The sequence below is a fragment of the Kogia breviceps genome, chromosome 6 (assembly GCF_026419965.1).
Source record: "Kogia breviceps isolate mKogBre1 chromosome 6, mKogBre1 haplotype 1, whole genome shotgun sequence".
In the NCBI taxonomy this organism is placed as follows: Eukaryota; Metazoa; Chordata; class Mammalia; order Artiodactyla; family Physeteridae; genus Kogia; species Kogia breviceps.
In genome coordinates this window covers 25,565,184-25,853,541 of record NC_081315.1, presented here as the reverse complement: position 1 = coordinate 25,853,541, position 288,358 = coordinate 25,565,184, and the positions used below count along the sequence as shown (strand labels likewise).

The 288,358-nt window shown below is 43.0% G+C and overlaps 1 protein-coding gene across 3 annotated transcripts; it reads left to right on the top strand.

Moving 5' to 3' along the window:
- The first annotated feature begins 73,402 nt into the window (after positions 1–73,402).
- On the top strand, positions 73,403–254,648 carry ZNF827 (zinc finger protein 827). Of its 3 annotated transcripts, none has more exons than XM_059067365.2 (15): positions 73,403–74,009; positions 112,185–113,210; positions 123,495–123,667; positions 129,172–129,652; positions 146,647–146,880; positions 172,803–173,042; positions 175,512–175,569; positions 191,773–191,876; positions 234,179–234,316; positions 237,553–237,724; positions 238,784–238,950; positions 248,467–248,658; positions 249,023–249,200; positions 251,204–251,236; positions 252,705–254,648. In XM_059067365.2, exons 1-14 carry the CDS (start codon positions 73,967–73,969, stop codon positions 251,217–251,219), a joined length of 3,222 nt encoding a protein of 1,073 aa, XP_058923348.1. In that variant the 5' UTR covers positions 73,403–73,966; the 3' UTR covers positions 251,220–251,236; positions 252,705–254,648. The 3 variants fall into 3 exon arrangements, with proteins under 3 accessions (XP_058923348.1, XP_058923349.1, XP_058923347.1); XM_059067366.2 differs by having other exon boundaries at positions 249,023–249,209; XM_059067364.2 differs by lacking the exon at positions 251,204–251,236.
- The last annotated feature ends 33,710 nt before the right edge of the window (positions 254,649–288,358 follow it).

Here is a 288,358-nt window from a genome sequence, read left to right as displayed (position 1 = left end):
ATGAGAGACCATGAAAAAGTGGTAGGATCAGATTTACTGATTTTAGGTCCTAAAGGACTTGAAATATTTTAGGAGTCTGGATGTGAGTGGGAATGAATTGGAAAAATAGGCAGTGGTGGTCAAAGATGGGCAGCTTGAAGTGAAGATTATCAGGTTAATATCAATGTGGTTATTTGATACTGATAAGGTCTAGGATCTGAGCAGTGAGAAGTTGCCTGAAAAAAATGGTGAAAATTAATTAAATAATCAAAGGAAAGGAAGTCAAGGAGCTGAGAGACCAGGATTCTGGAAGAAATATCTACATAGATATTGAGTTGTCGAGAATTCCATGAGGGCGTACATATTGGAAAGAGTGACTATAAGCTAGGAGTTGATCTCCTCTAATTCACTGTATTTCTACTCTTGAGTCCATCAGTCTGGAGACTCATATCCTTCTGTTCTGAGAAAGTTTCTTGAATCATTTTTTTGGTAATTTTTTTCCTCTGTTTTCTACACTTCCTCTTTCCTGAAAGCCTGTTATTAATGATGGGTCTCTTGGTCTGGTGCTCTAATTTACCTGAACTTCCCATTTTCCATCTCTTTTTCTCTTTAGTTTCTTAAGACTGATCTTTTAGCCCTTTAACTGAATCTGTTGTTTCTGTTATCCTATTTTTATTTTCCAATAACTATTTCTTATTCTCAAAATTTTCTTTTTTTTTTTTCACTTAACATCATGTTCTTATTTCATGGGTGCAGTATTTTATCTTATATTTCTAAGTCCATTAATAAGTTTGTTTAAATGTTCTCTTTTTTTGCTGCATTGTCTTTGTTTTCTCCAAGTGCCTTGGTTCATTTGTTTGTTTGTTTTAATCTTTACTTTATGTTAGACTTTCTGCACGTATAGTGATATTTGACTGTCTGTTCATATCTGAGAGTGAGGCACTGTCATAGTTGGGTTGCTATTGGGTGAGCCAAAAAGTTCGTTCAGCTTTTTCCATAAGATGGCTCTAGTAGCACTTAGTTGTCTTTAACTTCATTTGAAACAATTTTGTTAGATTGTAAGTGACAGCTGTCATATCAGCGTGCATTAAAAAAAAAAACATCAAAATTCGTGAATTTTTGCATAGTCATTTTAATATTAAAGATGGAAGAAAAAAGGCAACATTTTGGGTATTTTATGCTTTATTATTTCAAGGTAAAAACGCAACTGAAATGCAAAAAAAAAAAAAATTTGTGCAGTGTATGGAGAAGGTGCTGTGACTGATCGAACGTGTCAAAAGTGGTTTGCGACGTTTCATGGTGGAGATTCCTCACTGGACGATGCTCTCCAGTCAGGTGGACCAGTTGAAGTTGATAGCGATCAAATTGAGATGTTAACTGAGAACAATCAATGTTATACCACGCGGGAGAGAGCCGACATACTCAAAATATCCAAATCAAGCGCTGAAAATCATTTGCATCAGCTTGGTTATGTGAATCATTTTGATGTTTGGGTTCCACAGTAGTCAAGCGAAAAAAACCTTCTTGACCATATTTCAGCATGCGATTCTCTACTTAAACATAACGAAAATGTTCCGTTTTTGAAACAAATCGTGAGAGGCAATGAAAAGTGGATTCTGTACAACAATGTGGAACCGAAGAGATTGTGGGGCAAGTGAAATGAACCATCGCCAACCACACCAAAGGCCGGTCTTCATCCAGAGCAGGTGAATTTGTGTATATGGTGGGATTGGAAGGGAGTCCTCTATTATAAGCTCCTTCTGGAAAACCAAATGATTAATTCCAACAAGTACTGCTTCCAACTAGACCAAATGAAAGCAGCACTTAATGAAAAGTGTCCGGAATTAGTCAACAGAAAATGCATAATCTTCCATCAGGATGATGCAAGATCACATATTTCTTTGATGACCAGGGAAAAACTGTTGCAGCTTGGCTGGGAAGTTCTGATTCATCCGTCATATTCACCAGACATTGCATCTTCGGATTTCCATTGATTTCAGTCTTTACAAAATTCTCTTAATGGAAAATATTTCAATTCCCTGGAAGACTGTAAAAGGCACCTGGAACAGTTCTTTACTCAAAAAGATAAAAAGTTTTGGGAAGATGGAATTATGAAGTTGCCTGAAAAATGGCAGAAGGTAGTGGAACAAAAGGGTGAATACGTTGTTCAGTAAAATTCTTGGTTAAAATGAAAAATGTGTCTTTTATTTTTACTTAAAAACCGAAGAAACTTTTTGGCCACCCATATAGCAAAATACCATAGGATGGGTGGCTTAAACATCAGAAAGTTATTTCTCACAGTTCTGGAGGCTGGGAAGTTCAAGAACAAGGTGCCGGCAGATTCCGTTTCTGATGAGGACTCACTTCCTGGTTCATAGACTGCTGTCTTCACACTGCGTCCTCACGTGGCAGACGGGGAAGGGAGATCTCTGGGGTCATTTTCAATCTTACTCCCATCCTCTACCAAACTCGGTATCATTCATTCTGAAAACTCTCTGGTTTCATTTCCCCAGAATTTAAACCTCCTGTTGCCAGCTGGGCTGACAATAGTGTTGGCCCCTTCCTGCACAGGAGAGGAGAGGGATTCTGTGGTCCAACTACAGTTCCTTTTTTTTTTCAGCCCCGCCCTGAACCCCTTCTTATGGAGGTAAAAACTACTACCAGTTTCTGAACCTTTTTAGGGCTTTATCATAGGGATCTATTTGCTTTTTGATATTTCCCACCACAAAGCAAGCTTTCGTGCTGTTCTGTTAACTTTGTTACCACTCCATCCATCAGCCTTCTGTCTTCTAACATTTTGTTGCTAGGTCTTATCTGCGGTTGTCTCTTCTGCTCTCTTTACCCTTCCGGGTTTTATTAAATTGTTTTTTTATTCCTTGTCAGTCATTTTAGAGAGACTTTCAGATGGAGGTATGATAAATGCACGTGTTCGATCCATCATGTTTAACAGGGACTTCCTCCTGGTTTCTTATCTGGATTACTGAATAGTACACATAGCAGACAGTCTTTATGCCCTGCCCCATATCCCCTTGGCTCCCTTCTGAGTTGACCTGTAGCTGAACATGAACATTGCCTAACTGTGCTGAAAGGCTCTCAGCTCAAGCACCTGTCTCATTCTGCCTCCATGACTGAGGATTTTCTCCAGTATCACAAGAACTTGCTCAGCCCTCACATAAGGTATCCTGGAATATGTGGGCATCTGACACCTCTCACCCAGTGAAGAATAGGAATCAGTGGATTAATAGCCAAGTTTCCCATACCTTAGTGGGACTATTGTGAGACACTCTTCATGGTTTTTCAGAAGTCCCCAACGGAACTGAGCCCAAGTTGCCCATAGTAATAGCCTATTTATCAATTGGATTTTCTCCTTTTCCTCTCTCATATTCCACACTCCCTCACTTGTACTTCCTGGGATCATTTTTAAAATAAATTCCTTGTATCCAAGACCTTGCCTTGAGGTCTGATTTTGGAGGAACTAAAACTAAGGGCATTAGTAGTGGAAGAGACCCTAGAAAGTCTATTCTCAATGGTATGGAGGTAACAAAGACCCCATTGGTGGCAGTAAGTTGGGTGATGATAAACCCTGGCACTTTTTAGAATCACAATTACCAAACTTTCACCTGTGGTCTACTGGAATGAGGTAAAGGTGAAAGGAGATGCTTGGTTTATGCAATAGTGCTATGCCTGAAAGATACAGGGGATGTGGTGATCATAGGAATTGAAGAGGTGTCTGGCTTTTGTTCACTGGCCAGAAGCATTGAGGAAAGAGAATGATGCATTTACATCATCCAGTTATCAATTCACAACATGAGAATGAAAGCTGCAAAGCCTCCTTGGAGATCCCCATTTCCTGCAGCCAGAAAGCAGACTTGTGAAAAGTCGGGCCTAATAATAAGGGTAACAGAACTGCAAAGTTGACTGAAGGCAAAGGCCAGTCAGGCCTCTTATATAAAAGTCAAAGCCCTGGTAGGGAGGAAAGGGGCCCTGAGAACTGGGATGAGGGCATGTGGATAGATGTATACTAGAGAACCTTGACGCCTCGAGACTTCCCTGAACCACCCAGCCTAGAAGTGTCCCTCACCCTCTTGTAGTTGAAGAGAACAGCTTGCCATTGCCCAGAGACCCTACAAAGTCCTCCTCTGCAGCAGATGCCTCATAGATTATGCTTGTCTACCTCGAGGTCTACCCCTGCCTCCTCTCATCGCCTCTACTCCAAAAACTAGCGACAGGTCTCGGCATAGCCCAAGTTCCTCTTGTGAGAGATGTGATAGTTTTTATTTTCTAAAGATGGCTACAACAATATCCCTCATCCCAATGGCTCTTCTATAATGCAAACTTGACATTCTCCTACCATGAGATGGAATCTAATTACCCTCCCCTTGAATCTGAGCTAGACTTCACTTGCTTTGATCAACAGTGTGAAGCAGAACTAAAGCTGGGTGATTTCCAAGACTGTCATAAAGGGTGATGCAACCTCTGCCTTGTCCATAGGGACATTGCCTTTGTAGGTCTGAGCTACCATGTGAGAAGACCAACTACCCTGCGGTCACCATGTTGTAAGAAAGCCAAGGCACATGAAGAGCAAGTGCACTGGTTGCTCTGGTAAAATACTTCATGCTGATAGTGAATGTGCATTTCTATCTTCCTCTTGTGAATGCAAACTTCTTTACAATAGCCTCCTGCTAAGAGCCAAAGGCTATTGTTTTAGAGAATGCTTCTATTCATCATTCACTACCTGGTCCTCAAGATGTTAACTCTCCTCCTTTCTGTTACAGTATCATCATCAGGGACCTTGGTCATCTTGACGTTCTATAGAACATCATACTGGGCCATTATGTGAATGAGAGCATGATAATTGGACTTGGTTTTTAGGAAGGAGCAAGTATGCTGATTGCTTTAGTAAAATACTTCATGCTGGAGGATGAGCAATAAACCCTATAAAGTTTCTAAAGCCTGCCCCATCGGGAAATATTTTAGAGGCCTAAAGATCTAGAATATTGCATCTAAAAGGATGTATCACATTTACTACCACTGAGAAAGAGTCATAGCACTTGGTGAGCTACTTTGGTTTTTTTAGGCCAAAAAATAATAATACTACCCTGAGAATACTCCTCTGACCCATTTATTAGAACATTGTTGATTCTGAGGGGGCCTGAGAGAGCATTTAAATAGCCTCTTAAAGACTCAGCTAAGGAATCAGCTTAGGGATGACATCTTACATGGTCAAATCACTGTCCTTAAGGATGCAACATGTATGTTAAGCCAGTGATCACTATCTATAATCACTTTATGTGCTGTATCCTAATATCTAGAACACACAGAAATGGTAATTAAAGGATCCACGTAGATTTGGCCCCGTTCACCACACTCCCAGGGACCCATTCGTGAAAATTGTGTGTTTAATCCTTATAACTTAGGCTCTTCCAGATCAAAGGCCTTGTTCTCAGTATATGTGTGTAGAGTAGGGGATATTTCCTCTAGGGATACAGTAACGATTCCACTGCATCTAAAATAATAACTGCCCCCTGATGATTGGGGGAATCCTTATGTTGACAGGTCAGCAGGTAAAAATGGGAATTACTCTACTGGTGGGGACCTCTGACTGATTATCTTGTAGGGTTGGAGTTGCTGCTCCATAATGGGGATGGGGAGGAAGATGTCTGGAACTTGGAGGGTTCGCTGGGACACTCCTTAATGCTTCTACATTTGGTGATAAGGGGAAAGGGCAATTCAAGCAACCAGGGCCCGACACGGGCAAGATAACCAGGGCCAACTGCTCAGAGCTGAAGGTCTGGTCCTCCTACCAGCAAGCGAGTCAGATTAGTGCAAGTGTTGGCTAAGAGTAAAGGAAATCTAGACCAGGTGGCAGAGGGGAGAGATGATGGATACAGATGATGGCCTTGGGACCAGCCACAGCAGGGAAGAGTGTGGCTTGTTTCACAAATTCTGCTATTTTCAGCCTTTTTTGGCTCCAAGGTCAACCCTTTACCAATGAGGTTCAAGCATCAGAAGGTAACTGCTCCAACTTCCCTACCCTTCAGTGGATTCGTTCTGGGATATATTCTACCTGATTTCTCAGAGCGCCCCCAGTGGTGGTGAACCCCAGTTGTCCAAAGCGGTAGCCTGCTTATCAATGCACCTTTTTGACTTTTCCCCGTTCCTTCTCTTGTCTGTCCACTCTATACCACAAGCTTTCTGGGATCAGCAACTAAACAACCCACAGTCCAGTCCTTCTCACAGGGTCTACTTTTTGGGGAAGCCCAGACAAAGATGGTGAGCTTTCATTATAAGTTTGTCTACCTGTACTTATTTGTTATTTGCTATGAAAACATTTTGTTGAGAAAAAGAATGCCATTTTGGTTGATAGGCCTAAGTAATACATATTTGTAGTAATGGTAAAAATGTGAAGAACAGTTTTTAAAGTACGTTATTTTCACTAGTTTATAAAGAATGAGGAAATTGAACTTTGAAAAAATATGCAGTAATACATACTTATACCATAAGAAGAAGAATATTTTAATAACTATGAAAAGAGTTGGCAGGGCTGTCAACTATCAAGGGATTATTTTGAAATTGCTATCACTGGCCAACTACTATGATTAATGAAATCAACATTTTGCAGGAGAAATAAACATCACAATTCAAATTTAATAGGTATTCTTTTTTACTTTAAAAGTTGTTTGAGCTATTAGGTTACTCAAGGCCCACTTATCTTTCACTTTACAGAAGAGTTTTCATATACATGCATACACACACACACACACACACACGTCTTCGCATTTTACACATTTTCAAAGGGTAGCTCTACAGACTCATACATTTTAACTTTGGTAACACTTGCAGTATTTCCCCTAGAACGTAGCTTACTAAGAAGGTGTTGGGGGCGAGTGTACGGTAGTTCTTCCTTTATCTCCTGCACATAGTATGAAACTCTCCAGAAGTGACATTGCTAAGCCAAATTTAGAAAGACCTCCACATTCACAGAGAGCAAGAAAATGTCAGTGTTGTCCTGAGAAAGCCAGAGGGTGGTCAGACGTCAGGAATAAATAATCTCTGCTCACTTTAAACTATACGGATAATTTGTTGAATAAATCCCACTTTATTTTTCTTCACTTTCGATGGAATGTTAGTTTCTGAAACCAAATGATATTCAGATTCATTCTTCGCATAGGCACGTGGAATACCCAAATTGTGTCTTTGGCAAGTTGCCCCCATCCGGGCTTCCCTGAACCTCTATTGTTTTCGTCTACCTAGTACTACTTATTGCTTCTTCTGGTGACAACTCCCCCACTTTTTGGAAGAATTGTTTCTCTATTTCAACCATGTGGGACCTTCTAATTGCAGAGCCCCGATTTTCTGTTCCTGACATAGTGGCAGGAATGTGGTTAATCTTCATGTATTATCCACTGTCTTTCATGGTGGCTCCAAGAGGCTATGGAAGTGAAACCAATTAGAGGTCTTCTCCAGGGTTTTCCAAGAAGAGATAGGGGTGGAGGGAGAGCCCTTTCTCTTCTCGTGACGATGTCTCAAAGAGCCATGGAACTCCACCACATGGAGAAAGCTGGTGGGTAAGAATGAAGTCAAGTTGCAGAGACAGGTGATACAAAGGCTCAAGTCCTTGGTTCCGATGTCTGAGGTCCCCACTGCCCTCTTCTGGCCTCCACTGCCTTCTGGGGCTTGGCTGTCCCCCTTTTCCCTCTATTCTGGGAGCTCCCCTAATAGCTTTCCCATTATTCCTCTTTTGTGTTCAAGGTAAATCAAGTGAGTTTCTGGTATTTACAACCAAGAGCTCTGATGAATGTCTGGCATTTACTTTTTTTTTTTTTTTTTTGGTGGTACGCGGGCCTCTCACTGTTGTGGCCTCTCCCGTTGCGGAGCGCAGGCTCCGGACGCACAGGCTCAGCGGCCATGGCTCACGGGCCCAGCCGCTCCGCGGCATGTGGGATCTTCCCGGACCGGGGCACGAACCCGTATCCCCTGCATCGGCAGGCGGATTCTCAACCACTGCGCCACCAGGGAAGCCCTGGCATTTACTTTTATTTGATCAAATAGTTATAAAATCACTGCCTAATTAGGCAAAGCATTCTACTACTTCTCCGTTTTGATTTCTCAGTCAGTGATTTCTCAGGCCTGGATGCTTCCTTACTGGGATTTTTCTTACCTGTTGCTCTCCCCACCCCCAGCTTAGATATTCACTAAAGCTGTTCAACGCTGCTGGCCTGGCTGCAGATTACAGAGGTAGGTGGACGCCACCTCTCAGGGCAATAGCGAACACATCTCCTTAAATTGTCACATTATGAAAGCTCAGTGTTCTCAGGAGTACCCAAGCCATTCCTAGGACTATCCTGACCTTTTAATCCCAAGGATAAAAGCAAGAAAGCTCACCAAATATCTCTTATCTAACATTACAGGACTGACAATTCTTAACATTTTTTGGATACAATTCTGCAGACTGCTTCAATGTTGTTTTCAGGGGTTTTGTTTTCTATTTCACTGAGTACTACCCCTGCTTTTAATCTTTTTAGAGTTGCTATGATGATGTATGAGAGTCAGCCATTTTCAGTTTAATTGTCACTCTTAATTCTCATAGGCTGCTCGGGCCGCCATAACAAAATACCATAGACTGGGTAGTTTAAACAATGAATTTATTTCTCACAGTTCTGGAGACTGGAAGTCCAAGGGCAGGGTGCTGGCATGTTCAGGTCCTGGTGAGGGCTCTCGTCCTGGTTTGCAGATGGCCACCTTCTCACTGTGTCCTCACATGGTCTTTCCTTGGTATGTGGGCACAGGGCAGGGGGGATTCTCTCTCTCTTCCTCTTTTTATAAAGTTGCTAATTCCATCATGAGAACTTGGTCCTCATGACCTTATCTAATCCTAATTACCTCCCAAAGGCCCATCTTCAAATAACATCACATGAAGGGTTAGGGCTCCAACATATGAATTTAGTAGGAGTCAGTGGGGCCACACAAACATTTAGTCCCTAACACTCTGATCAAAATTTGGATTTTGCAGAGGGAACATTTGATTGGCCTAGCTTGGATCATGTGGCCACCCTTGGCTAAGAGGTGGGCACCTATTTTAATCCCAACAAACTTTATCCATTGGGAAGTGGTAATTTTCCAAGGGAATTCAGATGCTATTGTCAAGAGGAAGGAGTGCCAAGCAGTTAAATAACCAGAAATGCCCACTGTGGACAGCTTGCAACATTTCAACAGAGCTAAACTGAACACAATTGGATATTAATTGCTTTGTGAAATATCACATTCACCTGTAATATGTAAATAGATGAGAATGTTTCTCGTGAAATTCTCACTAACATTTTTCACTTCAGTTAGCCTTAGGAGGGATGCCTAGAATCTTCTTTTTTCCTTCTTTTCATTTTTTCAGCAGGAAAAAAAAAAACCCTCAAAATTCCAGAAGGAGGCTTTTCTTTAAAACATTTCCTTACTGGATTTATCTATCCCGACGTGGAAGGTTGTACGTTACATGTCGCTAAGTAAAAACAAGCAAGTTTCAGAATAGCATGGAATGTCATTTTGATAAAATATTTAAAACACAAATATAACTGAACATGTTACCAAAAAGTCTTCATGCATATGCACCAAGCTTGTAATAGTGGTGTGGTAAGCAGAGTAACGGTCCCTCAAGTGTGTCCACATTTTATTCCCTAGAACCTCTGAATATACTACCTTACATGACAAAAGGCACTATGCAGATTTGATTAAATTAAGGATCTGCAATGGGAGGATGATCCTGGATTATCCAGGTGGTCCCAATACAATCACAAGTGCCTTATAAGTGACAGAGGGAGGCAGGAGAGTCAGTGTCAGAGTAATGAGGGGTGAGAAAGGCTGGACCAGCCATTGCTGGCTTTGGAGAGGGGAGGAAGCCAGGAGCCAAGGATATAAGCAGTCCTAGAAGCTGCAAGAGGCAAGGAAATGCATTTTCCCCTGGAACCTCCAGAATAGAACTCAGCCCCTGCAGCACCTTGATTTTCACCCAGCAAGACCCAGTTTGGATTTCCAACCTCCAGAACTGTAAGATAATAAATTCATGGGGGATTTTTTTAAGCCACTATGTTTGTGGTGATTTGTTACAGCAGCAGCAGGAAACTGATGCAAGTGGTTATTTTGGGGAAGAAGGTCTTGGGGGAGAGGGAAGTGAGAGGAGACATCAAAGGACATTAATACTTGTAAACTGGGAATTTTTGCAAGAATATCATTTGTATGCTAACCACTAATATATGTCTTTTCATGATACTTTACAAACAGATCATTACAAATAACTCATTTTCAAAAGACTTTGCTGAATTTGCTGAAATTATCAGATTTTTTAAGGAAAGAGAATTTGCTACTTAACATTCATAGACTTTAAAAAAGTGTGTGCATATGTATGAGGCTTGTATTAGTCAGAGATGTGTTAAGTTGCATGGATGTGTGTGTGTGTGTGTGTGTGTGTGTGTGTGTGTGTGTGTACATGTACCTATTTATTTGATGAAGGTCAGGGTTTCTTTTTCTCTCATGTAACTTAAAGACTAGAGGTCCAAAGGAAGGAGGCCCAGGGCTAGTTAGAGGCTTCAGGGTTATAAGTTTCTCGGTCTCCTTCTCAGTCTCTTGTTCTACCATTTGCAGAGAGCACGGCTTTCACTCCCAAAGTTGCCTCATGGCTATAAAATGGCTACAGGAGCTCCAGCCATGACATCTGTATTCTTGGCAAGAAAAAGAAAGAATAAGGTGGCAGGGCGAGGCTAAAGTGCCTCACATTCCAGCTGAGTCAGTCCCTTTTAAGGAACATTCTTTAAATTGGCATTGGCAATAATCTAGCCACATGGACACCTCTGTCCATAAGGAAGGCTGGAAAATGTAGGGTTTCAGCTGTTTACATTGACATCCCCAACAAAATCAGAGTTCTCTCAGTGAAGAAAAAGGGGAGAGATCAATTTTGGGTAAACAGTTAGCAGCCTGTGTACAGATTTCAGTGACAGCCAAATTATAAAGCAGGGACCTTTGTAACTATGTCTTTAAGGAGAAACATTATGCCATAATGAACAGTACTTAACCATTCAAGGCAATATAAATAGACATACCATAAACATTTTATAACTGTTTAAAGCTAACCCATTGGAAAAAATGGCAATAAAAAATTTTAAACCTAAAAAAATTAGTTCAACTCTGAATTTGTTTGTAGGACATCAACTCAGTAGATATACTTTTTTTAAAAAATTAAGTTATTTTTTTAAGCTTTTTTTGATGTGGACCATTTTTAAAGACTTTATTGAATTTGATACAATACTGCTTCTGTTTTATGTTTTGGTTTTTTGGCCACAAGGCGTGTGGGATCTTAGCTCCCCGACCAGGGATCGAACCCTGTATTGGAAGGTGAAGTCTTAACCACTAGACCACCAGAAAAGTGCCTCAGTAAATTTACTTTTAAAAACAGTCTTAGTTTAAGATGAACTTCAGAAGGGATATAAAGTACCCTTCTTTGAAATTTTTATGCAAAATGTTTGTGTTTGAGCATTTTTTTCTGGTTAAATGCTGCATACCTCCTCAAAGGAGTTGATGACCCAAAACTAATAACCGTGGATCTAGGTGTCGTGCCCATTTGGAAGATACCAAACAACTTATCTAACTGAATTTGAACTGGGTTTCATACAGACATTCTCAGGCCAAACAAAAACTACCTGATGGGGTTAAGAGGGCTGGGGGGGACACAGCGAGAGTCCAGGGGCCGATCAGAGACAAGTATTACATAGCAAAAGGCATAGGCTGTCCAGCCTTTGAAGAAGCAGGAAGGGACCAGGTCTCAGGCCCCCAGAGACTGAGCCACAGGGGGCCTCCTCAGAGTAAGTGACATCCTAGAGAGGGCAGTGTTTCATTTTGAGTCTGAGGAGTAAGAAAAGAACAACATAGACCATCTGTCTGATAGATCCACAAACACAGATATTTGGCATTTAGTATTAAAACTGTTTATCAGTCTCGCAATACGGATGATGAACAAATAGGAGCCTCATGTTCTGGGTTGCACGGTTGATGTGAGGGGAGCAGGGCTGTAATCCATCCATCGAATGAATCTACCCACACAGGTTTAAGACTTCAAGAGACTTGGAGATTAGGACAGAGTCAATCGGCTTATTTGAAATAAGGGTCCAAAGGGTCCCCAAAGCAAAAACTAGTGGTATAGTTGCAACATAATGATTATCTGGCTTTGTAAACACCTGGAATTTTATTGACCAGGGAAAAGAGCACCACTTCGGGGCTCCATCCTGGGTGTGTAGACCACCTGTCCCCTGCCTCTGTTGTGGAGCGGAGAGCCTGCCTATTAGTTGGAAGTTCTCCAAAGTGGGGCACCCCTCACAGGATTCTCAGAGCAGTCATTGCATTGTGAGAAGAAAATGTTAGAACACTTCAAAATCGAGTATCTTAAAAACAACGGAGGGGGGCTTCCCTGGTGGCGCAGTGGTTGAGAATCCACCTGCCGATGCAGGGGACGCGGGTTCGTGCCCCGGTCCGGGAAGATCCCACATGCCGTGGAGCGGCTGAGCCCGTGAGCCATGGCCGCTGAGCCTGCGCGTCCGGAGCCTGTGCTCCGCGAATGGAGAGGCCACAGCAGTGAGAGGCCCACGTACCACCAAAAAAAAAAAAAAAAAAACAAGGGAGGGAATTCCCTAGCTGTCCAGTGGTTAGGACTCTGTGCTTCCACTGCAGGGGGGAAGGGTTCAATCCCTGGTCGGGGAACTAAGATCCCACATGCCATGCCATGCAACATGTCCCCCGCCAAAAAGGGAAATATGCATTATGAATTTTCAGTATATGGACTGACAGTGGCAATGGCACTAGGTAGAGATGTCTGATGGTCAGACCTCACTCACAGGAGGGGACGTGTCTGTGGAAGGGTAGGGGCTTCACAGCTTGTGGGCACTGACTGTGGTAGGTATCCCACTGCTCCCAGTGTCTGGCTACACATGGACATTTATTTACGCCAGTTAAGTGGATTTATAGATCATAGTATCTAATTTTATGTAAACTAGCCTCACCAAATATACAGAAAACTTTAAAAGATTACAGGGGAAAGAAAAAAACACTCTTCTGATTGAAGATACGACTGAGGCAAAAATCAAACCAGATAATGGCAGAGCTGACATTTGTGGTCCTAAAACAAGGTTTCTTCAGCTACATGACACAGGAAAAATAAGGACGATCTGATTGGACCAAACAAGGAGTGGTTCCCACCAAACTGAAACTATCCAGAAGACTACCAGAAATAGGGAAGGATATCTACCATCACGCACCTAAATTTCACTTTAGGTGTATCTATAGAGCTTATATTACATCTGTGAAATGTCTTTTTCAACTGTGACAGCCATTAAAACCAATGAGAAAACAAACTGAACTTAGAAGGAGACCTTTGAATTGCTGTATCACAAAATGTCAAACCACAACTTTCAAAAATAATGAAGCGTATTCAAACACACTGCACTGATTAAAAATAGCATTTTCAGGAAAAAAATTCATGTCACGAATAAAACTGAATAAATATTTTCAAATATTGTTAATTTCCCACTTAGATCATCCTTTGAAACCATCTATTTTGTGTATGTTATGATGTGCATCATATATAAATACAGCAATATGTGTATAGAACAAAATATAAATAGACATCCTTGAGAGTTTCTACTCAAAATGTTACTTACTAGTGGCCTGTACAATCAAAAATGTTTAGAAATCATTGCTGAAGATGATAGAGGATTGTAGTAATTTACCAATAAAATAATCTAATCCTCCTCACTTTGGTAATCTTCCTGGATAACTTAATGCTTTGACCCGGTTAAAATATGATCTCTCCTTCCTTTAAACTCCCACAGCTGTAACTCGAAGGTAACTGTGCTTTGTCTCCTACTAATTACACTGAACACTCTCTTCTTGGATTATAATTACTTGAGTGGATGTGTGGTCCTCCTATAGGCTTGAGAGAAAGCACACTGTGGACAGAATTAGGGTTTGAGTCGTGGCTTAATTATTTATCTCCTCTAGCACTTAGCACCTAGGAGGTGCTCATCAAAAATTTATTTGGAAGTTAAAAGAAAATGAGTAAGTGTCTAGAAGGCCTTTAGGACTGATGATCCCAGTGGACAATTTCATTATTTGACAAGTCATTGAGGTAAACCACTCAATGCTGACACTTGCCCAGAGCGAGTACTCTTTCCATCAGTCGGAACTTTTTCATCCTCTGATTGTACGGGTAACCGTTTATGCAAAAGACAGCTCGTTTCTGATCAGAAATAAAGCAGCAATATATTTAGCTAGCGTTTGTGGCTTGGAGATGTCTAACTCATTCTCGTGTGTTTCCTTTTTCTTTGGCCACAGGCTTGCGGCATGGGGAATCTTAGTTCCCCAACCAGGGATGGAATCCTTGCCCCTGCAGTGGAAGCTCGGAGTCTTAACCACTGAACGGGCAGGGAAGTCCCACGTGTTTCCATTTTAAATGACTGGTTGAGCACAATGTTCTATATTGTTCTCAGCTTGACTCCTACCTATATGGTCATAGAAAACAAACTCAATATCATATTTAGCTAATTTATATAGAGAGATTTTTAAATAACCTGCAATGGCAGATAACCTCACTGTTCAAAATTATCTTAATAGCTCAATTACTTATAAAATATGCAATAAGTTCTAATGGACTGACTCCCTGACAGGAGGAGCTAAGTAGAATCTTGCTTTATGTGCTGACGTGAGAATTTCTTATTTGACTTCAGCCATGTATCTGATTCGGTCGTGTAACTGATTCTCTCTCTTTTTTTTTAATGTCGGAATTATTTTAATAGGATCTCTCTGCTTGGAACAGGTCCATAGGTTCCCCTTGGTTCCTCAGTAATTTCCCAATTTGAAACCCCAGATCTAGTCAAAATTTTAAATTCTCCACTTGCCTTTGCAAGAAAGTCAGTGATAATCTGCTGGTAATTTGGGGGGCCATTTCTGCCCTACTAAATTCTGAAAGATTATGAAAAATTACTAAAGTATAAAAAATAAGTAGGAGATGGGTCTCACTAAAGAGATATGTTCTTTTATGACTTCTGCCCCAATTTGCCCATGCTTGGTAATGACGCACAGCGACTTATTTTTTACTCTCTAAAGAAATGATAACATGGAAGGACATTGGGCTGCCCTTGTATGACTATAACCCAACTGCCTTCCAGCTCTAGGCTTCAAGATCAGAATTGTTTTTCAGAAACAAGAAATAGATTGGGCTGAGCCATCCATAGCCCTACACTGAGTTCCCACTGTGACTGCTAGCACATAGAAAATCACTTGGTTAATGTATTATGCTAATGAGCCTGAGATCAAAAGTCCTATCTCCGTGCAAGAGAGTTGGTATATATAGAGAGACCCCATAGCACAGTCATAGCCCCAAATACCTTCTGCCCTCTGGAATATACATGCCTCTGTTCGTGTGGAAACGATACAAGCCTTGGGTATGTCTAAAAGTTATGCCGCAAAACAAAAATCTCTGCAAAGTTGGAAAGAGCCTTTTATAATGATTTTAATTCTGAGGGCTGGGATGGTTCATTTTATATGTCCACTGGACCAGGCTAAGGGATGCCCCGCTAGCTGTTAAGACATTATTTCTGAGTGTGTCATGTGGGTGTTTCCAGAAGAGATTCGCATTTGAGTCAGGACACTTGAGTAAAGAAAACTGCCCTCACCAATGTGTGTGGGCCTCGTCTGATCTGATGAGGGCCTGAATGGGACAGAAGGCAGAAGAGAGGCAAATTTGCTCTCTTGGCTTGAGCCGGGCTATCCATCTTCTGCCCTCCGACATCAGTGCTTCGAATTGTCAGATCTTCAGACTCAGCCTGGGACTTAGCCATCACCTCCGCATCCACCCTGGCTCCCTGCTCTCATTCTCGGGCCGCAGGGCTGGGACGGGAGCTACACCCCTGGTTTCCCTAAGCCTCCAGCTTGCAGACAGCAGATCGTGGGACTTCTCAGCCTCCACAAGCACGTGAGCCAATCCCTCATTATAAATCTCTGTGTCTTCTAGAGAACAAACCACTGCTTACCACTGGCAGGGGATGGGGGAGGGACAATAGAGGGGAGGGGGAGTAGGAGGCACAAACTTTAGGGTGTACGATAGGCCCCGGGATGTATTGTACAGCACAGGGAATAGAGCCAATATTTTGTAATAACTGTAAGTGGAAAGTAACCTTTAAAAATTGTGTGAAAAATTAAAAATAGGGCTTCCCTGGTGGTACAGTGGTTGAGAGTCTGCCTGCCGATGCGGGGGACGCGGGTTCGTGCCCCGGTCCGGGAAGATCCCACGTGCCACGGAGCGGCTGGGCCCGTGAGCCATGGCCGCGGAGCCTGCGCGTCCGGAGCCTGTGCTCCGCGACGGGAGAGGCCACAGGGGTGGGAAGCCTGCGTACCGCAAAAAAATAATAATAATAAAAATAAAAAACCTCTATATCTGTATCATCTCCTATTGGTTCTATTTCTCTGGGGAACCCTGACTAATACAAGGGTGCTCTTCAGCAGATGGTCTTTTGTAAATTGAAGTACAGTTGATTTACAGTATTGTGTTAGCTTCAGGTGTACAGCAAAGTGATTCAGTTATATTTTTTTCAGGTTATTTTCCATTGTAGGTCATTATAAGACATTGAATGTGGTTGCCTGTGCTATACAGTAAATCCTTGGTGCTTATCTATTTTATGTCTAGGAGTTTACATTCATTAATCCCATACTCTTAATTTATCCTCCCCCCTCCCTTGCCCCTTTGGTAACCATAAGTTTGTTTTCTCTGTCTGTGACTCTGGCTCTGTTTTGTATATGGATTCACTTGTATTATTTTGTAGTTTCCACATATGTGATACCATATGATATTTGTCTTCAGACAGTCTTGAAAGAAGAAATTATATCAACCAGGATCACTAGGTAAAAATGGAGAGCAAACTAATTTTTAAAGGGATCCATCCAGCCTCTCCATGAAAAGGGCACTGAGCCAATGTTGAGTCCTCATATTCTGAATATTTGGAAAACAATAAAAATGAAGGATCCTGAACAAAAAACCTAGTTTTTCCTGTCTTGTTCAGTGTCAACACACTATAAGTTTTCTATAATGATACCTTTTTATAATAATAAAAGAATGCATTCTCATTTTATAAAATCAGGAAAACTCCAAAAACTATGGAGAATAAAATTTAAATTATCCATAATCCCACAATTCATTCATTTGCTTATTCGAGTAACACCTATACAAAATTGCACACCTTACTATGGGCAGAGCATATTTCAAGGCTCACCATCCAGAAATGTTAACTTCCAATTGCTTTCCTTCCAGCCCTTTTCTCAATATACTTTTGATAATAAAATAGGAATCAGATTACATACAGTTTTGGATTCTCTTTTTCACTTAACGTAGCATAGACATTTTCCAAATTATCAAATAATATTCAAAACAATGATTTTAACAGCTGCATAATATCACATCATGAATTTACACTAGTTTATTAAACCATTCTACTTGGGAATATACACAATTATCAATTTTTCATTATTATAAATAATGTTGTGAGTAATATCCTTTGGCCACATATCTGATTATCTTTGGAAAATTTTCTTAGGATTTGGATTGCTAGATCCAAAGGTTCTAGATGCACAGCATTCAGTTGCTTTCTTCAAAGACTGAAATGGTTTATATCCACCAGCTAAGAGACTGTCTGTCACAGTGAGATCCTATCCCTCAAAACAATGTGTATTAGCATTTAAAAAAGTCTTCGCCAACTGGGTCAAGATGGTTTTTCTTTTAATTTACATTTCTTAGTTTACAGGGTAAGTCAAGCTTTTAAAAAATATGTATGTAGCTTCCTTCATAAATTAGCTATGCATGCTCTTTGTCATTTTCCAAGGAGTTGTTAATATTCCTTCTTAGCATTGCAGTCTTACTATTGTTCATGGAAGGCTCTGTCTTGTTGCATTCTGAGATCTAGCCCCTTCGTTGAGGCAAAGGAGGTGGGGTGGAGAAAAGGCTGGGAGTAGAAAGGCAGACTTGCTCTCTTGGTCCTTGCATCAACAAGGGATGACCTGGGCTAAGTCTCTTGGCATGTCTGAGCTTCAGTTTTCCCCTCCGTAAATAGAAGGATTTAATTAAGGGCCTTCCAGTCTTGTGACCACATGATGCTACGAAAAGATGTTATAGAGCCATAGTTTCAAAAGCTCCTTCATTATCACGATTTCGTGAGCTTTCTGGAGGTAGTGTTAGTGGAGAAGCATCAACATGTCAGCTTTCTCCTGTTCCAACCTAGGGCTCCACTACCTACCAGCTGTGAACAAATCCCTTCAGCGTCCTCAGCTTCCTGATCTGTAAATGGAAACTTTGTTTTACAGGTTTATTGTAAGAATGAAATGAAGTAACAAAAATGAACGTTTAAAGTATAATATACCACACACATATATATGTATATGTGCACACATATGTATATACACACATATATGTATATACACACATATATGTATACACACATATGTATACATACACATACGTATACTATGAAGTTGCATTTAAAAGCATTTACTTTTCAAAAAAATAAATAAATAAAAAATAAAAGCATTGACTGCTCATAAATAGTGCATGAAAAAAAGAAAAATTACCTTTTGGACCCCATTACATGGACCCCACTTTCACATGAGACTCTAGACTCCGGGGCTCCAAAGATAGCAAGGTCACAAAGAAAACGTAAATAGAAACAAATGAAGCTAACCCTTCTTTTTCTTAATTTTCCAAGGATGGAGCCCCAAGTGATATATATATATGCAATTTTCTAAGGTAATTTTGGCTATCATGATTTTCTCCTTGTGGATGGACAGACTCAATTGCTTAATTCACACATTAGGTAGGTGTGTGTGTGTGTAACTATGTGTGTGTGTATGTGTGTATAAGTATACATATACATGTATCTCTCTCACATGTATATATGACTTACATATATACACCATGAATATATATATATATATATCTCCCTTCTGTATGCATATGAGAACATACATGCATGCATATGTATGTTTAAGATTGCCTCTCAGATTTTTCTGGAGAAAATGTGGTTAGAAAAATGCAAACCACTCTCATTTTAATTCTTTCCTTTCATTTTTGTCATTTAACTCATAAATTTGATGGACTCTATATTTATAAAACTTGCTTAATGTATGGTATATTTGTATTGATCTGTACCAACAACCTCAGTTTGTCAGCAAATTGTACTTATACACCCACAGGTAAATATAGCACTGTTTTGAGCACTGAGACTACATAATATGGAACAGACACCAGCTTGTGATCTAGGGGAGACAAGACATGTAAACATGTAATTATCTAAATATGTACATAAATACAGTTCTGTAATTAAGGAGTGAATATGGGAAGAGGAGGCTGTTACTAGTGGGTTGGTGATGTTTACTTCTTTCTTCCCCATAATATCCTGGCATTTTTCTCCCCATACCTGGGACATGAATTATATAATGTAGTCATTTAAGTTACATATCACATGGACATAAAAAATAGTCATTAACATTTACACCATTAAAAAACTGGCCAGAAATATCTCTTCACAAAAGAGGCCAGATTTGTCATTCTGGCAAAAGAAAATGGTAGCTAATATGAGCAAATTAAAAAAAGAAAATGAGCAAATACTTTTGGACTAAATTCAGCTTTCATAAAAAGAACAGATACAGGGTTAAGTATAAGGGTATCCCCTATCCTCAATCAAAGGAACAAGGTGTGGAATATGGTTCGTGTTCTAAGACCCATTTTCATTTTCCTATTCATTCTTCTCCCCCAGGTTTTGTCTACTTTTTCCCCCAGAAAACATTCTTGTATGTGTTAAGCAACATTTCTAAACACTTTTCACATACTAACTCATTTGATTCACATAGTAGCCCTATTGGGCCACTTTACAGATGTGAAAACTGAGGCACCAAGAGATTAAATAACTCTCCGAGGTAGCTAGGATTCAGCTTCAGGAAGTCTGGCTTCCGGGTCGACGTTCTTGACCCTGAAAAGTGCACTGTCTCCTTAGCTGGATGGCGAACTTTGTGCATTTGAGTAGCTGAGGGGACGTGGATGGAATGAGGAGAGAAACAAAGGTTTTGAAAGTTATCCTGTCATTTGAGAACTCGAAAAGAGAAGAGAAAAGGAAGCTGGCAGCCTGGGTTACTTGTGTGAAGGCAATGGAAGCAGTGGAAGAACAGGAAGTGGAAGAAAAAGGCAAAGAGACATCCGCCTTCGCCCCACTCATCTCCTTGGTGACCGGATCTGGTGGTTTGGGGCTGAAGTAGCTGGAACTGGCATCTTTGCTTTCAGGCAGCAGATGTAACTGCACTGGATCTGCCGGGCGGTGTCTGCAACAACCCCACCAGAGTCTCTTTTCACCGACATTACGAAAGGGGTGGCGGAGGAAGCGTTGCTCCCTTACTCAGGCTAAGGAGTAGCCGCAATAAAAGTATTAACCTCTAGGTAAGATTACATTCTGGGCCTCAAAGGAAATTTTCCAGAAGGTGCCCTTTACCAAGTGTAAATTGGAAACAGTTTCCTCTCTTGGGCAAGTTGACTACTGCAGGCCGCAGAGAAAATGCAGTTTTGTGAAGACTTGGGTTTCTCTGATGCGTTCTCTTGAAACACAAATATCTAACAGAGGTGGCTGAAACAGTACATCCAGTAATTTTTTTCTTCCCTGTGTCCTTGGATCTTAACTTTGCCTCTGCCCTTAGGTGACTATAGAATGGGCAAGAGATGGTAAGCACTTGCCAGCTGCAGGGAAATGTCCCTCTAAAGAAATTGGTATCAGGAATGAAGGAAAATGAGATTGTCTTCCAAGAGGTAAACAATAAAATCAACTACTGTAGAGCACAGGGAACTATATTCAATATCCTGGGTTAAACCATAATGGAAAAGAATTTTTAAGAGAAGGTATATATGTGTGTGTATGTATTTATAACTGAATCACTTTGCTGTACAGCAGTAATTAACACAACATTGTAAATCAACTCTACTTCAGTTTTTTAAAAATCAATACATATTCTAGGGAGCAGAGATGTGCAAAGTCATCACATGGGCCATATAGTAACTTAATGGAAGATATTAACACAGCTAACGAAATAGCGGTCAATTTGAAGTCGTGTTGGATTCTATGGGAGAAGGAAAAGGAGAGAGCAGAGAGGCAAATTCATGCGCTCTGTTTGCCTTCTGAGAGTTTCCTAAGCACTGCGCTCAGGACAGTTAACAAATCTGACTTGCCCTGGCTTCATGGGATCCCAAGCTCACAGCATCCATCTAAGAATAACTGGGGGGAAAGAGGCAGTCCAGGCCTTGGGCTTGCCCATTGGGGGCTATGAATGTTACTGCCCTTCCTGTATTGCTATCCGATGCTCATAGATGATCACCCATCCAACTTGCAGACTATTACAGATAACAGTTGCCCTCGCTCTCTCCACCCTTTTATTCTTTTCTCCCCAAAGGAGGAGGAGTTACCCAGACTCAGGACAGCCTATCAGCTCCTGGCCTCGTGTGCCAGGGGGCGGGGTCACGGAGTCAGGGCACAGCTCCTGCACCTCGGGCTCTTTTTTTTTTTTTTTTTTTTTTTTTTTTTTGTGGTTCACGGGCCTCTCACTGTTGTGGCCTCTCCCGTTGCGGAGCACAGGCTCCGGACGCGCAGGCTCAGCGGCCATGGCTCACGGGCCCAGCCGCTCTGCGGCATGTGGGATCCTCCCGGACCAGGGCACGAACCCGTGTCCCCTGCATTGGCAGGCGGATTCTCAACCACTGCGCCACCAGGGAAGCCCACCTCGGGCTCTTTTGCTCTCTTTGATCAGCCTGCCCAGCCCTGGGGCCCGTGAGCCTCACGTCTTCACTAGGCTGCCTTCTGCCTTTTCTTGCCCTAGCTTCTTGGGATGCATCTGGGGGCGCAGGGTGGGGGTTGGAAGGGTAAGTCAGTTTGGCCCTGCCAGTTTGAGTGAGTTGGAGCCTGGGGGCTTCAAGAGACAGGCACTGCCTTGATTCCTAAACATTGCCTGGGCCTCTTCCTCTCACTGAGACCCCCACATGAGTGCAGGGTAAGGACTGGCAACCCTCACCTCCAAGAGATGCTTCAGGCCATTCTGACCTGATAACATTCAATCTTTGGTAGTCACCATCTCCCACCCCTACCCCGTCCCCTTTTCTGTTTCTTTTCTTTTTTCTTTCTTCCTTTTTTTTTTTTGCTATTTATTTTGTTTGTTTTTGTTTAATTTTTATTTTTACTTCTTAAACGTTTTGTTTTATACCAGAGTATAGTTGCTTAATAATGTTGTGTTAGTTTCAGGTATACAGCAAAGTGATTCAATGATACATACACATGTATCTATTCTTTTTCAAATTCTTTTCCCATTTAGGTAGTTACAGGATATTGAGTAGAGTTCCCTGTGCTATACAGTCCCTGTTCCCTTTTCTAATTCCAGGTTCACCAAGCAAGCTTCAATTGGGTTTTGAGTTCCCATGTTTGTACTTATGCTTATGCTTGCTTCAGTGGTCCAGGCTGTGGCACAGTTATTCTCATCATAAGTTAATCAACAGACATTCTGGTTGTCCACACCTCTGGGAGCTTTAGACGGCGTGACCTGTGTCTGACAGACCGACTCTCAGGTTGCTGAGAAAAGTGGGCATGTGAGCCTGCAGAGCCGAGCAGTGGGTACCTGCCACCAAAGTAATGGCATCCTGTGAGCTTGTGCATGGCAACCAGCTGCCTGTTAACCCTTGGAAGCACCGATAGCTGCTCTTCCTTTATACGTAAAACTTCTACAAGAATAACCTTGTAAAGACTCTGAGAGGAGGAAGGATAATGCAGACAGAGCACCCCAGAGGGTGCCTGACACCAGGTAGACAATAAATATGGGAGTTATTGCTGCTATTGTTTGCCTTTTAGAGATAACTATACATGTCTTGAATTACAGTCAGCCCTCCATATCTGCAGGTTCCACATCAACGGATTCAACCAAGCTCAGAGCAAAAATACTAAAAAAAAAAAAAAAAAAAAATCCGGAAAATTTCGAAGAGCAAAACTTGAATTTGCCACATGATGGCAACTATTTAGCTAGCATTTACATTGTACTTAAAACTATTCACACAGCACTTACATTGTATGAGGTATTATACGTAATTTAGAGATGATTTAAAGTGTATGGGAAGGGCTTCCCTGCTGGCACAGTGGTTAAGAATCCACCTGCCAATGCAGGGGATACGGGTTCTAGCCCTGGTCTGGGAAGATCCCACGTGCCGCAAGAGAAGCCACCGCAGTGAGAAGCCTGCGCACCGCGACAAAGAGTAGCCCCCGCTCGCTGCAACTAGAGAAAGCCCGCGTGCAGCAATGAAGACCCAACACAGCCAAAAATAAATAAATAATTTTTTTAAAAAAATAGCAAATAGGGGCTTCCCTGGTGGCGCAGTGGTTGAGAATCTGCCTGCTCGTGCAGGGAACACGGGTTCGTGCCCCGGTCCGGGAAGATCCCACATGCCGCGGGGCGGCTGGGCGGCTGAGCTTGCGCGTCCCGAGCCTGTGCTCCGCAGCCGGAGAGGCCACAACACAACAGTGAGAGGCCCGCGTACTGCAAAAAAAAAAAAAAAAAAGCAAATAAAGTATGTGGGAAGATGTGTGTAAGTTATATGCAAATACTACACCATTTTGTATAAGGGACTTGAGCCTCCATGGACTTTGGTATCTTCAGGCATCCTGAAACCAGTATACACTATACACTTAAAAGGAGTAGTAAGTAACTACTGTCCATAATAAGTAGGAGGCATTCCTTCTCATAATAGGAGACGTTCTTTCCCAACGTAATCTGTAGGCAGTAAGGTAGCAGTGAAGCCACAATATTTCTAAGGACCTGCAATTCTCTAGCCTCTTATAACTCATGCAATTACTTGGTCCAAATGGCTATGTCCAGCCCAACTCTCTTGCTGACTATGTGTGTTCTAAATTCTCCGAGGTGCCATCTGCTTTACAGTGGCCTGCATTCATCACTCGCCTCAATATCTAATTCTCACCCTGCAAAACACAGGTCATGGATATACATCCTGCATACGAGCCTGCTCATGTTCTCTGTGCACCCACAAGATCAGGGTATATTCACAGCGACCTTCTCGTTAACCCCTCAGAGGCGTTCATTAATGCTCTGAGGGGCTCACACAGAAGGGCCTTCTTTGACCTCCACCCCCAGTAAGAAATCCACCACCCAATGCTTATACATGCACACGTGTGCACACATGTAAAAGCACGCACACACCTATATGACCAAAACAAAACCATTATAAAACAATACTTACCTTTACTATACAGATTAATTCTATTTTCTATTCTATCCTTTTTCTTAAAAAAAAAAAATACTGACTGAGACCTACTAGATTGATTTCAAAACCCACTAAGGACTCAAGACTGGCTATTCTAAGACACTGTTGTGAGTCCTGTGCGTAGAAGACCCATGACTTGTGTTGTGTACCCAGCCTCGTTTGTCACCATATTTTCTCCTTGCAAGTCCTAAGAGTGACTTCTGCCTACTCTGAGGCTTTGCTAGGGTTTTTCTGTTGCTGTTGTTTTTTGGCATTTTGGTTAACAGATGATAATGTAGCATGATTTTAATATTATTAAATATTAGAAACTTATAAAATGTGGTTCCCAGGAAAGACAGTTTAAGTACTCAAAAAAAACGATTTCTGGGAAATTGGGTATGTTGAGCCAGTCCACGGCATGGAGTAGGATTATTGTTACTGTGCTTCACCCTATTAAAAGATCATTGTCAAAGTACAAAAACCGTCCACGAACTTGGCGCCAGGCTGGGACCCACTGGAGAGCTGGTACCCAGCCCCACTCTCTACGGCCCCCTGGCCTGCTGTGTGGTACAGCAGAGGGAAAGCTCAGGGGCTGGGAGTCAGACCCAGGTTCTAAACCCGATGACACCATTTCCTAACTGCTGCAACCTCAAGTACACCATGTAATCTCCCTGAGCTCCGGTTCTCTCATCTGTGAAATGGCTCTCGTACCAAATCCATGGTCTCTGCCAGGATTGAGTGGATTGCGTTGTCTGCATATCCATAGAACTCATTATGAGATCACCTACCACAGTCAACAGTGCCCCGTCTCTCCTAAATCCCTTTCAATAATTTGAAGGTTTTGTTTGTTTGTTTTTAAATAATAATTTGACATTTTAAACTATGGGCCAGGAATAGTGCCATGAGAGAGAACCAGTATCTATCTTTTTCCCCTTTCACTCTCAGGAACTCAGCATCAGATTGATCATAATCCTTGATTCATGACACTGTCATCCTTGGAGGTCATGCATAACCTGCTTTTGCTTAGTTGGTTAAATAATTATTTTTAATAATATCATAAGCACCTAGGAGCCCGCCACCTTTAACCAAAGCTAGGACCTTGATGATAGCCTTATCACAGTGGATCACACAGTTCCCTCACTCCCTCCTCTGCACCCACCTGCCTAATCCCCTTGCCTCCGTTTCCTCAAAGAAACCTTCATTTTGTCTCTTTAATTCTTTAGAATTTAGAAAACCTACTGTCTTGGATGGAGTCAAGTTCAGGGCCATGCTAAGCTGAACTTTGGGTGGAGCCTGGATCATTCATAAACCAGGCAGACACATGGGGTGGAGCTAGTGAGTAGGCTGTGATGAGTATCCCTGCAACCCAAGATTTTTGTCACTGCTATTCCTCTTGTGGGGCAGTGGAGCGTCTTCCTTTGCCTCCTCCTCTGGTTGTGCATTCATTCTGTGCCATCCTCAGGAAAACAGCACTGAGGAGGAAGCAAGGGGAAAGTTCAGCACAAGATAACTTGGTCTCTGATTAGTCCTCAGAAGCACAGTGGAAGCTTTTCCAAGGATCACTGGCCTTGGCTGAAGTAGGCTATGTATATCTAGACTGTGCTACCACTTTCTGGATACATAGTTTCAGCAGGGAACTAAGCCATCACAAGCTGGCATGGAAAGAATTTGCGACTCTTGTCTAAGGGGACAGGAGAGACCTTCAGCAGAGATAGCAGGAAATTCTAGCTCCACAAGCATAAAGAGATAGAACAGCTAGCTCCTGCCCTCTGTGCTTTCCCTCTGCTCCTCTCCCCCTCTCCCATCCCACTTCTCTCTTTCCTAGGGTTGAAGAATGGTTATATAATATCTTTTTGTGGAGAGTTAACTCTTAATTATCCACTTTGTGCCATTAAAAAAAAAAATCCTAGGTAAATTTCCCCCTCCATCCTACCCATTACCATAGTATCATCTCCTTTTCTGACTCAGCTAGTATACTCTCAAAAAGCAGGTGAATGCCAACTCATTATAAAATTAGCTAAATCAAGTGTGCAAACATATGCATTTCAATGTTGTTCGTAAATTTGAGATGATCAGATCTACCACTCTCCTCTCTCAAGATACTAATAAAATTTTTACTTGAAGCCTATTAAATTGTTTCTTAGCTTTCTCCTTTCTAGAATACATCATCTCATTTTTTTAACCCCACTGTCACAAGAATAAGAACCACTCCACCTACTTTCCACCCCCTAGTGCACAGATTAAAGGGTGTAGGAAACCCCGCCCAAGAAATCGAAGGAAGTAGAAGAAAAATGAATTTCAGAACTTCTGCTGAATGTCATCAGAGATAGAGGGCATTTTTGTTTAGCCAGATACCACTGATAACCAAAAGTTAAGTCCAGGCCACTTGGAAAGCCCTTGAGTGTTAAGTTGGTTGATATATTTAGGTAGTAAGCTCTAGAATGGGGGAAGGGGGAGAGAAAAAGAGGAGGTCTCCAGGGCAAGAGAAAGACAGCGAGAAAGGAAAGACAACCAGTGTGAGGTTCCCCAATGGCACAGTCACTGAAGAGCTTCAGACAATGATGTCTGATATGGAACTTCATTTGAAGTTGGCTCCTGTTCTGAGCTGTGCTACAAGTCTTCATCCCTTATCCCTCAAACTCTCACTGTGAGTGGCTCTACCCTACAGCTTGACGATCATGGTGCTTTGGGGAATGAAGGAGGAGGGAGAGTGACCAAACTAGGCATCGAGCATGTTGGAAAGAACACTGCAGCCACAGGATGACTTGGCTGTTGGGGAGGCAGCCCTCAGTGTACACCACAGAGAGGACACTATGTCTTTCCTTCATTCAACAATCATTTTCTGAGAATGGAGCATGGGGCTGGAATGAATAACACACAGGATGTAGGATGAATAACACACAGGCTCTCCCCGTCACAGGTCCAAAGCCTAGAGGAGAGGGAATTAGGCAGCTATTCCAGCTCCATGGGATAAGAACAATAACATAATTTATAAAGACACACAATGCATTAATAGCATGGGGGAGCAGAAGAAGATCCCAGAAGAGGTGATCCTTTCAGAGTTGGGGGAAAAGAGCAACGTATTCTAACTGTTTACACAAGTTCATGCGACTGCAGCCCGGATGTGAACAGGGAAATGGGGAACAGTGGGAGAAGGCAGGGCTGAAGCATGATGACTTCTGTGGGCCTTGCCAGTGAGCTTGGGTTCTACATCTTTTTGTATCCCTAGCAGCTAAGAGTGCCTTGATAAAAGCAGGTGCCCAATACGTGTTAATGGTTCGTGAGACCAAAACAGAAGACAAACAAACTGCGATGGCTGAGAAAATCCTAACTAATTAAAAAGTAAAGATCGAGTCATGTTTCTTGTTTTTGTGGCTCATGTTGTCCCCTTGGCATCAATTTTGTTTTTATGATTAACCCCTAAACTGTACCAAAATAAAAGGGAGCCAGCTATACCCGAGGATTGCCCATGCTCCAAAATCTCAGCCCCAGTCTAGCAACAAGCCCAGTGCAGCCCTGGGCACTGCCCAGACCCCCTCAGTCCCCTTCTTACCATGTTTGTACACCCTTCTTGTCTTTGATGTGCTGTCACGTTCAATAGCGAGCACCAGCGGTTCTTCTTCGGAGGATTAGCATTGCTACTGGAACCACATTGCCCACAAGTACAGAGAGCTGGAAATGCCTGAAAACTCCCACCCCCTGGGGCAGCTCTTAACCAATGACTGACAGCGGTGGGAATAAGAGACCCATCTCCCTTGCCCAGGGGCAAGACAACTCTGAGGTATCACTTACCCTACACTCAGCATAACTTCCTCAGTGGGATTTGTGGGAACCACCCTCTGCCAGTCTTTACTGAGATCTCATGCTTGCTTGGCATCTTTCCCTCCCCTGTCTGCTTCTCCCATACCTTTACTAGTCTTTCCTGGAAGAACTTCCTCAGTAAATCACTTGCTCATGGATCCTTATCTCCCTAAATAATCGTTCCTGGGGAGCTGGAACCAAACACCCTGACTATCTTGTATTACCAGGTAATACTTTATAGGTTTTGGAATTAGTAGGATCCATTGCTAGAAACAGAAACTACCCAGATGTGTTAAACAGAAGGAATTTAATATGGGAATTAGGCCCTTACAAATCACTGAAGCAATAATGACTGAGAATTTTCTCCAAATTAATGTCAGACCCCAAACCATGATCCAAGATGCTTACAGAACACCAAGAAGAATATATGGCAAACAGAAAACAAAACCAAAATAAACAAAAAAGAAACACACCTAGGCATATCATATTCCAACTGCAGAAAATCAAAGAAAAAAACCTTGAAAGAGGCCGGGGGTGGGGGGAAGGACCTTACCTATAGAGAAGCAAAGATAAAAATTACATCCAACTTCTGTTCAAAAGGCATGCAAACAAAAAAGGAGGTGAGAAAAATAAAGTGTAGAGAGAAAAAAATCCACCAATCTAGAATTCTATACCTTGTAAAATTATCCTTGAAAGGTGAGGGAGGAAGAAAGACTTTCTCAGACAAACAGAAATTGAGAGAACTTGTTGGAAGTAGACCTGCCTTGCAATAAATGTTAAAATTCTTCAGACAGAAGGAAAATGACATAGGTCAGAAACTTGGGTCTAAATAAGGAAAAGAAGAGCATCCAAGAATAAATAAGTGAGGGTAAAATAAAACTTTTGTTTTTCTTAATTTTAATTGATCTAACACAGCGGTCCCCAACCTGTTGGCACCAGGGACCAGTTTCGTGGAAGACAATTTTTCACGGCGGGAGGGGGTTGGGGGTGGGGACATGGTTCAAGCAGTAACGCAAGTGATTGGGAGCGATGGGGGGCGGCAGATGAAGCTTCACTCGCTTGCCCACTGCTCACCTCCTGCTGTACGGCCCGGTTCCTAACAAGCCACGGACAGGAAGCGGTCCACGGCCCGGGGGTTGGGGACCCCTGATTTAGCAGATAAGAGTTTGTTCAAAATAATAATAGCAACTATATATTTGATTATGTATGCTTATGTATATATCTTACATATATATGTGCTTATGTATGCTTATATAGAAGTGAATGAATGACAGAAATGATACAAGGGACAAGAGGGAGGAACCAGGATTATTTTGTTTCTATAAGGTATTCACATGACTCATGAAGTGGTATAATGTTACTTGAAAGTGCATTTGAATTAGTTATTAATGTATGTTGCAAACTCTAAGGCAACCACTACAAAAGTTTTTTAAAAAGGGAGTACAATTAATATGCTAAGAAATGAAAGAAATAGAATCATATAAAATGCTCAATTAAAACCACAAAAAGCAGGGACTTCCCTGGTGGCTCAGTGGGTAGGACTCCAAGCTCCCAATGCAGGGGGCCTGGGTTGAATCCCTGGTCGGTCTGGTTGGGGAACTAGATCCGGCATGCATGCTGCAACTAAGAGTTCACGTGCTGCAGCTAAAGATCCCGAGTGCCGCAACTAAGGCCCAGCACAGCCAAATAAATAAATAAATATATATATATATATATTAAAAAGTTAAAAAAATAATAAAACCACGAAAGGCAGAAAAAGTATGGAAAACAAAAATAGAACAAAGAACAAGATAAACAGAGAACAGTAACAATATGATAGCTATTAATCCAACTTTATAAATAATCACTTTGAATGTCAGTAGTCTAAATGCATCAGTTGAAAGACAGAAACTATCAGAGCAGATCAAAAAGCAAGACCCAACTCTGTGTGGTCTACAAGAAACCCACGTGAAATATAAAGGTACACATGGAAGCATTCCATAGTCCTTTGATTAGATTTTAGTCTTTTAGTGAGCCTGTGCCTCTGGACTGTGCACTTCACAAGTATGTCTCAGTTTTTTCTCCCCCCTTAGGTGTGTCAGGATGGCTAGAGTGGGTTTGACTGGGGTATGTCCCTTCCTCAGGTCAGTTAGGCTTTGATGATACCTCAGGCGATTAGGCTCTGGTTAACCAGATTCTCCCGAGGGCAGGTCTTGTTAAGAAGAATAGAGAGCTCTCTGGCATTATTTCAAAATGGTTCCTTTCCCCTCTCCCTTTGCAAGAAGCAGAGGAGATTTTTTCTCTGATATTTATTGTGGGAATCTGGTCAAGTTCCTGGAGATATAACTCAGAATATTGTGGGAGCCTCCTCATGACTTGGGTGCCCCAGGAGATTTTAACTTCTGAACTTCCAAATGTTTGTCAGTTACAATTCAGGTTTTCCGACCCATGGCGCATAGTTCATTGGGAGTCTCTGCTCCCGTACGCTACGACTTCCTGTATTCGCCTGTCTGACTCTCCAATCTTGGGGGCAGCAGTTTGCTCTATGTCCTCCCGTCTCTAGCGGATCCAGGAAGAATTGCTGATTTTGTAGTCTGTTCAGCTTTTTACTTGTTGTTAGGTTACAGGTGGAACCGGAAACCGGAAGTCTCCACGGCTTTATTCCCAATTGCCAAAACGTGGAAGCAACCAAGAGGCCCTGGAGTAGATGAATGGATAAATAAACTGTGGTACCTCCGGACAGTGGAATATTATTCAATGCTATAAAGAAATGAGCTACCAGGCCATGAAAAGACATGGAGGACCCCTAAATGTATATTACTAAACGAAAGAAGCCAATCTGAAAAGGCTGTACAGGTCTCCTTCAGTTTTGAAAGTTCCCTGTATGCTACTTCGTTTTTATGAAAGACCTGCATTAGTACCTGTTTTCACTAACAGCAAGAAATCCGAAGATTTCTTTTTTCTTTTATGAAGAAAGGTGAAGAGCGAAAATAGCGTTCTGCGTTTGTTTTGTAGCAAACAAGTTCCTTCCCAGGAACCACACTCAGCAACTCAGTAACAAGCCACCATTGCTTTGAACTGTGTCTGTGAGCATCTGTGCTTCATCTCAATTTATTTCGTGCATCCATTAGCAAGATGTGTCCTAAGGTAAATGCTTTTTCGCTGTACACAATTTCAGCTTACAAAAGGCTTCATAGGAACGACTCTCGGATACAAGGGAAACCTGTAACCTGTGTGATTCCAGCTACATGACGTTCTGGAAAAGACAAATCTATGGAGACAGAAAAAAGATCAGAGGTTGCCAAGGGCTGGGGGAAGGGAGTGAAGCAGAGTACAGAGAACTTTTAGAGCAGTGAATCTATTCTGTATAACATATAATGGTGGATACATGTCATTATACATCTGTCCAAACCCACAGAAGGTACAATACCAAGAGTGAACCTTAACATATACTGTGGACTTTAGGTGATAATGATGTGTCAGTGTAGGTTCGTGGATTGTAACCCGTGGACCACTGTGCTTCAGGATGTGGATAGTCAGGGAAGTTGTACACGTGTGGGGCTGGGGGCCATATGGGAACTAGCTGTACTTTCTGCTCAGTTCTGCTGTGACCCAAAAACTCCTCTGAAAGATAAAGTTTATTAATTTAAAAATAAAACAGGATAAGGTGGTTCATATCTCAGTATACACAGCTTATGATTAGATGGGTCGGGGGAGCAGGTTTCAGAGAGTTAGTATAGAATGAACCTTTTGCATGTGTAAAAATGTCTAGAAGGTCATAACTCAACCATTAATAGCAGTTCTCTCTAAGGAGCAGCATTGAATTGTGGGAGGTGAGGAAGTTGTTGGATGGTGGACTTCCACTTTTTATTTTAAATACTTCCTCAATATTTAAAGGGTTTTTTTTAAGCATGCATTACTTTTATAATCGAAATTTTCATTTTAGAGCATTCAAAAGAATGAAAAGAGGGAATTCCCTGGCAGTCCAGTGGTTAGGACTCCACACTCTCACTGCCGAGGGCCCAGATTCGATTATCCCTGGTCAGGGGATTAAGATCCCACAAGCCGTGAGATAGCAACCACAAGGACAATAATAGAATTAAAGAATGAAAAAGAAATTGATGAATAAATAAAGGAGTCTTTCCATGCAAGGCTCTTTGGGGGTCTCCATTTGTTTTTCTCTCTTGCCAGGAAGAAATAACATCTCATGGCTGTGAAAGTTAAGCCACGTGATGCATGTAAATCGATTCCTCCAGTGCCTTGAGTCACTTTTCATTCCTTCTTGCCCCTTCCCAGTTGTCTCCCAGGCCCCATCTTCTCTTCCCTCCGATTCCCCCTCTGAGCTTCTCAATCGCTATACTCCTGTCACACTCTTTTCAGCGTCCCCTCTGCCTTCCGCTCTGCCGCCACCACCCTCAACCTACCCCACCCCCAATGCGCAAGATGGTTACATTTCACGCCAAGAATGTATTCCTGGAGACCTCCTATCATTCAGAACTTACATAATTCAAGCCTGCTTTTCCCACAGGGCTGAATGTAAAGTGCACGCAGGAGGGGGATGAATCTTCAAGTGCATAAATCTGCAAACGTGGTAATGTATATTTGCTTTAAGACTGCTTTTTATTTTCCCTGTATTTTCTCTAATATTTTGAAGTACTCGCTCGTAAATTAACAGCACAGAGCATCGTGAGAGCTGTCTGGCCTTCTCAATGGAGATTTAGCACATCCAAGTTCTGTACCAAGAGTCCCCGACTCTCCTGAGTGTTTTACAGCTCTACCACTTAATGAACTCTTGGGTGACCTTGTTACAGGATTATAGGTTGGATATAAAGAAAATTTTAAATTATAATGGCGGTAAATGTTAAACGAACAGAGGAGAAGCCATCAGGTCTCTCACAGACTTACGCATGCAGGTAAAGAGCTGGGGTTTAGCGGGCACTTACAAAGCATGACGGTTAAGATGCTGCTGCCCCATGACCACAGAGCGAACACAGCTTCCCGACTGCTCAGTCGGCCAACTCTGATAGTGTGTGATTCTTTTGTGTTTTTGTTTTGTTTTGTTTTGTTTTTTCTTTTGAGGAAAATAAATAATATTTCTATTTATTGAGATACTTTTTCAACTACCTGATTATCTCATGAAACTCTCAAGACTTTATTATCCACATTTTACAGGTGAGAAAAAATTTTTTTAATTTTTATTGGAGTATAGTTGATTTACAATGTTGTGTTAATTTCAAGTGTACAGCAAAGTGAATCAGGTATATATATATATATATATATATATATCCACTCTTCTTTTTTTTTAGATTCTTTCCCATATAGGCCATTACGGAGTATTGAGTAGAGTACCCTGTGCTGATAGTGTGTGATTCTTGATGAAGGTTTTTAATGGGGGGAGAGGGAGATTCCAGTTATCTTCAGTTTTGAACATAAAGTGAGACTGCCAGAGTTTTACATAGCACTTGTTCAATTTTACGTAACTTCAATAAAATGCCCTGTATATGGAGAAAATGTCTTGTTTCTTAGCTTAGCCTTCAAGGCTCTTCTAGCTTCTATCTCCATCTCCAACTTTTTCTCCTTGGCACTCCCCTCCCCAGCCATATTGACACTTGTTTTCACCTACCTTAGTACACTTTTATTAGTTTTAAATAGTTCAATTTAGAAATGAAGATAATACAAGAAGTAGGCAAAAATAAAATGAAATTCATCAACAATTTCACCACACAGAGATAGTCATTATTAATATTTGGTTGTGCTTCCTTGCAGTCTTGTGCTGTCTACATGAGCACAGAAGTCAGAGTATGTATGTAAATTTGTATGTGTAATTTTTTAACCACAAAATGATGATTCAGTAATATTGTTCTGCAGCATACTTATTTCATCTTATAATGTCATTAATCGTTCTTCATTATTTTGTTAGGAACTTGATAGGCTTTGACTATATGAGTATCCTATAATAGATTGAAAGGATCCTATAATTCTGAACATTTAGACTGTTCACAAATGGGGGCTATTGTGAACAATGCTGAAATTAATATTCTTGTTGCTAAATCTTTACAAACTCCATGATTATTTCTTTAAAATAAATTCCTGCAAGTAGGATTTCTGGGCCAATGAGAATGAAAAATTTCAAGGCTTTAAATATGCATTGCCAAATAGCCCTAGAAGTTGGAAACAATTTGCATTCCCCTTAGAAATATCTGTGAGTCACTGCATACTCATTTGATGTGAGCCTTCTAATTCATCTATCTTCTCATTCATCTATCTTCCAAATTCAGATTATGATGTAAGAAAACCCCCAAAGGCAACCATATTAATTTGTTACATTTTAAGATAACTTCCTATTAGTAGAGGATGCCATGGAGCCCTCAGTGGACTGTTCGGTTCTTTCTTAGACTATAAGTTCTGAGAATGTACACAGTATGTATACGTAAATCTCTCTTGGTACAGGACCACATAGAAGCAGGCTCTTAAATGTCAAAAAGCATTTATTAAGTGGGCTGATAAATGTATTTCACTTGCAGGCCTGATATAAGTTATTTGTCTTTCCTTGGTCTCCTGTTGATGGCTTATTCATAGTAATGGATGGCATGGTTGAGTTCGTATGTGTATGTGTACTGTTTTGCCTTGATTGTTTAATTTTTAATTGATGGATATATGCTTCTAGCCTTTTGATGGGTACATTTTGTAGAATATTTAAAATCAATGAATTAATCTATGGTGCCTCAGAAACTGGATGTATCAGTCCCCTTGTGGGGACTGAGTCTATTCTGTTGAAATGTAAAAAATGGAACTCAGTTATTTCGCATATTATCCAGTACTAAATGACAGTGGCAAGGTCACTGCAAATACACACGCAATGGAACCCAAGTTCATGTGGGAGATAATTGTCTCTTCTCACAAGCCTGTTTCTGTGTCTTCTATTTAAGGTTGGCATTTTGCAATGAGTCCTACTCAAAGTTCTTTCTCTTTCAAGCATGTAACTCATGTGTGTTTTGCTCTGTAACTTCCAGGCAAGGAACTAGAGTTAGTAAAACAATAGCTCTCTCCCTCTACTCCTCTCTCCTGGGATGTCTGGTAATCTATCAAGAGACAGTCAAGCCATTAAGGGATTGATCCACCTGTTCATCTGAGTCATCCACTCAGAAAATGCCCAGTTAACAAACATCTCACACCAAGGGGCTAGGCAAAAGTCATGTGACGAAAAGTCACAACAATTACCGTAAAATCACATTAGCAAGTACATATATTCCCGCTTTGGACACTCCCAAGCCCTTCCTTCAAGTGCCAAAGGAAACCCCTTATGAGATGGCATTCTCTAAATTGCGGCTGTTTTCTCAAGGTGTTGACTGCTGCCGCAGGCTCTTAGTAGGAGGTGATTACTGCTTTCTCCTGGAATGGTGCGGGGGGGGGGGGGGGGGGGGCGGAATGAGGGGATGGAGAATCTCACAGCCCTGAGAGGATTCTGCAAGGGAAAGAGTTTAAATGAATAACCCTTTCTCTCAGGCTCACTCAGGTGGAAGAGGTCAGTACCTAGAGAGTATTACCGCCCCCCCCACCATCACCCACACCCTGAATAATGGACATCTTCCCATCAGTTGCAGCTTCTAGCCAGTATGCCTCTGAGGTAGTATACATATTCTGTTCCTTTCCTTGAACTTTTTGCAAGTCAAGCCTAGTAGCTGCAAAGGGTAACGGTGCACAAAAAAATCTGATTTCTGTACCGTGACAGCAATAATGCAAGTGGGGTTTTGCCATAAAAATCCCAGCACTGATGGTGGCACCAGCCACGGCCCTATCTGCCTGTAAACATGTCAACATACCAAATGTGATTTGAATGCCTTTCTGGTCCAAGCCTCTCCATATCCTGAGCTCCTAAACCAATTATTGAGAGAATGAAGATGATGAAAGGCAAACTATTAAAGAAAAATCCATCTTTATCTAAAAGTGCACTAAACAAGTATTGAAGTTCTCCATATTTGCTCCCATCTGGGTACCATTTCTCTGGTCGCTTGTGGCAGAATTCACATATGTCCATCTTAGATGAAGTGTATTGGTTTTCTCTCTTTACCTTTTTTTTTTCTAGTTTAGTTTTTTTCTGGAGATACTGAGCATCTTGTAAACTTGTTCTCTTTACTTATAGACCAAATGTTTGCTTTTGAAAGCACCTGTCCTGGTTAAAGGACTTGATACAGTGTTGAAGGAAAATGATGCTTATGGTGAGGTGGCAGGGAAAGCAGATACAGCTGCCATTCTATGTAGACAATCCATTGCCTACAAACAATCTGCTCTCACAGAAGACTTTCACTCCACTCTGTTTTTTAGAAACGATACTCACCATACCCAAGGATTTTGATGAAGAGTCAATGGGCCAACAGAAATAAGAATGAGCATTATACTCGAGTCACAACATACAACTGGAGCTGAGTGTTAGGTGCCAACGAACATGTGCCATGGACGTCACCTTTGTCTTGTTGAACTGACTCTGCTTCCGGACCTGTTCTGCCCTAGATGGAGCCATCTTTTATGAAATACATCACCACCAGAGTGCTTTGTTCTGATAATGTATTCCTCTAATACGTCTGTTGCTTTAATGATACAGTAATGTAACACATTATCAGAACAAGGACAGCTGATGATATATCATGGGAAGAATGGTGCCATTCAGAAAATGAAGGATTCAAGAAAAGATTCATTAGAATTCCAGGATAATAGCCAACACATGGGGACTCTGGAAACTGTAATCTTGGTCTGTTTCCTACAGTTAGATAAACACCTCCCTAGCTCTGCACCCCATCAGGCACCAAATTCCATAAAATATTGGTTGCTACATATTTTATAAACTCTTTATACATACTAACAATATCTCCCATGAACCTTGGGTCACTGCAGGCTCACTGTATCCAGTTACATTATTTTTACTAGAAAGTCCTCCTTGTTTACCCCTAACCATAGGAAATCAAGTAACATTGACCTCTAGACAGTCAGAACAGCATATCATCTCTCATTACAAAAATCTGAACTCCCATCATTGTTCAACATTAATTATTGCCAAGGCTATAGCCTTTTCTTGCTACCTGATGGTTGATCTTCATCCTATCATTAACCTGAGGTCAATTTAATCCCAACCTCCATTTTCAGCACAATACAAACCATTTATTTTTGCATTTTTTCAACCACACAAAGACAAGCAATGTCAGACAGCTCCACATCGTTTTACTCATGACGAAGGTTAAACATTTTTCAAGACGTTCGGACATCAGAGTTTGGAAAGCACCAGTCAATGGGCGCTCTGGAAATGAGATGTCGTGGTGATAGGTTTTCCTGTAGGAGAATTACATAAGAAAGGATTCAGAGATAGTATGAGTTGAGGACTTAAAATACATTTTATTTTTGAATTTGTATTTGGCTCTGTATAAGCCAAGAAGAATTATAGTTAGCCTCTACTATACAAAACTATCCGCTATGGTACAGAACACCACACATTTAGTGTTCTTAAAGCCATGAGCAGAAATGACAGAAGAATTCAGAAATTTTATCTGCCTATAAGAGTTCCCTTTTTCCTCCTGGAAATCAGAAGTCTGAACATATAGGAGAAAGGAAGCTGGAATTCCTGCTGAGAAATTTATTTGGTGTTCTCTATTCTTCCTGACCTCACGCTTATATTGAAAGGCCAGAAATAACAGTTTGACACAGCAAGGGCCATTGAAACAATAGTATTTAATGCATTTAACTGAAGAGAAAGTAAGCATTGTAAATGTAATCACAGCCAATTGCAAGTTAAACAATGCTTTGCAGAACTTTGTTGAATTCGCCTCTGCTGAATAAAATGGTAAACTTAAAAAGAAAAACTGCTAAAAAACATAAAACTCAGGAAAGCATCCATTTAAAATTTTCCAGAGAATAAAGACTTTCACACACAAAAATAGGTCACTTTATATCCACATATAAAATGTTATATATGAAAAATGGTTGAAGTCAAAGAAGTAAACAAAATAAACATAAACCCGAAACCCCCCTCTGTAGCTGTATACATTAATATATCTTTATTTGGATTATAAGTATTTATGTAGCTTACCAAGCAGTTAAGATAAAAATCCAATGTTCTCTGTTACGACTTTGCCTGGTGACAGAGTAATGACATTAAGTATAGATGTTTAACAACGGTCCAGGCTGGATACTGGGACTTCCTTTGTCTCTTGCTGTATCCACCAGAAAGGAGAAACTGAAATGCCTTAACCTTGGCAGGAAGAGTGAAATGTGTACCTTCTCCAAAACTATTTACTTGAGCAGGATTGGAAAATATGGCATACCACATTTGAGATTCTGACTTGTTTCTACATGACTATTAATGCAGAATGTGGGGTTGAGGGTAATTCACACGTGCAGCTGGCATTGACATGAGCTATTGCTATTCTCCTGACCTTGAACAATAAGGGACTAGTTTCAAATATGCCTCAGTGCCTCAGAGAGATTCCCAGGGAAAGCTCTGGTCACCCTCTATACCTTTAGTGATCACGAGACTCAAGGGAAGCTGGGCTCCTTTTGTCCTAATGCCAACGGCTTTCTCACTTCCAGGAAGGAATGCGGTGCAGGGACGGAGTGAAAGTTCCCCTTTGTTGTTGAACTTAGGATCTGACAACAAAAACAGGTGGGTGATAGAAATCTTAACAGAAGTCTCCCTGCCTTTCTGGCAGGCTAACATTCTGCATTGTGACCCAGTAGACAGATCTGCCTGCCGTTCTGTGGGAACTCAAGGACAAAGAGACACAAGGCCAAGGCTTCCTGGAGCCCTAAAGTGTCTGGAATGGGGAGTTAAACTTGAAATTACCCCTTGGCCTTGGGAGAAGAGGGCCCTGTACACTAAGGCCTAGCACTAACTGGAGACCAGAAGGATCATCTTGTCACTCTATCATCAATTCTTAGAAAATACACATTTTAGCAGGAAAGGAGTTAGAATTACACTTTAAACACTGAGTATAAATTGAACTACACCAACTCACCTTTATGCTGATGTTTGGCAGGGGTCTTCTGGGAACTTTTATTTCAAAACCATTGTAGATAAAATCATGGTCTTCTTTTCCTTACTCCTCTGCACAAATTCTCCCCAATCCCCCAATCTAACTGGCTTTTTTGGTAACATAAAGACCTGAGAATCTTGATGAGAAAAGAAGTACATGTATGGGATCTCTAGTAGCCTTTAGCAAAGTATTATTTAGTATCGATCACGCAAACCTGCCAAAGGCAGCTGGCATTTCTCATGACAGATCTTGTTAAAGATTTCATTGGAATCTCAGAAACCTAATCAAAAACCTGAGTCCATTAATACTGAATTTTTAAGTTAGTTTAAGTAATTTCACGGTCACATACCGAGTTCTTCTACTCAGTGATGACTTTCCACGTTATTTTAAAAACATCTAAATTTACTATGTCAAACAGAAAATGTTTTTACCATGCACTGGTATGTCTGCATACCCAGAAGGATGGGAATTCCAAGTTAGATTTGTCTCGCTTCTGGCAAAAACCACATGTAAAGATGGCATCTGGCCGAACTTGTCTGCAATGAGGAAGCAGAATCTTGGCATTCACCGGTCGCCACTGCTGCCTCGGGAACAACAGTCCTAAAGTAAACAAGGCGTGATCTACACCTTGCTGGGTGCACGAGAACGTGTGATGACAAACTCTCTCCAAAATCAGGGGCCACCTTTGTGCAATTCTGTAAAAGGATGCCGAGAATCAGGTCATGAGACCTGATCTAGTTATAAGATAACTAGATCTGTCTTCTACAAGATCTGTAAGAGCTATCTTCTAGTTATAAGATAAATAAGCTCTTGGGATATCATACACGGCGTGGTGACTGTCGTTTACAATACTGTATTGTACATTTGAAAGTTGCTGAGAGTCAGTGCCAGAAGTTCTTATCATGAGAAAAAACAATTGTAACTATGTATGGGGATGGATGGTAAGTAAACCTATTGTGATGATCATTTTGCAGTATATGCATATATCGAATCATCCTGTCGTACACCTAGAAGGAATCAATGTTACATGTCAATTTTATCTCAGTGAAACTGGAAGGAAGAAAAAGATCTACCCTATTAACCCGGAAGGACAAACACATGATCTCATTCTTGGAAGACTTTGTAAGCGAAACTCCCACAGAAACAAGTTCGTGTAGGTGGAATGCCATAAAATATGTGGGAGCAGGAGTAGAACAGGAGAGGAGTGCTTAAGCCTATAGCGTTGAAGAAATAGTCTACTGCACAGCCTTCTCTCGCTGCTGACAAAGAGCCAGTGTCGAAGGAAAGAGACGGGCCTTTTGCACGGTGGGTAAGGTGCTGAGTTCTGGCTACCGGTGAAAGTGAGTTGAGCCAGGCCAAGAAAACTCTGGGATGATGAAATTTCACTCAAGAGTGGACATAATGAAACCTCAACCTCTCATCGGTGCCCTTTCCCCAAGTTTGCGTTCAATCATCACATCCTAAAGCTCACATTGGACACCTGTATTCACAGGCCAACTTGAGCACAGAGCTCCATTTTCATGCAATCTAGATTCAATTGCCCAAACTGCACGCACACATGTATCCTTCTCTCGCAAATGTTGTTTTATTCATTAAAACATACGCTCAATATGCCGTACACAGTAAGGCCAGTTAAACAGAAAAGCGTGAAAGGATACGATGTATAAACTGTAAACAACAGTCGTCCCTCAGTATCGGAGGGGGATTGGTTCCAGGAACCCCTTGGATACCAAAACCCACAGACACTCATTTCTTTTACATAAAATGAGATAGTATTTTCACATAACCTATACACATCCGCCTGTATACTTTAAATCATCTCTAGGTTACTTATCATACCCAATGCAATGTAAATAGTGTCCACACGGCAAATTCAAGTTTTGCTTTTTGGAACATTCCAGAATTTTTTTCAAATATTTTGAATCCCTGGTTGATTGAATCCGTGGATACAGAGGGCCAAGTGTAATTTCTCAACAAGCTTTCATTGAGTACCAACTTTGTGACCAGCTCAGAGAAGACTCAAATTAAATGCAAAATGAAGTTATGGACCATTAAGGTTCTTGATACATACACATTTCCAAATTGCTTTCTAAAAGGATTCAGACAATTCACTGGAAGAAAATTCCTGTTTCACTCTATGTTTTGCATTGAAATTAAAAACTTAAGTAAAGAGAGTGTGTCACACAAATTGTATATTATATAAGCCCAGTGTCCTGTAGCTTTAAATATCTGACATTTTAGATATCAGAGGATCTAGCTTATAGCCTAGAGGATGGAGCTTCACATTTTAACACAATAGGCACTAGTTAGGTGAGCAGTAAACAGAACTGTTTTGGTTATTTTTCCGTAGAAGCCAAGGTGCTTATGACCACCTTTCATTTAACTCCAAAATCTATGGATTTGAAAATTTCCCTACACATGATTTTCATGCAATGATAATCATTATCTCCCCTCCCATATTTAGAGCTCCTAGATCCACCCATACCTTGATGAAGAGAGTCTATGTGCCCCTGTTTTTATTAGGTGACCCCAACTCCATGGCCAAACCTGATTGGACAAAGAGAGAATACCTAACCCAAGCTGAGCCAATCTGATTCCTCCTATTAAATATTGGAACACTTTAAGAATAAGTCTCTGAGCAGCAAGAATCAGTCAGATGGAGTCCAAATTTGGCACCATGAAAAGTCAAAGCTGAAATGGTGGGCGGGCAGAAATGCGGAGTGGTTGGGCTTCCCTGGTGGCGCAGTGGTTGAGAGTCTGTCTGCCGATGCAGGGGATACGGGTTCGTGCCCCGGTCCGGGAAGATCCCACATGCCGCGGAGTGGCTGGGCCCGTGAGCCATGGCCACTGAGCCTGCGCGTCCGGAGCCTGTGCTCCGCAACGGGAGAGGCCACAGCAGTGGGAGGCCCGCGTACCGCAAAAAAAAAAAAAAAAGAAAAAAGAAAGAAATTCGGAGTGGTGAATGGGGAGGTCGACAGAGAGATGATCTAGAGAGACATGCAGAGAGAAGACCTCACCAGCACTTGAGTCTTACTGACCAGTGACTGCCGGGTTCTTATGAACCCGTACTTCCTGCCACCGGGTTCTAGGAGATCTTTCTATGTCCTTAAAATTTATGCTATTTTGTCGTTGAACCAATTTGGTAAGAACAAACTCTCTCCAAGTATTGATTTTTCTACCCCCATTTTAAGACGCATTTCTCCTTCCTTCTCCCTGCCACTTAACAAAATTTCTAAAGTAAGGATTTATCATAAAATCCAATGCATATTAAAAGGGTTAATATATGGGTCTAATATGTAGGTCTAGGCAGAGACAGCTAGACATGTGGACTGTGTGTGTGTGTGTGTGTGTGTGTGTGTGTGTGTGTGTGTGTGTATATATAAAACAAATCCAAATTGTTGGGTAATTTTGAAAAAACAAATTAGGAGACGAGGTTTATTATATGTTTCTGAGTTCAACATTTTTAAACCAGTAAGCCCACTTATCACCAAATAGTCCATATACAGATTGTCCCATCTGCAACATAATTAGGAATTAACACCACCATCCCTAATTACATAATGAATTTTTTTAAACCCTGTTTCTAGATTTCGAGAAATTGAAACTTTCTACCAGCTCTATCCAACAGAAAACAATAAAATAAAGAAACAGTTTGCTAACTTTGACCATCCCCAGAATTTGACTTAGCACCTTGTGGCTTTCTCCGTAGATAGACAAGGGATCTGATTTAGGAACTGAGTGTCACTCCCTGATGACTACAAAAGCCACAGCCTCAGGCCCCCTTCCTCTTTTCAGCCCATCTCCCTCTTGCCCACTGCAGGAAGGAAAAGAGCCTGCTTTCGTCTAAGGAATCTGAGAACTGGACGCACAGAGAGGACTGTCAGAAACACAGAGAACACCCCACAGAAGACGGTTCTTAAAGGGAACCATACGCGTCTGGCATCTGTTTGCCATCCCTGTGCTGGTGGCTGGCTTTGATGAGTTCTAATTTCTGATGGGAGCAAACAGAACTATGAACGCATCCAGGGAATACACGTGGTGAGTACTTTTGTCGTTTCTGCATTTCTATCCGTCTGGTCTGCTTGTTGTGCTTCTTAATTTCTCAAACCCTCTAAACATGTGTTGTGAGAGAACATAATTCAAATCCAAAAAAGTTAGCAAAACATAAACATACACATAGGATTGGTGGAATCATGTGTATCCTTTTGTTCATTTCTGTGGGAGCCAGAGTCTGATATTGACTCAGATAACCAAAAGACTTTTTAATTATTGCAACAGGAATATGTTTGCTGCCCCACCGGATGGGGATAATCATATACAGAGATAATGCTTCTTCATCTGCTTTCTCTCTGTCCAAAGGCCGGCAGACCTGAAACACAAATGGAATCAGCCAACACCAAAATTAAGAAAAAGCTCACATTCTGCTTCACAGCTCACCAAAAGGCGTAGTTAGACAAACTCTGCCACCAGGCCAAATGTTTAGGGTCACCACTTTCCCAAAGAAGATGAAAGAAATTTTCAAAGTAGTCTTCCTTCTGGAAGTTTCCTCTCAAAGATGTATGATCTGGGATCATATGAAAATGAGCGCTCCGTATTATACCTTTGGAGTTCAGCAATGTTCCACGTAAGGAACAAATCACTTCTGAATCCCTATCTAGTGTTTCCCAATATCTGTCTAGACTTCCCTCCGGAGAATGTAGGTTGGTGCCATAGTTCTTGCTGAGATGCCCGTACAACTGGGCAACATGCAGCAGAAACCTCAGGATGATGTGATTAGTGCTGTTTTCGGGTGATGAACGCAGGCTTGGAGGGAGAAGTCAGGAAGGGCTTCAAAAGAGATGAGTGTTGAAAGATCCAACTCAGATGAAGGTGTGAAGTCCACGTGGATGGCTTCGTGATGAGCTGCAGACGACCTTCCCCACCTAATGGATGCACGTTCCCCCTTTTAGCGGGGAGACAGACAGAATATTCTGGGGGCCAGATTCAGTGTGTGGGCCTTCCAATCTATGTCCCCTGCTTTAAAGGTGGCACAGGAAGCATTTTAGGGAGTGGGACAACATCCATAAAAACACAAAGTCAAGGAAGGGCAGGTATGTCTAGAGAAGGTACAGAAGTATGGGTAGCTGGCGGCAGTGTTTCAGGAGGGACAGGAGAGAAGATGGCTGTGGTTGGTTGGAATTGACAAAGGCTTGGAAAACTACTAATGCTAGGTTTTATCCCGAAAGCCCTTGCCAGCCAGATGTCTCTAAGCAGCGGGATGACATGAAAAGATTCCCTTTTAGTAAGATAATTGCCAGCAGGGCTGTGGAAGAGAGAGGCTGGAAGCGGGAAGACTGGTGGGTGATGTCACGGGCAAAGAAAGAGGCCAAGGCAGTGGTAATGGGGGTGGAAAAGATCAGTTCAAATTGAGGGATATTTCCGAGGCAGAAGAGATAAAGCTTGGATGTGGGAGTGAGAGAGAAGGAGACATTAGGAATCGTTCCAAGGTTTCCAGCTTTAGTAAATGCTTAGGTAAAAATACCCATAACCAAAGTTGAGAATTGAGGAAAGGAACAAACTGGGAGAGTGGTCATTTCTATTGGAGATAAACGCAATTTTTAAATACCTGGGGTTGAAGCAGGTGGCAATATTTTTTTCTTTCTCTCTCTTTATTGTTTTAATTTTGAAACGTCCCAAACGTACAGAAAAACTGTAATTACGGTGCAAGTGAAGAAAAAACCTTTTACCCCTTTGACCCCACTAATTATGTCTAAGTTGCTGATCTGATGCCCCATCACCTTATGTAAAGAATACATAATTCTTTAGTATGTCTTGCCTACAAACAGGAAGGTTCTCCCACATAAGCAGAGGATAACCACAAAATTAGGAAATTAACTTGCAACACTACTACCATCTAGTCCTCCACTCTCAGTCAAGTTTTGCCAAATGCCCCGTCGATCGTTTTTAGCAAAAGAATCCTGTCCAGAATCCTGGGCTACATTTGGTAGCATCCTTCAGCCTGGAACCGTACCTCATTCTTTCCTGGCCTTCTTGTCCTTGACGCTTTTGAAGATTCCAGGTTAGTTATTTTGTTGTATGTCCCACAATTTGGGTTTGTCTGTTATTCCCTCGTGATTAGATTCAGGTTATGCGTCCTTGGCAGGAAAATCACTGTGATGTTACCTTCTTCTTATTGCATCTTATCAGGTGGTACATGATTCCGGTTTATCCCGTTACTGGTGTTGTTTGCTTTGATCGCTTGATTAAGGTGGTATCTGTCAGTTTTCTTCACTTTAAAGTTACTCTTTTCCCCTATGTAATGAATAAGTGCACTTGCTATTTCTCATCAAACTTTCAATTTCTTCTTTCATTAGTTTATATCAGAATGGATTCATGATTTCTTAACTCAGTTGGTTATAATCCATTACTGTTATTATTTATGGATGTGCTTAAACCATCCCAGATTTGGCCAATGGCAGCCCCTTCAGGCTAATTTCTGTGTCTTTTGGACAAGGATGTATCATTCTTGAAACACTTCCTTGCTTTCTGGCATAAATTAAGATATCCCAGACTCATCTTATACTTTCCCTACCAGCCCTGAAATCAGTCATTTCTCTAAGGATCCTTGGTCCCTTTTTGTGGAGAATAATATTTAGAAGCTACATCCTGGGAGCTAGACGTGCTCATATTATTGGAGTGTTCAAGGCCCTCTCCGTGTACAGAGCTAGGGAATATATTTGTGCATTGTGCATATCCATCTACACACACACACACACACACACACACACACATATAGATTCTCACACACATTTGTATCTCTACTTTTAATTTTTTTATTTTATTTTATTTATTTTTGGCCTCACCACATGACTTGTGGGATCTTAGTTCCCCGACCAGGGATTGAACCCACGCCACGGCAGCGAGAGTTCCGAGTCCTAACCACTGGACCGCCAGGGAATTCCCTGTATCTCTACTTTGTTAATCTAGTCACATTTTTTGACACATATTGATACTGCTGATTCCAGTGTAATGGCACTGGGTTCCTTCTAATTTTCTCCTTTCCCACATCTGTAAGTCCATTATCCAATAGTAAAAAACCTGGCTCCCTGGTTACCTTTGGTCAGGCTACCATATGTAACCCAAACCCCAGCTCTCCTAGTGTCCCCTCCCCTGCACGGGTGTCCTCCTCACCTCGCTCAGCCTATGACACTGGCTGCAGGCTGCCCCCATGAGTACCTTGCTCAGGCTCCTATAGCGCATTCTGGGGCACACACACACACACACACACACACACACACACACACACCCCACCTTAGGTTCAGACACCTACCTTGTTCTGCCCCACCTAACAGCTTTAGGACCAAATTGTTCAGGAAAACAAAGGAAGAGAAAAGAAGAGCATAGAAAAGAAAGGAACAGAGGGCAAGGGAAGAGAAAGAAAAAGCAGAATGTAAAATACAGGCTTAGCTTAAAGGAGAAAGGAATTCACAGACAGAAGAGGTCCTCTCAAAGTTAAGGGAAGGGGATTTCCCTGGGCCAAAAGAGATCCACCCCCCAGAGCATAGGGAGAGAAAGAAGTAGAAATCACTAAATGTCATCTGGAATAGCCCTCCATGAACCTCACCTAACCCACCCCGTAATTAGCTTTTGATTCATTTCATGGGCTTGTATATTAACTGTTAAAGAGAAGCTTGCTACAAAGTGTAGTGATATGATTGTTATTTCTGGTGTCATGACTGGACAAGGCATCTCCTTGACATTTCAGTCAACAAATCATTTGAAGAGCATTTGAGGAAGAAATACAAGTCCTCGGAGTTGTCAAAAAACCTTCCATTGATACTTTCTGGTAAGATCAATAATATGTCAGCATCGAAACTTGCAAAGTGTCTGTCATTGTCTTGGAAAAGAATACAGAGACAATGGCTCTCTCTCTCTCTTAAAAATTGCTACATCACCAATGCTGGGGATAACACAGAGGAAGATTTTGTGTGGCAAACCATAGGTATCAATGACTCTGCTTTGAAAAGTGATTCAGAAAATTCAGACACTATTGTGGTCAAGTCCCCTTACTAATAGATGCACGAGAGTGATACATAATAAAAACTATGCCTAAGTCTAGAAAAGCTCTTTCAATAAATATTTAAAATTTTTCTAAGCCATAAGAACTCACTGTGCTGTTGTTTAATTGGCATCGTTATTTTCCCTAGTAGTTGTAAAATGATGATGTATTTTACAGTCAATATCCTCTTTTTTCAGTAGCATGGTAAGAAATAGAGAAAGTGGCATAAGTGAGTTTGACTGAGAAAAGAGCCTTGCAAGGTATAGAATGAGAACTAGAGCTGAAAGAATAGGAGATTGTAGTCTAAAAAGAGAACAATGGTGTTTTAGAGGTGGGGTGGTTCTTGACGCTAACAAAGTCCAGAGGATGGTCTTGGTAAAGATTTGGGGAGAGAGAGACCAAGGTCACTGGCCTACAAGAGATTAAGGAGCTGTGAGGTAGGGTGTTTAGTGGATCCTCACCTGGACAATGACATAACCCAGGCTGGTGGCAGGAATTGGGATGGAGAGAAAAACAGCAAATAGGACTTCCAATTGCTCCACAAAAGCCGGAGGCTCATTGGACATTGGAAGATTGCACCCAACAGTGATGGGAAGAGGAGGCAAAGTTGTTACAAATTTTTTTATGAATCTTCAAATTCTTAGGAGAAAGTTTTAAAACTGTCTGCATTATGGTAGACTAAATGCACTGCAATGAGAAAAGCTTAGTCTAACTTTCTGACAGTCATTCATTTTGATACCAAATGGGATTCCCATGGAATATGATCTTGATAGAGAATCATGGATTAAACTGAATAGACTTATGCAAATATCTGAGTTTGGGTATTTTGAAACTCCATACAATTAATGTCTTGAACTGATTTCCTGTGTAAATGTGGAATTCAACAAATAAGCCAGTAGCTTGACGTCATCTATGGCCATCAGAAATGCCCATTTCGTTGAAGACATATTTGCATATTGAATAATCATGCCAAATAGTGGCTTATTGACTTGATGGTTGATATTTAAAGCCATAAGAAGAAAGATAAATATAGCACTTGAAAGCCTAAGACCATTCTATACTTACATACTATTCCCTTGCCACTTTGCAAAATTAAACCACTGTGGGGTGGTAAGGAGATAAGTTAGTTGGGCCATGTCATAAATTAACTACAAACAGCAAAGCCAAATAAGTAAACTCAACTTCAGAAATGATCTCTTGGCTCAGACTTCAATAAACAGAGAGATGGCAGAGGGTTAATCCTTTGCTTGTTGGAGGCCAAAGATAGCGATGTGGTCCTGATTGTTCCAGAAATCGTACGAGAAAGTGTGCTCATGTGAAGGTATTCGTAATAAATAGATAGTGCAATCATGGTCATGAGAATAGAGACAAATGAAGTTACAGCATGAGGACCAAAGCAATAGTTTTAGGAAATCTATTATTTATGAGACTCGTCACACCACTCAAAGTGCGCTCAGAGTTGGGACAGTGGTGCTTAACAGCCTTTGAGCCTAAACCCTCCTCTTCCTAGGACAGCACTGGCTACAGGACAGACTACAAGGCAGACGACCTTTGGGAGCATCTAACCATTGTGTGCCCTTAGCATCAAGGGAAAGGTGGTCAAAAGAGAGAATTTTGCCTCTCCAGAAAGAGTGCTGCACAGGAAATAAAAGTTGAAAATGGCACTCCATGTGGTAAATGAATATTAAAGAAGAGCCATTAATGCCACATATTTTAACCATTATAGGAATAGTCTTAGGGTGGGGAGATTTTTTTTTTTTTTTTCCCTACAAGAGTAATAAAGGATCCACTAAAAAAATCATTACTGGCTGCATGGAAATGAAAACACTATCACTATTAATTTCTTTTTCTGAGAGAGAGGAAGACAAAGCAACTTCCAAGCTTTTAAAGTAATAGTGAGTTCAATAAATACAAGTCATAAGACTAATGTCTTTAAAACTGCCTCTATTATGGTCAGTGGAGGGAAAAACGAGGGACATGAGAAAGTTGAGGAAATGAACGAAAGTAGAGAAAATAAGATGATTATATTCAGTCAATGGCTTTTCTTCCCAGACTCTGCTCCCTGCTGCGCCCACATGTGAAGGCCTGCGGGGGTCTCCCTCCTACCCCACCAACAGCCCCTGTTTCCTCCTCTGGCACCCACCATCACACGTGGGTTAATAAAACTAAGTCATTCCGGGGGACTTCCCTGGTGGTCCAGTGGTTAAGACTCTGTGCTTCCATTACCGGGGACACGGGTTCAACCCCTGGTTGGTGAACTAGGATCCCACATGCCTTGCGTCCGGAAAAGAAAAAAAGAAAAAAGAAAGAAAGAGAAAAAGAAAGTCCTTGCAAACCCTCTCCAGGGGCCTTCAGTTCCCCGTGTCACCTAAGTTTGAACAAACAACACTTTTTTTTAACTTTCCTGAGAAGTTCAAAGTGGTTAGATTTAAACGCCCCCCCCCTTAACGTGCCCCAACTCAGTATGTTTTCCTCTCTTCTTTTTTCCCCCATCTCAGGAAAGATGATGCCCTTTCCTGTGTTCCAGCCTCACCCGTGCCCCTTGATCCTGAAGACTTCCTCTGTGGCTCTGTCCTTTCCACTAGCTCCTTTCCCTCTAGAAATTCATATTCTGTAATAGAAGCAACAATAAGAAATAACATCGGTATGGAATTCTTAGTACACAAAATGCTCTTGTGTACATAATTTCCTTTGAATCCTCACAATCTAAAAAAAATAGGTATTATTGTTTTCCCACTTTTAAATCTCTGAGAGGTGAGGGGACTCGCCTACGCTCACAAGTGCTGAGTGGCTGAGTAAGGACGCTAATGGAAGCCTTCCAATTTCAGCCCCATCCTGCCAGCCAGCGGCCTCCTCCTTGGAATTGCTATTAGCAGGGCTATCCACCTGCTGAGGGCACACACGCTTTCCTTACTCAGCTGGTAAGTCCCTGTGACCCTGCCAGGGGCCCTGCAAGACTGAGAAGCTGAGAGTTCCCAGGCCCTCTCCTGCCAAGGCTGGTCTTGCCCATCGACTCCAGGATGCTTTGAAAAGATAACCATTTTCCACGTGCCATGACTTGACAAGGTTGCGAAGTGCTAGGATGACCCATCACCCTGGTTTGCCCAGGCCTCTCCCAGTTTTAGCACATGAGAGTTTGACACTTGGGCCTATAGGGAAGTTTGGACACTCTGAGAAGGCTCTAACCAGCTCTGTGCCCCTCACACCGGCGGTGTTTCTTATACACTGTCTTTTATGACTATGTTTCAGATTCACTCAACAAACATTCCTTGAGAGCCCCGCTGGAGTCAAGAGCACTATACTAGTACACAGAAATGAACATTCCGTGTCTCTGCTGCAAGGGGCTTGCAGTCAAGGGGGGAAGTTGGTATGTATTCAAATGAGCACGTGAAGTGGGGTGTGATTGTAAAAACAAAAGCCAAAACAAAAATAACTCCGAGCATTACGACAGCCGCAAGAAAAGAGGATTTCAGGAAGGGGAGGGTGACAGTAGAATCAAATGCTAATGAAAGGATGAGGCCTAAGAGGAGCCCACTGGATTTGGTGGCTAGAGCTGATGAGAAAGTAATTCAACTAGCAGAGCCAGGGCAGAAAATAGCGGGTAGTAAGGACAACAGCCAGAGCCATCCTCTAAAATTTAAGCCGGAAGACTTCCACTTTTGATCATGAAGGGGTAACGGGTCACCAGACTAGCCCTCCCACCATAAACAGGTGGAAAACTGGATGAAACATATGAATCAACATCAGTTGGACACTGGGCAACTGTCATTGCTTAGGAGGAGTAAGCCCAATGGAGCCCGAGCTTTCTGCCTGGAGATGTTTACTGGACCCTGGTTCTGGCGGGAAACTCAAGCAAAACACTGAGCTGAGGAGACAGACTCAAGGCTCACAGAGGCAAACTCCTGACCTCTCTGCCTTAACTCTGCATTTTTTCCAAAGCTCAAGTCACCACCTGTCATTTTAAGTTTTATTTTTTTATTGTTGTTATTTTCTGTCTCCTTGTGACTCCCTCTTCAGGAATGTAATCTTCATAAAGGCTGTGCAGAGATACTATCTATTTTAATTCACTGTTATATCCCTAAAAGAGTGTGTGTATTAGGCGCTCAGTAAGTATTTTTGAAAGATTGAAACAAAAAGGGAGTAGGTAATGAGGAAATAATGTCAGGAAACAGACAACTCTTTCAAGAAATGTATTGATGAGGGAAAAGGAGAGATAAGTTGGAACCACAACAGTGTCATAGAGTTTCAGGAAGTGTATTTTGTAGAGAAAAGGGCTCTAAAACGTGACCATATTTGAGGGATCCTGGTTGCATATGGTAGCAGGCTGATGGTCTGTAACCTCTGAAGATCCCTCTAAGGACTGACAGTTGAAATGTTCAGTAGGAATGAAACTGAGGGAGAGTTGGGGGGTTAGGATATGACTAGAGAGAAATTTCACAATTCAAGATAGTGTGGGTTGTCTATTGCTACATAACAAATCACTCCTTAAAAAGAAAACCAAAGACCCAAAATGGAGTCAGTTATGCTCGGCCATGCCACCAAACCGGGGCTTCATACCTAACCTAATTGAAACTTCAACCTCCCCCCAGAAATGCAGTCTTACTGCTCAGTCAGGAATTTTCTGGTCAGCACCAATGAAGTAATCTGTCACATGGGCATTCTCCAGCCCCCAAAGGAGGATGAGGTCATCTGCCACATAGATCCCTTCTGTTCCCTGTAGGTAAGTTACCTAAGCCTGAAATTATCTTTTTTGTTTAGGACTTCTCTGTTTAGGACTTCTTTGCCTTTAAAAACCTCTCCTTTTCTGTAACCCTTTGGAGCTCCTCTCTACTTGCTACATGGGGTGTTGCCCAAGTCATGAATTGTGCAAACAAACCCAATTCAATCCTTAAAATTTACTCCATTGAATTTGATTTTTTAGCACATCCCCCACTTTAGTGGCTCTAAACCATAACAATATATCATTTCTCACGCTTCCGCAACTTGGGTTGGGGAAATGTCCATGGCGGTTTCTTCACTGACATGTCTGGAGCCTCAACTGGGATGGCTGGAACAGCTGGGGGCTGGCCCAGCCTCTCTCTCTACATATGGGCTCTCACATAGCTAGCTTGAGCTCCCCCACAACACGGTTGCCTCAGAGTAATCAGACTTCTTGCTGATTCCTTGAAGGGAGGAAGTAGTAGCTGCCAGTCGTCTTAAGGGCTGGGTTTAGAAGATGCTGATGTCTCCTCTGCCACACTCTATTTACCAAAATAAGTTTCAACGCCACCTCAGATTCCAGGGAAGGAGAAATAAATTATACTTCTTGATGTGTAAGGCAGCCTGAACCTACGGGGAAGAGAAGCTTATTGGGAGCCATTTTTGGAGGCTAGCTATCATGAAGGCTTAGAAAAGAACATCCTACATGACAATGAAGTCCAAGGTTAAGGTGAGGCCACATCAGTGGCCAAGTGGAGATTATCATCCCCAGAGCCTAAGAGGTCAAGAGCCTGAAGGGTTTTGTCTTCATTAACGGGACTACCAGAATACCAATAGATGTTGGCATTCCATGGAACACAGATCTGAAGTCACTGGGGAAGAAGGAAGCTTTCTCTAAGATGAGACATGATGGCGGAAAGGATGGAGAGAGGCTGGCATAAGTGAATGGTAGACTTCAGAAGAGAAAGCAATGGAACTGAGTGCAATTAGCAGAGTTCAGGGAGGGGAATCCCCTCTTCTCATCCCATGAGCAAGAAGAGTGGCTTCAGCTGGAGAAATTTAGTAAGAGAATTGCATCATGACACAAATCCAGGTTTCAGCTGCATTGATGAATAAGGGACCAAATTTAAAATGTAAACAAAATAGAGGGATTCCCCATGGCAAAAGGCAGATGGCAGAGAGATGCCGTTGGGTAAACAGTAGTACTGAAATCCTGCTAATGGAGGTGGGAATAGAGATTTGCTGGGAGAGTATTGTCTAGGGCGGTATAAGAGGGATACCAGGAGGGAAGAAGTTGAACACATGAGCAAGTAAGATGGAACTATTGCTCTTGCTTGCATTCACCCACTCAAGAGGGGAGAGATGGTGGATGTTATCTGATCTAGATTGGTGTCAAGATTTTACATCCTGGGGGGCTGCCTTGGTGGCCCAGTAGTTAGGACTCTCAGCTTCCACTGTAGGGGGCACAGGTTCAATCCCTGGTCGGGGAACAAAGATCCTGCATGCTTCGTGGTGCAACCATGCTCGCTCGCTCTCTCTCTTTTAAGTAAAGGAAGGAGGTATAAGAAGTAAGACATTCTGCGACATTTTTGTTGGCCAAAACAAAACAGAACTAACACAGTGTTATTTCAGAGGTTTACGGGTTCGTTCGTTTGTTTGTTTGTTTTGGTTACACACCTGAGCCCAAGGATTACCAAGTATTTTACACACACTCAGCTCTCTTACTCTATAACATAGGTGAGCAGAAAGCACAGCTCCTAACCTGGCACCTCACCCCCCACCCCACTCTCTAAAAGGAACACACTTACTGATTTTTAGTTTTTGCTGCTTTTACAATATTTTAACTTTGGAACAGAAAGTACACTTTTCTTTTTCATTAGGAAAAAAAAAAAGAGAATGGCAAGGAAATAGGGTGGTTGCGATATGAATTGATTAAATATTTTCTTATTTATTTTGTTTTGTGTTTTTCTTTCTCCTCCTAAGAGGCAAAATACACCAATTATGGTTCAATAGAACTTGTTACTCAGTGGGAACAACCACTCACAGTGTCGAAGAGAAGAACACGGGCATGTCTGTCTGCTCAACCCGGTCTTCAGTCACCTTCTGCCTTGGAGCAGGCGGAGAGGTAAGTGGACCTCTCAATTCTGTGCAGCCTATGATCCAACGTACTTCCCAGAAACATGAACATTCTTGCCCCTCTGGCTCCAACACCATAAAACTGAAAGAAGGCAGGTTTGCTCGTGTGCGTGGGCTGTGGCTACGAGGGGGCCTAGGTGAACATCTGTCTCCTCTCTTTACTAAATGAGATGTAATAAAATAAGACGTCTGAATGGATAAGGAAGATGTGGTACGTATATACAGTGGAATATTACTCAGCCATAAAAAGGAATGAAATATGCCACTTGCAGCAACACAGATGGATTTAGAGATTATCATACTAAGTGAAGTAAGTCAGACAGAGAAAGACAAATATCATATGCTATCACTCATATGTGGAATCTAAAAAAAAATGATACAAATGACCTTATATATAAAACAGAAATAGACCCACAGACACAGAAAACAAACTCCTGGTTACCAAAGGGGAAAGGGACGGAGGGATAAATTAGGAGTTTAGGATGAAGATATACACACTACTATATATAAAATAGATAAACAATAAGGTCCTATGGTATAGCACAGGGAACTGTATTCAATATCTTATAATAACCTATAAAGGAAAAGAATCTGAAAAAGAGATATATAGGTAGATAAAACTGAATCACTTTACTGTGTACACCTGAAACAACTATATTTCAATTTCAAAAAAATAAATAAAATAAGACATCTACCGAACTCTCTTGCCTAACATTTAAGCCTAGGCAGAAAGTTATCTGGCATTGACCCAACCTCTCTGAGGCATGGAAATGACTTACTTAAGATAATCCGGTCAGAAGCAGCTGTAGAAAAACCACCTACTCCGTCTATACAGCAGCTTTCCCCGGGGAAAGATTCCTTCCCTTCCATGAAGAAAGGGAATTCACTCCCCATCCACACCCACACCCAAGACTCAAGGTTGAAGCCGGGTTAAAACAAAATTAATGTCGTGTGTGTGTGTGTGTGTGTGTGTGTGTGTGTGTGTGTGTGTGTGTGTGTTTAATGTTTCAGTAAAATGAACCTCTGCCTCTTCATTCTTTAGATCATAGGAATTGTTTACATAACAGGGTGCAGGAATTGTGAGGAAGGAAATCTACTTTTCCTCCATAATTGCTAATGATGGTTTCTCATTGTCCCTGGGGATTCCAATACTTTGAATACTTCCCTGCAGCTTCGTAGTTCAAGTCCTGACCTTTGATGCCAAACCAATCCATTCCACTTTCTTTCTGGAGCCAAGAGTAGTGGACATTTGTTTTTTTGGCCACTCAGCATCCATACACCCTACTTCCTGGAACTGTGGTTTGGGGAGCCCCAGTCCACTCATCCCTGCTCCCTGTGGCTCCTACCACCCTCCCCCACACCACGGGTCACTCCACGAGGTGACCCAGGCCTAAGAACATCAGCACACTCCTCCAAGGCACTGTGATTGGCCAAAGGTAAGTAAATGGCCAAACCAAAGGCAATGAAATACAATGAGACCCCGGGGATAACTTCTGAGAAAGAGCCCCTCTTACTTCCCATGCTGGATATGAGAGGACAAAAAGGTTGGAGCAGTGCCTCCATTTTACTACAATCTGGAGGCTGCCATAAAACCACTCCAGTAGGAGGAGGGGCTGGGAAAAGACAGCAGCACAGCCCAGTGAGCTGGCAGAGCTCAGAATCCAGGAAGCCTGAAGTAAACCTATCCTCGGACTTTTCAAAGAACCACTAAGTCTCCTTTCACCCTAAGAGAGAATTTTGCAACCAAAAGAGTCATACCTGCTACTCTGAGCATCATTCCGGAGACCTGTTTCTATATATCTGTGATATTTATAAGCTCTCTTTTTTTGCACACTAAATGATTCTCGCATCCGCCAACAAATGTCCCCATTTTGTTGAAGCCATCTTCGTTAATTCTGTGCAATCTAAGGTTACAGCATAAGCATAAGCAAAGCATAAGCTCTTTACACTTTTACAGAATCTTCTGTATCTTTCTCTCCTTCGTGTTCATTCACTTTTAATTCAGCAACAATTTATTGAGTGCTCAGTACTTGTTCTTAGAAGTCATGAGGTGCACAGCAAAGGGAGCAAGCAACAAAGTGAAAAAGCAACCGACGGAATGGGAGAAAATATTTTCCAACTGTCCGAAAGGGATTAATGTCCAAAATATACAAAGAATTCCTACAGCTCAGGAGCAAAAAAACCAATAGCCCAGATAAAAAATAAACTAAATACTTAAATAGACACTTCTCCAAAAAGACATAAAAATGGCCAACAGGTACATGTAAAGACTCTCAATGTCACTAATTATCTGGGAAATGCAAATCCAAATCACCATGAGCTATCATCTCACACCTTTCAGGAGGGCTATTTTCAAAAAAGAAGCAAAAGATGACAGGTGTTGGCAAGGATGTAGAGAAATTGGAACCCCTGAAAGCTGGTGGTGGGATTGCAAAATGGTGTTGCCAGAATGGCAAATAGTATGGCATTTCCTCACAAAATTAACAATAGAACTACCATATGATCCGGCAACCCCACTTCTAGGTATATATCCAAAAGAATTGAAAATAATATCTCAGGGAAGTATTTGTACACACTCATGTTCATTGAAGTGTGATTCATAATAGCCAAGACATGGGAGCAAACTAAATGCCCATCAACAGCTGAAAGAATAAAGCAAGTGTGTATGCACATGCAATGGAATATTATTCAGTCTTAAAAAAAGAAAGAAATTCTGGGGAGTTCCCTGGCGGTCCAGTGGTTAGGACTCAGTGCTTTCACTGCCGTGGCTGGGTTCAATCCCTGGTCAGGGAACTAAGATCCCACAAACCAAATGGTGTGGCCAAAAAAACAAACAAAACAGAGAGAAGGAAATTCTGCAATATGCAACAACACAACAACACAGATGAACCTTGAGGTTATTATGCTGAGTGAAATAAGCCAGTCACAGAAGGACAAATATTGCATGATTCTACTTGTATGAGGTATCTAAAATAGGCAAAAGTATAGATGGTTGCTAGAATCTGGGAGGAGGAAGGACAGAAATGGGGAATGACTAACCCATGGGCATAAATTTTCAGTTAAGAAAGACGAATTAGTTCTAGAAACCTGCTGTTCAACATTGTACTTATAGTTAATAACACTGTATTATACACTTAAAAATTCATTGAGGGTATATCTCATGTTGAGTATTTTTACCACAATAAAATGCAATAGAAGAAGGAGGAGGGGGAGTTGGGGGAGAGGAGGAGGAGGGGGAGGAGGAGACGGCATGAGGGATGAAAACCTCAGCTTCAGCGACCACGCATCATTACAGAACAAGGTGGTGTGATCGGGAGAGGGAAATGTACAAGGTTATGGAGAGCCCAGAGCAGAGGGCCTGGTTGGAAGAGCTGGGCGCTCCCAGCATGTGCCCAGCTTTTCTAAGATCTTCTGTACGGTTGGATATTTGATCAAGAAAGCCTTTTCCTTCTTCTTTCGGACTCACTTTTAATTTTCTTTCTGTATTGGACGATGAAGTGTTTGAAAGCAAGAAGGCACAAATTCATTCAACGTGGACAAACATTTATGAGCATCGGCTGTGTGCCTGGCACGGTGCTGGGCCCTGGGGACAGAATACCTAGTGTCATACAACTTACATTCTAGTGGGAGATACAGACCACAAACAAGTAAAACAGAAATAAATATCTACTGTGATGTCAGATGCTTATAAGAAAGGTAGAGCAGAGTTGAAGGATGGAGATGATCGGTAGGAGTTGAGGTGTGGGGTCTGTTTTAGATGAGGTGATGAGAGAATGCCTCTCTGAAAAACTGTCATTTTTGCAGAAACATGAATGTAGTTGAGGTTATATGCTGTGTGATCATCCAGAGGAACAGCATTTCAAGCAGAGGGAACAGCAAATCCAAAGACCTTGACAAGGATGACTTCTCCATCAGACCCAGTAGACACAGGGACACAGTACTTTTAGGGGCCCGTGAAAATATCTTCATTCCTTTTAAAATCAGAAGGAAAAAAATTAACTTTCAGATCAAAGGAATTATTTTAATGTATAACATTATACATTCATCCTTCGACCAACGCAACCATAAAATATAATCTGAATTTTTTTAAATGGAAGAACGTGCCCACAAAAGTCATGAGGCAGCCTTGGGCCCTGAAGAAGGAAAGAGCTGGGCTTGTTGGCAAAGAAGCAAGACTATGTGACTAGATGCGTCTGAGTGGAGGGAGGGGGACCAGAAGTGAGTTCAGAGGGGTGGGTTAGGTCAATCGGCAGGGAGAGTTTCGAGTCCTGGCTTGAAGCTGGGAGTTGCAGAGTGAATGGCTAAAAGGGAAAGGAGAGGCAAGGCAAAAACTCCAGCGCTCAGAATTTTTGACACTTTGTTGAAGTCTGCAATTGCAACATTGAACGTTTCTGGCCGTTTCAAGCAAGCTGCTCCCATTGACTTTTTAACTTTTCACCAACGACTTCTTATGGGCTACCAACTCCACCTGAACCTTGAGATCAGCCTCTGCTACGTCTAAGCTTGTTATTTTCCTTCTGTCCTTGTACCGGCTTCATTGTGGGGTAGAATAACTTAGAATGATGTTGAAGTACTTTGCAATATTCAAATGTCATAAAGACGTGTCTTGCTGTCATTATAGTGAATAATAAGAAGTAATAATGCCTCTGCCCAGGGATGGACTTTGGCTGAGAGACAAATGACCTTTCTTGCTGGCTCATCTGCCTCGTGTCCGTACCCAGCACGTTCAGTAATCCCTCAGCCACAACCAATATTTCAAGAAGGATTTGTCACAGTGTGTTGTGAACCCATAAAGTTTATGACACTGCTTGTAGCTGCTCATTTACTAATACCGGTGATATTTAAAACTCTTCATAGCGAAGGCCTGGGCCACTTGCCGCCTCGCCCCTGTGCTGTCCTACATCCTGTTGAGACAATTGAGGTCACCTCCCTTCTCTCGTGTGCACACTCACATTGAACATGACCTAGTGGAACCGGAGCCTGAGCCGGCCAGCTGGGAACTCCCAGCATCCCCCAGACCTTTCAAGGTCCTTTGCAAAGCGGGCTGTGTGTGAGCGAGGAAGCCTTTTTTTCCGCCTTTCTTCTTAGAAGGAAATACATTGGGATGCCTTAAAGTCTGTGAGGTCAAAAGGGCTCACGGATTTTGTCAGAGCGTCTTTAGAAAGTCACTTTTTATTACATTCTCCTGGATGGGCAAATAGCAAATTAGAAGTAATATTTTTAAAGTCGCTGTGTTCTAGGGTTAGGGAGGGTTTTACAGGAAGGATGACAATTGGTTTTATTGAGACCAAAGGGGAGGAGAAGCCCTGTTGGAAATTTCAACTTTTAAACTTGCAAGACTGCCTTTATCTTTCAGTAGTGAAAGTGCCAGGAAAGGGGGTGGCAAGGTGTAGAGGGAAAAAAAAAAAGTTTTGTTTTGGCATCTTTCAGTGTCTCTCCTCTTGGAGCCTCATCTGGTTGCTGATGGACACAGCTTCTAGAAAGCAAAGTCCACAGATGACCCAGAAAGCCCCCTTTGGGGCCTTTTTCAACTGCAGGTTAATTTGCAGTGGAAATGCAAATCCATCCAAGCTGCAGTTCCAGAATTCAGAAAGAAATTAAAGTATTGCTTATACATGGGCTTTGACAATGTCTGATCAGGGAATAACAGTCCTGGATGTCTCCTTTTCTCTGCTTCTTCCCTTCGAGGTTAGCCAGCATTTGCAAATAAGTGAGCCAACTTCCAAGGCCCAAAAGAAAATGAAATAAAACCTAAAACACTTGAGTCATGAATTCAGAGGCAGCCTCCCAGAGACTGCAATAGATCAGGGGTGGTAATCTTCCTGCCCCTCATCCCCTCCCCGCTCCACCTTTTTTACACAAGCACTAGGTTCTGGCCTGGCTGCAGGGCCCAGAGAGACTGGAAGGGCTCCAGGGGAAAGTAGCAAAAATGTAAAAAGAAAATCGGGGACGTACCAGGGCCCCTCTCTGCCGATATTTGGAGAATAGTCATGTAAAAGGGCAGACCTGTGCAGTATGGCTTCAGAGGGCAGAAGAACAGAGAGTGGAAATGCTAGGTTTCTTTTCACATTTTTTACTGTAGTAAACCATATACAACGTAACATTTACCATCTTAACCGATTTTAGGTGTACAGTTCAGTGGCATTAAGTACATTCATTGTTGTTGTGCATATTGTTCATGATCCGTCTCCAGAAATTTTCATCCTCCCAAATTGAAAGGCTGTACCCATGAAACAATAACTACCCATTCTATCCTCCCCACAATCCCTGACATTCACTATCCTGTTTTCTGTATCTATGAATTTGATTACTCTAGGAATCCCATACGAGGAGAAGCATACGATATTTACCCCTTTGTGTCGGGCTTATTTCACTTAGCATAATGTCTTTAAGGTTCTTCCATGCTGTAGCATGTGTCAGAGTGTCCTTCCTCTTTAAGGCTGAGTAACATGCCATTTGTATGTATATACCGCCGTTTAACCATCAGTGGAAATTTGGATTGGTTCCACTTTTTGGCCACTGTGAATAACGTGGCTATGTGTGTTATGTGTGTACAAATATCTGAGTCTCTGCTTTCAGTTGTTCAGGGTATGTACCCAGGAGTGGGATTGCTGGATCAAATGCCAATTCTATATTTAATTATTTGAGTTACCGCCATATTGTTTTCCACAGTGGCTGCACGTTCACACCAGAGTTCCAATTTCTCCACTTCCTCACCATTACTCATTATTTTGTTTGTTTGATAATAACCATCCTAATAAGTGTGAGGGAAATGCTAGATTTTGACTGACTCTACGAAAGAACTATCTCACAGTAAGTTTTGTCCAGTTGGATAGAGTCTCCCTCATTATTTGGGATGATCAAATCAGAAGTTAGGCTAGGTAAGTGCTAACCCCATGTGGAGAGTCTATAAATCTGTGATCCACCATGGTATTTGAGGGCCTTATTTATGTTTTGGTCTGATGTACATAAGATAAGAACAATGTATGAGTTGCAATGATTTATTGGGAGTCATGTATATATAAAGGGGAGATTGAAAACTGGTGACTCACAGATTTGACCTACGACGTAATTATTTTGGGTATATATGTCCCCCTGCTTAGAGATTTCACAACAAAATTTAGATTTCCTGCTTCTCTTAAAAGATGGGAAGACATGTGAGAAAGGGTCCACATTCCCTGGAGTGGAGAAACAGGAGGTGGCCTCACTGCTCTGTTCAACTGTGTGCAACCCACCCCCCACCCCCAGCCCCCGCTGTGCATTTAGACAACCTTTCAATTATAAATGAACTGTGAATTTAGGTGATTTATGTGCTTAAAGAACTTTCAATAAGATACAAGCTCTTTGACCAAAGCATCTGAAATATGAGATTTTATCACAATTTATCATTTTTCCTGAAGTTGATTCATTCAATTATTTGGTTTTGTTGATTTTTAAACAAAAGTAATTGGATTAAAGCCTAAGGTGTTACCATTAGAGCCTCTTTACTAAAAGGACAGTAACTTGTCATTATATTTGTTTCATGACAGCAGGGACCATGGCTCCTTTATCATACTGTATACCCAAAGCATAGGTGGCCTAGGATGATATTGGCCATTACTCTGCATTCAGTGTTATTATTATTAATTATTGCCTATGTTTTGTGGCGAGTTGAATGCTTTGTAGAACAGAGTAACTAACAGAGCGACACATGTACTTGAAATAGTGTATAATTAAAAGCATTCATTCATTCAAAGCACATGGAAACAACTGGACTTGTCTTGTGACCTTAGTTCTTTCAAGAATAAGATTCCAACCTAAGACTTGGTTGAACATTATCAAATTTTGTATATGTGGGCTTTGTTTCGTTTAGGTTTGGGAAGGTTTTCTGGTATAACATTCCTTCTCTGAATTCAGAGAAAGTCCAGGTTTATAAAATAAATTTTATTTTTGATATTATATTTTTAGATTTTGTTTGCCTACCTATTTTAGACAAAGAGAAGTGTTAAAAGGGAAAGGATAGTCCTCATTCAGAACTATACTTTTTCCATAGGACTGTAACATAGACTTGTAAGTAATCCAATGTGGGTTATGATTTATGTCAGATGAATGCCAGGTAATACTGGGTCATTTATTTTGTTTCGGGCACAACGATGGGGGCGGAAGAGGGAGAATAGGTTGGTTTAAAACAAATCAAATCTTTTATTGAAAACCTCAATAAATGTTTTATAAGTGAAATTTGTAACTGAATAAATGCCACAATGCCTAAAATTCCTGCTATTAAAGTTGCTGCTCTGGGATAAAGCATGGGGAGTCTAGAAAGCAGAGGTAATATATTCAAACTTTTCCTCTAGTAGCCAAAGAAAACGAAAACTCATCCTCCGGGAATCTAGGGACAGAGCCTGAAGAGGTTTCCGGGAAAAAGTTCTTTGAGACCTTGCATTTTCACTTAAAACGCACTTAGAGTTTGGACCTCACAGCATAGTCTGTGCCATCAGGAACAGTTACTGTGCTGAGGGCTTCACACACTGGATTCATTTAAATCCCAAACCAATGGCTTAGGGTAAGGACAATGCTGTCATTACCCTCACTTTCCAGGAGAAAAACCAAGGCACCTGCTATATCCAAATATATCTTAATAAAAGCATGCTTTAAATTATTTAAAAGTTAAATTACATAACTCTCTGCCAACAAATATTTGAGTGAAAGGAGCATTCCAGAAAGACAGACATGTTTATTCTGTGATATCTTGTACTTTCAGGCTACTTTATGTGTATCCCTACTGGAAAAAGCACAAGTAAAAGCTGTTTGTACTGCTGAAGACACTGGCATAGAGTAGCTCATATACTTAACTGTTCAAAATTTTTAAATTTTAAATTCAAAAAAATATTTAATTATGACAATATATTTTAATAATGCAGACAGTAAAAAAGAAAAAAATGAACAGCTCTCATTATTCCATTGGCTATCATTTTGGGGGGAATAAAAACATGAAGACACCTTGGGAGGTGGGGGGAAAAAAAGGAGCAGGTATATTTTGAATGAAGAAAGACTAGGGGCTCCACCTGTCAGGAGAGGGCAGGTTTTGGGACTTCTCTGGCAGTCCAGTGGTTAGGACTCTGTGCTTCCACTGCAGGGGGCACGGGTTCAATCCCTGGTCAGGGAACTAAGATCTGGAATGCTCATTGGGTGGCAAAAAAAAAAAAAGTAGAGGGTAGGTTTGGTGGGTGATGCGATAGGTATTCCTGGACACTAAAGGGAGCAGCACTGCTGAGAGGGTAAACGGGCACCAAATATGTGGAAGTGGGGGTAGGAGAAAAGACAGAAGATATAAGGAATGGGTCCTGGAGAAAAACATCACCCACTTGGCAGTTTTGTTTAGATCACCCCAAATTTATTCAGAGAGTGGAACTGAGATGGTCCTAGATCGTGAGGGCCAGAGACTTTCCTTCGGGCAACTGATTCTTCTTGCTTTCTTTTTTTTTTTTTCCATCTACTATATTAGTCAGCTGAGATGGCCGTAACAACATACCATACACCAGGTGGCTTCAACAACAATTAATTTTCTCACAGTTCTGGAGGCTGGGAAGTCTGAGGTGAGGATGCCAACATGCTCAGGTTCTGGTGAGGACTCTCTTCCTGGCTTGCAGATGGCTGTCATTTTGCTGTGTCCTCACATGGCCTTTCCTAAGAAGGAGAGAGAGAGACAGAGACACAGAGAGAGAGACAGAGAGAGAAAATGAGAGCTTTTTGGTGTCTCTTCTTATAAGGGCACGAATCCCATCATGAGTACCCCACCCTCCTGAACTTATATAAATCTAATTACCTCCTAAAGGCACCATCTCCCAATATCATCACATTGGGGGTTAGGGCTTCAACATAGGAACTTTGGGCAGACAAAATTCAGTCCATAGCATTTACTAATTATGTGTCTAATATTGGGTCAAAGCTTATTATTACCTCTCACGTAGCTTTGTTCCCTGTTCTCAGAGTTCTTGGCTGGCCTGGAGAATTTCTATACTTTAAAGGAAAAAAAACTCCTAGTTTCATGGGAAATAACAAAGAAGTGTTAACTAAAATAAGCCCTGGAGTTCTGAAAACTCTACACTGTCAAGGATAATATCTCTGTTTGCTCACTATGGCATTCCCAGTGGCTTGTACAGTGTCTGGCACAGAGAAGCGCTCATTAAATATTTTGCGAATGAATGAAAGGAGCTTGGATCAGTCTACTATCGGGCCATGAACAAAATTCACCTCAGATGATTCAAATGAAGAGCCTTTAACCAAGGGACTACTTATTGGGGTGTGGATAAGGTCATGGGAATAAATGAGGGCTGATGAGGCATCCGGAGACTGGCAATGATGGAAGGCCATTACCACGTCTAAGGCTGAAAAAACAAGGGGAGGAAATAGTGTATCCCAAGTCCAGTGATGACTGAGCTCTGCTCAGAAGCTGTATTCATGGAGGGACAGAGTCACAGCCAGACACAAGGCATCAAAGCAGGGAGGGGGAACGAAGAACTATCCCTTCCCCTCTGGCCTCCTACCCTTTCCCCTCCCATAAGTACCTCCTGTTGGATGGCCCAGCTGTACATAAAGCCAGCCAGAGAGCTTGGCTGATGCAGTCACTAGAGGTCAGTTCCTAGGGCTCAGAATAGAGCAGGGAGGGAGGAGAATGGAGGAGGCAAAGGCGGAAGAGCCAGCGCTATGCGACCTCAACGAGGCACAGTGAAGTCCACATCCATTTCTGTTTGTATCCGTTCTGGTTACTTGCAGAGATGACTTTGCTCTCTTTAATAATGTAACAATGGATGTCTACGTGGGAGCTCATACTTGTCTTTCAGGAAACCGGAAGCAACATTTCCTGGAGAGGGTACCAGGGCATCTGTTTTACCCCTTCTCTCGAGACAAAAAGCCAGAGTCTCTTACCTATAGAATGGATGGACAACAAGGTGTTCCTGTAGAGCACAGGGAACTATGTTCAATATCCTAGGATAAACCATAATGGAAAAGAATATTAAAAAGAATGTATATATATATGTATAACTGAGTCACTTTGCTGTACAGCAGAAATTAACACAATATTGTAAATCAACTATACTGCAATTAAAAAAAAAAAAGCGGGAGTCTCTTGGCCTCTAGGGCATGACACCTGGCCCATCTGTTCCTCGGGTTTCTGCTGGATTGATGGAGGGAGATAACTGGGGCTGAAGGAGAACACTGGTCATCGAATTATAACGTCCATGGCCCCGGGTGAAAGGGACCTTGAGCAGAGTCTTAACTGTATGTGCCTCAGTTTCCCCAGCCATTAAGTGAAAAAAGAAGTGGGTCAAAGAGTTGATGTGAAGATGAATTACACAGCCCTTGATACAGTATATCCTTCTCCTCGCCATATGTCAGTGTGTTGATCTCAGACAGAAATACTGCTGGACAGAACATTTACGTTATGCAAAAGGCACAACACATCTTCTCATGGACACCCTACAAAGAAGCAAAGTCTCCGAGGTGTTGGAATCTGTAAAAAAAAAAAAAAAAAAATGCCATCAACAACCTAACCTTTCTCTAAAACAACAAACAACCTGGCACAAACAGAGCTTGCACCTCCTGGGGTGCAAATTTCTAGAGGCATGACCTTTGGAAATTCAGTAATTCCTGCGATGCCTGTAGTCTGTTTTTCAGGACATCTTTGCCAGGAGCTGTATGGCAGCCAGTTCCCTGAGTCCCTGGCTTTCCCACAATACAATGTCCCGGTGCAGCTCCCCCGTCAGAGTGTAACTCCACACGAACTTGTTAATCCATTCACCAGAGTCTGTTTACTGAGAGGACACTTGCGGAACCAGTTGAGCTTCAGATGCCAGGACAAGTGTGTGTATTGTGGTGTAGGCTTTCTGTTTCTTCCTGTTGTTTTGAGCAATTAGTAGGTATTTTTTTGGTCCTGAAGTTCCACTTTCCCCATTGTCCTTGAGTGCAACGTGGAGGGAGGATGAGGTTTCAGAAGCTGCTGCTGTAAGAGAACCTGTTCTTCCAATGTGAAAGTGACCCTTTGACCTGACGTTTAGGGTGCTGGGTTGGTGACTCATGGTTTCTGCTTTTAGGGTAATAGATTTGCACTGGTACACTGACCTCCTTCCAAAGTACCTATAACCCTCACTGAAAGACTCTGTAAGACAATTAGCCAAGGCCAAGTGTACCACGGGCTAACATTGGAATGGGATCTGAGGTTGGGCTTCATAAGCACTCTTTGCATGAAGGTATAAACATTTGATTTTGAAATGTCTGCAATGTTTCTGCTTAGAAGTGTAATACTTCCTCTCCTCTGCCTTTATTTTGAAGATTTCCAATTTTTTATCAACAGTATATTGTCAATGGAGTCTATCTCTAAGATTTGTGAATTTTTCTTTGTAACTTAAAAAAGTTTCTTCTAGTCCCCATAACTACCCTTTATTCATATTTAAAAGAACCTTCCAGAAGCTAGTAAAATAATATCAAACCTATGCTGAGTTTTCCAGATCCAATATTTAAAGGCACTCAGTTCTCTCATTTTGTGTGTTGCTAAATCAAACGCTTCTAAGTTCTGGTAGGTTTACTTAAATCCAGTAGGATGCACAAATATGCCTTCACATTATCCTATGTTTGAGCTCTAATTTTCTGGAATAGCAGACAGTCACTAGTGAGAACTCAGCTAGAAGAATCATCCAACGTTACAGTCCCTCTAGTTCTTCGTCTGTGAAATACCAGGGCTAAACCGAGCGATCTGCAAGGTACCTTCTGGCCATAAAGTTCTGTGATTCTAATTTGAAGCTCTATTTTCCCCTCTTTATTAAAAATATTGGGGCTTCCCTAGTGGCGTAGTGGTTGAGAATCTGCCTGCTAATGCAGGGGACACGGGTTTGAGCCCTGGTCTGGGAAGATCCCACATGCCGCGGAGCAACTAGGCCCGTGAGCCACAACTACTGAGCCTGCGAGTCTGGAGCCTGTGCTCTGCAATGAGAGGCTGCGATAGTGAGAGACCCGCGCACCTCAATGAAGAGTGGCCCCCTCTCGCCACAACTAGAGAAAGCCCTCGCACAGAAACGAAGACCCAACACAGCAAAAATAAATAATAAATAAAATTAATAAACTCCTACCCCCAACATCTTCTTAAAAAAATATATTAAAGTACAAGATTAAGTGATGTAAGCTGGGGAGCATATAATAGCTAATTCCCATGGCATTATCATTTGCTGTTTTATATAAAAGGACTTGTAATCCAATGAAAAGGCATAGCCAACTGCTCAATAACCATGAAGACACAGTTGGAGCTCAGGGTAACTTGGTCTTTCCTCTCATGAGATATCTAACTACATAAAATCTGGCAAAAAAAAAAAAATGGATGGAGGCAGATTGGTGTGAGTACAGACAACAGAGATAGGAATCATGGAGGAAAGAGTATAGGGAAATCCACAGAAAGCTTTTCGATTGGTTTCTGTTCCCATTTTATTTGCTGATCGCCAGTAGTCATGAATTGGGGTGTGTTGTTATCATTCTGTTTTTGGTAATTCTTGTAGCCACACAATGCTATAGTCTAAACAGGGAGTTGCTTGACTTGTGAGTTGGATAAACAACCTTACCAAGATGCCCTGGGTGGGTGTCCCATAGTGGGAGAAGAAATGGGGAGTAGAATCAACAAAGGGAAAGACAGACATTGTAGAGACACTGAATCAGAGCCAGAGAGGGGCCGTGAGAGAAGCCACAAGGCATGAGGGGTCTTGCAAGAAGAGAGCAGCATGATTTGAGGCAGGTCAGAGGGTGACTGGGTCAGGCAGCAAAGAAGTACATTAAGAGACCAGACAAATCAGTTGGAAAAATGCATGAAAGTGGGAGCAGCTGCTTAGGGGAGTTTTTTATCCATGTAGATAAAAAAAACAAGGCCCAGGGAAGCTACATTGATAGAGATGTTAAGAATACCAGCAAATGAGGCTTGGGAGACAGGAGCTTAAGACTCAGTTCGCGTTCGAGTTTGGAATAAATAAGGAGGGACTGAGTGATCCAATCATTACAGCTGATAGGAAGGTGAGGGAAACATAGATCATAGAGATAGGAGATCAGGAACTTACCGAATCGAAATACCACTTGTACTCCGAGAAGGTGTTGAGATGAAGAACTATGGGGGAGAAATTTAAGGGAAAGATCCCAAGCACAAGAGTTTGGATGGAAGACCTCCAAAATGCCCAGAAACGTTACCTCTGCCAGGTTCTCTGTCAGGTCACAAGCTTGTCCATCCGCAACTTTTGAAAGCATGGTTAATCCAAGTTGTGACAAAACTTGCAGATCCCAGCCAGGCCCTGGCCTCCTAAGAACACATGTACAGATGACAGCAAAAGCCTCCCCCGCTCCATACATGATGGCTGGTCATCGTCACCAGATACTGATTTACAGCACGTGAGGTCCAGGCCAGGAGAGATGGCAGACCCATATCTCTGCCTTGGGACAGGTACTCATTATTTAAAATGTCAAATGTGGAGGGCTTTGGGGGTTAAGAGCGTCCCTGTTTTAACTCTTGAGGCTAATAGCTCAGGCCCTGGGAAAGAGAGAGAGATGGTCTTATTATTCTAAGGGGTCTGAGGTTGGAAGAGGGTTGGGCCCTCTGTTCAGAGGAACTAGCCTCTCCACATGGCTGGACAGCCTGTACCAACAGCACTTGGTGAATATACTACTTGCCCTCTGTGACAGTTCATTTTATGTGTCAGTATGACTGGGCTAAGGGATGCCCAGATAGCTGGTATTATTTCTGGGTGTGTTTGTAAGGGTGTTTCCAGAAGAGATGAGCATCTGAATCCATAGGCTGAGTAGAGAAGATTGTTCTCACCAGTGAAGGCGGGCATTGTCCAATACACCAAGGGCCCGAATAGAACAAAAAGAGGAAGGGCAAATTCACTCTCTCTCCTTGAACTCTCCTCTTCTCCTGACCTTGGACACTGGAGCTCCTGGTTCTCGGGCTTTCGGACTCAGACCAGGACTTACACAATTGGCCCCGCCCAATTCTCAGGCCTTTTGACTTGGACTGAACTACACTCTTGGCTTTCCTGGTTCTCTGTCTGACAGTTGGTAGGTCATGGGACTTCTTGGCCTCCATACCCTCATGAGCCAATCCTTATAGTAAATAAGTAAATGAATGAATGAATGAATACTATTGATTTCTCTGAAGAACCCTGAGTAATACGTCCTCTCTGCATCTCATAAGGAATCTCATCAGAGAAGCCAATCTTGGGACACAAAACCAACTCTCCGTTCCTGGAGATAAGTGGGCTTCATTTTTTGAGAAGTGTACCAATATTTACAATTGGATTTCAAGACTAGTAAAACACCCATAGAAGTTCTTTTTTCTCTTTAATTGTATCTCAGTTGATTTCTAGGCCAGTGGTTCTCAAGCTTTTTGGAATCAGGACTCCTTATACTCTTCAAATTATTGAAGTCCCCAAAGAACTTTTGTCTATGTGGGTTATGACTTGATATTTACTACATTACACATTACAGCTGTGGAGTTTCTAAAATATTTATTTATTAATTCCTATGTAAATAACAATAATGAATACAATACAAGTTAACACATTTTTATGAAAAATAATTATGTTTTTCAAAACAAAACATTTAATGAAAAGCGTGGCATTGGGTTACATTTCTGCAAATCTCTACGATGTCTGGCTTACTAGAAGACAAGCTGGATTCTCATACCCGCTTCTGCTTTCAATCTGTTGTGATATGTTGCTTTGGTTAAAGACATACATAAAGAAAATCAAGCCTCACATAGATATGTAGCTGGAAGAAGGGAGGAACATTTTAGTAGCCTTTTCAGATAATTGTAGATATTTTTCTTTGACATACCACCAAAACTTGGTGAGTGCTAATTTCTTAAAAGTTACTGACAGTGTGGAATTTGAAACCGTGTCAATGATTTTTACACTCTTACATTAAAATCCAGTGGTTTATCTTGTACGTTAAGTAGATCTTTACTACAGCATGATTTTGTAACATCATGTATTGGTCATTTGGAAAATATTGAGCTCCACAGTTCTTCCAAAACGTTGGCACAATATCAAAAAGTCACATTCATTAATATCATTATGAATCTCATCAGAAACATATGTAAGTATCAGGAAGCTGTTAAAGTCACAGTGATGGATACAAGTTATCTAAAATTCTAATTTTCACTTCTAACTACAAATATTATCATTGCCAAAAAATACCACGAATTGTTTTCTTTGAAGTTACAGGCTCACTTCATTCACTTTTGGAGAAATACCCAAGTCTGAATAATCATAGTTTGCGTGTCAGTCTTTCTTTCAAGTAAAAATAATATTCCATGGAAAAAGCAGCTATATCAAACCATCTCACGAGAGATTTTCCTTGAGATAACGATGTACTTCAGTATGCAGCAGAAGTACTTTCTATGTACCTAACATTTTGTCACAAAGAATATTTAAAAGTCTTGCCCTCAAGGGTAGAGATTTAATAAAATTCATAATTTTTACTGCTCCATCAAGGACATCCTTAAATGAACCTTTCTTTGTTTCTTTAAGCGAGGATGAGAACGACTGCTAATACTTTTTTGGTGCCATTGCCTTGATCTGAGCTGCTAAGGTGCCACCATTTTATTCCCATTGCTTTTAATCATCATGCAGTGTCAACAGATAAAAGAGCAAATAATATTTTGAAAAGAGTTTTGACCTCAAGGACCCCTCTAGAGCCCACACAATTCTAGGGGGTGTGGTGCTCCCTTGTCTACCACCCTTAGTAGTACTTGGGAAAGGATAGAATTAATCCTGTGAGAGTGTGGGTTTATGACACATCGTCTTAGAATACATAATTTTGAGAAAATCTATCTTAATCTTACATTTGAGAGGTGACGGAGATGGAGGTGGAGAGAGTACTATAATTATTAAGATAAAATATGCTTTCAAAATCTTGGGCCATGGGGGTGAATCAAATAGAATATTCCAAAATAATGACTACGGTCAACAGTAATCCAAGTTCATGGGTACGTGAATCCAAAAGGCACGCATTCCCCAGATCATTTACCCACTCGATTTTGAAATCCATTGTAGCAACCTCCAGCTATTTATCTTCCTAATATTTTAGGTTAGTCTAACATTAAAATTAGCTTGTGTTCCCTAAACATCTAGGCATTGAGGGTGAGATGCCAGTGCCCTTGAAGAGTGCTTTGTAGTAGAGAGAGATACCAAGCTGAGATTGAAACAGAAGTTGTTCTGTCCTTATTTCCATTTTCAATTGTTGTGTACTACTTCAAATAAGTTTTGGAAAGACGTAGAGGTATGAACAAATTCAATTAAAAATGCTTTTGGCTGTTGATGGAACACCTATATAATTAAACGTTGACAGCATTTGCCTGGGTGCCTTTAAAAGGTTGCAGGAAATGTACTCTACTTTGAAGAAAGCCTTAAAGTGTGTTTTCAATTATAGTGTACTAAGCACTGGAAAGAGTCAACAATTCAGGAAAAGGTAGTGGTGTATCTGTGCAGAGTAATAGTCCTCCATATCCCAGCTAAAGGCTCTGAGGGAGCGATCGATGGTGAAGTGTTGTGGCCGTTCTGCTGACCTCGTGTTAGGTTTAAAGATGCTACACACTCAGGGCAATGACTCTTTAGAATGGTAGGCTCTGATGTATCATTCATACACTAATTTCACGTCCAATGCTACTGACAGTCAAAATCATGCCACCAGTTGAGTTTGATCTGAGTTGGAAGATAGTTCTATTTCAAATTGGAACTCGGGGAAACTCAACTACCAGTTTACTTAAGCCAGTATTCAAGGAAGAGTTGGTTTAAGCGTGATGCTCCATTTCAAACTTGACTGCTCTGTTTGGTTTTAGATTGAATTCAAGCAGGTGTTTCAAAACCTGCGTCAGATAGCATTACCTGTCACTGGGAAGCTAGATCTTTCCGGGGAGTGGTGCAGAGAGTTTCATCCTGAGATTTCACTATCAATGAAAAACTTTTGGGGGGAGATATAACACTCTTTCAGCTTCTCCAATGAAAGTGTGCAATGTGAAAGCTTATTGTTATTTTTGAAGGGGGTGTGTAGGGATTTAACCCCCATGACTGTCTTGAACTCTACTCCAGTTGTGATAATTCAGTCAGAACCTCAAAGAGGCATTAGCTACCTGTGTAAGCGTATGGAGTGTCATTTTAATGTTCTGTATCTTTGCGTGCCTCCACCTTCTTTGAGGAAAAAGTCTATTTTAAAATTTGTAAGAAAATATTTAACATAATAAGATGATGAGTCAGAGGTTTGAAAAAGCTAAAAAGGGAAGATGTAGTTAAATAATGCACCTTTTTTATTTTTTAGCTACATTTGACTCATGACATATAATGTATTCGGCTAAGTTCAAAGTTTTCTCTTACAAAGAGAGTTTTATGAAACAACTCTTCTTCAGACTGTTTTTTACTTCAATTATAGTAGCAGGTTTTGGAGTTTAAATCATTAACAACCTCTGAGTGAACTTTTATCCAAATGACTGCAAGTCGCAAAGAGAACAGTCCTCTTTCACCAAGTACCTTTTGTGCTGGAGTGAGACCCGTCCTTTTCTATTTTTCCCCTTTATGTCTCTCTTTGAAGAAAGATGTGTGATTTGTAAAGTAATGAAAGTATGTATCAGTTAATGAAAACTGCTATATTGAGCTCACAATGCAAACCGGAATTGCTTCAGGGTAAGCTTCACATACCTGCATTAAATCAGGGAAAACAGTAAATTTCAGAAGTCAAGATTGCTGTAGGAGTATCATGTAGCAGTTAAATCGACCATCAGGGGTGACCTAATCTTATTTTTCCCCCTTTGTCAAGGAGCTGTAATTTTCATTTAGGCAGCCTTCTCCACTTTTAACTCCACAGGACACTCCAAAACGGGGCACTTATTCCATAAACCTAGTTATTGATTTCACCATATGTTATTTTTTAATTTTAATTTTTGTTATTTTTATTGTAGTGTTTTTGGAGAGTGCGTGGAAGACTGTCACCTCCACAGACTGAAGGTGAATGGGTGAGAGAGTAATTCTCTGAGCGCCAAAACCCTGAAGAATTTATGTAGTTTAATCAACAAAAGGAAGTTTCGAGAGAAACCTATTTTCTCTCGAAAAGTCAGTAAGAATAATGAAATAATCGTTGTTTCAAGAGTGGGAAAAACTTTTTTCCCCCCAGATCTGGCGAATAGCGGGATAAATTTGAAGAAGTCCATCCCACCCCCGCACGCGCGCCCCCCATTCTTTCCAGACAGAGCAGTTGCAAATCCCAGCCTGAGTCCGCCCTGGGAGCCTTAGGGCACCTTCCTCTTTGCTCTGTGTGTGTGTGTGTGTGTGTGTGTGTGTATGTGTGTGTGTGTGTGTGTGTGTCTAGCTCTCGCTCTTTCCTTCAGTCTGTGCCTCTGTGTGTGTGTGTGTGTGTGACAGAGAGAGAGAGAGAGAGAGAGAGAGCGCGAGAGGAGAGAGAGAGCGAGAGAGAGAGAGAGAGAGCGAGAGAGCGAGAGAGCGAGCTGTGAGCTGTGCTGCCGCCGTCGCTGCCCTTTGATCCCGACATTAGTGTTAGGGGCTCGGAGACACAGAGCGCGGCCATAGACACCGACGCACCGGCACTCATTTATTTATACCTCCCATCACACACGCGAGCATAGGACACACACACACTCACACCTATTAGATCCGTTTCCATTGAAGAATATTACGCTCGGGGACAAGCCAGGTGCACGACCAAAAAATTTAAAAAAAAAAAAAAGGAAAAAAAAAAAGAAAGGAAAGAAAAGAAGAAAACCCCTCTTCTGGCTCCAGGAAACAAGCTTCAACCCATTGCACACACCGGAGAGAAGGGGTTTCCCCCTGCCCGCCCGCGCGCCCCCCAACTACCTCCCCGCTCCTGCCAGTGTCTGCCTCTCTGCCCCCACGGGGGTTTATTTGATCTCACATTAACCAAGGAGGAGAATGTGAGAAAAGGGGGAAAATGCCCAGGAGGAAGCAGGAGCAGCCCAAGCGCCTTCCCTCACGTAAGTCATCCCTTCTCCACCTCCTCTCGTGCCATTTTCTCGCCCTCCCTCTCCTCTTTCCCCTCCGCAGCCTCCTCCGTTGTTTTCTGCATTAGTTTAGGGTTACAGAGGTGAAACTGACAAAGACACAGCCCGGGTTACTCCTCGTTTAGGTCTATGCTGAGGCAGCCATGTTGGTGATGATCAGCCCCGTGCCCTTTCTATTCTCTCTCTCTTTTTCTTTCTTTCTCTCACCCCCCCCCCCTTTTTTTTTCCTTGAGATCGGGCTTTTTTCCCTTTTCCCTCCCCCTCCCCCTCCTCACTCCGGGTTGCTGGGGGGAGGGGGCAAAAGAAGGGAGGAGGGGAGTAGTGTGGATGCCGGGGTTTTTTTAATCGGGGGTGGAGGGGAGGTGGGAGAGGTTGGAATCTTTTTAAACAAGAAATTCCTTGCGGATCCCGGTGCCGGAGGGTGCGGGGGTCGGGGCGCGCGGAGGGCTGGGGGCCGTGACATGGCGTTTGGGGGTGTCGGGGCGAGGGCGCGCGGCCGCCTGCCGAGTACGGGATCCAGGGAGAGGTCCGTCTCCGGCTAAAGGTTGCGCCGGGGCTGGTCGGGCCCGGAGCCGCGGCGGCAGGAGCAGGAGGCGGAGGTGGAGGAGGCGGCGGCGGAGGAGGGGAGTCGGGGGCGGGCGAGGCGGGAGCGGCTGGGAGGGTGTGGGGGCACCGCACACAAACACACGGGTACACACGCGCCGCCGGGCGGCTGCTCCCGGGGCGCCGGGGCGAGGGGGCGCGCCGGGGCGCGGGGGGCGCGGGGCGGCCGGGCTGGGGGCGAGGCCCGGCAGCGGCGGGCGGATGTGGGGTGCGGGAGCTGCGCCGAGGCGGAGGCAGGAGGCAGGGCGGCTCGCGGCGCGCGAGGTCCCTGCAGAGCCGAGGGGAGGGAGGAGCAGGGCTCCTGGCCGCAATAAAATGCGGGGTCAGTCGGAGCAGACGGAGCCGGGCGAGACTCGGGCTCTCAGACCCCCCCTCCCCGGCGAGCCTGAGCAGAGTCCAGGACTAAAGTGCATCACAGCCCTCCCCGGCTGCAGCCACACACCAACTGGAGACACACACCGCCGGCACGGCCCGGTCCCCTTCCCCTCCTCCACCCGCGCCCCTGGTCCCTCTCCGCCTTCCCTCCGGCTTTTCTTTGCGAGACTCTTAACTTTTCCCCCACTCCTTCTCCAGCTCAATCCCCCCCCCCCCAATCTTTCTCCGCTCTGAGTGTTCCGAGATGCTGCTAAAGCTAAAAGTGAAGGAGAAAGAAGCAACTAAAAATATCCCCCGGGGCCGCCCGGCTCCTTGAATGCAGGGAGGAGGGGGCAGGGGAGAAGGCGTGGGGCGGGGTGACAGGGAGGAGGGGACGCCGGAGGCGCCGGAGGGAGGGGTCGGGGGAGACGGAGGGTCAATTTCTCTTCTCTCCCCCCGCACTGCTCCTCTCTCCCGGCGGTTTGGCGCTGCTCGGAGCTCGATCCTGCAAAACCCGGGCTGGGGGCGGGAGCGGAGCCGGAGCGCCCGCCCGCCCGGGTGTCAGGCCGACGTGGTCGGTCACCTGAAGTTCACGGAGGGTGGGGGAAGGGTTAAGGTTATGGTGTCTCGGGCTGGGGTTGTGTGTGAGCGTGTGCGTTTCCGCTGCAGACAGGCAGCGCGATCGATCTCCCCCTCGCGAAATCTCCGCGGCGGTGCCTGCCCGGGGGACGGGCAGGGGGCGCGGGTGGCTCGGTCCGGGCGCCGCCGTGCCTCCGTGTCACCCGGGCCGCGGCCGAAGTGGCGAGCAAGGGCACTCGCAGGCAGCCGTCTCCGCAAACATTCCTCTTTCTTTCCCCTTCCCGGTACGCAGGAGTCGACGCACAGGGCTTGGGTTGTGCTTTTTTTCCCCTTCCTTTAAAAAAAAAAAAAAAAAAAAAAATGCCCCTGTGCAGTCCTTTCTTCGCCTGCCCGCTAGAGGTTCTGAGGATAATATCACATATGTAATATATATGCACATAAAATCATTCGCAGGCGGCTGGGTGTGTAGGGAAATTTTGTGCGAGGAAGGAGAAGGCGGCGGAGTCGGGGAGGGCGAGTTGGGAGGCTCCGCGCTGCGATTCACAGAAAACTCGCAGCAGTTGGTGGAAGTGTGTGCGTGCACATGGCCGGCCGGCCGCAGTTCCCAGCTCTTTTCGGGGGCGTTTGGGGGCAGGGAGAGGAGGCAGGAATCCTGCGGGGGCGTCGGGGGAGGCTTGCCCTGCTCGGACAAAATGGGCTTCAGTGTTCTCTGCGAACTTGCCCTTAGATGGCAACTTTGGGCGCTGATGAGCTTGTGTGCGAAAACCAGGGTGGTGAGGTTATTTGGTCATTTTCCTTTCTTCTTAAAAAAAAATCTTGGCGGGGTGAGAGGGAGGGTAGGAGGGGAGAAGGGATTTATCTGCTCGGTTGTGACGGAGATGGAACGCCTTCCCTCCCGTTGTGGGTAGTGCAGTCGGGCAGCTGCAGCCTGCCCTGCTGCTGACCTTGACCCTGACCTCGTGCTACTACCCTCTGCGTCTGAGAGGAAATTCAGGCTCCATTTTAGCTCGTGTGTTTTGGTGGGCCTCTTCAGTGCTCTGGGGCCTGGTGATTAAGTTATATTTTGAGAGTGGGCTCTCCCACCCTGTTCTCTAATTGAATACTGTTATCCACTCAAGTTAAAAAAAAAAAAAAAAAGGAAGAAGGAAAAAATCAACTCCTCTCAGTCACATAAAGCCACTTTTACTGAAGTAAAAAGCAATTACCTTTTGGAAACACCGTAAAAGTCCCTCCAGTTTTTAAAGAGAAGCCTAATTTGCGAAGCTTTCTCCACTTACCTTTGGTTTGAATGGATTTTTGTGGATGTGTGCTGCCTGCTTTAAGCATGGTTTACACATGTTTTGTGAGCAGTTTGCATTTGAGCTAAGAGCAATTTCTGGGCAAATGGTGTATTTTGCAATTCAGACATAGTAACCCAAGGCTTGATAAGTGCTGAGAGAGTCTTGAAAGAACTTGCAGTGGGGTGGACTTTGGTCAAATTAGTGTTAATTTGTATTTAATGTAGAATATAATTGTACCCCTAAATTCCAGTTTTAATGCTAAGTTCTTTGTTTATTTGTTTGTTTATTCGTGTGGGGGGGCGGGGCGGCCGGATTTTTCTTTCCCGGGAGAACCGTTTTGTATCAAAGTTAAAATATAGAGAGTTGGGAGTTGATTGCTCTAATAGACTGTCATCCTGAGTTTTTAAGAAGTTATATAGGGGCCGACTTAACATTTCTCCATAAAAGAAAGGAGTGATATGAGTGGTTTTCATGGTGGGAAAGGTTGGAGGGGGAATCAGATGGGCAGGATTGCTTTTGAAACCAAAAAGCCTTCTGAGTAAATACAAGTGCTTAAGAGCCACTATTGATGTAACGTTTTTAGAATTTAGAGAACCTGTAAACACATTTAAGAAGGTCAAATTAGAATACAAGAAAAGAAACTTGTGATAACTGCATCTCTAGAAAATTTAGGATGCTTTTGGCTTCCTCTTAGGTTCCCCCCCTTGCCTGTGTACCCCTCCCCCCATAAACCATTGCTACTAATAAACTCTTTCTATGTGTTATTAAATATGATACTAGCCAGCCACAGCGGGGAATCTCCAAAGCCCGCAGTCCTCCCACCCTATAGCACAGACACCAGGGAACCTGGAAGTTCCTCCCTCCAGTAGATTAGTCCTGGAAATCCAGACTAGCACTTGGTATTATCTGATACCAAGTCTGGGGTGAGCCTCAGCCCCTGGCACGGAGTCCCAGCAATTCCCCAGGCTGGGCTTCGTTCTGCTAAGGTTTCCTAGCTCCTTCTGTTCAACTAGACACCCATGGGACTGTTCAGAACCGAATTAGCTTTGGGGATGGGCGAGCCTTTAACCTGACACTACTAACCTAAGCGTTAGATTTCTGATTTAAAATTCTACACAGTCCTTTCCTCCTGGGCCTCTGAAGTAAGTGTGTGTGTGTTTGTTTTTGTTATGTGGGCCTCATACATATGCAGAAAAACAAAGGGACCGTCCTATAGAATTGAATGGTGATCCTACTGGCTGCAAATCAAAAAGGCGAGCTGCGCTAGCTTTCTCGGAGGTGACCCCCAACCAAGGGTGTTTAACCTAAACTATTTTGGAGAAGTGGATTTCAAAATTATTATTCAACATAAAGCCTTTACTTCTTGGCCTAGAGCAGTAATTATCATTTGGGGATTTAAATTCGACTCTGCTGCAATTGATGGCTCTTTTACAAAAAGTTCTTTCCATTAACAGGGTCCAATACCATGTTCCAAAAAAATGTCCTAGAGGTCCTTGGAGCTATACCATGTGCTTATCTTTAGCAGAATCCCGAACTGCAGAGTTTAAAAATGTTTGTCAGCCTGAGAAAGAGGAAGAGAGGGAAACTGATACGGTGACTGTTTGCCAGGCCTGGGGCTCAGCCTTTGTGAACATCATTCCATTTGGGATCACAAACTGGAGAGGGAAAGGGGTGTGTTTGTTGCATCTGTAAAACCTTTGACCATCGGTGCCATCAGCACTTTTAAGATTTCCTCATTAGCTTCAACTTACCCCTAAACGGGTATGAGTTTAGATTCTCTTCTGTTTATCATTGGAAAGCTGCCCGATGCCTATTCCCGAGGGGGAGCACAAAGGAAAAGTTCATAAAACAGTTGTTTTGTTATTCCAGTATTTTCACTGTTTACTCAGTTGTGGGTCAGGACCAGAACAGGTTGTTGTGTTCATCGTGAACAAAACTTTAAAAATTCTTTCTTGCTTTCTAGTAAAATTGGGAAACAAAATGACTGAAAAGCAACAGGATCCCTTATTTTTATATTTTATATTTTTACGGGTCTTTATAGGTCTATCGAAAGATAGAAGATTGAGCTCTTTCCCTTACTTATTACATTTTTTCAGTGACCAGACAGTACCTCCTGACTAGGACAGGGACCATGGGGAAATTTTTAAAATCTGAAAAGTATTTCCCTTCGGATGATTCTGGGGTACCACAAAACAGGCTTGCTTGATGCTGGGCCAAAGTGCCTATCTGTTCTCCTGAAAGAAATCCATGAATTCCTAATACAGTGAGTAGGGTCCACTGAGCTTTGCTGTTAAAATAAGGAAGAGAGCTCAAAATCGCATTCCTTCTAATGCTGCAAAATAGTTTCTAATAAAAAAAAATCGATTTTTAATTTGTCTACGTGTTGCCATCTCATTCTGGGGTGACACAGCTGGTGTGAATTGACAAGTCTGCACCAAGTGTTAATAAATCACGTTGGGGAGGTATAAATTGGACAGCTTTTGGCCAGTGTTAGAGCTTGCTGTGCATTTGAGTTTTTAGAGTCTTTGACTGGCCCCTTAAGAGGGAGGTGTGGAAAGTCTTGATCTCGCGAGGCTTATAAAATTAGATGGACCAAGGCTGTGGAAGCAGCCAAGGGATCTTGTTGTACTGATGGAGTAACCAGGCAGGCTTCTCCTGGGGTCACAAGTTGGTTTAAAATACAAGGATTAATTAGTTAATGTCAAGATGTCCTCGCAGGAAAGACCAGATTGGAAATGTGTAGGTAAAGCGGTTTCTTTTAGTAACCCCAGGAGTTCAGATTGTGTCTGAACGATTTCGTTTCCCCAAAGAGAAAAACTCATCCGGCAGCACTAACCCTGATTACTTCATGCAAAGTGGTGTCTTTGGACTCAAAAGATGATAAGGTGCGAAGGAAATGATGGTGGAGACCAGATTGTCAGAGTGGAAAAAGCTCTCTTGGTTTCCGTGACTGGTCAGTAATGCCCTCTGTGAAAGCTGAGGGCAGCTTAGTCCTGGGAGGAGGTCAATATATCCTTTCGCTTTCCTCGTTTGAAGTTGCCTTGTCTCTCCTCCACTCTTCCTTTTTAAATATCTGCTGGAGTATTAGGACAGGAAGACCAAAAAACAAACACAACAGGCTGGAGCTCATCTCTCTATTCTGAGTGATGTGTTAGTAATTTTCTATAATTTAATCAGACTGATCGCAGAACAAGATAATGAGAGTGTGACCTACAAAATAGGACTTCTGGGGGCATGAAGAGCTTTCTAGCAGAAGGTTTTTCCAAGACCACGAGCTTTGTGGTGAAGGAGTAGATTTTGAGTTTCCTCTTATCCAAAAGAAATCCAGACCAGGCCTAGTGATGGTAAGACATGTAGGGGTTTTTGTTTTTTGTTTTTTTTTTAATTTCCATCAGATTTCGTTACTGCTTTGGCCTCAGTAAAGGCACTCTGGAATCACATTTTAGAGATGCAGATTGTCAGTGAAGATGCTGTGTCCTGTTTCTGATGGGCTCTTTTCTATTTCCTACTTTCTAGGTGTAGCTCAGTAACGCATACCATCGAGGGCCATGTGTAGAAAATACTTTATGGTTTATGGTAGCTGAAATGTCTTTTGTCATATTTTGTAAGAAGCTAATGTGCCCAGCACAAACCTTAGAAATAGCTAAGAGATTTAATGGGCTGAAGTTTCTAGCTGCTTTCCCCCTTCTGTTTAGGAGCAAGTTTTGTATTTCTATCATCCCGTCTGTACATTACATTTTTATGATATTAGAGAATAGTATATATGTCTAGGTGCTGAAGCAGGGGCCTCTCAGATGGCTTTATCGTTCCCCAAGGACCCACCTTGGGATAGAATCACTGTAGTTACAAGGTAGTTTCATAAATTAAAATCAGACTTTGGCTTGATACTAATCTTTAGCTGCATGGGTGCATATTGCTGTTTATTTTATAAAAGTCAGCCTCACTGCCTGTGTACACAGACACACACACACACACATACACAGAAGCTGCACTGTAGCTAATTTTATGAAATGTACAGTGATACACGCCCACGGTCTGAAATCAGCATGAGGCCTTTAGCCACTCTGTTTTTCACAGACTGACCCAGAGTTATAGTAAATGCAGCAGATTCTGTGTGCCTAAAAAGGATACTGTTTCCAGCCTTCCATTCCCTTCTTGTTAAAAAACCTCTACCACTGAAGCTCTCTCGAGTTCTTAAATGACTAAGGCTTAGGTACTCTTGCTTCTGTTTTTAAGAAATTCCAAATTCAGCCAAGTTCTATCTCCCAGCAAGGAAGGAATGCGTGGACCTTCTCCGAGGGTTGGGCCTGAAAAAGCCAACCCCAAAATAATCCCTCTCTCTCTCTCCCTCTTTCCTGTAATTTCTCCATGGGTCAGAAAAGTGGTTAGAGCTCCATTAGAAGTGAATTGTGAAGGGAAAAAGACGAGGGGTGAGAGAAATGTGCATCTCTGGATGAACTGTTTTGAGTGCTCTGAAGAGATTGGCTTTCAAAGGGGAATGGAGAAGGCCAGGGAAGATGGTCTTTTCTGCGATTGATCAGCAGCAGCCTGCTTATCTGTGCTTTTGAAACAAGCTGCTGTACTTGAAGAGGGTGAAAGATTTTTCTAAAGTTACGTAGTGCCAGTGTCTTGGGTTGTCTGGTGGTATATTTTATTTATTATTTTTATTATTATTGGAGTATAATTGCTTTACAATTGTTGTGTTAGTTTCTGCTGTACGGTAAAGTGAATCAGTTATATGTATACCTATAGCCTTTCCCTCTTGGACATCCCTCCTACCCACCCCCCATCCCATCCATCTAGGTGGTCACAGAGCACTGAGCTGAGCTTCCTGTGCTTTATAGCAGGTTCCAACTATCTTATCTATTTTACGCATGGTAGTATATATATGTCATTCCTAATCTCCCAATTCGCCCTCCCCTCCCCTTCCCCACTCTGTGTCCACATGTCCGTTCTCTACGTCTGTGTCTCTGTTCCTGCCCTACAAATAGGTTCACCTGTACCATTTTTCCAGATTCCACATATATGTGTTAATATGATATTTGTTTTTGTTTTTTGATATTTGTATCTCTTTTGATATTTGTTTTTCTCTTTCTGACTTGCTTCACTCTAGGTCCCTCCACATCTGTACAAATGACCCAATTTTGTTCCTTTTTTATGGCTGAGTAATATTCCATTGTATATATGTACCACATCTTCTTTATCCATTCATCTATCGTTGGACATTTAGGTTGTTTCCATGTCCTGGCTGTTGTAAATAGTGCTGCAATGAACATTGGGGTACATGTGTCCTTTTGAATTATGGTTTTCTCTGGGTATATGCCCAGTAGTGGGATTGCTGGGTCATATGGTAGTTCTATTTTTAGTTTTTTAAGGAACCTCCATACTGTTCTCCATAGTGGCTGTATCAATTTACATTCCCACAACAGTGCAAGAGGGTTCCCTTTTCTCCACACCCTTTCTAGTATTTATTGTTTGTAGATTTTTTGAAGATGGCTATTCTGACTGGTGTGAGGTGATACCTCATTGTAGTTTTGATTTTCGTTTCTCTAATGATTAGTGATGTTGAGCATCCTTTCATGTGCCTCTTGGCCATCTGTATGTCTTCTTTGGTGAAATGTCTATTTAGGTCTTCCACCCGTTTTTTAATTGGGATTTTTGGTTTTTTTGATATTGAGCTCCATGAGCTGTTTGTATATTTTGGAGATTAATCCTTTGTCCGTTACTTTATTTGCAAATAATTTCTCCCTTTGTGAGGGTCGTCTTTTTGTCTTGCTTATGGTTTCCTTTGGTGGTGTATTTTTAAAAGTTTTTGTTGTTTTGTAACGAGAGAGAGAAAAAGATCATGTGATTTTTTTGCCCTCTTTTCACTATGTCTACTATACACGGTACATCTTACGTAAAAAACGGAGACCATACATGCTTTTTAAGGTCATAGAGTAGTGGTCCAGTGTACAGGCTCTGGTGCCAAGCTGTTTAGATCTGAGCTCTGACACTAACTAGCTGTGTGACCTTGGGCAAATTACTTAACTTCCCTGTTCTCTGGTTTCCTCATCTTTCAATAGTGATAACAGTCCCTGTCTCATAGGGATATTGTACTGATTAATTGAATACCTATATAAATGTCAATATTTTGTACACACACAAAGCCATACCTAATTAGTGGCTTTGTAGAAAGAGCTCAAGAAAGATTAGCTATTATTAACTATATGAAATGTTTCCATTTGCTTAGTTTGTGATTGCACTATAGGCATATCTGACTCAGAACTTTTTGGTGATGTCTGTGTTTATTATTATTTAAAAAAATTTTCCATGTATCTCATAGAGTAATAATATGATATGGTAAAATTCTTTTATAAGGCTGTATAATAGGGCTTGACAAGTACATGTTTCATAGGCCAACAATATTACTTTAGGCTTTTACTAGAGGAACAAGTTCCTCTGTGTGTATGATTTGACCTGAATTATATCTAAATTGTGTAATAATCGTATGAATTTTGACTGGGTTTTACTGTAAAGGATGATAGTAAATCCACATTCCCAGACTTACACTGAGATTCAAATGAGAAAATAAGTGTTTAATAAAAGTTTATTTATTCATTGATTTACCAGTCAGTCCACTGATTAAAATTACCCAGGGGAAATTTCTATTGGGTTTTCTTGTGTTACATAGGTAATAGTTCAAATTTTGCACAGAAGGAAGGAAAGACACGGTCTGCTGTCTCTAATTGCAGAGGACCAAACCAAGAGAACATTAGATGATTTAGGGTTTTTTTAAATTTTAATTTTATATTGGAGCATAGTTGATCAACAATGTTGTGTTAAGTTCAGGCGTACAGCAAAATGATTCTGTTCTACACATACATGTATCTATTTTTCAAGAATTTTAAAAGAAGGATTGGGGTATGTGTGTGTTGTATGTGTGTGTCGTGTGTGTGTTACGGATGATATTAGAAGTCACACGCTAGTGGCCTACTGATATGTTTTGCCCCATACAGTATGTTTAAAAACTCAAGACAGCATTTGGAAATGGTCGGTTTCACATACAAATCCAGATTTCCAGCTTCTTCTGAAAACTTGGACGAGCAAACAGCACCAGGCCACCTCCCCACATGGCAGCAATCTGCTGCAGTCGGTGGCGGCTGTCTGCCTTCCCTGGCATGTGCTCGCCAGTCTGCCACAGTTCCTGCCACTGGGCTGCCGTGTCCCCGTCTGCATGTACATCTGTCCACCCCCCTGAAGTGTCTTATCTCCCGGCCCCCACAGGCGTTTGGATTAGAAACTGTTCTACATTCCCCAATATTCTGTAATCTTTTAATTCATCACTGAAGCTAGGGTACTAGAAACCACATCCTATGGCAGTATCAGGAATCTGTCTGGGGTCGGGATTAAGATCCCGGTACTAGATGCGTGAGTTCCATCCTGGCTGTCCCACATTTTGGCTGTGACCTTGGCAAGTTTCTGCAGTTCGCCTGTTTTCTCATCTGTAAATTGGGAAAACGTAGGTCCTGTGGGGACAGAGTGAGTTCATACATGCAGATATTTTGATTCGTGTCTGGCACATGGTATGTGCACAATAAATGCTGGCCACATCAAGACACCCGAGGTGTGAATTTCTTTTTTTTGGGGTGTGAATTTCTTTCAACTAAGGATCTCAGTGTGATTGCTTTAACTGTGCTGTGTAATCAGTCAAGGACAACTAGTGTTGCCTATCAGTTTTTGATCAACATCAGCCAACCCGGTGGTTCTCTACCCTGGTAGCACATTATAATCACCTGGGAGATTTTAAAAATGCAAACACCCCCAGAGATTTAAATTTAATTGGCCCAGAGTGGAGTCTGGGCATGGATATCCTTTAAAAGCTCCCCCAGGTGATACAAATGGATAGCAAGAGTTGAGGACCCTTGAACTAACCAGAACTCCCACTCTGGGCTGATGCCATGTCAGCCAAAAATAAAGGCATGATTTTGAGTCTGGGCACCTTTTGATGAGAATCTGTTACACTCTTAAAACCTTTAAAAAGAGCTCATGGATCTGAATAATTGACTCCAACTCCTCCAGATCAGAAACCAGAGGTTCAGGGAAGGACCTGTATTAAGCAGGAGACACAGATTCCACTCTTCTCTATCACCTTTTCCTACCACAATCACCAGGGTTTCTCACTAGCGTTGTGACCTTGGGTAAGTCACTTGACCTCTCTGTACTTGCGGAGTGCCGTCTTGTAAAATGGATAACAGTACATTAACCACACCTTCTCTTTATATAATGCTTATTGTCCACAAAACATTTTCATTGATACCATCTGCCTGTGAGGCAGGCAGGGAAGAGCCCCTCCTCTTACCAATTAGACAGACATGGAAACTGGGCCACAGGGAGGAAGAAACTAGCTTGAGAGGTCACCGGAGCGCGTACTCTGAAAGGCTGGAGCCCTGTGAAGGGCAGGTCTCTGGGCTCAGAGCTGCTCTGAGGTCTGTGAAACCTTCACGGGGTCTCAAGCTTGAAGGATATGCCTTCACCACCTGCACCTCCTCTCAGACCCTCCACTGCAGGAGGCCCCCTAGGTGCTGATGGAACATATACGTTGCCCTGTGATTCACAGAACCTTGTGCCACCAATCATATTTCTTTCCTCAAAGAGTTATTTTGACCTTAGACTAAGCAGAGGGTCATAGAATAGAGTCACATGCAGTGATGTACTTTCTGGGGTCTGAATTATGTGCACCATATGGAGAACACTGCCTTCATGTAATGGCCTAGAATTGTGAGTTGTTTTCTATTCTGTGCTTGTTTGGCCCTACTTGTTAACCCAACAATCCTCTCTGGAGCATGAAACACAGCTGTATTTGGAAGGAAACAAAGTGTGGGACACCCTATGCTTCAGGAAATATTCCGGAAATGTGCTATATGATTTCTCCCTTCTAGGGGAAAGCAAACCTCCAATAATAACTTACTGGGTTTTAATCTGACCTTAAGAAAGAGGGAAATCAAATTATAGTGAGCTGCTTTCTGATATTTTTTAGGAAGAGAGGAATTTCATAATCTAGAAGTAGGGTTTGGGTTGGCTGGATGGCTAGATCACAGTTAGGAGTGCTGTGTACCAGTGGCTACTCAAATACATGTTGATAGATGAGAAATATATACAAAAGAGAAGAAAAGAATACATGTATTTTATTTTATTATTATTTTTCCTTTCTTTTTTAAATTACTTTTTATTCGAGTAGAGTTGCTTTACAATGTTGTGTTAGTTTCTGCTGTACAGCAAAGTGCATCAGCTATACGTATACATATATCCCCTCTTTTTTTGGGGTTTCCTTCCCATTTAAGTCACCACAGAGCATTGAGTAGAGTTCCCTGTGCTATAGAGTAGGTTCTTATTAGTTATCTATTTTATATGTAGTAGAGAGTACACGTATTTTAAATATGACTTGTGTACTCCATGAGACTGGAACTGTGAAAATCACAGATATTAACTGTTTATTAATTTATTCTTAAAAATCTATATTGGCTTTTAATGACAAAAGGAGTGCATGTTTAGCATAAATAATTAAAGCAATGTAGGAATATTTATAGTAAGATGTGAAAGTCTCGCTTCCCAACTTACACCCCCAGAGATAGCCACTATTAATCAACAAGCAATATTTAAAATTCAACCATCATTTGAAAAATGGATGCATTTCAGCAGAGTTGGCTAAATTAATGTAAGTACTGAATTCAGGACAAGGGTGATAACATTGGCCTTGTGAACTGATTAGATCACATGCATAATAGTGGATCCCAGATTAAGTGCCCTGATTTAAAGGGGGACATTGATAAACTACTCACCAGAATGGAGGCAACTAGAACATTGTAGGCTCTTGAAATCGTCATGTGAGGAATTAACTACTGAGGCAATTGAGAGTACTTAATTTGAAGAAAAAAGTGAGGGTGGATAAAAATTGTGCATGGTAGCTACGTTCAAATATATGAAGTTCTGACAAGTGAAAAAGGGAGTAAACTTACTCTGAATTGTCATTCATCCTAAATTCTCACCTTGTGTCTTCTAACTGATACTTGATCCATCCATCCATTCATTCATTCAGGCAGGCAGCAGTAACTGAGTGCTTCTGTGCCAGGGATTAAGGATCTGTGGAGCTGAATAGAGCATGGTCCCTGCTCACAAGGATCTCAGAGCCAAGCAGGCAGAGAAGGAGATGGAAGTAACTAAAATCCAGCTTGAAAAGTATTTTCATAGATTTCTGAAATGCTGAGCAGGAAACAGAGACTAGGACCCACAGGGTAGAAGTTATAGGAAGGATAACTTTGGTTTCTTAAGATAAGGGCCTGCTGAATAAATAAAACTGCCCTCAAATGAAACAGAAGACCTTGTGTTTACAAAGAAGCTGGTTCCACCACCTGTCAAGGGTGATTTTTTTTAAGGGCTGCACGTAAAGAGGGGGTAAGACGGGGTGCAGAAATGTTGAGAATTCTGTTGAGCAAATGCTTCTTTGCTTGGTTTCTCTTATAAAACAGGAGATCTGCTCCTACAGCGGGGAGAAAACATCTTTCAGTATAGTGAATTGAAAGCCTTTTGGGAATAAGGCTACATGGATGTCAACACACATTAGAGCAGTGAGGGGTTGATAGCTGAGAGTTGGAGTCCCTACTTGGGGCCCATTTATTAAGAAAAAGTTTTGAGCATTTACCTGGCTCATACAAGTTGTATAGAAAGCAGTCTGTGCTGACAGTTCTTTCACATGTTGGCACAAAACAATCACAGAGGATAAGTACAAATCAATATGCCAACAGGTGCAGGACAATAATATATGAATTAGGTGTGTAAATGTTTGAGGAAACTCAGAGGAAGAGTGCTGAATAGAAGATTCTTGGAGAGGATTGGTACCTAAAGCATCCTCAAGGATGTGATGGATTTAGATCTTGAGACGAGAGAAGAACGTTCCAAGCAGAAGAAATAGCATTAGCCAAAAGAGGTTGAAATAAACCAAAAGAAGGCAGGAGACACTAAGGAACTTCGCTGAACCAGAGCGGACACATTGGTGATGTAAGGAGAGGAAGTAGGAAAAATGTAGTAGGAGCTGGCCCAGGTGAGAAGAGATGATGCTGGTTAAGTTTAGTGTTTTGGATACAGCACAAAATCAACTGTGAAATTTGTTAGCTTTTCATTGTGCTGTAGATGGAGATGGAGGATAATGGCCTGAAGGAAGAAATGGCCTTTTTAAGTAGGGAGGGCTGTTGAAAAACCAAAGTAGATGGATGGCAGTGGCTGTGACCGCTGAAGGTGTCCGAGAAGAGACCTGCCCCAGTGACGGGTTTCTCTGGGGCCAGTGCTGCAGACCCTCAGCCACGGCTGAGTCCCTGCCCCTCCTCCAGCCACCCCTTCCATACGTCTTTGGTTTCCTTTGACAAAGAAAGCTCTAATGCAGTGTCTCCCTTTGGAGGTTGCAAAGTATGTGCTATTTACAAAAAATAATATATCTAACATTCGTACATATATAATGAAGCATTATGGTTAAATGAACATTAATAAACCTACTGCCCAATCTAACAGATTTCAATGCTAGCAAATTTCTCCTGTACTCTTCTCTTGCTACCTGTTCCCATTTTCCTAAATTTTCTGTTGATCATTCCCCTAGCTTTTTCTCTATAGCTTTACCATATTTAATTTCGCTTGTCTTTGAAATTTATAAAAATGTAAATGTAAAAGTATTAAAAAGGTGGCAAATAGCATGCATTCTGCACCTTGGATTTTCATCCAACTGTTACCTTTGTGCGATGTATCCATGTTGATGCATTTAACTGTGGTGCCTTCATTTTCACTGCTCCCTAGTATTGTACTGTAGAAACATACCACAGCGTGTATGGTTTGTTTCTACTTTTTGCTGCTGTGAGCATGCAAGTACGTATCTCTTTGGCCTGAGTGAAAATTTCTCTAAGACACTGGCTCTCAAATATTTTGGTCTTGGGACCTCTTAAACGTCATTGAGGATGTCGAAGAGCTTTTGTGTATATGCATTGTATCCATCTCTATATAGCATAACAGAAATTAAAACTGAGAAATTAAATATTTTTATTGTTAAAAATAATGGTTATAACTCATTATCTGTTCATTATAAATAGGATATTTTAATGAAAAATACCTTTTTCCAAAAAAATTTAGTGAGAAGACTGGTATTATTTCATAATTTTACAAATCTCTAATGTCTAACAATACAAGATTATCATATCTGCTGCTGCATTCAGTCAATCGCAGCATGTTGTTTTGGATGGAATATATGAAGAAAATCTGGCTTCACACAGATACGTAATAGCCTTTTCAGATAATTACGGCTATTCTTTGGTACTTTACCAAGACTCAAAAAGAGGGAGGTTCTTAAAGGTATCCCTTAGCTTAGTTCATTGTAATGTGGAATCTGAAACCATTTCCATGAATTTTTTGTATTCAGTTTCATTGAAACCTACTGGTCTATATTGCAGTTTGAATGGACCACTCTTGTGAATGTACCATCACACATGAGTTATTTGGAAAGTATTGTTTCACTAAGTTCTGTAGATCTACCAAATGTTGAAACATTTCATTATACAGTATAAAAAATTTATTAACGTCAACACTGGTCTTGTTTGAAAAGTCTGTATTGGGAAACTGTCAAGTTCACAGTGTAGGGTATGGGTTTTCCAAAATTTTAATTCTTGCTTGAAAGCTTGAATTTTATCGTTGGCTACAAATGCTGTCAGCTTTTCCTTAAAGTATCAACCTTACTTCATTCCTTTCCAAGAAATTGCCTGCCAGATACCCAAATTTGAATGACCAAAGTTTGTCAGTTTTTCTTTCAATTAAAAGTGATATTCCATGAAAAAAGCTGCAGGCTCTGCTCCCAACTCAATCACACACGTACGTTTCCTAGATACAGCCATCGTACTTCAGTCACGGCGGAAGTGCTTTATGCACACATTTCATTACATTTAATATTTTTTAAAAGTTTCCTCAAGGGTCAATCTTTAATAAAATTAATAATTTCTACTGCTGCTTCATCAGAGATATTCTTTTATATATATATATAATTTTTTTCTTTTTTTCACCGTGCTGCACGGCTTGTGAGATCCTAGTTCCCTGACCAGGGATCGAACCCACACCCCCTGCATTGGAAGCTCAGTCTTAACCACTGGACCACCAGGGAAGTCCCCCACCAAAGACATTCTTAAGGGAAACTGGCAGGGTTGTTTTGTTGTGTGTGTGTGTGTGTGTGTGTGTGTGTGTGTGTGTGTTCACTGTGAGTGTGTGGTGGTGAAGAGAGCAGTGATTATTAGGATGCTTTGGTACCACTGCATCTATCTGAGCTAAGGTGCCAGCATTTTACCCACCATTGCTTTTGTGTCATCAGCGCAAATGTTAACGGAGTGAAAAGGGCAGATAATATCTTAGTATTGCTATGAAAACAGTTTTGATCTTGAGGATCCCTGAAAGGGTCTCAGAGACCGCTGGGGGTCCACAGACCACACTTTGAGAACCACCTCTCTAAGGTGCCTGCACGGGAACGGAAATGCCAAGTCTTGGTGTTTGTGCTTCCTTAGCTTTGCTTGATAACGTTGCAATGCAGCACTTTGTGGCTATTTGCACTGAAGAACCCCAAAGGCAGGGGACCCTTCTCTCACAAGGGTTCTCAGCCTCTAGGAGGTTTCTCTGAAGTATCTTCAAAGTCTTTTGTTCCATCTGCAAATTTGGATGAAAATAGGCATTTTGCTCTATAGCATATGTTGTTTTAAAATAATGTTTTAAATAAACTTAGCAGTTAAATTACTTTTCTTCCCCACAAATACATATGTCAAAACGTTGATCTCTGAAGATGCTCCATGTTCATCCTGTGACTTCCTGGTACCCCCTTAGAGAAGGAGAAGTCCTGTGGATACCACGGGTTCAGCATGATTTATCGTGGAGAGGCGTACAGAGATGCCTGAGATTTTCAGGCCCGGGGAGCGGGGAGGCTTTCTGGTCTTCCTGTGATCCCTTTCTGGGCTGCTGTCCCCACCATTCATGAACCCACCGGCCCAAGACAGAAACCTGGGTGTAATCCTACATGCGACCCATTTCCTTTCCTCCCGCATCAAATGGACCGCCAAGTCTTTTGATTCTACTTCCAGAATATCTCTAGCATTCATCACGAACCCTCCCCACCACTGCTTTCATTTATGGTGTTATTTTCTCCCATAAGAATTAACATCTTTTTTTTGCCTCAGTCTCATCTCCTCTTCCCCCACCCCAGCCTCTGTATAATCCAGTCTTTACACTGTAGACTTTCTAAAAGACTCATGTAATCCAGATAATCCTTATTTAGGATCTTTTAGGCATTCCCTGAAAGGATAAAGTTTGCTATTCTTAGCAAAGTATAGAAGATGCTTCATCTTCTGAGCCCCCTTTCTTCTGCCCTCCTGTATATCCCTTATTTCAGTCGTATCGAGTGATCTGTTTTGCAGACCGCCATGCTTATATCTCCTTACCTTGGCATATTCTTTTTCCCTACTTCTGGGATGTCTTCAACCCATCTGATTGTCCTGATAACCTTCTTCTTATCCTTCAACACTCAGTCCTCTGAGAAACCATCCCTGCCTCCCCTCCCCCTGTCATTGTCCCACCTCCCAGCCAGAATTAGGCATATTAGGCACCCCCTCCCATGTTTCCCGTGGATCTCTCATAATACCTCCCATGCCACATTATAATTGCTTATTCGTCTATGTCCTTATTGACTGTAAGCTTTGGGGCATGGATTATTTCTTACTCATTTTTGTACATTCTTGCACATAACAGTACTTGGTGTAGAGTAAGTGGTCAGTGAATATTGTTGAATAAGTGAATGAAAGGAGAGGTTAAGAACAGGTCACAGAATCAGAGATAGGAGGTGTTCTATATACATTATTGAATATATGAATGAGTGAATGAGTGCATGCACGAATGGAGAAGTTAAGAATGGGTCACAGAATCAAAGGGTTATCGGGGTAGAAAGGACTTGGGGGACTATCTCCTGCTATATCTCCCTTTCTCAGAAATGAGAAAACGATTTGCCTGAATTGTGTAACTGGGCTGGGTGGAGGTGATGAACAGTGCCACCAACCTTTCCATGGATGTGGCCTAGCAATGACTGGAGAAAGTCATGTGCTTCCGGAGGAGACTTGCCGACAAGAACAGGGGCCATGGCCTGCACCACAGGGGGATACCACAATCTGAGTGCCAGAGAGCACTTTTGTGGTTGGAAGTTTGTGGCATTCCAGACTGTAGAGTCTCCCCTCTGTTATTGGCTGCTGCTGTCCGTCTCTGTCCTCAAACTGTGCCAAGACTGTAAGATTTTCCTGATGACGGGGCATATTCTACATCTGGATTCCATGGTCATAACAACCAGAAGTTTCCTGCCCTTTTTGGTTGAGGTGATTATGATATAGAGCTGGGTAGCAATAGCAACAATTTTGAGGTAAGCTCTACTATTTAAAATACACTGTTCTGGGCTTCCCTGGTGGCGCAGTGGTTGAGAATCCGCCTGCCGATGCAGGAGACACGGGTTCGTGCCCTGGTCCGGGAAGATCCCACATGCCGCGGAGCAACTAAGCCCGTGAGCCATGGCCGCTGAGCCTGTGCGTCCGGAGCCTGTGCTCCGCAACGGGAGAGGCCACAACAGTGAGAGGCCCGCGTACCGCAAAAAGAAAAAAAAAAAAAAAAAAAAAAAAATAAAATAAAATAAAAATAAAATACACTGTTCTCTCTTCTGAGATTTCTAGGTGCCTGGGAGGGAGAGAAAGGGAAAACTATATTCACTGTGTGCTGACTCTATATGCCAAATACTTTACTTACATGATTCTGATTTACCTTGACAATGACCCTATGAAATTGCAGGTATTAATATCCTGTTCTACACATGAGACAGTGGGCCTGTAGATGTTGATAGGGTCTGGTAGGAGGCAGAGTGGGATTCGAATGGCATTTTCTGGTGCCAAGGCTTGTGCCCTTTCTGTTTTGCCATGCTGCTTCATGTTCTAGAAATGTCGTGGTTTTCTGGTTAGGCAAAACCTATTGTCACCTCATTTTATCAACTGGGTGAATTCTTGAAGTTTCATATATGTTATGTACTTAAAAGGAGGAGAATCTGTAGTTTTCTAGCTCAGTGTTGTCTGTGCTTGGCAGTTTGCACAAGCCTTGCCATCTCTGCAGGACCACGGGGGCTGGGAGAGGGAGTAGGAGTTATTACTGTACTTTACAGACAAAGGATCTGAGTAATGGGAGGGAGTGTCCCACAACTGTCTGGTTCATCTCTGTGGTCATAACATCCAGTCTATGGATTGGTATTTAGTAGGCTCTCCAGTTTTTGTTAAATAAACATCAGGAGTTATATACCTGGTAAGTTCCAAATTCATCCTGGAACTCAGGTCTCCGGATCTGAGCTCAGTGCTCTGTCCACTGCTAAACCATCCTGCTTTTCCCCAGAGCCCTAAGCAGAGAGATGTAAGAATAAACTCTGATTGGCCTGCGTGGCATTTGGGAACCCTCTGATAAGGCTATCTGGTGGATTTCCACAAATCTAAATAAGCACATCTGGCCCCTTAGAATAAGATCTCTTTCTTGTTTTTGTTGCTCTTCCTTTAAATACTTCAATATAGGATTTTAAATCATTTTCTATCATGAATTTGGTAAAGTAGCAGGATACAAAATTAATGCACAGAAATCTCTTGCATTCTTATACACTAATGATGAAATATCTGAAAGAGAAATTAAGGAAACACTCCCATTTACCATTGCAACAAAAAGAATAAAACACCTAGGAATAAACCTACCTAAGGAGACAAAAGACCTGTATGCAGAAAACTATAAGACACTGATGAAAGAAATTAAAGATGATACAAACAGATGGAGAGATATACCATGTTCTTGGAATGGAAGAATCAACATTGTGAAAATGACTATACTACCCAAAGCAATCTACAGATTCAATGCAATCCCTATCAAACTACCACTGGCATGTTTCACAGAACTAGAACAAAAAATTTCACAATTTGGATGGAAACACAAAAGATCCTGAATAGCCAAAGCAATCTTGAGAAAGAAAAACGGAGCTGGAGGAATCAGGCTCCCTGACTTCAGACTATACTACAAAGCTACAGTAATCAAGACAGTTTGGTACTGGCACAAAAACAGAAATATAGATGAATGGAACAGGTGAGAAAGCCCAGAGGTAAACCCACGCACATATGGTCACCTTATTTTTGATAAAGGAGGCAAGAATATACAATGGAGAAAAGACAGCCTCTTCAATAAGTGGTGCTGGCAAAACTGGACAGCTACATGTAAAAGAATAAAATTAGAATACTCCCTATCACCCTACACAAAAATAAACTCAAAATGGATTAAAGACCTAAATGTAAGGCTATAAAACTCTTAGAGGAAAACATAGGCAGAACACTCTATGACGTAAATCACAGGAAGATCCTTTTTTGACCCACCTCCTACAGAAATGGAAATAAAAGCAAAAATAAACAAATGGGACCTAATGAAACTTAAAAGCTTCTGCACAGCAGAGGAAACCATAAACAAGATGAAAAGACAGCCTTCAGAATGGGAGAAAATATTTGCAAGTGAAGCAGCTGACAAAGGATTAATCTCCAAAATTTACAAGCAGCTCATGCAGCTCAATATCAAAAAAACAAACAACCCAATCCAAAATGGGCAGAAGACCTATATAGACATTTCTCCAAAGAAGATATACAAATTTCCAACAAACACATGAAAGGATGCTCAACATCACTAATCATTAGAGATATGCAAATCAAAACCACAGTGAGGTATCATCTCACACTGTTCAGAATGGCCATCATCAAAAATCTACAAATAATAAATGCTGGAGAGGGTGTGGAGAAAAGGGAACCCTCTTGCACTGTTGGTGGGAATGTAAACTGATACAGCCACTATGGAGAACAGTATGGAGGCTCCTTAAAAAACTACAAATAGAACTACCATATGACCCAGCAATCCCACTACTGGGCATATACCCCGTGAAAACCATAATTCAAAAAGAGTCATGTACCACAATGTTCATTGCAGCTCTATTTACAATAGCCAGGACATGGAAGCAACCTAAAGTGTCCATCAACAGATGAATGGATAAAGAAGATGTGGCACATATATACAATGGAATATTACTCAGCAATAAAAAGAAACAAAATTGAGTTATATGTAGTGAAGTGTATAGACCTAGAGTCTGTCATACAGAGTGAAGTAAGTCAGAAAGAGAAAAACAAATACCGTGTGCTAACACATATATATGGAATCTAAAAAAAAAAAGTGTATATATATATATATATATATATATATATATATATATATATATATATATGGTTCTGAAGAACATACGGGCAGGACAGGAATAAAGATGCAGATGCAGAGAATGGACCTGAGGACACAGGTAGGGGAAGGGTAAGCTGGGACGAAGTGAGAGAGTGGCATGGACATATATACACTACCAAACATAAAATAGATAGCTAGTGGGATGTAGCCGCATAGCACAGGGAGATCAGCTCAGTGCTTTGTGACCAGCTAGAGGGGTGGGATAGGGAGGGTGGGAGGGAGGGAGACGCAAGAGGGAAGAGATATGGTGATATATGTATATGTATGGCTGGTTCACTTTGTAATAAAGCAGAAACTAACACACCACTGTAGAACAATTATACTCCAATAAAGATATTTAAAAAAATCATTTCCTATCTACCTGACACTTCTCAATACAATGATTGGAAAAGGATCGACTATCCAATAATAGACTCATGGAGGATGCACACCAGGAAGATCCCCGAGATCATCTAATGCAGTGTTTTTAAAAGTAAAAAGAAAAAAAATTAGTGAACCCTTGTCTTTAAGGAGAGCGGTTGTGTATAGATAAGATCAAAGATGGGCTGCATGTTAGCCGTGTGCTGAGGTGAAAGGTAAATGGATCCACACAACCATGCCGTTCCCTGGAGCCCTAGGGTTTTTGAGAGTGTGGTTTATAAATCACTGATCTATTCTAAAGCCCTTATAGATGAAAAAACCAAGGCACCAAGGTCCTTAGTGACTCACAGAAGTGGCTGGATTAAGAAGATGGTGATGAAACTTGTTGCCATCTGTCCGAATTTCCAGTATTGTTTTAAGCACCATTCTGCTTTGACTATAAAGAAAAATTACCTATTTTTTCTGCCTGTTTCTGTGCAGCCCCTTGAGCTAAGAATGGTTTTACATTTTAAAGCGTTGTTTTAAAAAAGTAAGCAATGGCAACAAAAACAAAAAACAAAGAAGATGGGACAGAGACCATATGTGTACCACAAAGCCTAAAATATTTACTGTCTGGCCGTTCACAGAAAAAGACCGCCGACCCTGCCTTGCAGGATTCACTACTATTGACATTAGGGTGGAAATAACCAAAAGAATTTGGCTTTCTTCTAAGTAGCTTCAAACCATGTAGATTGAAAACAAAGCCTGAGTAGTTGAGAATATTTATATCAAAAAGCTTTTCAAATGAAAGCTTTACATGGCCCTATAGCTTTTCATCCTCCTTTTCAAATACCAGTTATTGGTAGAGGATAAGCTAGGTAACTGAGTTCTTATAACATGTGGGAGAATATTGCAGCCAGAGGGCTGCAGAGAGTTCTAAGTTCTATAAGATGAAAACGAAGTGGTGTGGTTATTCAAATAAAGAACTGGGGCATTTTACAGACTCCCAAAAGGTTAACAAGGAGAAGAGCTGACATACGAATAATGGAAGAGGTCACTCCCGGGAAACGGCCAGGCTCATTTTGGGGCCATACATCTGTGCGTCAGAGGGATTCATTGCTGTTGTTGAGCATTTACGTTGGGGTGGAACCTTCATCTGAAGCAACAGTAGACATCTTCCCTGACCTCAGCCTTATCACTTGATGCATTTCCAGAAGGACTGAGCTTTGTTGGGAAGCGCAATGAATGTTTTCTTCTCTGGAGCATTGCTGCTGGTGACAGACAACTAGAAAACAGTGCCAGGTTTTTTTCAGGTGAAAGACCTAGCAAAGTTTTCTTAGTGAACCCCCAAGTGGGCATGCCTGAGGAAAGTCCGGGAAGAAAGGAAATCACCCCTGGAATTCTTCAAAGAGAATTAAGTGGACAAAACCGGTGGACTGTTAAGGGGCTGTTAATCCAGCTCCAGGGTATTCTGGCCCTTGGAGTTGCCCTGGTTTGTTGGTTGCTTGTAGATTTTGTTGTATCCACTGTCTTTTGGCCTTCTATCGTTGACTTCGTCTGTGTGTGCCAGAAGGTGGGCAGGGAAGAGAAAGGGAGAGAACATTTGACCACTAGATAGCAGCCCTGGCACAAAGCCTGGTTCCAGTAAAGGTTAAAATTGTTGGCCTATATCAGTGTTTAAAGTTGACTTTGACGTAGGGTTGTCCTTGTAAGTGGTGTTCTTTGGTGTCATGGATTCTCCTGCATAACCCAAAGAAATATTCTCACACAATTCCATAGCACCGTCTCCTTTTGTGAGTATGTGGGAGCTAGGAGCTGCTTCCTCTGCAGCTTTTGTTTTATGTGTATTTAATCACTAAATAAAAAGCAATTTCCTCTCCCTTGCTAAATCTCTTAGCCCCTAAGGCTCTTTTCCTTCTGGATATACATATATTTTTAGTCAATAAAGGGCTTTCTGTGTGAACTTTTCTGTGGCACTCAGAACAATTATGACGTGATATGTTTCATTCCAAGGTGCCTGCTGTCAACGCTTGGTAAATGTGCCCACAAATAAATGTATCATTTTAGGTATAAGCTAAGATTTTACTAAGTAGCCATTTATCTCTCTATAGAGGGCTGTTCTTAGACTACAGAGTGCATTATTATGTTATTACGGCTTTTTGTTGTTATTAAGTTCTTTTTTGATCTATTAAGAATTTCTGGTGATTTCAGTCGTTTGGTCATTTATCGTTCATCTTAGAACAGGTATTGGTAATGCTGGGATGAAAACATTTATACAAGAGGAAATAAAAGTCAAGGAAGCAGATAATCAACCTATTTATCAGCCTTAGCAGACAATTTTTCTGGTTAACACCATGGTAGCCGTGGTAAATTTACTTCTGATTGCTTGAGGGGACAAATTCTATATGCTTTTTGTAACATGGAGGTGCCTGAAAGGGTTAAGCATCAAGGAATCAATCTGTGGACTAACCAATCCTGTTTTGGTCTCTCGATTGGCCTTCTGGTCAGTGGGTTCATATTATATTTTCAAGTATCCCCTCCTTTTTAATTTGCTACAACATATGTGGTGATGAGTACATATATACACACATAGATAGATAGATGATAGATAGATAGATAGATAGATAGATAGATAGATAGATAGATAGACAGACATATAGATAGATAGATTTGTTTGTTCGTTTGGAGATTTCTAAGTTGCTCTAATAATAAAATACTGCTCTTGCTTCATGTCTTTTTCAAAATCTTACATTTGACAGAAATTTGGCTAAAGTTTAGAGAGAAGCAAAAATAACCTTTTAGTCTGTAATCTCTGCAGCCTCAGGCGACTTCACAGAGTGGCAGGGTGGTCAGTTTTGTGCAATAAACCCAGCTTATACAAAAACTACAGTACCAGCTGAGGCTATGGTTTAGAATCCAGAGGTGAACAACCCCAGAAAAAAGTCTCAGGCCTTCATTCAAACTTAAGTGTATTTGTTTTCTAGAGCTGCCATTACAAAGTACCACCAATTGGGTGGCTTAAATGACAGAAAAAATTTATTTTAATAATGATTCTTGGGCTTCCCTGGTGGCACAGTGGTTAAGAATCCACCTGCCAAGGCAGGGGACCCGGGTTCGAGCGACCTGGTCGGGGAAGATCCCACATGCCGCGGACCAACTAAGCCCGTGCGCCACAACTACTGAAGCCCGTGCGCCTGGAGCCCGTGCTCCGCAACAAGAGAAGCCACCGCGATGAGAAACGCGTGCACTGCAACGAAGAGCAGCCCCCGCTCACCGCAACTAGAGAAAGCCCGCGTGCAACAAGCAAGACCCAAACGCAGCCAAAAGTAAATAATAATAAAAAATTATTATTCTTTTTTTTTTTTTTTTTTTTTTTTTTTTTTTTTTTTTGCGGTATGCGGGCCTCTCACTGCTGTGGCCTCTCCCATTGCGGAGCACAGGCTCCGGACGCGCAGGCCCAGCGGCCATGGCTCACGGGCCCAGTTGCTCCGCGGCATGTGGGATCCTCCCGGACCAGGGCACGAACCCGTGTCCCCCGCATCGGCAGGCGGACTCTCAACCGCTGCGCCACCAGGGAAGCCCAAAAAATTATTATTCTTAATCGATAAGATCCTATGACAATTATATGCAAAAATTTAATACAAACAAAGCAAATAGATATTGTATTCCCATGATTCAAAAGAAGGTCAAAGGAAAGTAATGTATTGTCTCACTGTTCTGGAGGCCGAAAGTCCAAGATCAGGGTGTCAGCAGGGCGATGCTCCTTCTGAAGGTGCTAGGGAAGTATCTGTTGTGGGTCTCTCTCCCAGCTTCTGGTAGTTTCTTGACTTGTGGCAGCACAACTGCAGTCTTCACATAGCTTGTCTGTCTCTGTGTGCAAATTTCCCCTTTTTATACGGACACCAGTCATATTGGATTAGGGCCCACCCTAGTGACCTCATCTCAACTTGATTGCCTACAAAGATCCTATTTCTAAAATCGATAACATTCACAGGTACTGGGGGTTGGACTTCATCATCTTTTGGGGGGACACAATTCAACCTATGACACTTGGTTTTCGTCTCTAGTTTGCACAGTTTTAATAAGACTGGTGATTGTTTTTTCAGTTATGGCAGACAAAAAAGCTTCAAATTTAGCAGGAAGGGGCTCTGTGTAGGGCATAATAGAAAAAAAAAAAAAAAGAAGAAGAAGTCAAAAGACTATTAAAGTAGGAATCGTAACTTAAAATAACATTGCTTGGGGCTATATAATATGGGTGCAAGCTGCTGAAAAGTCCCAGGAGTTTCTGAGACACATCTCAGAACATAATAATCATGTTACAAACATAGTAATTATGTTTCACACATCCTGTTTGCATATGTATGCATTTTTAAATCCCATCAAAACAAAATAAAAACATGCTGAACTACATCAAGGTACTTTGGTACTTTTTGATTACCTGAAATATTATTTTTGTCAGGTTACTCATATTCCGAAGGTATGAGTTTGAACCTCGCTTTATCACTAAGTGTGTATATTAAGTAAGCCTTTGGAAAACTTGGTTTCCTGGTCTGTAAAGCGAAGAGAGTACAGTCTACCACATAAAATTATGGTGAGGATCACATTTGCTGGTGAATATTAAAACACCCAATATAGAACCAGGTACATTTCCAGTGCTTTATACATGATTGTTTACTCGTTCAACAAATGTTTATTGGGAACCTGCAGTGTTCCAGGCCTCATTCTAAGATTCATTCATTCACTCAGCGATGATCACTTAGTGATTTAGTAGTAGAAGCACTGACCTCTGCATTGGGACGTCTGAGCTCAAGTCCAGTCTTTTTTGTGAATCAATATGGGACCTTGGACAAATCACCAGCTCTCTCTAGGCCTCTGCCTAGAGGCTAGACTTATGAACTCGATCTCCAAACCTTTTCCATCTCTAAAATAATACCTATAACAAAATTCAGTTTCAACAAATAGAGTTGTAGTTCTTGATAACCTGTGGATCCATCGTATCATCCTGGGAAGTTACCTTCTGGGCTTCTGCTTTGCTCTCTGAAGTGGGGCGTACCAGGACGAGTGCTGTTTTCTGATAGTAATAATAGTAACACTGACAGCCACCCCTTACTGAGCTCTTGACACTGTGCTACATACTTTTCACACATTCTGGCTTCTCCAAATAGGGTACAGGTTTCTCCAAAGCAGGTGGGTATCCAGAGGGACATGGTGCACCTTCCAGGAGAATAAATGTTTCTGGATGGTTTGTGAAAAATACTCCCATATTATTAAGTAAGGACAAGCACAGCTATAGTATAGAGTGCAGAATTCACTTGAAATGTTAAGCTAAAACTCAGAGAAATTTGGGGCTTCCTGGAGGGGGCATCAGCTTCAGTCCCACGTTTCCCTAGGCTGCTATTGTCTTTTCTTGGCCACCAGGGAGGCTCTGGTGGAAAAGTTTGCAAAACAGGCTCTTTTCCCTATTCTGTTGTTTGACTCACATGAGAAAAATAGAATCGTCATTTGTAATTTGGAAAACAGTTCTCATTTCCAGTACAGACAAGGGCTACCTTTCTGATTGTTAAGCACATTCTTCCTTCTTTTTTTTTTTTTTTTTTTTTTGTGGTACGCGGGCCTCTCACTGCCGCGGCCTCTCCCATTGCGGAGCGCAGACTCCGGACGCACAGGCTCAGCGGCCATGGCTCACGGGCCCAGCCGCTCCGCGGCACGTGGGATCTTCCCGGGCCGGGGCACGAACCCGCGTCCCCCGCATCGGCAGGCGGATTCTCAACCACTGCGCCACCAGGGAAGCCCCTTCCTTCTTTTTAAAAATATTTATTTATTTTTGGCTGCGTTGGGTCTTTGTTGCTGCACAGGGGCTTTCTCTAGTTGTGGCGAGCGGGGGCTACTCTTCGTTCTGGTGCATGGGCTTCTCATTGAGGTGGCTTCTCTTGTTGCAGAGCACAGGCTCTAGGTGCGCAGGCTTCAGTAGTTGTGGCTCACGGGCTCTAGAGCACAGGCTCAGTAGTTGTGGCACACGGGCTTAGTTGCTCAGCGGCATGTGGGATCTTCCCAGACCAGGGTTCGAACCTGTGTCCCCTGCATTGGCAGGGGGATTCTTAACCACTGCACCACCAGGGAAGTCCCAAACCCATTCTTCTTTCTCATTCATACATGTGGCAAATATTTGAGCGTGTGCTCCAGTGAGTACCATTCTAAGTGCTGAGGATACAGCAGCAAACAAAACAAAGCCTTCTCTCTTATGGAGCTTCTATTCTAATAAACAGTTATGTTTGAGGGGAGACCTGAGGAAGTAAAGGAATCAGCCATGTGGCTCTTTTCAGGGGGAAAAGCTTTCAGGCAAAGGGAATGGCAAGTGCAAAGGCCCTGAGGCAGGAGCCTACTTTATTAACAAGGCAGAGTGGTAGCAGATGAAGCCAGAGGGATACAGATTATGTAGGGCCTTAAGGTCAAGGTAAGCGTTTTGGATTTTATTCTGAGAAATGTGAGAGGCCATTGTGGAGGCTTTGTGGATGGAGTAGTGGAATTGGAGATATTTTTAAAAGCTTACTCTGGCTGCTGGCTAAGAATAGTGGGGCAAGAATTGGAAGTAAGGCAACCAGTCAGAAGGCTACTGCCAATCTCCAAAATATACAAGCAGCTCATGCAGCTCAATATCAAAAAAACAAACAACCCAATCCAAAAATGGGAGGAAGACCTAAATAGACATTTCTCTAAAGAAGACATACGGATGGACAACAAACATGTGAAAATATGCTCAAAATCACTAATCATTAGAGAAATGCAAATCAGAACCACAATGAGGTATCACCTCATACTGGTCAGAATGGCCATCATCAAAAAATCTAGAAACAATAAATGCTGGAGAGGGTGTGGAGAAAAGGGAACACTCTTGCCCTGCTGGTGGGAATGTAAATTGATACAGCCACTGTGGAGAACAGTATGGAGGTTCCTTAAAAAACTAAAAGTAGAACTACCATAAGACCCAGCAATCCCACTACTGGGCATATACCCTGAGAAAACCATAATCCAAAAAGACACATGTACCACAATGTTCATTGCAACTCTATTTATAATAGCCAGGTCATGGAAGCAACCTAAATGTCCATCGACAGACGAATGGGTAAAGAAGATGTGGCACATATATGCAATGGAATACTACTCAGCCATAAAAAGTAACGAAATTGAGTTATTTGTAGTGAGGTGGATGGACCTAGAGTCTGACATACAGAGTAAAGTAAGTCAGAAAGAGAAAAACAAATACCGAATGCTAAAGCATATATGTGGAATCTAGAAAAATGGTACTGATGAACCTAGTGACAGGACAGGAATAAAGATGCAGACATTGAGAATGGACTTGAGGACACGGGGGAAGGGGAGGCTAGGATGTAGTGAGAGAGTGGCATGGACATATATACACTACCAAACGTAAAATAGATAGCTAGTGGGAAGCAGCCGCATAGCACAGGGAGATCAGCTCAGTGCTCTGTGACCACTTAGAGGGGTGGGATAGGGAGGTTGGGAGGGGGGGAGACGCAAGAGGGAGGGGATATGGGGGTATATGTATACATATAGCTGATTCACTTTGTTATAAAGCAGAAACTAACACAATTGTAAAGCAATTATACTCCAATAAAGACGTATAAAGGAAAAAAAGAAAGGCTACTTCCATAGTCCAGGCAAAGGGTGCAGTGCTGTATACGAGGGTGGGAGTTGTAGTAATGGTGAAAAGTGGCAAAATTTGGGATGTATGTTGAAACTAGAACCAACAGAATCCACAAATGAATTAGATGAGGGGTGGTGGTGAGAGAAAGAGGTTAGAGGAGACTGGCTGTGGCATTTTGGTCTAAGCAGCTGCAGTGATGGACTAGTTGCCATTCATGTTGAGAAGAGCAGTTTGATGGAGGAGCTCCGGTAGTTCCTGGGTCACTGGAAGATTTGGCAACTTTATATGAGAATATTGAAACTGGCTTAGATACTGTTTGGAACTCACTCTGAAGATAAGGAGCGATGTGTTAATTTGTGATACCTTTGTTTTCCTCGTGGACACTTCCAACAATAATTTGCAAACACTGCTGTGTGCAAAATGCTCCTTTTGACCCAGGAGGCCGCCCTGCTATCTCAGTCTGCGGACTCTTATCCTCTCCAGACTTCCTCTCATTTCCCCATGCCCTCACGGCACCTTTTCCCCAGCTGGATTGGTGACAGGGATCTGGATGTCTTCTCCACCCTGGCAGTTTAAAATAACTAGCAATTCTTACATTTACTTCTTGGCCACGCTGACAGCGGATGGGTGCCCTCGGGCATCGGTGCCCTGTAACTGCGGTCTCCGCGGCTTGGTCCTGCAGAGCCGATTACCTGTCCATGCCTGTCACTCAGACTGTGGACTTGGAGCCCCGAACCCCTGAAAGGTCTCTTCGTTGAGGGAAGAACGGGTGTGGGGGGGGGGAATGTGCTGAGGCTTTCAGGCTACAAAGGGACAACTGAAAAATTGGCAAGTAAATAGGCCTAAATGAGGATATGTTTTATGCTCAGAATCACAAAATGGGTTCCGAACCTCCTGATGTACGGCATACTCAGCCTTTATGAAACATCAGAGAGGTCATTGCTTTTGTCCTCCTGGTGCCTCTTTCCTCTCCCTTCTTCTGTGACCCACTTTGAGCCATGGTTAAGCCCGCCCTCTAGCTTCAGCGATAGGTCCAGGGAGTGGCACGTGACCTGCAGCAGTCAATCAGAGGAGGAAAGACCTTTCTCCCATGGTACGTCATTGAGAGTGAGAACCCAGAACCTGCGCGGCCAGGTTTATAGCCTCCTGGGAAAGGAGGCCCGAGAGGAGGATGTTAACCTACGAGAAGAGACTAGAGCCGAATGAGAGGCAGCCCTGATGGTGCTTTCCACACCCTCTCTGATGCCAGCCACACTGTGTCCCTCTCAGTGAGGTAGGGGCCAAGAACATTACCTATGGCTTCCTGCGGTCCTGGTTGTCATTGACAACCAGAGAAGCCCTACTACCTACCCCTACTGTGGGCAGGGCTTCGAGGGGAAATACAAAAGTGACTTGATCACTGTCCCGCCCCAGGAATGTATAACCTAACAGTTTGATTTCAATAGTAGTGGGGACTTCCCTGGTGGTGCAGTGGTTAAGAATCCGCCTGCCAATACAGGGGACTCAGGTTCGATCCCTGCTCCGGGAAGATCCCACATGCCACGGAGCAGCCAAGCTGGTGCGCCACAACTACTGAGCCCGCGCTCTAGAGCCCGTGCTCCGCAACGAGAGTTCTCATTGCCACCGCGATGAGAAGCCAGTGCGCCGCAAAGAGTAACCCCCGCTTGCCACAGCTAGAGAAAACCCACATCTGGCAACGAAGACCCAATGCAGCCAAAAATAAATAAGTAAGTCAATAAATAAATAAAACCAAAGTAGTGAGTAGGGGTAGGTAGTTGGTCAAATCTGCCCTTAACAAATCAATAGACGGTGAGTTTTGAAAATGTGAAGAATCTGGAAACATTTTCCTTAGGTGAGTTTATCTAACATTGGTCACCAGAATATTAGCTTACTCCACAACTGGGCTGTTTCCTCTTTGATAGCTCGCAGAGGAGCAAGCCCTCTTGTGAGTGAATTTCCAGTGTCGTCTGTTGAAATCCTCTTCATCCTCTGAGGTCCATTTCCAAAGCCATCTGTGCAATTGGAATGATTTGTTCTCTTACGCACACACGACTCTTGCTTGATAGTACTAGTCATTGTGTGTCATAGGATTGTGCATTCCTGGCTTCCCTGTTGATTATAAACTGCTGGCCTAGAAATTGTTGCTTCCCCGAGGCGCCCTGTTGCAGAGAACAGTTCCCTGAACATGGTAAATGCTCAGTAACTGTTGAATTAAACCAATTATCAGCATTGGTTTTACTAATAACTTTTGTACACAGCTCCATAAACTTTGCAAACTGCTTTCGTATACAGTTGCAAGGAAAAGTCTGTTGTATGATTTAAGGTTTGTACTCCAGGTATAACTGATAATACTGATAGTGATGTGTGGCCTTTAGCTATGGATGTGTGTTAGGTGGAAAGTGAAAACATGGAAGATTTGTAGATGAAAATGAACCAGAAGGTTAGGGACCAGGTGAACACACCTGTGGTCACAAGAAGAGTGTGTTGGCTGCCAGAGGACTGACCATGAGTCAGCTCCATCCAGGCGAGTCCTGAGAGCTTAATCCTTCCTGGTTCTCTTCAATACCTGCTGGTGAGATTCACGTGGACCGACTGGTGGGAATGGTTTGTGGGTAGATTTAGAAGTGACGCTTTTCGGCTTCCATCTCCACTCGCTTTCACCTCAGCCAAAAGGCGTGAAAATTAATAGGTGACTCCTTATATATTTTTTTCTCTCTCCTCCCGATCTTTCTGAACAAGGACCTTCTGAGTTGAATATCAGTCCAATTAAATGCATCTGTTTAAAAATAATGCTGGAGAGGGTGTGGAGAAAAGGGAACACTCTTGCACTGCTGGTGGGAATGTAAATTGATACAGCCACTATGGAGAACAGTATGGGGGTTCCTTAAAAAACTACAAATGGAACTACCATACGACCCAGCAATCCCACTACTGGGCATATACCCTGAGAAAACCATAATTCAAAAAGAGTCATGTACCAACATGTTCATTGCAGCTCTATTTACAATAGCCAGCACATGGAAGCAACCTAAGTGTCCATCAACAGATGAATGGATAAAGAAAATGTGGCACATATATATACAATGGAATATTACTCAGCCATAAAAAGAAATGAAACTGAGTTATTTGTAGTGAGGTGGATGGACCTGGAGTCTGTCATACAGAGTGAAGTAAGTCAGAAGGAGAAAAACAAATACCGTATGCTAACACATATATATGGAATCTAAGAAAAAAAATGTCATGAAGAGACTAGGGGTAGGACGGGGATAAAACACAGACCTACTAGAGCATGGACTTGAGGATATAGGGAGGGGGAAGGGTAAGCTGTGACAAAGTGAGAGAGTGGCATGGACATATATATACACTACCAAACGTAGGGTGGATAGCTAGTGGGAAGCAGCCGCATAGCACAGGGAGATCAGCTAGGTGCTTTGTGACCACCTAGAGGGGTGGGATAGAGAGGGTGGGAGGGGGGGAGACGCAAGAGGGAGGGGATATGGGGACATATGTATATGTATAACTGATTCACTTTGTTATAAAGCAGAAACTAACACCATTGTAAAGCAATTATACTCCAATAAAGGTGTTAAAAAAAAAACCCAAAAAACTGAAAGGGAAGTGAGTTGAAAAAAATGCAGGGGAGAGTTGTGGCTCTCAAGTTACCCAGTGTTAGGTAGTGAAATTTGGTTTTGTTTTCCCCAAAGGAGAAGTCTTTGCCACATGGAAACAAAATGTATTCAGCATATTCTCATTCTGTAATTGCACCGTTTCTATTCTTAATTCTTCGAGTTTCTGTAAAGGGGAAAACACCAAAACAGACTGTTGTGTAAAATTGACAGGAATGAGTGTGAACCTGGCTGTCAGAGACATAGGTTGTCATAAAATTAGCAATGGAAATCGCTTCCTGTTGGAGGTTAAAAATAATGGATCTAGGAGGGAGTTATTTACACGGGCAGTTCGGAGGCTTCCCCAGGAGCCTCAGTCAGGAGAGCTGTGAGATCCACGGTGGAGGCTGGATGCGCGGGGAGCGTCTGTAGGAGAGTGGCCTGTGCGCTGCCCTGTGATTACGTGCCACTGTTCCCTGCTGGTGACAGACCAGGAAACAGAACAGCCTCGCAGCCCCGGGTGGGGCTGGGGGCTGGCGTGTGCGCGTGGGGGAGCCTCAGGTTGGGAAAGAGCGTCAAAAGTCAAGCCTCACTTGTTCTGAAGTTCGTGATGTCCGGCAAATTAATCCCCTAGATTGCAGGAATGCTATTCGAGCATCCCAGTGAGAGAACCTTTTCTCATCATGCTGCGTGAAAGGGGCGGGGCGGGGGCGCTGCAGACCCCGCTGAAGCGGAGCTCCCCGCAACTGGACCAGGGAGAATGAAGCTGAACGTGAAAATAAAACAACAGCCCAGCAGAAGGGAAACAAAATTAACATTTGTGGGAGAAAATCCTTGTTGCCCGCCGTTTTATGAACTGAAAGCCTATTTGTCGAAGCCTGTCGGTTTTTTTTCTCTAAACCTCTGCAGGTCCCAACTTCTCTTGCATTCATTTCTCTGCATGCATCTCCCACCTTTTGCTTGACCTCAGGTGATGACAGAATAATTTCAGAGATGTTTCTCCTCAGGTTTCTGGTCTGGCTCCTTCTAGGTCATGCCTTACAATTATTTGCTGGTTTATTACTTGAATAACCTCGATGTCAGGAGCAGCATTTTTGGAAAAGTGATTAATAGAATATTACGAGTTTAAAAATATTCTTTAGGTAGCCGAGTTTCCTTGCAGTGCACAAGAGACTGTATGTATCTCAGTGAGCGTGTCTGCAAAGCAGGGAGAAATGGATGGTTAAGAAATATCCCGGGGTTTTAAAGGACATAAATTGGTCTGTTTAAGAAATGCTTTGTTTGATTGTTTGCTTGTTCTGGGCTGTGTTTTGGTGAGGTTGAGCAAGTTGTTTTAAAAGTGGGTATCAACTGTATCACTTTTTTTTTTAAACTTTTTATTTTATGTTGGAGTAAAGCTGATTAACAATGCTGTGATAGTTTCAGGTGCACAGCAAAGCGACTCAGCCATACTTAATACATGTATCCATTCTCGCCCAAACTCCCCTCCCATCCAGGCTGCCACATAACATTGAGCAGAGTTCCCTGCGCTATACAGTACGTCCTTCTTTTTTTTTTTTTTTTTTTTAGATGTTGGGGGTAGGAGTTTATTAATTAATTTATTTATTTTTGCTGTGTTGGGTCTTCGTTTCTGTGCGAGGGCTTTCTCTAGTTGTGGCCAGTGGGGACCACTCTTCATCGCGGTGCGCGGGCCTCTCACTATCGCGGCCTCTCTTGTTGCGGAGCACAGGCTCCAGACGCGCAGACTCAGTAGTTGTGGCTCACGGGCCCAGTTGCTCCGCGGCATGTGGGATCTTCCCGGACCAGGGCTCGAACCCGTGTCCCCTGCATTAGCAGGCAGATTCTCAACCACTGAGCCACCAGGGAAGCCCGTTGTCCTGTCTTTTTTTTTTTTTTTAAACACTCTTGAACGTTTGGATCTCCTTATCACTGCTTGATGGGATTAGAGCCTGAATTCTTTAGTTTTTGACCCTCTCACCGGCTCCAGCACATTTGGAGGGGGAATATTCTTGCTCAGTTAGGGTCTGGAGGGGGCAGGAAATTAAACTTTGCCTTTGGGGCTTTGCCAATAGGTGTGTTGAATTCTTCAGGCGTCTGAAATCAATTTTTGACGACAGCAACAGAGAAGAGACAGAGAGGGAATGGAGAGATCAGAGTATAGGAACAATGGATATTTACCTCTTAATAGTTTATCTTAAAGAGTGAATACTGTCCTTATCACTGAGAATTCTCTTGCTGATTTGTTTCCAGAGGGTGGAGGGATAGCTGGCTGGGGGTGGGAGGACAGCTGCTCAGAGCTTTCTAGAAGTTGCTATTCAGAGGGCATCTGGCAGGGGCTTTGAAAAGGAGCCTTGGGCCGGGTGTTGAGAGATTTGGGTTTTGGGTTCCAGTGTTAGCAGTACGTTAGCTGTGTGCCTTTGATGCAACCAGAATTTAATAGTCTCAGTAAAATGACACGACTGGACACAGATGTGGTTGTAATTCTTTGTGGTTCTCAAACCCCTGATTTTACGTACCTTGTTAATTGCCTCATACTACAAGGTTCTAGACCAATCTTGACTATCTGGAGCTACTCTAGTTTGACAAAAACATAATCTACAAGTATTTCCTTTTGAAACATACATTTTCCTATGTTAGTTCATTTAGTGAGTGTTAATAAAGATCAAAGGAGAGATCCTTGAACAAGATCTTCAACTGTTCTTACTGGAGTGATTTTTAAATCTTTTACTTCTCTTACTATTTGTAAGATCGTTCCCATATGATTTTTCTGAAGGATGAGGTATTTAATCTGAAATCAAGACAGGGGCTTTGCCAAAGGAACGTAAACTTAGCCCTATTGTTGAAATGGATGTTGACTGCTTGGTGTTTGGTAAAAGCATCCCTACAAGAAGCCGTTGGGGAGATGGGTAGTTCTGGGTTCCGCCGATTTCAGGAAAGCTGAAAAATGTTGAAATCAAATGGGAAGAAGGAAATGTGGCAAATCACAAGGAGCCGGACTGTTCTTAACAGAGAAAACTCAATTTTGTCTGCTTTTTTCCAGCAAATTCCATTTGATATTTTATATTTTCTTGATAACTTAATAAGGAATCTCAGGAAGGAGTTGCAGAACTTTAACTTAGTGAACGAGAATTTGTCATTTGTGACATTTCTCCTCTAAAGAGCAGGGGAAGATCAGTGTATTAGCTTGTAGTTCGTGCATTACTACTTGCAGCTATTTCTATTGGGAAAGGAAACAGCATGTTATACAGCAAAACGTGGCACAGTGGGGCATTTTGGCTGGATCCCTAAACCGTTACGGAACTCTGCTAGGGACCAGGCATTGTGCTAGAGGCATATGTGGGTTCTGTACATAATAAGAAAATCCCTGCCTTCAAGGAACACCACCACTTAATTTTTTAGAAGATAAGTCCGTAGCAGACAGTTCATTTAGAGTAATATACACCAATATTTAAAAAATGGGAATGTTGGGTCTGCATTCAAAATATGCACAGAATCCGGCTACTTCTCCCCACCTGCAATCACCTTGAGCTAGCCTCCCTGTTCCCACGTTGTACCTGTGCTCTCTTTTCCACACGCAGCCAGAACAAACCTTTGAAAACCTGAGTCACAGCATGTCACTGCCCTGCGCCTCCCCCTCCAGTGGTTCCCAGTTGCACCAGATGCAAAAGACCTTTCAGTAGTTTACAATGTCCTACTGATAGGCATGGCCTCCCTCCTTTATAACTTACACATTCTCTCTCTCTCTCTCTCTTTCTTACTGCTCTGGCACTCACTCACTCACTCCACTCTTCTCACACTGGCTTCCTTGCTGGTCCATGCACATACCAGGCAAGTTCCCACATCAGGGCGTTTACAGTGACCCCCTCTGCCTGGGCCCCTCTCCCAGAGATGGCTGCCTGACCAGCTGCTGGCCTCTTTCAAGTCTTTGCTCAAATGTCACCGCCTCTGTGAAGCCTCACCCCAACTACCTCATTTAACACGACAACTCACCTCCTACCCCTTACCTCCAAACCTTCTTGTCCAGCTCTGTATCTTTTCCCATAACACTTATCACCCTCTGGCTTACTGAAGGATTTACTCGTTTATTCATTTTGTTTAACATCTGTCTCTCTCCACTGGAATGTAAGCTCCAAGAAGGCAGGATCTTTGTTTTGTTCAACGTTGTTCAGTCTAGAACAATCTAGAACAACGCCTGACAGGCAGCAGGCACTCCCTCATTATTTGTTGAATGAGTGAGTGAATGAATGAGAAAGAGAGATGAATTCTGACTGAGAGTTCTAAGCAGAATCATGAGAAAGAACCCTTTGAGCTGGCAGAGTTGCACCGTCCGGTTTGCTGGGGAAGGACATTCCAGATCAAAGGAATATTTTGAGCAAAGGAAGAAAAGTGGCGGAGCCCACTGGTGGTCCTGGAACGGCAAAGAGTCCCAACTGACCGGTGCCGGGGGCCAGTGAGAGCAGTAAGGGTGGACAGGTAAACTAATGGATCGAAAAATAACGAAAGGGGACTCTGGGTGGAGTGAGGGAACAAATTACTAATCACTGCCCATGTTGAGGGGCCAGGTGAGTCGGGGTGGGGGTGGAATCCCGAACAAGAAGCATGTGTTGTCCCTTTAAGAGATCAGGGAGAGATTGTCCCTTTTAAGAAATCAGGAATGTGAATAGTGTTTGCTAATGAGATCTCATTTTTTATATAGTACTTGACTGTTTTCAAAACATGGTCACATGTTTATTATGATGGAGGCTTCAGAGCAACTGTGTGAAGTTGCTATAATAGCTAATAGGCAGGTTTTTCTTTACATGATTTGATCAACTTAAAGCTAATTGCATTTTACTGCATCAAGCCAGCTAAGTGACTCATCTAAGGTTGTGGAGTTAGAAAGTGGAGAAGCGGGCCCCCCCCCACTGCCTCGGGTCTCATCGCACTGTGTTTCCCCTTCTTTTCCTCTTTCATTCCCACACAATCCTGAAGATGTCATGCTGGGATCTGTCACCAGGGTACAGGCTTCTTCCCATTTCCCCCATCATTGCAAGTAGCGGTTTCTTCTTTACCAGATGCATTTTTCTCTCTCCTCCTTTTCCATTTCACTGTACCTGGAATAATTATGAGAACGATGAACACATGTCGAAGGTGGGTGTGTTTTTACCTTGGCCTGTTCAGCACCCTTTCAGGCTTAGGCTGAGACGGTCTGACCCAGCGCCTGGCGTGCTCTAAAGTTGTGTCTGTCTTTCGTGTGGTTCTTGGGTGGAAAAGGGCAGAGGAAGTATGTCCACGACTCCATTTGAGTGTCTTCAGGCTTGCTTGTTGCTCGCTTTGGGAGTAAACCTGATCTTCTTAATTCCCCCAGATATTAGTAGGCAGGACGAGGCGGAGGGAGAACTCAGTGAAGGAGAACACTGGTATGGGAACTCTTCAGAGACGCCGTCAGAAGCATCCTATGGAGAAGTCCAGGAGAACTATAAGCTGTCCCTGGAGGACCGGATCCAGGAGCAGTCCACTTCCCCCGACACCTCCTTGGGAAGCGGAACCCCCAGCAGTCACACGTTGGAGCTGGTGGCACTTGACGGTGAGGTCCTGCGAGACCCGCTGCAGTGTCCAGATCACCTCTCCCCCGGCGTGTCTTCTCTGTGTGATGATGATCCCGCGGGTTCCACCAAGCCCTTGAGCAGCAACTTGAGGCGGCTGCTAGAGGCCGGCTCCCTCAAACTCGATGCCACGGCCACGGCCAACGGCAGGGTGGAGTCCCCCGTCAACGTCGGCTCGAATCTCTCCTTTTCCCCACCGTCCCACCATGCCCAGCAGCTCAGCGTGCTGGCCAGGAAGTTGGCTGAGAAGCAGGAACAGAATGACCAATACACTCCAAGTAACCGTTTCATATGGAATCAAGGTAAGTGGTTGCCAAACTCAACCACCACCTGCGGCTTGTCCCCGGATTCAGCCATCCTCAAACTGAAAGCTGCAGCCAATGCTGTTCTGCAGGACAAATCGCTGACCAGGACGGAGGAGACCATGCGATTTGAGTCCTTTTCCTCCCCTTTCAGCTCCCAGTCTGCCAGCTCCACCTTGGCAGCTTTATCCAAGAAAGTCAGCGAGAGAAGCTTGACTCCTGGCCAGGAACACGCGCCCCCGGCCAGCTCTTTCCTTTCCCTGGCTTCCATGACCTCCTCGGCGGCCCTTCTGAAAGAGGTCGCAGCAAGGGCTGCTGGGACCCTTCTGGCTGAGAAATCATCACTGGTGCCTGAGGACCCTCTCCCGCCACCGCCTTCAGAGAAGAAACAAGACAAAGTGACCCCGCCGCCACCTCCGCCACAATCCTTGGAATTATTGTTACTCCCAGTTCCTAAGGGAAGAGTGTCTAAACCCTCCAACTCAGGTATGGATGCTTTCATTTCCATCATCTTGTAAGTCTTTTTTTTTTTTTTTTTTACCTATCAGTTGCAACGTCTAATTCATTGCCTTCTTCGCTTGGGTTCCCCATATGATCTGAGGCAGGAATAAAAAAGCAGGAGCATGACAAAATACTTTAAGTAAGCAGCCTAGGGGGTTCTTTCATGTATGCGTGACACAAAAAACTGCACCAATAGCTTTAGTTTTGAAAGGTAATGAATAATCTTAGAGACATACAGTACTCTTCCCTTGCATAGAAATGATTTTTTTTTTCTTACCAAGTTCAGGCTGGGTCCACACAAGATATATTTAATAGGGGAAGATCAAAGCACCTTTGTCATGGAGTGCATGGCATCCCTGAACAGAGGGGAGAAGAAAAACTCACTGCTTTTTGAAACAGTTGACAAGCGAGAGCTTACCGTCCTACTGCCTCCATGACAAATGGACTTTTGTATCATCAGTAGCTATTCTGCCCGAATTTACCACACTGTATACTTTCATGTTAGCATTTATATTAATTTTTTGGTGGAACGTAAGCCTTTACTTATCTTGTTCTTCCATAATTTCTTGTCACACAAGAACTCTAAAGAGTATTGTCATTCAGATGTAATCAAAGCATTTCCTGCAAATGCTTTATTTTATTCCAGTCCAATCAGATTCTGAAGGAATGTGCATGTGGAAAATGTGAATCATGGGTTTTTCTTGTGGAGACGGTCTTTCCAAAGGAGATGTGGCCGTTTTCTAGAGCCTTGACATTCACAGTTATTCATCTGAGGGAGAAACTTAGTCACTTGAGTCCTCACGGTGGAAACATCATTTCTTGTACTGCTTTGTTTCTAAATTATGCCCATGGTAAGTACAGGGTCCCAGAGATGGAGATATGGAGTTTTGGATGTCTCTTGAGGATATCCTGCCAGACTGGAACAGGAAGTGGGCCACGTGTGTCCTCATCAGTAGAAACGCTGCCATTGTGTGCGTCTAGCCAACTTTTGATTATTTGCAGCCATGTTGATGACAGGGTCTTAGAATGGCAAATAATTGACTGAACAATCACAGCTAACATCAGTTTGATGCATTTATGACAAATTTCCATTTAAATTGCTGAGTGAGCTATATGCACTCCTTATAATTACTTGAAAACTTGTGTAAACAGCAGAACAGAACTAGGAAAATGGATATGTGGAACTTTTATGACTCTTTAAGTGATCCAGACTGCTCAGTCCAAGGTTTCTGAAGTGTCAATAAAATCCTGGAATGTTGATCAATTCTGAGTTTCCCTACTCTTCACTTCTCACTCGCCATCTGGGGAAATAAAGAGAAAAATGGCTAAAATTAGGAAACAGGAGACAAGTAGGGGGAGTGGGGAAATTTTGCAAAAGGGGATAAATCACTCCTGGTTTACAGAAATCTCACTTAGGGGTAGTGGCAGAAAGAGAGGTATGGCTCTCTGTGTAAAATGTCACTTTATAAGTATTCTCCGTCTGGTTATTAGATAACTGTATTAATGATGTTTCTCTTGTAAATTCACCTGGACATTAGTTACTAGGAAAAGCTTACACAAACTTAGTAATAAACTTCAGTTGGCTAAAGGCTTGGAAAGAGGGAACTGATAAAACTGTCTCCTGACGGCAGACTCCGATGGCTTTGTCATTTTCAAGTGTCTTGGGTGTAACCAGCAATAGTTATCAAGTGTGATCTTTTCACTCAAGTGACTAGATGCACGTGAAGAGGAGAGAGCGGTCACGAGCTTTCAGGGTGGGCGATAGACTGTTTGCCTGTTGCATTGTAGGATCTACACTCCAGGGATGAGATGTGCTCCCTTTTTGGTTTAAATGCACGTAATCCATGCCCGTACCTCCACAGGCTTCTCAGCAGAACTGAATATGGAGATCTATATGAAATTGATTTTTTCTTTACTGAATTGATTCTGTTGCTGAAACACTTAATATTCGAATCAATGAACATGTTCCAACTGAAAGAGGAGGGAAAAGAACTTCTCAGAATGGGGCTCTGCCACCCCTTTTGCTGATGGACAGGGACCTGTGTCCCCTGTTTTCCACATGCCTCTGTTCACAGTCCAAGGCTTGGCAAAGCAGCTCCATTGACTGAGTGATTGTATTAAAAAACAAAACAAAACAAAACATTCATTTTGTAAAACTCACGCAAGAGAAAAGATCGCTGCAAAGAGAAACATGAGGGCTCTTGAAGTGATCCCCTGTGTATCCATGTGGGCACACCCTAAATTCAAGTTCTGTTTCTTTAAAACTTTTATTTATTAAACCATAGTTGATTTACAATATTGTGTTAGTTTCAGGTGTACAGCTTCAGATTCTTTTCCATTATAGGTTATTACAAGATGTTGAATATAGTTCCTGTGCTATACAGTCAATCCTTGTCGTTTATCTATTTTATATATAGTGATGTGTATCTATAAATCCTTTACTCCTAATTAATCCCTCCCTTCCTTTCTCCTTTGGTAACCATAAGTTTGTTTTCTATGTCTGTGAGTCTATTTGTTTTGTAAATAAGTTAGATTCTACATATAAGCGATATCATATGATATTTGTCTTTCTGTCTGACTTACTTCACCTAGTATGATAATCTCTAGGTCCATCCATGTTGCTGCCAATGGCATTATTTCATTCTTTTTAATGGCTGAGTAATATTCCATTGTGTGTGTGTGTGTGTGTGTGTGTGTGTGTGTGTGTGTGTGTGTGTATATATACATACATATATATATATATATATATATATACATATATACCACATCTTTATCCATTCATCAGTTGATGGACATTTAGGTTGGTGGACAAGTTCTGTTCCTTATTGTGTGGATTAGAAATAGGAGAGGGGGTGCCTCTGTGCACTTTTCACTTAAAGTGAATGTCATTGCTTCCCAGCATCCTAACTGGATTATGGGTTAAGAAGTTGATAGAATATCTGATTTTGTTATTTACTTTGTACCATGGAGAGATAATTTGGCTGGTGTCACTTGAATCACTGGTTTTTGTATCTGAGGAGTGGAAGGAAGTGGTCTGTCTGCCCCCTCCTCTCCCTTTCTCCACACGGTACTGGTGGTTTCAGGGCCACCTGGGGGCTGGATGTGGATGTGACTTGACTGTACCTAAAAAGCATTATGGGAATGCAGTGAGAGCTGTCACCCACACTTCTAAACAGTTCTCGTGATTATTTTTTTCCTTTACTTTAGAAAGAAATCTTAGTTTAATTCAAAATAGGTAGGTGGACCGACTTCTCACAACAGGGAAAGGGTTTCTGTTGCCTACTACTTAAATAAACAAATAATAACCAAAAAAAAAAAAAAATCCACAGAAATAAGTTACACACCATTCCGATTTCAAGTGGGGCTTTACATTTTAAAGCTGTTTCTCAAAATGTTGCAAAAAGGGCATGTAAAGTTGATTCTGGAGTTACAAAGGGAGATGTGCTAGAAAAGCCAGTCCTGTCTTGAGTCATTTAGACACTAGCATTTCCTTGACCTTCTTTAGGTCAACGGAAGTCCAAACCGTGAAAAAAAAAAAAGTGTCTTTTAGGCCTTCCCTTACTCATCTTTTTTGAACAGGATTTGGTTGTTGCCAGGTCATGGTGTATTTAATTCCTTAAAGAGTCCACCACTCGATAGCCTTTCCCCCTGCAAGGAGAGGTGACACTGGAGGAGGAGGAGGTTTCTTTCATGTGACCCTGCGCCCCGGCACATGTGACACTGCTCCTCTGAAAGGGGACACGATAGAGAGAAGATGATGTCCATTTGCTCTAAAGATAAATGTCACACATTGACTCAATTCTCTTTGAAGCTACTGTTCTGTTGCAGCTCAGAACAAAATAAATGGTTTTTATTTTAAAGACAAAGTTTCTTGTAGAAGGCCAACAAGATTCCCAGGATGCCAGGCTCCTCCTGGTTAAAAGAAATCACTAGGTGAGTTTCCGAGAGAGTGTCTCCAAAGGGTCTTATTTTCCTGAGTAAAATTTAAATATGCTTAGAAGCAAGCTGGTCTGATATAGCTGAGAGCTAAGAATATTTCCTGGGACAATAGATACGGTTTTCTGGCTGCTGTTTCTATTCCGGTTTAGGAGATGTTATTAACATTATTGCAAAAGCAGAGAAAGTCCAGAAAGTCAGGTCACCTCTTCTGATACTCCCCTTAGGTCCATCGTTATTAGAGCCGTAATCTGGGGAGGATGGCAGAGAGGGACTTCCTTAGAAAATTCACTTTTTAATCAAGATTCAGAACTGTCACCGATCTCAGTTATATTTCCCCAGTGATTTAAATGTAGACTGCTTCTAGATATCAGACTTCTCTCTTAGTTTTACTGAATGCTTACCAGTTGTTAAAATATGCATCGATTATCTTGATGTCGGTAACAGCAGAAAGACCCAGTGACGTCCATTGCCAACATAGGTTTGGTTTCCCTGAAATAGGAGTCGAGAGACATGCCCAAGGAATTCCATGGGAAGATGTTAAATCCATGCGTATTGTTAGGAAGGAGGAGATACGCACTAGTAGGTTAGTGGGCCTAGAGTGGGGACGGAAGGTGCAGGGATTAAACACACCCAGGGCCACCTGGCGTCTTAAACTCCTTCAATGTGTATGGAAGGGTCTGTTTGCAGAAACGACCCACTTGCAGATTATCTTGCTGCTTAGGATATAACAAGGCAAAGTTTGATTTCAAAGCCTGCAAAACAATTACATTTGTTTAAAAAATTACCTACCTTGAGTTACAGCGATTTAGTTAAAACCCTCCATGATTTTTTTTTTTTTTTTAACCCAGTGAAGTTTTTATGTATAGACAATAGGGCAGAGCACCAACCGGACATGAAGAGATTGGCTGGCACCCCACCCTTCCACTAACGAGCAGAGGGGCCGTAATCAGCATAAATCTCAGTTCAGTTTCCTCAACTGGTCGGAATGTATCCTCCAAGATTGTTCCCTGCTTTAAAGTTCCTTGCTTTTACTTTCTTTATTTGTCTATCAACTCAAAATAAAACTTTTTCTGTTTTTGAATTAAATATGTTGCTTCTTAAAATTCCCCATCAAACCTTCTGCAAGATTGTCTCTCTGCCTTGGACAGATCCTGTCCATTGTAAATAGATGACATATATCATTGTACTTTATTAATGAGGTAGTCACACTGCATACATTTTTAACATTAGTTGCTCCAAAATTCATTTGGAAAATAAGTGAGCTATGAGTATGTGAACATCTCTGTAAGTATGTGATCATCATGGTTTATATACACTCATTCTTTCAAGATGTGTATTGGCTATACTCTGTGAAAAGCATGCGCTCTTGGGTTAACATACTTCCGCTGGGACTTACTAGCAGCTTCCTGGACCTTTTTCTTCCATTTCCAGCCCATGTTTCATTTTTTGATACTCTCTTGACCCAGCCCTTTCCACTTAAGTTCATTATGGTCCAACACACAATGACTGAATTGTACTTGGTCCTCGGCATTGTTTTGGATGCTAGAGACACGAGGGAAGGACTTCCAGCTCTGCCCTAGCCAGTTCCTGCCTCCACTCTCTTCTTCTTTTCTCCTTCCATCTTTTCCATCTTTCTGTTTCCCCTGCTGAGCTGAATTTGGCCATCAGAGTTCTGCACAGGCTGAGCTGGACCTACCTGAACAGCAGATTGCTGCTGAATTTTATTTCCTCTTGGCTCCAGGAATAATCTGCCATGTTGGGCCAAGCCCTGAGCTACATATTTCTTATGTGATGTCAATTGTTTAAATTTACATCTGCTTGGGGGCTTCTCTGGTGGCGCAGTGGTTAAGAATCCGCCTGCCAATGCAGGGGACACGGGTTCGAGCCCTGGTCTGGGAAGATCCCACATGCCGCGGAGCAACTAAGCCCGTGCGCCACAACCACTGAGCCTGCGCTCTAGAGCCCGTGAGCCACAACTACTGAGCCCTTGCGCCGCAACTACTGAAGCCCATGAGCCCTAGAGCCCGTGCTCTGCTACAAGAGAAGCCACCGTATTGAGAAGCCCGCACACTGCAACAAAGAGTAGCCCCCGCTCGCCGCAACTAGAGAAAACCCGCGCACAGCAACGAAGACCCAGCGCAGCCAAAAATAAATAAATTAATTAATTTTAAAAAAATTTACATCTGCTGTGGTGGTAAGTGTTCTGCTTTGGAGGGAAGAGTTTATTGTCACTACTATTCTTACCATAGCTACTACAGATAGCCTCCATTTACTGCCTGACAGGCCTTTTACACACATTTAGTATTGCTTTTTATTCCAATAATATTATTGCTTATAAAGAGAAAATGTTTTCTCCAAGGGAGCAAATTAGCAGCTATCCATCCCACCAGGTCTAGTAGCATTTGGTGGAATTTAGTTTTGTTTGCAGTGGTACTAACTAGTGGTGTATCTGGGGGAGGTTGTTCATCGGACAGTTGTAAACTAGGTAGAATTGTGAACACTTCAATCCTGTTGCCTCGAGAATGTGTGGTTCATTCTGAGGAAGTGGTCATATCTCCTTAGGCTCGAAATTTGAGTGAAATTTACAGCTGTCAGTTCCTTGAAAATATTTTGGCACACAAAATAGAGTCCATCCTTACTTCCTCCTTTCTCTAAAGTAGTTGACAACATCGTATAGGTGTGGAGGGCATCCTACTAAAATATGAATTTTTTAACCAAATACAAATGCAAATATTACCAGGGGAAATTACTGGCCAATTTTTAAACTCGATCTTCGTATTCTGGTTACTTTTATCATTGGCTTCTGTCTTCCTTTCCTGCGGGGATCAGTTTAAAAGCTCAAATAGTTACAGTAGTGTAGCTATTTGACCACATATCTTGCTGTTAGTTTCTCTTCAGTATGAGTATTTGAATTCTTTTTTCCCAGTCAGTCCAAGGACACCCTAATTTGTGCACGATGCATGTATGTTTTGATATTAATTAAAGCTCAGGAAGCATAGCTCCCAAATAAAATACATTTATATGAAATATGAATATGCATGGTTCAATGTAGTGTAGTCTGTGATCCATTTGCCACGTCGAGTAGGTGATTAGGGTAGGGGCTGGGAGGGCGTCAGACAAAATAGGAAGCCTACTGATCCCATTAGGCAAAGCAGGTTGTCTGAGGGAAGCCAGCAGTGTTCCTCTTGTCCGTAAATGCCCTTTGATGGCCTTCCTATGATGTGCCAGGAAATCTCAGGTCAATGGAGGACATCTCAGTTTTTCTCTCCTCTCCCACACAATCGTGTAAAATTAGGCCGTTTAGGGTTTAGACGGTAGGATAGACTTCCTGAAATGGGAATTAGCGGAAGGCTCTTTGTGTATCTCTTTCTTACTACTTTGATGTTCTTACAACCCCAAGGAGACAGACATCATCATTTGCCCCCCCCTCTGGCTTATGACACTAATCTTACCTAGGGGCCTGATTCAGTCTTTTCTCTCAAGTCTGTTGTTCAACATGTCATCTTTGTGATCAGGATCGGAGTGGAGGGAATGACAATGTAGGATAGAAAATGAGAGTCCGAATTAGGGATAGGTCAGGAGAGGTCAGCAGAGGCAATTGACAAGAGCAGGAAAGCTCGCTGTGGGTTTATAGAAAACGTGTTTATAGGCCTCTGCAAAGTGTGTTTTTCCTAGAGTAAAAGGAAATCCTCAGTCCCCACCCCCACCCCCCAATCAAAAAAAAAGGAAGTACTTGTGATGGAACACATCACGAGGAGAATTTCCAGACTTGAAGGGTATATTTTCAGATAGAGGATTCTCTTTCCAGGTGCTTCGTTGAGCTAACCAATATTGCTTACGCCTATAAAAACGGCCTCTTTGGAGTGCCCCGACTTTATTCCAGAACTCTTCTGATTCCATCCATTTTAAAGTGGCTCTTTGCATGTGGAGATTCAGTTGACTCCATGAATACATACCATGATTATTTTAAAGTTTACACTTGGGAATATTTCCTTTTAAAATTATGGAAGTGATGTGTATATTAAAAAATTCAAATGGTACAGAAGAATATACAATGAAAACAAAAGTTTCCCGCCATGACCCCTTCCCTTTAATCCACAGTCCTTTAAAATGAACTGCTTAGGGCTTCCCTGGTGGCGCAGTGGTTGAGAATCCGCCTGCCGATGCAGGAGACACGGGTTCGTGCCCTGGTCCGGGAAGATCCCACATGCCGCGGAGCAACTAAGCCCGTGAGCCATGGCCGCTGAGCCTGTGCGTCCGGAGCCTGTGCTCCGCAATGGGAGAGGCCACAACAGTGAGAGGCCCGCGTACCGGAAAAAAAAAAAAAATAAATAAATAAATAAATAAAATGAACTGCTTAATGTTTTCCTGGGTACACGTCTAGACAATTCTCATACAAATAAAATACCATTTAAAAAAAATAAGATATGATTTTTTTCATTTCATTTATTCATCCCATTCTTCCTTTTCCTCTCTTTTTTTTTCTTTTTTTGCTCAAGTATTTAAAAGCAAATCCCAGACCTCATATTCATTTGCTTGTAAATATTTACATATATATAAGAACTTTAAAAACAAATAGCCTCGATAATTATTACAACATTTAACAGGATCAGCGATTGCTACATGATATTCTGGAACACCCTGCCTATAATCAGTATTTTCTTAATTATCTCAAAAGTGTCTTTTTATAATGCTTTGTTCAAATCAGGAGCAAAATAAGCTTCACACCTTGCATTTGCTTTATAGGTCTCTTAAGTGTCTTTTCATCTATAACCTCTTCCCTTCTTAAAATGCCAGTTACTTGTTGAAGAAACTGGGTCATCTGTCCTACAGAATGTCCCACATTCTGAATTTGGCTGATTCCATCCCACTTGGTGTTTAACATTTCTAAAAAACAACCTGTATTTCCAGTAAATTTACTAGTTATATAGAAGCTTGATTAAATATTTTGTAAGAATATTTCATAGATGGATTATCAGAGGGCACTCAATGTCTGTCCCATTTTTAGTGATGTTAAGATGAATGGTTTTAGGTGTTGTCAGCTTGATTCATCCTTTAGAAAGTCCCCTACCAACCTTTCACCTAATGGTCTGAGAAGCAATTGATTCCTATTTTTTAGAAAATAAAAATAGAATCTCCCTAGACACATAGTTTCAATTCTTGCTTTATCTACTAACTCTAATATCTTGGACATGTTTCTATATTAGCATCTATAGATCTAGTTCATTTTTTTAAATGGTTTCTCATATTTTGTTTCATGGCCGTATTACAACTTATTTAATCAGTTTGGAAATGTTCCTGACCCCTCATGATTAAGAACAGACAGTCTGAGTCCTTAACTCGACTCGTTTTCCTATATCCCTAAATCGCAAAGTCTAGTGTGGCCCTGAGCAGTGAAAGCTGATAGACCAGATGTGTAACAACAGAGTGTCACAATAGACACCCTCCCCTTTGGGGCTGGTGGAGGAGAGAGTGATCTCAGCTTTCCTTGGAGGAAGTAGTTGGTTTGTTGGCTTTCCTGAAAAATGGAAGCATTTGCAGCTGCCCGGGTGTAGCTCTTCCCAAAGTGAGTAGTGGGGCCCAGTCGCTGTGCAGAGGAGGGCAGTGCATCTTAGCCGCCAGAGGGACAGAAACAAGAGGGTGACAACCCCTGACCTTAAGACCCCCTGATGGCCAAACTGGCAGCAGCATCTGCTGAAGCCGAAACTAAACAAGTCAGCCGTAGGAGCCTGAAATTTGTCTCCACTGGAGTTGGGCTTGTGAGGTTTATGATAGCTGTTTGGTTTTCACTGTGGTGTTATTCTCTACCCCATTTGAGTTCTTTATTTCTTACCCTCTTCTGAGTTCAGGAATTCAGATGTGAACTCGAGTCTGGCAGTTTCCTTCAGGAAACAAAGGCTCTGAAGTCAGGCGTCTTTTGGGCTGAGCTGGGACAGATGCCCTCCGAAGTGTGGGATGGCCTCTGCATGCAGGGCTTTCCCAAGGCAGGTTGATCAGATTCTAAAAAATGGAACCCAGATGGAAGTAATGAGAGGAACATGTGGGGTTTTTACCCGAAGAAAAGCAGTAATAAAGCTTCCTCATGAATACAAAGTCTTGGAATGGCAAAAAAAACAAAACGAAGCAAAAACAAACAAACAAAGCCCCCCAAGAAACCCCACAAAACCCCAAAACCAAAAAAAACCCAAAACCAAAAAAAAAAAAAACAAAACCCTCAAGCCCCCCAGTTCCTTGTTAGTGTTCTTTATAGAGCGATGCATGTGAATTAGCGCTGGACGCGATGTGCCTTTTTGTTTTCCTTAATTTTCCTGTCTTTCTCCTTCTTCCAAGCCTCCGAAGAGGAAAGCGGAAAGCCTTTCCAGTGCCCCATATGTGGTTTGGTTATAAAAAGGAAGAGTTACTGGAAGCGGCACATGGTGATTCACACAGGTTTAAAGAGTCATCAGTGTCCGCTCTGTCCATTCCGGTGCGCTCGCAAGGACAATCTCAAATCCCACATGAAGGTAAGCCACCCGCGGATGGGCCTCACGAAGAGGCAGGGCACAGCCAGGGCCCTCGCACAAATCCATGCCCAGAGCTCAGTGTTGCAAGGTAGATCGCAATGCTAATGAAGCACATTGAAAAGGATCTTGTAAAGGATTTCTTTATAAGCGTCTTCCAGTCCATGCGACAACCCAGAACTTAAAGCAGAGGGCAGCTTCAGCATCCAAATAATATACGTAGTGTAGAACCATCCTTTCCTATTGGGAAGCAACAGCATAACCTGGCCTTGCACGGTGATGCATTTTGGGGCACTAGGAGGAGAAGTCGGGGAAGAGCAAGAAGCACGGAAAGACGGGTTCAGGAAGGACTGCTGGACCTGCCCCCCCTTCCTGGAGGGAATGCCCTCCTCTGCTGTTGCTTTGCCGTCCAGCTTACACACCCAGAGACATCTTATAGGGAGCGTGAGGACATTGAAAGACACCTGGGCTTTGACTTTCACCCTGTGGGAGGCTTGAGGGCCACTCCTGACAAGACTGAGTCCCCTTGAGGCTGACAGTGTTTGAGCCGTCATGATTCCCGGGATCACACTTAGCAAACATCTAAAGACATTGTTTTCAGTGTTCTGTTAGGAGCAACTGGGGGGCTTGCACCTGTAATGAGCATATAGGTAATTGACTAGACTATGTGTCACTCTTATGTGAGCTGGGGGGAAACTTAGTCATCTAGCAGTCTTTTTAGCAGACCCTATTAATGCTAAGGAATGCAAAGAGGAAACCCCAGAGATCAAAAAAGCATGGCTTCTGAATTTGACAGGCTTGCCTTTAAATCTTATTGTATAACTTACTAGCTAAGTGGTGAGCAAATGAGTCTTTAGACTTAATTTTCCCATCCATTAAATGGGAATGATTATGTTCGTCTGGAAGGGATATCATTCGTATTTAAGGAGGTATTAGCAAAGTATCTGACACAGAAATGTTCAATGGTGGTTATTTAATTTCAATAGCTATTGTTGAACACCTTAATAATAATAACCATCATTTTCACTGATGTTTGCAATATTGTCTCACTGTTGACATTATTTATAAAGTGTTTACTTTTCTGCCATAAGAAGTAGAGCATGTGTACATAATTGAGGTATTTGCTTTTTTCAAAATATTGCAGTCTTATCCTTCTGAATAGATCAGTAATCACTGTTTAGAATTCTTGATCTAAAAATGTATGATCAGACAGAACCTCTACTGACTTTAGGAAATTGCTTGGAAAATTAAAAAACAAATTAAAGCCATGATATAATTTGTTTTCTACCATTTGCCTTTGTCTCCAGGGAGTAGCAGGCCCTTCATTTTCAGAATCCATTTAACCAGGGGTTCTGGTTGGTTGAATTTTACTGAGCGACTCAGTGTTTTACTTGCATCCTCCTCATCCTCTGTCAGCTCTTTCCCAGCGTAAAATCTTGTATTTTACACCTGCAAAGTGGATTTCATTAGCAGGATGAGCCTTCCAAAGAAATGCCTTTAAAACTAAAATTTGTTTTTGTTACCGTGTCCTACTCTGTGTTTAGAAATCAGTTCTGGCAAATTTAAAGCTTCAGTGAGCAGAAAACTTGCATCTGGCCTGACACCTTGTAAGCCTGTTTTCAGCTCAGGGTCACTTAAAACAACCTATTTATAAACCCATGGGAAAAAAAAAAAAAAAGCTGGGTTTTCAATAGCAGGAACTACTGACCCTGAAACTACAGGGAGATGAGTTGGGTGCCTTGATGATACAGACCGTCGGCCATGACCGCGTCGCAGATGAGAGCAGCCAGGGCTCTGTGGGTCGTGGGGTCTTAGAATGCTTTCAGAACAAATCAATAACCAGTACAATAAAGCAGTGGTGTGAAATGACTACTTTATTCAAACTCATGCTGTCCTAACCTGTTGAGCTTTTGAGGAGGGGAGTGTGAGAGGGGCTTATGCAAGTTTAATTTCATCAGATGGTGTCCACTTTCTTTTCTGTTCTCCACCTCACTTATAGGCCCGTGTGGTTTGCTTTGATCAAAGAATTCATGTTTTAATTTTGATGAGGCATACTTTCATTTTGGTAGATTTTGAAAACATAGTCTACAGAGAAGTATAATAGCTGTGGCCTTAGGAATAAATATTCTTTGCTCTGTGCACCAGAGGCTACAAGATGGATAGATTTTCTAAAACAAGTCCTACCTCAGGAGTAGGGGCAGTATAGCCTATAGATTAATATCTCAAACTGCGTGGTAAAAAAAAAAAAAAAAAAAAACACCTCAGTTAGAATCTCGGTTCCATGACTTTCAGTAGCTGTGGAGCTTTGGGTGAATCATTTAACCTCTCCAAGGCTCCGTTTCCGCTCGTGGAGATAATAATCATACGATCTATCTCACGGACTTGTTATAAGGGTTAAATGAGATAACGGACATAAAGCACTTAATATGATGCCCAGCATGGAGAAACACTCAATAAATGCAGCTACTGTAGTAATTATTATCCAAAAGCCATCTGAATATATATTTACATTTAGAAGTAAATCGATGACATGGCATGAAAGAATTACTCTAAATTTTATTGCTTTTCTCTCTTCAAGACATAGCTTTAGTGTTGAGAATTTAGAAAAACTGATAAAAAGCATCTGAAACTGGCCCTTAATCCCATCACGCAGAAATAACCATTATCATCCTAATCTGTATCCTTCTCTATTGATTACATAAAGCTACTTAAGGAAAAAAAGGGATTCTACTTTATTTGTTCAACAACTACAGTACTTACTGGGATCAGGCACTGTACAATTTTCTGAAAGCCTGCCTTTCCTCCTTCATATATCATGCAAATGTTTTTATGGCTTGCTGCGGAAGGAGCTTGTAAATGCCTCCAGCTTCCTCGGGGTTATCTTAGATTTCCATTAAGTCTTTTACAACTTTCCTGGATGAGGGAGCATACAGGAATTCAATGCAGAATTCATAAGCTAAAATTGAACCGAGAAGGAGAGGAGGGCTGAGATCGGGAACGTGGGTGAAGAAACAGCAAGAAGTAGGCAAGGGTCAGGGCGCCGACTTTTCCCGGTCTCAGGCCTGCCAGCTAAGGTAGCTGACTCCTAGGTAAGCCCCCTCCCGGCCTGCCTGGTCCCCTCAGTGAGGTGGAGATGTTTCCCGAAGTGTCCTCGTGTTTGTCCAGCTGCCACCAGGAGGTGGACCCTGTGATGCAACAGCCCTTATACTTCCCACCTCTTGGGGTGGTGGCATGCTCTCTCTGTGAAGCATGACCAGCGGAAAGCAGGTCTCTATGTGACCTGGAAAGAATGACACGCTTTAGTCAAGTGTTTCTTGACGGTAGCCGACCAAGAGGGGTTGTTAAGCCGATGTCGGGTTGAAGAGAGTACAGATGATCCCGGAAAGAGCTTTTCTGTCGCGAGAGCAGGGGAGAGCCTTCCCTCCAAGGCCAAATGTGAGCTCTCGCCCCTCCGGGAAGGTCTAGCTCTAATGAAATTCTAAGTGTGACCGTCAACACTTCATCCACTGTTTTTCTTTTCCACGGTCACTCATTTTTCTGCCTCTAAATATAGCCAGGCCAGGATCGGGTGGAAGAGGAGCCACATACAGGACTTGGGCACAGACGCTTTTGAATCCAGGGCTCCCTGTTTGATTTTAGAAGCTGGGCTCTGTCCTTTTCCTTTTTCCAGAAGCTGCTTCTGGAGCTTCTGTTCTTGGATTAGCTCCTGTCCTCTCCCGGGGCAAGATATGTCAGGACACTCCCGAAATGGAATCTGCCCCACCGCACTGCTCCCAGGGACGACGGAAGCTTTCAGCCTCATGACCTTTGCCACCTGGTTCCGGGGCAAGCTGTGGCTGGCACCTGTCAGGGTCCCCCGGGGCTGTGACCTGAGGCCCCCCACGTGCTTGCTCCTGTGTGAACGAGTTGGAGGAGAGGGTGGGGAATCTTCCCGATTCTGTGAGTGAGAAAGGAAATGACTTGCTCTGCTCCAGAGTGAAGCCCCTTTGTTATGAAAGAACAGAGACAGTTAACAGCTGGTGACAAAGAGTGTGTGTCCCCCCCACTCCAGCCCCTCCCGAGGTGGCAGAGGGGCAGCCTTTTAATGAGAAAGGCTTTGCTGTAACGGACTGTAAGTGTATACGGTTATTTCTGTGGAGAAATTCAGGCTTTGGGGGACCCAGAATCTCTTCTGTTGTTTTTTTCAAAAAGCCACAGTGGGGTGCTGTAGCGACAGGATCTCACCATTAACTTTTAATTTCTTTGCTTTTGTTGGTCACTCAACATTATTTAAAAGTATGTTTTGGCTGGTGAATAATGCTTTTGGATTGCACTCAGAATGCATAAAAGGCTATAGTAAAACTTGCACTCTTGGAAAGGAAGCCCGTGCAGAGGGGCCAGGTGGCCCAGTGGATTAAGGAATCTTTAACCTTTAACCTTCCTTAGACCCGGGTTCAAATCCTGCCTAGATCACCACTCAAAGAGGAGAGGTCGGTTTGCCTTGGGTTTTGAATTCCAATCACTCGTTTGTCGAAAATCACACAACTCCCCAAATCTTTTGGCCCAAATCTCCGCCGTTGGCAGTTTCTACTCAAGGGAGGAGGGCCAGTCCTGAAATAGCGGGGTGGAGCAGGTCATCTCTGAAGCACATTGGCAGAGATGAATGAGGAAGTTACAAGCTTAGAGCACCTGCCAGCTCCAAGCCTCGCTCGGGCCAATGCAACGATTTCCTCACTTTTTCAAGCACTACATTTGATTGTGATGGGAAGTAAAAAAAAGTTTCTAGCCATTTTTACAGGTCCTGTGCCCACGAGGCTGGCACTGTGTTTAAAAGTCTGCATTCTTTCACTGCAGACAGAACCCCGTTTGGAGACACTGGTTTCATCCTGCTGAGACAGCCCGGTGGGCATCGGCCCCTGGAGCTTGTCCCCCTCTGCTTCCTTTATGTGTCATTTTGCTCTAGCCACGTGCTTCGGGGTCTCAGTTTCTCTGTCTGTGAAATGGGAATACCCTGGAGGCATTATCTGCCACATTCTTAATTACCTAGAGAAGCACTTTGGAAAATGGAAATTATGTTTGCAAAACGTAACCAATTCTCTGGGTTGTAATAATTGGGTCCCTGCAGTGTATTGATCTTACTTGACAGGTTACCTCTATTGACCCCCAACTAGTAATTATGTAAGTTCAAACTGTGCTGGGTTTATAATGTTTTCTCTGAAGCCATCCACCGAGATAGGATGACTGGACTATTAGGAGGATTCTACCCCAGACGGCCTCCATTGGCAGACAGCATCCTCAGTTGTGAGTATGGCTTTGCTAATGGCTTCTTAACCTGCGTGGACCTGCTCTATGTTCAGGGATGGCCCTCACGACCTGAAGCACATAATGAAGTGCTCCTCTAGCGATGAGATTCCCCGCGCCAGCCCTTTGTACCGTGAGGAAATTGTTGCTGAGTCGCGTGGATGTACAGCAGGGCGTTTTTCCATCAGCACACAGTGGCTAGCTCACTCTTCTTGCTTCTCCGCCAGGTTCATCAGCACCAGGACCGGGGAGAGACCTTTCAGTGCCAGCTCTGCCCTTTCACTTCCTCCCGTCACTTCAGCCTGAAACTCCACATGCGTTGCCATCAGCACTTCCTGAGGACAGAAGCCAAGGTGAAGGAGGAGATCCCAGACCCCGATGTCAAGGGATCTCCCCACCTCAGTGACAGTGCCTGCCTGGGGCAGCAAAGGGAAGGAGGAGGGACAGAGCTAGTGGGGGCCATGATGAAGTCCAGCACTCCAGAGAGGACTAGCCAGGGTGGGGCTGGCGTCTCGCCTTTGCTGGTGAAGGAGGAGCCCAAGGAAGATAATGGCCTGCCAACCTCCTTTACTCTGAATGCTACCGACAGGCCAGCCAACCACACGAAGCTGAGAGAGCCCTCCGAGTATGCAGCCAACAGTGCATCCGCATTGTTCAGCCAGGACATCTCTGTTAAGATGGCGTCTGATTTTCTCATGAAGCTGTCAGGTACTTGAAGAGGATTCTCCTCTCTCCTCTCTCCTCTCTCTCTCTTCTCTCTCCCTCTACCAGTGCTTCATCTATAAAATGAGCTGGTAGGACTAAGTGATTTCAAGATCGCTTGAGATTCCAGTGGTCTGCACTCTCATACATTTTCTCCTTGAGACTTGTTTTTTGCAGTCCTTGGGAAGCAGGCATGGCTGTGGTCTGGGTCTAAAAACAACAGGGATTGTTGATTTCCTTCTGGTTTTCCCCCTTTATGAGTTCTTGCTGTTGGGGCACAGGTCACGGTGTGAGCCAGGTTGGTTACACTTCTCCGTGTGACCTTGAGCCCTATTTAACTTGTCTCTCCGTTGGGTTCTTTAAAGTGCTTCTATGGGTCGTCTTGCTTTGTGTTATTCAAGTTCTTTATTGCCTCCTCGATTTAAAAGATTTTTAGAGGACATGTATACAGAGACTACTATTAGGAATTATAGAGTGTTAAAATTTGAGCAACTGATAAAATTATCTTAAATTTTGTTTTTTTTCTAACGGAAAGTTTTTTTATTGTAGTAAAATATACCTAACATGAAATTTATCACTTTAATTTTAACATTTTGAAGTATACAGTACACTCACATTGTTTTGTAATCATCACCACCATCCATCTCTGGAACTTTTTCATCCTCCCAAACTGAAACCTTGTACCCATTAACGAAGAATTCCCCATTCCACCCTCCCCTCTGCCCCTGGTAACCATTATTCTATTTTCTGTCTCTATGAACGTAAGTACTCCAGGTACCGCATGGAAAGTGTAATTAAAAGAAATTTTTTTTAAAACATTCTTTTGCAACTGCCCCAGTGCCTTTTAGAAAAAAGACGGAGTATGTTTTAAACACTTATTACGAATTGATATCACTTTCACCATCAAATTATGCATGATGTTTCTTTTCGTTTTTTTCTTTTTTTCTCCCTCATTTTCTTTCAGTTGTGGAGTTGAATGGGGGGGTGTAGAGATGTTGAGGGAGTGCTGTTTTTCCTGACATTTTGGAATGAGAAAACATGTTGTGGGTCTGTGCTGCTACTCATTATATTTTTTAATGTCTGGTTTTAAATTTTAAAAGAGATGTGCAGGGTGGGGAAAGGTCGGCTGAGAGTTGGTTCTATCTTTCAGTGGAGATGGCAGTCCCCACGATGATTTCCAAATGCCATTTCAGCTCTTTGGAGATTGACAATACCCTTTTAAATGGAGAATAATTGGTCACCACCTTCCTTTAAATGGACTGGAGTCGCATTTCACTAAATGTCATCGCCGGGTGAATTAGAGGTTCTGCTTCACTCTGAAGTCCCTTTGCTCCGTGACACTTCAGTCAGGTCTTCTGGAATGTCCCCATCACCCCAGGTCTTTGCCCCTCAGGAGTGCACGGCACTGGTTGGAAGAAATGAGGAAAGGCAGGGGGTGGAAATGAGGCATCGCGGAAAGAACTGAGATGGAAATGGTACAGGGAGGCATCCCACCCTGCAAGATGAGTGAGCTCCTCCTACACCGGCAATGATCGGGTGTCCGGAACTCAAGCGTGGCCGTGAAGAACGGTCTTTCCTTGTCTTCACTTCCACCCTGACCTAGGGGGACGTGTGCTCTTTGAGACTGCTTTTTGTATTTAAACATTTTTGAAAATGTGGGGGAAATTCAGCCTTCTGGTTTTCCTTTTGCCTCTGATCCTTTAGTTTTCACTTCTGGGAGATCTCTGGTTCTTCTCTGATGGTCTCTCCCACCAATGTCAGAGCAAAAGGGGCTCCTTTTCTGGGCTCTTCTAGCACTTTCCCAAGGAAAGCAATGGCATAGTCACTTAGCATAGCTTAGAAGTGGGGACATTTCCTTACTTAGCAGACAGGGGAGACTCAGTATGGGGTTAGGAACTCTTAGGAAGAGGGTACTCCCTTTACTCCAGGACTCCAGAAAGTTTTTAATCCTGAGGAAGGTGAGGGGGGGGAGCGGAGGAAGGTTTGATGGTACACAATTCCTGCCGAGCTCAGCTGTGAGTGCCCAGAATCAGGCCGTAATTAGCCCCAGACCCAGTCCCAGGGAGCACAAGATAAGGCCTGTGGCTTCTGGGAGCCAGGCTTGCCAACAGGAAAAACACAAGAGGAGAAGCCAGTCGGTAGGTTGGGGTGAAAAACTGTGCACCCAAGCCTTATACTGTGATCTGTTTTTTCAGTCGGCTATTGATGGGGACTTGTTTACGGGTTTGGCAGTTGCAGTATTTACTGACTGATCAGTTGGCATAAGAAAACGGTTAACAAATGCACGCTGTTTATGCAAAAGGCCCGTGCAGCTATTTTATGGTGGCTTACCAGAGGTCCTGAAACCTGACTTGTGTGCACTGTTACCTAGCAACCTGTTACAAAGTCACCGGGGAGTGAGATGCATTGGTAATTTTTTTGTGTGTGCGCATATTTGGATGTAAATGTAAACTTGGTGACGGTGGCAACACAGCCCACGGGAAAAGGAAAGGAATACATTTTCCGGAGGTGGAGAGGCATTATTTATTTATTTTTCTTCCACTCGCTCTCTGGTTGGTCAGGCTCTAGAACTGATAGCTCCCATCATTGTGGTGTTCTACCCGGCTGTGTCTGTGACTGTGATCCCAGGACCAAAAGGCCAGATCCCGGGGAGCTGTGCCTGGGTTTCTAGCTCTTTCCCTTATCAGATGTCGGGTTAGCATCAGGCCTTGTCCCCAGGCATCATAACGGCGCCATTGTTCTTGCCATGAATTTTTGAGCTGGGCTCTGTGTGTGCACCTGCTGGGACTCTAGGGTGCAGCTGTTTGTGGACACCGGGGCTGGGAGTCTCTGTGCCAGCTACACCACAGTCTGCAGAACCGGAGCACAGTGGCAAATTCAAGCGTGTCCATACCTTCTTGTTTCCAAAAGAGAGATGGAAAACACTTGATTCTTTCTTGCTTGGTGATTAAGGGGAGTCTTTCTTGCTCCCACGGGATTAAAAATCACTGGTGGAATCCTCTTTTTTTTTTTTTTAAACCGTTTAAATGTGAAAAGGATGCTTACTTTTTAAAAAAAATTATTTTATTTATTTATGGTTGCGTTGGGTCTTCATTGCTGCGCACGGGCTTTCTCTAGTTGCGGCGAGTGGGGGCTACTGTTCGTTGCGGTGCATGGCCTTCTTGCGGTGGCTTCTCTTGATGCGGAGCACGGACTCTAGGAGTGCAGGCTTCAGGAGTTGTGGCGCATGGGCTCAGCAGTTGTGGCTCGTGGGTTCTAGAGCGCAGGCTCAGTAGTTGTGGCGCACGGGCTTAGTTGCTCCATGGCATGTGGGATCTTCCCAGCAGAGGGCTCAAACCCTTGTCCCCTGCAGTGGCAGGCAGATTCTTAACCACCGCGCCACCAGGGAAGCCCTGGGATCCTCTTTTAAAGGGACTCTAAATCCTTCCCTCCCTACCCCCGTTTTGAGGTTTCCTAGTGTCTGTGACATCAGACCCCTTCCCTGAACCATCTACTCTTCTTCTACCTGAGCCCACATTTAACATTCCTTCGTCCTTCAAGATTAACCTTGTTCCCTGGGACCAAGGCTTTCCAAGCTCAGCACCATAATTGATTCAGGGAAGAGGAGGGGACAGCCCCTGCTGCTGGCTTTCTGGGCTGATGGAAAAGAGAATTTTGCAAACTCTGCTCCAAGTTTCAGCCTAGGAGGCAGGCCTTTGAGGGCTACAGCCCTGCCTATTTGCATAGATCTTTCTCAGGAGCCAAAAGGCAGACGCAGACTGTCGCATGTCAGGGTAAGGGATTCAGTAGCCACATGACTGGGGCTGTGCAGGGGAGAGGAGATTAAATTCCTACTGTTTCTGTGTCTTCTCTCCTTTATCCAGCAGCAGTTCTCACCTTGACTGACATTAGACTTACCTGGGGAGTTTTTTTTTTTTTAATGCCAGGATCCAGCCCCACTGCCAGAAATTATGATCTAGTTGGTCTAGGATAGGACCTAGACCTAGACATTGGTGTTTTCTTTTTCTTTTTTTTTTTTTTGGCCACACTGCATGGCATGAGGGATCTTAGTTCCCCAACCGGGGATTGAACCTGCACCCCCTGCAGTGGAAGTCTTAACCACTGGACCACCAGGGAAGTCCCTAGACATTGGCGTTTTCTTTAAAATCCTCGAAGGACTCTAAAGTACAGCCAGGACTGAGGACCACTGATGTGGAAGATAAACTTGGTACCTTTTTTGTTTGTTTGTTTGTTTTTCGTTACACCTACAGTTTTCCAGTGCAGCTCTCTTCCCTCACTTTCTATCCAAGACCATGAAAAGGGCCTGGTGGTTTGGGATGGGTCTGAGGCATTCACTATAGTTCAAGGTTAACATGAACTGGAGGCCTGGGTGAGTCACGGTCATTGAGCCCCACGTTTTCCCTCGTGGAGCCACATGACAGGAGAATTAAAAGAAGCATCTTATGTTCTCCAGTTAGAATTAGAAAGCCTCGAGACTCATCTAGAACATCTAGGAACTGGGAGTATCGTCATTAGACGCCTGATTAAAAGTTGCCTGCTGTGGCCTTACATCATTTCTCTTTCTGAAAACTATACTTTTCAAGATATCACATTTAAATCTAACTCTCCAAATTAGAACCAAGCAGTTGACAGAAACTTGGCACCTCAGTTGTTGGCTGGGAATATCTTTTTATCTTTCTGTACTTGGTTTTTTGAAAATAAAAGATACAAGTCATTTCAAATATTTTTAGTTTGGAAACTGGCCCCCAAAATTTATCCTGCCTCCCACATTCTATTAATTTCATAAAATTGGGGCCAAAACATCTTAACCACGAGAGGTGAACTTTGGAAAACAGTGACTTGCAAATGGGTCCAAGCTGAATTGTTTCGAATGTGTTAGGAGCTCAGTGGTAAAATGGCAAAGGTTTTCTTGAATAAACGAAGGGGAGCTAGTGAATGTTTGTGTTGTATCTTGCGGTTTCCCATGGGCCTTTACCTCCATCTCTTTCCCATAACGTTATGCATCTGTGGTTACAATACGGTTTGTCTGTAAAAGGGCAGCTCCTTATCCTGTGATACCTTAGTTTGTGCTGCTGAAGAAGGAGGATGCCGGGAGATGCCCGTTAACTAGGCATCCTCATTACCTGGTGGCTCTGATTGGCTTTCTGTCAAACATCTTAGCATCCTTCTACCAAGGAAGTGCTAGCCTTCTGTCACTCACGCCCTCAGGCTTCCGTGCCATCAGCTGGGGCTCTCCCCACGCCTAAGTGTGCCTTCCTGCAGTGGGTTCATTTTTGGCAGTCTTCCTCTGCATCTTCAGTTTGGCCCTTTTTAAACCCTGCCTGGCTTTTCTCACGATGAGCACTCACTGATCCCTCGACGAAAATTCCTGGTGTCAGAAGCCACATTGTGGGCCCTCCTATGTGCAGGCAGCCCGCATACCCTATTGAAATCCTGGATTTTACCGGACCTGGTGGGTGATTCGTATGAGAGGGAGAGTGTGACTCTTGCCTGTTTTTCAGTGACTTGCTGCTTCACGAGATGAGGGCTGATCTGAGTCACAGAACGGAGCAGGTGGCGTAACAAGAAAGTGGCACCTGGAGTTACACACTCACATGCTCAGGCCTCCAGGGTTGGAGACTTTGTGACACTGACTCATTGTTTATGATTTTTTTCCTTAACAATCACTTACACGCCTGCTCCTTGCCCTTTAACCCGTTTGAACTTCATAACAACCCTAGAGGAAGGTACGGTTGGTATTCCCATTGTACAGATGAAAACAGAGAGGTTAAGGAACTTGCCCACGTTTACACAGCTAATAAGTGGTGGGACTGGGATTCTAATCCAGGCAGCCAGGCTCCAGCATCCCCCCCACCCCGCCCCAAATCACAAAGTAAGGAAGTGGTGAAACTGGAAGTTGGCTCTGTTCTCTGCCCTTGTTTTTGTAGAGTCAAGTCCCCAGCAAGGCAGCCATTCTCTGAATGTCGTATCTTAGATGCCACCGGAAGTTGTACTAATACTTTTAGGCTTTTCAGGCATTGTTTAGTGCAGATAGAGTAGTAACAGTAAAGCCAGTCACAGTGTGTCTTCAATGGCTCGTAACAAGCATGTAGTTGAGGAAACCAAGACTGGAAGTCAGTAGTGTAGAAGGGTTGCCACTGGAATCCAGACGTTTCTTTCCTCACTGTGCTGGATAGAGTTCATCTCATTCCAGAACTGTCCACAGAGTAGTTGTTTATCTTGATAGACTCTTGGGAAAATTGTTCAAACTCTTATGTTTCTGCAAAACTGAATCCAGGTCATTTTCTTCCTTCCCTCAGAAGTACATTTTCGCCCACTCTCGACTGTTGTTACTATTGTTACAACTTCCACTATTGTTATGCTGAGCCTTATTACTAATTATATGGGTTTCCAGTGAGCCAGGCGCAGTGCCAACAACTTGATGTAATTTCTCAGTTAACCCTCCCAACGGCCCTGTTAATGTTACACCTATTTTATAGATGAGGAAGCTGAGGCTTAGTAGGTTTTGGCGACCGAGGGACAGCGCAGAGATTCAGCACTGCCTGACTGTGAAGCTTGGCTTCTGACCACTTAATGAGCTATTACCTAATTTTTTTTTTTTTTTTTTTTTTTTCTCAATTGAGTGAACTGTCTTTTGACCTCTGTCTGCTTCACTGTTTATTTTCCTTGGCTTCAAACCATGACATCGTTTTTAATGCACGCTAATTCAGTCACTAATCTGCTTAAATTTTTTTGTGTCTTCAAAATACACCCACAATCCATCCCTCGAGGGCGGCCTTTCCTGGCCCAACAGCTCCCTTCCGGAAGCTTCCTCCACCCCAGGACCCTCCCTCCCCGCTGCCAGGCCTCCAAGGCGTTAATGGACTCTTCTGATACCTCTGGCGTCAGGTTGTGCCCCTGCCTGGCTTCTTTCTCCTGAGTAATGGTATCCCCACTCCTCACAAGAAAAATGCTGCGTCTTCACCAGCTGGTAGACACTTCCCCTGCCCCCCATTTCCATCTACCTGCCTTCCCTCATGTTCCAGGAGTCCGATCACTGGAACCATGGAGTTCCATAAATCTTCCTCCTGTTAGGTAAAATGGGGGAGGGGGGTTCTAAAAAGAATTAATAATCTTATTAAAACCAAAATGACTAGGGACTTCCCTGGCGGTCCAGTGGTTGGGACTCTGTGCTTCCGCTGCAGAGGGCACAGGTTCGATCTCTGGTCGGGGGACTAAGATCCCTCATGCTGTGCGGTGTGGCTCAAAAAACCCCCACAAAGTAACTAGTTGAATGCACCTCTGACCCCCAGTGGTTCTGTATCTTTGTAGAGAATTTCTAGCAACATTGCGCCGTATTGCTGTGATAGCCGCCCCTACTCCCCGCTCCGATGATACTTAGAATCTTAACATCCAAGTTGATACTTGTATTACTGCTTGTGTCTTAGTCTTGCCTCTTCAAGTATGTTTCAGATTGCTAGGGGGGGGGGGGGGGAGGGGCAGCGGCGAGGGATGATGTTTCCTTTATAATGTCTTTATCTTTGTATCATCCACGATATATTCCGTGGTAGATGATAAGAAGGGTATTCCATTAGTCATATATACTCCGGGAGTCAGGTTTTCGGAGGTCGTGGTATTACTTCACTTAAAAACGACTTACAAATTCACCACCAGCTCCGTAGTGCCATAGAGAGTACGCAAGAAAGCGGTGGTCCATGGGAAGAAAGCAGGCGGGTCAAAGAGAGCCTCAAAGGGTGTGAGCGCCTTGGTGTTGGCCGGGACCTCAGCTTCTGGGGCCAAATCTAGGAACCGGAGTCGGTCACACAGGGAGTTAAGTAACAACAAACTGGTCCACAGTTTAGCAGCTCAACACAATAGCCATTTACTTAGCTTACGAGTTTGGGGATTGGCGGTTGGGCGTGGCTGACCGGTGTGCTTTTTCTGGTCTCTTCTGGGCTGACTCATCCATCTGCAGGACCCTGCCAGGGTGCCAGGGCATGGCTGGTCTAGGTGGGCCCCAGCTGGGAGGGCTTCTCTCTGTCCCCCGCAGGGTGTCCCATCCTTCAGTGTGTCAGCCTGGGCTCGCCCACATGGCAGCTGGCTTCCAAAGGAGAGAGCAGAAGTGCCCCAAAGGGCGGGATCATCTGCTCCACCTTTGGATGGGAAGAGCTGTGGGGTCACATGGGGTGGGTTTTCAGGCAGAAGGGATCCTGGTGACCATTTTGCAGTCTCGCAAAGCCCAGATTCCTCAGACTCACTGGGTGTTCCACAAAGGCAAAAAAAACATTAAAATACCAATGTACGAACCAGAGTGTCAGTAATAGTCATTTAAAATGACAAGTGTAACAATCAAGAGCAGTTGTCATCTGGGGCAGATGGTCACCGGCTTCCTGAAGAGTGTTGGAAATATATGATCCAATCTTTAGGTTTTCTTTTTTTCCAGTCTCAAGTCACCTCAAGCTGTTCTGACATGCAAATCACTCCACGGCTGTTCCTACAGTTCATTCTTTGGATGTGTTAATAGCGTGAATTTAAAATGCAGTTTTCTCTCCCATCTACTCCCGGCTAGAGGCTTGATCGGTTTTCCAGGACTGGTTCTTCCTGCTTTTGACAAGGGAGATATCCTGTCTGTTAAGTGGATTCCTGCAGATAGCCCCTCCTGCTCATTATGTGTGGCTTGTAGTAGTTTCGTTCACGGAGAAAAGCCTTATTGATTTATTTTAAAGTTCTGTGGCGCTGCTTATTGTTATTACCCTTGACCCTGCTCCAAAGGCTCTTTTGTTTTCCCTTTGTCGCTATGTCTATAATCTCAGTAGCTGTCACAGGGGACCTGCGCGGCCCTGGTCTGCAGACATAGACACTGAAGTGTGACCCAGGATGAGCTCAGGTGGGGATGAAAGATATAATGAAATATAAAGAGAAATATAAGATGGTTAGAACTCCACTAAACACTATATATAAAACTACTTAAGGCCAATTAAGTAGTTTACCTTATGAGAGAGCAAGATTTGAAAATATTTAGCTAAAGTTTTAAACATTCTATTTGAATATAATATGCTTCACTGTTATTATTTAATGAAATCTCGGCTTTCCTTATGATTTCCAAAGGCGATTTATTTTCTGCTCACCCAAAGTGCATCAAGTTGTCAAAAAATCCCAGGTCCCCAGACAGAGCATACATCCTTACATACACTTACAAGGGAATTTGGGTAGTTACAACAGCCCTGATTTGTAATCTGGAGAGTTGAGCTCTGATTCTGATTCTATCATGAATGAACTGTGTGGCTTTAAAAAGGTCATATCATTCTCTGAGACTGTGTTTTTTGTTTTTTTTTAAAAAACATAAATTTATTTATTTAATTTTTGGCTGTGTTGGGTCTTTGTTTCTGTGCGAGGGCTTTCTCTAGTTGCGGCGAGTGGGGGCCACTCTTCATCGTGGTGCGCGGGCCTCTCACTCTCTCGGCCTCTCTTGTTGCAGAGCACAGGCTCCAGACCCGCAGGATCAGTAGTTGTGGCTCATGGGCCCAGTTGCTCTGCGGCATGTGGGATCTTCCCAGACCAGGGCTCGAACCCGTGTCCCCTGCATTGGCAGGCAGATTCTCAACCACTGTGCCACCAGGGAAGCCCTAGACTGAGTTTTCTTATTGTAAAATAAGGGAGTGGAAAACAGTAATGGTTTTCATTTTGTTTGTTTGTTTTTAAACATTAAACCCATTTTTTTCCAAATAGAATTTTAAGGGCAGACTCAGTATACAAAACACAAAGAATACATAGTTTAATGTATTTTTAAATTTAACTTTATTTTTTAGGTTCTCATGTATTATATTTATTTATTTTAAAAGTCCAGCAATTAGAAAAAAGTTGCTAAGTGATAATCCCACACACATGAAATTAGTGTTATGTTAAGATGAGGTCTTACAGCAGTATAAGCATCTAGTGTATTTCTAAATTTATTTTGCTGATTGCAGCTTCAAGAAATACCATTTACATAGGGATATTGTGGCAAATGAGATAAGATTTTTAACAATTCACCTTGTAATATCAGGATCCCTTCAATTAAATGTATTCAGCTGCTTGAAAGAAGAGTACAAGAATAAAAAGTTTTTGCTTCAAAGCTGACAACATTTAGCAATTGCCCTTGTTCCTTATCATAATAAAGGGCAGACAAGAAGCACCCCAAACTTTCAGCATGTACTAAAGCCATCTATAATTCTATTTTAGCTACTTGGCTTTTACTCAGTTAACCGTTATTTGGAAGTTTATTTAATCTTGCTAGTCTCAGATTCTTCATCTACAAGATGGAGATAATGAGAGTAACTACTTCAGAGGGTCGTTGAGAGGATCAGATAAATTAATCCAAGGAAACAGCATACTCTCTGGCCCATATTAGGTGTTCTACAAATGACAGAACCAAATATGTGTATATCTACATATTTCTTTCTGGCTTTTAGCCACGATCAGAAGCTTCACCAAAGCGGATACACTTGACAGTACCCTGGCACCTAATTTAAGTCAGTGGTCCTCAAACAGAGGCATGCTCAGGGCAGAGTAAGGCAATGTCTAGAGAAATTTTTGTTTTCACGCCTGGGAAGTGCTATTGGCATCTAGTAGGTAGAGACCAGGGACGCTGTTAAACATCCTACTGTTTGCAGGACGGTCACCCACGGCAAATTACCCAGCCCAGAATGTCAGTGGTGCTGAGGTTGAGAAAGCCTGATATGAGGCATACCTATAGACCCTAGTCGCACCATAATTGTACGGTTTTACATGCACAGGCCTGAATTGTTGGAAAGATTAGTGTATAGCCAAGCACTTCCTTATTAATCACCTATTACTAGAACTCTGCGACTCCTAAGAGGCAGGGAGAACTGCATCACAAGTGATACACAAAACTGAATTAGCTTGTTAACTCAAGTTAACCCATCAGGGGTCTCCAGTGTGTTGACATTTTATATATAACAGAGCTGAGGGTCCACCTTGTAAAATTTTAAATTAGTTTCAATAATCTTAAAAGCTTCAATTGGAAACCGACATTTATTGGAACCCCAGAAGCTTATCCTAGGGTTGGTTCCTTGGGTCACTGTTTGAAAACCACCAAATCTGCGGTCCCTTCCAGGTCCAAGGGTCTTTTGCTCTGCTTTAGGGGGAGCTAGTGAGTGAAATTCTCAATGGCCTAACTTTTTTATGTACCAGTTCAGCAGTCACAAAATTGCCAGACTCTGAACTGGAAGAGAGCTTGGTCTTATTAAACTCAAGGAAAGTGTCCTTTTCCTTCACCAGAGGAAACAGACAAAACAGAACACTTAACAGTCATGTTGCAGTCCCTTCTTCCTCTTCCACCCTCTTAGATCTTCACAAAATTCTTCCCTGCCAGAACACATGCCTTTCCTTCAGGTTACACGCCACCCTTCCTCATTTCTCATTCACAATACTTAGTTCACACCGTTATCACTTCTGCCCGGAGCCCACGGTGCAACTGCTTGAGTTAGTTTCCTTCTTAAAGGCGCTTGGACTATCTTGGAGAGAAAGGAGAGCGCTTGGGTGCATTTTCAGCCAGAAGCCCTGAAGTCTAGTGTCTCTGATTTGGAGAAGTCAGTCTGTTAACGTCTTGGGACCTTAGTTCCTTCACCTGCAAGATGAAGGTAGTAACGATGCCTGTCTCCTGTGGTTGGCGGAAGGATCAATTCCTGTATAACTTTTCACATGCTGGTTGTGTGCGTTATTGAAACAGATAATGGTCTTTAAGGAAGTTATACCGCATTGTCCTGGGCGGGGCGATGAGAGGGGCTTAAACAGAATCTCGAAGTGTACTGAGGACACCTCGCCGGAAAGACAGGTTCCCTTTGCAACTCATTAATGCTGGCCTATTAGAATTAGAAACTTGGAATCATTTTATCCCAGTGGCTTTCCCGTTCCTTTCCCATATTAGCCTTTGTCTTGAATCCTTTCTAAATCCTGATTTAGAAAAAGCTGATTTGTTTCCTTTCAAAGGCAGCCCAACTCCATCGGGCACATGAACTTACAGATGTACATAATTTTTAATCATAATTTTCTCAGGTTGCAAAATGTTTGAACAGTGAGGGAAGGGACCTCTTGGTTAGTGGGGCTTCCTCACTGGTTAAGTGGAGTGTCTGGAAACTTGACGGTGCATAAACGGAAGTCAAGGTAGTTGCTGTGAAAGTCCTGTACAAATTGAGTTCCATAATTGCACAGATCTTCTTGTTAGCGGTAAGAATGAAGTAAAGACTAGGCACTGAGTCATAAATTACTGCTTTTCTCTTAGCAATTTCCCCAAAGAGAAAACATCTTTGGTTCCACCTTTCCCTGTAGAAAAAAAATTTTTTTAATTAAGATAATTAAAAACTGATGGCAATTATGCAGTCATATTAATTTTTAAATATAGGGCTTTATGCACTATTCTTAGTGTAAATATTTCTGGTAATTGAAAAAAAGCAAGGTAGCCTTCATATTGCTATTTTTACATCATCGATTTAGATCCAAATGTTTGGGAAACTAGAACTTGGACAAATGAGTGTTTCCCACATATTTTTTGATATGTCACTAGCCATATTTACATTTCCCTAGCACATTACTAGTTTTAGGCCCTTCTTGACATTGTCAGAATGAAAACCAGGTATGAAGTACCTTGCAAATTTATAAAACAGCAACATACAGCTCTCCTATTATTTTTTTAAAGTGTCTTATTACAGTTCTGTTAAATCTGGGTTGTACTAATAATGCCAAATATCTTTTTTTTTTTTTCTTAAGTCTTATGTAGCACATATTCTGACTAATGCTCCCAGAAGCTACTTATATCTTCAGAGAGCATTGGCTTCATGGTTGCCCTCTCCAGCAGTTGGGATTTGCTTCTAGGGCCTCAGCTGTTTCTTATCACTTTCCTAGGCTCACCTTAGAATTTTTTTAAGTTTCAAAAATAAAAGATGCAAGCCTGAAGCATTTTTTAAAATATATAACCATTCACTTTATATTGTTCCTACCCAAAGAATCAAAGTTACAGACTTAATAGACAGCACACCATTTATTTATTATTATTATTATTTTTTAAAAATTTCTTTATTTTTTTGGCTGCATCAGGTGTTAGTTGCAGCATGCAGGACCTTTCGTAGCGGCGCACAGGCTTCTCTCTAGTTGTGGTGTGCAGGTTTTCTCTCTCTAGTTATGGCGCACGGGTTCCAGAGAGCGTGGGCTCTATAGTTTGTGGCATGCAGGCTCTCTAGTTGAGGCACACGAGCTCAGTAGTTGTGGTACGCGAGCCTAGTTGCCCCGCAGCGTGTGGGATCTTGGTTCCTCAACCAGGGATGGAACCTGTGTCCCTGCATTGGAAGGCAGATTCTTTACCACTGGACCACCAGGGAAGTCCCCGACAGCACACCATTTAATTACTCTATCGTGACTAACTTAGGATGCTCTTGGGAAGGGTTTTATGAGGGATTCTGGAAGAAAGGCTTAGGGTGAGAGAAGCTTTAGGAGGTGGAAAGCGACCACTCCCTCCCGCTGGAAGTGGCTGAAAGGGGAGAAATGTGCTAGATAAACAGAATCCTCTTAGGAGCCACCTTCTGTAGAGGTCCAAAATACATGCTTGCAGATTGCTCTAGAGACTGTCTTTGTTCCCTTGGACTCAGATGCCAATGGCACTGTCCCCAGAGGGCTAGATTTTCAGCACTTTCCTTGAGATTTTTCTGGGTTCCTCCTTTAGTAATGCCAGAGTCCAAGTGATCATTCAGAGACACCTCAGTAAGAGCTGTGGTGTAGTAGCAGAGCTTTTAACTTTATCTGGAAGGTCTTATCTCCAGTCTCATGATCAGACTTGAGGAAGACACTTCCGATTGCCTTTGGTGGAATATTTTGGGATTCGTAGCTTTTGCTCACCACAGGTAATAATGGAGTGCTAACAGACGTCACTGATTTGTGACCAACATATTTTATTTATTCAACAAATATACCTTGAGCTCCTGCTATGTGCCAGGCCCAGTTCTAAGCACTCGAGATACATCAGAGTTAAAACAGAGATTACTGCCTTCATGAAGCCTACCTTTGAGTTGAAGGAATAGACCATAAATTGTTAACATAATAAATAAGAAAATTATGTAGTATGGATTAGTCTTTGGGGCTGCCATAGCAAAATACCACAGACTGGGGGGGGGCTTAAATAATAGAAATGTATTTCTCCCCGTTCTGGAGGCTGGAGGTCCAAGATCAAGGTGCCGACAGGTTTGGTTTCTCCTGAGGCCTCTCCTTGGCTTGAAGACGGCTGCCTTCTTGCCCTGTCCCCACATGGTCTTTCCTCTGTGTTTGCACATCCTCTGTGTCTCTCGTATTCTCAGGACACCAGTCATGTTGGATTAGGGCCACACCCTAATGGCCTCGTTTAACCTAATTACCTCCCTATCTCCAAATACAGTCCCAGTGAGGGTTAGGGCTTCAACATTTGTATTTGGGGAGGTGGGGCAGACACAATTCAATCCATAACAAGATGTTGTCTGGTGATACGTATTTTGGATAAAAAGGAAAATTAAGGACTTCCCTGGCGGTCCAGTGGTTAAGACTTTGCCTTCCAATGCGGGGACACGGGTTCGATCCCTGGTCGGGAACGGAGATCCCACGTGTCGCAGGGCAACTAAGACGCGCACCACAGCTACTGAGCCCACGTGCTCCGGAGCCCTCGTGGCATACCTGGAGAACCTACGCGTGGCAACGCAAGACCCCGCGTGCCGCAACAAAGACCCGACGCAGCCAAATAAATAAATGAATAAGTATTTTTAAAAAGAAAAAGGGGGCTTCCCTGGTGGCGCAGTGGTTGAGAATCCGCCTGCCGATGCAGGGGACACGGGTTCGTGCCCCGGTCCGGGAAGATCCCACATGCCACAGAGCGGCTGGGCCCGTGAGCCATGGCTGCTGAGCCTGTGCGTCCGGAGCCTGTGCTCCGCAATGGGAGAGGCCACAACAGTGAGAGGCCCGCGTACCACAAAAAAAAAAAAAAAGAAAAAAAAAAGAAAAAGGAAAATTAGAGTAGGGTAAGAGAGTTCGGGGGACCGCGGGTACTGTGGGGTGGGCATCGCAGTTTTGATCAGGATGGTTCCGGTCTTCGTTGAGAAGGTGGTATTTTAGCAAAGACTTGAAGGTCAAGGTACATTCAGGTGTTGTTATAACACAGGGACCAGAGATGGAGGAGTGGTGTAGTGGAGCTAGGCAGGGGATACGGGGTGGACAGCCTGTGCACGTGGGTTCTAGTCTTAGCTTTTCATCTTTCTGGTAGTAAGACTTCCAAGTGCCACTTTAGCCTTCTGGGGTCCAGTTCCCAAATATGCTGGTCTGTGTGAGCTTGTGACTCCAGCAGGGATATTCTTAGAAGGGCATGAGGTATAAAGAAAGGACTTTGTGTCTGTGTATTGGCTGGAGGTAGAGGGTGGGCAGGGGGGGATTGACGTACCCTTGGGGGATTTATTTTCATCCTTTCTGTTGTTGTTGTTGTTAAGCAAGAGTGGGCTTAAGGCTCATTCTTTTTTTAAAAATAAATTTATTTATTTTTATTTGTTTATTTTTGGCTGCACTGGGTCTCTGTTGCTGCGCGCGGGCTTTTCTCTAGTTGCGGCGAGCGGGGGCCACTCTTCATTGCGGTGAGCGGGCTTCTCATTGTGGTGGCTTCTCTTGTTGCAGAGCACGGGCTCTAGGCATGGGGGCTTCAGTAGTTGCGACGTGAGGGCTCAGTAGTTGTGGCACGAGGGCTTAGTTGCTCCGTGGCATGTGGGATCTTCCCGGACCAGGGCTCAAACCCTTGTCCCCTGCATTGGCAGGCGGATTCTTAACCACTGTGCCACCAGGGAAGCCCAAGGCTCATTCTAAGAAGCATTTCTAAGCACTCTGTATTAGGATGAGATCTTGTTTCATAAAATCCCAGCACACCTAAATTAACCAACTTATACGTCCTACTCTGTGACCCTTTAAAGGGGAGCAAGATGGCTATGAAAGTGACAAGCGGTAAAAGAGGCTGCTAGTCTTACCTCTTGGTTTTTCCGAAGAAAGACCGGGAAGTGGTATGTAGCTCAGTGGGTGAAGGCCTGGCAAGGTGTAGCCAAGCCACAGAATCTATCCCATAATAGGCCAGTTAGCTCTGTCCTGACCACACACTCCACACCAGCCAACCATGCTAGAAATGGAAAAAGGACATTAGTGGAAAAACTGGTGAAATCTGAATAAAATCTGCATCTTAGATCATGGTAATGTGAATTTCTTCATTCTGACAAATGCTCAATGGTGTTACATAAGATGTTAACTTTAGGGAACACTGAGTAAAGGATGTATGGGAACTCTTTGACCCCTCTTGGCAACTTCTCTGCAAATCTAAAATTATTCCAAAATAAAATCTTTTTCTCTTAAAAACGCTCATTGTGGACTCGGACATAACTTGGGCTACAGATATTGACCAGAAAGACAATGCCAAGGGCATGCCCCACTGTTTGTGGGACAGTGACATCAACTTATAATAAGGCAAAAGTGTTATATCTCCATTCTGAGCTTTTCTCTTTGGCAAATTGTCCATCCTCACCTGACCACCACGTTCTCGGTTTTTGCTTTGGTTTTTGCCTCTGACTCATGTTTATATTCAATATTTTATGTTAGAATAACTGTCTGAAAGCATTATTCTATAATAGGATTAGGGAGAGAGAGTGCTTGCTAATAGGTCAGAGAGGCAGCAGCAGGTACAGGAAAGAAGGCACTGGAAACCAAAGAGAGAATGCCCAAACACTTTGTAGAGGCAGCACTTCCTAAAATACGATAGGTTCCAAAGATTCAGAAGCCCTCACTCTTCGAAGTCCTGCGCTCATGGAGTGACTTGTATTTTTGTGCTCGGGGCTCAGCCTACTTTGATCGGGTTGTGGCCCCTCCTGTGTTAGTATGATGTGATCATGCATCGCATACTTCATTAAGTTGGGAACAGCTAAGGTGGGACTGGCCTTTCACCCGTGTATATGTGTGTAATCCTTTTCTTCTTTTGACAGCTGCAAATCAGAAGGAGCCCATGAATCTTAATTTTAAAGTCAAAGAGGAGCCTAAGGAAGAGGAGGCTCTAAGTGCCACGCTGCCTCGGTCCAACTATGTGTTCAGCCCCGAGTCTGAAGTGCCAGCCCCAAGCATCTCTGAGGACACACTTAAGCCCCAGGAAGCAAAGGGCAACGTACTAAGGCGGGATATGTCAGTCAAAGCAGCATCTGAACTTCTCATGAAACTATCAGGTACTTGATTTCTTCTAAAATATTCACATTCTGATACCATCACTTGCAAGCCACCTGGGCTGCTTCCTGCATGGGTTATAATTAGCCTAATGGCGGCAATATCACGTTATTGCGGTGAATTCAGGAATGATTGGATTACTTGGCTAAAATTCCTGTGTTGTGCGTGAGTTTGTTTGCGGATGTTAGCCGTGTACCTGTCTTATTAAATACACTCCCCCTTTCCTGATTATGCCTGCAAATTGTTGGAAAACAGTGCTGTTTTCTAAGATGCTGTAGGTCATAATTTTAAATGGGTTCTAATGACATTCAAAGCACTTCTGTTAATTGATCAAAATAGCTATTCTTTCCTAATAGAGGACCTTGCACTGTTTGGTGTTTTTGTACTATATTCTTTAAGAACCATTAAAAATATTTTTCTGAACTTAATAAACCATTAAGATGGCACTTGAAGTGATTACCAATAGAGTAGCAATAAGATTTTATAAATAGAAAATCTCATAATGGAATGTTACAGTAATTAAGTTCTTAAGGCAAACAAATAATTTTTATTAGTATCTAAATGTCATTTCAGCCTATCAAATGTTGGCAAAATGGGTTATAATTTGAAATTCATGTATTTTGGATTTTTTCCCATCCAGTCTCTTAATCTGCCCCATGCCCTTCAGAACAGATAGAAATTTAGTGTGTTTTAAAATTCAAAAGTATGACTTTAAGAACATGGAAAGAAAAGTTATGTAAATAACAGTACTTACCAAGTCGTATCCCATCCTTAGTTCGCTGCTGCTTGAAAATAATTTTTAGAGACTCTACTCAAAATACTAATATGAATCAAAAGCTGTTTTCAGTTTTGTAACTTGGTGTGCTTAGAGGATGAAAGCAAGATATGTATTAGGGAGAGCCCTTCCCAGTGTAATTTCATCAGCAATTCTGTGTTTCTGGTTGACCAGTAGATTGGAAAGTAATAATTATTTACTTAGCGTTGTTGTATTAGAACAGTTGAAATTCCTGTATTTGCCATTTGGTGGGGTTAAGAATTCTTTCCTTTGATGTTAATTTAAAACACACTGGAACTTCTGGGGGACATGGTTTGTTACAGATAAAGCATAATACACTTATTACCTTGTTGCCCCCTTTTTCTGAACTTCGTAGTGATAAACGGAGCTTCTCTTATGTAAATGGGAGTTCTAGCAAGATTGTGCTAATTGCTAAAAGCTGCAAGTTTAAAAAAATGATGTTCGAGCCCACATACTTTGAACCCTCCCTCCTGTGTCAAAAGGTCTTGGTGACATACAGTAATCTGTCTGTTGGTTTTCCGGTCAATTCAGGGAGGTCACACAGCTCTCTAATGCTTCTCCCATAACGTAGACTTTCACGCTCTTCCAGCAGTGACTCCTATCCCCTCCTGGTGGTAAGATTCCAGTGTGCAGTATTTCTATTTCAGAGTTTACCGTGCAGCCAGCAGCGTGAGCAGAGGAAGCTAGGGTGCCACCAAAAGATAATATGCAATAATGAGATTTCAGGGAAGATGTTCTCTAAGGAAAACATTTTATCTTAGTCCTTTTGGATGATGCAGTTTGAGACAATGAAGTCTGAAATCATTTCCTAGGTAGTAAGAGATTCCCGAAATAGAATATAGCCAGGCAGCCATGCACATTTAATAATATTTGTGGTCAGCAATGGCTCTTCGAAATGTTTACGTTGGGTGTTAGTGAGCACGCGTGCTGTGGGGTTCGACAGTCATTGAATCTGGAATTCCCTGGTCGTCCGGTGGTTAGGACTCCACGCTTTCACTGCTGAGGGCAAGGGTTCCATCCCTGGTCAGGGAACTAAGAACCTGCAAGGTTCTTAGTTCTTAGGAACAAACAACAAAAACAAAACAATAGTTGAATGGATGACATGGTCGTGTTTCCAAAGGGCATCTGCCCTGCTTCATGCTGTGGAAATGAAAACTTGTTTGAAGACTAAGATAATTATTGTGTTGCCCTGAAAGACTTTTCCAGTATTCTGTATGCTTTGACTTAGGTCAAAGAAATATGCATCACAGGCCCTACCTTCTAGATGCTTGTGGTCTAGTCAGAAGTCATCCAGGGCAATGGAATTCATTCAGTCAGTGCTTTGCACTTGAAACTTCATACTTCTACAGTCTAGCAGACTGTGGTCACTAAACTGTGAAGAAGTTTCCAAGTCAGCCCTAAAAATAGGAATGTGACTTAAAAAAAAAACAAATGTCTTTTCATTCCGAAGCCACAAGGTAAAGAGGACTCACCCTTTATTAGGTTTAAAGTGGATATTAGGGTTTCTCATCACGGGTGGATCGGTGTTCTTGGAAGAAGGAAGATGTTAGGAAAGAACCGCCTATGCTGTTTTTCCTCAAGTTATAATTTTAACCATTTCAATGTTTATGCCCTGAAAGGCATCTGAGGAAAGGACCTGCCAGTGTCTTCAGGGCCCCCTTTCCATCCTATTTCCTGTCTCTGTATAGACAAGAGTAGTCACGCGTTTCTTAAAGCATCTGTGCAGGTAGTCAGAGCCACTCCTCATCTGATACCCCAAAGCCTTGATGCAGGTATTCCTGGGAGCCCCTGCCTTGCTACTTTTCATGTATGGTCTTCTGTCCTGCTGGGGAAAATCCACACGGTTAGGAAGAGTTAGGTGAGAAATGTACGTCCCATGCATTGTCATACATTATTTTTCCTTCTTTCAGTTTTGACCCAAAGAATAGCTACCATGTGGAATAAGAGGAGTTTTCATCTCTCTTACTTATTTCCTTGAGATTCAGCGCTATGACCTGCCGTCGTTGAGACCCTTTCAGTCTTTTCCTTGAATTAACGAGAGGAAACTAGTCAACAACTTGGCTGCCTCGTTTCCGGTTTTAAATTAATTTGTGTTAACTCCTTCACGATGGATGTTGAGCACATGGCCAGGTCAAATATCAGGTGAAACATTCCTAGGTGGAGAAACCTCTGTAGGCGTATTGTTTTCCAAATTAACATTTATGTTTTACGGGGAAAACACAGATGCGTTAACGACCAGGTGAAATTTTTCATTAACTGTGTGTTTAGGAGAATCTGAGGTTTCTTCCTTCCTATTTGCAGTTGTCCATTGGGCAGTCAAGTGCCTGACAGCTGGGCCAAGTAAATTGATTACCATAAAGAAAGCAACCCACTCTAAGGAAACCACTGGGTGTCTGGGACTACCTGTTGTTATGTGACATGAGAAAGCCAAGATAATCAGACTTTTCTGCTAAGTGTATATTTGCCAAAGATAATTCCCAGAAGTCTTGATTTAAGGAGGCCAAAATCCTGAAGTCCAATAGAGAGGCTAGATAACATCCGACAGACTAAGAGAATCAAGTCAGTCTTAATCTCTGGTTTTGCAACGTCTAGTGACTTTGAAAACTTATAGAACAGATGTGTTATCACAGATGTGACGTAATGCTCTAAGTGACCCAAAGTTTTATCTGCTCTGTCTCTGTTGTGCTTTAAAAGAAGTAGCTATATTGTAAATCAACTATACCTCAATAAAGAAAAAAAGAGAAGTAGCTATGCTCAAAGAAACAAAGAAATGCCCTCTTCTGCCTTGGTCATGCATATATAAAATGTACCACATGTATGATTGAACCAAGAAGTAGTAGATAAGAATGCCATTTAAAAATAAGAATCCCACAAAAAAATAAGTAGCTGGAAAGCTGGAGCTATTCAGAAACGTTAATGAGAAATTAAACATTTAAATTGATCTAACATGGTAAATAAAACCTCACATTAGACCTTGATTCAAAACATGTCTATTGGTTTTCCTTTTTCTGTGCTCACAGAGGGAAACTGCATCGATTTATATTCATTGTTGATTTATATTCATTTATCCCCGCCTAGTCTTGGAGATAAATATAAATTATAATTGCCTCTTGTAGAGGAATCCAGGCAGGTCCCGGATTTGAAATACATAGTGATGTAGGGTTCAGGGAATCGCCTACGTGAGAAAGGGCTTTCGTGCAGAGATATTTAGAAGCAGGTAACTTGGCTAGGATGAACTTTTAAGGTGAATTCAATCTCCGAGGTGAACTGAAGCAGAGAGGAAAGGTACCCAGAGATTGACTTTGTTAACAGTTTTAATCAGGGCCCTTTTGGTTGTAAGTAACAAATCCTCTTCAGCTAGTTGAGGCAGGAAAGAGGAATTTAATAGAAGGTACAGGTTTGGGGTTGATTTCTGGAATGAGCCCAAAGGTAGGGATACAGCAGAGTGTCAGGCCTCCACTGAAGCCAGGGACTAGGAGACGGGATGGAGTCCAGGAGGTCCCTGCTCACCTCTGCTTCTCTGCTCATACAGATGGACTTTTTCTGATATCCAGCCCACTTGGTGGAACATGACAATTGCCATCAGCTTCTGAGTATACCCCTTGTTCAAAAGAGCAGCTAGGGGCTTCCCTGGTGGCGCAGTGGTTGAGAATCCGCCTGCCAATGCAGAGGACACGGGTTCGTGCCCCGGTCCGGGAAGATCCCACATGCCGTGGAGCGGCTGGGCCCGTGAGCCATGGCCGCTGAGCCTGCGCGTCCGGAGCCTGTGCTCCTCAAAGGGAGAGGCCACAGCAGTGAGAGGCCCGCGTACCGCAAAAAAAAAAAAAAAAAAAAAAAAAAAAAAAAAAAAAAAAGAGCAGCTAAACAGAAATGTCTTTTTTTTTTTAAAGATTTTTTTGATGTGCACCATTTTTAAAGTCGTTACTGAATTTGTTACAATACTGCTTCTGTTTTATGTTTCGCTTTTTTGGCCGTGAGGCATGTGGGATCTTAGCTCCCTGAACAGGGATCAAACCTGCACCCCCTGCATTGGAAGGTGAAGTCTTAACCATTGGACCACCAGGGAAGTCCTTAAACAGAAATTTCTTAGTCCCAATCCCAAATTCCAGCTGATTGCCTCAGCTCCGATCGGGGCCCACCAGTGGAAACTTCCGCTGTGACTAGGAAGAAGGGCATGTTAAGCAGACATGGCTGCTGTCATGTAGGATTGCTGGGAGGAGAAGAAGCCCCAGAAACGCACCTTGGATGGGCAAGAGTGAGGGTAGTGTGAGTCCAGGACGATAAGCAATATGTCTGAACCCCAAAAGTTCGAGGAGCAGATTATGGTCATTGCTGTTATTTAAATATTGAATGTAAATGTGTTTTGGCCTTTGGGTGATGCTTGCCTTTCCTTTCTGGTGGAGAAGACTGCCCAGCCAGGACTCAAGCCTACCCAGCAGCAGCTCTGTATGTGCTGAGGCCCTGCTTCTAAGTGTGGTCCCCAGACCAGCAGAATCAACATGAGTTGGAGAAGATAGGGAAGTGATAGAAATGCAAATTCTTGAGATTTACTGTGGGGCTGAAACTCTCGAGTTCTTTATAACCCTACAAGTGATTCTGAAAGCTACGTTTAGAGAAGCACTGTGCTGAGGAAATGGTTAATTAGAGAAATAAGTTTGCTCCATCCGGAAAAGAGTGCCTTGGCTTGAAACTGACAGCGAAGAAAGCTCTCTTAAATGCACATTTTGCCTTTTAAAAAGAATCATCTGTCTTCAGTGGAAATTCTTTTTCATTTATTAGGAAATAATGGTATCTGGGAACCTTTTTTAGAGGGGTACGTGTACCTAATAAATCAAGATAGCGTTGGTTGCTAGCCTCCGATAATGCTGCTTTTTCCCATGTGCTTTGCTGTTCAATTTCAGGATTATTCCTGGGCAACGTGTACATTCCTTTAGGAGGGAAAAGCTCCCCGCCCTCAGCCCCAACAAATCCAAAGTCACGTCGGAGACTCTGCTGTTCTAGAGAATTCCTTGAGATAAAGTAGGGATTTTAGCTAAATAAGTTCTCAGGGCAAAAACTATTCACTGTTCTATTTGATATTTCTCCCTTGGAAAATCGTAGTCTATCAAACTTTATAAGCTATGACTTCAGTAATTACCTGCAAGGATGGAAAATAGGTGTCTTCAGTTTATATTAATGTCATCTCTCGTTTCCCTCCTTCAGACGTATGGGTTATTTAACTGAATGGTGGAAAGAACATGGGAGGCCTAGTTTTACCTAGTTCCCATGATTCCCCTTGCTTACAGTGGAAAATAGAGCACACTCCTAAAGTGAACAGGTGGACGTGTTAGCCAACTATAAAAGAGTTAAAGAGTAATTTAGAAGCATCAGTTTAAAAAGTATTCTATTGGGCTTTCCCTGGTGGCGCAGTGGTTAAGAATCCGCCTGCCGATGCAGGGGACACGGGTTCGTGCCCTGGTCCGGGAAGATCCCACATGCCGTGGAGCGGCTGGGCCCGTGAGCCATGGCCGCTGAGCCTGCGCGTCCGGAGCCTGTGCTCCGCAATGGGAGAGGCCACAACAGTGAGAGGCCCGCATACCGCAAAAAAAAAAAAAAGAAAAAATAAAATAAAAAGTATTCTATTTATTTTATTAATATTATCTATTTATACCATTGTCAGATAGGTGGTGCTGAGGAAATTTGAAAGCATGAAAATGTCAAAATGGCCTAGTCTAATCAGTCTGCAATTGAAAAATGCTTTTTTTCACTTCGGCTTTTTTTGAGCACCTAGAGAAACCTACTGAACCCAGTACTCTACTTTTCTAATGATATATATATATATATATATATATATTTTTTTTTTTTTTTTTTTTTTTTTTTTTTCCGGTATGCGGGCCTCTCACTGTTGTGGCCTCTCCCATTGCGGAGCACAGGCTCCGGACGCGCAGGCTCAGCGGCCATGGCTCACGGGCCCAGCCGCTCCACGGCATGTGGGATCTTCCCGGACCAGGGCACGAACCCGTGTCTCCTGCATCGGCAGGCGGATTCTCAACCACTGCGCCACCAGGGAAGCCCTATATATATATATATATTTTTTTTTTAGATTGTTATGTCTCAGAGGGGACTTCTAGACTGCTTTTTAAAATACCGTCCCACTTTCTCAGCATCCTTATTGAGATATAATTCACATACCATAAAATTTACCTATTTAAAGTGTGCAGTTCGGTGGTTTTTAGTATATTGACAGAGTTGTGCAACCGTCACCACATCTAATTACAGAACATTTTCATCCCCCCCAAAAAAGAAACTTTATACCCATTAGCACTCACTCTTTACCTACCATCTCCACCAAATACTCTCCCAACTCCTCATCTACTGCCTCTCAACAGATTTTTGTGTTGTGGACATTCTATATGAATGTAATTTCCCAAGAAGTGTCTTCTTCCCCTTAGCGTAGTGTTTTCAAAGCTCATCTATGTGTAACGTGCATCAGTACTTTATTCTTTTTTATGGCTGAATACTATTCCATCGGATAGTATTGGAATGGATATACCAATAATGCAATACTAATTTTATCCATGGTATAAAATGGATATACCACATTTTGTTTATCCATTCATCCATTGTTGAACATTCGGGTTGTTGCCCAACTCTTGCCGATAAGAACATTTGAAGTTTTTGTGTAGACATATGTTTTGTTTCTCTTGGGTATATACCTCAAAGTGGAATTCCTGGGTCAAAGGGGAACTCTACGTTTAACATTTTGAGGAGCTGCCAAGCTGTTTTGCAAAGCAGCTGCACCATTTTATATCCCCACAGCAATGGATGGGAGTTTGAATTCTTCCACATCCTTGCCAGCAGTTGTTATTGTCTGTCTTTTTTATTATAGCCATCACGCTGGGTGTGAGCTAGTATCTCATTGTGATTTTGATTTGCATTTCCCTGATGACTAATGATGGTGAGCATATTTTCATGTGCTTATTGGCCATTTATATATCTTTCCTGGACAGATGTTTACTCAAGTTCTTTTCCAAGTTTTTAATTGAGTTATTTGTCTTTTTACTCTTGAGTTGTAAAAGTTCCTTATATGTTCCGGATGTAAGTCTCTTATCGGATGTATGATTTTCAAATAGTATACTTTCTCACATTCTGCTGATTGTCTTTCAATTTCTTGATGGTATTGTTTGCAGCACAAAAGGTTTTAATTATAATCCAATTTATCTCTCTTTCCTTTTGTTACTTGTTGCTTGTGATAATTAGGAAATTATCACATTTCCATAATTCCAAAAATGGGGTAAATAATGAAGACTTGTTTAATATTAACATGAAAGCCTGTCTTTACGTATATTAGCACCATATTTACTTTTCAGATATAAAGCCTATGAAACCTAACTTGACCTCCCTGATTTCCGTTTTTTGCTATAGCATTCTGTACTTCAGCTGATGGCAAGGATATTCATATGTCAACTTTTTAAATGACTTTTAATGAATGTAACCAACAGTGGTCTTACAACTAATGAGGAGATCACTTTGTCATTGCCATATATATCCTAAACATATATATCCTAAACTATAGGTTTCTGTGTATGTGTGTGTACACACACACATACACAGAAACCTATAACTGGGGGAGTTAAATCATAAATAAGCAATTAGGCTCTTTTTTTAGCACTTGAAAACTCAGTGAGACTTGCAGATGCTTGGAGTGCAGAAACTCTTACATAAACAGAAAATAGATCACTTTAATAAGATAAAAATGTAACCTGTGCATATATCCAGAGAATTCCTTTCTTGAAGGTCTAGATTTTGTTAAGCTCAGAGGGTGTATACCTTGGTGTTATTTATCTGGTTGTTTAGACAGGACAGAGTGGGAAATAGCTGTATGCAGCTCTGGAAGGGCCATTCTCTTCCCAGCAAGAAGAGGGGACTTGCTTCTATCAGAAGCTCCCACCATAACTGGTGTTACCTACACTCTTTGACTAGTAAGCCCTCTTCTATTTATTTTGGGATTCCACACACAGCTTCCAAGTCCCCGAGCCCATATACCTGAGTGGCAGCTTCTGCTTCCCACACCTCCCGGAGGAGCTCTCTGGGCTCACACCCCAGGCCAGCGCCTCTGTGCCTCCTTTTCCCCTTAGAGCCTCCTTTTCCCCTTAGAGCTCTCACCCTTTGGCCACCCTTTTGCTTTCCTGACCCGGCTTCCTTCACCTCCCACACTGAGGCCTGGGCCTCAGAAAGGCCGGACTCAAAAGGGCTCTTGTTTTATTATCATCTCCCCGGTGCAGAGCACGTATGTTAATATAGCTACAAAAATTTGTATTGGCCTGTGTTTCAGAAACCAGGCCAAAGCTCAGAAAGGAATTTCATAGGCTCCACCTTCATTACAGATGCCGCTTCTGTTTGGCCGGACTGGGGGATGGAAGGCTGTAAGGCAAGGGGTGCAAGGTGGGGTTGGGCGTGGTGAAGGGGTTCCAGATCCTTTACAACACTAAGCAAAGTAACTGAGAATGACACCTAGGAGATGTGATCGCCGTCGGCCTAGTGTGCCCGTCTCCTGTATTCCTGTGTCATTTTCTGTTTTCTGATAGAAATTTTAAAAAAACATTTCTACAGACATCACACATGACACAAACAGTAGCACAGAGAGGCCATTAGTAAGGACTATTTGATGGTGGCAACTCTTAACAAGAAGCTTTATTTTCTGAGGGAGCAGATTGCAGTGTGAATGCAAATATTTGTGTAACCAGTCAAACATGCTGTTCCATTTTTCTCTCAGAGGACAAATTTCCCTGCCAGGTAGAAGCTGTGCATCTTGTCACCGCATTAGAGTCTCTTACACCACTCTTCGCTTTTTATGGCTCCTCCCCTCAGACTCTTTGGCTATATATCACCACGGCTCTGGTCTTGCGAGGGAGAGCACGGCCATTATTTCCCTCAGTGAGAGATCTAAAAACATTCTCATTCCACGATGGGTTTTCTTCTCATTGCCATATTAACCCTTAGCCTTTAACTTATCCATGTCCAAGAAGGGGAACATTTGCATGTATAATTAAACCCCATGGCTTCTGTGCCCATCTGGCTACAGGCTGGTATCACAGCCCTGCCTCTGGAGAAGGGCATCCTCTGTTGGCCACTGAGTGGCTGCATCCCACCGTCCCGCTGAGCAGGAGCTCAACTGGGTGGTGGCCCTCGGGCCCGTCAGCCCCATTGAGCACCGGAAGATACACACTGGGTGAGACTGATGGAGCCCATTTCCATTGGGCCGGGGAGTGTCTATATTAGCCCAAGAATGGAAACCTTTCCTGAAGAGAACGATTTCTCCCTTTTGGCTTCTGTTACTCTTATAGGAAGATGAAGGCTTGAAGAGTGGTATTTTCTCATTATCAAAGTGTGAGAACCGATGACGTTCTTGGTCTTCTTCCTAATAAGTCTTCTATTTACTCCACCCATGTATACATTTTCCCCCTATGTAGACCATCTTGAGTTCTGCTGTGAGTTGATTTACTTCCTGTTTTCTAAATATGGGATAGCAGCTGCATCCGAGCACATTTCCTGGTTTCTCATGGCTTCCACATGCTTGTATCACTTTATCTCCACAGCTGGAGAAGTGGGGGGGCAATGTTAGAAGTCATGTGACCCACCATCTTATGTCCAAAATCGAGTGGTGAGGATCACTGTTTAAAGAAAACATCACGAGGGCTCCCCTGGCGGCGCAGTGGTTGCGAGTCCGCCTGCCGATGCGGGGGACGCGGGTTCGTGCCCCGCTCCGGGAGGATCCCACGTGCCGCGGAGCGGCTGGGCCCGTGAGCCATGGCCGCTGAGCCTGCGCGTCCGGAGCCTGTGCTCCGCCACGGGAGAGGCCACAACAGTGAGAGGCCCGCGTACCGCAAAAATAAAAAAGAAGAAAAAAAGAATACATCACGAACTTGTTTCCTTACTTCCTCTGACTGCCAACCTTACTTAGCCCCGTAAACCCACTTAAACACACACACACACACACACACACACACACGCACGCACGCTTCTATCCTGTCGCTACCAAAACTCTTCCTACTGTTTTGGAGTCCGAGCAATCAGGGGGACAACCTTTCTGGAGGCTTCCTGTGGTCCACGTCCATGTTACCAAAGGTATATTTAATAGCCCTCTGGTCGAGAGGGAGAGAGACCCTTAGCAGAGATGAAGGATTAATGGGACTAAAGGTGAAATGGCAGTGATTTGTGGGACTTACCTTGGGAGCAGAATCATCGTGCCTCACTCCACCTTTAAACAACGGCAGAGGGCTTCCCTGGTGGCGCAGTGGTTGAGAATCCGCCTGCCGATGCGGGGGACGCGGGTTCGTTCCCTGGTCCGGGAAGATCCCACGTGCCGCGGAGCGGCTGGGCCCGTGAGCCATGGCCGCTGAGCCTGCGCGTCCGGAGCCTGTGCTCCGCAACGGGAGAGGCCACAACAGTGAGAGGCCCACCTAGCCCCCCCCCCCAAAAAAAAACAGTGGCAGAAATCTTCACTTGGGATTCATCAGTGCTTACGTAGCCAACCTATTGTGTGTTATGTAGATAATTATTTTTCTGCACTTATTTTCTGAAAGCTGTAGAATAAAGAAGAAAACTGGAGACTCAGGATAATGTCATCGAGACAGATGGTTGTCTCCTTTCAATCACTTGTATTGAAACCTTTATTTTGGGGACTTTCCTGGTGGCGCAGTGGTTAAGAATCCACCTACCAATGCAGGGGACACGGGTTCTATCCCTGGTCCGGGAAGATCCCACATGCCGCAGAGCAACTAAGCCCGTGTGCCACAACTACTGAGCCTACGTGCCACAGCTACTGAAGCCCGCGCACCTAGAGCCCGTGCTCTGCAGCAAGAGAAGCCCCCGCGCACCGCAACGAAGAGTAGCCCCGGCTCGCCGCAACTACGGAAAACCCGCGTGGAGCAACGAAGACCCAATGCAACCAAAAATAAATAAATAAATAAAGCTGATTCTTTAAAAAGAAAAAAACAACTTTATTTTTAAATTTACCTTTATTTAAAAATTTTTTTTCAAAACAACACCTTTTATTGAAGTCTAGTTGATTTACAACGTTGTGTTAGTTTCAGGTGTACAGCAAAGTGATTCGGTTATACGTATATATATGTACATCTATTCTTTTTTAGATTCTTTTCCATTATAGATTGTTGCAAGATATTGAGTAAAGTTCCGTTTGCTATACAGTAAGTCCTTGCTGGTTATCTATTTTATACATTGTAGTGTGTATGTTTATTCCACCCTAATACCGTATAACATAGTTTCTCCTACAAAACGTTGTTCATATTAGAAAGATTTTCCTACGTGACTGTTCATATGAGAAAGATTTTCCTACGTGACTGTTCATATGAGAAAGATTTTCCTACGTGACTCCTCAGCTTTCTTGGAGATGCCCAAGGCTGAAGTCCTCATCCCATGTGTAACAGGGAGAGATCAAGCATTTGGGCCTACTTCTCAGTTTAGGGGTCCCGCCTCCTTGTGCCCCTGCTCCTGGTTGACTGTCACTCTTCACCACCTGCGCTAGAGAGGACACAGGAACGGAGAGAGGAAGGGACGTTAAGATGAGTCACTTACGTTACTTGCAAGTAGCTTTGATTTTTAAAACATTTGGAAAAGAGGGTTGAAACCCAGCTAAAATGCGTTCGGAGACTATCCGTGCACTCCATGTCTCCAAGAAGTATGAGGAATTAGAGTCCAGAGGGAACATTTCCCACCGTCACATGGGTCTGGTCCCCACTCCAAGGTTTCCCACAGGCACGGTACCAAGGATGTTGCCCCATCGTAAGCAGAGGCTCGTGTATCATTGGCCATGAGGGCTTTGATTGTTGGCAAAAGTTTGTAAAGGGGGTTAACTGAACTCTGTACCTTAGCTCTTCTCTACTTCTCATCATAGCTTTCCTTTTCTTCTTTATGGTCTTTCTTTTTGTTGTTGTTGTTTCCGTTCATGTACTCATTCATTCAGCACTATTTATTGAGCCCCTACTATTTTCTAAGCCCCATTTGGGGCACCAGGGACACCAAGGTGAACAAGACAGAGTCCTGTCCTGCGTGAGCCTGCGTTCCCTTCCCACCCCATCCACCGCTCCCATGCTCGCTCTGGGTCGCGCCTGGGTTCCCGTCTCTGTTGTTATGCGGTGTTCTGCTCTCTGCACCATCTTACCAGCCCTTCCCTGCCTGCTGGAAATATTGACCGATGGAAGAAAAGCAGTCAGGGCTTCTCAACAGAGATATCCTTGGGACACGATTCAGTAATATTTAGCACCACCTAAGAAAAGCATTTTAAACTTGTCTGCATATACTAAAGCCCTTTTACCATCTGTTAGTGGAAAATATTTAAAAGTCTGGTAAAACTCTCAGTTATCGAAATAAAACTCTTCATTTGCTTCTTCCTCTCCTTGGGCATTAAAGACTCTCTCTTCCTCCCTGAGCATCAAGAAGTGGCCAACTTGTCACCGGACAGAGATGGATCTTGCCTTTTGGTCATTTTTTTATGTCAGCAGGAATTCTGCTGAATCTTTCAGAAGTTCTGTTTAAAATCTACATGCACACACACACACACACACCCCTTCCTGCATTCAGGTTCATAGAAAGATACATAAAGGCCTATTAATCACAACAGATGAGGTGGACAGGACTTAGATTTATTAAATGGCAAAGGATAATGATGTTAAATCGCTTTAGACTTAGATCAGATACTTTAATTGACCCTTTTTTTTTCTTTTTTTTCATGTGAGACAAGAAGAGTATATTCTGGACGTTAGATGAAAAATAGGTTAATTTTTTTAAAATGAGATCATTTGGAACGTTACCAAATGGCAGACCTACAGTTTAAATGCACATCTTTAGCTAATTCCTCGTGAAAGCATCAAATGAAAAGAAAACAAGACGATTGGGAGAGGTTTTACTTTAACACCGGGACACGCAGAGTTCAACAGATAATGACTGGACCCCTCCACGTCATCTGCTGGTTGGAGAAGCTGATCTCCTGGAGCCCCCAGTGACTCAGGGATTTTAATTCTTGTCCTTGGGACAAAAGTGAACTTGAAGGCAGCGTTTGTTATGTGTGATGGACGTATTCTGACTTGTGACCACCTTCCCCATGGCCAGTCTGAGGGACCTTCCTCTACGTCGGGGTGCCCCCTGGGCAGTGCCATGCGCTGAATCAATTCCAGAACTTGTGCTGCAGCTCTGGGTCCTGTTTTACGGCCAGTCTGAAAACACTGGCGAATGCCCAGCTGAGTTACCTCAGACGAGGACCTCTTACGTTGCTTGCTGATGTCAGAGGCGAAGACTAACTGAAAAATGCTCAGAAGAATAAACTTCAAGTGCTTTGCTCTGATGGAAAATGATATGTTTCTTGGGCCCCTGAAAGTGAACTTCCAGGTCTCACTCACTCTTTATGATCTTCAAAGTTTGAGTTCTGTTGTTTGTTTGTTTTAGGGCATATTTTTCCTTGCAGACACAGAACAACTAATGAAATGGAACATCGGGTGCTCCTTATTTTGTCTTTCTGAGTTGACCTCCTGCTTACCCCTGTCCACTTAATTGTGAATTCTAGTGTGCACAGCTCACTCTTCAGACATTTGTTAATTCTCCTTCCTAAGTTGCCCGGTAGTGTACTGATAAAGAGGGGAAATGCAAGTTCTCTTATGGTTTTGCTGATCCAATTCGAAGGGCCAGTTCTGATCAAATGTCTTTGAAATTATTATAGGAATAAAAAATGTGGGGCATGTGCGTGTGCGCGCGCATGTGTGTGTGTGTGTGTGAGAGAGAGAGAGAGAGAGAGAGAGAAGAAGGAAGGAAGCATACAAAAAAAACCTAGACCCATAGTTCCACCACTTTAAACAAGATTCTCCTAATGTTTAGATTACTGTGCAGATTGGTTTCACCACCTGGGAGAGATGGTCTGATTTAATTAATCAATTAATTATCTAATGAATTATTTAAGTTTATGTAGAGCTTTGTGTGTTTTCCTCATGGATACTGGCTTGGTCTCATGATTTGCTCAGTTCCTTCTGTGCAGTTCTGGGTGAAGTGTGTGTGTGTGTGTGTGTGTGTGTGTGTGTGTGTGTGTGTGTGTGTGTGTGTGGACTGGAGGTCATTGTGAGGTTCTCCTGTTGAAAAATACTGTTTTTTTCCTTTTTTTTTTTAATTGAGGGGGAAAAATTCAATTCCCTACCTCACACCACTTAGCAGCCGTGCCCTCAGCTGTGCCTGTTACCCTCAAGTCCAGAGACCATGCATTTTCTTCATTCCAGAGAATAAGTCTCCCATTCTGCTGTTCCAAGAAGAGGCACTGGAATGCTGTTCTTGAAAGTTCTTGTGTCTTGGGAAAACTAGAGAAAAACTGCTGCACCACTGTTTTCTTTTGTGGAGAGCGTTTCTTCTCTTTTTCCCCAGGAACAGATGACCGATGTGTCCAATAGGGACAGTAGGAGCCTGTGTTGCCTCTCCTGGGATGTGGCAGCTGCTGTGGATAAGCCCCAGGCATGGGTTTCCTTCCTCAGAGCAGGACTGGAGAGCTTTTACCTCACCAAGGACCACTGCAGAGACAAATAAAGTTTATTTTTTTTTAATTGAAGTAGAGTTGATTTGCAATGTTTTGTTGATTTCTGCTGTACAGCAAAGTGATGCAGTTATACATACATATACATTCTTTTTTCTATATTCTTTTCCATTGTGGTTTATCACAGGATATTGAATATAGTTCCCTGTGCTATACAGTAGGACTTTGCTGTTTATCCATCTATATATAATAGTTTGCATCTGCTAACCCCAGCCTCCTGCTCCATTCCTCAGCCCCCTCCCCCGGCAACCACAAGTCTGTTCAATGTGCCCGTTATTCTGTTTCTGTTCATTTGTGAACAGATAGGTTCATTTGTGTCATATTTTAGATTTCACATATAAGTGATATCATACGGTGTTTGTCTTTCTCTTTCTGACTTACTTCACTTAGTATGATGATCTCTAGTTGTATCCATGTTGCTGCAAGTGGCACTATTTTGTTCTTTTTTATGGCTGAGTAGTATTCCATTGTATATATGTACCACATCTTCTTTATCCATTCAGACAAATGAAGTTTAATATATAACTTCCCATGGAGAAGCAGGTACCAATCTAGTCCTCTAAAGAACTTAAGACCTGTCTCAATGTGCATGTCCTTCTGTTCCATGTGATGCCTCCTGAAGAGAGACAGGGTAGGAGAAGAGAGAGGGAAGGAAGAATCACACTCAGCATGTATGCATCAGGTTCTTAATTTTCATAACACGAACGGAACTGTGTTTACGTGCATTGCGCTGGGGACGCAGCCCCAGTTATAGGGGGAGGGCATGGCTGCCCAGAGGCTGTTTCACTCCCACCTTGCTGCTCTCTGAGAATGCAAAGCATGATGCAGAGCATGAGACTTCTGGGAAATAACATTTCCATTTCTGCTCGAGCAGGGCTGGGGCTCGGTCTTTTCCCTGTGCCACCCAGGAAACCCAGCCCAACTCTTCATTCCATCTTTTTCTTAAGGGTATTTATTTTTTTAATTTAATTTTTATTTCATATTGGAGTATAGTTGATTTACAATGTTCTGTTGGTTTCATGTGTACAGCAAAGTGATTCAGTTATACATATATCCATTGTTTTTCAGATTATTTTCCCATATAGGTTATTACAGAATATTGAACAGCTGACTTGGCAAGGACAAAGTTAAGTAAGAGAAAGCAAAGGGAGACAGCAGCTCGCCTTCATCAGATTCCAGCAGTGAGCCAAGCACTGCCATGGCGTGATGTTACCATGCAATCTCTTTTCTTGTTCCTGGTCATCTGTTTCCCTTTACTTGGTCTTTTGACCCGCATTGTTGTTCACAAAGTGTTAAGTGATGAACCCGACACCTCCAGGAGTCTTTTTTTTTTTTTTTTTTTTAACCTGGACCATGTTTTTGCGCCCAACCCAGAACTTTGTATCTTTGAGGATGGCAAGTTGGAGATAAAAGATTTTTAATTTATCTGATTGACAGGGGTATCACTCTAGAAAGTGAATAGTTTCCAGATGGCATCGTTGGCATTACTTCTAGAGGCTCTTTTAAGATTCTTGTTATTCAAAAACACTAGCTCAGGATCATGATGGCAGTCCAGAGAGAGAATGGCCAATTTTTGTTTTTTATTTCAGTGCCACTGCCAGTGCTGCATCCTTTTGTATTTTGTTTCAAGTTCATAGCATACATGAGTGTCTACAGCAGACAGAGTGTCTCCGGCAGTCAGGGAAGGGAGAGGAGCATTGCACACCTACTGTGTGTCTGCCTCAGGTGATGCATGTGACAAACAGCTATTAATCGCATTAAATGTGCAAAGTCTGGGGATGAAAGATGACTCACAACCAGGCTGTCACTGAGCATTCAGTCCACAGGGGAAATGAAATCTGTAGACAATAACCGCAGCGCAGTACAATGTTGGCAAGATCTGAGCAATCTAGAGGTAAGACCAAGGAGGGAAAGGTGCCATCTGATGAAAATAAAGGAAGGTTGCTCATAGAGGAGATGTCTCAGTTATTTTGAAATCTGTATAGGGAATTATCAGGGTATTTAAGAGGGAATAATATGAGGAATGGCCGGGCATATTCAGGCAGTTGGCATAGTTCAGTATTTCAGGGAGAGTGGGGCTGGGGCTTTTATATAGGGCAGAAACTAAGGAATCACTGTACAGGTGCAGGAGCCCAGGGACAGGAGTGGGTGGTGCCTCTGCCTTCACCCCCCTTCTCTCTGGCTTTCTATGCACATGGCTGCTATGCTGGGCCACTCCCTCTCCGCCTCTTCTCGCTTCTTTTTAATTAAAAGAAATTTTTGTTGTTGTTGTTTTTTGGCTGCGTTGGGTCTTCGTTGCTGTGCACGGGCTTTCTCTAGTTGCGGCGAGCCGGGGGCTACTCTTCGTTGTGGTGCATAGGCCTCATATTGCGGTGGCTTCTCTTGCTGTGGAGCATGGACTCTAAGTGCATGGGCTTCAGTAGTTGTGGCACACAGGCTCAGTAGTTGTGGTGCACGGGCTCAGTAGTTGTGGCTCACGGGCTCTTAGAGCACAGGCTTGGTAGTTGTGGCGTACGGGCTTAGTTGCTCCGCAGCATGTGGGATCTTCCCGGACCAGGGCTCGAACCCGTGTCCCCTGCATTGGCAGGAGGATTCTTAACCACTGCGCCACCAAGGAAGTCCCTCTCTTCGCTTCTTTTCTTCTTCCTCCTCTGTAGGAGTAGATGGTAACATTTTCTCCCCATCCACAGCTCTCTACTCGACCTTCCTTGCTGATCTCACCCAGTCCCTTGGACTCAGATGACTTCCAATCTGTCTGTCACTAGTGATTCTTCTCTTACTGCCTCCAAGCCATCACGACCTCTACTTCCTGCAGGAATTACAGATACTTAGCCAAAATAGATATGAAAATCTCCCTTCATGTTTCTCCCCGACCGAACTTTTCTGTTTTTCTACTCTTATTAATAGCATTTTCCAAATCTCAGAGGCTTAAAAGTCAGAGAATTGTTATTTTCTTTTAATCTCACCTCTCCCTTGTCCAGACCACGCACAAGGTTTCTTCACAATGACTCTCACATTAGCGTCTTCATTCTTGATTCAGACTCTTATTCGGTCCACCACCAGTGCCTCTGCATTCCACCTCTGGAATATCTTGTGAGTCTTTTCTACCCCCATGACCTTTAGTTCATGCTCTCATCATCGCGTTGCTTGGATGACAGCAAGGCCTCGTCAACGGGCCCGTTTCCTCCAGTCCCTTCATCCCGTACAAGCGCCCCTGCCAGATTGCCCTTCTGAAATGCAATCTGACCATGCTGCTCCTCCAAGCAAAGCCCCCCCAAAGGCTGGCTCCTCGCCGGCTCCCCGTTCAGGACAGGCTTCCGGACTCAGCATCGTAGTTTCCATATCCTGCCCTTACCTACCTCTCCAGTGTAACTTCTCTGGAATATAATCTGACGCTCTTTGTTAAACGGTATGTTACATGGAAGATCTGACTTCGGCACCAAGGTTACAGCATGAAGAATTTTTTAAAAAATACGAAAACTCCTGGCCTAGAGTCAGAAAGTGGAATGATGGATGCCAGAGGCTGAGAGAAGGGGGAAATGGGGAGGTAGTGTTGAATGGGTAAAGTTTCAGTTGGGGAAGATGAAAAATTCTGGAGAAGGATGATGGTGACGGCTGCACAACAGTGTGAATGTCCTGAATATGCCACTGATCAGGGTGCTTTCAAATGGTTAAACAGGGCTTCCCTGGTGGCGCAGTGGTTGAGAGTCCGCCTGCCGATGCAGGGGACGCGGGTTCGTGCCCCGGTCTGGGAAGATCCCACGTGCCGCGGAGCGGCTGGGCCCGTGAGCCATGGCCGCTGAGCCTGCACGTCCGGAGCCTGTGCTCCGCAACGGGAGAGACCACAACAGTGAGAGGCCCGCGTACTACAGAAAAAAAAAAAAAAGGTTAAACAGATACATCTTATGTTATGTATATTCGAACACACACACACACACGCCTCTTGGACCTCGTGGTCAAATGGAGAGAGTATACAAGTGAGAGGTTATTGAAGATTGGGCAAAAGGGGATTTTTGGAGAGAAGTGGGCTGTGATTTCCCCCACTGCAGGGTACTGGGGATGGAGGAAGGGGTCCCAGTCTCTCATCCCAAATCTAGAGAGCATGGCTTGAGAGACATCATCCGGGAGGTCTGTCCCATGGTCTCCTCAGTTGGGAGCCTGGTGGCCTGGTGCCTGACGTCAGCCTGGGGGATCCAGAGGGCAAATTGCCTTGGTGTCTGGGTGGAAGAGAGTGGCTACTGGGCCACGTGGGGCCTGAACTCACCCTTTGTGTCCGATCAGATAAGGAGGCCCCGGTGTGGACCGCATTCCCACAGGAGGGTCAACAGGGGTGTTGTCTTAAATGCTGTCTGGGGGGGGCTGCCTAGACAGTTGATGGTACCCTTGCCCTCCTTGAGGATCCCACAGGTGGAGCCCCACAGGCGGTGGAGGAAATCAGTGAGCCCAGGCCAGAGGCCGGTCAGCCAGGTAAAGGAAGCGCAGGGAGAGATCACCGCCAAGTTAAAGATCTCCGAAGACCCGATGGTAGAATCCCATGAGAGAAACGTCTGCTTGCCTCAAGAGGGTAAAAGTATTCTAGATCAGGTCAGCGAGGGAAGAGCTCTGCCTCCCCTGCCCTCTCCCGCTTCTCTAGTTGTAGGATCGGGAAGGGCTGCTAGCGTGCTAGGGAGAATGTGAGAAGACAGGGAGAGGGGACAGAGCCCACCGTTTCCCCCCCAGTCACAGGCGACCTGTGGGCCCTTCCAGGGAGGAGCCAGGGTCACGTTCACGGAAAGGCTGAGCTGTGGCTTAACCTGTGGGGTTGGGCCTTCTGGATTCTGAATCAAGACCGTTCTTTCGCCGTTTAAAGGGCTGTGAGGCTTTGCATTACCTAAGAATTATCGGGTTATGGGCCTGACTGAGATTTCACCCAGGACCAGGCGAGGAACATTTTCCTACCGGGCAGATTTAAAGAGACAACGGCAGACAATTCTAGAGTTGCTTTTACGTTGACACCTCGCGAGTCCTGCTTACCCAAGGAGCCAGTTCCACCTCTCAACGTTGGCGCTCCAGCCGAATGGACAGCGTGATATTTATTCCCTGGACGCCCCCGGTCGAGTACAATTCCACCTTTGTGCTTTGGTTCGTGGTCTTCCTCGACTCCTCTCCCCACACTGTGTTTTAATTTCACTTCTTGTATGAGAGCTCTGTTGATACTTGTCTGATCATTCATCCATTTGGACTTAAACTGCTTGAGGGCAAGAACCTTGTCTTATTTGTCTCTGAATCCCATGAATCATCTATCATAGTTCTGAGTACATAGTAGACATTGATAAAAGATTACACCTAGGGGCAGGACAGGAATAAAGACACAGACATAGAGAATGGACCTGAGGACACGGGGAGGGGGAAGGGTAAGCTGGGACGAAGTGAGAGAGTGGCATGGACATATATACACTACCAAACGTAAAACAGATAGCTAGTGGGAAGCCGCCGCATAGCACAGGGAGATCAGCTCGGTGCCTTGTGACCACCTAGAGGGGTGGGATAGGGAGGGTGGGAGGGAGGGAGACACAAGAGGGAAGAGATATGGGGACATATGTATACATATAGCTGATTCACTTTGTTATACAGCAGAAACTAACCATTGTAAAGCAGTTACACTCCAATAAAAATGTTAAAGAAAAGAAAAAAGATTACAGAATGGCCGAGTGACTGATGAATGAAATAATCCAGTTTGATAGCTAATATATATTGTGTTTATGAAGGCAGGAAAGAAAACAGTATTATGGCATTCCTGTTGCTTTTTTTCCCTTCTGTTGCCAAGCAGAGTTTGAATAGGGCTCGTTGGAGCCACGAAGCAACTCTTCGGATGCTACCAGACATGCACACTGTTCTGTACACTTCTAAAGAGGAAATCGCATCTTTTTATGGGTGTATGTGTTTTCCATTTTTAAAAAAATTTAGGTGAATGACAAGATATCCATATTCATCACAGACAAATTACAGAATACAAATAAGCGTTGCAGTAAACAGTCACCTACAGCCCCTCCCAGGCATCAGGCACTGTTAACACTCTCTCATCTCTTCCCCTGTGCCAGGTTCTCTCTTGAAGTAGCGGTAGAGCCCACTGGAGTTGAATTAATATTTGTGGCGTGGGAGTCAAAGCTAAGAGTGAGTGGAGTGAGATATTCAACCGTTGCTATGTTAGGACGCCCCAGGCAACCGAGAGCGAGCTGGCCTGGAGACCAAGTGGGATCTGTAGCAGAAACTCTGTTCCCAAGTCAGCTGCCTCCTGCATCCTCGGCCAGCTGGCCTGAGATGGTGATCAACCAAGTTGGAACTTAGGAGGAGCTGCTTCTTTCTGCTTTGCCTTGGGTGCTGATTAAATGGGGGCGGGGAGAGGAGAAGGGGTGAAAACAAGTGTGGCAAAAACTTTACAGCTGTGGTTGTGCCCTCCAGAGGACACTGGCGATGTCTGGAGTTACTTGTAGTTGTCACAGCTAGGGGGCTGGCACTCCTTGAATGTAGAGAGTAGAGACCAGACATGTGCTAAACGCCGTACAGTGCACAGCACAGCCTCCCACAGCAACGAAATATCTGGCTTCAAATGTCCATAGGGCTGAGGTTGAGAAACCTGCTTTTAAAAAAAAGGCAAGAGGGCTTCCCTGGTGGCGCAGTGGTTGAGAGTCCGCCTGCCAATGCAGGGGACACGGGTTCGTGCTCCGGTCCGGGAAGATCCCACATGCCGCGGAACGGCTGGGCCCGTGAGCCATGGCCGCTGAGCCTGCGCGTCCGGAGCCTGTGCTCCGCAACGGGAGAGGCCATAACAGTGAGAGGCCCGCGTACCACCAAAAAACAAACAAAAGACAAGAAAACACTTGGCAATGATACTATTGCATAAAAGAGCAAGGACTATAAAAGTATTTATTGAATTATGTCTCACTTGCCCATTGAGATGTCAGTTTGAAAAATCTTCTTGGTGAGTCTGGAGTCTGTCGGGTAGATGACAAATGCTAAAGGTTTTTGGGGGTTTTTAAAACATTTTTATTGGAGTATAATTGCTTTACAATGGTTAGTTTCTGCTGTATAACAAAGTGAATCAGCTATACGTACACATATATCCCCATATCCCCTCCCTCTTGTGTCTCCCTCCCACCCTCCCTATCCCACCCCTCTAGGTGGTCACAAAGCACCGAGATGATCTCCCTGTGCTATGCAGCTGCTTCCCACTAGCTATCTATTTTACATTTGGTAGTGAATATATGTCCATGCCACTCTCACTTCGTCCCATCTTATCCTTGCCCCTCCGCGTGTCCTCAAGTACATTCCCTACATCTGCGTCTTTATTCCTGTCATGCCCCTAGGTTCTTCAGGACTATTTTTTTTTTAGATTCCATATATATGTGTTAGCATGCGGTATTTGTTTTTCTCTTTCTGACTTACTTCACTCAGTGATCAGAGTTTTGTGCATTGTTGAAAAGTCAAGGGTTGTCATAAGGAAGAGCAGAAAGCACTTCATGGAAAATCATACTTGAAATTATCCCAAGTAGCTTTTAAAAAGTGATTTCATTAAATCCAATGGCACAAAGAGCCAGGTGGGTTTTTTGTGTTTTTTTAAAATTTATTTTGTTTATTTATTTATTTATTTTTGGCTGTGTTGGGTCTTCGTTGCTGCACTCAGGCTTTCTCTAGTTGCGGCAAGCGGGGGCTACTCTTCCCCGCAGTGCACGGGCTTCTTATTCTGGTGGCTTCTCTTGTGGAGCACGGGCTCTAGGCGTGCGGGCTTCAGTAGTTGTGGCATGTGGGCTCGGTAGTTGTGGCTCGCGGGCTCTAGAGCGCAGGCTCAGTCAGGCTCAGTAGTTGTGGCGCACGGGCTTAGTTGCTCCGGCGGCATGTGGGATCTTCCCCGACCAGGTCGCTCGAACCCGTGTTCCCTGCGTTGGTAGGCAGATTCTTAACCGCTGCGCCACCAGGGAGCCAGGTGGTTTTTAATCCAGGGGCAAAGCTGGGGGAAAGGGGGCTTGGGGAATATAAATAATGGAGCTTCTTTCTAGCTTTGCTCTTTTTATGTTGTTGAGATTTTTATTTTTTTAACAAAATGAATCTCTTTCTAGTATCCCTTTGTGTTTGTCTTCAGGCCTTGGAATGACTTGCAAGGTTCAGAGACATCATTATGTACCTGTGACACTGACCCCACTGTTTATTTTCCAAATCCTAAGTTGTTTGAGGGGACACAAAGAGGGCACTGTGTGTGGTGACTGCACCTATGGGTGATCTAAGGGAAGGTCAGGATGGCTGTCAGGTCCCCAAATCCCTAAGTGGACATGGGGTGTCATCAGTACTCAAAAAAGAATCAGGGACTAGAAATAAAGGCAGAGAAGCCAGGCATGTAACTTGGAAAGCTTTATATTCTTCTTTTTTCTTTTTTTTTTTTTTTAGCATGATTGAATCAATGGACTTGGTTTTTATGAGCTTTACAGACATGCAGAGAAAAAAAGAAAAAAAAACAGCTTGGCAGGAATACAGGGAGGGGGAAAGGATCTAAATTAAATATAACAGTTGCCTGCAGTTTAGTTGCTGACAAAAAACAAGTCGTTTTCTCTGAGAAGCATGTGTAATATGTCAGGAAGAAAAAAAGCACAATTAGCACACTTCTTACATGAGATCTTATGGACAGCACCATATTGATTTTAATCGTTTCATTAAAAGTACTCCACTGTCTTCTTTATTACAAATCAATAAAGTATGTATGTACTTGACTTTCACCTGTCTCATACCTGGCAAGGAGAGCATAGCTTTCTCTGACTACCCAGCTTATAGCAATGAGATTTCCCCTGTCATATCTCCCAACTGTCCCAAGATCAGCACCTGCTTTATGTTGCCTCGTATACTTATATCTGTCTATCTATCCATCCATCCCTCACAAAGTACCACAAACTTCGTAGCTTAAAACAACAGAAATGGGGACCAGAAGTCTGAAATCTGAAGGTTCTAGGGGAGAATCTTTCCTTACTCCTTCCAGTTTCTGATGACACCCCGCAATCCTTAGCTTGTGGCAGCAAAACTCCAGTCTGTCTTAGTCCGTTCCGGCTGCTGTAACAGAACATCATAGACTGGGTAGCTTGTAAACAACCGGGAGGTATTTCTCACAGTTCTGGCATCTGGAAGTCGAGGGTCAGGGTGCCAGCACGGTCAGGTGAGAGCCCTCTTCCTGGTTCATTGTCAGGCCTCTCTGCACTGTGTCCTCACATTCAGCAAGGGGCGAGGGAGCTGTCTGGGGTCTTCTTTATGAGGGCATTAACCCCCATTCTTGAGGACTCCTCCCTCATGACCTAATCACCTCCCAAAGGCCCCACTTCCAAATATCTTCACACCGGTGATTAGGTTTCAGCATATTAACTTGGAGGGGAGACACTTACAGCACTGTCTCTGTCCTCACATGGCCTTTTCCACTGTGTCTGTGTCTCGTCCTCTTCTGTCTATTATATGAACACTTGTCATTGGATTTAGGGCCTACCTGGATAATCCAGGATCATCTTATCTTGAGATCCTTAACTTAATCACATCTACAAATACCTTTTTTCCATATAAGGTCACATTCACAAGTTCCTGGGGTTATGACATAGTCATATCTTTTTGGGGGGGCCACAATTCAACGCACTACCCTATCTATCTATCTATCTATCTGTCTATCTATCAAATCCGTTTTGGTTTTTGTGTTTTCCAGAATGCGGAGGACACAGTAATAACTACTACATGCTTACCAATTTGAAAGTGTGGCCTTATTTTAAAGTGACCCAAATTCATGGCTGGGCTAATTGTCCCACCTTGCTTCCAAGATGTTCTCTCATTAGCTCTAAGGAACATATGAACATAAAGACACTCCAGCCTTGCAAAGTAAATGTATGTTTCAAACTAAAGACCAAACGTTCAGTAGCCACACCTAAAGCCAGAGCAGTCAGTAAGTTGAACTGTTATTATAACTTGTAAGATTGCTGTTTTCCTAAGTGTTGATCCTTGGGCTGCAATTAACATCCTAGGTGGTCTTGAGGATTACTAGCTCCCAGCAAGGTGTAAATGTCTCAGTTGAATCAATCGTATTTATCCTTTATTAATTTAGGTGCCCTAGAAGAGAAAGAAAAAACATTGATCAGAGCTTTCAAAATAGAGGGAGAAAATCATAGTATGAGTATGCTTGCTCTTAATTGATTCACTGCAATTGAGTACATTATAAAACAAGGACAGATATGTGCTGTGTTCTCTGTAAGTCCTGGAAGAGAGGAAGGAGTTGGGAGACTGTGGTCAAGAAACCTGGTTCTAGATCTGTAGCAGTAGGCCTGGTCCTGCTGCCATTTGTGTGGCCTTGGGCAAGTCCCCTGCTTTCTCTGAGCTTCGGGTTCCCTCCTTTTCTGGAAACCAGGTGGATTAAAGTGGAAGTTTTTCAAACTGTGTTCCAGTGTGCCATGGCGCTGTCTTCTAAACTGCTCCCTGACGTGAGTCTCTGTGTGATTAGGAACTGGGTTTGGTTCAGAATTAAGAAACTCTGGCGTTTTTGTTCTTCATTCACCTGTTTGCAGCGGAAAGCTACAAAGGCACTCAGATGGTGAAGATTAAAGAGGAACCCATGGAGGTGGACATCCAGGACTCGCAGGCCTCAATATCACCCAGCCGCAGTGTTGGCTGTAGCACTTTAATTGGGCGAGAGAAAACTGAACCCTTACAGAAGATGCCAGAAGGCAGAGTGCCCCCAGAGAGAAACCTCTTCAGTCAGGACATCTCTGTGAAGATGGCTTCCGAGCTTCTTTTTCAACTGTCAGGTACGTTTCCTCAAAGGAAAAAAAAAAAAAAAAGTCAATAATGGGGACTAATTCGAGGGAAAGCCACTCTAACGAAGTAAAAACACCTGCATTATAGGATTTTTTAGACAGAAATCCATTTTGTTACTTTAAAATGTATACCACCTCTCAAACGAAGAGTTCATCAAATGCTGCCAGGTAGAACTCCTGCCAAACTTTCTTTGGTAAATAGTTAAGAATCATTTGAAATTAGAACTCTATTCAACTCCGTGCAAGTGATCCCTGTTGCCTGGACTAAACGTCTCACCTCTAATTTTGTTTAGGCAGTTGATCTGATTAACAGCCTTTTTTTTTTTTTTTTTTCCTAATGTGCAAAAGATAAACTTCAATTTACTCCAACAGTGACTGAGTTACTGTGAATTCCAAATTAGTGTGGTCGGAATTAATGAGATTTTACGGTATCTTGCCAAAAAAAAAAAAAAAAAAAAAAATCAAGGAAAGGGGAAGGCAAAAGATGAAACTGTGAGGACTCTTTTCCAGCTATAACATAGTAGAACATTTCCTGTAAACCACCTTTTTCTACTTCAAATACTCAGAAGTCAAAGTTTAGGAATCAGCTAAGTGATCACCTATTAAAAAGCTAAGGAATCACCTATTCTAGCTCAGCTAAGTGTCTTGATAGAATAGGTGAGGGTCCTAGAACCTAAGTTGTTCTCTTTATCACCTCATTCAAGCTGCATGGTCTTTGTCCTTATCAAATTTAATGTGCTGTTATTGCTTGAATGTGATTGAGATGGATGAAAGAGACTCATATAAGATTCAGACTTATGTAGAAATACAGATACTTTGCCCTTAAGGGTCAAGCATTGGCCTACATACTGAAATTCAGGCATCAGTAGAGTGTGTTACTAATATTTGATAAACTGTGTTTTGTTATGGCTAACAGATTTAAAACACCCATTAAATGCGTCATTATTTAAGTATTGACTTTTCTCCCCTAAGAAAAATACCAGAAAAGAGGAAAGAAGCTGGAATCTGCAAGGCATCGCGATAGCTCACCTTCTCATTGGCCTCATGACACGCCCCTATAGCTGTGAAGTTATCAGTCAGTGCCGAAAATGGCAGCCTTGGAGTTCTCAAACAAGGACTGTGTTTGTGCAGAGCTCAGAGAGGTGGAAACAGTTAAGTCAGTAAACTGAATAGGCCACATAGATCTTTGCAAGTTCCAAAAAAACTCCAAACATGCAAGATGCTTTTCTTTAAGAAAAAAAAAAAAAAAAAAACAGGCTGAAAGAATCTCTAAAAACAGTATAACTTTGAAAATGATTTAGCGGTTCAAATTTGCAAAAGTGAGGCCAGTGTGATTCTTTTCAAAAAGTCTCTGTCTCTAGCAGTACATTATCATGGTCTACTATCAGCTAAAAACTTTGTGTCTGTGAGTTCTCCCCCTGGCGCTGTCACTGGCTGCCTGGGTGACCTCAAGCAAGTCATTTAGCCCCGATTTCCTGCTCTCTGAAAGAACACTGCCTGTGAATCCAAATTCAACCTCATTGTCACTGTTGAACGGACAGAAAGGAATTGTCCACGCAAATATGCACACAGCAGCTTCAGACCAGTGTTGAAAAGCACGGGACAGCGTAAATCTTTGTTTAAAATTTTCCCCCCAATCCGTAAGATTAGGAGTTTTTCACTTGCCCTGCTGTTGAAATCTGAAACCCTTGTAGAGGTGGCCAGGTTTCCTCTGGAGACTTAAAAGAAGCCACCGAGAGCTGTGACAGTCAGGGCAGAATCCTCACATTTGAACTGGATGGGGAAGGCCAGAGGTCAACTTCTGTGTTCCTGAAAGCTAATTAAAGAATTTCTGACAGCTGGTAGATTCAGACCTCAAGACAGAGTAAGGGAGGGTTTACCTCCTCTTGTCGAAAGGTATTTTTTTGCCCCCTGTGACATTTATCAGAATGTGCACTCGATGACTCTCGCACACAGAAGTCTTACGTTTGTTTTTATATCCCGTCTCACGAAGGGGCCTGACAATACAGAACGCTTAAAGGTTGTCATCCAAGCCAGAAGCAGAACAGTTGCCACAACTGCAGTTTTCATGCTGAATCAGAGAAAAGCAGACATTTTCAGCTGGGGAAAAATATAAGAGAAATAACTATCTTTATGCACATCTCTGTGTGTGTGTGTGTGTGTGTGTGTACATGTTACTTACTGAGGCCTGATGGAAATCAGACAACACAGTTGTACTTTGTTAGTAACTCTTTCCCTCTGATTGGTTTTTAATAAACTATTTTGGTGGAGGCTATCGACATGCTTTTGTTGCCTGTCTTTACCAGTAAGACAGGAAGGGTTTGAATGTTTAAAAAAGAAGCCAAAAGAAAACCACAGCGGAGAAAGAGGAATGTGTAGGATGTTTCTGCTTCAGCCTTAAACACACAAATCGAGTCAGAACAACCTAAAAGGTGTCTGTTTCATCCTTTCTCTTTACAGAGAAGGTGAGCAAAGAACACACTCACACAAAAGAAAACACCCTCCGGACGACCGCCAGGTAGGCCTCTGTGGGGTCCCCTCCGAACACCCCCTCTGGGGGCCATCAGGCCCACGTCACAGTTTGAGCAACATTCCTCAAACCGTTCTCTCCCACTGGGTTTCAAAAGTCACCCCTTGATCATCATTTTGTGTTTGAACTTTGGTTGGTGGAAACAATACAAAACGCAAAGGACACCAAGGGGGAAGGCCATTCATAGTTATTAAACATCTAAATGTGTCACTTTGCTGGAGCCTTTTCCTTATGCTTTCATTTTTTATTCCTTACCATGATTGTGTGAAGTAGATTATATTATCCTCTTGGCAGAAGTTTCCTGACCGGAGAGTGGAAGTGGGTGGCAGGGCTGTATTGGGGAACTGGGTCTGTATCTCAGGAAAGCCTCAAGTCGGTGGGTAGACCGAGGTTGAACTGTCTTGCTAAGTAGCTTTGCAGCTGCGGGCTGATAACTTGTCACCAGGGACGTCCCAGCTTTTTAACTCCTTGCATTGTTAGGAGGGCAAAAATGTAAAAAGCAGAAGAAAGACAACGCTTTCAGAAATTGCAGGAAAACTGACATCACTGACGACTGTAGGTTAAGGAAGCTTTCCATTTGCCAAAGGCAGTTTAAGAGAAGGTCAGCCGGGGTGGGCTGGCTGTCAGTCTGCCGTCTGAAAGGAAAAGGACCGGCCAGTGCTGCCACCCTTGCTGAGGCTCTTAACCACCCAGACCCGAACTGCTGCAGGCAGGTGCCAACAAGTGCAGACCCACCTCTGTGGAAAGGGAGCTCAGGGGAGACGCAGTCTCCCCCTTGGCAGGCTTTAAGTCAAGGAACTTTACTTTCCTGAGCAAACTTAGATTCTTCCTCCTGGGAGCCGTTGATTGGTTTTGTGATTTAATTCTTTTTTTTTTTTTTTTTTTTTTTGCGCGTTATGCGGGCCTCTCACCGCTGTGGCCTCTCCCGTTGCGGAGCACAGGCTCCGGACGCGCAGGCCTAGCGGCCATGGCACACGGGCTTAGTTGCTCCGCGGCATGTGGGATCTTCCCGGACCAGGGCACGAACCCGTGTTTCCCGCATCGGCAGGCGGATTCTCAACCACTGCGCCACCAGGGAAGCCCGTGTGATTTAATGCTTGAGACGGAAGATCAACAGTGTTTTTCCTTTGGATGTGATATGAGTCCACCTCGGACCATCACCGGGCACGTGAACGGTGTTCGTGTGAACCTTAACGCGAGTTTTCTCTTCTTTGTAAGTCTGTGAATCGGAATTGGGGACTATCAAATATTCACCAGTAATTAAAACAGAGTCAGCTTGCTTCGCACAGGGTTTGTATCGTATTAGGGACAGAACCTGCCTCTAACCCGAGCATGGTGTTAGGCTTGTCTCCATGTATAAGTACGCAGATGGGAAATGAGTCTTTCCATCTGGTCGGTGCGTTGTGTTGGGAAATGGGTCTGGGGGATGCAGAGGGGACTCTGTTCAGTGGGATACCCAAATAGGAGATGTGAGCTACTATAGATTCCAGCCTGCCTTCTCCATGTAATCCTAAGGCTTATTTTTTTTTTTTTTTTTTTGGTATCTATGCTTACGTTCGTGAGTCTAAACACATGAAATGGGCCAGATTGGTAGACAATCGAAAGATGGCAGATTAAAAATAAGAGGTGTCGATTTTAAGTTGCTTCCCTAGGCTTCCTGAAGTGTCACAGGTCAGGTTCCCTAGAAGCAGAGCCCGAGACAGGGACCCCGTGCGGGTGTGTTGTTGAGGGCGTGCTCTCAGAGGGACCTGCAGGGATGCGATGGGGTGGGAGAGGGGAGGGGGGCTGAGCGAGGATTCGAGGGCTGGTTGTCTCCCGCAGAGAATTCTGGAGCATGAATTGCACCACAGAGTAAATCCTGCCTTGAGGTAAGGGGGCCAGCTCTTGGTCCCCCTAAGTTCATCAGGGGATGTGTAGCCCGCCAGGTGAGGGGGGGCTCTAACGGTGAGGGCAGTTCTCCCTGCGAGCAGCTGACACCCCTGGCGATGGGGGCTGAGGGCACCAGTGAAGTAAAGGGGATCTGGGCAGGACCCCAGCCCCATCTCCTATGGAGGTTTTCTGCCGGCTCCTTAAGATTACATGATAATATTTACCTAGCAGAGAGGTATGCTGCGAGACCCTGTTATTATGCTTTTCCGGTGTTCTCTGGGAAGAGGGAAGAGGAGCTTTGAACTAGCCCCAAACAAGTGAAATGTACAGTACCTCCTAGCCTCGGTTGCCTTGGCTGGAGCTGAAGCATAATTACAGGATAGAAGAGAGGGGGTTTTTTTTTTTAGCCATTTGGCAAAAAATGAAGCAATCCTTAAATTCTCCTGTTGCTGGGAGATTATGCGTAAGAAGAGATCCAAATCAGATCTTTTGCCCAAAGCAAAACAAGAGGTGCTTCCTAAGAGCTTCCCCACCCCTACAATGTGGTGTTCAGAAATCAGTGTTATAGGGTCCTTGGTTTATTGTTCTTCTACAAAATCCTTGGTGTGTTTTTATTTTTCCTTTGAGTAGGCAACTTGCCCAATTAGCCTCTCCTCAAAGAGATCTCTTTTTACCTTCTCACCTCATTACTTCAGGTGGAATAGAATCAAGCTGCCTTGTGCCAAGACATCCTCTTTAGCCCGAGTTAACCGATAGCAGAAATAAGGGGAAAAAACGCCAACTCTCTTCTTTTTTGATTCCCGTTTTGGAAGAAACTCTTCTTACTTTGGGAAGAGGTCTGCACAAGGTCAGCTAATGGGGTTATGTTTTAAGGTATGATCTGTGATACTTTCCAGAAAATTTACATCGAGCCTCCAACTTCCCATACCTCCAGATTTTTTAAGTACTTAGTGGGATGTTTGGTTAGTTATCAGATTTCCCACGTTTGATTTCCTGGAAGAAGCTGACTGTCCAGAGCGATGGCTCATCATGGGAATCAAAGTTCGGAATTGTCCATGTTTCAGAGTTGCTGGACACATTTAAGAGAGCTGACTTGTGAAAGGCAGCCTTGGACACCGGTCTCAGCACAGTATTGAGATCAGACGCTTCCAAATGCTGCTGGGTGCCTGAGCCCTTCCACTCAGTGAGATCTGCCTCTGGAGTCTGGAGATCCAGGGGAACCAGAGGAGAAAAGAGCTGTGCAATGCTGAAAAAAGAAACTGATTCTCTCCCATTCTCTCTCTGTCCTTTATCAACCCACAACTTTCCCCACTGTTGTTAATCGTTATTAATCTTGACTCTCATGCCAAACACAAGAATGAAGAAAAAGTGTAGCAACCCAAGTGTGAAACACTCTGTCTCTGGCAGTTCCGATGTGTGCTTACCAATGAGATATGGGAGTGCTGGTTTCCATGCCCAGGCACCAAGGCAACAGGAAGCCCATGGATGTGCGTACAGGTAACTCCCCATCCCGTAAGGGCTGATGACTGCACCTCTCTCCTCATCGAGTCCTCCCTCGTCACAGCTTTCCATTGGCCATTCGATGATAAGATGGGGAGACATGGAAAGAGAAAATGATGTTGGAAGGCATTCCTTGTTAGCCATTTTTTACAAGAGGTTCTAGGTAAGGCTAAGGGTTGAAACTAATAACTAGCAAGTTTCTGGATCATTGGCTCTTGACCTCATTTTTCAAAAACTCTTACAATGGAAAATTTCAACCAGATACAAGAACAGAGAGTGTACCCATGATCGAGTTTAAATAATTATCAATTCATGACCAATTCATGTTTCATCCACCCCTTCCTTTTGTTCTTCTTCCCCGTAGATTAGTTTGAAGCAAATCCTAGACATCATTTGAAGAACTGGTTTGAGAACGCCTTTTAAAAAAGTTATCCTAAGAACTTAGACTCAGCTGCTTCAATTAGGATCATCTTCCCAAAAGTAAAGGAGAAAACCATCCACCAGGGTGTCCCATGTGGCCAGGCAGAGAAATCAATCTACTTAGCAGCCGGGATGATTGGATCATCTGGTCCTGCTCAGCAAGGCCTTGACCTTACCCTTCCCTCCACCCTTGTCTCTGCCCTCCTAGGAGCACCTCCACTGAATCAGTCCTTCAGTTGGAGCTTCACTGTCAATGCTAAACAGCAGTTCTTCTGCCCGTTTAACCTTAGAGTCCAGAAAATTCAACCTAAGTGTAAAGAAGTCTGTGCGTCCCCTTTGAGATAGCCTGTGGCATTCTTAATGCCATTCTACCTGACAAATGAGATGGGGAGAAGGTCCGCCCAGACCCATGAGAACAGAAGGACTGAATGCTTAAGAGACTAATGCAATCTTGATTTTTCGATTTCCTTTCCCAGCACAACCCTAGGTTCTGCTGGGAGCAGATAACCAGCTAATATGATCATTTGTAGATGAAAATATATGAGGCGTGATATCATAACCAGATCCCAAAGTTTAATGGAATAAAAAGAAGATCTACATCTTCTGACATGGACCATCACCCAGCCAGATGCTGGATAAGATCGAAATAGGAAAATGGAACCCTAGAGTAAGAATCAGATAGCTCCTGGCAGGTGAATTGGACATGCTCGATGTTGTGTAACACCATGAACTTCAAACAATGGCTGCCAAGAACCCTCTCTTGGTTATTTGTTCTCTCTCTTCTCCATTAATAATTCAGCATCCATGGGGCTATAAGATTGCAGGCCTATAAGAAAAACTTCTCACACCTGGCTTGCTCTATTCCAAAAGCAAGGAAGTATTTACCTGAATTGTTTTTTTCCTCCATTACTAGACAAAAAGCAGAAGTGGGAAAATCAGAAAGGTAGAGTCATATCATGCTGTGCCAACCAACATTTAATTCGCCCAATTTTCAGAATTTGAAATGCGGGCTATTTTTCTGTGATTTAGATAATGGCACTTACAGTGTTTACTAAAAGACATACATACTTGGAAGTGTCCAATATAGAATTTTCCTGTGTGATTGTTTGGAAGCCTGTCCTTAAATATTTATGAGTCGGTAATAGAAATTGCACAAATTTGTACTAGCGTGATGTGCTGCTTCAATTTGTGCAATTCCCCCTTTTCATGTTTTAGAAGGCATAAGAGAACAATGCTCCATTACCCTAAGAAGTAAAAGATTTCGCATAAAGAACACTGGATTAGATGGAAGCAATTAGGAATATAAACAGGAAACAGAGCAAATGAAATTGGTGATTTTTGAGTAGCTCTCCCTTTAGTCTCTTTACCCTTTATATTTTCTAACGTTAAAAGTAAAGGCACAGAATTTTGTTTCTAAAAAATGGAAATTGCTACTAATTTCATGGAATCCCTCCAGTTAGGACATTCAGTGCTTTTTTGGTGAAGTCAAAGCTGGTTGGTGGGCCATTGAAAAGTTTTAAAAGCGCCTTTGCTCAAGACACCGCCATCTACTGGAATACTGTCATAATAAATATGTAAATCTTTGTTGTCTGTGATGTTAAGTACCCACCCCCCCACCCACCCAGTAAGGTACCTTTTGTGCAGTGCACAGCCTGCACCACTGTCTGTAGCTCCCCTGACACAGTGTTGACTGGAAAGTTTGTCACTGGCAGTCCATCCTTCTCAACTTATCTTTGAGTTTTCATTTTTCAAAGAAGTTAAAACTCATCCTTTAAACAGTGGATCTTTTTTTTTTTTTTTTAAATACATATAGCCTCAAACTACTTTGTGCATTGCTGCCATTTGAGGTTTCTTCCTTCTTATCACACCAAACCTTCCTCAGTGCTTTTCTCTATTTCTATGCGCCATTGTCCTGTAGGTATCACGCTCTGCCGTTTTTCCTCCCACCCATGACCTCTACATTGAACGGTTATAGTTGAGACACTGTGCTTCCGGAACTCTTTAATACGGTGTCACTGTGAAGAGTTTAAATCTTCTTTTCAAGGATCTGAGGAGGGCTGTGCCTTTCTTTTCTTCATTTCCTCGGGTTCTCCCACCTTTATTTCTGCTGGCTTACAACTGTGTTCCATCTGTTTGTGCAGCTCAGAACAGTCAGGAACGAGGTAGAAATGTGTAAGCCTCTGTAAGTAGACATCTTCCTTTGACAGATCATGCACAGGTGACATGTGACATGTGGCTCAGATGCCAGCTTCTTCTAATCTAGGATTTCCTCTCAAGGGTGCTTCCATGGTTGTTACTAGAAATATCTCCAATATTTATTCCAGGGTTGACCTCTGTTTAGGGGGGGGGAAGCCCTGGTGGATGACGCAGCAGGCCAGGGCCCATCCACATTTCACTGGGGTTACCTTCAACTTCCACGGGACAAAGGGTCTCGCATCGCTGCAGAGAAGAATGAGTCCATCTGTGCTCTGCTCGCCTCGGTAGAAGCCCATTGTCCTTGTTTATGTATAAAGTCAGATTCCTGCGGGAGATCCAGGTCCCTCCACGAGCTGACATTTCACGGATCCTGACGTGCCGGTTCACTTCCGCGGCTGCGCCTGGCTCCGGCTCCCCGAGGTCTGGCCTCCCGGCCGCAGCCGCCCTCGACAAGGCCTGGCATTGTGCTCCTTGTCCTGAGAAGTTTCCTGGCTCCGCGGTGGATGAATGCTCGAGCCGCAGCAACAGGAATTGTTCCTTGAAAACGTGGTGTTAGGTTGTACGGATTGGCCCGCCTCTAGGACAGCCCTAAATAGAAGGCATCTGTACTTTTCAGAGAAGAAAATTTAAAAACATTACCAAAATGAATTCTCCTTAAAATGTTCTACTTTTCTTCTACAGTATTTTAAACAGCCTTTTTCTTCCGTGGCTCTCAGCCTTCTGCAACTGAAGTTGACTGATATGAATGGGATCAGAATTTAGATACAGTTGCCCCCGCCTGTGTCTTTTACAACTGCCTTCAATTGTATCATCCTTCAGATTACTCTTTAAAAGACTAAGAGTCTCTTTAAAAATAAAGGATCCTGAACTGTAAATCTTAAATCATTTGTTTTAAGTTTAAAAACTAACTTTTATTTTCAGAGAATATAGGAGAACATAAAGAAGAAAAAATACCCACTTATAATCAATCCTGCTACCTAGAAGCCGCCACTGCTAAGTTGGTGGTGTGTATCCTGGCTGAATTTTTGTCTATTTATAGATGTATACTTTCCTATCAAAACTGGATCCTACTGTATATACAGTTTTATAGTCTTCTCTTTTACCTAGTAATATATTAAGAATTTCTTTCCATGTCAGTCAACATAACCCAATATTATTCTTTTAATATTTGCATGTCATAATTTATTTAATACGTCTCCTATTATTGGATATCAAGGGTTTGGTTTGGTTTTGTTTTCCCAAGTTGTTGCTAATTCTGGGATAAATTGACTTGAGAAAGCATTCACAGGTTTCAGGCTTTTGCTATGAATTGTCTAATTGACTTTCAAAAAGGTTGAATCTACAATTCTACCAGAAGCTAATGAGAGAATATTTTAAAGGTCTCTGTGCTTTAGCATTAAAAAAAAATTTTTTTAACCAATTGGGAGGTTAAAAAGTATATCTTATATTTAAAACCTTTTCATTTATTGATTCCTGGTGATATCAGGCATTTTGTTCATGAAGAGACATTTTTATTTGTCCTTTTGCATTTTTTTAATTGTCACTTATTATTCTGTCTGGTGGTTTGTCTGGGTTGAAGTTTTTGTTTGATTGTTGATATTGATTTTTTTTATTATGAAAAATTTTAAAACAAAGTGAAAGGAATAATGCAATAAACCACCATATCCCCACAACCCAGACTGAACAAATGTTTGCTACACTTATTTCACCCATCTTTTTTTCCTTATATTTTACATCACATCCCTGACACGACATTCACTCCCACATTCTTTGATATATATATATATATCTAAAATATAAGGACATTTTCTGCAGTACCATTGTACACCTTACAAATTAACAACACGTTCGATTGGTTTTTAATTGCTAAGAAGGTTCTGTTTGATCAGCACCAACCAAGTGTACAGCCGTGTCAATGAGGAGGAGAAGAAAGCACATCTTGGCTTTCTTACGACCTCCAAAAAGTTAAAGAAAATCTGGTGCCTCTCTGCGTAGCCGAACGATGGAGTGACCTTGGTTCTCCATCTGCCCACAAGCCCCATTTAGAAACCCACTGAATCTGCAATGCCAAGTCTCAATTTGTAGACAAATGCCCCGGCTGAAGCTTGCCAGTGTATAACGATTCATTCAAGCTTCACTCAGTACAGCCCTTCTTTCTTTGAAAATGTGTGCGCCCAACACGATGGATGACTGGGCTTCCAGGCCTAGCCCCCCGGGGTCATAAGAGGGCTTCTCTGTTGTGTCCCTTTTAAGCTTGAATAGGGAACTTGCTGTTTCAGATGCTTAGGGTTGCCCTCAGGTCAGGGACTCGCAGTTGTTTTTAATCTCAAGCACTCTACTCCACCGCCACATCCCCTGAGCTGCCACCCAGGGTTCTTTTATTAAGATAAGTAAATAAATAAAATCACTCAAGAGTAGTGGTCCTCGGGAGGTTAAAGCTGTGTTTTCTTTCATTATAGATTACCTTTTTAACTGACTGCAGGAAAGTTAACAGGGAAACTGGCACCGACTTTTGAATCTAAAATGTTGATATCTGGGCCCATTTCAGGAGAAGCAGCTACCCAGTCTCTTCCAAAATGACATGAGGGCCCAAGCGGGCAGGTAGGATGACCGCCTGCTGTCTGCAGTGACATATAGAGATCGCTGTACTGGAGCAAAAGGACCTTACCCGGGTTGCGAAGAGAGCTCCAAATCCTTTTACAAAACTCGGTAGAACTAAGCAGTTAATATATTTCAAATACAATGATTTATAAATATGTTTCAAAACATACAGATATGGAAATATATACGAAAGAAATATTGAGCATCCATTATTCCATTATAAATTATTAGCAAACACCCAAGGACAGTAACATTTGAGAAAAAAATAATCGCTACCTAAAGAAAATTGCATTAATCATGAAAATTAACTTGAAATAATGTTATCTGACCTTTTTTAAAAATGGAATATCTAAAAATAAAGTGTGGCAATGTGTTTGTTGTTCAGTTGTGAGCATATTTTCATGCAAGCTAGTACAGCTTCTCAGAAAGTTTCTTCTGACCTTAAAGTACTTGAAGAAATTTTGAGAAGATAGTTATAACTAATCCAAAGATTTCCCCTGTTTCTGAGTTTCGAATAATCCTATCTGGATATGTTGGAAAAGCTTAAAAAAAAAAAAAAACCGCAACCCTTTGTGTTCTGTGTCAAGGACTATAACCTGTTATCGTTAGCAAGGTGTAGTTTTGTTCAAAGACAATGATTCTGGTTTGTTCTCATTTCCTTTGGTTGCAAAATGTATACCTGTAGATGCCATGTGGAAGTTACCCGTCTGCATTTCAATCTGCAACATTCGTATTCTGTGTAGTCAGAAAGTCTTGGGACTAAAGTGAGATTTATTCTTGGAAGAATTTAGTCCGTCGCCTGTCCCTGCTTGAGGCTTTTGGAGGCATAGAGGACTGTTTTCTTGACTGGCGCCTCCTGCTTATTTCAAAACGTTAACGCAGTGTGTCTCTCCTGGGTCTAAGTGATTCAGAGGTCAGAGTTTTAAAAATATCAGTACAATGGTTGTTGATAAATGTATGGAATTTCAGCTCTTAAAAAAATTAACCTGATACATCCATACAGAAAACAAGTATTTCAGTGTCCTGACTTGAGAGCTGGGGCTAAGTCGAGTTTGAGGCAGCCCTGTTACCAGGACGGACAGATGGCCATCTGGTGCGGTGGCCCAGGGGCTGGGGTCTGCTGGGAGGCAGGTAGCGGCTGCAGAGGGAGAACATTGGCTTCCACAGAACTTTCCCACCCCAGAAGGGGGCTCTGGCTCTCCTTCCGCAACCTATAGCTTCTCGGAAATATCTAAGTCAGATAATTTGGTCTTAAAATAAAACAAAATGAAATAAAAATTAACCAACATTCTTTTGGACGTATTTAACCAGCTCTTAGAAAAAAATCCAGAAGCCTGTTAAATGATACATAGCTGAATAAATAATTAAGTACTTTTACTTGAAAAAACACCATCTTTTTTACTGATTAAAGAAAAGTTTGTCTATGTGCGGATTGAAGTCAGAATATCACTTCAGGATGATTTGCCCGAAACGCTTACATTTAATAGAACTTCATTCTACCCTGAAATATGTAGGTCTTTCTAGAGTCTGAGGACAAATTCATTGCAGAGCAAAGTCTTTTTTTCTTATTTAATCTTTCTTTTCTATTTGCCATCCCCAAGTTCAGTCCTAAAAGTTATTGTCTTTTAGAAGGAAAAGAAAATGATTTCTTCTTTGGTGTTCTCTTTAAATTCTAGTGCCACTACTAAGCATGAAGTTTTTTTTTCTCTTACATACTATATCCACCTTATTCTTTTCCTTTTTTGTCTTGTTCTGCTTTGCTCTTGCCATCAAAACAAGAATTCCCTTAACGTGTTGGTTTCAGTGGTGGCACCCCGGGGCGATGGTTTGTAAGTTGATGGGCCTTCTGTCTTGCGCGAAGCCGAACTCCCTGTCGGCTCTCGGATGTTAAAGGTGGAAATATTTGTGCCACAGTCAGCAGTCAGCAAAATGTATCCCTACTTATAGCCATAATCTTTTATGGACTCTTATTATTTCTTGTAAATCTTTTCTTTCTGCAGCCCTGAGTGTTGACCTCACAGCCCATGCCATCTAACGCCTGGAATTGTCCAGTCACCGTGACACCAGTGCCCCTTCATATTTTAACCCTTAGATTTTCTGCAGGAGAAAAATCAAAATACACATTCATCGTCCGTTTCATTTTTATTCAGAAAAGAAACTCGAATAAATAAACGTTTTGTCTTTTCCAAGTAACAAAAGGCAGGAAAAGTAATGGGGGTGTTTGGCAGTTCTAAGTCTACACCAGCATCTTCCAGATGCTGTGTCTGAGTATCTATCGAGTATTTATACGAGTTCGCTAGTCTTCAGGTGGCCTGCCATTGTGCAGGGCCGAAGGGGAGCCACTGTGGTAGGTGGTGATTTTGTTAAATGAGAATAAGCGACAGTCCCTGCCTCCATTAGCTATTGGTCAACCTGCTTCTCTACCAACTTTTTACCAGAAAGTGTGAACTAGAAACAAATCATTTTCTGGACGGATTTTGCCTTTTCCACTTCCTAAGCTCTCTTTCTGGTGGAGGGGCTTTTTCACACCAAAATGACTAAATTGTGTCAAGGAGCACGAACCATGCGGCATTCGCAAGCTTGCTCCTTTTTTCCTGGAGGAATTGGTAGCTATCTAAGCAGTTAAAGGACGGTACGTTTCAGAGTCTAGTACATCGTAAGATGTGCAGTTCATTGACTCTTTTCCTCCCTGAAAAGTGCAGACCCGCTTCATCCTGTATCGGGTACCTCGGGGGCCTCCTCTCTCGCCAGGCACACTCTCACGTCACCCACAGTCCCTGTGGCCTGAACGAGGGGCCGGTCTGTTCACCACAGAGCTGGATGTCCCCCGAGAGCAGGTGGGCTTCTGCACTTTACAGACCCTGTGAGGCACAGGAAAAGAAAAGGGCCCTAAGGATGACCATCTCTGCATTCTGAGAATGACATTGCTTGGTGCAAGTACAGTGTCTTCTGTTCTCAGAACACAGGCAGAAAGTGAACGATAACCAAATCATTTTTCACATGTTCTATTTCTCAATTGAAAAAGCCTTTCTTTGGTGACCTAGGATCCTGCGTACTGGAAAAGCACTCTCACCCCGCTTCCCTCCCTTCTTCCACTGTCTCTCCCTTTGGTTCTGTCAGTTCCAAGAAGGATCCATGACTCTGTATCGTCCATGCGTTCCCTAGATGTTAAGAGACCAAGCAAAAGGCAGTGTAGCTTAGCTTAATGGGCAAGGGTGCAAAATGCTATGCCAACATGCCTGGGTTCAAATCCTGTCTCAGCCCACGGGCATGGACAACTACTCAACTTCTCTGTACCTGAGTCTCTTCATCTGTAACATATGGATGATAATAGTGATCATCGACACCCTATAGAGGGTCCTTGTGAGGCTTCAATGAAGTTAATATACACAAAGCCCTTTAGATCAGTGCCAGATACTCAGTAAGCAATACACGTGTTAGTTGCCATTTTTATTGAGTATGTACGATGTACTAAGAACTTTAACATGAAATATCGTATTTAACCCTTTACAGCTCCCCTATAAAGATGGTATTTTAGTTTTGGTTTGTTGTGGGTTTTTTTGTGGTACGCGGGGCCTCTCCCTGCCGTGGCCTCTCCCGTTGCGGAGCGCAGGCTCCGGACGCGCAGGCTCAGCGGCCACGGCTCACGGGCCCAGCCGCTCCGCCGCACGTGGGATCCTCCCGGACCGGGGCACGAACCCGCGTCCCCTGCATCGGCAGGCGGACTCTCAACCACTGTGCCACCAGGGAAGCCCTAAAGATGGCATTTTAAAAGCTCTTTTCCAATGATGAAACAGGCTAGGGAGGTTGTTGACAAAGATCACTTCACCGTTAAGTGGCCAATACGGAATTCAGACTCGGAGCCTTCTGATTCCAAACTCAGTGCTAAACCACTGCACGCTCACTTCCCGGCGTGAATGGATCTGAATGCGGAGCATTGCAGTGGGGAGTCTGGTCTGAGACGTGCTCTGTTACCGTAGTATTTTCTCTTTATAGATATGACCTTACGCCAGTCTTAGGCTCCCTTGACTTGTTAGCGTGGCCGCCTCTGCCTGGTTCACCTGGAAACCTTCGGCTTGGTTGGAAATGTACCTGTGGTCTTTACCTGCCCTGTTTCTTAAACTATTTTTCAACCTGGCTGTGTCGCTGCGGCTTTGCAGCGTTGACCGCCAGAGTCACCACGTCCCATATGGACCGCTGCTCCGGCCGCCTGCCTTGGGTTCGCCAACCCACCGGGCAGAGCTTCCTGAAACTGAAATCATACCGCATCCCTGCCTTACTGAACACACCACAGAGCTTTCCAGGACTGTCAGGACGAAGCCGGGATCCCTACCCTCGGTGTGTCCCCCCTACCCGGCACTCCAGCCTCATCCCGCTCTGCAGACTGGCTGCGTTCTCTCAGTGTGCAGGGGACAATTCGCCCAGCCACTGGGAACCCTGACAGCCCTGCTCTCCATTCAGGTCTCAGCTCAGCTGTGGCTTCTGCAGGAAAGCAGCTCCTGACCAGGCCCGCACTGCGCCCCCACGCCGCGCCCCCGCGCCCCTCTCTTCCACAGCGTGAGTCTAGTCGTGGTAGACACGCAGGTCTTTGAGCCCTCTTAACATTTGCAGCCGTAGCCAGTTTTGCTGATGTTACGTTCCCAGTGCTCTGGCATGCCCGAGCACTCACTAAATGGTTCCTGCAAAACCGAGGGAAGGAGGGCAGTGCACACCTTTCTCTGTGGCAAGGAGGGTGATATTCCTAGATACCTTAGGAGTCCTCTCTAGGGGACCTGGGTGTCCCCAAAGGAAGTCTCCACATTTCAGACCAAACAGTTCCATGAGCTTCCTGAACTCTCAGATTCTAGCATCATTCCAGGGTAACCGAAGGCCCATTGCCTGACGTTCACCCTGTGCCCTTGGGCCAGCCGGTGGTGGTTGCCATGTGAACCGTCCACTCAAACATGAGGATGCCGTTGTCACCTTGTATAGATGCTTCAGAGCTAAGGAGGTGGGATTCGAGAAATCTCACACTCTGGGTCTGACCAACAATCCGCCAAGGGCTCTACCTCCTTACAAGTTCTTTGATTCTCAACAGTTTTCTTTGTGGAAGAGTTAGAAATTAACCGAATCTCTCCAGCGGTCAACGGACCCTTCAATATCAGAGTGACCTTTTCTTCATGCATTTTATGCAAGGAAGCTCTATTCTTTTTGTCAACTCGTGAGGAAAGGTTGATTAATTTATGCTCCCTTTTGAGCTAGACAGAGATACAGATAAAAACAGCTTACGCTGATTGAGCACTTACTGTTTGCCAGACACTGTGAAAAGCACATTCCATGAACCATCTTACTCAGTCCTCCTAGAGTGGGTATAGATGCTATTCACGTCCCATTTTATAGACAAGAAATGAAGGCTCGGAAAAGTTAAGCGATTTGTGCAAGGTCACACAGCCGTAAGTGGTGGAGCTGGAGTCTGGACCTAGAACTGCCCACTCTCAAGTGCACTCTCTCAGCCTCCATGCTTCCTTGCCTTATCCTTTCACGAGTTTTGTATCACTTGCAGGTTTTGAGTTGTTTGGCACAAAACAACATGTCTCCCCACTCCCCGTCACTGACTAGCCTATAACCAGTTCACTTTTTAAGCCTATTTAAATGGTTTGATGTTTAAGATCCAAATAAAAAGCAAGCCACACATTTTCAGAACTCTAATGGAAAACTGATGAATTCATAAAAGTGCTAACAAAAGATCAAGATGAAAAAAAAATTACATGGGACTGAGTGAACTGATGAGGATGATTATAATTTTTGTGACTTTCTTTTTGAATAATAATTTAAAAAAAATCCCACAAGGACTCAGAGGCAAAAAATATACACATCAGTTTTCACTGCAAAGTAAAGGAGCTGTTACAGTGGAGGATGACTGGACTGAATGTCAATATTATGACATAGTGTGAGTGTTTCGTGTTCGGTAATTGCAGTCATTGTTGCTTTTGTTGTGGTCCTCCATTTACAATGCTTGGTGTCAGTTTCTCTCCTGTAAAAATAAAATACAGTGTGTGCGTGAGAAAAAAAAAAAAAGAGATAAAACAGTCTGAGGAAAGGGTAATGATTAAAATTTTATTATCAGAAACAATACGAAAAAAATACCCAGAAAGCATGCCACACAAAGTTGCATCAAATCTAGCCTGAGTCATGTGAAACTATACTGTTAAAACTGTGTGTTTTATTTTTAAAAGATGGATATGTCTTCCATTTTTATCTTAATCTTTCCTTTTTAATATTTAATAACAGTAACCCGTAGACTTTGGGCATGTTTAGAAAAGCAGCACCAGTAGCGGGAGACCTAGGCTTGCGTGACCCCAGATCTGTTCCTTCCCCCATCTGCGGTTTTGCAGGAGCTGATCCGGCAGGCTGTACATCTCTGACTTCCGGGAAGGTTCAGCCAATCAGAGCCTTGGATGTGGTGGGAGTGGGGCTTAAAAAAGAGGCGGGGTACTTCCCTCCCTCCTTGCTCTCCCTGTCTGCCTCCTGCTGCGGCTGCACCTCTGTGGTCCCAGCTCCCTGCTGGGCAGGCTCACCTTGCCTCCAGCTTCCACCAGGTGACCTCAGTTCCCTGGGCTCCATTTACCTCTGCTTTTTGTCTCTCCAGCCTCAGCGTGCTGGTGGCTTCCTGCTAGCTCTGGGCTGCACTGCTGGCACCTATGAACCTTCCACCACCTGTGCACCAAGTGAAATTTGCTCGGCTGTACAGTAATAGGGCTTCCTGTGCTCCACGTTGGACTCTGTTGTGTAGTCCAGTATTCTCACACGTGATCGCAATATAGTTTACTTTAGAGGCATGGGAGATGGAGGCTATGACTGGGTTAAAATCCTGATTAAAAGCAGCCAAAGTGTTTGAGTTCACTGTGGTATAAGGGGAAAACCCTGCCTGGGTGTCTGGTGTCTAGCTCTCGCTGAGTCACTAGGGGAGCTTAGAATCACTCAAGTCAAAGCCTCAGTTTCTTGAAAAATGAAAGTGCTCCCCGGGGTCCCTTCTGGCAGCCCCATTAGTTGGCTTTAACTCCTTCCAAACCGAGACGGTTGTAGGATGCAGACTCAGTTCCTGGGGACCAGCGAGTTGTCTCCATCGGCTCGGCGGACCCAGGCTCCAGCCATCTGCGCTTCCGAGGGGTGCCATTGGTCCCTGAGGGGTCAGGTGACAAAATGTGGGCGAGCTGGGTCAAATCTGTCACCACTCTGGAAAGATCTCCAAAACAGGCTTTTCTGATCAGACTCATGTGCCTGGTCTTCATTCAGGCACAACTCACTCCCAGATCGTACAGTGCAAAAGTAAAATTTACTGCTCAGCTGTCCTGACAGTGCGTTTAACAATGTATCAAACATGTCGTTTCATCTGTTCACCTTAAGTATACAACCAATAGGCAGAATGTGCAGATGGCACTTGTCTGATGTAATATAGTCTCTCTTTCTCCATTTTAAGCACAATCTAATCGTCTCTAAACAGCATTTTAAAAATACGTTATCCCACACGTTGTTTGTGTATACATATATATTTGGGGCCAAATGCTCTGGGTATCTTAAATAACTTTGACTTACTAAACTTCCCTCCTCCTTCCCCACCCCCAGCCCTTTCTTTTCAGAAGATACATTTAGACAATCACCATTCACCTCCAATTCAAAAGATCTGCTGGCCAGTGAATCTGTGCTTCACGGAAGAATATCAGCTCCAGGTATGGAAACATTGTCGATTTTGCTTCTATTAATGGTTGCTTAAAAATTACTTTTCTGAAATGCGTGGATTCTCAGATACGTTGGTTCAGTTTATAGGCTGAAGTTACTCATCTGAAGCTAGGTTTTTGAAAAGAGAGAGAAAATTTAAATGGCCACAAAAGTTTGTTAAAAGAAAAAGCAGACAGTAAGAAAGCTCTTCTTCTCTGCTGCAGGAGCTTATTGTTCTTTACCGGCTGATGTTTCATTCGTAGCGTGAATTCCTTTGAAATAGCGAAGTATAACCTGGAAATAATTTGCTTTCCACGTTGTCAGTGCTTTAGGCAGGCAGCCAGGAAGATGGAGGAGGGCGGGGATAAGACCGCTCGTCTCGGACCGGGAAGATCATGACACTGGGTGGGGGGGGCACCCCAAAGACCACTTCGGTTTCCATGGCAGCAACACAGCTTGTTACGACAGTCTTGCCACCCAGATTTCGCCTCTGCTCTGAGAGGATCCGTATAGATCCCACCTACCGCTCCCTTTCGCCACCTCAGCACCAATGCACAATTTCCTATCCACGCTTCCTTTTCATTGCTCCCTTCCCGAGCAAAAAAGAAAGATTTGCTTGCTGTCCCCTTACCAACAGCATGGCCATCCCTCAGGACGCAACATGTGCATTCTCAGCGCTGTCATGAAATGAGAACATTTGAGAACCCCTGCCCTGGAGTGCCTCCTCCCTCCCCACCCCTCCCCCACCCCAGTACCACCAGTCCAGCTGCCAGGAAACTTTCAACTCCCAAGTCACTAAGAGAATTTCAGAAGCTCTCGGTGGCCTCCACACCCATTCATGTGTCCAGGAGAGACCAAGGCCACATGTGTGCACGAGGGGCTCACAGCAGGGCTGTTGGCCAGGAATTCCTGCAAGAATGAAGTCCAGTGTCCCGCTCACACGCAAAGAGCCCGTGTCACAGATGCAGGTGGCTGCAGAACTGAGCGTTTTGCGATTCAGAAAGAGCCAAGGAGCATCTTCTGAGATACTGGCTTGTGGATGTCACAGGTCGTTGGAAGCGGTCCGTGACAAACAGTGGGGAAAAGGCCACTCTTTGTCGTTCTTTAGTCTTTGTGATGGCAGATCCATTTCTTCGCATCTCCAGAGAGTCCAGGTAGCTGCAGCCTTGTTAGCCTGGCAGGGCTTTTCTATTCAAACCCCATACATAACATGCTTACACAAAAACACATTGCATAATACCTGGTTGTAGAGGTGGAAAGAAATTCTGGTTAGTTGATGTCTTCATTCTCAAACAGGGGCTATTTGAACTACTGTTTACTTCCCACAGTGTCTTTTTGAATAACCATCTCCCTGTTCCCCAAATTATCACCCTGCTGTTAAATTGATGGATTGTGACTTTCTAATGTCAAAATAACTGCCTAGTAATTGCCTGTCAGAATGCTGTGACCCATACAGCCAGCATCCCATGATGTATATACAAACCCTGCATTGCTGGATTAATGTGTGGCTTGGGTGTATTTTAAGAAGGGTTTATTGGTCAAGTTACAGCTCGCCCTCACAAAGTAATATGTTTAACTATGTGTGTTGTGTTGTCGGGTGGGGAACTTCCTATGATTCACTTGACAGACTCTTATTACAAATTAGATAAACTCACCCTTAAAAAGGTAACTCTTATTTTGGGGGGAGAAGTGAGCATACCTGGGATTTTTTAAAATGTAAATCCACCATTCTTGAGGGATAATCAGACTCTGTTCTTGAAAAAGCCTTTCTTTAGGCAGAGGATAGGCAAAATGACTATATTTAAATTTTGCCAAAATAGACAACTAAAAAGGGCCTATTTAAAGCAAGCAGGGTAAAAATGCTTTAGAAATGGAGTTAAAATTAGAAAAATTAAAAGTGGTAAGGACAATCTGGTGATCACAAAGTTCTTGTAATCCGAAGATAGATTTTGTAAAGAAAACCTTGACAATTTGGACAAATTGTGGAGAAGACCAATCTGAACTAACAAAAGATTGCGTATGGAGACTTCTCAAGAAAACATGTGTTTGACATCTGGACAGTGATAAATGGCCATTGTGTACTACCTACTCAAGCTCTCCAACCCTTTACCCACAATTCTGAAATCCGTAATTTTTTGAAAAAGTTGTTTGGTGGCAAAACCTAATGGGAGGCTATTTATAGGCTTTATGTATTACGCCAAGGATGAAATGCATACTTTTTTGTTGCAGAAATATCAGTGTGCTCGATTACGAAGGCCCATCGGAGTGTTACATAAAATAATATCTTAACGCACCGTATTATCATCTGAGGTCAGAAAAAGTATGAATCCCAAGATACATCAGGCCCCAGGGGTCTTAGATAGATATGGTTAGACCTACGTCTGTTCCAGGACTCTGCTAAATGCAGTGCTGGGAACAAAGAAATTTTGAAGCCACAGTTAAAGATCTTAAGATTCTAGGGTATGAGAATCATAAATTCCTATAGAAGGTTTCAGAAGACCAAGTGGGCAGCAGATTTCTGAATCATTGACGATGGGGCAAGAAGGAGTTGTCCGTCGCAGGTGCTCTGGTACTCGGACGGCATTGTTAATAGGAGGACGGGATAGGACAGGCAGGAAATGGGCTAGCTGACTAGTTTGGGGTTAGCTTTGTTATCAGCAGGTTGAATTAGGGACCTATGGTGGCTGTGCAGAAATGGGGAAGCCAGGAAGGAGATAGCTGGCTTTAGCAACTAGGTAGAAAATCATCTGTTGTTCGTATATAAATAAAAGCCTCAGCATCCTTAGACATCTTCTCTTGGGTCATTTAAATGTCACCCTTAAAATATTATTTCCATTCTTTATTTACTTAGCAAACTTCTTGCCACACATCATGTAAAGATAAATGTCAGCCTGGAGAATGATCTCAGAGACCCAGCTAGTGGAGACCGTAATTAATGAGGTTTAATGTGCCTAGTTCCAATCCAAGAAAGCCCTTGCAAATGCTGAAAACCCACAGCATTAATTCAACCATATATATTGGTATATATTTATATACCTCTATCAGTGGGATGAAATTCTCTCCCAGTCGCCTTTGGAGTGAGACCACGGGGCAGGGGGGTGTACCGCGTGAGAGTATCGTTGAAGGCCTTGCAGCTCCAGGCTAAAGCGATGCACGCAGTGGGTTGCGACTGTGTTTCAGGCCTGTGGAGCACGAAGCGGGCGGTGTGGGAGAGAGCAAAACGGGGAGAGGTGGTAGCACCCTGGATCATGGAAAAATTGAGAATAGCACTGTTAACTAGGCATTTGCCTTCGGCAGATGGTCTCTAAGACACACAGCTGCCACCATCCCAGAGAAACAGAATAAACACAGAGCTTCGCAGTGTCCTGGACCTGGTTGTTGCCACTATTTCTAGACTGACTTTCCTGTGAACCAAAAAATGCTCACGAGCCAAGACCTAACATTTTTACTTGCTGTGAATGTCTTAGGCGGAGGTAACACCAGGAATCCTTAATAAAACAATGAGTTAAAAGCTGCTGTCATCGTGTCTGCTGGAGGGATGTGAGGACAAAATAACCTGAAAGCCGTGAATAGACGACTGAGTGCACCCTGGCTAGTGCCGTGGCGGGTGGTGATTGTACAAAAGAAATAAAAGAGAATTTCCTATTATGGGGGAGATAAAATTACAGACTCTGTGTAATTTAATGTACTTTGTCTAATTTATAGTTGTCTCATTTTGTAAAAGATTTACACTAATAGAGGAAAGATTCTGAGGTCAGGTGTCTTTCAGGGCACAAAGGGCAGTTCTGGGTAAGGAGTAGACCCATTGCCATGTACCTGCAGCTATTTCTGTTTTCCCGTCGTCTTTCCGAAGCAAAGGCTATGGAGAGAAGGATTTACGTCTCGGTAGTGCTTTTAAGCAATGTGGAGCTTCAATTCTGTTTTATTATGATCTTGAAGTCACAGTATGTTTGCTCTGTATTAAGCCAAAAAACAAAAACACTAGCAGAGCGGGTGTGAAGGAAAATGCAGGTCTCTGTGGAACTCTTTCACTGTGTTTGGAGTCACCGATGCTTCTGTTTGTTATTTCAGATGGAGCTTAGAGTCAGACAATGTAAAACACATCAGCAGTTGTATTTGTAAATCCCTTCACCCATTATTTGCTAAATTCCCTTTAAAAAAAGAAACTCTTTTCGTTGTTATCGTTCATAACATCCAAACAAGAAGTAAAGAACAGGGGCAAAATTTAGTTCAAGACTTGATATGCCCATCAGGTTTGATGTTAAATAAAGAGGCACGTTTAGAATGGTCTGCCTTGTCCCCAGGCCAATTCTTGATCCATTTTCCTCTCTCTGTGTTCCTCCCATCACTCTAATACAAGTTGTACCATGTCATGTACACTTTTCTGAAATCTAAATTAATGGTGCCTTGCATTACAGTGACACCAGTGACTAACTCTTGGCCTGCCTTGCAGCTGCCCAGATAGGAATGACCTCTCTCAGGCAGTGGGTTTAAAAGATGTGCATGTCACCTTTGTTTATGTTAAGACTTCCCGACTCATATCTCGAGAGAGAGACATACCAAGATTTCCTGGATTACAGCAAAGTGTTTTCTTCAATCCTTTTTCAAACACAGCAGATTCTTTTAAAATTCAGACTAAGTCATGGATATACGGTAGAACATTGGGCGTTGTTTGGTGTGTATCATTTTGTGGCCTAAGCTCCTTTTTGATTAAACAGATTCATCCTGTACGGAGGAGGAAGTTAATAGTTATCAAGGACCTGCTGAATTGTCAGGCCCTGGGTCTGTGTGATCTCATTTAATTTTGAAAACAACCCATTGAGACATAGGAATTATGCTCAATTTACAGGTGACTAAATGGAGGCTCAGAGAGATTTAATACCCTTTTTCCAGTTTTACTGAGATAATAATTGACATATAACATTGTATTCGTTTAAGATGTACAACCTAATGATTTGATATACATATTTTGCAGAATGATCACTGCAATAAGTCCAGTTAACATCCATCACCTCACACTGTTACAAATTTTTTTTCTCGTGAGAACCTTTAAGATCTGTTCTCTTAGCAACTTTCAAACCTGCAATGTGGTCTTATTGTTAACTACAGTCACCGTGCTGTACATTTCATCCCCAGAATTTATTTTATCTTATAACTGGAAGTTTGTACCTTTTGCGGAGACATTACGGGTTTCGTGGGTTCAGAGATATTGTGGGTTCAGTTCCAGGCCACCACAATAAAGCGAATATTACCATAAAGTGAGTCACACAAATTTTTTGGTTTCCCGGTACATATAAAAGTTATGTTTACACCATACTGTAGTCTATTGAGTATGCAATAGCATTATGTCTAAAAAACAACATACATACATTAGTTAAGAGATACTTTATTGCTAAAAAATGCTAACCATCATCTGACAATGCATAGTTGCCACAGACGTTCGATTTGTTAAAAAAAAAAAAAAAGCAATATCTGCGAAGCACAATAAAGCAAGATATGCCTGTAATAACTTGTTCAGAATCATCGAGTTGGTGAGTGGCAGCCCGTGAATTCAAACCCAGAACTCCACAGTGCATTTTCTCTCTTTCTGCCCTGTCACATTGCCTCCTAAGTCAGATATGTGTCACCAGCAGTGAGCAAAGCAGCATTATCGCTCCAGGGTTTGCCCATACATACTCCCAGTTGACATTTGAAGTATTACTGATGGATGGCCTTCTTTTAGTTAGGAATAAAGAGTAGTCCTTTAAATAAGATATTTCAAAGCAGTGACATGATAAGAATGTATTGTTTGTTAATATAATGCTAATTTCATCCTCCTCTTCCCTTTTAATTCTTTTCTTTCTTTCCTTAATGCCTCGATATCTAGTAATCATAGTCACCTGGAATGTTTCTTTCAATCAAGAAACTTAAAGAAACAATGTTTCTTTTCAGTAACCTTTAATGGATTGTCTGAGATGTAGAAATAGTTTCATGAACCTGGTTAAAACCTCCTGGTTAAATAAGACACAGAAACACTGAATTGAGTGGAGACCTGATCAGCAATGCAAAAGGAGAAGTTCTCGACTGGGAATCAGGAGGACCCGGGTTTAGCCCTAGCTAAGCTTCTAGTAGAAAGAGAATAGAAGAGCCTCAAGCTTCTTCCACATCCCCTCTTTTTCAAAAACGGCCATCTGTAGTGGTCCTGGGACCTCAAATGAGGTTTCTTTATTTTCCTTGTGGAGCCAAAACTATATGCTGGTATGGAGAACATCAGTTTAGTCTACTAGAAATTCTACCACACCCACTAAGTGTTGGGGAAGGGACATAATCCTTGAAGGACAGTATTGGGGATGGTAGGGACCAAGAAGTGGGCACAAGGGCATCTGGGAAGATGGACCGTTTCGTATCTTGATCTGGCTGCTGATTGACATGCATGGGTAATTTTGTGAAAAGTCATCAAGCTGTGTTGGGGCTAACTGTCTTATTCACACATAGGTGGGTCTCAATGCCACGTGGCCACCTCCAGGCCATCAATACGCGTGCATCTTCACTTCAGAGACGATGACAGGGATGATGATGCCAGCTGTGTTTCTTTTTTTTTTTTTTTCTTTTGTGGTACGCGGGCCTCTCACTGTCGTGGCCTCTCCCGTCGCGGAGCACAGGCTCCGGACGCGCAGGCTCAGCGGCCATGGCTCACGGGCCCAGCCGTTCCGCGGCACGTGGGATCTTCCCGGACCGGGGCACGAACCCGCGTCCCCTGCATCGGCAGGCAGACTCTCAACCACTGCGCCACCAGGGAAGCCCATCCAGCTGTGTTTCAAGTAGACAATTTTTAGTTTACAGGAACATTTCCATTTGTAGCACAAAATTGCCCCGAATTTAGTGACACACATACAGGTTGATATCTCTGATTCCCGTTCTGTTTCAAATCGGGCAAGGATTCTGCACTGCTCATAGCATTTCTCTGATGTACTTACAAAAGGTGAGCTATGTAGTCTGTCCAGCTGTTTACTAGAGGGAGAAGTTTTTGTTGTTCCACAGCTTCCTGACCCGGATAATGTTATTTGAGGCTAAAACTGATGTGCTCGCAACTAGCTCCACTTGTTCCTCACCAGACTTAGTTGGGTCTCAGTCACAGTGTAGGTGAATTCCAAAGGGGGGCTGTTGACTCCATTAAAAATTCTTTGAAGAGAAAGGTCTTCGTGTCCAAGTTAATCCTTCTCAAAAATGTGACTAATCAAGTCTCTGCAGACCAGCAGTTGTGGTGTTCACGTACTGAAGGGGTTTAATTGTGGTAACCTTTCCAAAGGAGAAATTTATCTCCAGCCTTTAGATGCCTCACCTGAGCTATCTATGGAAAGCCACAAAGACAGAGGCCGAAACTGTGGTCACTGGGCCTAAGTCCCTTTATCTATGCCCAGATAGCACCGGGTTTGAGTCGCTTGGTATTGAAGATAATCATCAACACTTTCGTGTTTGTACTTTGCGGGAAATGGTGACATCCAAAAGCCCTTTTAAAAACCCAGTTTTGGGGGCTTCCCTGCTGGCGCAGTGGTTAAGTATCCGCCTGCCAATGCAGGGGACACGGGTTCGAGCCCTGGTCCGGGAAGTTCCCACATGCCGTGGAGCAACTAATCCCGTGCGCCACAAGTACTGAGCCTGCGCTCTAGAGCCCGCGATCCACAACTACTGAGCCTGCGAGCCTAGAGCCCGTGCTCCGCAACAAGAGAAGCCACCGCAGTGAGAAGCCCGCGCACCGCAACAAAGAGTAGCCCCCACTTGCCGCAACTAGAGAAAGCCCGCGCAGCAACGAAGACCCAATGCAGCCAAAAATAAATAAATAAATTAGTTTTTTAAAACCAGTTTTTTGTTATGTAAATTCGTTCACTTGTGTCATATTTTAGATCCCATGTATAAGTAATATACGATATTCGTCTTTCTCTGAATGAGTTACTTCATTTAGTATGATACTCTCTAGGTCCATCCATGTTGCTGCCAATGGCATTATTTCGTTCTTTTTTATGGCTAAGTGAACATACTTGTGGTTACAAAAGGGGAAGGGGTTGGAATTAGGAGTTTGGGATTAGCAGATACACACTACTGTATATTAAATAGATAAACAACAAGAACTTACTTTATAGCACAGGGAACTATATTCAATATCTTGTAATAAAATATACAGGAAAAGAAAAAAATCCTGTTTGAGGACTTTGTTTCTCAGGTGTTTCTCAGGTTAGGTCCCTGAGGCTGTGACCACTTCGGCCCTGGCCTGATATCTTCCTGTAAGCAGAACATAAAATTTTCTGCACGCCATTTATAAGGCCTCTGCAGGGCCTGTGGTTGTATTTTTACTTTTGCAAAAACTGTTGAGATGCCTGGAGAATGAATAGTGCTATAAAAGGTCAAATTCTTGAGTATGTGTAATGGACGATGGAGAGTATTTGTTTGAAAATTGCCATGTGGTGACCCTGGCTTCAGTTTGGGACCAGCTAATTCAATCTACAAGGCCTTTTCTGTATATACAATACGTTCTTCCATCCCTTTGCTATCAAAAATACATATTCTCATTTCATGCAATTTCTTCTTTGTGTTTATTCCTTTGCAGGGCAGCAACTGCCCTCCAGTAACCAGTGTAGAAAAAAAGAAAAGCCATTCCGCTTACAAACTAGACCATCTATTTTTCATTCAGACGGATCCATTCTGTATTCCCATATGTAGGCCGAATGGGGACCTCTCTGCGGTGAGAGAGACATCCCCGCCCCACGTCACACCACAGCCCTTCCTCCATGTGGTTTTTGGAATGACTGTCAAGGGCTTCAGCTGGGGGCTGTTCTCCCTCATGTAGTGTGTTTCCTTTAGCAAAGTCCTTCCCACTTCTCTTCTCCATCTATCATCCAGAAAAGGAAGGTGTGAGCTAGAAGCGCAAAAGTATGGGCGGTCTTTGCACCGGCTTCATGAGATCCCTGGTTCCTCACGTCCTCCTCTGGAGTGTTCCACTGAGACGTCCCGCACAGGGGTCTCGCAAGTTCTCTGAATTCAACAGGTCCCAAACTAAACGTATTTCCCACCCCACCCCTGCTGTCTCCATCCCTCCCCTCCCCAGATAATTAAAACTGATTAAAACCCTCTGCCCTATCTTTTTTTCCTAGCTTGCTGAGTACCGTCATCACCTCCCATGGCACAAATCATAAGGTTTGATCCCATTTGTCTGCGTTCCTCCAGAAACAGATCCCAAGGCAAGGATTTATGCAAGGAGTTTTGTAGGAAGCCAAGACCAGGAAAGCTTGGGAGAGGGACGGCAAAGCGGGCCAGGGAAAGGCAGGCAGTCAACAAAAGGTTCCTTCTCAAACAGGTTACCTATGTAGACGACTGGAGATTAATGTCACTGGGGGAACTCTGGGAAGCCATGGAGGACACACACCTCAAGGTGTTCCACTGGAGGGACTGAGAGAGGTGAGATCCAAGCTGCTCCCAGGAGAGTCAATTTCCCAACACCCTGGTCTTATTACACAGGTGGTCAAAGCAGGCTCCCGTGGCCAGAGGAAGCCCTTGGCAGATGCAGGCGCATTGCCGGCAGTGGGAAGGCAGGTGCTGAAGTGATAAAGGCAAGGTGATGGCAGGAGAGGGGGCAGGAATGACAGTATTTGCTGCATCATTTTCCATTACTGCCTCTTCTCCACCTTCCACTTCTAACCAGTTACCCTGCATGATTCTTCCTCCTACCTCTCTCCTAAATGCATGTTTTCCTTTTTTCCCAACTGCCAATAAGCTTGTTCGAGTCTCCATCATTAGTCCTCTGGGTTACAACAGTGGCCTCTCTCAGGTCTTCCTGTCTCCAGTGTCACCCCTGATGGTCCCGTCTTCCCGTCCTGCAGCCGTAATCTTTCTAGAAGGCATATCTCATCATCTCACTGTCAGCCCTAGTGGCTCCCCATTGCTCTCAGGATAAAGTTTAACTGAAACCTGCAGTCTCTCCCTATAGGTTTGTTTGTCTGTTTGCTTTTTTAATAGCCTCTGCATTCCCCTTCCACTCCAGAACTGGATTAGTTTCCGCTTCCTTTGATCTCCTTGGATATTTAGAATTTCCTGTTGATTTAGGCATCAGCCGTCTCCCTTAGCTGTAAACTCCTTGGTGGGCATAAGCTGACTTGTTGACCATGGTATCTCCCAGAAGCCACCACCAAGTGTAATCGCTCATCAGTCTTGGATGAAAGCATATTGTTGAAAAACTATGTTGTTTGTAGAGCTAGTGTCAAATGGTCTAAGAGATATCTGATGAGACTTTGATTATGACACAGATCCGATTTTGACCGTAGGTTAAAATGGACCTCTTTGTAAATGTAAGGTGTGCAATAAAGCTTTTTTCAAATATAGTTGGTCTCGCTAGCTAATGTGGGTAACTGCCATGACATAATTCTCTTTTTAGAATTAAACGGTTAAGCTTGACAGGAGCAAGATTGCAGAGCTATTGTGTTCCTTTCTGTCACCTTAGGTATAGATCTAACTGCCACAAAAGAAAGTCTAGAGCAGCATTTCTGAGGGCAGAGAGTGGAAGATAGAGGTCCAAAAAGACTAGATGGTTTGATGTAAAAGGTTAACACTGGAATTAATGTGAAAACCCAATCCTGATTTTCATGCATAATAATAATAAAACTTCCCAGGCATAAAACCCCTGTGTCATTAGTCTCATATTAAAAAGTTTGGAATTATTTCAGATAGAATAGTTTTCCCATCTGTGAGCCACCCGCTTTATGAGATGGGCTTCTCTTTTAATGTCAATTATTTTATTGAGAGACAGTGTTATATTTTGATCCAAATAGGACAAACGTTCACATAAGAGTCTTTTATTCATACTAAGGGGAAACTGTGTGAGATAGATTTGAATTCAGGCCTGAAGCTCTCTGGAATTTGGGCAGCCCATGAAAGGGAAATTTTATTTTCTTGCAGATTATTTTAAAAATGATACATGGCTTTTTCCTCTTGCTTGGGAAATGCCCCCCAAATTTTCTGACACTTCCTCAACTGTTTCTTTACACCTGAAGAGAGAAACGGTTTTCTACAGCTCTCAGGCTACACCCCTCCCTACTCTTAACACCTTTCTCCTCACCTCTGCAAGAATCAACTGAGATGAGCCCCCTGGAGTTGGAGATTCCCACGCATACACAGCCATCTCTGCCCTCAGCTACCTGTCTTCTCCAGGGCACTCTGTCTCATCCCCATCTTTTCCTTCTCTTTTTTTTTTTTTTTTTTTTTTTTTTTTTTTTTTTTTGTGGTACGCGGGCCTCTCACTGTTGTGGCCTCTCCCGCTGCGGAGCACAGGCTCCGGACGCGCAGGCTCAGCGGCCATGGCTCACGGGCCCAGCCGTTCCGCGGCATGTGGGATCTTCCCGGACCGGGGCACGAACCCGTGTCCCCTGCATCGGCAGGCGGACTCTCAACCACTGCGCCACCAGGGAAGCCCATCCTTCTCTTTTTCTATTGTGAGCCATTGTGGGGTTTACATGAGGCAAGACCTACGTTAAATATTCTACTAAAGATGTCAATAAGAAATGAATTCTCTAAGTTACAGAGAAACACAATGCTCCCTGTTATTTTGTGAACTGAAACCTTCAATTCCCATTCTAGGAATTTAATCTACCAATACACTTGAGCAAGTAACACTAAGGTGTATGGACAAGGCTGTGCTCTCCGCATAAATATATGAAAACAAATTAAATAGGTAGCGAACTGGTGAAATGAACCATAGGACATTCGATGGAAAATTCCAGAGCTATTAAAAAAGGATAAAGGAGATCTTTTAGAATTTATATGAAAAGATGTCTGAGATATATTGTTAGATTTTAAAAAACAAAAAGCTGGCTACCGACAATATGTGTGACATGATCCCGTTTATATATTTTTTAAGGAGGTGGTACATTGTATGTGCACACAAAATGCTTGCATGTGTGGAGATAATTTCCCCACAGATAAGTTCTGAACAGTGATTAGCACAAGGAATGAAAAGGACTGGGGTGGGAGAAGAGAGAGAGTAAGTGAGAGGCATTCTTTCATTTCTCAGTTTATATCCTTTGTTCTATTTTTTTTTTTACCATTAATTTACACCTTTATAATTTTTTAAATTTAGCCAAAGTAAAGTGAGATACCTATGTGTTCAAATCAATTATTATTATTTTTTAGAATCCATCGTTTACACATATGATGACTTGGAGCCCAAATGAATAATCTCTAAATTAAGTGAACTACTAATAATATGGATAAAGCAATGATTCTTAGCCATCTTCCCTTGGTGAACTCCCCCAGCTAGATGCCAGAGTTAAATGAGTGTTTCATACAATTCATGAGAATATAAATCAGGTTACAAATCTGCATGAATGGTGTGACCCCGTGCTTTGTAAAAATGTGTGCATACAGGGGAAAAATCAGGAAGGATACAAATGTTAACTGTTATCTCAGGGTCATTAGGATTTCAAGTGACTTTTACCTTATGGACTTCCATTTTTTACCATAAACATGCATGATTTTTATCATCAGACACATCATTTGAACAAAGGTGAAGCTATCTTGTTTGTTCTGGTACTGAATGCTTGACACCACTTGGAAGTTTTTATCATGAGGTTAATGCCTGGAGCTTTGGACAAGGAGATCAACTTCAACAGAACCATGTTCAGATGTGACCCCAGAAAAACTGGTAGATCTACACAAGTGAATGGAGATATTTTCAGCTGCAAGAGATGAAAATGTTGGAAAAAGTCTTGTAAGGGATGTTTGGACCATAGAACCTATCTTAAGGTATCAAAGCACTTGACTAAGGGATACCAACCATTCACATGTCTTGAGCTGATTGGCAACTACTGCCTTCACGATTTCCTCATCCTCTGTTACGTTCACCCTTGGGTACCTTCTTCCCACGCAGGACTTTCCAGTCAAAATGACTCATCCATATGCAAATTCTAGGTCCCTGCCTTAAGTATCCAGGAATGAGTCAGTCAGATCAGTTGCTTCTCTTTTAACTTGAATGGAATTAGGCTCGGGGATGTTCAGTTGAAAGATTCATGAATTGGTAGGTCCCAGGAAAGGCAGTGGTGAGGATATCAGGGAAATCAGCTCTATTATAGGAACGGGAAACAGAATAGTTAGGGAGTCGGATAACCCAGAGGTAGAATGATATACAAATAAATAAAGAAATAAAAACGATTAGGTCCAAACTCTGGCTGTCAATCTTTACTAGAGTATGGAGGCAGGAATTAATGGGTTATGTGGATTTTTGGTAACTATTTTGTCTCAAAGGCAAGGTGACTCATACAAATTACTTTTTTTGCTCACTAATTTTGTATGTACTGTGTAGGTACTTGCCAAAAGAAAAGCAGGGGAAAATTTTACTCAGGAAAAAAAAAAACTGTGTACTCTTGCAAATGCTTTTAACATGTAGGCATGCTTTCGGTATGTGAAAGTTATTTTTGACACTATTTTTGGCCAAATTGTTTTTCATTTTTATGAAAAATGTTAATTTTTAAAGCACTCCGGTCTATCTCCCAACTGTTACTTTTATCACTCGAAAATGTGGTATTTTAAAAATATCATCACTGGTGTCATACTAAGACTTGCCTTGGATTACAAGCCTTTCATAGTAATTAATGTCTTTTTTTAAAGGCATTTGGACATGAAAAAGGAATAAAATGAAAGTTCACCAAAATGTTCATAGCAGTTGTCTTTGGGTAATGATGGGAACTGTCATTGTGGTTTGGGGTTTTTTCTTCCCCCACTTGTCTATGTTCTTCTAGCTTTCTATAATGAGCATGGAACACTTATAAAGAAAAAATCGAATTTATTAGAGGGAGTAAGTTTGCTAAGGGAGAAAGATAAGAGTCATGATGCTTTGAGTTGCACTGAAGTCATTCTCATGGTCACACACAAGATGGGCCTTTGTCCAAGGCTCCCAAACATCTTGTGTTACAATGAATAAATATTGGTAGAGTTGTTTCAAAAATTTTAAGTTACGTATCCTGTAAGTTATTAAGAAAGAGCTGTGAAATCCTCATATGAGATACAAATATGACCGTAGTCTTTTAAGTACATATTTCAGTTTGGCTACTTACTAAGTTCACTTGCGGAATGATTGAAGTTTGAGGATGGTTCCTTATTTTCAACCTTACAAGGGAGATTAATGAATTAAATTTATCTTAGGGCACCAGCTGTTGGAGAAGAAGTGCACACCATCTTATTTAACTGGGTCATTGAAAACGGTGTTTAATGGAACAGCCCTTTGTACTGTTGCATTGCACTATTGGTTTCATAAATATCATTCACTTAGGTATGATTAACAAAATAATAGCTGCTGATGGAGAATGTTTTCAGTAGTTTTATCAAGAAGTAAAATGAGCATTCACATTTTTGTTGCATCTATTTAGTTTCCTAACAGAAGAGGTCAATTAGAAAAATGATCTTCGTGGCTACAGATTCACTGCCCCTTAGATAATTTTCATTCTTCTCCATTAGCGTCAGAGGACATTGAGATGCTATGAAATGGGGATTAAATATAAAAGGATCTGAGTAGCATTAAGTATTTGATGAGCAGTCTGAGAAGCTATTATGAGGTGTATGTACCCCTGGGGTAAAAAGAAAGTTTATGTATTCATTCAACAAACACTTATGAAGCAGCTGTGATACACTGAGTACCTTTTAGGTCTGGGGAACAACAGTGAACAGAACAAAGTCCTTGTCCTTATGGGGCTTACGTGTTAGAGATAAAGACAGATGATATACAAATAATTATGCAGTGTGTATATAATATATACACACATATAATAACATTGTAGAAGTGTATAATATATATTTTTATGGAATATATAATTTTATTTCTATATTATTTAATAACATGAAAAAACTAAGCTATGTAAGGGGGGTTGGAAAGAGACCATCGAAGGTAGGATGGTCAGAGAAAGTTCTCCCTGAGAAGGTGCAGTTCTGGGTAAAGGGAGCAGTTACTACAAGGCCCAGAGGGGAGGATGGGCTTGGCTTGGGGAGGTGACGGCAAGAGGAGTGGCTGGCTGGAGGTGAGGAAGGGAGAAGAGCTTACAGAGGCTCGAGGAGACTAGCAAGGGCTTGGGCTTTCCTGCAAGTATCCTAGGAACCACTGGAATGTTTGGAGCAGAGAAATGACAGAATCTCACTTCCATTTTAAAAAGTTAATCTGACTTCTTGTTTAATCTTTAAAGCCTTAATAAGGTCCCCTGAAAGGCTTAATGGAAACAGAGAGGCCCTGAATAAAGATAAGAGAGGCAGAGAAAGTTAATTTAATTTGCTGGGTATTCTTTTTATAGTGGATGGAATCTGTGCAATCCCTGTAATAATTAATTATTGGTGGTGAGTATTGCCCAATGTTTATTTCATTTCATTTTTCTTACTATTAAGTTATGAAAGAGGGATTGTACAGCACAGGGAACTATACTCAGCGTTTTGCAATAACCTATAAAGGAAAAGAATCTGAAAAAGAATATATATTTGTGTGTGTGTGTGTGTGTGTGTGTGTGTGTGTGTGTGTGTATAACTGAATCACTGTGCTGTTCACCTGAAACTAACATGATATGGTAAATCAACTATACCGCAATAAAAAGTAAAATAAAAATTTGTTAAAACTAAAAAAAAATTTTAATTAAAAAATCAAAAAATATATATATATTTTATAAATGTATTTATTTATTTTTGGTTGTGTTGGGTCTTCGTTTCTGTGCGAGGGCTTTCTCTAGTTTCAGCGAGGGGGGGCCCACTCTTCATCGCGGTGCACGGGCCTCTCACTGTCGCGGCCTCTCCCGTTGCGGAGCACAGGCTCCAGACGCGCAGGCTCAGTAGCTATGGCTCACGGGCCTAGTTGCTCCACGGCATGTGGGATCCTCCCGGACTGGGGCACGAACCCGTGTCCCCTGCATTAGCAGGCAGATTCTCAACCACTGCGCCACCAGAGAAGCCCCAGATATTTTTATTTTATTATGTTTAGTTGAATGTTTTGGTTTTTTTCTTACTCAGTTAAAATGACTATCTAGATAGTTAACTGAATATTTATGGAAAAGAGTCTACAAAACTCAATAATAAAACAACGCTTGGAAACTCACAGAATTTGAAATCAGAATTATGTTTTAAAAATGACAAGACAAATCCATTATTTAGAATTCATTGTAGAAAAGAGAATGCCTTCATAAGAAAGGGGAATTTAGCTTCACCAAGAATTGCTCCAGCCTTATTTATAAGGAGCCATGTCAGGGAACTGTGAATTCACCAATAAAAACTGCAAATTACTCTAACAGATGCTCACAGAGCATGCCTAGAGGCTATTGTCTATGTGTGTCTTGCCAGTTCTGCCGTTGGAGAGGTGATTTACAGTCGTAAAACCGCTAATGATGGCTCTTTACAAATGTTATACCAAATTATATTGTGTAAGACAATAACATCCGTTATTTACAACAGAAATCCTAAATGTTTGTTACCTACGTGCGTTACTGACAAGCAGAGAGTTCATATTTGCTAGTACATAACATGACTGTTGCAGTGTGTGCGGAGCCCGCAGGGTGCCTTTCCCCATTCAAGGAAATAGCACTTAACAAGGACATTTCTCAGAAACACGACCAAGTACTAAACCATCAAAAGCTCGGGTTCGAGATGACCTTCCCGCTAAATATGTGCCTCTTCTCACCTCCCTCCAGCAATCCTCAGATGTTGAAATCCCTTTTTAACAATATTTTATTTGTCATCTGTAATATCTGAGGAAATGGTGATTCTTCCTAGACTTTTTGAGACTTGCATCGTATAAATACATGGTTTGGCTAAATTTTTGTTTTAAGTGCTTTCCAACCACCAGAATAGAGTAGATGATTTCTCTGGACTAGACCTGTTACCATACAATTTTTCAGCCAAGTCGTTCAGAGGCAGTTTGCTGAGATAGGGAGTGAGGTAATAAGATTCAGTGATAAAAAAGCAGTCCACTTCTTGCTGGCAAGCTGTGAGGTTGACTACTTAATATTGAGCTGGAGAGTGAGTCTGAATTACAGTTTCCTCCAGGGTGATGCAGGCTTCAAAATTCACTGGGGGAAGGGTTGAGGGCGGAGACAAGAGAAACCTTTACAAGCGGTCCGTTTACATCTGTTTACACTCATGAGTGTGTGTGTGTGTTCATTTTCTTTGGGCGTGTGGGAAGAAACTGGTCAAAATCTCTAACAGGGCTTTGCTATTTTACTTTTTTTTTTTTTTTTTTTTTTTAATTATTATTATTTTTTTAATTTGTGCCTTTTTTTTTTTTTTTTTTTTTTTTTTTTTTTTGCGGTACGCGGGCCTCTCACTGTTGTGGCCTCTCCCGTCGCGGAGCACAGGCTCCGGACGCGCAGGCGCAGCGGCCATGGCTCACGGGCCCAGCCGCTCTGCGGCACGTGGGATCTTCCCGGACCGGGGCACGAACCCGCGTCCCCTGCATCGGCAGGCGGACTCTCAACCACTGCGCCACCAGGGAAGCCCCTACTTTTTTTAAACATTGTTTTTTTAGTGAAGTACAGTTGCTGTACCATCTTATATAAGTTACAGGTGTACAATACAGTGATCCACAATCTTTAAAGGTTATACTCCATTTATAGTTCTCATAAAATATTGGCTATATTCCCCATGCTGTACAGTACATCCTTATAGCTTATTTTATACTTAGTAATTTGTACCTCTTAATTTCCACTCCTATGTTGCCCCTCCACACACACACTGGCAACCACTAGTTTGTTCTCTATGTCTGTGAGTCTGCTTCTTTTTTTGTTATATTCACTGTTGTATTCTTTAGATTCTACATATAAGTGATATCATACCGTATTTGTCTTTCTCCATCTGACTTAAGGGCTTTGCTATTTTAAATAGAAATGTCCACTTAAGAGATTTCATAGTTAGAAAGTTCTTAATTGACTCATTGTTCCGTAGCAATGGTGGCCCCTTTTCAGGGTAGCACACCATATGTTAGAACAAGTAATAACAAAGGGAAATGAATTTGAGAAAAACTGCATCCATTTTGAGAAACTGGATTTTTGTGTCTATGCATCAATAACCCAACCAGGATGTTCCTATGTGCTTAGCACACGGAATACATTTAAGTCATTTTCATTTTACTGGAGAGCTGGGATAAACCTGCAGTTAGACCTTTGGGAAATCATTACTGACTCAAGCTAAATGATATTGCTGTCTCTATTACAGTCTTGGAGTCTTGGGGAGTCGTATACACTGATTCATAAGGATTCCTTTGATCAACTGGAAAAACTTCTCTCTACTCGGAAGGAGGACAGAGAAGTCTCATAGGTCAGATTGTGCGGTTGACATTCTCAAGATGATGCTATCAACTCCTCTCAGATTAGATCCATGATGCTTTCTAAATCCTTTTGCAAACAGCTGAATTCCAACACGACTACCTTTATTTGTGCCATTGAAGAACGAGAGTGATCCCAATACACCCGCTAGCAAAGAAGTGATTATCTTACCCTCTTGAAGGTGGTAACCAGCTTGGACTCTTTTTTGTTTTGTTTTCCAATTGCTCAGGTTGACGGGATTAAAGAGATTTTTAAAGAAAGAATTTTAAATATGCACAAGGAAAAAGATATATGCAGCTATGTTGTGTGTTGGTTTTAATAGACTTGGACTCTTAAAATGCTTGATCATAACAAAATAGGTGGAAACACGTACTGAGTTGGTGTCCTTCAAACTTTTGGACAAAAACCCAGAGTAATTTCATGTGTTTATAAACGTGTATGTATATGTGTGTGTTAAATGACAGTGTAAAATATATAGAGATAGGTTGGTTGATCAATTAAGATAGGTAAATGACACAATCTTCACCATGTACCATGTCTGGTATTTTCTAGTCTATCCTATTTTATTTCACCTTTTATTTTTAAAAAAAAAAGTGCTGGTTGAGCCCAGTTCATTTCATGATCTGTTGGTGGGTCACACCCAGCAATTTTATCATCACTGGGCTGACCCAATAAGGATAACGGGAGTGTTCTCCTCCTTTCGGTTCCCTTCTGGCAAACTCAAGAAGGACCAACTAGGTGCCAACTCCTTTGGTCTTTTTTTTGGGCTGCCTTGGGTCTTAGTTGAGGCACGTGGACTCTTTGTTGCCGTGCGCAGGCTTCTCTAGTTGTGGCACACGGGCTTAGCTGCCCCGCGGCAAGTGGGATCTTAGCTCCCCGACCAGGGATCGAACTGGCGTCCTCTGTATTACAAGACTGACTCTTAACCACTGGACCACCAGGGAAGTCCCAACTCCTTCGGTCTTGACTCAACAGGCCGGTTTGTGCCAAACAGTTTGCGGATCCAAACTCCCATCCTATTGAGATGATTGGATCACTCCTGAACCAGGCCTTTGAAGCTGTGCCCCACTGTACTAAAAACAAACAAAACAGAAGAGGAACCAAACCTTTTCCAGAGTGGTCTGGTACTATTGGTCTTTGTATCTCAGTAGGAACGGGAAAGTAATGATGTTTTGCATGTGAGTGAATCTCACTGAAGAACAAATGTCTCTAGATCGCTTTTCAAAATTTTAAAATAATGGCACAGTGAACTTAAGTGGGAGGAAAAGGATAGAAGAAAAAATTTGAATTCTGCATTTAGCCATTAATTGAATCGAGTCCTTAGTATCTGAAACCAGTCTTTGGTTTTGCACCTTCTGGCATATGAGTAGCTATGACAGTGTCCATCCTTGATTCTTACTCAGTGTGTTAGACAGGGGCTGAATGACCCCCGTCTCCGCAGTATGCTGCCTTTAGTTTCCATTTTCAAAAATAATTTCCTATGAATAGCAGGTCACCCTTCCTGCCTTCCCCACCCCCACCCCGGCCTCCTCCGCCTCCCCCATGAATGGTAAAAGGCTCAGATTGAAATAATGGAGTTTTTCGGTTGCTGGAAATGATGGATTACAGTAATCAGCTAAGCGTTTTAAAGCACGTGTATTGAAAGGGAGAAAAAGATATGTCTTGGATTCCACCCACTCCAGGAATCAGCAAAGAGAGAATTCTCTCAATTCAAACAATGAAATTTCGTCCCACCCTTGGGGTATTATTTCTGCCCTGTTGATGAGAATGAACATCAAGCTGATTGGCTTCCCACGCCCTGACAACCATTAGTTATGCAGAAGGCACTGGGGACCTTCCTAATGAGTGCAGTGATCTGAAAGAAACGTAAGGTGACAGCCTTTTCCTCACCTCACCCCCGAAGCCCCATCTCAGGACAGGTGACGGGCCTGACGTATCTTTTTACAGTACACTTCTTCCTCGCTCTCTCTAGTAGGAAAGAGATTTTGAAGATATTATTTGCTCGGAATGAGCTGATTCCGTGGAACATAGAAAAGTTTCTATTTGTCACCTACTGTACAGCACAGGGAACTATACTCAATATTTTGTAATAACCTATAAGGGGAACAAAATCTGAAAAAGAATAGATACATATATGTATAACTGAATCACTTTGCTGTACACCTGAAACTAACACAACATTGTAAATCAACTCTACTTCGATGAAAATAAAATAAAAAGTAGATCCATAGGTATGTGAAGTATTGCGAAGGCTATCAAGGTAGAAGAACTTGACTGGTAGGGCTAAAAAAGCTTACATATTTGAAGATACCTGCAAATAATTCTCACTTATTACGCATATACAGTGTCCAAATGTCTGAAAAATATGGTGCCAGCAACATAGAAAGGCTAAAGGAATTGGAAGTTTAATGGGGCAATGTTCTCCATTCTGACAGGGTCAAATTTTCTTCTGTCATTAGAGTTTCTGCAAAAGAATCCCATTCAGACATGGAGGATTTTTTTTTTTTTTTTTTTTTTTTTTTTTTTTTTACTTCACATAGGCAATTATTTCCATCTTAACCTTGGATAGAGGAAGTTGGACTAATAGTTAAATGTGATTGGAATTATGCCTATGACTTTTTTTTTACTGCCTGGTGAATTTTCTTATCGAAAGCTCAGTGAACTTCTTTTTTTAAATTTTTTTTTGCGGTACGCGGGCTTCTCACTGCTGTGGCCTCTCCCGTTGCGGAGCACAGACTCCGGACGCGCAGGCGCAGCGGCCATGGCTCACGGGCCCAGCCGTTCCGCGGCATGTGGGATCTTCCCGGACCGGGGCACGAACCCGTGTCCCCTGCATCGGCAGGCGGACTCTCAACCACTGCGCCACCAGGGAAGCCCCTCAGTGAACTTCTTAATTAAAAAATTAAGAATCAGCTCGTGCTCCTGGTAATGACCAGGGCACCACTATCATTGAAGGTATATTAAGGACCTACCTGTCTGTGTCCCAGCTAGAATTTAAAGTCATAGTGTGCTTTCTCAAAATCTGCAACCTAGGCTGGAGGAGATACACGGTTCTCCACTGGGGTTGATTTGTCCCCCCAGGAGACATTTAGCAGTGTCTGGTGATATTTTTAATTGCCATGACCAGGGGGCAGGTGCTACTGGCACCTATTACTTAGAAGCCAGGGATGCTACCAAGTATCCTGCAATGCACAGAACAGGCCCAGCAACGAAGTATTATCTGGGCCAGATGTCAATAGTGCTGAGGTTGAGAAACCCCACCTCAGGTGTTGGCAGGTGTACCTAAAGGGCGTGTTGAAAACTAAAAGTCATAGACCAGATATACAAATTAAGTGGTATTGCTTCAACTGTGTATAAACACAGACTTCTGGAAATTTTTCAAGTTTCTAAGCTAGGGTTTTGTTGTTTAATAGCTCTATTAACACTTGCACTTGTTTCATAATAGACAACTGGGCAACGGTGACAATCTTTCATTATAACAGTGGCCTGAAAAAACAAGCATCAAACGTGAACAGAACCTTGCTCGTGAATTCTTAAAATCTCAGGAAATGGAAGATATGCATTATGGAGCAGGAGTCTTATTCCCTGTGAAGTACCTGAGCTTGCTTTAAATGATAAAAAAAAATTACATGTATCAGTTAGGATAACGTTTTGATGGCTAGTACCTGAGCTTACTTTAAATGATAAAAAAAATTACATGTATCAGTTAGGATAACGTTTTGATGGCTATCAAAAAGGCCAAAGTGACAGTGGCTTAAATAAGGTAGGAGTTTATTTCTCTCTGATATGCCAGCCAGAGCTGGGGCTGCTGTGGTGGCCCCAGGATGGCCCGGTTCCTTCTATCTTGTTCTGCCAACCTTGGTATATAGCTCCCATTTCACCACCTAGGATGGCTTCTCCATCTCCCACCATCATGCCCACATCCTAAACAGCAGGAAGGCAAGAAGAAAGTCAAGGGCATGGCCCTCCTTTTAAGGGCATGACCTAGAGGTTGTGCACAACACTTCTGCTCATCTCACTGTCTAGAACTCAGTCACGTGGCTACTCGTAGCTGTTAGGGAGATTGACAAAGTTTTTTGTTGGGCAGACAGGTGCCCAGCCAAACCTCAGGGGTTCCTTTATTAAAGGAAGAAGAAAAGCATGCATGTAGGAAGACAGCTAGCAGCCTCTGCTTCAGATATCTTGTCTTCGGTTAATTCAAGGTCAAGGAACCCAAAGACCGCTTAATGATTCCAGTTGGCCTTTGGTCAGGATAGAGGGCACAGACTGTGGTGATGTCTGCCATGACTTGTTATTTCACTCTGTTACCTTAATCCTCAATCACATGTAGGGCAGTACTAGCTCAGGAGCCGAACTGCCACGGTTCAAATCTTAGCTCCGCTACTTGCCAGCTGAGTCGATTTTAGCAAGCTTCCTTCCACGCTTTGTGCCTGGATTTCCTCCTTTGTAAATTGTTGATGGTAATAATACCTAACTCATAGGCTTGGGGTGAGGTTTAGTGAAGTCATACGCATTAAGCACTCATTGTGGTGGATTCCTGCGCCCGACTAGCTGATTTCCTATCTGCTGATTTGAACCTTAACTTAGTAAACACATACATGTCTGTCAATTTCATTTGGTTTTAAAATCCTAATGAAGATTTGTTGGGCTTCCCTGGTGGCGCAGTGGTTGCGAGTCCGCCTGACGATGCAGGGGACACGGGTTCGTGCCCCGGTCCGGGAAGATCCCACATGCCGCGGAGCGGCTGGGCCCGTGAGCCGTGGCCACTGAGCCTGCGCGTCCGGAGCCTGTGCTCCGCAACGGGAGAGGCCACAGCGGTGAGAGGCCCGCGTACCACCAAAAAAATATAAAAAATAAAAAAATGAAAAATAAAAAAGATTTGTTGCTTTGACCTAATTTTGAGTCGTAGCTCCCATCCCCAATAAAGTTATCAAAACGTGGGATTTGATTTGGAATGAAAATAAAGCTCAACCAGGATTGATGTGGGCTTGAGCTAACTCATTCGCTAGTGGGCTGCCAGCACTTTACATCACAGTCACATCGGTGGACAAGCTAGAAATTCAGAGCAGACAACTAACGTTCTGGCTGCTTTGTCAACTTCCTGTTGATTTCTCTGCAGATTTCAGAGATTTCTGCTTTGATCCAATCAATTTCATTAAACTCGAGGTAATTCTTTTCTCTTTAGTAGGGGAATTTGAGAACTCACAGCAAAAACATTGCAACTCAGAAGATCTACAAATGGCAGTAATTATCATGCCTTCTACAGTATTTCATATTTCAACATCGTATAGCAGATATCTGCCCCTGAATTCTGAGCAGATCACTAAAATTAAGGTTAGAACATTTTTAAAGCTGATGAATGTACATACGTATCTGTGTGTGTATTACAGAAAATCCTCTGCAGGTGATAATATAGTTTGGCCCCTAAAACACACATGTTCTTTGTTAGGTCATTTCCTACTTTTTACTAGTATAAATTTTGAAAGCAGATTAGTATTTTACCTCTATATGAAGTAATAGAAATGCAAATCATGTATATTGTTTATGGAATGCAGGGTGTATTTTCTATAGGCTATAACATACTCGGATGTGAATATAAAGTTAGTGGGGGCAGCCCTACTCCAGTACACAAACATTTGTCTTGATTTTCTTCTCAAAGTCCCTTTGGTCCTTACAACATAAAATTTAATGGATGATTCTACATCCATTTACTCTTAAATTCAGTGAGGAAGAATGATAGTGACTCATTATAGCAATTCTTATTATTTTATCAACAGAAAATGGTAAAGAAAACAATTTCACCCAATCACATGGAAATGGAAGTTATTTATTTTTTAAGGTTTTTCAGTTTTTTTGTTTGTTTGTTTTTTGGCTGAGTTGGGTCTTCATTGCGGCACACGGGCTTTCTCTAGTTGCGGTGAACGGGGTCTACTCTTCGTTGCCGTGCACGGGCTTCTCATTGCGGTGGCTTCTCTTCTTGCAGAACACGGGCTCTAGGTGCCTGGGCTCAGTAGTTGTGGCTCGTGGGCTCTAGAGCAGGCTCAGTAGCTGTGGCGCACGGGCTTAGTTGCTCCGCGGCATGTGGGATCTTCCCGGACCAGGGCTCAAACCCGTGTCCCCTGCATTGGCAGGTGGATTCTTAACCACTGTGCCACCAGGGAAGTCTGAAATGGAAGTTATTTAGACTGACCTGTATCAAAATATTTACTAGGCAGGCTAAAACTTTAAGCACTCAGAGGGCATGTGGGTTTAACAATGTGAATATACAACAGCTAATGATGTCCAACCCTAAAAAAAAAATAAATAAATACAATGACGATTTCCAGAATAAATAATTTCCATTTCTGCCATAGAAGTTTTGGTCTCTTAAAACTCAGCATATTACAGTATAATGCGTTAAAAAATTATTCAGGACTTAAGGAAGCAAGCCCTAGAGTGCGGATTCCTCCAAACAGAAGGATTCCAGTCTTTTTCTCTTTCTTTTTAAAATAAATGAATACAGGAAACAGAAAGGCATAGAAGGAACATGTGAGAATGAGGGCTAATAGCCTTACTGGTGAACAAGCTCCAGAGAAAAAGGGGACAAAGAACTTTTCCTGTGATGCAGCATTTTGGGACGGGGGTAGCCGCTGTGAATCTCTTAAAGTTCAAGGACTTCACAAACCTCTCCTTGGACAACTTGAATGAAGCATAAGACTCATGTGAGTCACCAGGTGAACAGTTGTAACTTGATAAAAAGATAATCCTCTGGCTATTATTATATCAAAGCAGTAGACGGAGTGTCTGTAAAGGTCAAATGTGAAGCTTTCCACAGTAATTCTACCTAAAGGCAAAGAGTTTACCTTTAAGAGCAAGATCTGTACTTTGTGCTGTAGGGTCTCTGTGATCCAGTACAGAGATCGTATCCAGCACACCGTGGCTTGAGCCAGATATGGTTTGTTTGCAGGAGACTCTTCAAGACCTTTGGGTTTTGTTTTGAGATATTATATAAGGATTCCATTGATTAATAATTATGGCAAATGTGGTGCCAGAATCATGTGACTCGGGGCCACTGCCCCTAAGAGACCAAAATTCTTGATAAAACATTACACGGGACACCCCCAGTATGCGTGGTTTGGTTCAGTATCTGTGAAAAGGGGACAGAACCTACCACAGAGGCTGTTGGAAGGAGCCAATGATATAATTTACTTCAGGTACTTTACAGAGCGCCTGATGCATTGTTAGCTCTCAGTAGTAAATTTTATTATCGGTGCTGCCGTCGTATTTCCTGCACAGGTGTTAAGAGGGTAAACAGAGACATGATATGAAATGTTCACAGTTGGTTAGAAATTCGATTTGCAAGTGATGAAATAAGGTATCCCCCCACCCTTCTCCCCACCTCACTACTCCCTGCTCCTGCCCCTCTCCCTCTCCTCCCCCTCCTCCCCCCTTCTCTACCACTTAACCAGTGTTACCAGTTCCATGGGCATGCCTCCAGAGATACTGTATGCACAGACAAGTGAAAATGTATCTGTATATCTGCGTGTATCCGTATTTATTTTTGGAACATTTATTCTTGAACAGCCCTCCACTTGAAAGGATAAAGAACCTCCTTTCAAGCTGATAATTGAAGTAGGGAAATGAAGTAAGAGTCTCTTCCCTGCATGATTGCAAATGGCACGTTTTTCTACCCTGTGGAATCAAATGGTTACATCCTTCTTGATTTAACAAGATGAAGAGGACAGTGGGTATCGAGGACCCTTTTGACAGGGTAGACACTGAGGGCCCAAAGAGTGGTCCACACTGGAGCTTATTACCGCATTCAGAAGGCCATTTTATCCCCACATAGAGACATGATCATTTAAGCATGTGGGCCAAATATGTGGGTGCCCAGAATCAACAACCAATTCTCTTTTACATATTTTTATATGCTTTGTTAGCTGACTGGCTCCAAATTACACTGAAGGGGAATTAGAAGCCTTAGTTGAGGAGTCAGTGGCGTAAGACACCCTCCTCTAGCGGAGCAGGCAGAGCAAAGAATTTCAGAAGAACGACAGTTGCTTCCACTTCCCTTCTTTCAATCGTTGCCATTGCCCCTCACACAGGAACCTAGTCAAATCAGATTGAGCTCTTCCACATTCCATCAATTAGGGCAAAAATGATTGGGTTACAAGGGCATACTTCTGGGCTTCCCTGGTGCCTAAGTAATATGGTTATGTTATGTATAAATAACACACAGAGAGAAGCAGACACAGTCACTCCCCATAAGCAGTGATTCTGACATCATTTGACACACACCGGCTGATGAGTAGGCTTAGTCTAGGTATCAGAGTTTGCCATTTTGGCTAAACCTTTACTTTGGAAGAGGAAAGAGGTGTGCTATTCCATTGGAAAGCCTTTGGAAACTTGCTTTTCACCCATGGTTACCCGCCAGACCAGCATTTGGGATTTGACGTCCGTCGGTGCTCTGTTCTCCTGGAGAAATTACTGGTTTCCTTAACAGTAGAAATAGTTCTGTGAATTGGGTCTCGACAGGTAAAGAGCTTTCCCATTGGCCTTTATGGGTTTGGGGTATGTGTATGCTTTTTTAAATGAGAAATGTAGATCTCTAGGAGTTTCACCTGACATTATGTCCTGTGAGATTAGACTGTGACCACATTTTCATCTCAGACAACACCCACAGGACCTTGAGGCAAATCATATGCTCGTACACTGTTGAAGTCAGAACATGGCAGCGTTCCGATGGGATCAGCATTTGTGAGTTCCCGTATTAAGGTTAAATGCAAGAATCTTTGTTCATGCAACATCAAGGGTACAAATGTGCGTATGCCACAACTGGGAAACAGAAAATGAGATTATCATGGTGACGTCTGTTCTCCACTGTAGTACGTGTTCTATAGGACAGTATACAGGTTGAAGACTGATTAGTTATGCAAAGCCATTGGTAGGTAGTGTGATTAAGGGCCTGAACTTCTGCCTGTGGGGAGGCAGGGGGAGGAGGTGTGGAGAGCACTGGGCCAAGACTGGTTCACTCCCTATCTGGATTTTACTGTATGACTCTGGGCAGGCAATTAGCCGGCCCGCACCTCAGGTTCTCTATAAATTAGAAGCAGTAATAGAAGCCTTCTCCCAGTCCTCCCTGGTTCACAGAAGGTGAGACCAGGATTCTTCTGAGGAGAAATCTCCAAAGAATGTTGAACCTCCATCATCATAGTTTGATGTAGTAACTTTCTGTTATGGGGTAGGGACTGATGCAACATGGGACAGGCTAGGACTTCTCAGCCTTATCTATATGCAAGTGGTTTACATTAATTTACATATATCATGCATCAATGCTTTTCTCTCCTTTGCCTATAATTAGTGAAATTTTAATCAACTCAACCAATATTTATTGATTGTCTATTATATTTAAGATCTATGTAAAATGAGAAGCTAGGAAGAGATGCTTTCAAAGATGACCAAGTCAGGGACTTCCCCGGAGGTCCAGTGATTAAGACTCCATGCTTCCAATGCAGGGGGCACAAGTTCGAGCCCTGGTCGGGGAACTAAGATCCCACATGTCGTATGGCACGGCCAAATTAAAAAAAATAAAATTAAAGAATAAAAAAAAGATGACCAAGTCAGAATATATGAGAAAGATACATATATACAACCTACAGTAATACAGGACATATAGTTAAAATATATTGCATTTCCACTATGGACTAAGGTTGTGCCTCCACACTTCCAAATTTATTATTTGATCTTTCTCTATTTTGATTTGTAACCAAAATATTGCATTGATATCTTTGTATTTAATTTTTTTGATTTCCTTTTCAGTTTGGAAAGGAAGGAAAACATCTTTTTTTTTTTTTAGATTTCTCCTCCTCTCGCTCAGCTACTTTGGAGTTGTATCACTGAGTATTTTCTGTTCCTTGACACATCCTTAGGCTACTGGATATTTGCATTTTTGGTTTGTAAGCTAAAAATCCCCTTCTTGCTCTAACCTTAAATGGTTAAATAGAAGTGGTTTCAAGTTTTCATTTAGTTATATTGATAATAGTAATGCCTTAACTTTCATATCCAAGTTCAATTCTTCAGACTCCTTGTCCATAGGATATGTGTTTGGAGTAGGATTAAACTTACATTAAACTTTCCATGCTGTAGCTACATTCTGTTCTTTAACAGGGACATGTGTGTTTAAGGCAGCTGTCAAGGTTGTACTTTCATCTAAAACCATCAAATGCAGCGACACTTGCCATCTAGGAAAGAGAAAAATTAAACACAGAACTTTGGCCTCCTTAGGACCCAGTCCAAAATCCGCTATCAGCCTTTTTCTGCTTTGACACAGAGATTAAAGATCCTTCACAAAAAAGGAGTGACGCATCCCACGGACACACCGAGTGTTACGTGCAGTATGAGGAAAGCCGGTGTGCATATGCTTCCAGGTTGGGGATCCTGGGTTCAGATCTCAGCTCCACCTCTTACCAGCTGTGTGAGAACAGGCTGATTCCTTAAGCGTCTTGAGCATTGATTTTTCTCATCGGTACAATAAGGATAACAAGGAGACCAACCTTAATGTGTTGCTTTGAGGATTAAGCGATATAATATAAGTAAAGGACTTAGCCACGGTGCCTGGAACAACATAAGTGCTAAGTAAATCTTAACTAGTAGTATGTATAATTCCTCTTTCAGCTACATCTAAATCCACAGGTTTCTCCCCCATTAAATAAAGTACATGGATATTCAAATAATTGACAGGAATATTATTGTGGAGATGGCCTGTTTTATTTATTTAAAAAATAAAATGTTTGCCAGCTGTGTTACTTATTATTGTTGTTCACAAATTAGCAGTGTTGCCAATCATTCAGACACACTTTCGTAGGAAAATATTAACAAGGTGTGTCCCAAACCCATGCTGGTGTGCCCTACCTGGGGAAAAATAATTAGCGAAACCAACAAGCAGAAATCTTCATCATATAAAAACATACAGCTCTGCGGAATCAAATAGATAGTATTTCTGGGTCCAGGAGAAAAATATTTGTGATGAGTGTTGCCTTCAAATGTTAAATCTACCATCAACTATTGCAAATTTTATAATGTGCTAAAACCCAAGGTCAAGAGAAAGGCAAACTGGAAGAGTTATGTTTTCTGTTAATACAGAATTCAGTAGATTAGGAAGCAGAGAGAGAAGACTGAAAATTTGAAACTGGATGTAGTCACTCAAGAATACTGCAGTGTCTGGGAGCTGATAAGGGCTTTAAGGAAATTTAGAAATCTTTAAAGGAATGGATGATATGATCAAGGCTTGTCCATAAGAAAAGAGAACTAGAATAATTGAGAATACCAGTGGGTTCCAATTCAGTGAAGGGAACTACAGAATCCCTAGGGGCTTACTTGAATAATATTTGGAAATAACTGTGACTTGAATTTAAAAGGAAACATATTAAATATTTAAAAAATACTCTATAGGTGTGGTGCATAGCACATCATATAATATTAGAAGTAAATGAACATTAACATTTTTAGTATTTTAGAAGTTAGTTTAGAAAGTCTGATTTTTACAGTCTAGAATATTTTATAAAGTTTAAATTTTTTAACAATGGTGATTTGCTTTTAGTTTATTCATCCCCTCCTTTATTCAATAAATAAATATGGAGCATCGAGTTCAGCAATTTACAAGGGGAAAAAGAGAGAATTCTCCCATTTCCCCAAGCGGTGGTAGTGTTTTCCCTCAAGGTGTTTTCATATGTGCCCATACTTTATAATAATTTGTAGAAGAAAATTTTTTTGATTTAAAGATTCACCATCACCTAATACAGTCATGGAGTAGCTCCACACTTGAATGCCTGTTCTTTTACTTCACTGGGAAAAGTTGAAAGAACTGTCATTAGAGGGGCGTATTCTGGGACCCATGAAAGCTGACCTGAAAGGATTTAATTAAAATTTACATAACTGGTGCTCAGATTTTTGATATCCAGCAACGCATCGGCAGTAAAGACCTAGGAGGAGACCCAAGAGGAATCAGGCAAGAGAAGGGAGTCAGTGGGCTCCGAATTCCACCATTCTCTCTCCATCTAGGTCCTGGGGTAAGCATTTGGGTCGCGCCAGTAAAGCCTCCTTTAAATTTATGCAGTCACGGATGCTTCTTCTTCATGGCTGGTGAATATAGGAAAATTTAAATTGGAACAAATCGAGATTGTAGCAGGCAAATTTGTCTTTGGTGAGATAAATCAGAACCCTTGGATTTTCTTCTTTGATCTTGTACAGTAGTATCATGTAACGAATGGTTAAGGGTTTGGGCTTTGGAGTCAGACTTGGGTTTGGGATAGACTGTCACTTACCAGTTGCGTGACCTTGAATTCATTGTTCAACCTCCCTGAGCCTGATACGTCTTTTTTTTGTAAAATGGGAATGGTAACAATAGTATCTAACCATAGTGCCGTTATACATTTCAATATAATATGCGTACATGCATAATAGAGTGCCTGGCACAATGGTAAATCCTCCATACCTGTAGCCTAATTATGCATTATCTCCTTAATATACTTTTTAAAATTAATTTTTATTGGAGTATGGTTGCTTTACAATGTTGTGTTAGCCTCCACTGCACAACAAAATGAATCAGCTATACACATACAGATATCCCTTCCCTTCTGAACGTCCCTCCCATTTAGGTCACCACAGTGCATTAGGTAGAGTTCCCTGTGCTGCACAGTATGTTCCCATCAGTTGTCTATTTTATATATAGTATCAATAATGTATATGTGTCAATCCCAGTCTCCCAATTCCTCCCTCCCCAGCCCTTTCCCCCTTGATATCCATACATTTGTTCTCTATGTCTTTGTCTCTATTTCTGCTTTGCAAATAAAATCATCTATACCATTTTTCTAGATTCCACATATATGCTTTATTATACAATACTTGCTTTTCTCTTTCTGACTTAGTTCAGTCTGTATGACACTCCCTAGGTCCATCCATGTCTCTACAAATGACCCAATTTCATTCCTTTTTGTGGCTGAGTAATATTCCATTGTATATATGTACCACATCTTCTTTATCCATTCCTCTGTTGATGGACATTTAGGTTGCTTCCATGTCCTGGCTATTGTAAATAGTGCTGCAAGGAACATTGGGGTGCATGTGTTGTTTTGAATTATGGTTTTCTCAGGGTATATGCCCAGTAGTGGGATTGCTGGGTCCTATGGTAGTTCTATTTGTAGTTTTTAAAGGAAACTCCATACTGTTTTCCATAGTGGCTGTATCAATTTACATTCCCACCAACAGTGCAAGAGGGTTCTCTTTTCTCCACACCCTCTCCAGCATTTATTGTTTGTAGAATTTTTGATGATGGCCATTCTGACTGGTGTGAGGTGGTACCTCATTGTAGTTTTGATTTGCATTTCTCTAATGATTAGTGATGTTGAGCATTCTCTCATGTGTTTGTTGGCCATCTGTATGTCTTCTTTGGAGAAATGTCTATTTAAGTCTTCTGCCCATTTTTATGATTGGTTTGTTTGTTTTTTTGATATTGAGCTATATGAGCTGCTTGTATATTTTGGAGATTAATCCTTTGTCAGTTGCTTTGTTTGCAAATATTTTCTCCCATTCTGAGGGTTGTCTAAATGGAATCCAAATTGACAAGGAAGAAGTAAAACTGTCACTGTTTGCAGATGACACGTTGCTATACATAGAAAATCCTAAAGATGCCACCATAAAACTACTAGAGCTAATTGATGAATTTGGTAAAGTTGCAGGATAAAAATTAATACACAGAAATCTCTTGCATTCCTATACACTAACAATGAAAGATCAGAAAGAGAAATTAAGGAAACAATCCCATTTACCATTGCAACAAAAAGAATAAAATACCTAGGAATAAGCCTACCTAAGGAGGCAAAAGACCTGTGTGCAGAAGACTATAAGATACTGATGAAAGAAATCAAAGATGACACAAACAGGTGGAGAGATATACTATGTACTTGGATTGGGAGAATCAATATTGTGAAAATGATTATACTACCCAAAGCAATCTACAGATTCAGTGCAATCTGTATCAAATTACCAGTGGCATTTTTCTCAGAACTAGAACAAAAAATTTTACAGTTTGTATGGAAACACAAAAGACCTCAAACAGCAAAAGCAATCTTGAGGGAAATAAAAAAAAGGAGCTGGAGGAATCAGGCCTCCTTGACTTCAGACTATACTACAAAGCTACAGTAATCCAGACAGTATGGTACTGGCACAAAAACATAAATATAGATCAGTGGAACAGGATAGAAAGCCTAGAGATAAACCCACACACCTGTGGTCACCTAATGTATGACAAAGGAGGCCAGAATATATGATGGAGCAAAGACAGCCTCTTCAATAAGTGGCGTTGGGGAAAACTGGACACCTACATGTAAAAGAATGAAATTACAACACTCCCTAACACCATACACAAAAATAAATTCAAAATGGATTAAAGACCTAAATGTAAGACCAGACACTATAAAACTCTTAGAGGAAAACATAGGCTGAGCACTCTTTGACATAAATCACAGCAACATCTTTTTTGACCCACCTCCTAGAATAATGAAAATTAAAACAAAAATAAACAAATGGGACCTAATTAAACTTAAATCCTTAATATACTTTTAAGAAACTCTGATATTGTTCTGCATAATGGAGATATGCTGCCCAAATGGGGTGAATCTCATTGGCCAGAACTATGTTTCAGGGCAAGGCCCTAACAGCAATGGAAGTTGGGAAGGGAAGTGCATGATTTTTAACAAGGCATAGTGCTACCCTAAAGAAAAAGGTTGTCACTCTGTTGGATATTGAGTAAGTAATCAGCAGTGTCTGCCACAAAGACATAAGAATGACACAGCTCCCAGGCCTAATGGTTTTCTAACAAAGATTTATAAATGTTCTCAATATTGGGACATTCTGAGGGCATTTGCTAAGACTTTAAATCTTACCATCATCATTAAGAAGAGAAGTGGTTACTGGTCTATGTAAGTGGCAAGATAATAACCAAAGCCCCGTAGATGTCACTCCTGAATCAATATTGTCAGTTTGCTTCCCTGCTGCAATGTAAAATTTGGTTGCCATTTTGTTCACCAATCATGATCTTGGTGATGTGACTGTCTCATTTATTCAGTAAGCATTTATTGAAGGTCCTCTGATCTTGGAAATACAAGTAGAGGGAAAATATAGAAGCAACATCCAAATTCCCAATGGATTTCTTGTTAAGTTGAAGTTATACAGAGGTGACAGACATCTATTGGCTAAATTCTGCCAGTGACTCTCTCTGTTTGGATGCTTAGAGAAGTTCCCTAAGATGCTCATGTGATCAGCCTCATTGGAATTAGGGATACCAAGTCCTAGCCATGTTCCATTACCAGAGGAATCCAGGTTCTGTTTTCTTCTGTTGATTTTAAATGAAAAAAAGCAGGGGTCGAAAACACTTATGGTTCTTTACCAAATTAAAAATCCATTAGTAAGCCTTCGTTGAGGCTAACTCCTGCCCAGAATTATGCAAAAAAAATGCCATAAGACTTTTCTAAGTTGATCCCAGGATGTTTACTTATAACCAATTCCACAAACGCATGTTGGCTGTAGACGTTGGCATAAGTCTTATGGTTGAGAGGAGCTTGAATGAGACTGTGGGGCAGTTACTTCCATTCTCTGGACCTTGGTTTCCTTATATGTATTGAATAAGAAGAGAACATTGAACAGATAGTTGTTCAGGTTCCTCCCTGAAGTGAGATTTGGGGCAGGATGGAGATGTAGTTACTCTGGAGATCTTGATTCTGTTTACTCAACCCTGTGTAAGCTTTAAGTTGTGGGGTGCATTGTGGTGAGAGAGGTCCTCGAATTTTTTGCCTTGGTTTCATCTTCATGGAAGGGAAGCAGTTAGGGTTAAAGAAAGATGAGTCCTCTCCTGGATCCAATATTCTGTCAAGTAGAGTTAAATAGAGTTCCCTCCCAAATTCTACCAGATGGATTTATTTCATGAAAATGTTTGGAGAAATACTTCTTGGACCTATGCATGGACTTTAATGCTTAAGTTTGTTAAGCATTAAAGTTTGAAATGAGGCCAAAAAAGATCAAGGCCGTGAACTCTTTTATGCCTAAAAATCTCTACCCACTATTTTTAATTGAACACAGATTGACTCTTACTAAATTCTGCTATCTTAGCTGTTCCTTGATCTGATATCTTGACCAGCAGAAAATCCTATATTTTGGCAGAGTGTTTGCAATGGTCTTTAAAGGGGAATTTGGTTGCACTAAGACCTGCAGAGAGGTGGTCGCAGGGAACCTAATAGTTGTTAGGACCTGCCATATTACCCTAAGTTGAAGTGACCCTTAAAAAAAAAAAAAAAAGGATTTTGTAAAGGATATAGAACTGCAAACACTAGAGGCAAAGATATTAACCCCCAAAGAGTCTGAAACCACAGCTGACTCCTTAACTCACAATCAGCCCTCAGAGGGCGGCAGCTTGTCTTAAGCCCCTGAAACCAAAGGATAGAGCCAGCAGGGAAAGGACTAACAAGAAAAATCACATGCCCTGCCTGGAAATGATTGGATAGGTTTTAACCCTATAGAAGAGTACTGACTCTAAATGCCGAGGGTTTCAGAAGTTCATTTGTGATACGCCTCAAAACTCTCCAGGCTTGATGATGAAAGAAAGAAAGAGTCAAAATACCATCTGTCATAATGGAAAACCCATGTGGCCCCAGAGCCTCTTCCGCATTGAGCAGCTGATGCAGATTTAGTCAATCTGGACAGTTATTTATGTGTTGAGGTCACATTTTGGCCAATCTTTTGCTTATGGCTTTAACCAAATAAAGCCTTCTCTCTCCACATTTCTCTTGCCAAAGTCAGGTTGAGAGATGATTCTTTGAGAGGATTATTTTGGCAGGAGATACAGGGATCTTCTCACACAGCAAAACACAGCGACAAAGCCAGATGATACACCAGTCAGGGAGCTAAAAGATGTTAAAACTGGAAGAAGCAAATTAAAGTCCTTTCCTTTGCCCCTCGTTTTGTTTGTTTGTTTGCTTAACAAAAATGTCCCCCAAATGTCAATGAAAGGCCCAAGGGAACTTTTTATAGTAATAACTAGTTTACCTCAGAGGGGCTTGGCTTTTAGTATTTTCCCATTTGGTCTTCCTCTTGTTCCTTCTTTATTCTACTTCATGACATATTACAGTTTCTAATTTCTCTGTGGCTGGAAATAATCTAGGCTGACACCTTCAAGAAGAGAGACGGAAAGAAATCCTAGTGTCTGTGAATTGTTGCTAAATCTACACATGTCCACTTGCAACCAAGAAATTAAACTCAGGGCCAAAACACAAGAGGAGAAAGAAAAGTTCCTTCCTTGTTTGTGGTCACCTTTGGCAGTGATCCCATATGGCTTGGAGGAGCTTCAGTGAGACCCATGGTCTGCTCTCTCCTCTCCCAGCGTCACTAGCCAGGTTACCTGGGCAATCAATTCAGTCCTCTGGGTCTCGGTTTCCTTATATGTAGGAAGAGAACATTGAACAAGACGATCCTTCAGGTTCCTCCCTGAACTAAGGTTTGGGGCAGGAGGGAGCCTTAGAGACTCTGGAAACCTTGATTCTATTATTCAACCCTGTACAGGTTGTGGGGTGCACTGAGGTGGAAGGGGTCCTGGAATTTTATACCTTGGTTTCACCCTTATGGAAATGAAGGAGTTGGATTCAAAAAAAGCTGAGTCCTCTACTGGATCCAATGTTCTGTCACGTAGAGTTTGATGGAGCTCCCTCCGCAAATGTTCCAGATGGGTTTCTTTCATGGAAGTTTTTGGAGAAATACTTGGTGGATGGGCTTCATCTTCCTAGGATCTGTGCATGAAATGAGACCTTTCCCCTTGGATGACTAGGTCACAAGAGGAGGAGTTTGGCATCCTGTCTCTCGGCGATTGGGCCTCACCATTATGAATGAGGGGCCTCAGTTCACCATAAAGGGGAGGAGCTAAGAGCCTTACACTGGGACCACTAAGATGAGGTGACTTTCCAAATGCCCTGTTCCCATATTCCCAACCGTACTGCAGGGGATAAAAGTGCTTGCTCCTGCACACCTATTTACTTCATTTAAAACAAAAATGTATTTAAGGAAGAGGCAAAGACCCAAATAGCATTCAAAGCAAAGACCGTGAGTGGAAAAGTAGAGAGAAAAACATCTAATGCAATAGTACCAAGTAGCCAGGAACTTATGGGAACAATTTATGGCTATCTCAGGAATCAGAGTATAAGAGGATATAGGGAAATAAAATGCTTTGTAGGAGACAGAATCCTCTGAGACACTGTATAAAAAATACATAATCATTAAATAAGTATTTTGCTATAAAAGAAATGAAGAAAATCATTTGCATCTTTTTAAGATCATGAAACAAATATTAAAGGATATGGGAATAAAGATGAAGAGCAAATTTTAAAAAATAATACCTATATTCCAAAATTTTTCGTGACTTTGGACTGATTGAAAAGGAGTTAGTGTTATGTGAATTTTTCTGTGATGTGTTATGCTTCAATAAAAGTTTTTAAAAAGCATATTCCTTAATAATTCAAAAGAAAGTTTTTTGAGCAGAACCAAAGAAGACAATTAAGATGGAAATGGGCTCAGATGTCTGTAAGCTTATTGCTGTTGACAGTGAACATGAAGAGTTCTTCACAGGATGCAGGTGTTCTGGAATAAAGCTTATCAAAGGCCAGACCTAACTTCCAAAGTCCCAAGACCAAGAGTAACCATAGGAGGGGTTTCAATTAAGAACATCATAAGTTAGAGAAAACCCAACTAACAGTGGCTGAAACAAACAGGGGTTTGCTTTCCTCACATAAGCAGTAAGTCGAGAGCGGTAGTTTCTGCCATTTTTTCAGCTACGGGAAGATGCCATCAAGGACCCAGACTTTTCCCATCTTTCCCTTCCTCCATCCTGGGCAGGTTGATGTTCATCCTCGGGTCTCATATGCACAAAATGGCTTCCATAATCCCAGGCATTTCCTCTGTGATTAAGGCAAGAAAAAGAGAGAAGAGGGCCAACCCCAAGCCTACCTTTCTCTTTGTCAGGAAAGCAAAAGCCTTCTCATTGGCCAGAATTTTAGCACATGACCACCCCAGCTGCCTGTACAGTGGGAATAGACAGGGGAGAAGGAAAGCTGAGAATAACTATTGGGTTAACCAAAAAACAGCATCTGCCACAGAATTTGTCTTGAAGAGAATAATCCCGTGGCTTGTTATTGGGAAGAAGTAAGGACAGAGGACCTTTGGGGATATGGCTCAGGACTGCAAACATTTCCACTAATAAAATCATTAAATCACGGTTCTTGGGTTGAGTTAAGACACCATTCAGAAGGCAGGTCGCCTTATTTTTCACCCTGAATTGGCCATTAGCCTTAACTAATGGTATTTCCAGGGCTCTGTCTTTCCCACTATAAAATAAGAATAAGGTTTATTCCCTGCCTCACTTGGATCCTTTCATTCAGTCATTCATTTCTTCAACAACTACCTACTACCCACCTGCTACGTATCAGGTACTGTGCCCATGCCAAAGGATGCACAAATAAATCCTGCAGAACCCCCTCCTTCAATGACTCACCTTCGAACAGGGAGAGGAGGCCAGCGAACATGGTTACTGAACACCGCCGCATGTTGGACCTGCTGGGTACTCTGTATTAAAAAGATGCATATAATATAGAAGATATGTAAACAAATAATATAACAGGTAAAGTGGCACAATAGAGTATTTATAAAAGTGCTTTGGGACAGAGAAGGGGAAATGGCTCATCACCTGGGGAACTGGGGAAGGCTTTACCGAGGAGATGCAGTCTGAGATAGCGCTTGAAAATGAGCTGGAGTGTGTGCGCAGAAAGAGGTGCCAAGGTGGGGAGTAGCTGCTGGGGGGCTGGGGGTGGGGCATAGTTGGTTCAAAAGCACTGACGTCTCCAAAGGCACTAGCTTGTTCCCGAAAAGGCGAGTCGCTCACTCCGCGGAGCCCTTGGATGGTGGGAGGTGAAGTGGGGAGCTGAAGGGGGGAGATGGTTGGAGCCAGAGTATGAAGGACCTCAGGATCCATGCGCAGGAGTTTGGCCTGGGGAAGCCATTGGAACACAGGACGAGACATAAGCTGATCTGGGCTTCAGAAAGATCATTCTGGAACCCGTGAGGAGGGGCTGTTGGAATGGAGAGAGGGGCTGTTGGCATGGTACCCATGAGGCTCTTTAGGAAGCTTTTGCAACAGTCCTGGTGAGTGATGATGACTCAGTTAAGGCAGTGGGATTCCAGAAAGATCTTTGAGGTCTTTGTGGGTTTTGTTTTTGTTTTTTTTGGTTTTTTGTTTTGTTTCCAACGTTTATCAAAAATCAAAGAACAGGAAAACTTTACATTAAAACATGGCAATTTTAGCTTTCACAGTGTCCACACACACACAAATCAAATCGTGAAATCTTTTTGTTAAACCTGTAGCACGTGACGGCAGAGGTAACCAGGCCAATTCATTCGGTTCCTCCGAGAAGGAGATGGAGCACAGTACCTGTGACTATGAATTGAGCTTTAAGACACACGCCCTGGGGACACTCGCCACTGTCTGTGCAGTGATTTGCTTAATGTAGGGTTAGTCTGTATTGCTAACGCACAGAGATTAGTACAGGCCTATGCATCCGTTTTTATAAACATTTATCAATAGGTTCACAATTTAAGTAGTTTTCAATATTTTTGGCAACTTTTGATCCTCAAGAGCTGCAGACAGAGTGTGCTGCTGTCTTCCAGAATGCTTCCTGGAGAGCTGGTGTCCCAGCTGACAGCTCTCCACGGTGATGGGGCCAGTCCAGCTTCCAGAAGGCAGGCTGTGGTCCTTCTAAAGCCTGGCCTTGCTGGGTGTCCATCACATTCAGATATCCCTCTGGAACCAGATGGACAGCTTGCGGTGGTAACATACACAGAGACAGGAAGAATCAAAAAATTCTGTGTTTTTCTCCCATGGCATGTGGCTGACACCGTCTCCAGGAAATGTGGGAGAACGTAGCATCTGCTGAGCTCCATTTCAGCTCCGGGAAAAGAAGAGCAGGCCGTTTACTGTAGTACTTGTTTAGGCAAAGTAATAATTCCCCTCTCGCCCCTGCACCTCCACCTCCAGCCTCACCCCGCTGTGATTTCAAGGTCCTGTTCTGGGATGAGGCTCCTGTGGCCGAGTTGCCTTGCTCCTGCGTGTGAAATGACAACGGGGCGGCCGTAGCAAATGCAGACAGCAAGCGGGGTGAGGCTTGGGGTCCAGGCCTCAGGGGTGTGGCCGTCCAAGCCTGGGCGCCCCCGTGGTGCCTCTCCTGCCTCCACGGCTGCAGGCAGGCCTTCTGCTTGCCCTCAGCAAAGCCTTCATGGTTCTGACCATTTTCTAGGCCAGTGGAGGGAATTGGACTTTGCATGATGCTTCAACGTCTCAAGCGTGTGACTAATATTATTAAGAGACGTCTTTCTTTTTAATTGCATCTGCTTGTTCAGTCTGTGACCCAATTAGTTCATTCTTGTTGTGAATGTATTGGAAGACCCTGTACCCTCTTGAACTCTCCTTATAATTATTACTATCATCCTCCCTTGAAGCACTGTTTTGATTACACACTTCAAAGGAGCTGCTAAAATACCCTCTTGCGCCATGCGGTGGAAATGCCCATGGCTTGGACTCAAGGGCAGTCGTCTGAGAGTGGTTCCCGTCCGCACATCTCAGAGCCCTGTGCCTCCCTTTTCACCTTCCTTCCCCCCAGATTCCGCCCCTTCTGCTGAAGAGGTTTATAGTCACACATTCCTACTCTAATAAGAAGACTAGCTCTCCTCTCTGAGGCCCAAAAAGCTGCGTTTAACAAACACGGGTAAATCAATAAATGTGCCTTATCAGTGTTAGGATTGCTGGCAGGTGCCTCACAGCAAACAGTTTTGCAATTTCACCATCAGTCCCCCGCCCCGTTCCAAACATACATTTGTTATTTACTTCTTTCCTGAGATCACGCTATCTGGCAAGTCTGAATTCAAATGAAAATTGATCCAGTTGACTCACCCAGATCCAGGTGGAAGCCTGTGTTTGTATATGGGAAGCAGTTTTAACCAAATTGTGTGAAATCGAGTTCTTGGTTCTGATGCTATCTCTGCCCAGTGGTCTGGATGTTTTCATCTGCTTGGTTTTTATGAAAAGTTCTTTCCGTGTGGTATCTGGTTCTGGAAAGCACTACTGTGCCGTAGGAACAGTCACAAGAATTTACTGAGGTAAAGGACAAGATATTGACTCAGTAAATCATTTGTCTTGCTCTTCAGAGTTGAGGCCAAAAGCCCTATTAGTGGCCCAGACAAGTGTCCTCGTGGAAGTGTCCCCTTCCCTCTTTTTGATACTCTGTCATCTCTCTCCTTATCTTGCTGTAGAAGGAATGTTTGTAGAATCCATTACAGTTCAGTGAGAAGAAGTACGGATGAGAAAATTAAAGGTAACTCAATGAATGATGACAAGAAAATAAAAACTTTTTAAGATGACAGGAGAAGGTATTAACACCCACTTAGGTCATTCATGGCTGTGAATTAGGTAAAGACCTTGTGGTTCTCGTCATTTTCCCTAATATGATGAGACTTGGGGGGAAATTCTGGTTGTGTACTCTTGCATTAGGGAGTTTTATGTGGAGTAGTGTCTGAGTCCATTCAGGCTGCTGTAACAAAATACCACAGACTGGGTAGCTTATAAACAACCAAAATGTATTGCCCACAGTTCTAGAGGCTGGAAGCCCTAGATCAGAGTGCCAGCATGGTCGGGTGAGGGCCCTCTTCCAGGACACAGACTGCCTACGTCTTGCTGTGTCCTCACGTGGCAAAGGGGTTAGGGAGCCCCATGAGGCCCCCCCTTTTTTTCTTTTTTTTTAAAGAACATATTTTATTAATTAATTTATTTATTTTTGCTGTGTTGGATCTTCATTTCTGTGCGAGGGCTTTCTCTAGTTGTGGCAAGCGGGGGCCACTCTTCATCGCGGTGCGCGGGCCTCTCACTATCGCGGCCTCTCTTGTTGCGGAGCACAGGCTCCGGACGTGCAGGCTCAGTAGTTGTGGAGGCCTCTTTTTTAAGGGCACTAATTCCACTCATGAGGATCCACCCTCATGACCTAATCACCTTGCAGAGACCCGACCTCTAAAAACCACAGCCTTGAGCACTAGGGTCTCGATTTATGAATTCAGGGGGATACACACATTCAGACCACAGCCAGGCAGTATGCAGTTGTCATCTCTGAGTCTGTGTAACATTAAGTTCCTCATCCAGGATTCTGCACAACCCAGAATATAGGGCAAAGCCTGTTTTCATAAAGGGCAGTGAAAGTGTATTTCCTTTCAAGAGATGGAAACATCTATTTTTACATCAGAATCTGAGCTTCGGCCTTCTTGATTTACTGTCTGCTGGAGAGAGTCTGCATTTCTGGAATTTTAACATGCAACTCAACCATTCACTCATTCAGCACCTATTTATGTAGTGCCAACTGTATACCGAGCACAGTCGGTATGTCAACCTGCTGGAGGGTTAGGTCCACTAACCTTTAGTGAGGAAGGAGAGAAACCACAGGAGACTTGACTAAAATTGGAATCCATGTGCCGCCACAGCTTTCAAGAATGGCCTTCTTGCGGGCTTCCCTGGTGGCGCAGTGGTTGAGAGTCCGCCTGCCGATGCAGGAGACACGGGTTCGTGCCCCGGTCCGGGAAGATCCCACATGCCGCGGAGCAACTAAGCCCGTGAGCCATGGCTGCTAGGCCTGCGCGTCCGCAGCCTGTGCTCCGCAACAGGAGAGGCCACAACAGTGAGAGGCCCGCATACCGAAAAAAAAAAAAAAAAAAAGAATGGCCTTCTTAGAGACAGGAGCTGAGCGTGAAGACCAGAGGTTACTTGGACTTATCAATACTTGCAGTTTACCAGCCACATTCTTCAGTAGGAAGTCTTTGCTTAAGTCCTGAATGTTGACTAAACTGAAATGTGTTCACGTTGCCTTGTTTATTCCTCATGCTGCTTTGTTCTTTTGGCCCAGAAACAGAAAAGATAGTCCTCGAGGCAGGAAATGGGTTGCCCTCTTGGAAATTCAACGACCAGCTTTTTCCCTGTGACGTGTGTGGGAAAGTATTTGGCCGACAGCAGACATTGTCCCGACATCTGTCTCTGCACACAGGTGAGTCAGGGTGTCCCTGCCGGGCCTTCCCTCCCTGGACCACCAGCTTCTCCATGATCAGGAAGCTGTGTCTCTAAGAGAATTAAACCAGGAAGCGGTAGAAATGTTTTCATCCGGACCTTTTCAAGCCATTTTACCTGGCATGTTCAAATAAGCCTCTGGAAAGGGTTTTTTTATTTGTATTGAAAGGATCCATTGAGTTCAAGGAGGATTGATGAAAAAAGATACACATTTTTAGGTGTGTTCAGGTAAAATTTCTTAATTCTAAGGAGTTTATTGCTGTCACTTTGAGGGTGCAGGGCATGGTGCTGCACCCCATCTTATTGGATTCATCTCATCGCGGTAGGTGGAAGCAGAGGGGAAAAGAGCACCTCGGTGGAGAAACAGTCTCTGTCTTTATTTACATATAATAATGGAGAAATATGGTTGAATCTGAGTGTTGGGAAGCAGAAACCTGAATAAATAGTAACTTAATCACTCCAGCAATAATAAGCAAGGACAATAAGATGTGAGGTAAGATCAATAGCAAACAAAAAGCAAGATGGAAAATAAAAAATGAACTATTTCAATTTTTACACTGTAGATCAGCCTTGTTAAAAATTCAAATGTGTCTTATTTACAGGAAACACGAAACAAAATGGTAAAGAAAATAAAAGTTTTGTATCTCACACAAAATTTTAAAAAGGCAAGACAGTATTAGTATGGCAAGATTAATTTCTCTTTTTATATATATACTTTTTAATATTTTTAATCTTAACTATTAAACCACCAAAGACAGAATTTGGTCATATACTTAACCACAAAGAAAACTTTCACATGTTAAAAAATGTAGAGATTCTATAAGCCACATGCTCTGAGCATACTTTAAAATTTAAAATAACCAAGGGTCCATAAAATGTCCTACCTAATTGGATCAAAGGAAAGGATCACAAATTCCAGACATCTAGGAGGAATGAAAGGGGAACACTCATTCTTAACCTGGGACGAATAGCTACAGCTCTGGTCCACGGGACATTTATAGACTTAAACTTTTTTTTTTTTTTTTTTTTTTCCGGTATGCGGGCCTCTCACTGTTGTGGCCTCTCCCGTTGCAGAGCACAGGCTCCGGACGCACAGGCCTAGCGGCCATGGCTCACGGGGTTAGTTGCTCCGCGGCATGTGGGATCTTCCCGGACCAGGGCACGAACCCGTGTCTCCTGCATCGGCAGGCGGATTCTCAACCACTGCGCCACCAGGGAAGCCCTAGACTTAAACATTTTAATTAGAAGGGAAGAAAAACAAAAATAAAGGAACTTAGCACTCATCTTAAAGAATTAGTAGAAGAACAAAATCTAGGAAGAAGACCATACAATAGATAAATCCCTTTAAGTCTGATTAAGAAAGGAAAAGGAGGCAGAAATATTCAAAATTAGCAATGAAAAAGGAAGCCTAATTCTTTTTTTATACAATGTTTAAAGATTACTTTCCATTTACAGTTATTACCAAATATTGGCTCGATTCCCCATGTTGTACAGTATATCCCTGAGCCCATCTTACACCCAGCAGCTTGCACCTCCCCCTCCCCCTCCCTGTATTGCCCCCCCCCCCCGCCCACACTGGGAACCACTAGTTTGTTCTCTATATCTGTGAGCCTGCTTCTTTTCTGATATATTCACTAGTTTGTTGTAGTTTTTAGAGTCCACATATAAGTGGTATCATACAATATTTGTCTTTGTCTGTCTGACTTATTTCACTAAGCATAATGCCCTCCAAGTCCACCCATGTGGCTGCAAATGGCAAGATTTCATTCTTTTTTATGGCTGAGTAGTATTCCATTGTATATATGTATCACATCTTCTTTATCCATTCACCTGTTGAGGGACATTTAGGTTGGGAACCCTTATTCTTAATACAGATGCTGTTAAAGAATTATTGGAGAATAAGGGCAACTCTATGGCCAAAAAAAAAAAAAAACCTGAAAACGTTAGAAGACACAGATAATTTAAGCAAAATTTCCAAAATTGACCCAAGCTGGGTCGGGGGGGGGGGGGAGGTGGTGGTACTTAAGTCAATCAGTTACCAAAGGGGAATTTGGAAAGATGATGGAGATACTATTAATAAAAGCATCAGGTCCAGAAACTTTCCCAGCTGGGTTCTTTTTAACTTGTTGAGACTAGGAAATTCTGATATTATTAAACTTTTCCAAATGATAGAAAAAGATAGAAAGCTCAACAATTCACTTTATGAAGAAATCGTAACCTTAATACCAAAACTTAACAACCTCACTTATTAATACAAATGCACAAATTCTAAAGGAAAGACTCTCTTCTATCTGTACTGTAGGGCTCCTCCCCAGCCCTGCAAAGCCCGGGCCACCAGCACCTCAGATGCTGGGGACCACCTATAATAATAAGGATGCCTTACATTTTGTTGCAGACAAACTTTTTTCCACACTCTTTCCCGTGAAGTAGATAAGACAGGTATTTTCTTTCAGGTGAGCCCACTATTACAAATTCAGGACTAAGGACAGAAAAGGAAGTTGTTCTTTCCTTCCTCTGCTACCTGCTACCATCTGTTACCTTTATCTGTACCTAAAAGCAAAGCCTGCTCCTTTAATTTCCTTAATTAATCAAATGAATTCAGAATGCCACTCTGGAAACAGCCCTGAAACATCGTCAGTTTTATGAAAGGGTTTCTATTAAGAAATCAACTAAAGGTTTTTATTTTATTTATGTAGCATGAAACTTTCCAATTAAGTTATTTCATCTGAGTCCCTTTAATTTCATTAGTGTTTATTTCTTGGCTAATTTCAGGCCTGAAGCTTAGGAAAAATGATGGGGCTTCTCTTACACACCAGTCCTGGGAAGGCTGATCCACAGCCTCTTTTTCAGCTCAGCACCCACCCTGGACTGACACATGCCAGGGCTTGGACACACACACACACACACACACACACAATATTCTTGTAGCCTGCATGGAGCTCACGTTATCAGGAAGAGGGGCCTGTAGTTATCCAGGAAAACGCAGATGGTCCAGTTGCCCCGGAACTTTCTTTCATCTTTGAAAGTCTGAAAGCAGAAGCGACCTGCCATGTGAAGACTTTTTAGATATTTAAAATTCCAAAGTGTTCCTTTTGTCCCCATTGGAAATGAGATTTGAACCCTCCTTTCCTTGATACCCTGAAGTGGTCTTTTGCAAGGTGCTGGGACTTCATTTCTGAGAGTGGTTTGGGTTTTTTCCTGTCCCTTCTCCCCCAGAGGAAAGAAAATACAAATGCCACTTGTGCCCCTATGCTGCTAAGTGCCGTGCAAACCTGAACCAGCACCTGACCGTCCATTCGGTGAAGCTGGTGAGTACGGACACCGAGGACATCGTCAGCGCCGTCACCTCTGAAGGCAGTGATGGAAAGAAGCACCCTTATTATTACAGGTGAGCCACCAGTGGGACCTGCTGGTCCAGGCTGCCCAGACTTCCTTGAACACTCCCTGCCCATCTACTAGGGCACACGTGACAAAGTGTCTTTTCTCAGTCACAGGGCTGAGCTTCCTTTCATTTTATTTATTGATTGATTGATTGATTTTTGCGGTACGCGAGCCTCTCACTGTTGTGGCCTCTCCCGTTGCGGAGCGCAGGCTCCGGACGCGCAGGCTCAGCGGCCCTGGTTCACGGGCCCAGCCGCTCCGCGGCACGTGGGATCCTCCCGGACCGGGGCACGAACCCGCGTCCCCCGCATCGGCAGGCGGACTCTCAACCACTGCGCCACCAGGGAAGCCCATGAGCTTCCTTTTAATACTGGCTTTGCTTGGATTGAACCCTGTGTTGCACTGACTCCTTCCTGGCTTGGGTGGCCCTGGGAGAGTTAATTAAAAGGGCTCAGGGGTGTAGAGCTGTGAGGTCTGGGCAGCTGGGAAGCTGCCACCTTTGTCCCTGCGCACCTCGCTGCTTCCTGAGAATTATCCTAAGGAGAAATGAATCTGAGAACCCGGAGGGAATGGCCCCGGAAGTCATACTTTCCCCTGGCTGTGCTCTCCTTTAGTACCTGGAATGGTATGTTTCTCTTCCATATTCAACCGTGAATCAATATTTGGTTTGTTTGCTATCAAATCCCAAGTTTTCAGACTTGCTGTCGAATCCTGCCCGAGTGTATCAGCACAGCAGCTCTGCTGATATCTTGGCAAGGCTGCCCCGTATCTCTTTGCCCGAAGGAATCAGTTAGGTTAATGTACAGCATCTGGAATCTGTAGTTTTTAATTAACTTTATGATGATTAAGCATAGTTATAGCATGAGTGGGATTTGTTACGTTACGCTGGCACTTAGTCTGTCTGGCACAGCGACCACTTCAGAGGTGTCCCAGAAAGTGGAGGAATTTTCTAACGCGAAGCCTTTTGGTGGGAGGAAAACACGTGTCAAGGTCCAGATTTCGGAGTGTACCGCGTGCACCTGGGTAGCCTCCGTTTAGAAGCTCACTCTTCTCTCGTCCCGTACAGCTGTCACGTGTGCGGATTTGAGACGGAGCTGAACGTCCAGTTTGTCAGCCACATGTCACTCCACGTGGACAAGGAGCAGTGGATGTTTTCCATCTGCTGTACGGCCTGCGACTTCGTCACCATGGAGGAGACGGAGATAAAGGCACACATCGGCACCAAGCACACAGGTGACCCTCCCTGTCTGCCCTTCTCACCCGTCTCTCTCCTCCATCCCCCGCCGCCCCACCTGGCATGGGCGTCCTCATCGCCATGCGACACTGACACCTCCTTCCCGAAGGAGGGACTTTCTCAGGGTAGCAGAGCCACATCCCTCTGTATCCACAAGGCCATTGCCTGGCCTGGCTTATGCCTCGCCCATCTGACGGATTCACCGGCTCAGGTGCGGTGGCGCGGCGAGGGCTGTTTGCATGTTCCCCATCCTGGTCATAATCATTGTAGGGAACAGTCATGGAGCTTTTGTGACGCCCCAGGCTTGCACCTTTGTGCCCCAGATCTCATTTAAGCCTTAGAACAACCCTCTGGGGTCAGTACCATCGGGAGCGTACCAAATAGGTGAGAAACTGAGGCTTAACAGAGGTCAGGTATTCTCTCCAAGGTCTACAACCAGGAAGTGACTCCAGATACTCAGACCAGAACACTTGCACGCTAGAGCCCACGCTCTGTGACCCTGCTGTTCTGACAGCCCCAGGCAACCCCGGGCAGAGGGCTGCCCCTTTCTGTTGTGCGGGGCCAGAGCCCTGTGCACCTAGTTCTGCAGGCTCTGTCCCTCTTCCCTGCAACTGCAGCCCTGATCCCCTCCAGAACGATGCATGGCAGCTCTGTTCAGGGACAAAGAAAGCCAGCGTCCCCTGAAACAACTCAGTGGCTCTCTAGCCTGCAGCCAAGACTTTGCCAGCACTTTCCTTTCCTATAAAGCTCTGGCCATACTGGTTAACTTCATCCGTTTCGTGATGTTAACATTTGGACTTCACCACGCAATCGTCTTCTCCCAAGTAATGGTTACAAATGACACCAGCGTGGCGTCATTAAGTGACAACGAAGAGAAGCTCCCCCTGCATTTTGCTTACAAGTCATGAGCTCACGTTGCTGACTGCCAGCCCTGGGCGGTGGATCAGCCCCTTGCATCCTGGACCCTTGAAGGATTCGGGAAGGGGAATTTCCCTGACAGTTGTGCTGACACTGTGCTCGGCCGAGAAGTATCTCTCTGTGCTTTACTGGCCGCTTTGGCTCCATGGTGCCAGCAGCAATAAAAGCTTGCTTTTGTCAGTAAGTGGAGCAGCTATGACTCGGAGGTCTGCAGAGAACCGTTATGCTGAGTGAGGAAGCCATTTTTACCGTCAGTTGTCTCACCATAACCATATTAGCACTGTGGGCAGCGGGTGAGCTGGGAAACCCACATTGAGACAAATGAAATTCAGCATTTCTGGAGTGGCCAGTGGAGGGAAAGGCCAGCCTCTCTTCCATTTCCACTGGCTTTCAGATTTTTTTTTTCTCTTGTCTGTTACACTTTCTTCTCACCCTCTCCACTCCAAAGTATGCCTAAACCCAGTTGAGAACTTTTCTCCTCCCTCCCGTGTCCACAGCTCTCTCCACCCCACCTCAAGGAAACTATAGAAGTGTGCTGGAAAGATGTTGGACTTAGAACCACTTAATTTTCATCACTGGAAACTTCACACTCACGAGCAACCGACGCAAAGTCACTGACCTCCTAATTGCCACAGGGAACACGGTGAAGATCTTGTTCCCTCTGAGATGGTGGGACCCCTATTCTAGCTGGGAAGAACATTCTTGCTTGTTAGCACAGAGAGCCCACAGTGAAAAGCATTAAAGAAGTTTCTTTTGGAACACAGAAGAATAAGGTTCTATCCTATTTTATAAGCCAGGGGTGCTAGCAAGGTTTTTGTAAGGACCGGATAGTAACTGTCTTAGGCTTTCAGGCCATACAGATTCTGTCACTGCTATTCAACTCTGCCATTGGATGGAAAGTAGCCAGTAGGTGATATGCAAATGAGTGGGCGTGGCAGTCGTGTGCAATATGCAAATGAGTGGGCACGGCAGTGTTCCACTAGAACTTGCTTTACAAAAACTCAAGGCTAGATTTGGCCCAAGGGTTATAGTTTGCTGACCCCCAGTGATAAGCTTATGGCCCCACAGTTTGGGTTTCTCGTATTTAGCTGCTGCTTTGAGGTGTTTGAATTTAACCCAAAATATGTCAGTCCACATCTGTAATCAGTAAGCTGTGTAATTGCAGAGTTATGATATAAAGCAGTATGTATGCTATATAATATAGATAACAATATATATTCCCGAGAATAAGGAGCTTATGTAAGGCACTACTGTGTCTCCAGCACCTGGAGCAGTGGCTGCACAGTGTAGGTGGGGAGTAAGCCTTCATCCAGTGAATGAATATAAGTGTGCCAGCACGTCTGCACACACATGTGCACGCCAAGTAAGAAAACTACAGAAACGTGGCCCTTGCCTGACCTTAGAGTCTACTAACTTATGTATATACAGGCATACCTCGTTTTACTGCACTTTGCCTTATTTAGCTTTGCAGGTTTTGGGGTGTTTTTTTTTTAACAAATTGAAGGTTCGTGGAAACTCTGCGTCGAGCAAGTCTAATGGTGCCATTTTTCCAACAGCATTTGCACACTTCATGTCTCTGTGTCCCATTTTGTCAATTCTTGCAATATTTCCACCTTTTTCATTATTATTATATTTGTTATGGTGGTCTCTGATCAGTGATCTTTGATGTTACTATTGCAAAGAGATCAAGACTTGCTGAAGGCTCAAATGATGGTTAGTATTTTTTAGCAATAAAGTCTTTTTAAATTAAGGTTATGTACATTGTTTTTTTTTAGACATAGTTCTGTTGCACACCTAATACACTACAGTATACTGTAAACATAACTTTTATATGCACTGGGACACCAAAAAAATTATGTGACTTGTATTATTTCAATATTTGCTCTATTGGTGTGGTCTGGAACCAAACCATCAACGTCTCCGAGGTTTGCCTGTACTCTGTGTGGAAGAAGTTACTTGGGATGGAGGAGAGCACACGTTGAATTCTAGATCCTGGCTCTAGACCCCATGTTACTGTAAATAGCTCTGGGAATGTAAGAACTCATTTAACTTCTCTGGGCCTCCATCTGTCCCCTGAGTTTTTTTAATGAGTAGGAGATGCCAGACAGGCCTGAGATTCTCTAATTCTGTGAGCCTTGTTCCCTCATTTGATTTACCTGTCGTAGGAATGGGCATCTTTTATTTCAGTACCCTAGGAGATCTGAAGTGCTTTCTTTTTACCTAGTAAAGTTGTGATCCACAGGATGAGATTTAATGAATAGCAGATTTTTACTCAGTCTCTCTTAGAATCCACATCCTTCTTCATACTTCCTTACTGGCTACTCTTACCCAAGGCACCCTGTGAATGAAGTGCTGAGCGGGTATCTGAGGAACTGTCCTCTGTTTAGTGTTTCTTCAGTGACTCTCCCTTACCTTCTTCCTCCACCGCTCCTTCTCCCTGCAGAGAACATCAGCAAGATAAAATATTCCCTCCGGTGCTTCCTAAATGCAAATTTTGCTGCAGTCTTTAAATGTTGCAATAATGGCATTGAGGTATTTGAATAGCTATTTGGAAAATACAACCATCTGTATGCCGTGTCACATTGACACCAAAATAAGTGCCACATGACTTACCCAATCCCTGTTAACAAATCACCCCTAGAAAGGCTTGAAGAAAATAGAATATTTTTCAAACTTCCAGAGTGAGAAGGATTTGTAAAAGCTTAAGTGACAGAAGAAATCACGAAGGAGAAGAATCAAGAGATTTGACACAGGAAAATTTCTCCTGTTTGCAAAAGCAAAGCAAAAGAGAAGGAAAAGGAAAAGAAGAACCCACAGTCTGAAAAAATGCGTTTGTAAAAATGACAAAATGCTAATCTATCTACAACATGGAAAATTCATATAAACTGGTAAGAAACACTTTAGGTCTCCAATTAAAGGATTCACAAAGGACATGAACAGTCAATTCACAATAAAAGAAATAAAAGCTAATGACTTCACATCAGGAAAAATGTTCAACCTCGCTAGCCGTCAAACTAAAACTCAAAAGGGGCTTATCTTTCACCTATTAAGTTAGGAGCACGTCTTATAATGTGACCCACTGTTGCCAGAAGCTGCTGATCCTTCTGTGGCCATGGCCTTGCAAAGTGGTAGAACTTTTGAAAACTAATTAGTATATACCAAGAGCCTTGAAAATGTAATGCGCTGTGACCCAGTAATCCTGCTTCTGGGAATTTATCTGTAGGGGGAAAAAAAAAAAAACCAGCCAGTGGAATATTAATTTTAACTTAAAATGCAGTTTTAAGGAAATATTTAAGTAGAGTAGGATAAGTTTACCCCATGGATATAATAATATCATTTAAAACTATTAATTCATAATTATTTTGATAAATTTTTTGAGCACCAACTGTGTGCCAGGTATATAAAACAGCATGGGAAAATACAGTGTTAGTTATCATTATTATTATATATTATAAATATTATATGTTATATTTTATAGTATAATAATATATTCTTCAATAATGCTTACCATGAGCCAGGCATTGCTCTTAGTGCTTTGCATATAAAAACCCATTTGACGGGCTTCCCTGGTGGCGCAGTGGTTGAGAGTCCGCCTGCTGATGCAGGGCTCACGGGTTCGTGCCCCGGTCCGGGAGGATCCCACGTGCCGCGGAGCGGCTGGGCCCGTGAGCCACGGCCGCTGAGCCTGTGCGTCCGGAGCCTGTGCTCCGCAACGGGAGAGGCCACAGCAGTGAGAGGCCCGCGTACCGCAAAAAAAAAAAAAAAAACAAAAAAAACCCATTTGAGCCTTACCACAAACATATGAGGCAGGAGCTGATATTATTCCCATTTTTTAGATGAGGTAATTGAGGCACAAAGTACATACCTTGTCCCAGGTCATACAGCTACTGAGTGGAACAGATAGCATTCAAACTCAGGTATTCTGGATCTTTGAGTGGAACAGATAGCATTCAAACTCAGGTATTCTGGATCTTAAGTCCTTATTCTTTACTTTTTTATTTATTTTTTTATCGGAGTATAGTTGATTTACAATGTTGTGTTAGTTTCAGGCATACAGCAAAGTGAATCAGTTTGCTGATATATCCACTCTTTCTTTAGATTCTTTTCCCATATAGATCATTACAGAGTATTGAGTGGAGTTCCCTGTGCTATACAGCAGATTCTTATTAGTTATCTATTTTATAGATAGTAGTGTGTATATGTCAGTCCCAGTCTCCCAATTTATCCCTCCCCCGACTTATCCCCTGGTAACCATAGGTTTGTTTTCTACATCTGTGACTCTACTTCTGTTTTGTAGATAAGTTCATTTGTACCCATTTTCTTAGATTCCACATATAAGTGATATCATGTGATATTTGTCTTAAATGCTTATTCTCAACCACTATGCAGTTAACAACAACAGTTTTAAACTAAAGATGCTTACTTTTTCAAAAATAAAAAAAGAACACCAAGAATGTAATGTTGTTTGTATTGAGGCAGCAAGAGGGTGGGTACTTTTTTCTGGTCTCACTCTCTCAATCTGGGTCATTTTAAATTACGAAATATTTAGGTTTTTAACGTTCTCTTCAGTTGGCTGTCCCAGTGTTTGAGGTTGCATTACCTGTGCACAGGTGTCCTTCACCAAAAATCTTTGCGATGCTGAAGATCGGTGAAGGCTTGGATTGCAGTGAGCCTTGGATTGGGTTGACAAGGGCACCCTGGCTCAGTCCCTACAGATAACAGCGAGGGGAGATGTGAACTGAGGGGAGAGGAAGCTGTGTCGATGAGAGATTACAAAGAGCGTGGACTGGGGCCGTTGCCCCCGTCTGTAGCCCAGAGCGTTTGCCGTGGCACCTCTATATTTATACATTTATTAATTTAGAGAGCTCTCCCCAGTGCCGTAAGCCTGAGGGTACTTGAAGCTATTCTTAAAGATGGTAATTAAAATTATCTGTTTTAATTCTAAAAACTCATTTAAAATAATCACTCATAATATTCTGTTAATAAGACTAGTCTTAGAGGATGGATTTAGTGAAGCAATGTCAGGGACTCAGGGCCCCCACTGAAAATATTCTATTTGTCTACAAAATGTGACTGAACTGGTTCAATATTTAGACAAGAGACTGGCAATCATGGTGCTGGCTTTCCTTGTACCAAAGGAGGAATGTATTCTAAAGGCATGTTCCAGCCCTTCTCGTGGGTCAGTAAGTGAGGTCACCTACTGTCTGTCCAGGAACCAAGTTCACTTCTGCTAAGGAACAGGATTATTAAAAATTGTCAACTTGGGACTTCCCTGGTGGTCCAGTGGTTGGGACTCCAAGCTTCAATGCCGGGGGCACAGGTTCAATCCCTGGTTGGGGAGCTAGGATCCTGCATGCCATGCTGTGGGGCATGCCCCAAAAGTAAAATAAAAAGGAAAATTAAAATTGTCAGCTGAAGTAAGGGTTGGGTGCTCTGGGCATAAGTGCAGCTCTGACAAGAACAGGACTTGAAAACATTGTAAGCCGGTAAATATTTTCCCTTCCTCTTTTTACAAACTTTTTTTTTTTTTTTTTTTTTTTTTTTTTTTTTTTTTTGCGGGGGCCTCTCACTGCTGTGGCCTCTCCTGTTGCGGAGCACAGGCTCCGGATGCGCAGGCTCAGCGGCCACGGCTCACGGGCCCAGCCGCTCCGCGGCATGTGGGATCTTCCCGGACCGGGGCACGAACCAGTGTCCCCTGCATCGGCAGGAGGACTCTCAACCACTGCGCCACCAGGGAAGCCCTACAAACTTTTTATAATTAGACAAGTAATTTATGGTCACTCCAGAAAATGTTGAAAACCCAAATAAAAGAAAACAGGCATAAGGCTGATCCTTTCATATGCTAGATGTAGCCACCATTACAGCTTTGTTTACTTCCGGATTTTTTATGCCTATATATAAAATATGATTTATATTTTTAATCTCCTAATAAAGGAACTTTGTTTCTAGAGTTTACAATCACTAGATTACTTAATTGGCTGATTTGAAGGGAATGGAAGCACAGTCTCCCTATATTTTCAACCCTAGCCTAAAACTATGGTTGCATTAAATTGGCTTGGGGAGAATTGATGTCTTAACAATATTGAGTCCCTTGAACATTTACAATGGATAGCTCTCCAGTTATTTGGGGTTTATAATGTCCATTTTTATTGATTACAGTTTACCTTCAAGTGATATTATACCTCTTCATATGTAGTATAAGAACCTCACAATAACTTCTTCTCTCCCAGCCTTTATGTTATTGTTGTCATACATTTACCTATTTATAAACCTTATAATACTTTATTATTTTTTAAACAAAATTACTTTTATTATATTTTAAAGAGATTTTAAATAGAAAGAAAAATTCATCTATCTACCCATGCAGTTATCATTTCCAGTGTTCTTCATTCCTTCGTGATCCATTTTTTAATATTTGATGTCATTTTCCTTCTGCCTGAAGAATTTTTTTTAACATTTCTTGTAATTTGGGTCTGCTGGTGATGAATTCTTTTGACCTTTTTTTGCCTTCAGTTTTGAAATATATTTTCACTGTGTATAAAGTTTCAGGTTGACAGTTGTTTCTTTCAGTACTTTATAAAGATGTCACTCCACTACTTCTCACTTGCATTGCTCCCAGTGAGAAATCTGCTGTCATGCTTATTTTTGTTCCTCTGCACGTAATGTGGCTTTCCTCCTCTGGCTGCTTTTAGGATATTTTTCTTTATCACTCATTTTGAGCATTTTGATTATGATGTCCCTTGGTATAGATTTCTTTATCTTTGGGGTTCATTGTGTCTCTTGGATCTGTGGGTTTGTGGTTTTCCTCAAATTTGGGAAAATTTTGGCCTTTTCACATATTTTTTCTGCCCTCCCTACCCCATTAGGGACTTTAGTTGAACTTACATCAAGCTACCTGCAGGCGTCCCATAGCTCACTGATGCCCTTTTCATTTTTGTGATTCTTTTTCCTCTGTGTTTCATTTCAGATCATTTCTATTGCTATATCTTCAGGTTCACTAATCTTTTCTTCTGCCATGTCTAAATTGCTGGTAATCCCATCCAGTGCATTTTTCATCTCAGGCATTGTAATTTTCGTCTCTAGAAATTTGGATTGGATCTTTTTATATCTTTCATGTCTCTGCTTAACTTTGCAAACATGTGGAATACAGTTACAGTAACTGCTCTTATGTCTTTGTCTGCAAATTCTAACAGCTTTGTCAGTTCTGGGTCAGTTTTGATTGGCTGATTATTCTTTGCGTTTTGGGTTGTGTTTCTTGGCATGCTGATAATCTTTGTTTGGATGTCAGACATTGTGATTGTTACCTTGTTGGGTGCTATATATTTTATATTCCTATAAATATTCTTGACCTTTGTCTTAGAATTCAGTTTATTACTTGGCAACTTTAATCTTTTTGGGGTCTTGCTTTTATGATTTGTTAGGCAGGTCTGGAGCAGTGTTCCATCGAGGGCTAATCATTACCACTATTCAAAGATCTTCCTCAGCTTTCTACTCAATGCCTTGGGAATTATACGTTTTTCTAATTTGGCCAGTGGAAACAGACACTGTTCTCTAAGCCTTTCAGATGGCTTTTTTCCCTCTAACTTTGCGTAGTTTCCTCACACACATGCTCTGACCCCTACTCTGCTGAATGTCCTTGAGGGACCCTCTGCAGGTCTCCGGGTTCCTCTCCTGTGCTGCTCTTTCCTCTCTGGTGTTCTGTCCTGCAAAGTCCAGCCATGTTAATCTCCTCAGACCCTCAGCTCTATCTCCTCAACTCAGTGAGTCTGCCAGGCCATTCCCCAACCTTGCACTGCAGCCTGGAAAGTAAAGTCTCTTAAGGCAGGAAGCAGGGCAAACGTAGAGCATGCCTGTTTTCTTTCCTCTCTCTCAGGGGTCACTCCTCTTTATTGCCTCATGTCCAATGTTGTGAAAACTATTGTTTGATAAATTTTTTCTGTTTTTTGTCTGTTTTTTGATAAATAGCAATGGTAAATCCCATCTCTGACACTCCATCTTGAATGGTAGCAAAAGTCTCCTGACACTAGTTTTCAATGGCCTCTTGACTTGTTTACTCCTGGTTTTGAGGGAGAGTCCAGTGCCCTGATGAAGAGTATGGACATTAGAGCCTGATCAAGTGAAATCTCTGCTCCACCACTTCCTGGCCATGTGACCAAGGCCATGTTAACCTGGCTGTGCCTCCCTTCCCTAGTCTGTAAAATGGGGGTGATAATAGTCATGCGTCATTGGATTTTTGAGAGGATAAAATGAGATAGCGCATTTAAAGCATGATAACCCATTTAATGCATCTAAAGTTTCTAGAACTTGGTAACACATTCATCTTAGCTATTGTTGTCATTTTATTTTAATTCTTATAAGACGCCAGTAAACACTTGCCAATTGAATATCTACTCTTGGCCCGAGAACCACAAGTGTCATCACCATGGGTGACTGGGACCTGGGATCCAGCACTGGGAGAGCTGGAAACCTCAGCTTGTGCTCCCTGAATGATGACGTAGACATGAGGCCCCAAATCCCCCACCCATAATTGCTATTATTCTAAGGTTTTCATCTCCTAAATAACAGACCTGCGTTTGTTTGTTTTTTTCATTGTTCAGGGGAAGACAGAAAGACCCCCAGTGAATCAAACAGCCCCTCTTCATCCTCCCTCTCAGCTCTGAGTGATTCAGCCAACAGCAAAGACGACTCAGACAGCTCCCAGAAAAACAAGAGCGGAAACAACCTGCTGGTCATCTCTGTCGTTCCTGGGAGCCAGCCCTCACTGAATAGTGAGGAAAAGCCAGAGAAAGGTAAGGGAGGAGGTGAGCTCGTCTACTCAACCCTACCCACTCTACGGGAGATGACCCAGTCTGGAGAATAAGCCCTTGACAGAGGTGATGTTGGGAAACAGATATTAGGCCTGGGAACAGTATAGTATGTATCATCTAAAATTTACATGTGCTTTTTTGACTTGATTTGCATCCGTATATGGGGTGGAAAGATGGGGAGTGTGACATTGATTCTGAAGCTGTATGTTTAACTCCTTTTAGCCCAGAGATGCAGGGAACAGTGCCTGGAAGGGTACAGCTGGGGGGTGGGGGGGGTCTCTGTCCTACTCCTGCCCTCCTGTTCCTCTGCCCCATGCACCCGTACACCCAGCCTCGGTCCTTTCAGGGTTCGAATGCGTGTTTTGCAACTTTGTCTGCAAGACGAAGAACATGTTTGAGCGCCATCTGCAGATCCACCTCATCACCCGGATGTTTGAGTGTGACGTGTGCCACAAGTTCATGAAGACCCCCGAACAGCTGCTGGAGCATAAGAAATGCCACACTGTCCCCACCGGTGGGCTCAAGTAAGGAAAGCAAGTACAGAACCTTTTACTGTGTTGTTTATTAAACACCCTTTCCCCATCCCTACCCCATCCCCTCCCCTGAAGGTTTTGGGGTCATGGAGTAGGGGGGCTTGGCATGGGGGCGTTAGTCAGGCACCTCTGCTGCCTTTAGCTGGATAGGAATTAGATCTGCCCCCCCAGGAGGTTGGCAGATATCAGCGGGAGAATCCATTTCACAAGACGACTTGCTGAAGCAGCTCGGCACAGGCGTGCAAGGGTAGACCCATCCTACACTGCTTGAGTTTTGCTCAGACTTGATTTTAAGGGACTTGGGGGTTAGTGTCCCCAGGTGTAAATCATTACACTGACACTGCACTTCGTCCTCTACTTTTTAGATGATTCGCCACAAGTCTTTTAAATATAAGCACTACAGCTACCCCATACACACCCCCCCCCCCCAAATATCGGATCCTTGCCAGTGTGAACAGGCAAGAGGCACCGTTTTTCATGCAAAGATCATGTGCCTTGTGTCTTCCTGCACATACGCCTTATGCCTTCCCAGGAGCTGGAATTGGGATCTCCCTGGTGCAGCCTTCGTGAGATCTGACATTTCCGGTCACATGTTCTTCACAGATGCCCAAAGACCTAGACAATGAGCATCATCATTAACCAATATTTGCAACAAGCCCTCTGGTCTGAAGAGAGACCCATCCGTTATTATCAAATGCACTGTGTGTCTGGCTTGATAATAGGTGCTAAAGGGCAAACAAGGAATAAAACATAATTTCCACCCTCGGGGAAATGTACGTCCGAGCACAACCAGAGTTTAATCTTCCCAGTGCTTCTGAAATCAGAGTCCCTGCTCATGAGGCACTCATGGTCTAGGAAAGAGAAAAAAGCGTCTGTCACTGGGCACAGAAAGACATACCACTTTCAAAGCATAATTATTCATGTTTAGCTGAAATGATCATGTTATTAAGAGAATGAAAAATGACATTGTACTTAATATAAGAACAAAAACACCTTTTGTTTTTAAACATTTTTATCTTGGAAACTCACAACTTGCCAGAGAAGTGACATGACTGTCCCGAATGGGTGAGGGGTGGAGGGATCCAGAAGGAGCCTGGGAGTCGAGTCGGGGGGCTCCGTGCGGGGTGGACTCCCCGGGCTCCCACCGGGTCAGGGGGGACCCTCCTCAAGAACCTGCCCAGAGGAGCAGCACCTCCTGTTGGATCCCATTTTGTTTCACCCTTGGGCGTGATTCGGTGGGAGGGGGAGGGGTGGGGAAATGGGATGGGGGGAGGGGCGGTTATCATTCCCGACCACCAGTAAATGGGAAATGCCTAGCACGAGCTTATTTGGGAATTTGATTTGGTTTATTCCCACTGTCCCTTTCTAAATATTTGTGTACTCATGTTTTTTTTTTAAAAAAAAAAAAAAAAAAAAGCCATGTATTTCCGTGGTTGGATTAGCACTCATTGCCCTGCCCAGAAGCCCAGTCACACCCATTACCTGCGGCCCCAGCCAGTTGTGGCTTTGCCAGTTAGGCCCCCTTTCTTCGGGGACCTAAGGAGTCCCGAGCCTCCGACCCACTGGGGAGGATGCAGAGTGAACGCTGATGCTTTTGCGGGTGTAGACGCTTCCCGTACAGTGCTAATGGTCCCCTGTGTAATAGTTGATGTTCTAGGATGACCAAGTAGAAGAATACTTTGAAAAAATTGCTAAAGCCTTCTGGCTGTACAGTGAGTCTTTGTTTTGTTTTGTTTTGTTTTCCCTTTGCCGTATCAGAGCATTAATTTGCCTGAGAGAGTGTCTTTACGGTAAATAACCGGAGCACGGAAAACCCTTAGCACTCTGCCTGAGCAGCGAAAGAAAGATTGAGCCGTGGGTCACAGAAATGTCCTTAACGTGAAACAGACTGCCGATGTCTAAATTGCTTTTCTGTGATGGGACTGCTTGTACTCTATATCCTGTTCATAATGCAGATCAAATAAGATTATACTATTATTTTTCTTTTGCCGTAGCTCAGGACAGTGGTGAGTTTCAGACTCCTCTAGGTAAGGCCCAGCTTGGCGTAGGGGTTGTGTGTGCACCTGACCTGGGAATGGGCTTTATTTCTCTCGTGTGCACTCTTCTGTGAGCTGAGGTTCCGAGGCTAACGGCGGGCTTGGTGCTGATGAGCAACGCACGGGCACTGGGTGCGTTGGGCTCTGCTGAAAACCTCTCCAAACCCTCCGAGGACAATCCACTCCCAGGCCCTGCCCTGCAGGTGCCAGGCCAGAGCCGAGGCAGCCACTTTTGCATTTGCATTCTTTTGGTAAAGAGAGCACACACGCTACAGCTATCCTATCAGCCACCGACTCGAGCCCGGCAGCTTCTACAGAGAGAAGCTCAGCAGAATCCGTAAACCTGCCCTCCCCGTCCTCCTCGCCCCTTCGGACAGCCGGGGGAGGCTTGGGGGTAGCGTAGCCTCACCGCCTGGGACGGAGAGACCCAGGCTTTGTCCCAGGGCACAGCCAGCCCGATAAGGTGTCAGAGCTGGGACTGAAACCGGCCCTTCTGGACGGACTCTGCCTGAATTACTTGCAGAGACGGGTCCAGTAACGAATCAGCGCCCACCATGTGCTGAGTACTCTACCGGGCACTGCAGAGAATGCAGAAGAAAAGGGGGATATGGTCCTGCCCGCTGAGAGTTTATGATCCTTTTGGATGACTATTATTTCCATGACGTAATAACATTAATCATTAATAATGCATTAACAATGTCTTCAAGCTCCAGATCGCAGTTGCCTCCGTGCCCCCATCCCCCATTCCTAAACGGGCTGGTGGGTGGGCTTCCTCTGCCGAGCCGGCTGCTGGTCCTCCCCTCCCTTCCCTGATGGAGCCCCCAGGGCTGTAGGAGGCAGGTTTTAGGAGCACAGCTCTCTACATCTCCACACACACTCCCGCACACAGACACACAGCCAGGCCTTCTCGTCCTAACCACCCTTTAATCAGCACGATTCTGACCCCTACGACTTTCTGTTTGCTGGAGGTAGCTCTCCCCCTATAAGCTGTTCTTCAAAACTCTTAGCCTCTCTGCGTGTGCTTGGTGTGGTGCATGAAAAGTCGATTCTCTGTGTCGCTCCCATCTCGAGGGGAGGTCGTGAGGGTTAGCCCTCGGCCGAGGCCACTGGGGGGGCCGGGGAGGGCTCCGAGGGGCCGGGCGGGGAGGACGGAGGGGAGAACAGCTTAGCCGGGCGCCCCCTCCCGCACTGGCCCTGCTCCCCTTCCTGGGGGCCGGCGTCCAGCGGGTGCAGCCAGGAGACCCCGAGCAGGCCGAGGGACGGCTCCGGAAGAGGGTCCTCGTCGCCCCCCGCAGGAGGCGGCAGGGCCGGGCTGGGGCAGGGGGCAGGCCGGGCCTCGGAGCCGGGAGGGCGGCCGAGGGCAGGCTGGTGAGGCGGGGAGCAGCCGGGCGGCCGCCGGGCCCGCGCGGCTGACCCTCCCCTGTCCTTGCTTTTCCCCCCCCCCGCCCCCCGCCCACAGGTGCCCGTTCTGCATTTATTCCACCAACCGCCCCGCCGCTATGGAGTGCCACCTCAAGACCCACTACAAGATGGAGTACAAGTGCCGGATCTGCCAGACGGTGAAGGCCAACCAGCTGGAGCTGGAGACGCACACCCGCGAGCATCGCCTCGGCAACCACTACAAGTGCGACCAGTGCGGCTACCTGTCCAAGACCGCCAACAAGCTCATCGAGCACGTGCGCGTGCACACCGGGGAGCGGCCCTTCCACTGTGACCAGTGCGGCTACAGCTGCAAACGCAAGGACAATCTCAACCTGCACAAGAAGCTGAAGCACGCCCCGCGCCAGACCTTCAGCTGCGAAGAGTGCCTGTTCAAGACCACTCACCCCTTCGTCTTCAGCCGCCACGTCAAGAAGCACCAGAGCGCGGACAGCCCCGAGGAGGACAGGAAAGGCCCGGCTCCGGCCCCCAAGGAAGCCGCCGGCCCCGGGGCCCCGCTCCTCGTGGTGGGGAGCGCCCGCCACCTCCTGTCTCCCCTGTCGGTCATGTCCGCCTCCCAGGCTCTGCAGACCGTGGCCCTGTCGGCCGCCCACGGCGGCGGCGGCGGCGGCGGCGGCGGCGGCGGCTCCGAGCCCAACCTGGCACTCAAGGCCTTGCCCTTGAATGGCTCCCCTTTGCGCTTTGACAAGTACCGGAACTCGGATTTCGCCCATCTCATTCCCTTGACGATGTTATACCCCAAGAACCAGTTGGAGCTCACATTCCACCCTCCCCGACCTCAGACTGCGCCGCCCAGCATCCCGTCCCCCAAACACTCCTTCCTCGCCTATCTCGGACTGAGAGAGAGAGCCGAGACTGTCTGAGGGCAGCTGGGCTCTGTACCAAAAACCAAGAGACAGAGACAAAAACACAAAACTCACAAAACTTAAACACAACCCCAGCAGGTGTACGTTGCTGCAAAACCTACAGACCCGCCCGGGTCTGACCACGTGTACTGTATATCTTTAGTGAGGAATAGAGAATTGGCTCTGTGTGTATACCTATTGCATTGACCTGAAAGCTGCTTTATCCAATCTTCAGAGAGGTGACCTACTGCATCCGTCTACCTTCAGAGGCATGCCTCCCCAGCCACGCCCCCCCCCACCCTCAGCCCTTCTTCGTACTTTGAAAGGAAACTCGTCTCGTTAAACCCTAAAGAGAGTGTCCTTAATAGCAGTCAGCACTTGTAAGCTTCTGTACCGGTGCATTTTGTTTTCTGTTGGGTGAATGGGGCACGTGGGCGTTTGTGGATTTGGAAAGAGACGGCCGTGTGTCGTGTGCCATAACATCTGCACATTCTTCGTACTGGCTTCTTTCACAGGGATGAACGTTCTTTGCCCTCCTGGGTGGTTCATCCACTACAGTCGCTCCCTGAGCTCCTTCATTACCTTTCCCTCTCTATTTTGTGGCTACAGAGTGGTAGGGCCTGGTGCTTAGGCGATGAAGGAATGGTAGACATCTCAGTGCTGCCTGAGATTTCGGACAGAGTCCTGGAGACCTTGTGCTTTTGCATCTCTGGGTATGAAGATGCGAGCAGTCGGGAGCCCGGTCTGGAAGAAATAGCTTGGAGCACTGCAGCCAACATCACAAAACTTAAGTGTGTTTTGTGTGTGTGTCCATACTTCTGCAGTGTGTATGGTACACACACACACACACACAGTGCATCATTTTTTTAAGGGCAGATTATATATATATATGTATGTGATGTATTAAGTCAGTGGTTACCATTTGTTTGCAGGAAACGAAAAATTGTACGAGTGAAAAATTTTATGGTTGATAAATCCAGCCAAGGAGATTAAAAGGGGTTTGGATAAATTCTGGGTATAAATGCTCAGACTAAAAAAGAAATGGCAGTTTTGCACAGTGCTTTTGGTCTTGCACTAGTTTTTGTTTCTCATCTGCAAAAAAGAAAAGTAAAATAAAAGGAAGAAAATGTACCTTTTTTATGGAAAGAGTAGACTGTATGTTTGAAACTTTTGTCATAACCTCTTTGACATATAACGACCCAACAAAAAAGGTGCTGTTTTGTCCTACCGTTCAGTTTATGCCCCTGAGACGTTTCCATTGTGTTTGCAGATCGTCAGGCTTATAGCGGTATTCTCCATGTTATTAATAATTCTGTATTCCATTTTGTTAACACCTGGTAGATATAACCTGCTAGGAAGCTAACTTTATACTTATTTAAAGCTCTTATTTTGTGGTCATTAAAATGGCAACTTATGTGCAGCACTTTATTGCAGCAAGAAGCAGATATGGATTGGTTGTACAGCCCTTTGCTATTCTTAAAAAGTAATGGGTGATTTAAAAAGAAGAAAAGGAAAAGAATCTTTGACTAAACGTGTTAATGGCTTGTATTTTTGAAGACAACAGAATTTCCAGTGTGAAACAGGCTGAAGAGCAGGAAGAAATGTGCTTTGTATAATAATGAGAAGTTTGGAATATAAAAGTTTATATATTATTTATCTATTGAAGAACTGGTGTACAGGAGGAATGCTTTCTTACTGCGTTGCTGTTTTCCATCATGTGTTATCCTAGGGTTGGGATTTTTTTTTTTTTCATCTATTCCACCGGAGGAAAATAAAAGCATCCCTAATTTTCTTCCTCTAGTCAGTTTGCTTCACTGAAAGCTCCCCTTGACATTGGTACCGTTCTACAGGAGTCCAGAAGTCTGTACCTTCTGTCCACACCATGGTCCTCCCCTATACCCACCCTTCCTCCCCCAGACCTAGCAGGTGTGCTATACTTCCCTTGCCAGTCATCCAGCCCTGGCAAACCTGTTTACACTAAGGAGATGTCTCCAGGGGCAGGGAGGCTGAGCCAGCTAGGGCAGGAAGCTCCCGCACCCCAGGTCATCTTCTAGCAGAGACATCTGTTCTTGGCCACGTTTGAAACGTCATTCAACGTCGCCACATCAATGTCTCAGTAAAAGACACTATAGACAGTTACGGACAATACACTCCAAGAATACTGGGCTTATGGGTGGATTGGGTATTTTTTAAGTCACGTCTTTTTCCCCATATAATGGAGAATGTGCCACCTGGCTAATCATGTGCTTTCACAATTACAAGTTCAGTGATGACAGGAAAGAGGGCCATGGTGATCCCACAGAGGCTGGCAGAAGGGCGAATCCCACGTGAGCACCAGCAGGTTAAAAGCCTGAAGGGTGGGACTTCCCTGGTGGCGCGGTGGTTGAGAGTCCGCCTGCCGATGCAGGGGACGCGGGTTCGTGTCCCGGTCCAGGAAGATCCCACGTGCCGCAGAGCGGCTGGGCCCGTGAGCCATGGCCGCTGCTGAGCCTGCGCGTCCGGAGCCTGTGCTCCGCAACGAGCGAGGCCCGCGTACCGCAAAAAAAACCCAAACAAACAAACAAACCAACAAAAACCTGAAGGGTGGCCCTGACAATTCAAACTGCGGATTTTACAGCATACCACTTGTGCAATATGAGGTCCTAGGGTGAAACGTTCAAGATCAAGAAGGGAGTTGGAAGGAGACAATTACCGCTCAGATGCTTGCCCCTGAACTTGTATTTGAATGACTTAGTCATGCTTAATGTAATTGGGCAACTTTTTTAGCACTTTGGAAAGAGTCATCAATCTTTCTGGTAAATTATAAAAGTTTTCTGAGTGAGAAAAGGTGTGTTTGGAGTTTGTTTGACTTTTTATATTATTATTATTGTTGTTATTAATAAAGAAAAATCTACAGCATTTTTCAGACTCCACCGAAGTAATATGTACCCCTGAATTTGGTTTGCAGTTTGATACTCAGGGAAGGATGTGTTCCATAGATATCCTTTCCGTGTAGAACACTAATGGCTTTGAGATAGTCACCTGCCAACTAACTTCAATTCTGTTTTCACTATGCATTCTTCAATGAAAGCTAGCTTATTTTTCCATATAGTAATGCAGTTAGAGTTCTCAGCACTTTTCTTCTCTCCTTTTTTTAACTCCTCATATTATGTTCAGATGATCATACTGTCAAGGTTTATGTACATTACTGAAAATTTGTATTGTATAAAGCTTTTTGCATTACAAGGCTGTACAGGGTCATTTTGACAGTAACTGGTATATTCCTTTGCATCTTATGTTGCATTGCCAATTTCTAGTGTATCCAGTTTGAAAGTATAATATACTCTAATTAAAAAAAAAAAAAGGTTGGCTATACTCTTGTTTCTTTTTCTTTCTTGGGAGCCATCCTTGGCTACCTGTTAATCTCACGGTTTTGTCTTGCTTTGTTCTGATTTTCACATTTCAGTGTATTTTAGATAAGTTTAGGAAGTGTCCACTACTAGTTATAACTATTGCAAAATGCAAGTTTTGAACAACCACGGTTCTAATGCAAACTGTTATTATGTAAATCATTCATGGCCGTTAGGATTGAGAGCATATCCATCAATCAGTACAGCTGCAGGCCGGCTCCTTCCTGAAAATACTTAGTGACATTTGAAAGTGTTCACCAGCCTTACCCTCTCCTGCTTAACAGCATTTTATTGACCCCATAGCCATAGGGGGAGAAAACAGATGAGTAATTCCATTTGTCTTAATGAAGTCTGGCAACTATGAGACTGTAATGAGGGGGGAAATGATACGCTTTGCAAGCTAAATAATAATCTATCCAAATGCAAGTAAGAGTTCCCCATTCAAAGGAAGGTACCAGAGAAAGAAACTGAGCCCAAAAGGGAGAAAGAGAGAGAGAGAGTGAGAAAGCATACTGATACATTGAAACATTTTTTTTCTTTAAATCCATTTTAAAGTTCTGTCCGTTAGAGAACTTCCCCATGAATCCTTGATGGCTGATGAAAAATATAAAGCAGCAAAAGAGACTATTTTGCCTGGTTCACAATTTGCATGCTTCTAAGTATAACGTCCTTGGCTTGTTGGAAGAAATTATGAACTGCTTCACTCTAACATTTACAAAGATCAAATTTACTTTCTATAAAATGAGATAATGTAGGAGAACCCACTTTGAAAATGGCCAGTCACTCATCAGACACTATTCTCCCCTTCATTTGTTCATCCAGTAACTGTGTTTGAGTGAATCAAGTTCTCTCACTTGATTCAAATACTCACTTTGTTTGGGGATGGCTGCTATTTATTGAAAATATTAAAGTAAGTCAGACTTCTTGGCTTTTTGCTAGCACTACAGCAGGCATGGCATCTCAGCTTGTGTACGTATTCTTTTCCCTTAGATTCCACACCTATCTCACATTTTCCCTTTGGTTGAAAAAGCCAGAAGTAGAAAGAAAATAATCATCAGGTTGGCAATTGCTTCCCCTGTTAATGGGCTTCCGGTGGCGTTGAGAGGAGTGGCTGGTATGGGAGCCACCCATGACATCCGCCTCTTTCCCTTACCCAGAGAGCGCTGCATGTGGACTCCAAGCCAGTCATGCGGCCCCTGTTTGAATTTAATACCAGATCATACATACTTTTCCTACTGTTGTGTTCAATAAATAGACTGTAAGCGAAGACTCAAGGCCATGTTTTCTGTAACGTCTCTACGGCTGATGGGCCCCATTTGGTGGACACCAGAAACCATCCTTGACCGTTTCATAGAGCCGCAGTGCTGGTCACAGGGGAACAAGGAGAAATGTCAAGGCTTGATGAGCACCGGTACCTCCACACCCACAGTCAGGGCGTCACATTAGAACCCTCGCTTGCCGAAGGTCACGTGGGGGTCATGAAGGACTTGCAGGGGAAGGCACGTCTCCTTAGTGGCCGAAACACAGAATCAAGTCACCTCGGTGCTTTCAGTCTTTGGGGAGGAGCTTATACAAAAGGAGAGGGAGGGACGGAAAGGGACAGCAGCTGAGTGATTTCATCCGTTTGAAGTGGGACATAAGCGCTCAGGGAGCTCGTGCAAAATAAACAAAATCTCATCCGTTTTTCACTCAGAGAATGTAAAACTGGAATCTTTCCCAACGGTGACGTAGAACCTGTGAGCAAAATCGCAGGATCAGAGAATACTCTTGGGATTCGGACCCCATTCCAAGGAGCCATCAACCACAGATGTTCAAGAGACCCCAGCCAACACTCTTTTACCTATAGAACTCTCTCAAAACAAGAATCGCACGCAAAGTGAGGTCGTCTATTTTGCAAGTAATTACAATTCACTAAGAAAGCAAATGCCCATAATGCAGGCCCTGGGGTAAATAAAATGTGGCTCTGGGGACCTAGGGGCCCATTCTTCTCCCGTCCAAGGTCTGAATGATATGAGGTTATCAATCAGGGCCTCTTCTTTATGAGGCAGTAGTTCTCCCAGTCATAATTCTTTCTTGATAGCTGGATCTGTAAAACAGGAAAATGTAAATCCTGCTCACGTTGGTAGGAGCTGCAAAGGAGAAAAGGAAAATCAATTGCTGTATCCCCTTAGAATTCCTTTTCTGATGGAGTTAAGGTAAGTATCGTTAATTCGTTGTTAGTTTTCAATAGAACTATAGAACTAGAACACAGAATCTATCTCCGTTCATACTTCTAAATTATTTTCCCCTACACCAGCCCCTGCAGGTGGCTTTCTACCCTATTTAGTGAGAATATCTGGATTCCAGATAACGTTATCCAACCACAAAAGACATTCCCGTGGAGTTAGATCACCTGAGTTTGCAGTCTGACTCGAAAGCAGCTTATAAAAAGAAAGATTGAGCTAGATGGTCTCTAAGACCCCTTCCACCCTCACAGATAACATCTAATATATGAAGATTCCATTACTCTTTCTAAACAAGCAAAAGTCAGTAGTCTTTGAAGCAAAAGTGGTCACAAAGCAGAATCCTTGCAGGGCAGTTACAGCAAAAAATGGCACCTCAACATTTTCAAGCCACAACAGACTTAAGGGAGAAAACAATGACTAAAAATATTTTTTGGCCCACTTCAGAGTTTGGGAGGCCTAAAATGTGTCTCTTCTGATTAAACACTAAGTCCTCATGCTTGGATTACCTGCAATCATCTTGAAGGTGGCTTAAATATATTTTACCAAACTATGGGTACTTAATCTGGTGAGATGAGTTGGGGGTAGCCAGGTGGGGATGGAAAGGTTTTGCCCTGGCCATCTTCATCTCTCTAACTCTGCCCCCTCCTTCTCCCACCACCTGCTTCCAACCTCCTCAAGTGCAGCTGTGCCTGTTAAGCTCTCTGCCGACCATGTTTCAGATGTTTTTCTGGGGAAGAGCAAATGGTTGCTTTTAACAGGTAATGAAAGACATTTTAGTTTTAACATAATGGAAGAATATATTGATACTATTCTCAGTTTGCCACTTTTTGAGAAAGACTCTCAGCCCAAGAACTCTAAGCACATTATCGAAGCTTCCAGGTACTTCCATTGGATAGAAGGCTCCATGTGTTTTACAGAGACACAGGAAAATTACTGATCTGTCCCCATCATCAGACAAGCAAAACTAAAAGAGTAAACACTGGGCTAGGACCTGAGAAATTTATCTAGGCATCCTCCAGCCTGAATTCTAGAATGATGTCTCTCCAGTCTCAAAGATGTCTAGATAAGAGATGCCATCACTTGGCTTCAGTGTTCTCTTAGTTTTATTTAACTGCAATTCCTAATTAGTGGTCTACAGACTTCTCAGCGTGTATTACAAAGGACCATCAGGGACTTCCCTGGTGGTCCAGTGGTTAAGCCTTAGCTTTCCAATGCAGGGGGTGCGGGTTCGATCCCTGGTAGGGGAGCTAAGATCTCACATGCCTCGCGGCCAAAAAACCAAAACGTAAAACAGAAGCAATATTGCAGCAAATTCAATAAAGACTTTAAAAATGGTCCACATCAAAAAAAGTCTTTTAAAAAGACCATCAAGTCCCCTTTCCCCTTATGTCCCACTTCAAATAGAATGTCTATTAGAACATTCTCCATGCAATGGGTTTAATCAGCATTTGTAGCCTCTCTCTCTCTCTCTCTCTCTCTCTCTCTCTCTCTCTCTCTCTCTCTCTCTTTTCTGGGTTCCTCTAAAAAGCTGAACGCTGACAAATTTTATTTTGGAAAGAAATTCCAGAAATAAAGGTGGGAAACTAGATGAGTGAAGCAAGTAAGAGAGGAAAGCCAATCCCAGGGCACATCGGTGAGCTAGTCATTGTTGTGAACAACTGGGATGCAGTCCGTCTGGGAAAGCTCACGAGGAGCTGTGTAAATGTATTTCAGAATTGACAGCCCAAGGGAGAGAAGGGAGAAAGGGCCGGAGTAGCCGCAGAGTGTTAACTCCCCCGCACTTCCAGCTTTGCCCATGATTTGCAGTGGCTGAGTAGGTCTCCACAGACAGCCACAGAGGTGGCAAAGAAGCCAGTGGTGCAGAAAGCAAGAGCTTCTTGCTGAAGCTGAGGGAAGGTGCTGTCAATCACACCTGACCGTAGCTGGTTGCTACAGCAAAGGCTGGAGTAGTAAGGTGAGTTTGTGAGACGCCGAACAATAGGTGTCTGATGAAGTGGTCATATTCGGCTTAACTGTTGGCATCACTTTAGCCTCTAAACCAACGTTGACTACACATCCAACCTATTAGGTTAGCTTGAAGCTCTTCTCCTTTCCTCCAGTGGGAGCTGGGCAGAGCCAAGGCAGTGTTGGGTCATAGTGCTACGGAAGGGAAAATGTGGCACATGAGAAGAGCAGGTAAAGGCCCTCTCACCTGTATGGCGCAGTCTCTTTAGAGTCCTCCCTTCTTTGGGGTTTGCTTTTTGATTTCTCTAACGAGACTGAGCCCTTCTAGGACTTGATTAAGGGGAAATCACTTGATGGGGACATGAGTTGTCTCCCACCTCAGAGAGCCTCGTTGACCTGGGAGAGCCCCATGAGAGCCCAGAACGAGGCCAGCGGCGAGGGGCCGTCCCCCAGACTCGGTGGCCACCACAAGCCCAAGCAAAAGGCATCCTGGTGGCCCTCCTAGGTCCCAACTTCTCGTGGATGCAGGTCCAGCAAAGGGGTTGGTAGCCAGAGCTCACTGAGGAATAAAAAAGTTACATTTGCCTGGCATTTTCTTTGTACTTGTATCTCCCACGGGAGCCTGGGGCTGAACAGTGAAGTATCTGTCCTCATGGAAAGCAACTGACTGAAAATTGAAATGTTCAGATATTTCACCTGTTTCTTTCCATCTCTAACCCACAACTGGCAGTCCTTTCACTAATGGAAGATTGGGCTAAGCATGGTTACATAGAACATAGACTGCACAGAGAACACACCCAATACAGATATAAACATTATAGATATGCATTTGTGTGAGAGCACCTAGAAGGAAGACCATGTATTTTATCCTTCTGGAATTCACAATATTAAAAGATAGCACTTTTCATTTCTCCTCTGTACTGCTGAAAAGAAATACAGGTTGATGAAAGTGTAACATATGAAAAGAATAATTAAGGGTCAAAGAAATCTCATGAATCAGAATAGCCCCTAGCCCATCTTCTCTACAATTAAATAAACGGGCACAGCAACGGGTCATCACCATACTATCGGTCAAGGTCCCGTCTCTTTATGGCATCAGACAATAGACATGGCAGCAATCACTGAATATGCAGGAGTCTTGGTTATGCAAAGAGGCCAATGTGTCTTTTTAAATGGGCAGAATAATAGTTTCCCGTTGATGAAGGACTTTACAATTTGGCGTGTCTGCCTGTGAGGAAGGCTAAATTGTGTTCACGCGTGATTTTGTGTCACGGGATCCTGCCTTTAAATATGAGCTCCTCACATTACCCATAATCCACTGCCTCCCTCATTATTATTCTCTGCACCTGTTCTCCACAACGCAGAGTTTCCATCCCAGTGGCCTTGTTCTAAAGCAAGCCCAAGACTATCCAACCAATCACTTCTCCCGGCAAACCCCAGCCTCCACTTCCACTCTAACCTTGACCAATTTCTCTCCTTTTCATTCATTATTTAGTGAGCAACCAATATGTGGAAAGTCATGTGCTGGTAAGAAACAGATAAGTAAGATACATTCCCTAGCTTTAAGACATTTACCAACCCATAGAAGAAATGCACTTTTGAGCAAATGCATTATAATACCAGGAAAAAATATGCATAAATTGCTATAGAAATATTGAATAAAGAGTGACTACTTCCAACCAGGGTGACAGGAGGCTTTGTGGGGGACGGAGCATGCCAACTGCAATCTGAAGGCTGAGTAGGATTCTCAGAGGCGGGAAAAGTGGGGAGGGCATTCCAGATTGAGAGAACAGCTTGAGGAAAAGCAAGAAGGTGAGAAATTGCATGGTGGGTTCTGTTGTGCTAGAAGATTATAATGAAACCAAACAAAGCCAGCTTGTGCAGGGCTTCGAATCCCTTGTTAAGGAGCCTGAACATCTAAACGACTCTCTGGTTAATGAGAGCTAGGAAAAAATTTTGAGGAGGAGAATGGCAGGATCTGACCTGTGTTTTAGGAAGATAATTCTAGCAGCGCTTCAAAAGGAGGACTCGGAAGACAAAAAAGAACCAGAGAGATGAGGTAGGTTCAAATATCCTGAACTGAAGCCACCACGTTCTCCCTTAAATCTGCCCCTTCACCATGTGTCCTTTAGACCAATAAGGGCACACCCACCCTCCAAGTTACGTGAGCTCCAAAACTTGGGGTCAGCTTTGCTTCCTTCTGTCTCTCCTCTTCCTTTCTCTTCCTCCCTTGCTTTGGACCGCTAATCCATCAAATTCCTGTTCATTTTATCTGCCAAGACTTGTAAGAATCGCTCCTGTCTTTCCCCTCTTCACGTCTTGGAGCAGGTCCTCGGCATCCTTGCCAGGTGTCTCACGGTAAGTTAGTTCCTCTCTGAACAGGACATTCTTGGGGAGAGAAGCCTGTGAAGAAGGTATTCTAGAGATCGGAAGAAAGTTCATGATCAGACTTGTAGACACAAAGGTGGCATCTGGAGCCAGCGGCGAGGGTGGCAACACGACGGCAGCAAGAGCAACAACAAAGGCACCAAAGACAGAACCTTGGGAGACGCCAAGTTTACAGGAGGAGGAGGCCACACGGGAGACTGAGGAACAACAATCAGAGGAGTCCCGGCCGAGCACAGCCCTTAGACGGAGCCGCGGGAAGAGGGTCACTCATATGCGACTGCACAGAAGCACGAGGAGGCCGAGGTTCAATTGCACAGCCTTTACCGATCTGCTGGTCCTTGGTGATCTTTCAGGATGCGGTGTCGGTGACAGGTTGGGGGTGGAAACCAAATTCCAACAGGTTAAAGAATGAATTGATGGTGAGCAGCTGGTGACAAGGAGAAAAGTCTACTCTTTGTGTGTGTGTGTGTGTGTGTGTGTGTGTGTGTGTGGTACGCGGGCCTCTCACTGTTGTGGCCTCTCCCGTTGCGGAGCGCAGGCTCCGGACGTGCAGGCTCAGCGGCCATGGCTCACGGGCCCAGCCGCTCCACGGCACGTGGGATCCTCCCGGACCGGGGCACGAACCCGTGTCCCCTGCATCGGCAGGCGGACTCTCAACCGCTGCGCCACCAGGGAAGCCCAAAGTCTCCTCTTGTATGAAGTTTGGTAGTGAAAGAAAAAAAAAAAGTCATGCGTGCCTCCTGCTTGCCCAAAGATGTCAAATCATCCTTTTCCTCTCAGGGAGATCTAACCTGTCCCCGTCCCTACTTCACAGTCCTTCGAAGAGAAGAGAAAGCTGCTGACCTTACAATCCTAGCCGTGCTCCAAACCAACTTTCCTCATCATTTTTGGTATAATTCATCCTGTGAAGTGCATGTGGTCTGTCTTCACACCATCCCTGCTCTTGCTATCTGCCTGGACCAGTTTCTGTCAGTCAAAGACATCTGCAGGAAATGGGCTGCATGGGTAAAATTTAGTAGTACTTCTCCTAAATACCAGAGTCTGGAGAATTGCAAAAAAAGAAAAATGGTCAAGGGATGGAAAGCCACCCCCCACTACTGTGGCCAGAATGATAAAATAATAAGGATTCCAGTGTGAAAAGATGAAGGCTCAGAAAGGAATATGATAGGTCTCTTAAGCGACATGATGGAGGGACTTCCCTGATGGTCCAGCGGTTAAGACTCCATGCTTCCACGGCAGGGGGCACAGGTCTGATCCCGGTCGGGGAACTAAGATCCCACACGCAGTGCAGCCCAGCTAAAAAAAAAAACAAAAAAAAAAAACACCACGTGACGGATATGGCCAGAGAGGACAGACTCAGTCACCAAATTCCAGAAGATTAGACCTCAGGGATAAACCCTGTAGCTTAAAAGTGATTGTTTATGTTGGAGCCCTGGTCTCATGCTACCCTGACTGTCATTTTCTGATGCGTTGCAAACCCCACCTTTGTGGAGAGCAGTGGGTCTCCAACCCTTCTGGGATGTACACCACTCAGCTGGGGTAAAAGAGCTACAACTCAGTGACCCTCCCCATGCCTGCTGCCAGCTCGCCAACAGGAAAAAAAATAACCCTCATCAGACGTAATGGAAAGAAAGGTACAGGGTTTTATGAGCTGGTAGTGAAATAATCTGTTTCTTATTAAATATCACGAGAAAATTATTAATTCATGCCAGAAACACAAATATAAATATTATCATATTGAAAATGTTTATTCTGAAGGAGACCATCTGGCAGGGCCTCACAGACCACACTTTGACAAGCAGAGTGTATGTGTCACCCTGGCCGGCTCTTCCATTAAAGCAGTGAATCCAGAGGAAGTGAAAATGGAAGGGTTTTTAAGGGGAGTACTTGGCAGTAATGACATCTGCTAGATACTTCTCACATGTTTCTCTAGAGGTGAGCCAGCTTGTACAAATGCTATTATACGAAAACTTAAATTTTCAAATCAAGGGGTAGTGATTATTTCAGAACCTCTCCCCTTAAAATGGGATTCTCTTCTTGGGTACCAAATTCCAGAAGAGTATATACCTGCAAATGTATAGAGCATTCATTCTTTAACATAAATGTAGGAGGGAAGATGAAGGAAAATGTAGGAAAGAGAAGACACAATTATAGATTAACCAAAAATTGAAAATACAGAATCCTGAAAATATAAAGTAAATGCATGGTTCTTTTGGGTAAAATGCAGTTTTAAAAACGTCACACTGTCACTTTTTTGCAGGAAGGCAGGGGGATATCTATAATTTGGAAAACATCCCCCTCTCTGGAGACAGATGGAGCACTGGTTACCTGGAGGAAACTGGCGGAAACCCTGCACTCCAGAAAAGAAGAAACGCTGATGGCAGCTTGAAGAAATGCCTGATTCCCTTGAGGATCCATGTGGACCGTTTTCATCTGACTGTCCCACATTCTCAGAAGACTCTGAGCTTAATTTTGCTCACATCTTCTGCCTTCACTTGCTCCAAGGTGCTACTGTTGGTTGAATATCAGTGCTGTGTTGGAACCTTTCATCTCTCTCCTCTATGTCACAAATCAAGTCCAGTGGGTAGTCCTAGAGAATCTCTGAAGAACACTTCCTCAGTCTAGAATAACGGAGGTCAGCAGAGCCGACCCTGATGGGCTTCCAGTACTTAGAGTTTATTCCCATCTTGGCCCTAACCCAAGACCACCAGGCATCCACCTACCAAAGTTCAATTGCTACATGTGGAGTCATCTGAAAAGGGCCACATGACGCATCAAAATGATATTAATAGGATATACTGCATTCCTACTTACTTAGGCCTGTCTCAAATGCTAGTGAGAATGCCAGCATCTATCAACGAGGAGCTCCGTATCTGTCAGGGGTTTTGAGGCTACATGGTAGTTGGGGTTACTCAAGCCCTAATTACCTTTTAGTTAGGAGAGTGAGTAATTCAGATTACATTCTCTTCTCTTACTGTCTCTTCATATCAAACTCTTTAGTGTGTATATTAGAAGTCGAAGAAACGGCCCCCACGCAATCCACATCTCCTAGGAGAATTTGGAACCTCAATGTCAACACCTGTATACCTCATATTTTTAAACGTTTAATAACTATCTGTAGTCCTTTTCAAAAGGTAAGACACGCACATGATAAGTAAAAACCAACCCAATGATTATGTTTCAGGAAGAATAATTTTGTTTGCATCATCTGCTTTCCCTTTCAAAGACACTCTGGGTTGAGCCTTTCCTAAATCTCTGTCCTGTATGCCACATACAAACTCCAATGGGTGGACTGAAAGAATTTATGGAATGAATTCCTCAGGCTAGAATAGTAAGCTTCTGGGGGTGGGGCGCTGAGGCGGGGGATGGCAGAGCTTCATACACCAGACTTTAAGCCAAGGGTCCTGACCTGCTATAAGCGTGGTCACTGTTCGGCCATCTTTGTCCAAATTTATGATCTATTCAGGACAGCTCACTTAGTGACAAATTAGATTACAGGAATGAGGGAACAAACTATTTGCCTATGCTTCTTATAAGCTATTCGTCATAAAAAGGAATATTTAGGTAGGTAGATGAAGGATGAGTAAGAGAGAGAGAATGAGAGTTACAGAGAAATGGCAGGAATTTGGAGCATCTAATTTCATTTCCTCATTATATAAAAGAAGAAACCGTGGCATGTACGGGGTGGGGGAAGGTCAGAGAGGAGAGAGAGAGACAGAACGAAACAAAGATATTTGCTTAAAAATTTATAAAAATAATAATTTCTTCTGTAAGTCATTATTAACCCAAGGCGGTCTTATGGTTCAGTTTCAACATCAAATCCCAGAAAAACAGTCCCACCGAAAAAATATAATTAACAGCAATTCAAGTCTTAGCCTCTCCATAAAACACCAAAGAAGGAGTACATTCCTGATGTTTATCCAAAGATCTTAAAGATCTTCTTAGGACATTTTCCTCACCTCACTGACAATGAACTCCTCCAAACCTACTCTTCTCATCCTCTCTAGAACTCCTTAAAATTCTGCCCAATGTTCAGGCCACATAGCCACTTCTCTCTCCTCCTCAGAACTTTTACATACATCAATTTAACCTTTCCAGTGTATTCCTCACCACCCCACATCCTAGAACTAAAGGTGTGGGCCTTCAGATTGAAAGAGCCTATCAGTATCAAGGAGGATAAACTTAAAAAATAAACTCACACGGGCTTCCCTGGTGGCGCAGTGGTTGAGAGTTCGTCTGCCGATGCAGGGGACACGGGTTCGAGCCCTGGTCTGGGAAGATCCCACGTGCCGCGGAGCAACTAGGCCCGTGAGCGACAACTACTGAGCCTGCGCGTCCGGAGCCTGTGCTCCGCAACAAGAGAGGCCGCAATAGTGAGAGGCCTGCACATTGCGATGAAGAGTGGTCCCCGCTTGCCACAACTGGAGAAAGCCCACGCACAGAAACGAAGACCCAACGCAGCCAAAATAAAATAAGTAAATAAATAAAATTTTAAAAAAAATAAAAAATAAACTCACGCATAAAGACAGCATAATAAAACTCCAGAACATCAAGGTGGAAAAGACAGTGCTAAAAGAGTCTACAAAGGAGTGAGAGTCAGATCCACCAGAGAAGTTTCAAGAAAATAATGGAACAATAGCTTAGAAATGCTCAGGAAAAATGAATTTGGACTTAGAGTTCCATAACAAGCCAAATTAACACTGGAGATGAAAATAAATTCTCAGGAAAATTTATTATCCACAGACACTCTCTGATGGAGAAAGGAGAAGAACAAAGGAAAACCTACCAGAGAGTGTACTCCAGCCAGAAGAAAAATGAATCCAAATGATAAGGAAGGGGTAAAGGAGAATATATTCATTTTTTTATTTTTGTAATTAAAAAGTAACTTTTGAAAAGATTGGGGAGAAAGAAAAACAGGAAATACAACTTAATTCTTTACTTTTATATCCATTCCATTTTACCTTTGTATAATATGTCATTACAGTTTACAGAATGCTTTCAGATAAACTGTCAGTAGCCATAATCACAGGACCTACAAAAATATGTTTTAAGAGGGACCATGTTGGAACAAATAATAATTCCAATAAAACCTGGAATTGCCCTTCCTGAGGGTGGTAATGCTCTTGCCATGGAAGCTGACTGCCTTGCACAATCATCATAATGACAATGAGAGTGGCTCTGAGGTGGGGTGATGAATGTCAGGTTTAGCAGACTGTTTTTCTTACTCTGCCTAGCAAGTTGGACTAGATTGTGAATTGGTAGGGAAGGAGCTCAACAGAAGTAAGAACTATAAAAGTTCAGACCAGCTGATGCACTGAAAAGGGACTCGTTAGATGCTCAGGCTATGAGGGCCGGGGACTAGAAACCTCTCGCTGCCAGGCTGTAGCCAAAGGGACCCACTCTGTGCAAGAGGCCTGCTAATAAAAGACCTTAGGCTCCACAGAGGCTTCTGTTGAGAGGTCTATGGTGCTATTGTCTGTGATGACACACACGATGAATTTAGGGCTTGGAATCTCTTGCTTGAACTTTTTGACGCTATCCCGGTGCGTGCCAGAAAAAGAGCAGCTGTCGAAAAGCAAAAATTTTCCTGTCCCTAAAAATAAAATGCTGGCAACACTTCAGACCCCTGTGCCAAGATCTGGCCCTTCCCAGGATAAACAATAGGTGGCCAAGCTGATGAGAGGCAGGCACTGAGCCCCAGGTCCAGCCTGGAATGCCTAGGTACGGCCATGTGCAGCTGTAAAGCTTGAAGCCAGAGGGGGCCCTCCCTTCTCCACAGCTGATGGAGGGTAGCTCCAGCCCCCCAGCCAGGGACCAGTTGCAGCAGACTTGGGTTACACCAGAAACCTAAACGCAGCTGAGGTCATAGAACTCCCACCAACCCCCGCCCTCAGAGCCCTGGGGTGCACGGTGACAGATCTGAGGGCCTGTGAGATCCTGTCCAGAGAAAGTTCCCTACGAAGGAAAGTTTCATAAGGATCTATCTGCATTCATCACTCAGCGCTGTGGCCATCCCCTGTCAAAACCCATCATGCCCAGCTGAGAGCCCTCACCTGCTAGACGCAGGCCCCATAAACCACCTTAGTGTGGAGATGCTATAATAACTCATCCTTCCCCCTCTAATTCCCTCGCAACTCATCAAATGCTTCTACAGCACTGTTCCAGCCTCTGTGCCTTGTCATTAGGGTTCAAATCTTCCCGAGACCATAAGCTTGGCTTTTTGCTGGTTTGGGGAGTTAAAAGGGCTAAGAGGGGGTTAGGGGAAGAGAGGGACTAAATACAGCAAATATTTGCAGACATAATCACTCCAGAAACATGCTTCAGTGGGACAGAGTGTAGGGCCGACCCAGATGACGGATGTCATTCACCCAAGTGTCATATCATAAATAAAACTGAATGAGCCCATTCTCCTACGGAACCAGAGCGACGCCTGTCCACACTAAATATTTATGTAGTCATGGTCCTTAAAAGACTTTTTTCCAGGTAAGTAGACTTTAGTTAAGCAGAGCTTTTCCCACCATTACGGAATAGTAGCTACAGCTTTTCAATGGGTATTCCACGGAAAGGAAAAGAAGAAAGAAGAAAAGGAAAAAATAAGGCTCCTTCCCAGGAGGCTGGTGCTTGGAGATCTCATTTGTGTCAGTCAAGGTTCATTCTCATTCAGAAGGTGACAGCCGTCAATGGGGTGGCGGAAACCAGAGGAACCTCTGTCGGTCTCCTTGGGCCCTTGGGTAATGAAGGGAGCACAAGAAGATACTAGTCACCCACATCCAGACCCCTCCCACCACTTCTGCCAGGTGAGACCATCTCCTGTGTGTCTGGGTGTCTGGGAGGGTTCATGTAAAGTCCACCACTCCTGCTTTTATTTGCTACTGATTGCATGAAGCAGGGCACCCCAGAAACCCTGCCAGCATCCGACCCGCCTTTCCCACGCTCTTCACCTCACACCCTCCGCCAAGAGCAAACCCCCCTTGGGCTCCCAGCAGCGCTGTCATACTCCCCTCCTCCAAGGCACCGTGGCAATCCTGCCACCTGGAGCTCCAGAGCCATTGTCTCCACTACAGTTCATGCTAATTTTCATGTCACTTTGCAGTTTACTCATCTCTTCAATGTACCAAAACAAAACCCCAGCCCAAGTCCACCAAGCCAGTTTCTTTCCCAGGGCTGGCCTTCTGCCAGGGCTCCCTTCCCCTCCAAACCTCAGGGTGGCCCCTGCTATGTCAGCCTGAACTGGCCTCTCTGGGAAAATTTGATGTTTGGTTTGGCTCTAGTCTCAGGAAATCTTGTTTCACCAGGAACAAGAGTCTTTGGTTTTGTGCAGTGAGTCACAGGCCGCCTTGACCATGCCTATCTGGGCAGGCTGGGGCTGCCATGTATGGAGCTCGATCTGTGCCACCCACCTCTCCGTGTAAGTCGCAGCTCTTTGCCAGGACAGCCTGATTCATAAAACTCAGCACATTCCTTAAGCGTTGGATAGTCTTTCCTTGCTATTACTTTGCTTTTGTTTTAGGCAGCACCTGGTTTCATTTTAAAAATTCAAATAAAATCTCATGGTCAGGGCTCAGGTGGGGTGGGGGGATAGGAAGGAAAGAAAAAAAGAATGGAGTGAGAGAGAGAGAGAGAGAGAGAGCGAGAGAGAGAGACAGGGAATGTGCTAGAATTGAACCTAATTTGGGGAGGAGACTGACATCACGTGCTTTATCACATACAGAATTTTTCTGTATGTGATAAAGCACGTGATGTCAGTCTCCTCCCCAAATTAGGCCCCAGGTCTCAGTCCTTTACTCATAAACCATGGGATCTTCCATAAACCCCTACACTTTCTGAGTCTCCTCAATAAACTGACAGACTTCTTTTTGATGAATTCTAAGGAACTTTCCAGTTATAACACTATGATTCTATGATCCTATCTGTTCCCTTTTTTCTTAGACCACAAACCCCAACCCATGTGTATGGGAATATTTTTCCAGAGGCTAACTTTTGTTTTTTGTCTTTAGGGGACAGAGGAATGGGGGACAGCAAGGGAGAAGGTGTAGACCCAACCGTATAAATGTTTCTGGTCAAACTGAATTTCTGTGGCCAGGTTATTTTGTAAAATCATCCGTAAAGCTGTTCACACGGGGTTTCAGAATTTAAAGAGTATTCTATTAAGCTATGCTTTGCATTCCGGAAAACAAAACAAAACAAAACACTGAAAGAAACAATGAATAATACCTATTAACATAGAGGACTGTGTTTTCGTGTTGTGGCAAAACGTATTAATTACAGCACAAGACCAGGACCGTTAGGTATTTAGACCTTCAACAGAGGCCGTCACCTCCCTCTGCCGGAGATCCTCTCCACGAGGCTGGCCAGGGCAAAACCCTGAAGGTTTCTGAGTGGCTCCAAGGCAGCATTCCAAGGCATGGTTTGGAGACCTTAAAAAAAACATACGAAGGGATCCCGGGAATCAGACCAGATGGCTTCCCGGGAAGGCATTTAGCCTAACTTGGGCTAAAGAACAAAAATAACCACTAGGAGGTTTGGGAAGGGGGGCGGTATATAGGGGTGGTGGTGCGACTTTTAATTACCTTTTCTATTTAACAGAAATCATACCGAGAAGGACGGCTTGGTAAATGGGAGTAAACGGGGCACCGGGCAGAGAGCCGGGCGCGGGCGCGGAGGAAGAGGTGTAGCAGGAGGCAGCTACTTCCGTAACCACACGTGGTTCGGCGTCCCCCGGTGGGACAGCAGCCGCGGAGGCCCTTCGAGCTCTGGACGGCGGCGTTGCCTTCCCGCACACAGGGCCTCCGCGCCCTCCCTCCAGCGCGCTCGGCGCGGGCGGGGACAGCAGGTAGGAGGGTGGCGGTGGGAATGCAGTGGGAGGAGGGTCGCAGAGCCGGAGGAGAAAGAGCAAGAGAAGGCGCCGGACACTAGATCCGGCGGGGGGAGGAGGATCTTGGAGGGAGGAGGAGGATCTGCGGAGAGGCGGGAGGAGAGCGGACGGGAGGAGCCGGGAGGCCAAGACGGCGGCGGGGAGGGGCCGGGCCGTGGGCGGGGCGGGGCGGACCGTGGGCGGGGCTTATGGAGGCTCGAGGCCCCTCCGGAGGGAGCCGAGGCGAGAAAGGCCGCGACTCGCACCGCCCCCAGGCTCCGCCCCCGCCGCGACGCGGGCCGCCCCTCCTTGCCAGCTTGCTTCCCGGCGGCGCCTCGCGCGGAGGAAGACCTGGCGGTGCAAGGCTGCAGCTCTGCCGGCTATTGCTCTGAATACAAAAGAGCCTTTCTCACGCCCCTGCGCCCTTCCCGGCCCGGGACCCCCGGACGGAAGGGACTGACTCGTTGGACGCTGGAGCCGAGAGCTGTCGGGGCCACGCCACCATTTCTGTGGTTCTTGCAGAGAAGTGTGGTTCCAAGTATTTATTTTAAAGGAAATTTTAATAATGATTAGAACGATGACTTGTGTCCCCTCTTCCAATTTAAGAGAAAGAACAAACTGAGGTATGAAGGCGTTTGAAGCCCCGGAAAGTGCCCAAGAAAGCTAACCTGCCCAGGTGCGGGTCCTCCCAGGCCCTCTCATACCTCAAAGGCGTTAATTAAGCAAGCTCGGGGCCTCCAGCTTTGTGGCTTCGTTTTCCGACTCAGCTAAATGATGAGAACGGTCCTCCCAGACTGTAAACGGAGTTATTGATCAGCTTCTGAGTCTTCAGATGAGCTAGTCTTGCTTGTAGAATTACATGGCTCCCGAAGCTGGAAAAAAAAATGGCCTGGTTGTCAGCACTCGCCCATCCGCTAAGGTTACTTTTTTGCACAGAATTGGGAATTAAATTGCCAAGACCTCGGTAACAAGCAGAAATTGGGATTGTTCCTGCATTTTCTTCCACCTCCTTTAACCTTCCTATTTCATGTATCGTGTCTCTGTCAGGAAGCCCAGATCAATAAGCAGGAGAGGAAGAAAAGGCAAGAACTCTTGGAATCAATAACCGAACCATTCACTGCTTCTCTACTGCCCCTTAATCATCCTTTAGCGGTAAGATTTTTTTCCCCTGTCTTCCCTGCCATCCCTTTAGTCCAGACATTCCTGGGCGTGGATGTCTCAGCTTTCCAGTTACATCATGAACTTGAAGACAGGACCCAGAAATATAAATATGCAGAAGATGGTTACCAAAAGCATTAGACACCAAGCAAATACTTTTTAAAGTGAGAATACTGTTAATGATGGTTGAAATTTTCATTCACTCCTTACTTATTGCTGAAAATTTCATTCAGTCCCTACTTGCTGCGGATGCAGGAATGTGTACGTTTTACATCAGTACTTGTTCCCATTCCCCCAAATATAATGCCTATTTTTTTTTCAAATTAAGATTTTTGCCTTGTCCTATACATTATAAGTTGTGATTTATTCTTTACTCAGAGCTCTAGGCCCAAGGCTTCCCAAACAAGTACCCCATATTAATTGTGTGGGGTGTGCCTGCATGTGTGTGTGTGTGTGTGTGTGTGTGTGTGTGTGTTGTACTTTTAGCCTGTTGCACCATATAAACAAGAGCAGGATGTAATGTCATTAATTTGTCGGGAATTGTTGACTAAAAAGAAGCAACTGTGAGTATAGAAAATTCACTTTAGGGGAGGGGGTCGGGGAAGCACCTCGAAGAGACAGGCAACTGTTCCCTGGAACAGCTGCGGACACTGGCAGCGGAATTGCTTGGCATCAGTACAACTCTGTGCAGCAAGAGGGATTTATTTATTTAACAATAGTTCATGATTCTCCCGGGCAACTCCCAGGAGTCCAGCTAGCAGTAAATATACTTTCAGGAAATCAGCTACCCTTCCTAGAAGCGGGCATCGACCCTACAGGGAAGGGAGGTCCCTGGCTGCCCGCATAATACAACATTCAGTGGACTGCCCAGCTTCAAATGCCCCCGAATAACTCCCTCCACAGCCTGCCACAGCCCTGCCCTCCCGTGCTAGGAAGGTTACCTGGTAACTTTCTGGAAGGCAACCATTAAATAGATTAGCTACCTGGGAACGGAGGTGGGCCGTTCAACCCTGTCCCATTAGCTAAATGTATCAGATAAGCTAGTTGGTGCCCACAGACTAGGATTTTCCAAAGTGATATGTATATATACTGGTGGTTCTTATGAGATCATGTTAGGTGGTACTTGAGTAACATTTTTTATTTTAATGGTCAGGTTTTGGTTTTTTTGGCCTCGCTGTGGTGTGGCATGTGGGATCTTAGTTCCCCCACCAGGGATTGAACCGGTGCCCCCTGCAGTGGAAGTGCGGAGTCTTAACCAATGGACCACCAGGGAAGTCCAGGTTTTTTTGTCTAATGCACATAACTAGCATACCAAACCCATGGTATTGTAAATGTAATTACTTAGGGTGAGGCCACATTTTTAAAGTCAATTTAAAGAGAAATCTTAATAAGCGAAAGTAATAGGATAGCAGAAATCGTTGTAACTTTTATATTAAATGAGGTGAAGTCAATAGGGTGCTTGTAGAAACCAGTTTTTTTGTTGTTGTTTTTTGTTTATTTGGTTTTTTTTGTGTGGTACACGGGCCTCTCACTGCTGCGGCCTCTCCCGTTGCAGAGCACAGGCTCCGGACGCACAGGCCCAGCGGCCACGGCCCACGGGCCCAGCCGCTCCGCGGCACATGGGATCCTACTGGACCAGGGCACGAACCCGTATCCCCTGCATCGGCAGGCGGCCTCCCAACCACTGCGCCACCGGGGAAGCCCGAAACCAGTTATTCTTTCTTTCTCTAGAAGTCTCTGCCAGAACCCTTAAGATATAAGAAGAATCCCATTTTCACATCCTGTTAAAAATTACTGGGTTTCTGAGAATGTCTGAGTAAGCAAGACGAAGGCCCTGCTCTGGAGGGCCATGTCAGGGGGAGCAGGGACAGGAGATGCTGGGTAGCAGAACGGGCACATGAGGTAGCTGAGCCCAGGACCCTGGGCACCCACGGTGGGTCCCCAGAAGGGGAGGACAATCTGAGAACTTATTGCCTTTTTCACAAGAGGTGGAATCCAGCAAATCCCTGATATCACTGATGAGAATTTGGACCGTAGGAGAGAAATTCCAATCCCTAAAAGCCTCTTTGAGGCGTTTCCAAAATGACTGTAGAGATCTAAACAAGAAGTGTTCATGATGCTTTTGGGAAGACTGCTTATCAGAATAGTCTATTTCTATAGTCTTTTCTATTTATCACATGATTGTAAATTGTGGATTACCTTCACACCAATTCTAAACATACACACACCTCCACCCTCACAGCTACACTGTGCAAAATTACTGACGCTCCCAGGCATCCACTGTTGGGTGACAAGTGAAAAGATTCTTAACATGCTTCAGGAACTCTCTCCTTAGTCAACTGTACTTCATCAGGTTCTCAGATGCTGGCTTTTTAATTCTCACATCTGGCGTGAAGAGACAGCCAGCCAGTGTGTAAGCGCTCGTGGCAGAGTCTATCATAGTATGAATAAATGAACTGTACAGACATTCCTAAACCATTTTTTAATCAATAGTTCATACTACCTACCTCACTCACACACACACACACACACACACACACACACACACACACACGCTACCCTCCCACCCCGACCCCTAGCTTCTGTCACCATCACAACCTTTTCACAGGTACACCCTTTTTCAGAGCTGCTGCTAGCACTGCCTCTATGGGAATCCTACCATGCTTACAGTTAGGAGAGGTACATGCAGTGACGTAACGAAGTGCATCATGGGAGGAAGGAGGCAAAAATGCAAAAGGCCTTAAATGACTTCAGACTCTGGAATGGATGAAGATATCAGATAAAGATCATAATTACAATAAAGGCAGAACATGAATGGAAAGTGGTAGTTTTGGATTGGACTTACTGGTTCTTTCAGAACTTGGAGGTGCTAGAGGAAAATCCCCAGACAGAATTTGGTGTGCCAGTGAAAAAGAGAGATAAAAATAAAACCAACCACATTCACAATAGAAACTTAATAAAATTCCTTTTCCACTGTTGTGTTTCCACTGTGTTGTCCTCCCCATTCAAAAGGCATCTGATACTGCTGTCAGCAGCCACTATACCAACAGATACTAGCAATAGAATAGAAAGACAAAATTGGAGAAAATATTTATAAAATTGCTATCCTTAAATGCAAATAGCTTACACGAGCCAATAAGAAAAAGCTAAACACCCTGGTAGAAAAATGGGCAAAGGAAGTGAATACAATCACTTCTCGTTGCTCATGGATTCCATATTTGAGAATTTGCCTGCTTGCTAAAATGTATATGTAACCCCGAAGTCAATACTCGCAGCACTTTTGAGATTGTTCAAGGACATGCCCAAAGTGGCAAACAGTTTGAGTCACCTGACATGCACAGTCTCGATGGAGGTCCGGCAAGAGCACACTCTTTCTTGTTTCAGCTCTCATACGGTAAACAAAGTGTCTTTTTTGCAGCCAATTTAGTGCTAGATGTTCTGCATTCTCATGTTTTTTGTTAATGACTTCACTGTTTAAAATGGTCCCCAGGTGCAGTGCCGATGTGCTGTCTAGTGTTCCTAAGTGTAGGAAGGCTGTGATGTGCCTTACAGAGAAAATACATTTGTTAGATGAGCTTTGTTTAGGTACAAGTTATAGTGCTGTAAGTTCGATGTTAATGGATCAACAATATATATTAAATAAGGTACTGTTAAACAGAAACACGCATAAAACAAATTTACATATTGATCAGTTGGTGAAAACCGTGTGACCAGAGGCTCACAGGAACCTGACCCTCCCTTTCCCTTAGGAGCAATAATAGTTCAGTATTCAGTGATTCAGTGTTAGTGGAGACGTTAGAAAAGATAACTACGTTGAATAATGAGAATTGACTATAAGTCACAAAAGAACTATGAATAACTAGTACACAGAAGATGCTCAACCTCGCTGATAATCAAAGAAGTGAAAGTTAAAAGGAGATTGAAGTATCTTTATCAAATTAGAAAACATCAAAATTATTTTTTAAAGCCAGTGTTAGAGAAAATATAGGAAAACAGGCACTCTTGTGGACTGCTAGTTCATAAGGCCAATTTTCTGGAAGGCAATTTGGCTGTACATCAAAATTTAAAATAAGCATACCTTCTAACCTAAGAATTCTACTTATGGGAAAGGACTCTGAGATGATGATTGTACAATTATAAAAATTTACATTCAAATTTACTGATCCCAGCATTATTCTTAATAGTTACAAATTTAAAAAAGCTAAATGCCCAGCAACATGGCATATTTTTAAATTGATACATCCAGTCAATGGAACATTATGTATCCATTAAAATAATGATTGTGTTAACGGTGAAGATGCCCATAAAAACATTAAGTGGTTAAAGCAGATTACAGAGGACAATGGATGCCATCAATGTACTCTAAGCGTATGCCTGTGTGCATCTTTATGTATGCATGAGTATAGAGATTTCTGAGGAAGAGATTTCTAAGGAGTTTCTAAGGAAGTTCACTAAAATGTTAGTGGTGATTATCCCTGGGGAGAGGGGAAGGATTTCAGGTGACTTTTACTTTTGTCTCTATTTCTCTGTATTATTTGAAACTTTTCAATCAGAGAAAAGCTGTTTTTGTTTTTAACTGTCAGTGTAGTATGTATCGTTATTGTCACACATGGGAAAGGAAAAGTTGGTGACTATTAAAAAAAGTACAGTATCATCAGTTCACAATTATATTATTGATTATCTCTGTTTCTCCATCATCTAGAGGAAAGCTACACACATAATAAGCACTCAGGAATAAATATATTAAACAATAACTCCAACTCCCTCCAGTTTTTTTTTTAATAAATAATATGCAGTATGCAATCATTTAAGCTCTACATGTAAATGACCACGGAGAAACGTTGGACTTACCAGTCCATGCTTGACATCAAATGAATTTTTAAAGGAACAGGTTATATGAGGGAATAGTCCTGCGTGCAAATGAAGAAGGAAAACCAGGATCAAGCCCAGTGCTAGAATAAAATTTCTTATATTCGCAATTAGGCTATACCAACAAATTGTATACACATCACTTATTTCCCTTTAGAATCTGACCAACAGAAAAGTAAGAGGTAAGACAAAGCTATAACTAAAAGTTAAGTTATAGTAAACATTCTGGAGCTTCTGGGGTGGCTGGGTAAAAATGTTTGTTTTCTATGGTACATATTTCAATATTATTTTAAAAAGAAAACCATACTGATAATAGCTAAGAAGACATTGAAATTATTTCAGTCTATAAAAAAAAAGTGTTATCAGAATAATTCAGTTTTATATGTCCTTTGGCTTTCACTATGAGGTTTTCCTGAAGTAAGTCTAAAATAGGGACTGTGGGCTTCCCTGGTGGCGCAGTGGTTGAGAATCCGCCTGCCGATGCAGGGGATACAGGTTCGTGCCCCGGTACGGGAAGATCCCACATGCCGCGGAGCGGCTGGGCCCGTGAGCCATGGCCGCTGAGCCTGCGCGTCCGGAGCCTGTGCCCCGCAACGGGAGAGGCCACAACAGTGAGAGGCCCGCGTACCACAAAAAAAATAATAATAATAAAATAAAATAGGGACTGTGTTTCAGTCTTTGTTAATTTTCTTAAATTTTAATTCAGCTACAGAATAATTCTTTATGTCCCCTCCCCCCCATAAAAAAGAAAAGTTAACCTTTCAAATGCTCTACATTTTTAAAGATTTTAATTTTCTAGAGCAATCTTAGGTTCACAGCAAAATTGAGAGAAAGATACACAGAGTTCCCATATACCACCTGCACCCACATATGCATAGCTTCTCCATTATCAACATTCCCCCACCAGAGTGTTAACCATTGTTACAATTGGCACACCTACATTGTAACATCATAATCACCTAAAGTTCACAGTTTCCATTACAGTTCATTGTTGATGTTGTACATTCTATAGGTTTGGACAAATGTATAATGGCATGCACCCATCGTTATAGTATCATACAGAGTATTTTCACTGACCTAAAAATCCTCTGTGCTCTGCCTATCTATCCCTCCCTATACAAATTTTAGAATCACTTTGTTGATACTCACAAAATAACTTGCTGGAATTTTGATTGGGGTTGCACTGAATCTAATTTCAAATTCCACTTGTTCATTGCTGGTATATAGGAAAGCAATCAACTTTTGTGTATTAACCTTGTATTTTGCAACCTTTCTATAATCACTTGTTACTTCCAGGACTTTTTTTGTCAATTCTTTTGGATTTCCTACCTAGAAAATTATGTTGTATGTGAACAAAGACAGTTTTATTTCTTCCTTCTCAATCTCTATACCTTTTATTTCCTTTTTTTGTTTTATTGCATTAGCTAGTACTTTCAGTATTATGTTGAAAGGAGTGGTGAGAGGAGAATCCCTGCCTTGTACCCGATCTTAGTGGGAAAGCTTTGAGTTTGTTGTTAAATATGACGTTACCTGTAGGGTTTTTTGGTAGATTTTTCTTTATCAAGTTAAGGAAGTTCTCATCTTTTCCTAGTTTACTGAGACTTCTCCTAGTTTACTATCATGAATGGGTGTTGAATTTTGTCAAATGCTTTTTCTGCATCTATTGATATGATCGTATGGGGTGTTTTTTGTTTTTGTTTTTGTTTTTTGCTTATTGATGTGATGGATACATTAATTGATTTGTGAATGTTGAACCAGACTTGCATACCTGGAATAAATACCTCTTGGTTGTGGTTATAATTCTCTTTATACATTGTTGGATTTATTTGCTAATATTTAGTTGAGGATTTTTGCATCTGTGTTCATGAGATATGTTTATCTGTGTATCTCTTGTAATGTCTTTGTCTGGCTTTGGTATTAGGGTAATGCTGGCCTCATAGAATGAATTAGGAAGTATTCCCTCACCTCTTAACCTCTGAAAGAGATTGTAGAGAATTAGTATAATTTCTTCCTTAAGTGTTTGGTAAAATTAACTGGTGAACCCATCTGGGCCTATTGCTTTCTGCTTGGGAATGTTATTAATTACTAATTCAATTTCTTTAATAGATATAGGCCTATTTCAGATTGTGTATTTTTTTCTTGTGTGAGTTTTGGCAGCTTGTATCATCAAGGAATTGGTCCATTTCATCTTGGTTATCAAATTTGTCAGCATAGAATTGGTCATAGTATTCCTTTAGTATCCTTTTAATGTCCATGGGCTCTGTAGTGATTTCCCTTCTTTATTTCTGATAGTAATTTATGTCCGTTCTCTATTTTTTTTTTAGTTAGCCCTGCTAGAGGCTTATTGATTTTCTTGATCTTTTCAAAGAAACAGCTTTTTGTTTCCTTTATTTTGTCTCTTGATTTCCTGTTTTCAATTTCATTGATTTCTACTCTACTACATATTGTTTCTTTTCTATTGCTTACTATAGATTTAATTTGCTCTTCCTTTTCTAGATTCCTAAGGTGGAAACTAAATTGATTTTAGATCTTTGTTCTTTTCTAATATATGCATTCAGTGCTATAAATTTCCCTCGAAGCACTGCTTTTACTGCATTCCACCAATTTTGATAAGTTGTGTTTTCATTTTCGTTTAGTTCAAAATATTTTAAAATTTCTCTTGACCTTTCCTCCTTGACCCATGTGTTATTTAGAAATGTATTGTTTAATCTCCATGTATTGGGGGATTTTCCAGTTATCTTGCTGCTATTGATTTCTAATTTAATTCTACTGTGGTCTGAAAGCAGACATTCTATGATTGCTATTCTTTCAAATTTGCTAAGGTGTATTTTATGACCCAGAATGTGGTCTATCTTGGTGAATGTTCCATGTGAGCTTGAGAAGAATGTATTTTCTGCTGTTGTTTATTGGATGAAGTTATTTAATAGATGTTGATTATATCCAATTGATTGATATGTTGTTGAGTTCAACTATGTCCTTACTCATTTTCCTCCTTCTAGATCTGTTCATTTCTGATAGAGAGGTGTTGAAATCTCCAGCTATGATAGTGGATTCATCTATTTCTCCTTTTTATCAGTTTTCACCTCACGTAGTTTGATACTCTATTGTTAGGTACATACATGTTAAGGATTATTATGTCTTCTTGGAGAATTGACCCCTTTATCATTATTATTATTTAATGCCCTTCTTTATCCCTGATAATTTTCTTTGCTTCAGAGTCTGCTGTGTCTGAAATTAATAGAGCTATTCCTGCTTTATGTTTCATTGGTATTAGCATAGTATATTTTTCTCCATCTATTTACTTTTTTTATAGCAATTATTATGATTTGAAGTGGTTTTTTTTAAATTTTTCATACTACCAAGCATCTCAAAGCTTTCTCAGTTACTTAGTTTGCTTTGTAAGCATTTATTTTCATTTAACTTTGTATGGTATTTCTAAAACTTACATATGATGAAAATCAAGTAATCCATCCATTTACTTTCAATCTATATGTGTCTTTATATTTAAAGGGGGTTTCTTGTAGATAACATATAATTGGGTCTTGTTTTTTGATCTACTGATAACCTCTTGTCTTTCAATTCGTGTATTTAGACCATTGATGTTCAAAATGACTATTGATACAGTTGGATTAACATCTACCGTATTTGTTATTGTTTTCTACTTGTTGCCCTTATTCCTATTTTTGTCTTCCACTTTTTCTGCCTTCTGTCATTTTAAATGAGCATTTTATATGATTGTATTTTGCTCCTTTCTTAGTATAATAATTCTACTTCTTTTTTTTATGTTTTTAGTGGTTGCCTTAGAGTTTTCAATATACATTTACAGCTAATCCAAGTGTAGTTTCAAATAACACTATAGCACTTCACGAGTATACCTTATAATAATAAAATATTCCTAATTCTTCCCTCCTGTTTCCTGTATTATTTCTGTCATTCACCTCACTTATATATAAGCATACATATATAAGTATATACATAAGACATATACATAAGCATACATAATTGAATACATTGTTACTACTATTATCTTTGAACAAACTTATCTGTTAGATCAATTAATAAGAAAAATTAAAGTTTTATTTTACCTTCAGTTACTCCTTCTTCAATGCTTTTCCTTTTTTTAATGCAGATCCAAGTTTCTGACCTATATTATTTCCTTCTCTCTAAAGAACTTAATATTTCTTGCAAGGCGGTTCTACTGGCAAAAAATTCCCTCAGTTTTTGTTTGTCTGAGATAGTATTTCTTTCTGCTTCACTTTTCAAGGATAATTTCACAGGGTATAGGATTTCAAGTTAGTGGGTTTTTTCTGTCAACATTTTAAATATTCACTCTACTCTCTTCTTGCTTCCATGGTTTCTGAGAAGTTGGATATGATTCTTATCTTGTTTCTTTATAGGTAAGGTGTTTTTCCCCTGTGGCTTCTTTCAGGATTTTTTTCTTTAACTTTTACTTTCTGTAGTTTGAAAATGATATGCCTATGTAGAGTTTGTTTGTTTGTTTGTTTGTTTTACATTTATCCTTCTTGATGTTCTCTGAGCATCCTGGATCTGTGGTTTGGTGTCCAACATTAATTTGTGAAAATTCTCAGTCATTGTTTTATATATTTTTTCTATTTCTTTTTCTAGTGTGCCCATTACACCTTCTATAGTTGTCCCACAGTCTGTTCTGTCTTTTCTGTCTTTGTACTCCTTGCCTTTCTGTTTTGGAGGTTTCTATTGAGGTAACCTCAAGCACAGAGATTTTTTTCCTCAACTGTGACCAGTTTTCTAATAAGCCCAACAAAAGCATTCTTTCTTTCTGTTATACTGTTTTTGATCTCAGCATTTCTTTTTGGTTCTTTCGTAGGATTTCCACGTAGGCTTATATTGCCCATCTGTCCATGCATACTATCTATTTTATCCATTAGAGCCCTTAGAATATTAACCATAGTTGTTTTAAATTCCTGGTCTGATAATTCCAGCATCCTGCCATGTCTGGTTCTAATGCTTGCTCTGTTACATCAAATTGTGTTTTTGCCTTTTAGCATGCCTTGTAATTTTTTCTTGATAGCAGAACGTGTTGTACCAGGTAAAAGGAATTGCTGTAAATAGGACCTTAAATAATGTGGTGGTAAGTTGTAGGGGGAGGGGAAGCATTCTATAGTCCTATGATTAGGTCTCAGCCATTTAGTGAGCCTGTGCCTCTGGACTGTGAACTTCACAAGTTTTTCCAAGTTTTTTCTCCCTGCTTAGGTAGAACAGAATGGCTAAAGTGGACTGGAGTTGGGTATTTCTTTTCCCACATGGAAAGCTTGGGTAAGCTGGAGTTGGGTACTTCCCTTCTCCCAGGTCAGTTAGGCTATGATAATACCCTGGCAGATTAGGCTCTGGTTAACTAGCTTCTCATGAGGGTAGACCTTGTTCAGGAGAATATAGTGCTCTGGAGTATTTCAAAATGGTTCCTTTTTCCCCTCCCCCTGCTGGAAGCACAAGGGGATTTTTCTCTGATATTTACTGTGGGTACATGGTCAAGTTCCTGGGGGTAAATCTCACAATACTGTAGGGGTTGCCCTATGCCTGGGTCCTTTTAGGATTTTTCACTCTCAGACTTGTCTACATTGAGCCTCCAGCAATTTGTCAGCAATTACTGTTCAGGTATTCCAACCCTGGCACTGGTTCCCGTAGTGGCTTCCACTTGTGAGACTCTGCTCTGGTAAGTTGTGACTCTCTGAATTCACCTGTCTGTCTCTTCAATCTTGGGGGTGGCGGTTTTCCCTGTGTCCTCACCTATCTTATGGATCTAAGAAGAGTTGTTGATTTTTCAGTCTCTTCAACTTTTTTACCCGTTGTTAGGATGGAGTGGACTCTTTCAAGCCCCTTACATGCAGAACTGGAAGCCAGAAGTCAAGGTAAATTTATGCCTGGAACATTCTTCCATGATACACAGCTTATACTCTTAGAATCGGAGGGAACCAAGACTATGCTGAAATTCTAAAGCTATACATTTTTCTCAAGGTCTGAAGAAGCTCTAGTGTATTTTTAACAATTTTATTGAGGTTCATCCACATTCCATATTTCATTCTTTTCATTGGTGGGTAGTATTCCATTGTATGAATATATCAGATTTTGTTATCCATTCACCATCTGATGAATGTAAGGGTTCTATCCAATTTTCGCTCCTATAGATAATACTGCAGTGAACATTCACGTGCAAATCTTTGTGTAGACATTTGTTTTCATTTCTCTTGAGTGGGTACCTAGGTGTGGAATTGTTAGATCCTATTGTAAATTTATGTTTAACTTTTAAAGAAACTGTCAAGGTGTTTTCCAAGGCAGCTGTGCTACTTTACATTCCCACCAGCAATGAATGAAGGTTCTGGTTTCTCCACATCCTTACCAACATTTGTCTTTGTGATTATAGCCATTGTTAGGAGGAAAAAATTATAAGTTATAAATTTCCTATAAGATGAAAAAATTAAATTTGATTAAAAGTAAATAAAAATTGATTTAAAAAGGTAAAGAGGGTCTGGTTTGGCATAAAATGATGGGGCCTGGTCAACAGGGATGAGTCAAGGGAGAGGAATAGCATTTGGCAGATACTCATTATTTGTGCTATTTTATGCTGATAAACTTTAAAAAACAGGCTATCTTAAGCTAAAGTCAAATAAAGAGTTCAATAATTATTTAGCTAAATTCAAGAAAAACTCACTTTTTCACAGCGGCAGTTAAAGCATGTGGATAAGAAGTTTATCCTGCATAATTAGCTCTGATTATTCCATTGGCTATAAATCCTTAGCCTTTCAAAGCTCTGTAAGACTTTTATAAATCCCATAGGCCTGCCAGAGGCTTTAGGTAGTTTTTTGTCACCCTTCCTTTCAAGAATTATATGAGATAATCATTAATTACTAAATTATATGATTTTATAATATAGAAATTTTATAGAAAGTAATTTTGAGGCGTTTGATGGATTATAGGGGGAAAACAGGCATTAGAATTTGTGCTAGACCACTGCATGAGGGATTTACACATTTATGCTCATCTTTTAGCCAAACTTGGTCATTTTTTCTCACTAAGCTAGAAACATCTCTCATTTTCTTCAGCCTGTTTATGGAGAAGAACACCAGCAAGCTCCCATATGTTAGAGTTTGGTCAGCTGACGATTTTTTTCATTGCAAGTTAACAGTTGACAAAATCGAGCCCACAGTGCAACTTGACCTCGGCAGTTTCAGCTGGACTTTTAATTAAGGACATTTAACATTACCCCAATTTGCTACTGTGTATCCACCTCCCTGCTTCCACTTCCTCCTCCTAGAATTGCAACCAAATTGGGCAATTTTGTTGATGAAACTAACAATGTCAGTAATGGCCAACAAATTCTACCTTACATATTACGTCCATAAATCTTGCGCCAACCCTGATGGAATGCCACAGGTATTTGGTTTTAAAAGTGAATTATCAAGAAAGCAAGTGTGGGTTTGCATGCACCGCTCTTTCAGAATCAGAGAAGCTCAAGTTTGGAAATATTCTTGGTCTTCCAATCACGTAGTCCACCTTCTGGCTGTCATTGTACCTGCTCTCAGCTGTATTTGTGATTCCGTTTTCCTATCTTAGATTAACGGATCATATGATCTCCTACCTACCAACGGATCATATGATCTCCTACCTACCCATCCCTGAGGTCCTTGAAACTTTGAGTTCCTTGAAATGAAGCTTCATGAACACAAAACATAATGTTGGTAAGTGAAGAAAAATAGTTTTTAACCTTTTTGGAGTACTGTGGTTTTAAATTGTATGTACACAAAAGAGGAGAATTTAGATCAAAGATTAACAACACTTAACCAAGAGTCCATGGACACCCTGGAGGGATCCAAGAGGTATGCATTGTTGGCTTGCAGAAGTGTCTCAACTGATGTTTTTCTGAAGATAGGGCCCAGAGCTTTCATCAGGCTTTTCAAAGTGCCTCAAAAATATAAGGTATTTCAAAGAGAGAATTGCTAACCATTGGGATAGATGACAGAGTGAATCTTTTCCTGACAGATTTTTACGAATAAGGTATTTAATGGTCTGTATATTAGGTAAAAACTATTCTATCAGTATTAAGTTTCTTATGTGTGATAATAGTATTACAGTTATGTAAGAGAACTTTTTTTTTTGCTAACATTCTTAATTCCTAGGAGTACATGCTGAAGTATTCAAGGATATACTGTTATTATGCCTGTAATTTACTCTCAATAGTTCAGCAAAGAAGTACTACATACAAGTATCAATAGGGAGAGACTGAGATAAAGCTATATGTTAACAAATGTGGCAAAATGTTAACAACCAGTGAATCTGGGCAGAGAGTAGGCAAATATTGGTTGTACAATTCCTTCAACTTTTCTATGAATTAAAAAAAAAAATTAGGACTTCCCTGGTGGTCCAGCTGTTAAGACTCCATGCTCCCAATGCAGGGGGCCCAGTTCGATCCCTGGTCGGCCACAACTAAAGATCCTGCACTCCGCAACTAAGACCTGGCGCAGCCAAATAAATAAATAAACATTTTAAAAAATCTTTAATTGTGTATAATAAGGCATTCACTTATCTGCCTTAATTTCATAATTATGGGCAAGGAAGTGCTATTATCATATTTTATAGATGGCTAAAACCAGGCAGAAAAAGATGAAGAAAACCAGGCAGCAGCATCCCAAATTACATTGGAGCCATAACCAAGGACAGACCTAAAACCAGTGTCTTCTTCCCATCTTCTCCCCACATAGCTCCAGCCCGTCCCGTAGGCAGACCCATGGTTTGTTCACACAAGCCCCTGAAATCACTGCAGTGCCACTGTCGTGCCATCTTTTAAGTTCACGGGCAAAAGCAATCGCAGCCACTTCCTAGTCGATGTTTTGCTTGAACAGCAAAGTATGAACAGTAACAGATGGCATCTTGTGACCTTCTTAATAACAGGCTCGGCCGCCAATGTTCCCTTGTGTCCAGTCTCTGCAGGGAATTTGGAAACTCTTGCGTTACACTTGAATATTTCCTGACAAACACATTTAACCATTTATTAGACTGTTTCCTGCTTTCAAATAGAGGAAAACAAAATTCCCAACTCCTGAAAGGGACGTTGGTATTCCGTGGGTCTGGGGGCCCATCCTGGGATGCTTTGGGGTGTGCTGGCCATCATCTGGCGTATCTGTCATTTTGAGTGTGGTGAGGACCTCAGTCCCAGGCAAAACGCTTCCCAGGCTGCCTAGATTTATGGGTGGCCAACATAAGCTTTTTTTCTTTCTGTAGTTTAAAAGAAATGTATGTGCTTCCTACAGCCAGGCATACAAATTAGCCAGAAAACAAACTAACTCCTGGCATTAGAAGGTCCCTCTGCCGTGACAGCCCATACCAGGAGTGAATTCGGGAGCCCCGTGGTGGGTGAGGCTTGTTCTAAGCCACTTTGCCGCCTTCCTTGGGCAGCCGCGCGCTGTGGAGCTCCGCAGTGGGAGTGGAAAGAAGAGGAGGAGAGAAAGGATTAGGTGAGGGAGTAGGCTGCCCGGTGGCCCTGCTGCTCCTCGGCTCTCCTGCAGGGGCAGCTCGCCTTTGTTAACAATGGAAGGCACACGGGAGTGGCCCTGGGAACAGCCAGGGAGGATATTCGTGTCGAAGCCTGAGGAGTCCTCTTCTCCCCCAGCAGAATGGACCTGAAGGGCTTGCACCAGGAGGAGTCCAGGTACAAGCCGTATCAGTCCCCGTCAGGCAACAGGTGTGTGTGGGGGGAGGGGAGGGGATGGGTGGAGAAATGAGCATATGAGGGGCCAAAGTAGGGAAAAGCCACATCCACATCACTTGGAAAGAAAATTAATAGTGGATACAAAAGGAAAACCTGCCTTAGCGTAGGCAGAACAAATAAGACGGAACTCTTTGAAAAGCAGTCGTGAAAAAGAATTTGAGAACGTTTTTCCTCTGATGATGTGAATCACACTTAAGAACAGCCTGTCTGATTTGCATATCTACGAATGGACACTTAAAAAAAAATTTAAATGACATCT

What these genes read in the sequence shown, in the direction of transcription:
- ZNF827 (XM_059067364.2), top strand. Translation starts at nt 73,967, where the DNA reads ATGCCCAGGAGGAAGCAGGAGCAGCCCAAGCGCCTTCCCTCAC. An exon ending in GCTTCTTTTTCAACTGTCAG is followed by an intron (nt 173,043 to 175,511) that starts GTACGTTTCCTC and finishes TTCTCTTTACAG; the next exon opens with AGAAGGTGAGCAAAGAACAC. An exon ending in GTCCCCACCGGTGGGCTCAA is followed by an intron (nt 249,201 to 252,704) that starts GTAAGGAAAGCA and finishes CCCCGCCCACAG; the next exon opens with GTGCCCGTTCTGCATTTATT.